Here is a 288,358-nt window from a genome sequence, read left to right as displayed (position 1 = left end):
GTCATTCATAGAAAAGATCTGAAAAACGCATGTGGCGAAGAAAAGTTGTTCCATGGATGTCTGATGAAGGGAATGATAAGTGATTAGCTGTAGAAACAAATATAATCTATTGCTCAAAAGAGGAGGAGACAAATCTCATTGTTTGATTTCACAATTGCCGAAAAGTAAGCGGAAACATTCAGACCCATTGGATATGTGGAAGTATGTGTAAAGAGTTATTCAATGTGGAACAAGCATATAAAACCAACTGTAGGCAAATGGAACAAATATGTAAAACAAATTGTAGGAAAGGCAGATGCGAGACTGAGCACAAGGGATGTTCCTTACAAAATTATATTGTCTGAGACCCTCGCCAGTTTAAGACTGATAGTGGACATAGAGAAAATCCAAAAATTCCGTTTCTGTTTTCTTCACTCCACGCTCATGAGATATTTTTGATATGCACCTTGTTCCGCTTGGATTGCTATTAACAGTTACAGAGAAGTTATTTTGGTCGGTTCTCGGTGCTCATCAATCCCAGTGGCGTGATTCATTAGGGAGTGGTTTGCTGTTAAAATTCAGCGAACGTGCTTTTCTAAGAGTACTTTTTTGACTTCCTTCGTGACGTCATCCGTCTCTGCTTTCTAGAAAAATTCTTCTCGTAAGCTCTGTTCACAATTTTTAACGGAATACTTCCTGTTCAGGGGTAACGTCAAGCGCCGGCACGACGATCAAGAACGGAAGAACAGACAAAGCTGTGAGACGACTTCAGCCAACAGTACGCCGACCGACCGCTCTCTAGGACGACACCGAGACAGGAATGGCGCCTACACAAAGAGAATATAGGTGAAGCGCCGCCTAGCAGCACCCCGAGTTGAAGTCGAGCCGACCTACGAACGCTACAGCAGTGACGTATGAACTGTACTGGTTCACTTGTATTACCAATGGTATATACTGAAGAGCCTGTCTGTTGCCCCTTGCTTGCGACGTGTCTATATCTCACAAAGTTAAGTATTCTAATCATTTCCTTTTGTAATAAACTCCGTTAATAAGATTTGCTTGAATTGTTGTCTAGCAATCCGAGATAAATTATGTGATCAAAAGTATCCGAACACCTGGCGCCCTCCATCGGTAATGCTGGAACTCAGTATGGTATTGGCCCGTACTTAGCCTTGATGACAGATTCCACTCTCGCAGGCATACGTTCAATCAGGTTCTGGAAGGTTTCTTGGGCAATGGCAGACCATTCTTCACGGAGTGCTGCACTGAGGAGAGGTATCGATGTAGGTCGGTGAGACCTGCCACGAAGTCGGCGTTCCATAACATCCCGAAGGTGTTCTACAGGATTGAGTTCAAGACTCTGTGCAGGCCAGTCCATTATAGGGATATTATTGTCGTGTAACCACTCCGCCACAGGCCGTGCATTCTGAACAGGTGCTCGATCGAGTTAGAAGATGCAATCACCATCCCAGAAATGCTCTTCAACAATGGGAAACAAGAGAGTGCTTAAAACATCACTGTAGGCCTGTGATGTGGTACTGCCAAGCAAAACAACAAGGAGCGCAAGCCCGTCTATGAAAAACACGACCACACCATAATACCACCGCCTCCGAATTTTACTGTTGGCACTACACACGCTGGCAGATGTACACCGGGAATTCTCCATACCCACATCCTCCCATCGGATCACCACATTGTACGCCGTGATTCGTTACTCGACATAACTTTTTTCCACAGTTCAGTCGTCCAATGTTTATGCTCCTTACACATAGTGAGGCGTCATTTGGCATTTCCCTGCGTGATATGTGGCATATGAGCAGCCGCTCGGCCTGAAATCCAAGTTTTCTCACCTCCCGCCTAACTGTCATAGTACTTGCAGTGGATCATGATGCCGTTTGAAATTCCTGTGTGATGGTTTGGATAGATGTCTGCCTGTTACACACTATAATCCTCTTCAACGGTCTCTGTCAGTCAACAGACGATGTCGCCCTGTACGCTTTTGTGCTGTACGTGTCCCTTCACGTTTACACTTCACTGTCATATAGGGAACAGTGGACATAGAGATGTTTAGGAGAGTGAAAATCTTGCAAATAGACTAATGACGCAACTGACACCCAATTACCTGACCATGTATGAAGTCCGTGAGCTCAGCGGAGCGCCCCATTCTGCTCTCAAAAATGGTTCAAATGGCTCTGAGCACTATGGGACTTAACTTCTGAGGTAATCAGTACCCGAGAACTTAGAACTACTTAAACCTAACTAAACTAAGGACATCACACACATCCATGCCCGAGGCAGGATTCGAACCTGCGACCGTAGCGGTCGCGCGGTTCCAGACTGTAGTGCCTAGAACCTCTCGGCCACCCCGGCCGGCCATTCTTCTCTCTCACGATGTCTAATAACCACTGAGGTCGCTAATATAGAGTACCTGGCAGCACAATGCACCCCATATGAAAAACTTATATTTTTTGGGGTGTCCGAATATTTTTGATCACATGGTGTAGCAGCTTTCCTAGACACCCTGTATTAGACAAGTGGGCAAAACATAACACTTTCTTCATTCTGACGAGAGAATCTATAAATACAAGTGTGTATTTATCGTTTAAACTAAGATCAAAAGTAATAGTTTATTGGTTCTAAATGTCCTTTCTTGATTAGCTTTTGTGTGTTGTAAAATATCTGGCTAACCATTTTTTCCTAATGTTATTAATACTCAACGACAAGCTCATTGAGAATTCTGCGTAAGAGCTTTAAAAGATCTCATACACGTCATTTGAATAATATCGTATAAGGAACTGTTTGTGGTAGTTCGTGTTCTGGTCATTATGTTTCCTTCTCTTTGCAATAATTGTATACAGAGGTTGTATAATTGTCTTTAAACGAAAAATACATAGGCGTATACTCACTAAATGCAGGTAACTTCTGGGCTGTTCCACAGTCTCATGCACTGTCCCCTTTTCCCCTCGCCATCCCCTGATCTCTGTTTGAGGAGACGAATTGTGGAAGATAGTTCCCTAGCGAACAACATGAGGTATTACGACTACCACTCCTGTGTTTACATGGATGAACCGTTTCCGAAACTTCCGTCGACATTAACAGGCACCTGTTTGTTAGTACTACCTTAGGCGATAAAATTATACGTCTTTTGGAATACTAGAGCTTAGTTGACGATGTCAAATGGATCGTTGCTCGGTCTGTCGTGACACGCAAGCGACGTTTCCTACCGCTCCTTCAAAGAAAATTATTATGCTGTAAAAGAAAAAAAATGAAGTAGTCAGGTGGCTTGCGGAGTACGGATGTAGATGTAGATGTAGATGTAATAAAAGCGATTTTTTTTAGTGCCTTCGAGATTTCAATATGCTACCTTCTTTACAAATAAATGTGAAATAATAAGTAAGTTAAAGAGATGATTGGAAGGCAATTACGGCCACCTTACCCTCAGGTTGAAGCCACTGTAGTTCGGTCAACCTTCCTGGGTAATATCGATCAGCGACCAAATGGAAATGTTTGTCTCTGTTTTTCACTGCAACTAGTTCTAATGTACCTTACCTACAGATCCATTCCCACGGCATTGCAGCTTTTATCGCTGTTATGCTGTTTTATTTTTGTGCCAAACTGTATTTTTTATAATCTAAAATAGTGACACTATTGAAGAAGGGGTGATGCAAACAACATGTATTTGCGTCAGCCACTCGTCTGCAATTGGCATACATGAGGCTATAAACTAATATTGGTTGCTGTTAATTACGGTCTTTAATTAACATAAATGTTCACACAGTTCGTTAAATGAACTAATATATTCATCTGTTCGCGAAGTTCTGAAATGTTAATTATGATCTGATTAAGACGGAATTCAGATTTATTTTTAGGTACATTTAGGAAAAAATAAAACATGAAACGTTTCAGAAAATCAAACTCGTTCGTTTTTCTAAATCTTCCTGTAATTTTGACAATGTTTTACAAACGGTCAATTTACCGTCGTACGTTTAGTTACTACTGCACGTGCCACGGAACTGTCGTTTACAAGAAGGTGAAACGAATTTCGTTCTGCTGTCCTTTAAAACACCTTCTCGTTATGTTAAATTACAGACCACATTTACCAAGCAGTATTGTACGAGTTCTAACTATAGTATAAAACTATGTGGAAAGAAGATCATGTGTGGAGCCGCTGCACTAGTCTCACTTTCTGGGAAACTGGTGACACCGCTTTTGTTTCGTTCAGGTTTAATAATGAACGTAGTACCGTTGAAGAAAAGGATAGCAAAACAGGAAAAATATTAACCAGCTGTGATGAAAATAATTTACCATTTTTAATGGTGTCCTGAGTTTGCATAATACTACCGGCTTGGTCCAAGTTCGCACAGGTAGCACTAAGCATCTACAATCGGATGACGTCTCTGGCATTGTGGTATTAAATTGTGTGCAATGTTGCTGTTGTAGTCTTCAGTTCGATGACTGATTTGATGCGGTTCTCCGTGCTATTCTGTACTGTGAGAGCCTCCTCGTCTCTGAGTAATTACTGTGACCTGCATCCTTCTGAATATGCTTACTGTATTCATCTCTTCGTCTACCTCTACAATTTCTACCCTCCGCACTTCCCCCCAATACTAAACTGGTATTCCATGACGTCTCAGAAAATATTTCATCAACCAATCACTTCTTTCGGTCTATTTGTGCCAAAAATTTTTTGTCTCCCCAATTCTACTGAATGCCTCCTCCCATCTTCAGCATTCTTCTACAGCCTCACATTTCGAATGCTTCTAGTCTCTTTTTGTCTAAACTGTTTACCGTCCTCGTTTCGCTTCCGTACATTACTGTAGTCCAGACAAATAATTTCAGGAAAGTCTTCCTAATACGTAAATCTATACCCAATGTTAACAAATTTTATTTCTTTAGAAATGCTTTTTTTGTCATGGCCAGTCTACATATTATATCCTCTCTACTATGGCCATCATCAGTTATTTTGCTACCAAAATAGTAAATCACATCAACTACTTTGAGTGTCTCGTTTCCTAATGAAATGCCCTCAGTATCATCTGATATCTGATTTAATTCGACTACATTCCATTAACCTTGCTTTGCTTTTGTCGCTGTTCATCTTATATCCTCCTTACAAGACTGTCATTTCCGTTCAATAGCTCTTATAAGCCCTTTGCTGTCTTTGACAGAATTACAATGTCATCGGGAAACCTCAATTTTTTTCCCCCTGAACTTTACTTCATATTCCAAATTTTTCATTGGTTTCCTTTACTACTTGTTTAATGCCCAACTGAATAACATCGGGGATATGCTACAATTCTGTCTCCTCCCTTCTCAACCACTGTTTCCCTTACATTCTCCTCGACACCTGCAACTCTTTCGCTCTCTATATTTTACCCCTGCTAAGTTCGTTTATCAAAGAGAGTATTCCAGTCAACATGTAAAAAATTCTCAAAGTCCACAAATGCTGTAGGCTTGGTTTTCTTAACCTATCTTGGATGGTAAGTCGTAGGCTCAGCATTGTTTCTCGTGTTCCAACATTTCTTGGAATCAAAACTGATCTTCCCCGAGATTGGATACTATGAGTTCTTCCATTCTTCTGTAGGAATTCGTGTTAGTATTTTGCAACCATAATTCATTAAATTGATAGCACGGTAATTTTCAGACCTGTCTGCTACTGCTTTCTTTGGAATTGGAATTACTACGTTCGTTTTGAAATTGAGGGTATTTGCCTGTCTCATGCATCTTGCAGACCAGATGGAAGAGATTTGTTATGGCTGGCTCTCCCGAGGTTATCAGTAGTTCTGACAGAATATCGTCTACTCCTAGGACCTTGTTTCGACTTAGATATTTCAGGGCTCTGTCAAACTATTCTCGCAGTTTCATATCTCCCATCTCATCTCCGTCTACGTCCAAGTCCCACTCCAAAGTATTATGTTCAATTTTATATCACTTGTATTGACCCTCCATGTACTCCTTCCATGTGTCAGCTTTCTTTCTTTGCTTAGAACTGGTTTTCCATAGGAGCTCTTGATAATCATACAGCTGATTCTCATTTCCCCAAAACCTTCTTTAATTTGTCAGTAGACAAATCTTCCCTTTCTCCTGCTTTATTTGCTGCATTTTTATATTGTCTCCCTGCTTCAATTAAATTCAAACCTCTTGCGTTACCGAAGGATTTCTACTAGGCATTGTATATTTAGCTATTTGATCAAATATACCTCGTTTATTTCTTGTCTTAAGGGTATCCATTCGTGTTCTACTGAGTTCCTTTCCCCTGTTAGAGTCACCTGTTGCCTAACGTTACCTCTGAAACTCTCACCAACCTCTGGTTCTTTCAACTTATCCAGATCCCATCTCCTTAATGTAGTACCTTTTACCAAATTCTTCAGTAAATTGTGGTCACTTCTGCCGCTGAAAAGTCTTACAGTTCAAAATCTGATTCCTAAATCTCTGCCGGCCGTTGTGGCCGAGTGGTTCTAGGCGCGTCAGTCTGGAACCGCGCGACCGCTACGGTCGCAGGTTCGAATCCTGTCTCGGGCATGGATGTGTGTGATGTCGTTAGGTTAGTTAGGTTTTAGTAGTTCTAACTTCTAGGGGACTGATGACCTTAAATGTTTAGTCCGATAGTGCTCAGAGCCATGTTTTGAACTTAAATCTCTGTCTTAGTCTTACATAATCAATCTGAAACCTTCCGGTGCCTCCAGGTCTCTTCCATATACATAGCCTTCTTTTACGATTTTTAAACTGTTAGCGATGAATAAATTATGCTCTGTGCAAAACTCTAGCCGGGACCTTTCCCCGAGTCCATATTCAACTACTCTTCCTTTTACTACTATGGAATTCCGGTCTGCCATCACTATTGACTTTTGGTCTCCCTCAACTATCTGAATAAATTCTTTTGTGTCGTCATACAGGTCTTCACTCTCTCCATGATCTGCGAACCTGGTTGGCATATTGTACTGCTGTTGGGGGTGTTGGTTTCGTGCTTATTTTCGATACAATAATGCGTTGACTTGCTGTTCATAGTAGCTTACCCGTGTTCCTATTTTCTTATTCATTATTAAACCTACCCCTATTTGATTTTGTATTTATAACAATTAATTCAACTAACCACATGTACTGTTCTTCCTGCCGCCAAATTTCCCTAATTCCCACTATATCTAGCTTCAAAGGACCCCTTTCACTTTTCAAATATTCCGACCTACCTGCCCGGTTAAGGAATCTAACATTCCTCTCTCCGATACGTAGTATGCCAATTTTGTTTCCCCTGCTGACGACATCCGCCTGAGTAGTTCCTGCCCGGAGATCCGAATGGGGGACTATTTTACCTCTAGAATCATTTACTCAAGCTGACGCCATCATCATGGAAACATACAGTAAAGCTACGTGCCCTCGGAAAAAAATACCGCTGTAGCTTCCCCCTTACTTTCAGCCGTTTGTATTGCCAGCAAAGCAAAGCTGTTTTGGTTGATGTTGCAAGGCGAGATCAGTAAATTATACAATGGCCCCTTCAACTACTGAAGAGTCTGCAGGAACCTCACCTTTATTCTGTCCTTTCAACAGATACCCTTCCCTTGTGGTTGCACCTTCAGCACCGCTAGTTTCATCGCTGAGGCACGCAAGGCACCCTACATTCTACAGGGTCCAAGGTTCATCGGAGGTTTACGCGATCTGATCAAAACTATCTGGAGACCTATTTGTGGACATGGAGTGTGTCCATTTTTAGCCTTTATCATGGTGTGGTGTCTGAATATATGTGGAGGGTTGGCAGCCCAAGCTTCGTGAAGAGTCAGAACCAGAAAAATTGAAAGCGGGGAGGGGGGGGGGGGGGGCTTTAGCGAAGTCGATGTTGTATCTCGTCTGCCATTAGGTTTAAGCCCATTTCTAGATTTTTGTTGTCCAAGAACCATAGGCTTATGACAGGATGCATTTGCAAGCTCAAACAATCACCGTCTAGGAATTCTTACTCTTATGTACACTGTGAACAGCCCCGCAAAATATGATCAAATCATTCCCACTTAGCGTTTACTTAACGCAACACCAGCTTCTCCGTTCTTCACGGCCAGCACTACACGTTCTCCAGGCATTCACCAGACCGAAACACTCCAATCGGATTGCCGCAGGATACAGCGCAATTCATCACTCCAAATTACTCGTTTTCCACCATCCACTATAAAGTTCCGTCGTTCTTTACACCACCTCACTCGTCGCTTAGCATTGACTACAGGTATGAGTGCCTTTTGGAAAGCTGCTCGAATATACACCGAAGAGCCAAAGAAACTGCTAAACTTTCATAACACCCTAAAGGGCCACCGCGAGCAGGCAGAAATGCTGCAACATGACGTGGCATTGACTAATGTCTTAAGTAGTGATAGAGGGAACCGATACCATGAATCCTGCATGTCTCTCCATAAATCCGTAAGAGTCCGAACGGGTGGAGATCTCTTCTGAACAGCAAGTTGCAAGGCATCTGACACATGCTCAATAATGTTCATGTTTGGCGAGTTTGGTGGCGAGCTGAAATGTTTAAACGTAAAAGAGTGCTCCTGCAGCCACTCTGTAGCAATTCTGGACGTGAGAGGTGTTGCATGGTCGTGATGAAATTGTCCAAGTCCGTCTGAATGCACAATGGTCATGAATGGATGCAGGTGATCAGACAGGATGCTTACGTATGTGTCACCTACCAGAGCCTTGTCTAGACGTGTCAGGGGTCCCATGTCACTCCAACTGCATCCACACCACACCGTTACAGAGTCTCTACTAGTTTGTACAGTCCCTGCTGATTTGCAGGGTCCAAGGATTCATGAGGTCGTCTCAATACCCGTACACGTCCACCCACTTCATACAATCTGAAACTAGACAGTTCAATGTCAGTGTTCAACGGCCAAGGCGATGCGGAAAGCTTTGTGTCGCATAGTCATCAAGGGTACACGAGTGGGCCTCCGGCTCCGAAAGTCCATATCGATGACGATTCGTTAAAATATGGTTCGCACGCTCACACTTGTTGACGGCCCAGCACTATAATCTGCAGCAGTTTGTGGACGGGTTGCAATTCCGTTATGTTTTAACGATTCTCTTCAGTCACGTTGAACGATTTTCTTCAGTCGTCGTTCGTCCCGTTCTTGGAAAAACTTTTCTGGCCGCATTTACGTTGGAGGTTTGATGTTTTACCGGATTCCGGATATTCACGATACATACGAGAAAATCTCCACATCACTGTTACCCCGTAGATGCTGCTTCCCATCACTTGTGCGCCGACTATAACACCACGTTCAAACTCACTTAAATCTTGATAACGTGCCATTGTAGCAGCAGTAAACGAGCTTAAAGCAATTGTGCAAGATGGACTGCTGGTATCTCGTTAGAACTCACGAGTGGCTTTTACAACCACCTTCCGCAATGGTCGACAATCTTAGGTCGCCAGTATATAAAGTCGGATTTGGCTTAGTTTTTAGTATTGACACAGAACCTTTTGTTTTGCCAGTAGCATAAACGTCGTAATAACTAAAGACATTGTAGGAAGAGATGTAGTAAGTTTTACTCTCAAGACATGTGGTTTGCCTGCTGTCGGTGAGCCGTGGCGGCTCGCTCCGATATAAGCGTAAACGAAAATCTTCGTTCTGATGCCGAACGAAGAAGCTAGGTTGCGCTCTACCGAAGCGAGGTAAGCTGGGTCGCGAAAAGGGAAGTGGGCAGCAGTCGGTGGAGTGAAGTTCGGACAAGACAGATCGGGAAGGTGCGTGCTTGACCGCGCGGTGCGGCGACTGCTGCCTTGTTTTGCTGTGGGACTCGCAGTAGATTGCTATGGTCCCCGTCCTTATCTTGCCGCACTGGATTTCCCGAACGTTGCCTTACCCGCAAGTATCTGAGTTTATTTTCGACTTTCCCGATGGTGTTTTTCGGTAGAGTTGAAGATTTCTACTGTTTGTAAGTAGGAGTACTATATTCGTACGTAGCTATGCTTTTACTGCGTAGTTTGTGTGTGCTCGTGCCTAAACTGCGACTCGTTGGTTGTGTGAGACAAAAAAGCCGCCGCCGGCCAGTTTGCCCGAGCGGTTCTAGGCGCTTCAGTATGGAACCGCGGGCCCGCTACGGTCGCAGGTTTGAATCCTGCCTCGGGCATGGATGTGTGTGATGTCCTTAGGTTAATTAGGTTTAAGTAGTTCTAACTTCTAGGGGACTGATGACGTCAGATGTTAAGTCCCACGGTGTTCAGAGCAATTTGAACCAGAAAGCCACCTCGGAACTGCAGTGAGTCGTTTACTCTCCGATATATTTGTAAATATATGTTTGTATGTTATTGCTTCTGAAGTCTCGGGCATGATAATACTGATTGACTTTACATAAGGAACGGCTCCTTGTCATTGTCAATGTAACGTCCATGCTCTGGCTCGCCTCTTGTTGCATTTTATTGTGTTTTAGTGTTGCCTGCGGAGCCTCGGTAAGAGTAACTCTGTTCTGCGTTGTCTGCTTCCGTACCGTTTGATGTTCTGGACGTGTTATTTTGCCTACCTGTGTGCTGGTGGGAGCGGGGCAAACTGTGAGTCGGAGGCACGTTTACTACTGCTCCGACTATTTAAATCTCATTCAATCTATGATATACGCCCCCTGAGGGGTCCGAGCTATTTGTATTTTGAAGCTTTTAAGAAGTTGCTTTTAATTTGCGTTTCGGTCCTTCCTTGGCGTCTTTCTGGGTGTGCATTTCCCGTGTCAGTCGGTTTAACTGTGGTTGTTCCTTTGCAAGTCCAGTTCACAATCACGGCACCAACAGTCGACCTGGGCAGCTTTCGAAGGATTGAAATGTCTCTGATGAATTTTTTAGTCAGCTGATATCCACTTACCAGTCCTCGTTCGAAGTCACTGAACTGGCCTACCCATTCTGCAGTTACTGCTTTCCTGCTGCCAACAGAGTACTCCTCATCTCCTTTTTTTCTGTTGAGACTGCCTCTGAAGGGTGGTCTTTTCCGCATTACATAGGGGTGTCCGGATACTTTTGGTTAGTCAGGGTGCACAAACAAACCTTCGTTGTGATCAACTCCATAGTCCATCTAGTAGTGAAAACCGTACGAAAATACTTACAGTAGTTCCTGAGATTAGTGTACACATACAGGCAGAAATATGCGAAGTAACTTTAATTTATATTTTATATAGATACGTTCTATGGGGTTTTAAGGGAAACACAACAATGACTCACAAGTAGTTAACACACTTGTCTGATCAGGTATGTCATAGATCAATAATAGGTATAGTACAGATTGTTTGTGAAAAATGTGTGCAATTATGTCCAAATTATTGTCTAGCTTGTTACGAATTCCTTACTTGGAAGAGGATGGAAGATATTTCATTTACAAACTTAAAAATTGTGTAGCATAATTAACATCAAATGATCCAGATGTAAATATAGTATTTAACCAAAAGAACCATAAAATTTCCGATGTCAATATAACTTAGTACACGTACACATCATTCGCGAGTACGTAAACGATTAGAGCAGCATTCTCTGTGAGGTGGAACGACCACCATAGGGCATTAGTTTGTGTTTATTGTTGTTATCGCATTTGTAGCGGCGGATTACAAGGGACGTTAACAGTATCGAATATCAGAATTTAACAGTCATGGGCGATTGGAACGCTGTTGTTGGGGAAGGAGTAGAAGAAGGGCTACGTGAGAATATGGGTGTGGTAGTAGGAATGACAGAAGAGGTAGACCAGTTGACTTTTGCAGTAAATTTCACGTAGTAACAGCAAATAATCTGTTCAAGAATAACAAAAGAGCAGATACACTCGGGAAAAAGGAAGAGAGATACGGGAAAATTTCAGTTAGATTACATCGTGGACAGGCAGAGACTCCGAAATCAGATATTGTATTGAGAGAGGTACCTCGGAGCAGATGTAGGCTCAGATCACAATTAACTAGTGATGAGGAGTAGGCTGAAGTTTAAAAAAGACTAGTGAGGAGGAATCAGTGCGCACTGGAGTGGTACATAGAGCCATTAAAGAATTAAGAGATAAGCTTGAAATTCTTTGAGGCTATAGACACTGCGGTCTCTGTTGAAATGGAACGGCCATCTCCAAAAAGAGCATTCACAGAAATTGGATTGAAAAACATAGGTATAAGGAAGGTAAATGCGAGGAAATCAGGGGTAACAGAAGAAGTACTTAATTTCATCAATAACGGAAGGAGTACAAAAATGTTCATGGAAATGCAGGAATACAGAAGAACAAATCACTTAGAAATGAAATAAATGTGAAGTGGAGGGAAGTTAAGGCGAAGTGGCTACTTGAAACATCTGAAAAAAATTGAAGAATACATGATTGTCGGAAGGACTGACTCAGCAAATAAAAAAAATTCAAAAATCTTCGGTGAAATTACACCAAGTACGTTAACATTAAAGAGTGCAAATGGGAGTCCGCTGTTAACTGCAGAGGAGAGAGGGAATAGGGGGAAAGTGGGGCTGCTGCTAAAATATCGATATATCGACGTACCGAAATTTTTTAAAAATGGTATAAATTTACATTGGTGACATATTTCCTCCCGACTGATAGTTTTATCGAACCGAAATGGCTATATCGACAGCCGTTATTTTTATTTTATCTTATATTCTTGTCATTTACGGTAAATATTTGAAACTGTTCTTTGGAAATTTTAGTAGAACAACTTTACTTTCATTTTATGAAAGTGTCTTACGACTTTCAGAGATTTCATCAAGTCCAGTCTTTCTCTTTAACTGTGTGAAGCAAGTATAGGCAGGTGACACAAAGAAGAAGTCCGATTCCACTGTGCGGGGGCGGTGTGAATGGAATAACAAGATTTTCGATGTGAAGAAATAGCAAGTTTTAACGCAACTAATGTGTTATTTCTTCGCATCGACATTCTTCAAAAACAGTTGCTGAAAATGATGAACAAAAACATTAATGACAAGACTGGTCTGTGTGTTTGGCGAAAAAGTGTGAAGGGAAATTCTGACGTAATCGGCACTCGGTGCTACCAACAAAAACTGCAACGTTTAACTTCATGAAGCAATTTTGACACTATAATTGCTAGATCGCTGCGTTGGCAGAAATGAAAAAAAAAAAACAGAGAAATCGTCATAAAGTGTTCCGGATGAATTCGATATACGACGAAACCAAACAACGGACCCATCGGACACCTTCTATTATGCCACTTACATCCAGTAAACATCTTTAGCTAAGCGGTTATCGCCAAGCTTGAAGTACATCGTTTTCCTTTCAATCCAGGCACTCTGCTATCTTGTTTGCGTATAGAATATCTAATAACAAACCAATGCTTAAATATACAGCTCTAAAATCCAAAGTATATTTACAACGCGCAGCCGATATTTTTATACACGCGTACGTCGGTATCTTCTGCTTTTTCGCTATACATAGCACAGACAACGAAGATGTATTAAATATCGTTATATCAGATGCCCGATATTTTTTAAAAAATATCAACAGTACTAACAGAAAGAGTATACTGAAGGCCTCTGTGAGGGGTAAGACTTGTCTGATGACGTGACAGATGAAAAACTTGGGAATCGATAGGGACGAGGTAGGTGACCCAGTAACGGAATCAGTATGTAAAAAAGCTTGGAAACCTTAAGATCAAATACCACAGGCGTGATAGATAACATTCCACCGAAATTTCTGAAACCACTGGGGAACGTGGCAACAAAACTACTATTAATTAAGTGGTTTGAAGCATCCAAACTTCTGACAAGAATAAGATACAGAAGAAATGAAAAGAAAACTGAGGGTCACCCAGGGGACGACCAACTTGGCTTTAGGGAAGGTAAAGGCATCAGAGAGGCAGTTCTGACATTGCCGTTGCTAATGGAAGCAACACCGAAAAACATCAAGACACGTTCATAGAATTTGTCATTCTGAAAAGGGTTCGACAATGTAATAAGCAGCAAGGTTTTCGAACGTCTGAGAAAAATAGGTGTAAGCCATAGGGAAAAACGGGCGATATACAATATTTGAAAGAACCAAGAGGGGACAATAAGTTTTAGGATTAAAACTAGTGCAAGACAACGACGCATCCTTTCGACTTTAAAAACGGTGTAGTCTTTCGCTCCTACTGTTTGATCTGTACATCGAAGAAACAATGGCGGAAAATAATGTTCAAGAGTGGCATTAAAATTCAGGATGAAATCAATGACAAGATTCACTGATGACATTGGTATCCTTAGTCAAAGTGAAGGTGGCGTACAGGATCTCTTGAAAGGAATGAACACTTATGAGTACCGTATATGGATTAACAGAAAATCGAAAAAAGACGTACGTAATGACAAGTAGAAGAAATGAGAACAACGAGAAACTTAACGTCAGAATTATTGATCGTGAAGTAGATGAAGTTAAGGAATTCTGCTAGCTAGGCAGCAAAATAGCCCACAATGGTCGGAGCAAGGAGAACATCACAATCAGAGTAGCATTGGCAGAAAAGGCGTTTTTTAGCCTAGGGAAGTCGATGCCAAACATAGGCCTTAACTGAGGAAGAAATTTCTGAGAATGATCATTTGGAGCACAGCATTCTATGTTAGTGAAACTCGGACTGTGGGGAAACCGAAACAGAAGAGAGTCGAAGCGTTTGAGATCCGGCGCTATAGAATAATGCTGAGAATTTTGTGGACTGATGAAGTGAGGAATGATGCTGTTCTAGAAAGAATCAGCGAGAAAGTGAATATATGGATACACTGACGAGAAGAAAGGACAGGATTATAGGACATGTTTAAGACATCTGAGAATAACCTCCATGGGGCTAGAGGGACCTCCAGAGGATAAAAACGGTATAATAAGTCTAATAAGTCGGAGACTGGTATGCAGCCAGCACGTAACAGGCACGTAGGCTGCAAGCGCAGGAGAAGAATTCATTGTGGGCCGCATCAAACCAGTCAAAACACTGATTATTCAAAACAGTATCAAAATGTTCAGCGGCGACGGTGAGGGACCCGTAGAGGCAGCAGATTCGTGTGAGACAGAGTTATCTACACCTGACGAAGTCTGAAAGTAACCCTATAGTCGGCATGTATTGGACCGGCTGCTCGAATCGTGCAGTATCCAGATTTGCGGGGCGTTTGGATGTAAGAGTGGCTCGATGTTAGGGGGCAGGCATACTCGCCATCAGGTTTCATATCAGTCACGTCTAATGACCACAGACGGAGGTACTGCGTAATCCCTTCACAAATACGCTTATCATGCGGGACCAAGGACTCCCTGCATGATTCTGTGTCATCCCGTACCACTAGTCGGAGGTTAGCCAGGCTGGACTAGAGAATTAGGGTCCAAAGCGTAGGCTGACATTAACGCAACAAAAACTGTTATGTTTGGAGTGATGCCGTTACCAAAAAGATTTGAGTGCTTAGGAACGGCACTGAATTGCATTCACTGTTGAATCGCAGTTCTGTGCTACCCAGATGATCATCGTCGACAATAGCCTGGCAGCATGGGTAGGATCCATTCTTCTAATGATGTTGAGAGGCAAAGCGGTGTTTCTCCAGTCATCTTGGTGTGATGAGCCGCCACGTATGACTAGAGTCAACCAATGACTGTTTTTGAGAAAATACTAGCGACACAACGGTATCTCGAGAACATCCTGCCCCCTCATGTGTTACCCCTTAATCGATAGTACCGTTGTTAGCTTTTTCAAGAGGACAATGCTCGTTCACTTATTGTACTTGTGTTCTGTCTGCATGACAGTGAATCTTCGGTCGCAGGTTCGAATCCTGCCTCGGGCATGGATGTGTGTGATGTCTTTAGGTTAGTTAGGTTTAAGTAGTTCTAAGCTCTAGGGGACTGAAGACCTCAGATGTTAAGTCCCATAGTGGCCAGAGCCATTTGAACCATTTATTTTGGCATGACACTGAGGTGCTCTCTTTGCCAGAAAACTGTCCAGAGCCGTCTGCCATGGAACTTTTTGGAACAAGCTCTGACGTCGTCTCCGTCCTAGTGTTATTATCCACAATATCGAAGACGAATTACAACTATTATGGAATAGCTTGCCTCAGGAGAGGATAAAATGGTGTTACTAAACCCTTCGCTACTGAATCAGTGATGCATATAAGCCAGAGAGCGTGCAGTGTCTAACTGACAAGGGAACTAATACTGTCAGTACTGTAATTTAACTCGAGTTTGTCATCACTGAATTACACTGAAGAGCCAAAGAAACTGGTATATCTGCCTAATATCGTGAAGGGCCCTCGCGAGCTCCCAGAAATGTCGCAACTTCTAATGTCTGAAATAGTGCTGGAAGGAACTGACACCATGAATCCTGCAGGGCTGTCCATAAATCCGTAAGAGTGGGAGGGGATGGTGATCTCTTCTGAACAGCATGTTGCAGGGCATCCCAGATACCCTCGATAACGTCCATGTCTGGGGAGTGTGGTGGCTAGAGGAAGCGCTAAAATTCAAAAGAGTGTTCTTGGAGCCACTCTGTAGCTATTGTAGACTTGGGGGGTGTTGCATTGTCATGCTGGAACTGCCCATGTCCGTCGGAACCCACAATCGACATGAATGCATGCAGGTGATCAATCATCATGCTTACGTGCGTTCACCTGTCAGAGTCGTATCTACACGTATCAGGGGTCCCATATCACTCCAACTGCACACACCCCACACCACTGCAGAACCTCCACCAGCTTCAAAATTCCTCTGCTGACATGCAGGGTCCATGGATTGATGAGGTTGTCTCCATCCCATACACGTCCAACCGCTCGATACAATTTTAAACGAGACTCGTCCGACCAGGCAACATGTTTCCACTCATCAACAGTCCAATGTCGATGTTGACGGGCACAAGCGAGGCCTGAAACGTTGTGTCGTGCAGTCGTCAAAAGTACACTAGTGGAACTGCGGCTCTGAAATCCCGTATCGATGATGTTTCGTTGAATGGCTCGCACGCTGACACTTGCTGATGGCTTAGCTTTGAAATCTGCACCAGATTGCAGATGAGTTGCACTCTTGTCACGTTTAACAATTCTCTTCATTCGTCGTTAGTACCGTTCTTGCAGGTTCCTTTTCCGGCCGCAGCGATGTTGAAGATCTGATGTTTTACCGGGTTCGTGATATTCACGGTACACTCGTGAAATGGTCGTACGGGAAAATTCCCACTTCATCGCCACCTCCAAGATTCTGCGTCCCATCGCTCGTGCGCCGGCTATAACACCAAGTTCAAACTCACTTAAACCTTAATAACTTGCCATTGTAGCAGCAGTAATCGAGCTAATAACTGCGCCAGACACCTGTAGTCCTATACAGGCGTTGCCGATCGCAGCGCCGTAGTCTGCCTGTTTAAATATCTGTGTATTTGAATGCCGGCCGGAGTGGCCAAGCGGTTCTAGGCGCTACAATTTGGAACCTCGCGACCGCTACGGTCGCAGGTTCGAACCCTGTCTCGAGCATGTATGTGTGTGATGTCCTTAGGTTAGTTAGGTTTAAGTAGTTCATGGTTTATAGGGGACTGATGGCCTCAGAAGTTAAGTCCCATAGTGCTCAGAGCCATTTGAACCATTCTTTTTTTATTTGAATACGCGCGGCTATACCAGTATATTTGGCGCTTCAGTGTAATATCACACACTCTCTCAAACCATAATGTTACATTTTGTTTCCTGCTCCCATTCTGGACGTTTCATATTTTTGGCGGACAGCGTGTATTTTTTTTTCTGGCTATATTGATGACGTATCAGGCATGTCCCATTAATACACTGCAGTTAGCTTAGTTCAACTTACTTATTTTCCGTTTTTTGTGTCTGCCCCAGATAAAATCAGTTCCACAGCAAAATATATCGACGATTGTAGGGCACTACAACACAAGACAGGTTTTTCTTCCGGTGACTTGCCTGTTCCTGTCGCTTTCCCTTATATGCAGGGGTACACCGACTGTAGACCTTTAACATAATCCTCGTGACATCATCTGGCTGTTCTAAACTGGATTGGTTTAAGGATCGCTGTACGAACTATTAATTTCTGTGCCGATAAAAACTTTGCAAGTACCTAATGTACTTTCTGACATAAATCTTCCATCATAAAACTTCCACTCGTTCAGGTTTTGCGCACTTTAATTTTATTCCGTGATTGTGTAATTGTGAATTAATAAAAGCTGTACACGTTGGTACATAGAAACCATTCAAGCGTGTACAAAAGCAGGCACGTTGATTTTCTTGCCATCTAATTTAGACATGGGGACGTCAAAAAGTAAATCATAGGTTATTACGGAATGCCCAGTAACTTTCATATAACGCTGCAATACACTTCAATTGACACAAATAAATGAAACTACAAATACGTGACTCATCCTAATTGCCAAGGCTCTACAAATAACTGTCGGAATTTTCTACCAACTATTCAATTCGTCGTGGCGACCTCGTCGCCGGAAAATCTGCGATTTCTGGGACTGAGTACCTCGTCAGCCTGGACAATGTCGATGATCATCCTTCCGATCAGCGTCTTGGTCAAATTGTCAGCATAATCTTACTGCTGCTGAACGTGACATTTCATTTGGTTCATTCACCGTCAGAATTTCACGGTCAATCTGTGTGAAATATAGACGTATTGTTCAGTAGAATCGTACTATCCCGCGTACTTCATCTTCAACTTTGGAGTACTTTCTGGCGTCCGCGCCATTTTACTCCATCACTCTGGTGCACCTCTTATCAGTACACCAGCAGTATTGGTTTAGCAGCAAACATAAATTATAAGCACTTCTCCTTCTCTGATTCACTTCTGCTCCTCTAATAGTTTCTGCATTACTCTAACATTACGTCCATATCTGGCCAGCGGTACTTTCGACTGAAGCAACTATGGATACACAGAGACACAAACCAACAACTCCATATCCTTGGTTACCAGTAATAGGTGCAAGATTCCAATGGTATCCCACGTAGTTTGGCTCCTTTACAGAACGTCCACTGCTATCGCAATATGATGCTTGGTCTTTGTACTTCCCACTCCACACCGGAATTACGAGGTTGAAAAAGAAAATGAAACCACTATGGAAGAAGACCACAATAAGCCTTCAACATCCCCTGAGCGTGATTTTGGCGAAGAGGACCATAAACCGCACAGGCTGAGCCAAGCGCAATAGAGTGGTTCCATTGTACACTTGATTTGTCGAAAACAAAGCAGAACATTTAGAATCAAGACAATAACAATGGAATCCTCTTGTAATGTAATTTAATATAACTTAAATACGCTTTGATATCTTTTAATAAAGTGACGTCAAAACAAAAGGTAAATAACTCTAATAATACTATATCATGAAATTTAATTTAGCCCCTACGGGGATCACCAATCAGCAAACTAGCTCAGTACTCAGGGTGGTTACGGGATTATCAATAATTAATTGTCTCTTTCTTGAATCATCACAGATATTCCTCAACATATATCAAAAATTAAAACTTACGTGCTTATAGCACCAGATGATATTTCGTAGGTCAGTTCAATGTGAAGTAGTAAAACCCGTAAGTTCAGATCTTGGTTTCGTCTCGAATCCAATATAAGATAACAAGCATAGTCTTTTGCTGATGATATCTTATAATAGAACTAGAATCCTGCGACCAGAAGTTTCTGCCTGGGATATTAGCTCGCAACCTTGAGAAAATCTGAAAGTGAAATACATTAAATTATTCGTTGCGGCCGCATAGCCCGTGGAAAGAAAGTTTAGTGACCTAACCGGCGGCACGTCTGGAAGATGAGCTGAAAGAAAATTACTAATTGTTTTTAGTATAGTCTCTAACAATGGTCACTTTTCCGTTAAGGCCACGTCAACTCAGGATAACAAAGGTTTAGGTTTACAAATCATTGTGTACCGTTACAGCAAGATGAACCTCAGACTATCGTTCTTCGAGTCCAAGAACAGAATAACACAAAAAAGAAGTACAGTCAGAGAATCTCGAATGTCCATGGAATATATTGCAACACAATGCATTTATTTAATCTTTGACATAAGCACCAGCTATTCATAAAATAATTATCATTATTTGGAGTTCATAAATTTCAGATTCATGACCACCCCTGGAGATACAGTGCACTCTCCATACTGAAGTCATGTTTTTGTAATACAGACATCGGCATAAAAATCTCACTCCTTTTCTTGAGAAGAAATACAACCTTACTTTTTGCTGCGACGTGAATTAGTTGATGAAATATTTGAATATGAATCATGATCCAACTAGAGACTGTTCCTATTCAGAAACACATACAAACTTAGTTTCAAAGCTGTATTACTTCGCAACATCAAACGTCTTCTTTCTATACCTGTTGGTCATTCAGTTCATGTGAAGGAGAGTTACACTAATATCGCAGTCTTCCACGATCCAATCACTCCATATAAAACCGGGTTTGGTCAAAAATTTTGTAAAAAGCGCTAACAGGGAAGAACAGCCCTTCAAGTTTTTCAGAGACAATTTTTCTACATTAAGTGATGCAAAAGTTCAGGATGTTATTTTTATTACAGCTGCAAATTCAACAAGTTGTTATTCGTCCTGCCTTTGAATTTAGGAGGGGAAAGAAAAGACTGGGAAGCGTTAAAGGGATCAATTCATGAATTTTTGGGCAACAAGAAAAATGAAAACAATTAGTTGGTGGCATAATCTGCCAAAATACCATCTACTCGGATGCAACATATTCTCCTCTTTTCTTTTGCTTCATTGCCTTATTCCGACTCTTCATAGGTTCCGCATATTTATCTGGAGTTAGCATTGTAGCGGTAGAGGATGACCTGATACCTTTCCTGTCGCCTCTGTCCGCCCCTCCCCCCTTACCCCCCCCCCCCCCCCCTCTCCCACCATCTCACGACTAAACGGAATTCACTCACTCCCACCGTCTGCATCTAGAATCGTGCAACTGAGGCGGGACTTGGGTACCAGCCCGGTATTCAGCTATTCGGATGAGGAAAAACGCTAAAAGCCACATTCAGGCTGACCGGCATACCATGCTACATCGTTAATCTGTCGGACGGATTCGATCCGTTGCGGTGAGCCTCCCCTTGTTGTGGAAGCGGCGTGCTGACGAGTGCGGCTATCCGGGTTGGTAACTTCTCACTCACACCTTTTTCGCTCCTAGCTGTGGAATTTTCAGTGATGAAAGTGGAGAAAAATTCATTAGGAAATTTCTGTAATGGAATAAATATATAAGGGCCGTTGGAGTGAAACAGTGCTTGCAGATTACTGCTGCTGCCCTGTGTGAGGGATTATCCGAATTCACTATCTGATAGAGCCGCTACATGGTTATCTTCAGACCCAAGAAAATTCTAGATTTGTTTCATCAAGTTAGAACCATTGAAACAATATAATTGTCACTGTAAAAATGTAAAATGGGGTTTCAGAGTTGTTAGCATATGTAATGAAATGTATCATCTTCTCTTAATTTTTTAACACACAATACTATCAACTGCTGTACAACTCATTAACTAAGGCTATACTATTCTTCGTCATATTCGTTTTTCTCATCCCAAAGTGATTTGATTCAATAAGTTTGATGACATGTGTAATGAATGGCCGCCTGCGTCGAACATAAACTTCTGGTGTCCTCATGCTTTGGAGTGATGTGCCTACTATATTATTCCTTTCAAAACAAGTGTAAACCTAAAATCTAGCATTTCTGACATGATAGGGGGTACGCTAGGTAAATCGTCTTTCATATCTACATCGTAACAATTACGAGCTTGATCGAAAGGGAATTAAAGAGAGCAGCCGCATTCCTGAAAAATCATTTGGAAGGCACAATACAATTTTAAAATAGAGGTATGTAAGCCTGAAAAATACTGCGTTTTAGCATTCAAAACTTTTGCACGTTACGCAGAAAAATCAGCTGCGCAATGTTAAATTTTACAAGATGTGAAGATACTTCCTTGTTCTCAATTTTCACAAAGAAATAGCTAACTTCCACTGGAACGCGCGCGGCAAGTATTTCCGTCAATAACTGCTCCGTATAAGAATTTATGACACGTAATCTTAGATCTCACACTATTTAGAGTTACTTAACTCCCAACAAGCATTGCTGACATTTTAGAACTCCAAATACCGATAACTAGATTACTATTATCGCATTGAGCTTCTATATGTCACTGCGTGCATTTCTGCTCCCACGCTTATTAAAACTCTCGCAACGCCCATATCTTTGATTACGATTTCCTTGATCCAGGTCACTGTCAGTCGTTAAGACCGAAAACTTCGCTTCGACATCCTACGTCTGTGAGCAGTATTCATTTAAGACACTTGGAAGTCGGAGATGTTGGCACAGCTCTTGAGAGATCGTGCAGGCCGATTCTGAAGATTTACGGATGCGACCTACTTGGCAATAGCTTACGCTTGAGACGTACCGGTATCTCGCCCCATTAATTTCACTTCATTTACGTTATCAATAAGGAATGGTATGAAAAACCCATTACCACGTGAAAAATACTCTATCTATTATCAACGGATACTGAAACGAGCAACACTTTTTAATTACCTCATACTGGATACTGATCCATGAAAAGTTATGACATCTTGGAAGACGAGCCAGCTGACTGTCTCAAAGCAAAGAGAGCTAAAATAATCGATTTTGAGTTCAATAAAAACACGGGTACGGCTGGGAAGCATACTGTCCCTTTAATGATAGGAGTATGGGAACATGTTCGGGAGCTTCGAAGCGAGCTTGGGGCATTTGCTGTCGCCTGTCAAGGAATTATAAAAGTTGATGTGTTTGGCTGCCTCTAGGGATCCGCTGACAATGGCGTCTAAGGTCAGGTCATTCATGTTGCTCAAATCAGGTTTGAAGTTTTGACCAACACTTACAGAATCGGCAAAATCAGTCCTCCAACTTTTGACAAATTCGTAGCGGCTGTGGAACCAAAATAATTAACAGGCATTCATCATGAAGTAGAAAACTAGTTACAGTCGTCAGCACGGGAAATACTACTCGCTGGGATACCTGTATTGCTATACAGAGACCATGTGCAAGAATTTCTTGTACACCTAGAAGCAGTTTACGTACGTAAGTCGCCGATTTCAAGAAGCTTCCAGGCGATTGGAAGAACGCCCATTTGCAAGAAGGGTCGTCGGACAGGTGCATGTAGCAAAAGAATATTGTAAAATACGAACTTACGGAATACGGGAAGAACCTTCTAATTTCACTGTGAACGTCTTCACAGATATAACCCACTACCTTCCCAAATGTTTCAACGCTACATTACTGTTTGCAGTAAGCTGAAATTACGTGGTCGGTGTCGACAGAAGCCATACGATACGATTATATGCAGACGACACTATGCAGACGACACTATGCAGGGTCTTACAAAAGGGTACGGCCAAACTTTCAGGAAACACTCCTCATACACAATGAAAGAAAATATGTTATGTGGACATGTGTCGCTTACTTTCCATGTTAGAGCTCATTTTATTACTTCTCTTCAAATCACATTAATCATGGAATGGAAACACACAGCAACAGAACGTACCAGAGTGCCATCAAACACTTGATTACAGGAAATGTTCAAAATGTCCTCCGTTAGCGAGGATACATGCATCCACCCTGATGCGTAGATACAGCCCCGGACAATGGCGTATTGTATCGCAGCCGTCCACAATACGAGCACGAAGAGTCTCTACCTTTGGTACCGAGGTTGCGTAGACAAGAGCTTTCAAATGCCCCGATACATGAAAGTAAAGAGGGTTGAGGTCAGCAGAGCGTGGAGGCCATGGAATTGACCCGCCTCTACTAATCCATCGATCACCCAATCTGTTGTTGAGAAACGTACGAACACTTCGACTGAAATGTGCAGGAGCTCCATCGTGCATGAACCACATGTTGTGTCGTGCTTGTAAAGGCACATGTTCCAGCAGCACAGGTAGAGTATCCCGTATGAAATCATGACAATGCGCTCCATTGAGCGTAGGTGGAAGAACATGGGCGCCAATCAAGACATCACCAACAATGCCTGCCCAAACCATCACAGAAAATCTGTGTTGATGACGTGATTGCACAATTGCGTGCGGATTCTCGTCAGCCCACACATGTTGATTGTGAGAATTTACAGTTTGATCACGTTGGAATGAAGCCTCATCCGTAAAGAGAACATTTGCACTGAAATGAGGATTGACACATTGTTCGATGAACCATTCGCAGAAGTGTACCCGTGGAGGCCAATCAGCTGCTGATAGTGCCTGCACACGCTGTACATAGTACGGAAACAACTGGTTCTGCCGTAGCACTCTCCATACAGTGACGTGGTCAACGTTACCTTGTACAGCAGCAGCTTCTCTGACGCTGACATTAGGGTTATCGTCAACTGCACGAAGAATTGCCTCGTCCATTGCAGGTGTCCTCGTCGTTCTAGGTCTTCCCCAGTCGCGAGTCATAGGCTGGAATTTTCCGTGCTTCCTAAGACGCCGATCAATTGCTTCGAATGTGTTCCTGTCGGGACACCTTCATTCTGGAAATCTGTCTCGATACAAACTTACCGCGCAACGGCTATTGCCCCGTGGTAATCCATACATCAAATGGGCATCTGCCAACCCCGCATTTGTAAACATTGCACTGACTGCAAAACCACGTTCGTGATGAACACTAAGCTGTTGATGCTACGTACTAATGTGCTTGATTCTAGTACTGTAGAGGAATGAGTCGCATGTCAACACAAGCACCGAAGTCAACATTACCTTCCTTAAATTGGGCTAACCGGCCGTGAATCGAGGAAGTACAGTACATACTGACGAAACTAAAATGAGCTCTAACATGGAAATTAAGCGATTCAGGACACATGTCCACATAATATATTTTCATTATTTGTGTGTGAGGAATGTTTCCTGAAAGTTTGGCCGTACCTTTTTGTAACACCCTGTATATACAAGTAGGATGCAATACGAGAAGATTGCAGTAAAGCGGAAAGAGAGGGGTGTAGACCCTCGACTCTTCTGGTAGGGACTAGCACTTGACCTCAATACAAACTAAAACATATAATGTGAAGAAATCAAGGCCAGAGCCTAAAACGTAAACATAAATTAATGTTATGCGCTGCGCTAAGCACGTGGAAGATCCTATTGTTTAGTTATACGACTGACGAGCAATTACTGGTAACAATAACAGTTTTAAAAAGTACAGGGACGTGCATCAACACAGTTTTAATGTGGAAGGAAGAAATGAAGTTGGTTGTAGGAACAGTAGATGCCAAACGGGTATTCGTTGGCAGAATCCTTGCCAACAGAATTCATTCATGGTGGAAGTAAACTATAAATCGTTCGTTCGGCCAACTTTTATGTGTTAGTTCTCAGTTTGGATTTGCTATTAGTAGGATGATACAGAAGATATAAATTATCCAAAGAATACCACTGTATTACATCAAAGGTTCATTTAGCAAACGTGAGAGAGTCGTGGATATTCTCAACAAAATATTGTGATAGACGTTACAAAAGACGTGTCATGGGTCATGAAACGATCTAATGCCATGATTCGAGGTTCTGCATCACAAAATACATTCACTAGAGATAGATACTTCAGAGTAGGTATAAGGAATTCGAATGTTAAATTTGTGTTAGTGATATGCAGGCGTAACCTGTGAGATCTTACAGTTTTCATTGATACACGGTCCATAACTTGTTCTCGTTACAATGCTTTCTTGTTCTGTTGGCATAGAAATGGCTAAACCATAGTTACACAACTCCTGCACGTTCTTCAGTTTCTTTTCTCATTTAATTCCTACTGATTTACTGAAACTGCGCTTGAAACACAACTCTTTTCCTCCCGAATCTTGCTCCCTCAGTACATATTTTCCTTATATTACCAGCAATAATACATCCCATATCTCTGTATCTCTCATCACCTCTCTCCCTCCCCCACTCCCTCTCTTTACTTTCTACCTCCCTATTATAGACGACATTTACAACCTCCTTCATGTTTCTGATATAGATAATTGTTCCATTTTCAGTACATATCATGTCAATATTGAAGACATTTAATTGCACAGATAACGAGAAACATAACTGAAGAGTTCAGCTATAAGCATTATTAAAGGAGAGTAATTGAAGAACAGTGTTATTACACATAAAACATGGTAATGTTTGTTCTTTATTCATACTACTTGATGGTTGCACGATAAATCAAGAAACTGCAACTCGGTTTCTAATTTTCGGATTCTCATTAATGACAGCGCGGTCATGATGTGCTTGCAAACATTGGTAATGGACGAAAACATGGCTACCAACAGTAGAAACGTGTGTAGTATTCATGCTACGAAAATGCATTTCAAGGATGATTTGTGATTTGTACAAATATGACGATGGTGTGGATAACAACGAACATAAAGTGGTTCAAACGATGTTTCTAATAAGTTAAATTCAATAACTATTTAAACAAGTGAATACTGTAGCGTATCTTACCATACTGTATGTGCATTTACATTACATTGTGATGGAAGAAATGTTAATAGCCATAATAACATTAATTACATGGTGCAGTAAATCCACAATAAAACTAGTTCTTATATTCTGCTGAATCATAAATTCGTTTTAGAGGTTGTTATAATTTATGTTGCAAGAATTGGTAATGTAAATCTTAGTATCACACAGTGGAACAATTCGGACCTTTTAAATTTGTATTTTTGAGAGGTTACAGGGTAATGTCTCGTTAATGCTCCCAGCAATTAAACAATGATAAATCAATCCTAAACCATGTTAAATGGACTCACTTTGATAGTCAGCAATGTTTAGTAGCCACTGACGTAGTTTTGAGAAAATTTTTTTAAATAGAATTTACGGTATCATAAGTATATCGTAGCTTTAAGTATGTATGAAAACAATGATTTATCTCAGTAAGAAAATCACAGTGGATGTACTTGAAATATCTTATTTATGGGATTTTTTGAATCTTTTGTGCACAATTTCTGAAAACAACCAACTTGTTTCTTTCCACAGTTTACAGCTGAGTTCTTCAATTCAATGTGAACTGACATAGAATGACCAGTTATAATTGTTTATAGTACATTGTGGGATAGAGCCCTCAAATATTGAAGAAAATTCGTTTGCAAATGTTTAACATCAATGCTCATATTTATCCAGTAAGAAAAATTCACCTTTGTGTACAAAATGTCGTTGACACTTGAATCGCAACTTGACTACCAACCGGAATCCCCTCCTTTGATGAATTCTTCTTGGGTTGTCAGCCAGGTGGTGACGTCGTCTTGTCGCAACGTTTCAATGAGTTTTGAACCCATCATCTTATGGCGAAGTCGCCAGATATCACCAGAAGATGATGGGTGCAAAACTCATTGAAACGTTGAGACAAGACGACGCCACCACCCGGCTGATAACCCGAGAAGAATTCATCAGTGGAATACGCCGAGAAAAACTGATATCGCATATAAAGCCCCTCCTTTATCACCTGTTTCAGTAAATGAAAGCTTATCGATACATAAATAATTTAATCCTTTCGTATCATCTGGTTGCAATTGTGTACATTAACCCTTTCGCGGGCTGTGGGAGATATACTTCCCACTAATGGTATTCCTTTCCTACATTCATCGAAATACGTGTTCCCACTTCTGTACACTCCTTGGCCCCTAGCGGTATTTTGTTGCTAAACATAGCTTTTAGGGCTGTGGGAAGTATATATCCCACCAAATTATGGTGTTCCCAGGGTTCTTGGAAAGTATGCTTACCACCAAAAGTCGTTTCGGAAAGGGGCTTGGGAAATATGTATACCACAATGTCTTTTGTGGTCCTTGGGAAGCATACTTACCACAAACGGCAAGGTACCACAATACTTCTGGAAATACGTCTTACCACCGCTGTATTTGCCTGACATATTGTGGTAGTACACTGTACCAGGTGTATGAAAACTGCTACAACAATCAATTTTTGTACAAAAATCTCAAAGAAGCACGCCTATACTAAGAAATACACACCACAAGAAGCATTGCAGTTGATATTTCCACTACCTAGCTATCCTGAGGATTCTGAAATAGAAAGTGATGAAGTATCAGAAGATGAATTTGTTTCAGATGTTGATCCGTATTTGGTTCCACAACCTAATATCAATAACAGTGCAAACAATTCTTGCTCCATGGACGTCGATATTTCTAGTAACAGTACTGTAAGTGCAGAAGAACCATTGCCAGAAGAGGAATGGTCCGATGACACTGCTGTTTTCTTCTTTCTTCACGTTGATATAGAAGGAGAACCAGTTGTCAACCACCCATTGGCAAAACACAGCACAGAGAGAGACTACTTCCTTTCTTTATTTACCAATGAGATGCTGGAGTATGTGGTTCAGCAGAAAATCTGTATGCAGAGCAACATAAACAAAAACAGCAATCTGGTTAGACTGTGAGTGAGTCAAAAAAAACTGGAAAAATTTATCTGTAGAGGCGTTACAGGCCTTGATTGGAATGTATATCTTGATGGGTGAGGTTGTGTTTCCAATTGTAGTGCACTACTGGAGTTCAGAACCTGCCTTAGACCAGCCTTACGTATCAAAACCTATGACATGCAAACGTTTCAAAAAGATATGTGAAACTATTCACAAAAATGACAACAGGCTGAATCCTCCAAGAGGGCATCTAAACCACGATAAACTTCACAAGGTCAGACCTTTTATAACCTTTCTGAAGAACAAAATTGGAAAGCTACACACAGCTAGTAAGACATTGGCTGTGGATGAAAGTATGATACCTTTCAAGCGACGGTCTTTGCTCAAGCATTATTTGCCTCCCAGGCAGTATATGCCTCTCAAGCTAGTAAAACGAGGATACAAGGTATGGTGTTTATCAAATTCAAAGACTGACTGTGTCATAAAATTTGATATTTACACAGGAAAATCAATGTTTGATGTACAGAAAATTCTCTGGGAGAGTGTATAGTCATTAGCCTTACCCAAGACCTGAAATATAGTAACAGTTTAGTAGCGTTTGACAACTTCTTCACCACCTTGAATCTAATGCAAATGCTTTTGAACAATGGAATGTACTCTATAGGGACTCTCAGAGCAAACTGGAAAGGACTTCCTTCAATGATGAAAGATAATTCTACCTTGAAAAGAGGAGAATATCAGTTTCAATGCAAGCAAGGCATTGCAGCTATAAAATGAATGGACAACAAACCTGTCACTATTTTGACAACTTCAGACAATCCTAGAGATACCACAATTTTCTCAAGAAAGAATAAGGATGGCACAACCAGCATGGTTAAGTGCCCTGCAGCTGTGGCAACATACAATACCATAATGGGAGATGTAGATCACTTTGATCAACTTAGAGAACGTTATTCAATACATCAACGTTCTTGTAAGTGGTGGCATTGCATTATCTTTCCTATTAAACATGGCAGTTGTAAACGGCTTTATATTGTACAAAACTAATAAAGGACAAGAGGGGTATGACGATCAATTGAACTTTCGATTACGACTCGCAGAACAATTGATAGATGGCTTTACGTCGTGCAAGGAAAAGGACATCCAGTAATCATTCTAACCAAGAAGAACACCATATCAGATCATGTTCGACTGGCAAAAGTATTCGATCATATGCCTATTTTAGAAAAAAAACTTACAGGCAGTGTCGAAAGTGTTCAACAAAAGCTCGTGACAAGAGAACAAAATATGTATGCTGCTCCTGCAATGTACCCCTGTGTATCGAGCCATGCTTCTGTCAGTTTCATGGAAAATAAAAAGAAAATGTAACAATCATTTGAACATTTTGTTGAAAAGGTATTATTACTTGTAAATCAATCATTTGAACATTTTGTTGAAAAAGAATTATTACATGAAAATCAATCATTTGAACATTTTGTTGAACAAGAATTATTTGTAAATTTGTAATGTAAATGTTTTTGAAATAAAGTAAAATAAAAAGAAATCACCATCTTCTTACAATTTTGTCACATGTAATGCCAACATTTTACAGCTTAGAAAATGGAAATGGGATATCTTCTTCCCACCAAAGTGTAAAGCTCACAAGTGCGAAATCGGCTTACCACCGAAAATGTAAGGTTTAAAAAAGTGCTGTGGTGATATATTTACCACCATAATTTTTATACCTGAATTACAAAAATAAAATTATCAAAAAATAAAATACAATAAATTGATCACAATTTTAATTCGATGCAAAACAAAATTCGCTTCGCTAAGTCACCACAAAAAATGCGCCTGTTAAAGAGTTAACTTTTACTGTGTCTTCACCGAAACAGAAGTATATTTTCCCAGTGGAAACCTGAGGTACACACTAGAGAATGTTCAAACTTTTCATCATGTGCAAGTGCTCATCACTACAAAAATATCAGCAAGTCAATGCAGCAGTGCAGAGCAGTAGGTAGCAGCTCATGGCCACCAGAATTAACGGATGTGGTTGGTTCCCTATATTCTACTGTATAACTGAATATTGCTTTTGTTATTGGCATGATGATTATTGAACGGCCATGTTGCCGTTTATCACAATAGAGAATTTTTCATAATAAATTGTTTTGGTCCATAAAATGAAGCCAAGTGTGCAAAGTATGTTTTGAAAGTGGATACATAATTTTGTATAAATCTTGTATATAAAATCATAGAAAAAAATCACCTCAGAGCATTGCCACATAAAAATATTACTTCATCTGGAAGAAATTTAGATCTGAAAAGGTTAAGGTTTTCACATATAACAAGAAAAATATTTATTCTATTGTCTTTATCAAATCTTTTGAAGTGGTGTACCTACACCATGGACAGATCAACAAAAATCACATTTGATTTCAAGGTTTATTCAGGCTGAAGCTGCCCTTGGGACAGATGAAATCGGTGAAAACTGTCAGCCCTATGAACAGTTTGAGAAAGCATTCTTGACAAAATACTTGTCAGATTGTATAACAGAATGTCAATCGTTATTGATATTTTCGAAAGATGCAGAGACATGTCAAACAACTACTAAAACAGGTGTCATACGAAAGGAAACAAAACGGGCAAACCAATGTTGTCAGACAGAACGACATCCTATCCTGCCAAAAACACCACTACAAATTATTACTACTGATATTTCTGGACCTCTGCCTTCAGTTAGAGGTGGTCTCAAATGTGTATTAGCACTGAATGATTTCTATCAATGTAGGTCGAGGCACTTAGAGAATTCCAAGTAGCTACGTACCAATAGATGGCAAGCCTGCTGCCTTGCTTTTTGACAACACATCAAACTTTGCTAGCGGAATGGGGAAGGCATTTTACAAGATCATTTAATTAAACACATTCTGATTTCAGAATTTAACCTCATAAGATTTTCAATGAATTTAATATATTTATTATTTCTATATTGTTCTTATTTATTCTTATTTTTTGTTTTATGTTATATTTATCTGCACACATTTGACTAACAGGCAAACAAGTTCAATTCAGCATCTGGAACTACTTGAACAAACAGAAAATAATCTACCACTGTGCACCACCCCAAACAATACACACAAGATGAACCTGTATGCAACGTAAAAGAACAAAATGAATTGATAGGCACTCTTCCTGGCCTCTCCCGAGATGATAAGGTAACATAAATCTTGATCACTCATACAGAACATGTTTAAGAAAAGGCTGTTGTGTCAAAAAATTAAGTCGTGTAGAAAGATATTATGTCAGAGAAAAGACACTGCTGAAAACTTTCCAAAGTCTGCACCCCTGTACCTTAAAAGTCGTAAATGGCAGCTACTTTACATAGGTCCTTACAAAATAATCAGGATTCGACGTGGATGAAGTAACTTGTTAGCATGATGTAGAACCAACAAAATATAAGGATTATACTCGTATCATGATCTTCAAACGTATCTACATTGATGAATTTAGATGTCTTGCGTTAACTTTTGTAATAAAAGTAAATAAATAATTGATTGCATATTAGTAATTGGGATAACTAGAGACTCTTGACGGAAGTAGTTAGTATTATGTTCACCCACTGACAATTAAGACAATTAGTACTTAGATTAAGTAACCTCTGCCACATCATGTGTATTTATTCGATTACAGTAGATTAGATTAGTATTTGTTCCATAGATCATGAATACAACACTTCATAATGATGTGGAACATGTCAGGTTAATAAAAGGTGTCTATACAAGATATTACATTAGACAAAATATTACATGACACTCAATTCTGTTTTTTGTTTTTGTGGAGGTTGGGAAATTACCCACTTACTATATCCAAAAATTCATCTGATGAGTAGAAGGAGGTGCCATTAAGAAATTCTTTTAATTTCCTTTTAAATGCTATATGGCTATCGGTCAGACTTTTGATGCTATTAGGTAAGTTACCAAAGACTTTTGTGGCAGCATAATTTACCCCCTTCTGAGCTAAAGTTAGGTTTAACCTTGAGTAGTGAAGATCATCCTTTCTCCTAGTGATGTAGCCATGTACACTGCTATTACTTTTGAATTCGTTCGGATTGTTGATAACAAATTTCGTAAGTGAATATATATATTGTGAGGGTAGAGTGAAGATTTCTAGCTCTTTAAATAAGTGTCTGCAGGATGACCTTGGATGAGCTCCAGCAATTATTCTGATTACACGCTTTTGTGCAATAAACACTCTTTTACTCAATGATGAGTTACCCCAGAATACGATGCCATACAAAAGCGGAGAATGAAAATAGGTGTGATAAGCTAATTTATTCAGATGTATATTGCCAAAATTTGCAGTAACCCTAATAGCATAAGTAGGTGAACTCAAAACGTTTCAGCAGATCCTCAGTGGCTTTTTTCCAGTTCAACCCCTCAACAATGCATACACATAGAAATTTTGAATATTCTACCTTAGCTACCGATTTCTGATCGAAGTCTATATTTATTAATGGGGTCATTCCATTTACTGTGTGGAAATGTAAATATTGTGTTTTGTCAAAGTTTAATGAGAGCTCATTTGCAGAGAACCACTTAATGATTTTCTGAAAAACATTGTTTACAATTTCACCAATTAATTCTTGTCTGTCAGGTATGACAGCTATACATGTATCATCGGCAAAAAGTACTAGCTTTGCATCTTCGTGAATATAGAATGGCAAGTCATTAATATATATTAAGAACAGCAGAGGATCCAAGACCGAACTTTGCAGCACCCAATTCTTCATTGTTCCCCAGTTTGTGAAATCACCAGTTTTTTGCACATTATGTGAACTGTTTATTTCAACTTTCTGCACTCTTCCAGTTAGGTATGATTTAAACCATTTGAACACTGTCCCATTCATACCACAGCACTTGAGCTTATCGAGAAGTATTCCTTGATTTAGACAATCAAAAGCCTTTGATAGATCACAAAAAATCCCAATGGGTGACTTCCGGTTACTCAGAGCATTTAATAATACATTAGTGAAAGTATAAATACAATTTTCCGTTGAAAAACCCTTCTCTAAACCAAACTGACATTTTGTTAAAGCTTCATTTTTACAAAGGTGTGAAGCTACTCTACAATACATTATTTTTTCAGTCAGAAGATAAATTGGGCAGTGGCTGTTGACATCAGACATATCCCCTTTTTTATGCAGTGATATAACAATGGCATACTTCAGTCTATCTGGGAAAATACCTGCTTCAGAGAGCTATTACGTATATGGCTAAGAATCCCACTTATTTCTTGGGAACAAGCTTTCCTTATCCTGCTGGAAATGCCATCAATACCATGTGAGCTTTTATTCTTGAGAGAGATTATTATCTTCCTAATTTCAGATGGAGAGGTGGGTGGAATTTCAATTGTATCAAATGGTGTTTGTAAGGCCTCTTCCATTAACTGCCTTGATTCTTCTAATGAACATTTAGATCCTATTTTATCTACAACATTTAAAAAATGATTATTCAAAATGTTTTCCACTTCCGGCTTGTTGTATAACTGTAATACTGAGCACTGCACTGGATGCTTCACAAAATAACTGACTGCAGTGTATATATGTATTTAGTAAGTATTAGACTTACAGTACGAAGGATAATTTAATCATTAGTGTATACCATATATATACTAGTGATTATGGAATTAAAGGCTAAATCCGGTGATTACAATTTCTGTGTTCTGAATTACTGTGTGAATAAATAATTGCGCTGCCTCTAGTAGTTTAGCAGAAATGATGTGATGCTATCTTCTATGAGAATTGCTGTGCCTGTTTCCTAAGAGGAAGGGAAGACATCTGTGTATATAAAGGCAGATCTTTTACAATGCAATTTACTTGTTATACCACTCTTTTAGTACTACGTATTTAGTTGTAAGAAGTATCTATTTGTTTTTATTGCACGTCTTTGCTACATGAAGTCAGAGATCAGCAGCTAAATCAGATGCAGTTATTTCTAATTTCTGTTAAATATACATGTAATTTGTGTATGTTGTGAAGAAGGACATTTGAGTCGGCATTAATATAATTCAAAGCCATGTGAATGATAATGTTACTAAGTATAGATGGGCTTAGAGCGACTATGATTTGGAAGTTTGCGAATTCTAAGTAATTGTTCTCCTCTTTTGAGCTTATTGTTTCCCCTGTTTTGTGTTTTGTCAGGTCACCTTGTATTGCATTTGACTAAATGTAGATATACACAGGAAAAATTGAATAGGCGATGCTGTCTTTGTCTTCATAGAAGATGAAATAGCAAAGAATTTTGTGGTTTTACTAGCTCAGACTAGAGTCGTAAAGAAAATATTTAATTCTATGGACTTCTGTTTTGCTATGAATTATGGGTACGAGTCCCATTGAACTATATACATATTTGTCTTGTGAGTATTTCACTTGTATTCCATTTGAACAAAGTAGTGAGATCCATGGGGATGACACAAAAGCATGTACTGTAAATAGTACATTCTGATAGACTGAGGTACAGTTAACTCAGTTTTAAAAATATTGAGCGAGTACAAGACAGAAAAAAGAGACACTGATGAACAAATATGGTGCCAGTGCGTTTTGATAAGGACAGCCGAAACTAGTTCACCACTGGAAGCACTGTGAAGTGCTGTGTTGTAACCAGCGAACTGCAATTCACTTTTGGTGCAAAATCCTGTGTGAAGTCTTTCTTTGAGTGGTTTGGAATAGTTTTCTGTGCACTCACGCTCACTAAGTAGATCGGACGTACGCGTAACGGGCGCTGGACCCCGGTGGGGCGAAGCCGACAATACTGTCTGGCAGTCATCGTGAAGCGCTATGAGCGTTGTTATTATTACTTTAAAATTGTACAATAAGTATAGATAAAAATTTGCCCGACAGAGACGCTTTCTCAGTGCACATCGTGAACCTTTACTATGCAAGAATCGTATTGACCTCATCCTCATCAGTTAATTCAACACGAAAATTGATTTCAATCGCAGTGTATGATCGATGAGCAGTGCTTTAAAAATGAATGAATATAACGGTTCTCCCTAGATAAAAACGGATACATTTCTTGAATTCAAGTCACTATATGATTTGTCATTTCTATTTGTGTTGGAAGATACTCTTTATATTAACAAGAATTGTTTTTCAGTACAACTTTAAGCTGATAAAGACAGACTGCCTGATGCCACCTTGAGATGCGTCAAAAAGTTGCGCTGACGTATCTCGTTGTCATTTCTATTTGTGTTGGAAGTTACTCTTTATATTAACAAGGATTGTTTTTTCAGTACAACTTTAAGCTGATAAAGCAGACTGTCTGATGCCACCTTGAGATGCATCCAAAGTTGCGCTGACGTATCTTGCCTGCTGCCAAATCATCAGCCTCTCTGTCCGAATCCTGGCCATACAGAAACAACTGATCATGGTTCCCACACCTTTTCATTGAGTCCATTGTAGATTGTCATCACCATAAAAATTGTCTAGCCACCAACACAATTCAGAATTCCCTTACTTCTAGTACATACTGCTATCAGACGAAATCGTCATCTTAGTACACGTATACTACATATTATATGTCACTCATCTGTGGCAACCAATGAAATATAAAAAAAAGAACATTGTGTAAATATTGAGTTATATAGTTGTAAGCATTGAGATAATTCCAGATTTTAACGCTAAATCATATATCTCCTATTTCATCTCAAAATTTCAATCATTGTGTTGTAGTCAACAGACTTACAAGGATCTCAGTTCTCTCATATTCATTAAACGAACTACAAGAAACTGTCATTCATCCAGGAGATGACAATTGTTTAACAAAGCCACGTAATGTTCTCTTAGCTATGACGATGTAATTACTACATTAATATGTCAAACGTTGAGTCGATAAGAGTAGCAATGTTAAATGGTGTGCCCAAATTCTGTAATAGACATTGCTTCCATAACGCAAGCAGACTGTGAAACAAACTTCTGTATTTTGCTAATATCAGCGATAAAAATATTTCGTAGTACGATTAAACCATTTCTATAATTTTCAGCTTGTTAAATACACAGGAAACTCTCAGTTTGACACTGCAACAATCGGATGCCATTACCATCTATCACTTATCCACCTCGATATTTATAAGTCGAGCCTGCAGTTTTTGTCTTTAACGAGGTCCGATCATTATTACTGTTACTATGCAAGTCATTTCTTCACATGAAAACAGCATTATCATGGTTTTGTGTCACCTAGCTCCATGATTACTAACGATGTCTTCTGGCTCTGAAGCATATTTCTTCACGGTGAGGAGAGTGTTCCATGCTGAGAAATCCGTCGGCCATCAAGGGATAGAATGTTAAAGTAAACTACAGATAATTTCTGAACCCTATAAACATGCATGCTTACATCATTCCCTTGATATCATGAGCGTGTCTCGCCTTCCTTCGTTAACATCTCACATTTACTTGAAAATTAACTTAAAGACCACACCGCAGCGACGGAGGTAGAATTTCAAGGACAGAAAAATATGGACAACTTGAGTAATGTGACAGTAGTAACGGTGTGGTGACGTGATTTGTATTAACTCATTTGAGTAATAAATTAATTCACGTTTTTATCTGAAGAATGAATTATCCATCTCAAAATGCAAGTCGTCGCCGGTGTCTGTCCAATCCCGTGTAAGAGGTAGTGACTAATTCTTTGAGATTTACAGATTTATATTCCAAGATTAATAAAATGTTAATAAAATGTAGTTTCTCAGATGAACAATGAGCAGCTACATAAATATTGTGGTAATAACATCTTACTACTGAATAATACTGGCATATAACAATAGTCCTTAACTATACTTGATTAAATATATTTTATGAATTAAAGTCCATCGACTAACTGTAATTTAATTTCTTGGTTTTCACACTTTATTGACGATATGCCTGCACTGGGATCAAAACTCTTACAAGGAAAGTGAGTGAACTTGGGCGCTCAGAATTGTTTATAAACTGGCTTAAAGTGTGAGTCACTCATGCCAGAAAACAATGGTATGGGCTCTTCTCATACAAAATTGCGCTTCTTGCCTCGAGAGACATTTCAGTGATCACCTACTCAAGATTTACGAGAGGAAATTTGGTAACGCGTAGAAACAGAATATCTATGTGATGGGATCAAAAACACATATTTCAATGTCGTGAAATTTTGTTATATTTCCCTCTGCTTAAAATAATTACGCTATCTGAACAAAAAACTTTTTCCACTGACCTGATAGTGTTCCAAGTGGTTTAGTCTTCAAAGTGCAAGAATTCTTCATCGTAATTCCAGACATGTACAGTGAATAGTTGTTTAGCACTGTCAATTCAGTAGGAAAAGTTGACTACGATTGGCATCATATAACGTCAAATATTGCCTGTATAACAGCACAAATTCTAACCAGAAAACATAGAAAAACTATATCTCTTCTGCCTCATATTGTTACACCCATCTTCCTAGGTTACCATCCTGGATACCATTCCGCAAGCAGTCTGTTTGAGTACAGCTAACAGAAAAAAACAGGCCATTACCGTTACGAGTGTCGATGCAATCTGGATCTGATTTTTTCCATTTGTTTGTCTGACCTTTCGTGTAGTGACATCAAAACCATCGGACACAGTACGTCACGAACTGCGGCAATGAAACGTGATGGCTGGGTTGACGACTGCGCTCTGGGCGGCCTGGCCTTTGCATGTCCTCGCCGGCAGTAGCTGGTGGCTACCTAACCTATCCTCACGTCCGGCGCTCTGACGCCTCACAACAGCCGGAGGTCTGCTGCCGGATGCGAGGCCGCCAATTTATTGCCTCGCCGGGATAGTGCACGCGATAGCACGCTTAAGAGGTCGACCTGCCTACTCTGAAAGTAGCACGTTGTTTGCAACCATGAGAGAAAATAGGCTCGAGTGTGGCGAGAGGGTAGGTATCATTCTTTCGATATTTGTGTGTACACAAGTCATTACAAGACCGTCAGCCATCGAATTGTAGTTACAAATCCACAATACATACAATATGTGCGCGTGAATTGTCTGTACCATGAAACGACATGAAATTTGCAGGTGTGAGTTTGCCAAGTAGAAGTTTCGGGATGCTCTATCCCACACAGTGTTTTTCCTCTGCTGGCAACATTGTCCATTTTTCCAATAGGCAGTAAGTGAGAGAATCAGTGCGGTTGTGTGTGGTTTCACAAAGAAGCAAGAAAGCAGTGTGTCTAGAACACTGTGGAATTGGGATTCTTCCTATGTGGATAGAGCTATTACGGTGAACGATAAACTTTGAATCCCGGTAACATCAATTACACACAAATATCCAACTAGAGCTACTAATTAATGGCCGGCCGGAGTAGCCGAGCGGTTCTAGGCTCTTCAGTCTGGAATCGCGCGACCGCTACGGTCGCAAGTTCGAATTCTGCCTCGGGCAATGATGTGTGTGTTGCCCTTAGGTTAGTTAGGTTCAAGTAGTTCCAAGATCTAGGAGACTGATGCCCTCAGTCCCATAGTGCTCAGAGGCATCTGAACCATTTTTTTACTAGTTAACGACTAGATCCCATGGCGTCACCTTATTTCTGGGAAGTTCATTGTTACGTTCCGAGTTGTGGTAGCTATCTGAGTGCTCGTCAAATGAGGCAACCTTGAGAACAATGTTTCCTCAGTCGGGAGTATCCACATCATATTCAGAATGATAGTGTAGGAGAAAGGGCAACGCCTAATCACTGAGAGTTTTGAAATAAACACTCCAATTTAGAATATCAGCGCACATTCCGCTGCAGAGTGAAAATCTCATTCTGGAAACATCCCGCAGGCTGTGGCTAAGCCATGTCTCCGCAATATCCTTTCTTTCAGGAGTGCTAGTTCTGCAAGGTTCGAAAGAGAGCTTCTGTAAAGTTTGGAAGGTAGGAGACGAGGTACTGGCAGAAGTAAAGCTGTGAGTACCGGGCGTGAGTCGTGCTTTGGTAGCTCATATGGTAGAGCACTTGCCCGCGAAAAGCAAAGGTCCCGAGCTCGAGATTCGATCGGGCACACAGTTTTAATGTGCCAGGAAGTTTCAGTTTATAGGTCTGTTTAAAAAATATATATAGTCTAAAATTGTATGTAAATCGATCAAGAACTTTCAGAAATTTTTTCTAAGATTTCTACATTATACACTACTGGTCATTAAAATTGGTACACCACGAAGATGACGTGCTAAAGAGGCGAAATTTAACCGACAGGAAGAAGATGCTGTGATATGCAAATGATTAGCTTTTCAGAGCATTCACACAAGGTTGGCACCAGTGGCGACACCTACAACGTGCTGACATGAGGAAAGTTTCCAACCGATTTCTCATACACAAACAGCAGTTGACCGACGTTGCCTAGTGAAACGTTGTTGTGATGCCTCGTGTAAGGAGGAGAAATGATTGTTAGCAGAATACGGCATCGGTGGGTTCAGAAGGGTAATACGGAACGCCGTTCTGGATCCCAACGGCCTCGTATCACTAGCAGTCGAGGTGACAGGCATCTTATCCGCATGGCTGTAACGGATCGTGCAGCCACGTCTCGATGCCTGAGTCAGCAGATGGGGACGTTTGCAAGACAACAACCATCTGAACGAACAGTTCGACGACGTTTGCAGCAGCATGGACTATCAGCTCGGAGACCATGGCTGCGGTTACCCTTGACGCTGCATCACAGACAGGAGCGCCTGCGATGATGTACTCAACGACGAACCTGGGTGCACGAATTTCAAAACGTATTTTTTCGGATGAATCCAGGTTCTGTTTACAGCATCATGATGGTCTCATCCGTGTTTGGTGACATCGCGGTGAAGGCACATTGGAAGCGTGACCGTATGGGGTGCCATTGGTTACGCGTCTCGGTCACCTCTTGTTCGCATTGACGGCACTTTGGACGTTACATTTCAGATGTGTTACGACCCTTGGTTCTATCTTTCATTCGATCTCTGCGAAACACTACATTTTAGCAGGATAATGCACGACCGCATGTTACACTCCTGTACGGGCCTTTCTGGATACAGAAAATGTTGAACTGCTGCCCTGGCCAGCACATTCTCCAGATCTCTCACCTACTGAGAACGTCTGGTCAATGGTGGCCGAGCAAGTAGTTCGTCACAATACGCCAGTCACTGCTCTTGACGAACTGTAGTATCGTGTTGAAGCTGCATGGGCAGCTGTACCTGTACACGCCATCCAAGCTCTAATTGACTCAATTCCCAGGCGTATCAAGGCCGTTATTACGGCCAGAGGTGATTCTTCTGGGTACTGATTTCTCAGGATCTATGCACCCAAACTGCGTGAAAATGTTATCACATGTCAGTTATAGTATAATACATTTGTCCAATGAATACCCGTTTATTATCTATGTTTATTCATGGCGTATCAATTTTAATGACCAGTAGTATATATTAGATATGTACAAAAATGTATGTCTGTCCAAATGTTTATTCGTCTATCGCGGAAAAATTTTAAGTAAATTGGTCAAGAACTTTACCAGATTTTTGGTTACTACCTTAATCAGTGTATGTATACAATAAGGTGATAAAAGTCATGGGATACCTCCTAATATCATATCGCACCTTTTTCCACCCGGTTTAGTCCAGAAATGCGACATAGTATACACTCAACAAGTTATTGGAAGGGCCTGCAGAAATAATGAGTCATGCTGTTTCCATAACCGTTCGTAATTGCGAAAGTGTTTCCCGTGGAGGATTTTGTGACCCAACTCACCTTTCGACTACGTCCAACAAATGTTCGATGGGATAATTAACGGGCGATCTGAGTGGCCAAATGATTCGCTCGAACTGTCTATGGTGTTCTTCAAAGTAATCACGAACAACTGCGTCCCGGCGACATGGCACATTGTCATCAATAAAAATTCCATCGTTGTTATGATACATGAAGTCCATAAATGGCTGAAATTGTTTCCAAGTAGCCGGATACAGCCACTGCCCGTCAATGATCGGTTCAGTTGCACTAGACGTCTCAGTCCATTATGGAGCCACCACCAACTTAAACAGTGTATTGTCGAAAACTTGGGTCCATGGCTTCGTGGGGTCTGCGCTACTCTCGAAACCTACCATCAGCTCTTACCAACTTAAATAGGGACTCATAAGACTAGGCCATGATTTTCCAATCGCCTACAGTCCAAATGATATGGTCACGAACCAAATAGAGGTTTTTCAGGCGATGTCTTGCCTTAGCAAAGGCACTCGCGTCGGTCATCTTTTTACCACAGACCATTAGCGTCAAATTACATCCTGCAGTCCTAACGGATGCGTTCGTCGTACATCTCACAATGATTCCTGCCGTTATTTCACGAAGAGTTTCTTGTCTGTTAGCACTGACAACCCTAGGCAAACGCCGCTGCTCTCGGTGGTTTAGTGAAGGCTGCCGACCACTTCGTTTCCCTTGGTGAGAGGTAACGCCTGAAATGAGGTATTTACGGAACTTTATTGACACTGAAAATTTCGAAATGGAATGTCCCACGCGTCTAGCTTCAGATACTATCATGTGTTCAAAGTCCTTTAATTGCTGTCGTGCGGCCAAAATCGCGTCGGAAATCTTTTCACATGAATCACTTGAATACAATTGGACAGCTCCTCCAACAAAAATGGCTCTGAGCACTATGGGACTCAACTGCTGTGGTCATTAGCCCCTAGAACATAGAACTACTTAAACCTAACTAACCTAAGGACATCACACACATCCATGCCCGAGGCAGGACTCGAACCTGCGACCGTAGCAGTCGCACGGTTCCGGACTGCGAGCCTAGAACCCCGAGACCACCGCGGCCGGCGCTCCTCCAACACACTGCCCTTTTATACCTGACGTACACGATACTACAGCAATCTGCATACGTGCATATCGCTATCCCATTACTTTCGTCACATCAATTTCTTGCAGTATACGAGGGACTTTTAGAAAGTAACGTTCGTCATTTTTTTCACACGGAATCTTCATTGCCAGAAACAAGTACACCATCGCATCATGAACTGTAATTTGTACTACTTTTTGACATAGTTGTCACTGACACTGAGACACTTATCGCAGCGTGCAATCAGTTTGAAGAAATGACTCTGGTGAAACTGGGTCCCCCGCGACGCAAGGAATTGTCGGACAGCCTACTCCACCTCAGCTTTGGTTTGGAAGTGACGTTCCGAGAGTGTGGCTTTCAGTGGAGGGTACTGGTTATACAAATTAAAGTCCGAAGGGGCAAGATGGGGGCTGCAGCCGGAGTGAACCCGTCTCTCCCTACCGAAGCCGCGAATCTCATACTATGTGAACTCTGTTGTGTGTCGTTTTGCGATGTTATCCAAGAGCACAACACCTTCACTTAATATCACTGGTCACTATTGTCGAATAGCGAACCTGATTTGGTGAGGGAATTCGCAGTAGCGTGCCAAATTGATGGTTCCTTTCTGGATCAAGGAGAGTGACAGCTTTCTAGTCTCAGAACCATGTAGCCGCCACCTTCCCTACGGAGGGTGACACAATTTTTCCCTCGCAAATGAACTGGCTTGGTTCCATGTCACTGAGGCAGCTTTTATTCTGGGTAAATTGGTACACGCCCCTCTCATTGTCTGTCATTATTCTAAATAGAAACGCCTTTCTGTCTTACACTTATTGTATCGAGAGATCAAGGCTGATTTCTATTCTTGTACTCTCCTGATCCAGGACCAGGTTTCTCCGCACCCATCTTGTTGACGCCTTTTGGTAACCGAACACACTCTGAAACATTTGATGGGCTTGAGCACGACCAATATGCAGACACCTTTATGCGCCTGTCCGCTAATACCACGTCCTGTACTCCAGCAATTTTGTTTTCTTTTCTTTACAGTTTCCACATTTCGTTGACAAGGGAGCAGCAACGCCTTCAATATTTCATGAAGCGTTTGTTAACAGCCTGTCACCGTTGCAATACATATGTTTGGCTTTTAGTTTCAAACCATCTGGTTCATTCTCAAACCTGTCTTACTGACACTGAATTGAAAGTAATCTGAATAACAAATATCAAAATGGAAATACATGCTTTATAACATGTTCGTAGATGACTGTCACAATCAACATGTGCCTCCAAGCAAGTCAGAATCAAACAGTTTGCTTGTTTTCATTCATGGACGTGGCAGAATGCCCTCTTCGGCCTTCAAATCCCACACTCTGCCTTCCTTCATTTAACATTCAATATTAACGCCCAACCATTTGATGAGACGTGACGTCTTCCCTATACACGGTGTGTAGGAGTTCGTGTATGACGGGCACAATAGACCCATGTGCACATTCATACCCGATAACAGCACAGAGTCGTACTCAGCAGCAGATATAAACCCTGATTACAGTTTAGTAATGATGAAAATTGGGCTGAACTTTGAGAGACAGAAAGAATCAGTGACGGAAAAAATAGGGATACGCAAATAACCAGTAACGAAGAGAGACACTTGAAGTACCCTGAGGCTACAGATACTGCAATAATGAATATCATAGGAAGTTCTGGTAAAGAGGAATCGACATATTTAAGAAGAGCAATCACAGAAGTTAGAAACAAATTCTAGGTACAAGGAACGCAGCTGCGAAGAAATTATGGGTAATGGAAAAAGTATTTCAGTTGTTTGACATAGAAGGAAGTACAAAAAGATTCAGGGAAATTCAGGAAAACAGAAATGCGGGTCAGTTAGAAAGGAAATAATTAGGAACTGCAAGAAAGCTAAGGCGAAATGACTGCTGAAAAAATATGAAGAAATGGAAAAAGAAATGTTTGTCGGAGGGAATCACCCAGCATACAGAAAAGCATGGGCGGTAACATTAAGAGTTCAGTGGGAATTCCATTGTTAAATTCGGTGGAGAGAGCAGATAATGGAAATAACACATTGATGGTCTCTGTGAGGTCGAAGATTTGTCTGATGACGTGATAGAATAAGAAACAGGAATCACCAGGGATGAGGTAGGGGATCCATTATTAAAATCGAAATTTAAAAGAGCTTTGGAAGGGGTGGATAACATTCCACGGGGATTTTTAAAATCATTTACGGAAGTGACAACGAAACGGCTGTTCATATTGATGTGCAGGATGTATGACACTGGCACTATGCCATTAGACTCTCGGTAAAGCATCAGCCATACAATTCTGGAGATTGCAAGGGCCGACAAGTGCGAGCGTTATCCGACAATCAGATTAACAGCTCATGCATCCAAGTTACTTATGCGAATAATATACACAAGAATGGAAAAGGAATATGAGAGTCTGTTAGATGAAGATCAGTTTACCTTTATGAAATGCAAAGAAAATAGAAAAAAACACTTATGACGTTCCGACTGATAATGGAAGCAAGACTTGAGAAAAATCCAAACAGTTCATAGGATTTGTCATCTGGGTAAAGCGTTTGACAATGTCAAATGGTACAAGTCGTTAGAAATTCTGAGAAAAACAGGGGAAACAGGGGTAAGCTATAGGGAAAGACGGGTAATACACAGTATGTATAATAAACAGGAATGAAGTGCTCGGATTAAGAAGACAGGGATGTAGTGTTTCGCTCCTGCTGTTTAATCTATACCCTGAAGAAATTATGACAGATATAAAAAAAGTTCAAGGATGGGATTAAAATTAAAGGTGAAAGGATATTAGTGATAAGATTCGCTAATGAAATTACTATCCATAATGAAAGTGAACAAAAGTTAAAGGGTCTGTTGAATGCGATGAACAGTCTAATGAGGACATGGATTGCGAGTAAACCAAATAAGAAATGCCGCGAAACCTAACATCAAAAATTTTGATCACAAAGCAGATAAAGTTAAGGAATCCTGTTACCTAAGCAACAAGGTAAGACATGGCAGACGGCACAAGGGAGACATAAAAATCAGACCAGCACTGGTGGAAACGATATTCCTCGCAACGACAAGTTTGGTAGTAATAAACATAGGCCTTAATTCGAGAAAGTAATTTCTGAGCTATACGTTTGGAGCACAGCATTGTATGTTAGTGACACGTAGACTCTAGGAACACCAGAACAGCAGAGAATCAGAGTATTTTAGATGTGCTGCCAAAGGAGAATATTGAAGACCGTGGAAACTAAAATGGCAAGGAATGAGGAGGTTCGCCAGAGAATCAACGAGGGCAGAAATATATGGAAAACACTTGCAAGAAGAACGAAGATGATACAACATCTCTTAAGACATCAGGAAATAATGTTGATGGCTGGTTGGTTGGTTGGTTGTAGGCGTTACAGGGACCAAACTGCGAGGTCATCAGTCCCTTCATCCTTTATGTATCGAACTAGGAATAATCCTCGGAAGAAGCATACAAACGGCAAATTCTGTGGAGCCCAGCTATAAGTAAGATACAATAAGACAGAGATAAAATCAAGGAGAAGTAAGAGGGGAGCGAACGGTGGGGGGGGGGCGTCGAAGGGGGCGGGGGGAGAGATGGGTGATTCGCTATGCCCAAAAATGCAGTTGGCGGTCCCTGGAGTGTCGTATGCGGTGGCAGACGCAACATCTGCATCCCACCAGACGTCACCTTCCATTACCCCGAGAAAACGAGCGCCGCATATGATAAAATTTTAGGCAAGATAGAACATTAAAAACGGAAAACATAAAAGAACAAGGAGAGTAAAAAGGTGGTAAGGGCATGGGCCAGACCGCCAAGAAAGGGCCTCCAGGGACTACTGGGTTAGAGCAGGTGAGGGGTGACCCTCCAACCCCTGAGTCGGTCAACGTTACCATCAGTGCCCCACCTCACAGAGACGAGAAGAAATCACAGGTGAAACATAAAACCAGGTCAGCCACTTCGGCGTTGTCCACTAGCGCAAGAAGTAGCATGTCAGGAAGGTTAAGAGAGCACAGCAAAGCAGCCACATTTTATCACTGTAGTAGAATGTGGGGCAGGTACCATATTAGCAGTAAGGTGGGTTCTCACATTGCAGAATGTCTGTGCGTGGTCAGCCAGTTGTGGCCAATGTGTACCCAACAAAGGACATTTGATTCCCTGCGAGAAGCGCCAAGGGAACGCTGCCACATTTTTGTCCTCGTATTGTTTGGAGATTCTAGGGCAAACTATTCCGAGTTCCAAATGTACAAAAATTAATGGCATATGGTTGACCAAAGTTCCAGCTTTGGGACCTGTATTCCAAAATCGGCATCATGACAGCCAACTTTGCCAAGTGGTTGGCATGTTCATTCCCTGAGATTCCAAGATGTCAATTGGTCCAAAGAAAGATTACTAGCTACCCAGCTTGATGGAGATTGGGAAGAAGATCTTGGATAGTCCTGTCTAATGAGCGATGAGGGTGCTATAGTCCATAGCCTGAAGGCTGTTCAGGGAGTCGCTGCAGGTTGTAAGTATCTTACCAGTGCAGAAATGAGCGTGGCTAAGAGTTTGTCTGATGGCCACCATTTCAACAGTGAAGACAATGCATCCGTTTAGCAAGGAGCTTAGATCACTGCACCTTGCATTTGGTATCAAAACTGGTTCATCCATCATCTCTTGAGCGATCAGTATATAGAACTTCTGAATCTGAAAATGCATCTAGGACAGCCTGGAACAGGTAGTGGAACACGATGGAGGCAACTGAATCTTTTGGTCTAAAGAGTAAATCGAGAGAGATCCATGGTTAGGGTACACATCATGGGGCATATGTGATTGCTCCCTAACAACAGGCAACAGTGTGACAAATTGGACTTCAGAGCAGAGAAACTCTAAGCAAGCTGCAATTGTGATTTCAGTTCTGGCTCTCTGGGTCTCTGGACCTTCTTACTAGGGAAAAGAACATGACAGTTTGGATGTTTAGAAGAGATTCAAATGTGTAAATCTTATTTTAGTAGCTGCTGTTGGCACTTAATCTGTATTGGAGGGTCCCAAGGCTGTTCAATGGGCTGTTTTGAAAGGTTCCTGTTGAAAGTCACACAACAAAGTCATGTAATGGGTCAAGTGACTGCACTGCTGAAGGCAATGTCAAACCATATGCCACACTCCCATAATCAAGATAGGACAGGATCAGGGATTTGTAAAGCTGAAGAAGGGCAGCGCAGCTTGCACCCCAGCTGCTGTTACTGAGGCAGCAAAGTGTAATAAGGTACAGCCAGCACTTTCCTTAAATTGGCGAAGATTTGGAAACCACGTCAGCCACCCATCGAAGACTAGTCCCAAAAAGCAATACATGATCACTACATTGAGTAATTTTCTGTCGAGGTAAAGTTCTGGTTGTGGATGAACAGTAAAACAGAAGAGCATGGCGCAAGTCTTGGTGGCGGACAGCTGAAAGCCATGGGTGAGGACACATAACTGCGCATTTTGAATGGCGCCCTGCATTTGGAGTTCAGCAACAATCATACTAGAGGATCACTAGTAAAAGCAAAAATCTTCAGCATACAAGGACCACGACACTGGAGGCACTGTAGCTGCTGCTAGACCATTGATGGCCTCAAAAAGGAGAAGGACACTTAAAACAGAATGCTACAGGATCCCATCCTCTTGATATGTGGGTTACTGTTAGAAGCATTAACACAAAAAGTTCTGGACCAAAACTGGATGTGGGCCCGAGAGAACCCATTCATGTAAGGTTTTAAAGATGTGGTGTTGCTATGTGACGTCATAATCCTTTTGTAGGTCGAAAAAGACAGCAACAAAGTGTCGTCATCGGTCGAAAGCTGTTCAGGTCTCCAAGAAAACCAAATTATCAGCAGTGTTGGCCTTGGGAAAAACGCCCTGGAACAGTGTCAGAAAGCCCCAAGACTCAAGGAACCTCCAGCTCACGATGTGTTTGAACAAATTACAGAGACATTGTTCAGAATAATTGGGTGATAGCTATCCATCTCTAGACGATGCTTATCTGGCTTCAGTACTGGCTCAAAAGTCCTTTGTCACCAGTGAGGGAGGAACTCGTCCTCAGTCCAGATATGTTTAAAGATGATAAGGAGATGACACTGACAGTTCACTGATAGGTATTTGAGCATTTGTTGTGGATGTTGTCGAGTCCGGGGCTGTTCTTAGCGTTCTTGTTCAAAAAATGTGTGTGAAATCTTATGGGACTTTGCTGCTAAGGTAATCAGTCCCTAAGCTTACACACTACTTAACCTAAATTATCCTAATGACAAACACACACACCCATGCCCGAGGGAGGTCTCGAACCTCCGCCGGGACCAGCCGCACAATCCATGACTGCAGCGCCTGAGACCGATCGGCTAATCCCGCGCGGCTAGCGTTCTTGCTTCCATCATTTTATTAAATGGCGGGCCTGGGCACAGAGCTCTTTAAAGGCAAAGAGGCGCTCGATTGGTGGATGCTGGTTATAGTGTTGGAGAACACTCCTGCGATCTTTAATGGTGGTGGCTATTTCTGAGGATGTGGTGTCTCCTTCAGATGGGGTGATCCCATAGAATAGGGGATCACTAAGTCAGCTGCCATTAGAATGGCTGCTGTTGCATTCTGCACAGTCTTGTCAGTCATGCCATTTAGCTGGGACCTCAGAAAGACAGTGGAAGTGAAAGCATCCCAATCAGCCTTATGGTGAACCAATGTAGGTGGGCACCCAGGGGTTGTTGCTGAGGGAGGGGTGGGAAGATTGGGAAGTGGTCGCTAGCACACCACCAAGAACCCTCAAGTGGGTGAATGGGAGAAGCCCAGGGCTACAAAAGATCAAGCTCCACGTGCCACATTTAAGTAAGTAGAGAAGCCAGTATTCAAGAGATGGAGACTGAGATTTGCCTGTAAGGTTTCAATGTTTTTACCATGACCAGTGATCATGGGTCCAAATTCAGCCCAACTCAACTGAAGTCACCCAAGATTGGGAAAGGTGGGGAGAGCTGAGAAACCAATGCAGACAATACTTTCTGAGGCACTCCACCATCAGGGGAGAGATAAACATAACAGATGTTAAAATGATGAAATGCTCTTATCTGAACAGTCCCAACCTACAGAGTATCAAGAGCCACAAGTTCGCTTTATACAGAGTTCAGAGCGTAGGTACAAACTCCACCTGATGCCCTATCAAAATCAGCATGATTCTTAAAATATTCCTAGTGGAAATGATGGGGAGGGATCCACGTTACTGGTAACCAAATTTCCTGAAGGGCTCGTAGCTCAGCCAGGTGGTGGAAAAAACCACTACATTTCCACTGGAGAATCATGCTGCCAGTACCCTGTGAGCACTTGAAGGGACCAGAGAAGCAGTTTATGCCCCAGGGTTAACTGTTGCTGCTGATTGAGAATGTATGTTATCATGACACATGGGTCTTTAGAAGCGTTCTGTGGTGCAATCTTGAGCCTGAGAAACCAATGAGATCGCCACCACGGCATTAGAAACAAAACGTGTGGGATCTAGTTGCATGGGGGCTACTGGAATTTATTTCCTCTTGGAAGACTTATTTTTTCTTTTCCTTAGAGGGGTTGGATGACTTGGAGGGCGTCACTGAATTAGTTTCAGGAACTGACAAAGATTGTGAATCCCTAAGGCTCCTTCAGCCACCTCTTAAGGGACCCCTTTCTGGTGTGAGAAGCCAGACGAAGGTGATACATCTACGGCTGGAAGATAAGGACCAGCATCCCTTGTGGGTGGAGAGTCATCACACCCAAAGAGGGTGTTGGGGAAGGAATGGGTTAAGGAACAGCAGCATTATAGCTGTAGCATACGAGATTGTCATGTATGTAAGATGCAGACACTCATGCATCTTCTTCATCATTTGATATGCCTGTCTGTAAAGAATCTTTCAGTTCTTCTCTCCCTGAAAACCAGTGCAGTCTGGCGAGCAGGGAGAACGGTGTTCTCCACAATTGCAACAGATATAGGATTTCACATCACATTGGCAGACTTTGACTTCGATCTTTTCAGGCAATGAATCAGCCTCAAAAGCCAAGCTGAAGGTCCCAGTAGTAACCCACCCTATTGTCCTTTGGCCTCCTAAGGCCACAATGGATGAAGTGTACATCTTGTCGCTCAAAGTTGGCTTGCAGCTCATCATCAGACTGCAAGAGGAGGATGGAAAATGATGCCGTGAACCAGGTTTAGACTCTTATGGAGAGTGATTATCACCAGAACATTATCCAGGTGGTCACAAGCAAGCAACACCTATGTCTGGGCGGGGAATGCTGTCCCCCAAACTTGGCCTCTATAGTCTCTACAAAGAACAAAAGCTATTTAGCCAAAAAGGAATCCTCAGCTGTCCTTGTGCTAGCCAGCCTGATGTTCATCCCACGGTATAGCAGGGGAAGGAAACATTAATGAAGTTGTATCTCTGTGTCGAGCGAGTTCTTTCCATCTGAGGAGGCTGCTGGGATTTTACGGCCGCCAGGAGGAAATAGCTTCATCCGTATGTGATTCATCAGCCATTGTGCCACCCACTCTGAATGGGGGCTCTCCCCATGGCATCACTCAGGCTACCTGGACAATAATCCATTGCTCAGAGTCTCTGTGCCCCAGGAACAACAGGGACATACTCTTTGGCATACCTGTGAAGGTTTTAGCTCATGCACCAAGAGTGCAATCCCCGTGTGGTCAGGGAGCTACAACCATGCAGATTATTCAAGAGGATGGCTGCTGTTCTGGGTTTTTGCCATATTACCTCACTAGGAAGTAAGGGTGTTAAGATGCAAAGGTGGAACAGACACCACATTGGGCGACCTTTCCTGCACAGTCCACACTTCTGAAAAATTTTGAAAAGTCGCGACAGGTCAGATCCAACAATGGGTACCACGTATTTATTAATGAAAAGGTGTAGAGAACGCAGTAAGTGAAATGGAAAACTAATACGGGTCCAAATGGGGTCTACACCAGAAAGACCACACCACAAAAGCAAATGGGGAACGGCTAGTGGAAGTGCAGGCTTGCAGGACAGAGAAGCATGTAATAGTGCAAAGGCTGGAGCCCTGTGGTAGCCAAGTATGTACTGATAAAGAGTTGTGAGCCGCCTTTGGGGAACATTGATGGTACTAGAGGGCTCTGTGGAGGGAAAAATTGTAGAGGGAGGCAGAGATTGGAATATATTCAGCAAATAACTGACGAAACGGTTTGCAAGTACTATTCCGTGATGAAAAAGTTGGCACAGGAGAGGAATTCGTGGCTGGCTGCATCAAACCAGCCAGGAAAAAAATACAGCACGCACTTCCATTGGTAAAGAGATCGCAAAAACTTACTTTCGGAACGTCACTTGCAGATGTAGAACAATGTACTATCAGGATATGCGTCCTGAAGAAGTATATGCTGCTAGGTTTGTAAGAAATCTTACAATTTCTGCTTAGCAGGTTATTTTTCGCCGAGGGTAGCCGTGTGGGGCACAGGCAGAGCGAAAGTGAGCACCAGGAGTGAGAGCAAGCAGCGGGAGCGCAGCGGGTGTGCATCACCCGACGACGTAACGTAAGTCCCGCGAGCAGCTGGCGGCGAAGCCCGACCCGGCCCAGTTCGATAAGGCCGAGCCCGGCGAGCCGGCTCCTAATTGGCCGATAAATCTGGCCGGCTGTGAGTGAGCGGCTGCGGCTGCGACGTGGCCCGCGCTGCGCAGCGCCGCTCTGCCCACGGCCGGCTGGACTGCGCTGATGCACGGCCGACCTTCCGCCGCCACTGTGCGACGCCCAGGCGAGTGACGCCTGACGCGTGCAGTGTTTACTCGCGGCAACACAGCCCCAGGCGCTGCGTAGACACGGCGGCTTCAGTTGCACAGGTACCTTCTCTGCGTGCTGTGCGCAAGAACAGTTCCCCTCTTCGGATATATTAGAACGTATATCTTGACTATCGGCTGAAGTGGACTGTGGGAAGGCTGCCGTATACTATTAACAAATACAAGAGGCATTGAATATGTAGTGCAACAAAGTTTTTCTTTCGATTGAAGAAATACGGAATTTGTTGTGAGTGTATTCCTGCTTCATCCCCTATAGTTTCATGACATTCTAGTGGGAACGACGCTGTACGTAGCCTTCAAAAAGTCGTCTGTGACGGAGGTGCGTTCGAAACAGTCAGCTGTCACCGGGTTTCTTTTGGCGAAAACCAGAGCATCGACGGTATTGGCAGGGGCTTGCATAATTGCCACGGAGACCTGACAGTGAACGGAAACACGGTGAATCTTTGGGTGATGTGTGTCATCATCCTAATGAGGTCTAGCAAACCCTTCCATACCGAGCGAGGTGGGGCAGTTGTTAGCACACTGGACTCGCACTCGGGAGGACGACGGTTCAATCCCGTCTCCGGCCATCCTGATTTAGGTTTTCCGTGATTTCCCTAAATCGTTTCAGGCAAATGCCGGGATGGTCCCTTTGAAAGGGCACGGCCGATTTCCTTCCCAATCCTTCCCTAACCCGAGCTTGCACTCCGTCTCTAATGACCTCGTTGTCGACGGGACGTTAAACACTAACCACAACCAAACCCCTCCATCCCACGCGTGCCGGTAGACCACACACGGCTGCAATACGGGAACCTGCAAACACTCTCATTCAGATCACAACCAGACACCTCGCTGCTCAACTAGACATCTCTGTTGGTAGCTGGGATACACAAAGGTGCGTGCCCGCCGTTTCCTAGCAGCCTAACAGAAGACCACAGAGAGCGACGAACGACCATGTGCGCGGAATGATAATCATTCGTCAAACATCGTTACGGGTGATGAAACATGGGTTCATCCCTTTGAACCGGTAACAAAACGCACCCTCAGCCGACAAGGTCATGGCGACGATCTTCTGGGATCCTGTAGGGATTCTTCTGTTTGATGTTGTCTTTCAAGGTGCAACAATTAACGCTGAAGTGCAATGTGCTATCGCCAGGAAATTCAAGAAATGACTTCAGCATGTTCGTCGCCACAAAAATGCAAACGAAGTTCTCCTTCTTCATGACAACGCAAGGCCTAACTCATGGCTGCGCACCCAAGAGGTGCTCACAAAGCTTCATTGAATTGTTCATCCTCATTCACCCTGCAGCCTGGATCTCGCACCTCCCCACTTTCATCTTTCTGGCCCAATGAAAGACGCACTTCCCAGAAAGCAGTACTTGAATGATGGTGAAGTTACCGATTGCTGGCTCAGACGTCGATCACTAGAGTGGGCGTACAGACCCTCTCAGTAAGGCTGTCGCACTGAGTGCAGACAATGTTGAGAATAGTGTTTGGCGGGAAAAATAAAATTTATTCGAATTCTAAATAAAACCAACCTGCTTTCAGGAAAAAAGTGTGTTGCGTTATCCCAAGTATCAATAAAACACCCTTTGGCTGCATGATAGTTTTACAGCTTTTTTTGTTGCGCTGGCGATTCCCGGATGTCATTTCTATCTTCAGATGCACCTGTGCACACTGCAAAAATTACAAAATGTTACGCTACATGTTGATACAACATACCATGATTTGCTGTAAAGTAAATGCCCAAAGCTGTCAAGCTTACCAGTCATAGGACTTATGGGATCCCTATTTGTGTCATTAGTTTACGAGAAATGCTGGATGTTGTATGTGCATTAGTCTAGTGTCTATTAATCTTTGAAGTTGTGACAGTTAATACTTTTTATCACAAGACTACACAGCCCAGGGGCACAGAGCAGTGTTTTATTCTGTCTTGGTGGCCTCCCAGGATAAAGTTCACTCGCTTTTATAATGATTGTTTTCATTTACATAAATAGTATGAATTTTCAGATATGATATTGCCGCTGTAAATGTTCCTTTATTTTAAACGAAGAGTTATTTTCATCATTTTACTATGATGGTTAACTCCTAAGACGGAAGTTGCTCTCGTGTTCGTGTTTTTCTCTGACTATCGATTATTACACCATGGACAAACAAGGTAATTTTCATGTGTTTAGTAACTTCTGTTCTATCGTATGGCGTTCTTGCAGGTGAATATTCATCTTATTTTACGCTTTCACTAGGTAGCCGATGGAACATGATATAGTTTCTCATTATACATCAGTGTCCTTCGAGATTAACGTTCACTCAAGTTCTGTACACACTGAAGTGACAAAAGTCATACGATAGCAGTATGAACACATACAAATGACGGGAGTACCGCGTACGCAAGGAATAAAAGGATACAGCATTCGCGGGGCTGTTATTTGTTTTAGGCGATTCATGTGAAAAAGTTTCCGGCATGATTGTTGCCGAATGTTGGAAGTTAACAGATTATGAATCGTAGTTGGAGCTACAAGCATGGGACATTCCATTTCGGAACTTGTTAGGAGATTCAGTGTTCAGAGACCAACAGTATCAGGAACTCCCTCTCATCACGGACAACGCAGTGGCCGACGGCTTTCACTTAACGACCGAGAGCAGCGGTGTTAGAGTACAGTTGCCTGTGCTAAAAGACAAATAACACTATTTGAAATATCCGCAGAAATCAACGTCTGTCGTATGACTAACGTATCCTGACGTGAGTGCGTTTGCGAACAGCATGACATCGCCTAGAGCACCTGTTCTGGGCCCACGATGATATTGGTTGCAGGCTACACAACTGGAAAACCGTAGCGTCGTCACATGAGTCGCGATTTCAGTTAGTAAGAGCTGTTGGTAGGGTTCAGGTGCTGCGCGAATTCTGCGAAGCCGTTGATCCAAGTTCTCTACAAGGCACTGAGCAAGATGGTGGTCAGTCCATAATGTTGTGTGCTGCGTTTACATGGAAATAAACCGATCACTGACTGGAAAATGGTATGTTCTGCTACTTGGAACAAAAATGGTTCAAATGCCTCTGAGCACTATGGGACTTAACTTCGGAGGTCATCAGTGCCCTAGAACGTAGAACTACTTAAATCTAACCTAAGGACATCACACACATTCATGCAAGAGGCAGGATTCGAACCTGCGACCGTAGCGGTGGCGCAGTTCCAGATTGTAGCGCCTTGAACCGCTCGGCCACTCCGGCCGGCGCTATTTGGAACCATTCATTTTATGGATGTCAGTCCGCCATGTCACCCGGCCCTAACTGTTTGTGACTGGTTTCAGGAGCATTCTGGACAATTCGAGTGAATGATTAGGCCATCCAGATTGTCCGACATGAATCCCATCGAACAGTTGGGACACGGGCCAGACCTATGGATGTAGAGAGCAGTGCAAATTAAAGAGCAACCTTTGTACAACTAACGAAAGATTAATCTTATTTTAGTTTTGTTTCACAGATTCTTTTGCAAGACTTATATCAAATGATAAGCTCACTGGTCAAAAAATTATCCACTCCAGTGCGCACACGCAGACGAATTTTTAAGCCTTTACAGACTGCGCAGTGATCGAGTCACGTGCTCGCCCACGCGCGTCCCGTCTCGGCGCGAGCATAAGGCAGTAGCAACTAGTGATACATTTTCACGTGGACTTTTTAAGGAAACGTGGGTAAATGTAAGGACGGGACAGAGTGGCAAAAAAGGGGCAATCGCGTTTCGCCGTCCCGTGACCGTGTAGTGTGTGAAGTTGCTACGTTTCACAGCGGAGTGATCAAGGTGTCTACAAGCAGAGAAGGAAACACTACGTCAGAACTGTCGTCGGAAAGAGATCGTGGGAGGGACGTGGTACGCGTTTCACGGCATGTGAATCAAAATAGCTTCCATACCCGACAGGAGCTGCTTCAGTCAGTGAACGAACCTCCATCTGCACCTTTTAGCGAGGGAGCATTGCACCGGGAACTGCGTGCAGTGAACATTTGAAGTTCGTCACCGCACTAGAGACCATTCCTCACACAGGGACGTAAATACGGCAACAGCGGAGTTTATTGAGCTCCAGAGTATGCGACTAGTTTTCAAAACACTCCCACGCCCCATTACATCTCGATTGGCCTGAAAAGTCACCTGACTTGAACCCCAGGGAAAATCTCTGTTACATGTTGAAACAGCGACTAAAATGGCAGCATCAGAATCCCCGCAATTTATGGAATTCCGCAGTAAAATCCCCAGTGAGTGTTTTAACGGAGACGTGATGTATCTGCACAACCTTGCAGACTCACTTCCTAAACGAATCCTGGTGTTTATCAGGCCCAGGGACGGAACCGCGCTGTATTAAATTATGCTTTTAACGATTTCTCTAGCTGTGACTAACTTTTTCTCCCGTGGCTTATCTTGTTTGCTACAGCGGTGCGCAGTATACTCTTCATTGTAGGGTCCTGAAGCAACTACCCTCCTTTCTTTTTTTATCCTCTTCACTGCAGAGAACAGCTGCGCACAACAATAAGTTGACCCGAAAATGTGCGTAGTCACAACTACCTTCCTGAGCAGCCCAGGAAATGATACCACTGAGACAAATCAAACAATTGCAGTACCTTTCATGGAACAATGCTTATTTTTTTAAATTAATAGTTCTAATTGCATTGGAGGCGGAACATCATTAGACACCTCTGAAAAAGGACTACTGAACAATTGCAGTCCCTACTTTAAAATGTTCAGTTCTTGGAGGAGCGAATGGAAAATATTTATTAGCTGATGAATTATACGTTGATATTTTTCAAAGGGTATGTCAACATTTACATTTAAAGAACTTAGGCCAGTGAAGATCGTTAGATTTCCATTCGCCATTTGCTTTTCAAATAAACGGAGCTTATCTGTGAAAGGCCCATTCCAGGCTGTTCCAAACAGTGCCCAGCAGGCAGGAACACTCACAGTATCAGCTCTATGCTGCAGTAGTGAGGGTAGCTGACGTCATACGAGCTAGTAATCTGCTCGCACAAGTACACAGTTGAAAGTGGAGGGGGGAAAAAGGGAAGCTAAAGGAAGGAAGTAGAAACGTAGGAACTGTGGATGTGAACTGAATCGGGACACTTTATGCGGAATAAGCGGCTACGAGTGAAAATATCTGCCACACCGGGATTGTAAGTCGTCGGATCTTCTGTTTATTAAGCAGCTACATTAACCGCTCTCCAGACACCATGTTTATCAGAATCGCACGGACTGTCTCGGCGCGCCTTCCGGCTGAACCACGTTCCCACCTAGAGCCCCCTCTTCGCAGCCGCCGTCCATGTCCTCCAAGCTCCCTATTTTAAGATTCCCGAAGAAGATCAAAGGTTATTTTGCATCCGAACTGAAGGTGATGGATTAATTGCTCATCGTGGTGAATCAGTTGAGTGAATGCGTGATGTATATTCCTTCGGGTATGTCTGAAAGAATAGATACTGCGCATTCATATACCAAGTAAACAGATTGGCCTTTGGCTGTTTTGTTCTCGCTGATGAATAGTAGTGACAGAAAGAAGGATTTCTTGTCACGGAAGTGGTCTGACTGCTTCTTTGGAAGAAATGCATCTCATCAGTGACAGTGCCTGGTGCGTGACAGACTTGTTTCTGCAGATAAATACAGTTTGCAATATCATTACAATCGCCTTCACGTAGTAGACTACGATCGAATGCAAGGCGGTGTTCGCAAGGGCAGCATACAAGAAGATGGATAAAATATTCTTATATTATTGATATTAATTGATTGCTATTCTGACAGATTAATGTGCGGAATTTAGAATTCATTTATACAGAAAAAATATTTTGATTGCGGATTTTTTAGAACGTAAAAATCTTCTTGCACTACAGTAATATACTTATCCATTTGAGCTGAATGCTGCTGGACAAAACAAAAATGAATCTGTAATTTGTAAAAGTTACGAAGAAGCTCACATCATAGTACTGACTGGCAAATCAGTCTCTTTCGGAACTCTCGTTAAATCATGCCTGGTATTAGTCGCAGATTGCACAGCTCCGAGGGAATGAGCAACTTTTGAAGGCGTTTGGCTCTCAAAGCAAACAACGCCCCGCCGTGTCCTTAATATTGGAACTGATCTGAAGGCACAAATTAGGAATAAAGCCCAGATTTTCACCGAGTTTTCCCTCGCACTCAATGAGAGCCTAGATATATCTGATTGTTGTCAACTTGCTTTATTTGTACGTGGTTTGGACCTGCAACTGCAGTTACGAAGAAGCTGTTAAATATGGTGCCACTGGATTACACGACAACAAGGTTTGATATTTTTGAAGCCGTGTGTGAGTCTGTGGACAGCATGAACCTGCTGTGGTCCGTCATTCTGTGGCCACAGACAATGCGCTACAAATGGTTGTGCAACAACCAGGTTTTGCCTCTCGATTAAAAAATAAAATTAAGATTGGTTTTGGAAAGGACATCTGCGGTATACATTGTTTCATACATCACGTGGAATCGTGTGCTGAAACAGTGGGAACTTCATGTGATGGTCATTGTGGTGATGTGTGCGAATTCTGTACAAAGGTACGGTGTCAACCATCGCCAATTCAAAGGGTTTCTTCAAAATGCTAATACTGAGTACTGAGATATAGCTTACCACAACGTCGTCTATAGATCAGTAGAAGCAACGCTCTTATGTTTTCTTGCCGTTAGTGTGTAAATTACTTTCTGTCTAGACACGGCTGGGGAAGAAATTCTTTGCCTGAGAGCCAAAATGGATATCAGACATAGCTTTTCTTTCTGATACAGCGATGCACAGAGCAGCTGCAGTATCAGCTTCAACACCAAAGGTATCACTCATCTCTCCATAACCGACACCATAGTGGAGGCATTCCATTCACGATCGCTGACGTTCCAGCCATTCAACTGTAAGGTTCAGCCTAGGTGCATACCACATCGCCAGGATGAATTAGCACTACCTGATCCACGGCATCTCTGGTAAAGAATAGTAACGTGCTCGATTTTGCAGGACCAGAGGCAGACCATCTCATAGAGCAACTGAACACGGAGGCCGAGCCACCACCCTCCCATACGATAGTGACACATCCTGTTTGCTTGAATATTTTGATTGTCGTCTGCATATAGCTGCAGTTACATGAAAGTTCTTCATATGGCACAAGCTCAATGGACAGTCACACAGAGAATGGATTACACAGTTACAAACATTATCAAGGAATCGTAGATTTGCGTCCTATAATCCAGACTGCAAAAAGTCTTAAGCAGCTTCATTAGTTGGGGACGCTCCAGATGACGAACACCAAACATATTTGTTGAAATTGAAACACTCTTCACTAGAAACGTATTTGCTCATCGCTACGGCTTTCGAATAATCACTGTGTTCAGTAGCAGCTCTGCATGACAAGTGTCAGTTTTTTACAACCAAGACAATTCATAGAGTTTCGCACCAGTCGGGATGTATTGGCAGATAGTACAAAACTACCAAACACAAAAGCACCCAGCCTGACAATTGCCATCGTGTAGCCAGTGTTTTGTATCATATATTCCTCACCAAAAGTCATTATCACAGTGCAAAGTGTATTGCATGTGGGAAATCAGAACACCCAGCAGAAGCACGTCAATTGTGGTACAAAAGTCAAACTACAACAGGATCAGTCCATTCGAAAGAGGAACAGCGACAAAAGCGAACCTTCCCCAGACATAGCATATACCAAATCAGTGTTCCCAGTCACCCCTAACAGTACCCATTGACGGTCTACATTGATTACATTGATGATGTGCCGCTCAGATTGCAAATAGGCACAGGTCTCTCAGCAACCACCAATGGCTGTCACCCCTACTAATGGGTGGCAGCCCCAACCCGTGAACCCATGGATTTTCAGGTGTAAGCATACAACAATGGCGTCAATGGTGACAGTTCACCGCAAAGGTCCAGTATGGCACTCACACCAGCAATGCCTAAATTCTCATAGTGAATACTACAGGAGAAATAAGCCTATTGGAAATTGACCTATTCAGTGCATTGGGACTGGAGATCAGTGACTCTACACCCACCGTCCTATCCCTCAGCATTCCCAAATTCATTGACAAATTGCTTGCAAAATTCAACTCAGTGTTTTTCCAACCAGAATCAGGCATAAGTTTGAGGCATATCCCGTCCCACTCTCATCTGCCACCCCAAAATTCTTTAAGGAATGAAATTTGTCTTTTGCCTTTCGAGACGAACTGCAGCTTTAATTACGGCTGCTGGGTGTAGTAATCCTTATCCCTTCCTCAGTCATTGGGCCCTCACAGTCAAACTAGCAGATCTTAATGGATCGCTATGCTCATGTGATGATTTCAGAAACATAATAAACTCCCCGTCCATGATCGACTCTTACACAATGGCATAGGTGGAGGACAACTTGACCCATTTAGCAGCCACAAGAATTTTTGCTAAAATTGTTCTCTAAGATGGGTATCTACAGCTTCCTCTGGATACCGAATCCCAGCGCATGCTAGTAATGAATAGTCCATTCGGACTCTACCAGTACGACTGCCTGTCGTTTGGAGTGGCTAATATCCCAGCCATTTTCCAAAGATATTTCGGATATTTCATTCATCAAGTGCCACATTCAGAAAACTACCTAGATGACGTTCTTGTAATGGCAGGAATGTTCTCTGGCAAAAGACTTAGAGACGTTCTTTCCAGTTCTCCAGAAAACAAATCATAAGTGAAGTAAGGATAAAAACAGCTTTTTTGTAGCACAAGTTGAATAATTTGGAAAGTGTTCTAGGAGCTACAGACATTCGTCCCACATAGAAATATGTGTAGGTGGTCCAAAACCTGCCCATACCAGAAGGTATTGGCCAACTGAAGTCTGTACTAGGGCGACTGAACTATTACAGGAAATTCATACCATATGCATCAACCATCGCTGAACCTCTTCATAAACTCACCGGAAATGTGTAAAGTAGCATTTGGGGCCAGCATGTGAACGCTGAACCTCTTCATAAACTCCCCGGAAATGTGTAAAGTAGCATCTGGGGCCAGCGTGTGAAGGACTTCCCAGGAACTAAAGCATGTCATCCTCTACTCTACCCGTCACACTGCCCATGATCCATCCCAACCACTCATCATATCGGCAGATCCCTGTGGCTCTAGAGTGGGAGCAGTTCTATCCTACCTTATCAGCAGGGTGGAGTGATCGATACTATTTGTATCCAAGACTCAGACTCCCGCTCAATGAAACTATAGCCAAACTGGTCATCATCTTCGGCCTCAAAAATTTCATGATTACGTGAGTGATGGAAAATTCAAATTTCTTGTACTACCCCATCGCCTACATCTTTAGGTAATTAACGAGTATCAGCATGTAAACACTAAATGAAAACTGTATTCTGTCATTCGTAATACAAGGATTTTTAATTAATGATAAGTTATGGCCCTACAGACTTCGAAAATATTGTGGAATAGCGACACTGTAATTACATTTTTTGACCAGGAGAGATACATATGTAATTAAAGTGAAAGTTACCGTAATTCCTATTGTTTTATAAATCCTTACACAAAGCGAGTTGCACTGAAATTTAACATGAACGTTTTTAATATGATCCTTTTCACTCACAAATTATCACAAGAACGTGAAAAAGTTACTAATAAGTAAAGTTGACAGAGATTTAAGACAAGGAACGGATAGGAAGGTTAGTACATTATTAGCACTGTGATCCATTTCCGAGATCTGAATACAGTGATTTCCAGAATTTGAGTTTATAAAATTATGCAGGCCAGTAGCGTGTGTTCCTCCTACTCTTTAACACTCTAACGTTTAGTGTGTACATTGCGACCTATACATCCCAAAGCCATTTGCAGATCTTACCATTTTTAACAGCGTCGTTGCGTTGTCCGCCAGTGCTGCTGTTAGTGGCCATTGTGTTGGATGATGCATGCTTGTGTTGCCGCGGCGTTGTAGTAGTATCTGTGGCAATGATACTACACTCACTAGCATCAGACCAAGTGTCTTTTGTTCCTCCTGTCTTTCCTCGTAACATTCAATCCTTCTTTGAGAGCCAGTCCTAGCCTCACATGAGCAGTTATCCAATGACAGGGGTCAATTCTCCTGTCCTCCAACTTCTGAAAAAAATTTCTAAAATTACTATGCAGACCAGACTGACCAACGGAATTCCCACATTTTCACTCGAGTCCTACAACTTATGAAAGGAATTGGTTTTTACTCTGTCCTGGATTTGCCTCAAAGGAGCAAAATGTTTCAAATGGCTCTTAGCACTATTGGACTTAACTTCTGAAGTCATCAGTCCCATAGAACTTAGAACTACACAGCATGTTCTTTCCTATGACCCTGCTAAGATTCCTATCTGCTTTGTATATACGAGGAGCCCGCTACGGGTATTTGTGGGATGAGAAGGTTGCACTCTTACACTTACACAATCCGCACAACTCGCCTGTCACGTTGTGCCATGAGCATAAAGCCATAAATATCTGCATGGTGTCCACAAGTATATTGCTCTGCTATTGGCAAACTGGCGCCGTCTTCTCTGCATTCTCCACCCAAGGAACATTTTTGCCTGCTTTCCAGGACCTTCACTGTACTTTACACCACTCTCATCGCAGAAAACGGCTTTAGGAACATCGGAACAACGGACTTCCAACTACTCCTGTGTAGCCATCCAGGCAGCCAGGGCATTACTGGTTGTCCACATTCTGGTGGCTCACGACGGATGTCCTCACATTCTGTCTGGTAATGCCAGCCAGCCAGTAATTCCAGCCGTCCACACACAAAACGCACACAGGAGACAACTTACTTTTAGTATTACTTGTGCCAGTAAATGCAAGGATCCCGCTCACGCCGCAACACATGAAAAGAGAAGAGCACACTTTGGACAGCTCCATAGCGCTCTTGGTAATCCGTCACTCCTGAATGATTGCCTCAAAGGAAGACGGAGAAGTAACATAGTAGTCTGTAAAAGCCCATGTTATTTTGAACAGATATTTCTCTCATAGTGATTGTCGATTTCCGACCTCTCCATAGTAAGCACCTGTAGCTCCTTACTTCTCGCAGGACTTGAAGTGGAGTCCCTCTGCACGACCAACGTACTTCTTGTACAGCTGCATATGATCAAAGACAGAAAATACGTAACTACTAAAGTTTGGTATTGCTTCCTCGAGAACTGACTTTTCCAAAATGTTTCCTCAACTTGCCGAGTCCAGTACAAAAGTCCTTATCATAGAACACAAAACCACTTAATTTCTGAGTGTTAATTTTACAGCTGATGGGTGTCGACCCCTCACAATGCTTAAACGTAATGGGCAGATCTTCCGGTCAGAACAAGGTTGTTGTTACATTAAAAACAAATACTTATTTTTACTGTAGTCGTAAGAGAAAACATACCACCGTTACGTCATTGGCTTTACAAATCAAGCGCCCAGCCACTTAAATCTTCCGTGATAATGGGCGAGTAAATCTGCAGTCAACCAGAACTACGGTTCGATAGCTTTGTTAAAGCTCATATAAGACGTAGTAAATGGTAGGATTATTGGTAGTATTCGAAGCATTGGTAGGGAAAGAAAGAAATGAATGTGTGAAAGAGAGACTTGGAATTTAAAGTTTCTCTTTGTTTTTTATTTGTTTGTTTGTATTGCATATAATTAGAAGCGCACATCGTTCAGTTCCAGTCCATTGTGTATTTACATGCTTAAACAATATGAACTGCATTTTATAAATAATAAAAATAATTTGATAGTGCACCTGCTGCACTTTTATGTAACCAAAGCAATTACTTTTGACTCCAGTGCAGTTTGCATGTGCAATCAAAAAACATCTATATAATTTTTGTTATTTTGTACTCAATGGAACGTTATTCATCATGATCAAAGCAAGACTTTTCTATTCTTATTGACAAGTACGAAATTTTTATGTAAGTTCTATATAAGCTCAACGAAGTGTTGAAGCAATGTTTGATGTTCCCGGTTTGCGTTTTACTTATTTATTTTTGAGGCAATTGTGTTTTATAGCGTCACATGATAAATCTTTACCGTTTTTTATCATTTTTAGTACAACATCACTCTGTTTTACGTTATTAATGAATAATTTTCGAGTCAAATCATAATAAAAAATTGACAGTTTCAATTCTGCTATGCAAATGGAAATGGCGTGTGGCTAGGGTATCCCGTGGTGTAGACTGTTCGCCTGGTGCAAGTCTGTCGAGTTGACGCCACTTCGGCGATTTTCGTGTCGATGGGGATAAAAGGATGATGATGAAGACAACAACACCCAGTCCCCGAGAGAAGAAAATCTCCGACCCAGTCGGGAATCGAACCCGGGCCGTTGCGTATGACATTCCACCGCGCTGACCACTAGCTACCAGGGGCGGACAATTTTGTGTATAAACACTGTTCAGTTTTAAGTAAGACACTAAGATAATATGTGGAACGAAAACGTTTTGTAGGTTTCGATGACGATTATATATCCTCACTCAGTTTCCAGATGGTTCACTACTTCTGTTTTCTAGAGGAATCTAGTGAGACACTAATGTCATACCCAGACAAAGAAATCGAAATGAGAATCGCCCTGCCGACCGAAGTGGCCGAACGGTTCTAGGCGCTTCAGTCTGGAACCGCGCGACCGCTACGGTCGCAGTTTCGAATCCTGCCTCGGGCATGGATGTGTGTGATGTCCTTGGGTTAGTTAGGTTTAAGTAGCTCCAAGTTCTAGGGGACTGATGACCTCAGATGTTAAGTTCCATAGTGCTCCGAGCCACTTGAATCATTTTTGACAATTGCCCAATAGGTAAGCAACACACCTAACTTACAGGTAATGCGGTTACAATCTTAAGCAAGGCTACTAGAAAACTACCGTAGTCTTTGTTTACTTCTGATAGTAGTTTTACAACTCTTACATTAACAACGTCCATTCGAAGGTCAGGGTCGACCTTCCTACTGCACCGGGTCTGCCCCTGGATCTGCCGTAACGCGGCCGTCCCGCAGTGCAGCGGCTGGCGCCGTGTGCACCCTGCAGCCGTGCTCGGCACTCCCGCTCTTACACGCCTCTCTCTCTCCTTTTTGTTTTGTGGTGCGAAGCGGTCTGGCTTTATTAGGGAGCGACTCGCAACCCAGCGCGCTGTTTAACCCCATTACGCGCCGCGTTAATTAGTGTCCGCTCTTGAATTCATTCACGCGTGTTAAAAATTTAAGCGGTTATTACACAGAGTGCCGTCGCGGTGTTCGCCATTTTTGCAGGCAGCCACTCTGTTCAATGGCAAGTGCTTTACGTCTCAGCTAATCCGCTAGGCAGAGTTTCAGAAGCGCACTGCGCGTGCGGTTTTCGAGGAGGCTGTCGCTTGTTGCTGCGCACTGGCTGCGCTGCGGCCTATTTCGAGCACGCGGAACTCAACTGGGAGTTTCTACGCTCCTGCATCTCGTAAGTAACTCCAGCAGAAAGTGGAATGCTGACGTGTATTGGCAGCTAAATTTAAACTGTATCGTGTAGCCCCTGCTGCTTGACTCATGCCTTTCCCTATCACGATTATTGATTCTTCCTCTTTTTCTTCTTCCTCTTCTCCTTCTATTTCTTCTTCTGTCAAGTGTTAAGCCTTGATCGACGGCTTGCAGCTAGATTCTGCGCTTACAAATTTTTTTCGGATCATCCAAAACACCTTCTACCTTGTGGAGCATATCGCTAAAAATGTAATGGCGATCTTGATCCCTTCACTCGCAACAGATGGGATATCCATTCCATAATATATATCCTAAACTGAATTGCTACTGCTGATAATAGTTATTAATTCACTATACACTGAAGTGCCAAACAAACTGGTATAGGCATGTGTATTCAAATAAAGCTATATGTAAACAGAATACGGCGCTGCTGTCGGCAACACCTATATGAGACAACAAGTGACTGGTGGCATTGATAGATTCGTTACTGCTGCTACAATGGCAGCTTATCAAGAGTAAACAAACGTGCTGTTATAGTCGACGCACGAGCCAGGGGACACAGCAACTCCGAGGTAGCGATGAAATGGGGATTTTCCCGTACGACCTTTTTCATGAGTGTAGCGTGAATATCAGGAACAATCAAAACTCTGACATCGCTGCGTCCGGAAAACGATCCTGCAAGAATGGGACCAACGACGACTGAAGAGAATCGTCCTACGTGACAGAAGAGCAACCCTTTCCCAAACTGGTGGAGGGTTCACTGCTGGAACGTCAACAAGTGACAGCGTACGAACCATTCAGCATCACTTCATCGATATGAGCTTTCGGAGCCGAAGGCCAACTCATGATGACTGCACGACACAAAGCCTTACGTCTTGCTTGGGCCAGTCGACACCGACATTGAGCTGCAAACATGTTGCCTGGTCGGACTAGTTTGTGTTTAAATTGTATCGAGCGGATGGATGGAGACAACCTCATAAATCCATGGACACTGCATGTCAGCAGGAAACTGTACAAGCTGGTGGAGGCTCTGCACTGGTCTGGGGCGTTGCAGTAGGAGTGATATGGGCCTGCTGATACGTCTAGATGCGACTGACAGGTGACACGTATGTAACCATCCTGTCTTATCTCCTGCATCCTTTGTGCATTTCGAGGGACTTGCTCAATTCATGAGGACAATGCGACATCCCAGACGTCCAGAATTTCTACAGAGTGGCTCCACCACCTCTCCTCTGAGTTTAAACACATCCGGTGGCCACCAAGCTCCGCAGAAATGAACATTATAGAGCATATCTGGGATGCCTTCCAACGTGCTGTTAGATGAGTCCTCCACCCCCTCATACTCTTACGAATTTATGGACAGCCCTTCAGGATTCATGGCGCCAATTCCCTCCAGCACTATTTCAGGCATTATTCTAGTCCATGCCACGTCGTGTTGTGGCACTTTTGCGTGCTCACAGTGGTCCTGAACGATATTAGGCAGGTTTACCAGTTTCGTTGGCTGTTCTGTGTGTTTATTTACTTATTTCCTTCTAGTATAAACTACCTGATCAAAAGTATCTTGACATCCCCATGCCAGATGTCAAGAGACGTCGATCCGCCAGTATGAAGTGGGGCGAGGGCGAAATTGTCAGTGGAGGAGTAGTAACAGCAGAACGGATCGGTCAGGAGAGCATTGTGACTTCGAAGGTTTACTAGTCAATGGAGTCAGTGGAGTAACAGATCCCTCAGGACCTTTCATCCCATATAACGCTTAGTACTAAGAAAACAGTTTTAAACGCGTTTTTTTATTGATTTAGTGCCGACCGGTTTCAACCCATCACAGAGGCCATCTTCAGGACGAACATACCTCTGATCGACTGCTGGTGGCGTCACGTCTACCAAGGTGTGGCAGGAGACTGGTAGACGTGACGCCACCGGCAGTCGGTCAGCGGTATGTTCACCCTAAAGATGGGCTGAAACAAAAAAAAAAAATTGGCCGAACATCACCGTATAAAGCTGTTCAAGTCGAGATTGTTGGTGATGTCACTGAATCGGAAACACGAGGGAATAAACGCAGACCACACAATCCTTATGTATTCATGTACCAATTAGATGGCTTTCACAAAATTTCTAGTTATTGTCATGAATGGCAGCTTGCTCAAAATGTAGAAAAATGTAAGTTAGTGCAGATGAGTAGGGAAACACTGTCCTGTAATGTTTGAATACAGCATTCCTATTGTGCTGCTAGACACAACACCGCCGAGTAAATATCTTTTTGTGACATTGCAATGCGATCTGAAATGGAACATGCACGTACGGGCGATAATAGGGAAGGCGTATAATTGACTTCGGTCTGATGAGAGAATTTTAGGAAAGTGTAGGTTATTTATAAAGGAGACTGCGTGTAGAACGCTAGTGTTACCCATTCTTCAGTAGTGCTCGAGAGTTTGAAGTCCCTACTATTTCGAATTAAACGAATACATTAAAGCAAATCGGAGGCTACCAACTTGATTTGGTACCCCAAAGTTCGATCAACAAGTAACAGTTACGGAGATGTTTCGTGAACTTAACACAAAATCGCTGATTGAAAGGTTACGTTTTTTTTTCACGAAAAACTATTGAGAAAATTTAGGCAACCGGCGTTTTAAGCTGGCTGCAGAATGATTCTACTTCTACTAGCTTAGATTTCACGTAAGGACAACGAAGAAAAGAAAAATTAGGGTTCATACGGAGGCAGATAGACACTCGTTTTTAGCAAGTTCTATTTTTGAGTGGAAACGAAAGGAAATGGCTAGCAGTGATACAAAATACCCTCCGCCATGTACTCTTCGATGACCAATAAAGTTTATATGTGGATTTATGTCTAGATACAGAAGTGTACCATCGAATATTGCGACGCATCGTTACAAAAAATCGCATAAAATCAGTGGAAGAAGTTCCAAAGTGGTACCAGAAATCGTCTGCCATAGTGTGCGTAGAGAGAGTTAAAAAGGATGTGGTCCAGTGGGCTAGCAGCTCCTTATAAGCGACACATTTCAGTAGCCAATGCTAAGCCATGTATGAGGCGGTGTGAAGGGCGATGCTACTGGACAGCTAGTGGCTGGAAATGAACGATTTCGAGTGATGATCGCGCTATGTCTGTGGAAATCCTATGGAAGGGTTTTTGTTTGTAAACACTTTGAGAACATTACCCGCTATTATGCTAGGTGTCAACAATGAAATATTGAGGAGGTGTCGTTAGGACTTCGGGTTGTTTTCGTGATTAGGATGCGGTCCCCTTATTTCGCTTAAGAAAACGCTAATTTCAGAAAGATAAAAACATTTTACACACTTGTGTACTGCGCACAGTAGAGTAATTTTTCGGTGACGATGACTGTCGGCGCATTCAGATGGACGCTGTTATACAACTGTGTAAGTAAGAAAATGATTTGTGAATAATATATTCCTAAAATTGACTATACTGCCCTGAGTCCCGACCTAATTATAATGGAACGCCTTTGTGGTGAGTTAGAACGTCGACTTCGCTCCAGTCCCCAACGTCCTACATTACTACCTTCTCTGGTTTCGGGGCTTGAGGATGGATGGGCTGCCATTCCTCCACATGTATTCACACACCTCATAGAATGTGCTCCCAGCAGAGTTGAAGCCGTCATAAAAGCGAAGGATGGACACATCCCATATTCATGTCTATTCATAGGCATCCAGAAATTTTTGATCATATAATGTACATTCTGGAATTTTTTCTCCATTTAGTTTGTCCACAAATCACCAGTAGTGATTGGTGGACGGCTGCAGCAAATATCTGCACTGCCTACAACATGCAGAAACCGTGGTTAAATTCCCTGTTCAGCACACAGACCGAGATTTGTTTAATACACTGGATTGACTTGCATTCGGGAGTATCCCACGATCCAGATTTAGATTTCTCCTGGTTTCCCTAAAACCCATAAAGCTAACACCGTGATGGTTCCTGTCACAAAGACACAATCGACTTCCTTCCTTAATCATAGCTTATGCTTGAGCTGTAATAACGCCGTCGTTAACGGGGAGCTAAATCCATTTTCATGCTCCGATATTTCCCCAAAGAATGGTAGAATTAATGTCTAGTTTCTAGTTGTTGTTGTCTTCAGTCCTGAGACTGGTTTGATGCAGCTCTCCATGCTACTCTATCCTGTGCAAGCTGCTTCATCTCCCAGTACCTACTGCAACCTACATCCTTCTGAATCTGCTTAGTGTACTCATCTCTCGGTCTCCCTCTACGATTTTTACCCTCCACGCTGCCCTCCAATGCTAAATTTGTGATCCCTTGATGCCTCAAAACATGTCCTACCAACCGATCCCTTCTTCTAGTCCAGTTGTGCCACAAACTTCTCTTCTCCCCAATCCTATTCAATACCTCCTCATTAGTTACGTGATCTATCCACCTTATCTTCAGTATTCTTCTGTAGCACCACATTTCGAAAGCTTCTATTCTCTTCTTGTCCAAACTAGTTATTGTCCATTTTTCACTTCCATACATGGCTACACTCCAAACAAATACTTTCAGAAACGACTTCCTGATACATAAAACTATATTCGATGTTCACAAGTTTCTCTTCTTCAGAAACGCTTTCCTTTTCATTGCCAGTCTACATTTTATATCCTCTCTACTTCGACCATCATCAGTTATTTTACTTCCTAAATAGCAAAACTCCTTTACTACTTTAAGTGTCTCATTTCCTAATCTAATTCCCTCAGCATCACCCGATTTAATTTGACTACATTCCATTATCCTCGTTTTGCTTTTGTTAATGTTCATCTTATATCCTCCTTTCAAGACACTGTCCATTCCGTTCAACTGCTCTTCCAAGTCCTTTGCCGTCTCTGACAGAATTACAATGTCATCGGCGAACCTCAAAGTTTTTACTTCGTCTCCATGAATTTTAATACCTACTCCAAATTTTTCTTTTGTTTCCTTTACTGCTTGCTCAATATACAGATTGAATAACATCGGGGAGAGGCTACAACCCTGTCTCACTCCTTTCCCAACCACTGCTTCCCTTTCATGCCCCTCGACTCTTATTACTGCCATCTGGTTTCTGTACAAATTATAAATAGCCTTTCGCTCCCTGTATTTTACCCCTGCCACTTTTAGAATTTGAAAAAGAGTATTCCATTCAACATTGTCAAAAGCTTTCTCTAAGTCTACAAATGCTAGAAACGTAGGTTTGCCTTTTCTTAATCTTTCTTCTAAGATAAGTCGTAAGGTCAGTATTGCCTCACGTGTTCCAACATTTCGACGGAATCCAAACTGATCCTCCCCGAGGTCTGCATCTACCAGTTTTTCCATTCGTCTGTAAAGAATTCGCGTTAGTATTTTGCAGCTGTGACTTATTAAACTGATAGTTCGGTAATTTTCACATCTGTCAGCACCTGCTTTCTTTGGGATTGGAATTATTATATTCTTCTTGAAGTCTGAGGGTATTTCGCCTGTCTCATACATCTTGCTCACCAGCTGGTAGAGTTTTGTCAGGACTGGTTGTCCCAAGGCCGTCAGTAGTTCTAATGGAATGTTGTCTACTCCGGGGGCCTTGTTTCGACTCATGTCTTTCAGTGCTCTGTCAATCTCTTCACGCAGTATCGTATCTCCCATTTCGTCTTCATCTACATCCTCTTCTATTTCCATAATATTGTCCTCAAGTACATCGCCCTTGTATAAACCTTCTATATACTCCTTCCACCTTTCTGCCTTCCCTTCTTTGCTTAGAACTGGGCTGCCATCTGAGCTCTTGATATTCATACACGTGGTTCCCTTCTCTCCAAAGGTCTCTTTAATTTTCCTGTAGGCAGTATCTATCTTACCCCTAGTGAGATAAGCTTCTACATCCTTACATTTGTCCTCTAGCCATCCCTGTTTAGCCATTTTGCACTTCCTGTCGATCTCATTTTTGAGACGTTTGTATTCCTTTTTGCCTGCTTAATTTACTGCATTTTTATATTTTCTCCTTTCATCAATTAAATTCAATATTTCTTCTGTTACCCAAGGATTTCTATCAGCCCTCGTCTTTTTACCTACTTTATCCTCTGCTGCCTTCACTACTACATCCCTCAGAGCTACCCATTCTTCTTCTACTGTATTTCTTTCCCCTATTCCTGTCAATTGTTCCCTTATGCTCTCTCTGAAACTCTGTACAACCTCTGGTTCTTTCAGTTTATCCAGGTCCCATCTCCTTAATTTCCCACATTTTTGCAGTTTCTTCAGTTTTAATCTACAGGTCGTAACCAATAGATTGTGGTCAGAGTCCACATCTGCCCCTGGAAATGTCTTACAACTTAAAACCTGGTTCCTAAATCTCTGTCTTACCATTATATAATCTATCTGATACCTTTTAGTATCTCCAGGGTTCTTCCACGTATACAACCTTCTTTCATGATTCTTAAACCAAGTGTTAGCTATGATTAAGTTGTGCTCTGTGCAAAATTCTACTAGGCGGCTTCCTCTTTCATTTCTTGGCCCCAATCCATATTCACCTACTATGTTTCCTTCTCTCCCTTTTCCTACACTCGAATTCCAGTCACCCATTACTATTAAATTTTCGTCTCCCTTCACTATCTGAATAATTTCTTTTATTTCATCGTACATTTCTTCAATTTCTTCATCATCTGCAGAGCTAGTTGGCATATAAACTTGTACTACTGTAGTAGGTGTGGGCTTCGTATCTATCTTGGCCACAATAATGCGTTCACTGTGCTGTTTGTAGTAGCTTACCCGCATTCCTATTTTCCTATTCATTATTAAACCTACTCCTGCATTACCCCTATTTGATTTTGTGTTTATAACCCTGTAGTCACCTGACCAGAAGTCTTGTTCCTCCTGCCACCGAACTTCACTAATTCCCACTATATCTAACTTTAACCTATCCATTTCCCTTTTTAAATTTTCTAACCTACCTGCCCGATCAAGGGATCAGACATTCCACTCTCCGATCCGTAGAACGCCAGTTTTCTTTCTCCTGATAACGACATCCTCCTGAGTAGTCCCCGCCCGGAGATCCGAATGGGGGACTATTTTACCTCCGGAATATTTTACCCAAGAGGATGCCATCATCATTTAATGATACAGTAAAGCTGCATGTCCTCGGGAAAAATTACGGCTGTAGTTTCCCCTTGCTTTCAGCCGTTCGCAGTACCAGCACAACAAGGCCGTTTTGGTTAATGTTGCAAGGCCAGATCAGTCAATCATCCAGACTGTTGCCCCTGCAACTACTGAAAAGGCTGCTGCTCCTCTTCAGGAACCACACGTTTGTCTGGCCTCTCAACAGATACCCCTCCGTTGTGCTTGCACCTACGGTACGGCCATCTGTATCGCTGAGGCACGCAAGCCTCCCCACCAACGGCAAGGTCCATGGTTCATGGGGGGAGTTTCTAGTAACGCGCTAGATTGCCACTTGTGAAGGTTGTTCGCCTTGGTCTGCTTGACTAACAGAGAAACAAGTTTACGGTTACCACCCCCCAACAAAACCATGACTAGAAGGAAAGGGAGATTAGGGTGCATGGTTTCATCTACGTCGAGGTCAGTGCGGGTGAAGCACAACTCATAGTGTGATTTAAATTACTCGTCGCCTGATGTTTAGAGAACCAAGCTGTGGCGTTGTCACGACAGGCATTGTCAACATACAGTCACCCCAGCGCTTCGTTTAACGCGGCGATAGCAGTGTCTGTCTTCTTCTAAATCCAAATAATTAAAAGTCTACAGCTCATGTGTGATATAGACTTCTGTAATATTTCTAAGCATGTCAGAAACTAGTCCTTAATTTTAATTAGATATGGAGCTGTATCAATTCTCTTTGAATCGTGTGCAATTTACCAGTTTAGGAAACAGCTTCCAATTTACCAACTCATTTCTCGAAAATTATAGAAGTTACTGAAATGTCTTACTTCTCGTTGATTAACAAAATATCTCGCTTGGCAATGGATCTTTCTAAACTTGTACATCACGTTGCATATATTTTTTGAAAAAACAGTCCCCAATATTGTCAATATTCACCTCACGACGAATATGAAGATTAAAGTCTAAGTCTCCTCCAAAAACAAAGTAATATTTCGGAAATTCACGTGATATAAATTGCTATAGAGCATCTATGCATTGCAAAATCTGTTCTTAATTTTATTTAGGGCTGGAGTTACATTTTTTCACCATACAGGTGAAATTTTCGTGTCCGTGTAAAGTTCCTCTTTTATAACTGGAGATAAAATGCTTTATGTAGCAGACGCGGCAGAACAGTGGAAGCCGAAAATGCTAAACTGCTACTGGTCTATTGTTGGTGGTAGCACTCCATCCCCCTGCCAAATGACACGTAAATTACTGCGAAATACAGAGTTGGACAACAGTGACGTAGGATACTGGGCACGCTTGTTTAATTGAGTCAACGGACATTTACTTGAAGTGGTACAAGAAAACCATGAAAAGCTTAAAATGTAGGCCAGCCTGAGATCAGCATCCATCTCCTACGGAATGCAAGTCCAATGCCTGAAACACTGCGGTGGCTCACCCCGTGAGCCGTTAGAAACGAAGCACTGGCTTAATGTCATAAGGACAAGGAGAAAATCGAAGGACAGAAGAGCACCGCAACCGCCTGAAATTAATTACGGGTACCTAAATCAGAGCAGCCCTGTGGGATTCTAAGTTTGATTCCTCCCTCTTGGCAACAGCTGCAAGAACACACCGTAGAGGGCATAGGGTAGCGAAAGTATAATAATTACTGCACATAGGCCCATATCGTAGCGAGTCACTATTCTTGACTGAACCTTACGTTTTTAAACAAATCTTCATCAAAGTCCAAGAACAATCCAGTATCTAAGTACATGGCACCTGTAACTCGTCATTGTCCAAAATTTTATTTCGAGGTGCCTTTTTCTCAATATGCTAGCTGCTGTTCTGCTCTGAAACACATTTATGCCGTATAAACAAATGTAGGAGTCGTGTACAGTACTATTATGCCAACAGTATTCCCAAGTTTCACGTCGGTCATTTTATCTTTATATGTTTTTGTACTGTTTCTTCTTCTCCTTCTTCGGTTTATGGAAACCATTGTCTTTGTAATGTACGAATTAATATCCAGGAACAATGGGCAAGCTGCCTGTAAAATGTTTCGAATACTAAGCGAATGAGAACTGATGTATAATAGTCTCTACAGCCTATTATGAATATCGCTTTTATATCATATTTAGCGTGATAATGGCGCAATAACAGCTAATTTCGTCACTTTTCATGTGTGTATGTGTCAGTCCATAATATTGTAGTATATTGGTTTAGTAGTAACGAAAGCTGTCATACTGCGTGTGTGTTTTAACTGCTGAAGGCACAGAATGATGAAATTCCTGATTTTCATGTCATTATAATTATAAAGACTAGATTACTTCAGAATTTAAACTGGAAGAGCATATCAAATAAATTCATCCGAAGACGGACATGACTTAAGTCCCTTGCACGAAAGTAATGAAGTATCAGAATATTGACTATTTAAGTGCTTCATTTGCGAGTAGAGTATTACAACCATACTGTTCAATTTGAGCTCCGTAGTTCAGTTTCTCATCGTTGACGTTACTTCTTCTTAAAGCATGGGGCTCCAGCCCGCGGAACTCTGTTTACTGTTTCTTGTTGCTATTGATAGTTAAAAAATTGGCTTATGAGATTCTTTAGGAGACAAGGCCAGACAGTTGGTCTTAGCTTGTACTACTTGACAAAGTCGTGGAAAAAATTGTAGCTGTTCGAAAACCTTACACATACTACTATTACTGGTAATAACGAATCTTGGCACAAGTGTTTGTATATGTCACCACCTATACGGTACATTCTTGATCGCACAACGCAGCTTCCAGGCAAATAGATCTTTATCGTTTTTAAGAGCCGATACTACTGAAGATTTTTACTTCTGCATGCAGCTGCCACTTAATCGATTTCTACGATAGTTAAAGAGTCTCAATTACCATTATCTTATATAGTATTAAGTATAACGATTACATGAGTAATTCCAGGTAAAAAAGAAACGACGTTAGCGCTACGGGCTACATCACTGCCCACAGAATTACGTGGTTAAGACGCTACCCTCGAACACAGAAAGGGCGGAGTTCAAATTCCATTCTAACAATCCTCATGTAGGTTATCCGTGGTATGCCCGCAGCATTTTACACGACACGGCTGGATGGTTTCTTCAACAAAGCAACGATTTATTCTTTCCTCGTCCCTTGTCCAATTAGATATTAGATTTACTATATGCATCGTCCTTTAAGAAGTAGCATTGCAAACTTCCAAATAAAAATAATGCCTTCTGCAGCTGCTACAGGTGAACCTCATTTTTACGGTTTTCGCTATTAATGAAAGCAAACCAAGGGTAACTTGAGCAAAACGTTAACGTCTACCAATATTGAATTAAATTGCTTGTCTACCCTTGCCTAATCCACAGCTTCGTTCTGTGGCATGAAAGCACATAATTCTGTTAAAAAATTAAATTCTGAAACAATGAAACTACCGCTTTCAGTTTCAAGTTATCTTCCTCTCCCTCTAGCAGTGTTCCTGGACTAAGTAAATACTAAGTACTTGCTGAATGTCATATTGGTCACAGCATAGAAGAAAATCGTTATCGCTCGGGCTCAGGAAACACCATCGGCTCACACGGTTTAACATAGCCTCTCAACAAACACCAAGGCCAGTATCGACACAGGAAAAGCTAACAACAGCCACAGTTCAAGGAGCCAGCTGGTGATGAAATAGATGTTGAGAAATCGCAATGATCGCAGCAGACCTACAGGCATCAGTAAGGAAATAATATTTAAAACCTCAAAATCCAAAACTTAACTGAAGTTCATGAAACGAAACTGAAGCTTGCCGGTTCCAAATGGGGCCCAGAATTCAGCACAGCAAAACTTACTTAACCTCTCTCATTTGTGTGCCACTTTCCACAGCTGGATACGCACGAAGACGGCACTCGAAGTAAGCCACGGATTCAAATCGATCCACAAATATGCCCACCAACCACACGCCGGACTCCGTGCCCAAAACGCTTGCGCTAGTGCTCGCCTTACTCGCTGGGCGGATTCGAAAGGCGACGCCAGCAGCCCCGTGACAGCTCATTCAGTTTCAGAAAGCCATTATCCAGCGTTTAGCTGTTTAATAAAAGCACGCTAAATTACTCCATTACTCCAACCAAACGGTTACAACATGCTATGACCGTAAATTACCGGTTCCACATTTTTAGCATTCTACGTCGAACTACTTGTATTCATACATTTGGGCAAAAGGTGGTTGTTTTGCAACTGGAAAATTACCTCTGAGAGGCATGATGCCGAACGACTGCCCCCCCCCTCCCCCCTCACGCCTGTAAAGAAACACTATTAACAGACAAGGTTGTAAAGTGTCTCCTAAATCCTTTGCTGTGGAAGCAGTAGACTGAGGTTCCTCCCAACAACTAGGAAACTTATGTACAGTCGACAAGAAATTTTTCGCATCTCTTGATCAGAACGGCGTACCTTCGATCGCTACAGTTCGCACTAGCCGTAATGCAACATAAGTGGCAACGGCGGCAGCAGCACACTTTAGGAACATTTTATTGTAACGATTTTAGTTAAAGAACTTTATAACTTTCTGATTTTCTGTGATTGCGTATAATTACCGCGTATTGTTTCATATGTGCCCTACAACACTTACTTTCATTTGCTTCAAACACAGAGGTGTTTCTGATTTGTATATGAGCTCATTCGTGTGGTTACGTGGTAGCCACGTGGCAACATTTGAGTAAATAGCTTTCCACAGACACAACTAATGTTTGCGTCTCCTCGATGCCGATATTTTTTTACATTGCATTGCTTTTTTTATATGATACGAGCGTAGGACGAATATAAACGAGGTATGCCGAACGTGATAACACAGTGTGATACAGACAAGTATACGATAGTCATTCAGCGCCCGGATGTCTCATCATATGCAGGAACGCGTCCAGCATGATGGCTTCAGTATGCTATCCCAATGAAATGCTTCAGTTTCAGCAGGACCACTCATCCGTTAACACGAGTCGAATTCTTTAGCTATGGTTTCTACAAGAGGCTAGAGTAGACCTGACTGACTGGCGTGTTCGACTGCAGCACTTGAACCCCACTGACAATTTGTGGGCCAAAATATAGCGTCACATGAATTTAACACTGGCCGACATCTTTCCCTGACCTAGTGCTGGATACATGAGACAGTCTCGCCGAAGATGAGACATCTTTCCAGAGGCTGCCACGTCGGATGAGGTATGTAATTGACGCCGACAGAGGGTGGACCTCATTCTGGCATTATCCCTTACGTGAAACTTTCCTCGTATCACATTAGACCACTTTATATTACAACATTTATACAAGAGCGTGATTATTAATTGAAAATCCAAGTGAAATCATTGTGTTTTATAGTTTATTTTTTAAATTTGACTACCTTATGCTTAAGGGGGATGGAAGATAAGTGGGCTTCAAAATTTCGATTTTTAGATTTTAGCATATTTGAAATGTCTGGTCTTTCCTGCGTGAAACAGTTATTGTTTTATATAAATACGACTAGTTTTTCGTGAGATATGATGATTTTCCTGACGCTCTGTGCAATCTGGGGACGGTGACAGCAAGACTTATGACTGGGTATGTGCAGAACAACCCTATGGTCCTAATGTCACAGTATCTAAATTAGAGTGCACTGGACACGTCCAGAAGAGAATGGGGTCCAGGTTGAGAAGATTAGTGAAAGATAAGTCCAAAATAGTATTGGAAGATGGTAAGAATATAGGTGGTAAAGATCGCCTGACAAATGTTGAAATAGATAGATTACAGAATTGTTATGGCTTGACCATAAAAAAAAATGTAGGGAATTTAGAAAATATGAAAAAGCTGTGTGGGCTATCTCGTCCCATAAGCTTTCCACAAATGAAAATTCAGTGCGTGGTCTTTGCTTGAATGATCCTGGCACTTAGTGCAAGTACAGGAGAAGTGCTAGATATGACCAAATCAAATGTTCAAATGTGTGTGAAATCTTATGGGACTTAACTGCTAAGGTCATCAGTCCCTAAGCTTGCACGCTACCTAACCTAAAGTATTCTCAGGACAAACACACACACCCAGGCCCGAGGGAGGACTTGAACCTCCGCCGGGACCAGCCGCACAGTCCGTGAAGATATGACCACAAACATTCTTTACCTGCATCACTAATGAATGAAATTAAACCCGTATTTAGAGACCTTTGTAAAGATACGTTGTTGAAGAAATATCTTCATAAGAAAATCCAAAATTTAAAAGACTGTGCTAATTCTGTCATTTGGAACCGGTTACCGAAAACTGTATTTGTTCGGCTTACAACCCTCAAATTTAGTGTTTGTGAAGCTATTTTATTCTTCAATGATGGTGTGATTAGAAAACTGGATGTTTTGGAATTATTGAGTAAAAAAAGTAGTGCCATACTGTAAAATCCTTGGTGCACATAGATAAAGAGAGAATCAGCAAAGCAGCTATTGCTAATTTAAAATGCACAGTAGAAGCCAGACAGAAAAGAAGAGGGACCAAGAGAAGAATAGAAGATCAGTATGACATGTGGAATAATCGGGTTTACTGTCCGATGTTTGTGTCGCTCTGGCACAATATTTCGGCCACGTAACTCGTTGCCTTCTTCAGGTGCTACCTGAGGCTGCCGTATTGGAGGATCTTGTCCAGTATTTATTCCCAGAGGGCGCTGGGCGCTCTGTTTGCCGTCCTCGCCAACCTAGTGCTGCTTGTAAGGTGTTGTCTCTTCCCCAGTGTCCCTCAGACGTAGGCGCCCGACTTGGTCACCATCTGTGGCAGTTCTTCTGAGGAGCGTCCTGTGTCTGGCGTTCCGTTCGCGGTCCGCGCCCGCCTGGTGCTGCTCCTGGAGTTTTGGCCCTTCCCTGGTGTTCCGACGGACGTCTGCGGCCGCCTTGTCCACCATCTGCAGTTGTGGCAGCTGTCTGAGGCCCATCACGCGTTGGGCGCTCTGTTCGCGGTCGTCGCCCGCCTGGTGCCGCTTGTAAGGTGTTGTCTCTTCCCTGGTGCTCTGATGGACGTCCGCGCCCGATTCGGTCATCATCTGTGGTCGTGGCAGCTCTCTGAGGCCCGTCCCGCGTTCGGCGCTCTGTTCGCGGTCCGCGCCCGCCTGGCGCTGCTCCTGAGGCGTTGGCACTTTCCTGGTGCTCCGACGGTCGTCCGCACTCGGCTCGCCCATCATCTGCAATCGTCGCAGCTGTCAGAGTCCCGTCCCGCGTCGGTAGTTGCGTTCGTGGACCTGTTTCTGCAAATATCAGCAGAATTCTTTCAAGATACGATATAAAGAGTATTTCTGTCCTCCCTCCAAAATTGGGACAATATTAGAGAGTGTGAAGGACGATCTGGGGCTACGTAAACCAGGCATTTACAACATCCTGTGCCAGTGTGGAAAGACAACTAAAACGGTGGATGTCAGGTGCAAAGAACACCAGAGGAACACCAGACTCAGACAGGCAACCAAATCTGCCATAGCGGAGCACTGCCTGGATCTCGGTCACTCAATGGATTACAACAACACCAAAACTGTGACACATACGCCAAGATTTTGGGACAGTGTCATAAAGGAGGCCATCAAGATCAAGGTCATAGACATCCTAATAAACTGAGACAGCGGTTACCAGCTCAGCTCGCCATGGAGTCCAGCTCTGGAGCTTATCAGGACCCAAAGAAAGGAACCATGAAACTCCTCAAGGAGTTGTGACACCTCACGAGAAGCGCCATGTGAGCGCGGACCACGAACGCAACTCCCAATATAGGACGGGCCTCTGACAGCCGCCACCACCGCAGATGATGCACGAGCTGGGTGCGGACGACCGTCGGAGCACCAGGGAAGTGTCAACACCTCAGGAGGAGCACCAGGCAGACACGGAGCGCCCAATGCGGGACGGTCCTCAGAGAGCTGACACAGATGGCGACCAAGTCGGGCGCGGACGTCCGAGGGAGCACCAGGGAATGTCTCTTCCCTTACAAGCAGCGCCAGGTAGGCACGGACGGTAAACAGAGCGCCGGGTGCACTCTGGGCATACATACTGGACAAGATCCTCAAATATGGCAGTCTCAGGTAGCACCTGAAGAAGGCAACGAGTTACGTGGCCAAAATATTGTGCCAGACCGACAGAAACATCCGGCAGTAGACCCGATTATTCCACATGTCAAGATCTCCTCGGGAAAGCCCGATGAGTTACTTAATATCAGTATGATTCAGATGATGCTCAGTATGGTGCAGGAAAATATTAGTGGTAAGTAATCATCATCAATAACTATATTAGAATTGCTATATGAAACTTTAAAGGGTTTTTTCTCAAAACTCAATTTTTTTAAATTTCAGGTTCCATTATCTGACAAATTAATGGGCTTAGAAACATGAAATTTGGTCAATTTGTAGTGCAGATGGTAACAAGTTATTGCAAGTAAATTGAGACCCACCAAACAAACAGAAACTGTTTTATTATATAATTAATGTACAAAAAAGTTAAATTTAGTTAGTGAAAGAATAATTTTTTTCTTCAAAACCATAAGAGGTGTTAAAAATTTAATTGTTCGTTTGAAAAGTGTACCTATTCAAAGGGTAAAATAGCATTGGCATAATAAGGATAAAAATTGCCTTCCGTCTCCCCTTAATACAAGTAATTTGAAAAAAGCTCAAACAAATAGTTTCAACAGAAATAGAAATGGTTTCCAGATATGAGACATAGAAAACACTTAATATCGACGAATATAAGAACAGGTACACCCTGAAATAACGGTATTCTGTCCCTTACTGTCTCTCCAACATTTTGTGCGTTTATTCTGCAAAAAAAAAAGTCTGTAATGAGACCATACAAAACCGCTTTTTCAAGTTGACACAGTTCGGTAGCCCATTTGTCTGTATTAGTCTAAAGAGAAACGACAGCTACTAAATAACTATTCAATGTCTTCCTCTACAGGCTGCAAATCTTCGCTTTTGTCTCCTTTGATTCCGCTTCAGCTTTCATCTCTCTGTATTGAGATGATGTTAGCCACTTAACAGATTCAGGACGTGCTGATTTTACTCGATAACGTGACCCTTGACGTGGCTTTCTGATTTTTGGACCTGGCCGGGTACAATATAGACTCACATTTATTTTATTTTTCGCGGTTCGTAGTGTATCGGAAAGTCACTATCTTTAAGTATATGCCTCTTACATGAGAAGAATCTTTTTTTCAGAGGGCCATTTATAGAATTTTTTATTGTTACTTCTCTCAAGTATGCCTCTCCAAATAACCTCGTAATCAAAAATGAGGTTGATGCTTGATCTAAGTTACCTGCAGACCAGGTTTTGCGTTTGAAACACTCCCAGAAACGTCATGCTGCATTTCATGTGCAGAGTGCGCTGATAAACGGATGACGTGGACGCAGCTTTCTCTTGCTTTGTCTGTCTCACAAACATCAAAATTAATTATACCCGTTAAGTATTAGCACAACAGGATCGTCACCAGATGGCTTCACAAAGTTCAGAAATTTATCAAAGCACTTAGTAAAAATATGAATCTACATTGAGCTACTAGATGAAGTTATTCTGATATGAGATGCCGTGTCCTTAACATGCGATACTGTGGCATATTACACTGTCTATGTAACCACAAATTAGGAATAAGGCATCTTAGGCTAGAAATCCAGCTTCACAGTTGCGCTGCGAAGGACAATTTGTTATAGGGAATAAAAGAGTACTTTGTCAAGAATATAATCATTTGAATATTTCTGCAACAGCTATTCACCTACAGATATTAAAGCCCTACAAGCTCAAACATTAAAAAAATTTGAAATTGCTCAGCTCCTTAATGGTTTCATTGTCATTGTTCTTCACCTCATGCGATGTGAGAACTACGTTATGATATTTCCGAACTGATCTGAACAGTTACTTTAGTAAGAATCTAATGATCTCACATTAATTTATTCATTTACAATAGACATATTATATTTGAAATATTTTTCAGTAATGGCAATATCTTTTGGATAAGCTAAAAGCAATGTCAAGTCAAACAAAAGTAGTCATTTTCTCACATTACATTCTAATTGCATTAAGGCAAAGAGTAGAGCATTACGTCATCTAGCATCTGTAGTTGCATACGCACAGACAACAGACATCAATCAGTTGCGTTTTCCTTCCAGACTATGGACAAGCGAACTATACTTCACTTTGTAATACCAAATTCTACGCTTGTCCTGTCAAATGGAAGGTACTACAATCTCATACTTATCTCTTTCGTGTCATTCCATACGTTCAATCGGCTTTTAATAACATATTAACTGACAGAATTTGGACCAAAATTTATGAGCTCATCTATAAACATTTATTCTCTCTTACTCTTAATCAGTTTCACCTTAATCATTTTTTACGTTCTGTCAGCTACTTCTGTGAATAGTTTAATGGACAAAGACAAAAGTTTCTCTTTGCCAACATATTTTGGACCTGATTTTTATCGAAACTGAGAGATTAGTGAATTTAAGTGTCCCAAAAGAAAAAGGCAAAATGACTGCTGTTGCACTTGATGGGTACATTTGAGTGTGTAATTTGATAAAAAGATCATCATTACCAGTCTCATTCGTGTAAAACTATTGAATAATGATTCGCTTACCTTTGTAAAATCTAAAATTTTGACACAAGTCTAATCTAAAATCACTTACATCTTGTTATAGGGAATAAAAGAGTACTTTGTCAAGAATAACTTTCTCTTATGCCAATAAAACTAATTTCCATGAAATAACGTGCATGGATTTTATTTAAAATTTTGGGGCTTTTTGACAGTATTTTTAGCTCTTACTAGAATACTTTTGGCCCGCCCAGCTAGCCGCGCGATCTAACGTGCTGCTTCCCGAGAGGGAGCGCATTCCGGTCTCCGGCACGAATCCGCCTGGCGGATTAGTGACAGCGTCCGGTGTGCCGGACAGCCAGTGAAAGGTTTTTAAGGCAGTTTTCCACCTGCCTCGGCGAATGTGGACTGGTTCCCCTTATTCCTTCTCCGTTTATACTACGTCGGTGATTGCTGCATAAATACTCTCTCCACGAATGCGTACACCACAATTACTCTACCACGCAAACATTATGGTTACACTCGTCTGATATGAGACGTTTCCGGGATGTGAGGGGATGGAGGGGGGAAGAGGCACTGGGGGCCGAACCACACAATAATCCTGGGTTCGGTGTGGGACGGCGGTGGGATGAGTGGACTGCTGTAGTATCCTGTTATGGGATTGTGAACCACTGTCGGCTAAGGCGAGAACGAAGCCTCTCTGTCGTTTCTAGGTCCCCCGTGGAATACACACATACACAATACTTTTCTTAAAGACTACAAATATTATGACCAGTGTTGCACTCGTGAACACAAGAGAAGCTACCACTGAAATGCCATTGGCACCTACAGCGACGGAAGCGTCAAAGATACTGAGCAGATGACGGAATCTGTTTCATGAGTGACGAACAGCCACTTTGAACTAATTGCAGAGGAACATGAACACCTACTTCGGACCGCGCCTGGCGGCGCCGAGCAAATCACTACATACACTCCTGGAAATTGAAATAAGAACACCGTGAATTCATTGTCCCAGGAAGGGGAAACTTTATTGAGACATTCCTGGGGTCAGATATATCACATGATCACACTGACAGAACCACAGGCACATAGACACAGGCAACAGAGCATGCACAATGTCGGCACTAGTACAGTGTATATCCACCTTTCGCAGCAATGCAGGCTGCTATTCTCCCATGGAGACGATCGTAGAGATGCTGGATGTAGTACTGTGGCGCCTCAGTTGGACCAGCGTTCGTGCTGGACGTGCAGACCGCGTGAGACGACGCTTCATCCAGTCCCAAACATGCTCAATGGGGGACAGATCCGGAGATCTTGCTGGCCAGGGTAGTTGACTTACACCTTCTAGAGCACGTTGGGTGGCACGGGATACATGCGGACGTGCATTGTCCTGTTGGAACAGCAAGTTCCCTTGCCGGTCTAGCAATGGTAGAACGATGGGTTCGATGACGGTTTGGATGTACCGTGCATTATTCAGTGTCCCCTCGACGATCACCAGAGGTGTACGGCCAGTGTAGAAGATCGCTCGCCACACCATGATACCGGGTGTTGGCCCTGTGTGCCTCGGTCGTATGCAGTCCTGATTGTGGCGCTCACTTGCACGGCGCCAAACACGCATACGACCATCATTGGCACCAAGGCAGAAGAGACTCTCATCGCTGAAGACGTCACGTCTCCATTCGTCCCTCCATTCACGCCTGTCGCGACACCACTGGAGGCGGGCTGCACGATGTTGGGGCGTGAGCGGAAGACGGCCTAACGGTGTGTGGGACCGTAGCCCAGCTTCATGGAGACGGTTGCGAATGGTCCTCGCCGATACCCCAGGAGCAACAGTGTCCCTAATTTGCTGGGAAGTGGCGGTGCGGTCCCCTACGGCACTGCGTAGGATCCTACGGTCTTGGCGTGCATCCGTGCGTCGCTGTGGTCCGGTCCCAGGTCGACGGGCACGTGCACCTTCCGCCGACCACTGGCGACAACATCGATGTACTGTGGAGACCTCACGCCCCACGTGTTGAGCAATTCGGCGGTATGTCCACCCGGCCTCCCGCATGCCCACTATACGCCCTCGCTCAAAGTCCGTCAATTGCACATACGGTTCACGTCCACGCTGTCGCGGCATGCTACCAGTGTTAAAGACTGCGATGGAGCTCCGTATGCCACGGCAAACTGGCTGACACTGACGGCGGCGGTGCACAAATGCTGCGCAGCTAGCGCCATTCGACGGCCAACACCGCGGTTCCTGGTGTGTCCGCTGTGCCGTGCGTGTGATCATTGCTTGTACAGCCCTCTCGCAGTGTCCGGAGCAAGTATGGTGGGTCTGACACACCGGTGTTAATGTGTTCTTTTTTCCATTTCCAGGAGTGTATATCGCGATCGCTGTCGATATCTTATACTTCCGTGTGTAATGTTAAATTGGTATTCATTCTCAGTGTTATGTATAATTCGTCTCGCTGGTATGATAATATGACGCAGCTATAACGCAACATGGGTAGTAGCAGGGTGAAAGTGTTGTCACAAATTGACGTGGCTGTACACTCTTGGACTAACCAGTGTGTTGCTTAATCATTTTCAGTGTAAAGAATTTCGTTTTGTTGGCTCCATCCAGATTCGCATAGGCAGAGTAAACGTAGAACGTTACAAGAGAATCTAATCCTCCGTAACAGCATTCTGGTCAATTCTATCTGCAATGTATGAATAGGTATTATTTTCATTTGAATGTCTCTTGGATAGTCCTAAGATGACGGATAATATTTACTATCTTAGCATCCGCTGTTACACGTGGGTGGACTATATAGTCTCCACGGAATTTTTTCAAATGGCTCTGAGCACTATGGGAGTTAACATCTATGGTCATCAGTCCCCTAGAACTTAGAACTACTTGAACCTAACTAACCTAAGGACATCACACAACACCAAGTCATCACGAGGCAGAGAAAATCCCTGACTCCGCCGGGAATCGAACCCGGGAACCCGGGCGTGGGAAGTGAGAACGCTACCACACGACCACGAGCTGCGGACAGGACTTTTTTCCTTAATCGAATTTTTACGTTGTTCACGAAGTGCAACATTTTCTAAACTTTTCACGCTAAATAAAATCATAAAAGCATAGTCTCATGTAATTCCGACAAAAGCAGTTCTGATACGTGAAGTCCAAGGTTTTTGTTAATGACGCCTTTTGAGTTCTTGTAGTGGTATTTCAGTAGAAACTTCATCCCTAACACATATTTATTTATATCTAACTGAGGACTGGGATACAAATTTTCATAGATTTACCTTTGAATATTTTTAATGTAATGAAATATTTTCATAAAAGTTTTCATTTTATATTTTGCCCCTTTGTAGTTGAATTTCTATAATTGGTGAAACGTATTTTTTTATATCTGACTGAGAAACCAAATACCATTTTCGTAGTTCTAGCTACAAAACTGCCCTAATAGCGATATATTTTCTAAAAGCCTTTCACCCCCTATTTCACTCCCTTAGGAGTGTAATTCCAACAATCACTTTTTAAACGATGCCTATATTATAAGGCCCACGCCCTCTCCAAATTTCAAGTTTCTGTCCTCATTGTTGTGGATTGCACGATGAGTCAGTGAATCTGCCTGGCCCTTTTCCACTCCCTCAGGGGTTGAATCCCCCAAAACAGACGTAATTGTTCATTTATAACTGATAAGCTAAGTACCAGTTGCAATTAATGCAGCTTTATAAATGCTTTTACAATGAAGTATTTTCATAAAATATTTCACTTCACTATTTCACGCCTTTAGGGGTTGAGTATCCGAAAACAGTGAAATGCGTATTTTTTTTAATTTCTAATAGAGTACACAAATACAAATTTTCATAGATTTAACTTCAAAAAAGCTTGCATAATGAAATATTTACATAAAACTTTTCATCCAATATATCACCCCGTTAGGGAAAGAATTTAGAAAAGTTCCTTCTTAAACGACGCCTACAGTACAAGATCAAGGGAGTGAGTGAGTGAGTCAGTCGGGACATTGCTTTTTCTATTTACAGATTAGCAACTCGCAAGAATAAATGCTCAGCTGAATCCCAGGTGGTGTCGAACGAATGACACTCACTTTTAATTAAACAGATGACTAATGAAATGAATCTACGTTGTAAAACTGACCATAAATACTTCAGTGTTCCTGGGAAATACTTGCTGTCACCACACGAATGTAAGGGTCAATTTCCTTACTACACGATTCAAATAATAGAATTGCTGTACGACTTCATACTACAAGGGCAACGGAAAGAGCTGTTAGTATTCTTTACTTATGACTCTATTTGTCTAACGTTATGTAACCGATTTGTGGAGTCCATCATTGTGAAAAACCATTGCTCCGAAAACCTACAGCATCTTCCTAAAAAACTGACATAACGAACTAAGTAGTAATCAAGCGTCTGGAAAAAAAACTAAAAAAGACTTTGGGCAGTGATTGAACGCTCGCAGGGAAATTGCTTATGGTAATTTTGTAATACTATTTACTAATCCGTTCCATCGATTTCTTTCATTTATGTCTGCTTGCGGATTAGTCGTTTTCAACCAATGCTTTCTCTCGAACTGCCACAACACAGAACTTGGCCGTCCCTTGTGATTCTGGAAAGCTCCTCTTTGTCGGATAATATTTACAGCACGCAGCTACAAAGTGACTGCAGAAGCAGCATGAAAAATTCAGGCGGAGGCTGTTCTTCAAGTTTAATCCGACACAAGTTTGGAAACTGCCCAAGAACTGACTGGTGTTTAGCCCATCTCGACGGTTCAGCTTTTTGCAGAGCTTGTTGGCCCCCGAGTCCGCCGACTACGTAGGTGCTGCGGCGAATCTGTGATCAGATCGCCGTGGCCAGAGCTGTCTATCTGCGTTCCGCGCCAACACCAGCCATGGCTGTCGTTCGGAGCAACGCTGTAGCTTCTTCCAAGTCCCACATAAATCTAGACAACACATGCGTAAAATAAGTCATTAATTGTTTAAAATAGTAATTAGGTGAAACCAAATTCTTCGTCAATAATTTACGGAAGTTGTTCAACGACGATGTCTTTTTGGTACAAGGGTCACCTGGCCTCCGGTAACACCTTGCAGTGTAATTGCATTTCTTTTGGGAAACAGTGAATTGGTAGCGACGGTCTTCATCCATGGCGTACTCGGGCACCAGACATGACACCAGAGGAGTAGTTTTCCAGGCAGTATGTGAAGAGCCATTTTCGGGACTCCGAATAACGCTCATATGGTCCTGGTTGCTAAGCAACTACGCAAACAAACTCCCGGGATTCTGGAAACACTTAACACTGTCAGTCACGTGTCTCTGTATACTCTCCTGTGATCGTGGCGATCGACACATCAAACAGTAACCACAAGGAACCAAAAAATTGGCTCAAATGGCTGTGGGCAGTATGGGACTTAACATCTGAAGTCATCAGTCCCCTAGAACATAGAACTACTTAAACCTAACTAATCTAAGAACATCGCGCACAGCCAGGCCCGAGGCAGGATTCGAACCTGCGACCGTAGCGGACTGAAGCGCCCAGAACCGCTCGGCCACAACGGCCGGCCGACCGTAGCATTCGCGCGATTTCGGACTGAATCGCCTGGAACCACTCGGCCACCGTGGCCGGTCTGCAAGGGAATAGTTCTCTATTTGTAGCGTACTGTAGTGCACGTCCCAGAATATAATGAACACACCACATTATGATAGAAGCGTTTATGTTGTCTAGTGGTTGGTACATTAAGCTGTGTGTTAAAATATACGGTTTCGTGATTGCACATTACGGTCTTCCTTACTGTCGTGAAGGTAATTTGACAAAATCAAAGTAACAAGATAACGAAGCAAATAAAATCGTCTTACATTACTTCTCTGCTACAAGGCACAGACAACATGTGTCTGTCACACCAAAATACTCAGAAAATATTCCTGAGCAACCACCCAGAATTTGTCGGTGGGTTTCACCTACACCTTGTAGACTGGCCGTACCGACAGATTTGTCTTTAGCAGGTACATTGCATTATTCCTGTCTGGCTCTACGAGTCGTATACGACATAATCTGTTAGTATGTATTTCATCGAGTCACTATGTTCTTTGCTTGTAATTTCTTCTGATTACAAATGGTGAATTTTCTCCTAAGATGTTTTATTCGCGTTATTATTGCAAAGATACCAGTTGCAGGATTTCAGCATGTGCATGAAACGTGCTGTAATTATGGTAAGCAGATGTGAGTTATTGAGCAGTGCCACGATGCGATAGGTAGCGCCACGCTCAAGCTTTCAGTAGTATTCATCTTTGATCAGAGGGTTTGACTGGCGCAGGCAGCGGCGTCGTTCTCTTGAAGTTCGAGTCTGGGACTGGGAGTTGATCGAAGAGTAGGGCAGCAAGTTGCGCGGAAATTTCCCTCGGCGCGTGCTCGAATGGCCCCATATTCCGGGTCCGTGGTTTGTCGCCGCAGTCCTTCTTGGTGTACGCAGCGGGTGCTGGCCGTGGCGACATGGGTGATCAGAGTGGGACCGTCTGCCAGGAGCAGGCCGCGTGCCGTTTAGCGCAGGAGCAGCGTTCCTGTGGACAGCAGGGAGGCAGTCCTACCACTTGGGAAAGGTGGCTCTCACATCGACGTCAAATTCCGTTTACTACCAGCTTGCAGAATTTTATTACGGATGAGCATTTTGTTAAATCTCATCACACAAATTAGGCGCTATTTTGGACTGATTTGTCAGTATTTTGATTTTCGATGTCTCCTTGGTTTTCCACACAACAGAAGTGATGGAACTGTACTCAAGAATAATCAGGTGAAACCCAGAACACATAGGAATAATTTGGAGCTGTCGAAGTTTTTCATAGTAAGTACAGATACTAAATACTTGGAATTCCAAACAGTACGCCAGATTTTCAGGATAACGGTAAGCGTGAGAACGAGAAAAAGGAAGAGTGAGGGAGGAAGAAGAACGAACTCGGCAGTTGTCGGTCATGGGAAATCTGAGTGGCTAGAGAGAATTCCAGACACCGTCATCTGAATACAAATAAGTGGCTGCCCACTGCGACATGCAGTTCAGTACCATGAGAATAGGTAGCTGAAGACTTGAGAAACAGTCTGTTGCAGAAGAACAAAATCAAGATCAAGATTGCAGTGGAGAGCTTTCAAATATTTCCTCTGTACCGTCCCGGTTTTGAAACACTGGTATCGTTTAAAACGCACTTTCCTGACGTAAATTGTAATAGATATCCAACTCCTGGGTAACGGGAATCACACGGCATCTGTTTTCCAATATCGTTACTTGGACGCACAACTAGACAAATGGACTCTCTCTGTCCGCCTCTGTCTCTGTCTGTCTCTCTCTGTTTCTCTTTCTTTTTGTCGGCTTACAATTGACACTTTAACGTCTTCCGATTTGTTTTAAAGACTTGTTTGGAACAGCATAGTAGACCTGCCTTTCCAGGAGTTCAGTGTCAGCTGTCTTTAGTTACTTCCAGCAATCGCTGTGTGGTGGCCACTTCGGGATCCATAAGACGACAATCACAATCATCAAAGACATAACGTGGTAGTGTATGAACGCAGAATGCAGAAACTGGTTGGTATTTGGAGGGAATACAAACGGGGAAAACCGGATATTAACACAAGAATGGATCTCTCGCTCTCCGCCGCGTGTGGTAGCCGCATGGCTTGAGGCGTCTTGTCATGGTCCACGTAGCTGTCCCCGACGGAGGTTCGAGTCCTCCCTCGGGCATAGGTGTGTGTGTTGTCCTTAGCGTAGGTTAGTTTAAGTTAGATTAAGTAGTGTGGAATCTTAGGGACCGATGACCTCAGCAGTTTGGTCGCATAGGAGCTTACCACGAATTTCCAAATTTTTCTTGCATTCCACCAGGGAGTTTCAACCTTCTTCTCCCCCTGGACTGACTGCTTAGGCCCTCTTACGCGTACTAAACGCCGAAACATATCTGTGTTGGTAATAGTGGACAAATTTTTAAGGTTTGTGTGGTTCATCCTGAACAATGGCACCGCAGTTGCTTTGAGAATTCAACATTTGTAAACGATTTTTGAGGGTTTTGGTCACCCAGAGGATAGGTTAGCAGCAAGACATATGCATTCCCCTCACGAGAGTTCCAGGACTACCGCTGTAACAATGGTGTCAGGTAAATTACAACGACGCCTTATTACCCCCAACTCTCGTATCCTCAACGCATAAATAGGAGCTTAAAGGCCATCTCATAATCTGTCATTCTGGGACCCAAAGGAGATATGATAGCCCTTTGATGTGTCCTAGACAGTTAGTCAGTACCACTTGCCACGAAGCACACAAGACAACCCTGACTAAGCTAATATTTTCTTTTGAAATTACCACCCCATTAAGTAACTTTTCTGTCAGGTCGTGTCAATCACGAGGATCTGTGGGCCAAGCGCAAAGTAGCAAGGAGAAATATTTACTCTCGCATACCAGAGAGAAATCCGAACCATAACTGGTGACGACATGCAGCGTCAGTATCGGCTTGTTACGACAAAAAAGTATGGGGTCAAAGCAAGGGTGCTCAAGGGGTAACCGACAACATGCCTGAGCGTTTCATAAGTCTATGCAAGACTGTTGATGGCCTGTCTCCGATGAGCCTCTGGACTGAGGACCTGCGAACACATAGGAAAATTCACATGTTCAAATGTGTGTGAATTCCTTAGGGACCAAACTGCTGAGGTCATTGGTCCCTAGGCTGACACATTCATTTATACTAACACACACATACACACCCATTCACGAGGGAGGACTCGAACCTCCGGTGGGAGGGGCTGCATAACCCGTGAAATGGCGCCTCAAACCGCATGGCCACTCTGCAGGAAATTCGAGCCCGCTTCAGCCAGCTTAAGTGGGGGATGGGGGAGGGGGGGGCGCTGAGGAAGTGGGTCGCGCCTAATGTGGTGTGAAGCTGTGGACGGGGGGGGGGGGGGGGATGGGGTAGGTATCCGCTAGCCCCACCTTCCCGCCTCCACCTTTTGAGGCGCGCGTATCAATTTTTCCGCTAGGTTAGCCTCACTGGCTCTAGGAATTACACGCCCTGCTTGTAGCGAGAGTGAACACGCCGAAATGTCGAGTAATTCTAAGCGGCGAAAAGCTCACAAATGAGGTCTTGTTTTGGCTTTTGAGAAAAGAGAGGAACGTATACAGATCAGTTAAGGAACACAGTGCTTGGAAGGTTCACTTGCTGGTTTCCACAGACAGGCACTGGAGCAGGTAGTCTTCTAACTGTATTGTCCGTAACATAACATTCTAGGGTGCAGCATGCTGCTGCTGGCCCGATGGGCCATGGTGAAGACAATGTAGGGCACGCCATGCTAAAGACAGTGGGTCTTGCTCTCGTCTCTGCCATCTGATAAACAGCGAGATCTCGATGGATACTTCATTGCGAGTAAAGTTTCTTCAGGTTATTGAACACTTAAATGCACTTGGATGTTACTGTATCAAGCGTCAATTATGAACTACAGGCCATTATTTTGAGATTTTGTGTAAAAGCGTGGATTTACACATTGAGCTTATCGAATACTTGGATAGTAGAGTACGTTGTAAGAGCACTGAAGTTTAATTAGGGTGTAAACAAATATAGTGGTGGTTTGCTTAAGAATTAATTTTCCTCGCTGCCAGTTTCAGTCATTTGGACGCCTGTACTGCGTAACACTGTGAATTCAGGTGTAATTGGTTTGCCTTATTGTACTGTGCAAACTATTTGTCCTTTTCTCTCTACGGTAGTAGCCTATTGTAGCTGCATTGATTGAAGCACTTTGGCGTGGGACATGGGCACACTGGCGTATTTTACAAGTTGCTCTCTGAGAATGTTTACTTCAGCCAGGTATGACATAGTAGACAGCATTTTCGTGAATGCATGCCACTGAACCATTCATTGTCTGTAAGACTGGATAAAAAGTAGCCTCAGATTTAAAATCAACGAACCATTGCATTTATTTGTTTTAGGGTGACGTAAGCTGTGAGTGCAAGCCATGCTTACAGTTCTAAGTTTCTTATGCAGTGGCGTGCTAATTAGTTTTTGGTTTCAATATTTCGAGTAACTGAATGGTACTTGATGTTCAGCTCACATAACTGAATTTTGACTTAATGCCTCCAAGAGGGATCGTACTGCAAGTCCAGATTGGATGGGTCATTTTCTTCATAAAAAAATTATTAACTGTTTTAAGGGCGGCGACCCGTTTTTCCTTCTCAAAACGTATATGAAAAGTTGGGAACTGTTCATTAATTGTTTCAGAGGCCAAGCTCGATGCCCTCTCACAGGATTTGGATGAAAATATTAAAAATCCAATGGAATTACTGTTCAAGTAGCCAAGTATGCAGAATTTTAACCTTGTTTCACTTGCAAAATAAAATGTTCAATAAAGAGCTCAGTGGCTTACTGCTCAAAGATCTCTGCATTCAGGATAACTTGTTCCGTGCTTATCTGCCATTCCAAAAAAAAAAAAGATCCCTCTCACACAGTTTGACTACCTAGGAGCGACTTATCTGCTGAGACTTGAACTTCCTTGTCCAGCATGCTAAACGTTTCTCGAAGGCCATCACAGAAAGTCGCTATTCACTTAGATCTAGCCCGAAAACGGATTTCCCATGCCATATCCCCACACACTCCAAGCCTCCCGCCGCCCCAAAGTCCAGCTGCACTGGAGCATTTCCCTCATCACAGAATACCAACTCAGACTGGAATAGCTAAACTACATCCTTCGTCAGGGCTTCGAATACCTGTCATTGAGCCCTGAAATGAGGTACATCCTACCTAAGATCCTTCCCATCCCTCCTAAAGTAGTGTTTCGTTGCCCACCCAACCTCCACAACATCCTAGACCGTCCATATGACACTCCCTGTTCCAACCCCTTACTCCAGGGATAATATCCCCGTGGAAGTCCCAGACACAAGAGCTGCTAGTCCACACATCTGGCACTTCTATTCCACCTCTATCACAGCATTATCCTACCCCATCAAGCCGGCCCACTTGTGAAAGTAGCCACATCATATAGTAACTCTCCTGCAATCATTTCACAGCTTTTTGTATTGGTGTTATAGTGTCACAGTCAAAATTAAAGGCATTTCCCCCCGTTTTTTTTTTATTAAGGCATTAATGTTGTCATGAATATGATAAGTATGCATGAGGTGAAATAATGCTAAGTGCATAAAATATTTGCCATCTATGCAGATCAGATCATTATAAACATTGGACTAACATCATTGTAACTAAAACAAATGGACAAAATTTCTCGTGTATGATTATTATATAAATTTTGAGTAATATTATTTTTCCATCATTAATTAAAGTATTACCTGCAATCACCATTTCCTGTTCCACAGTCCGATCGCCTTATCAAACTTATACGTTCACAGAATTAAAATTGATATTACGCAGTCAGAGAATTAGACCAACTGAACTGTTTCCGAGTAAACTGTAGGGCGTGCTATTTTGAAAATAGTAGTAAAGAGTGTCTTGAGAATTTCAGCAATTCTACGTTTTTATTAAAGGCAGAATTTAATAACTAAGTTACAGATAAATTTTTGCCCTACTTATTACGTTTATCACAGTCACAATACAAGATAATAGCACGAAATATTGTACTAGGAAAATTGTAAGAATATAGACATTCTAAATATTTTGTAAATTTTTGTTATATAAGAACGTAGGGTTCCACGGCCGGTGTCATAGTTATTAAAATTTTTCTGGGTATTATGTCACGTCATTGCTAACAACTAACAACAATAATAAACTAAAACCGACGTTTCGGCCGAAATGTAACGGTCTTCCTCATGGCACGACTGGTTTTGCATTGGGGATACGTGCTTCTGTTTATTATAGACTATCGATTTCTGAAGTCACTGCTGTAAAACTTTTAATTGGCCCTCTAAAATGATTGGCTAGTCATGATGTAAGGGAAGATGGAAGGAAAGAGGCTATTCGTGGATTTCCATGTCGTCAAAGATTGGTAGCTGTCCGCCAATCAGCGATCGGCTTCAGGTCGGCAAGTTCTCCTCCTGGTGTGCGCGGAAGTGGACTGACAGTTGCTCTACAGCTGTTTGTGCAGATACGTCCGTGTCCCGTGTAGCTAATGCCCCGTGACCGCTCATGGACAGTTGGACTGGGATGGCTGGCAGCCAGGACGCCGGGAGATTGTAACCATCTTCTCTGTTGATGTTGTCAGGCTGCTTAATAACTTCGATGGCCTTCTGTATTTTGCATTCTCGCATCTACAATCCTTTCAGCAGTACTCTGGCTTCTTGGAACCTAATAGGTTGTCCACAGTCACGGTGGTGTTCCGTTATCGCCGATTTATTATGTTGTTGTAATCGTGCATAGCGTTCGTGTTCTGCTACTCGTATGTTATGTGACCTGTATGTGTCATATTTTTCGTGTGTTCAGCCCTCAATGTGACCAAAACAAAACCAACTGAAAAAGAGAGGAAATAAGAGAACTATTAAAATTGCCAAAGTCAAGAAATATTCTCTATTATCTATCGCAATCTCAAATGTAAGGAAATCAGGATTGTATAGGTCAATGATAGTGGCCTTTCTTCGTTTTGTGAATTGTGTGAAACAAGATTATGAAAATATTTGTAGGAATATTCGTTAATATTAAACACCATAACATGTATTAAGGCGTCATGTCTGATCACCACTACTTTTTTTTACTAAAAGTGTTCTCTGTAGGAAATATTAATTTTTGTGTAATAGAACTCACATTGGAATCAGTAACAACTACGGACTTATCCATAAAGTCTAAATTAATGAAAACAGCGAAAGATCGGAAAAGTGAACCTGGATAGAGAAAATACCAATGACCATGATCGTGAATCAGGTGCTGAAAACCAGAAGATTCCTGATCATGAAGTAGAAAGAACAAGTTCACATGTGAATAGTGAAGACAGACCGATGGAACCAGAGTAAATGATTGCATTACCTTCTCCATTATTAGGCCAATTTTCTGTTTTCTATAAAGTTTAGCCTTGCTACTGAAGTAAAAACTTTTTACAAATGGCAAACAAGCACACAGCACACGTGAATAAAAATTTTGATCGATTAACTAATGAGTAAGCATTGCACATGTACAAAAGACTCGAATGTATTATTATTAATGAGCAAACTGTTCACATAAACGAAAATTTTGATCGCTTAGCTAATAAGCAGAGAGTCCACATAAGAGAATTTTGAACGTTTGGCGAGTAAACAATCCGCTTAGCTCACTAACCTAACCTAAAATCTTGAAATAGTCACAATGGTATTAGCTAATCTCAGAATAACAGGTAAAGGTAGCCTGATTACAATCTGAGGAAGAGGAATCAAAAGACACGCAACGTGAGTTACAAATTATGGTACAACGGAGATGTCAAACAAGTGATGTTTATGTTAGGCGCTCACAACAGAAAGATGAAAAAGTTACTGAATCTTCAAGTGACCAAAATAATAAGGAAAGGATGCGCAAATAAACAAATATTTGAGAAATGATTTGAAAGATGTAGTCCAAAACGTTGCTGCAGAGGTTCAAGCTAACTATTTGGAAGTGAATGAGGAATTGAGAACAGAATTAGGCCAATTAAATCTGTTATTAAGAAAGAAATTCTGAAATGGAAAGAAAATAAGTGTCAAGGTGCATGGAAGTAAACTGTAGCAGGAACTATCAACCTTGCGTAATAAAGTAAGCGAGATTCCGGCTGTAGGAGGCAATAGCAACAATCAGATTAATGCTTCCCACAGCCTGACACATATTATCACAATGAAAGGAATCATATTAGCTCAAATACAAATTATTTGTCTTGTGGAAAGGAAGCTACGAACACTTTATTATCAGTATTAATGCAAGGAAGACTATTAAAACACCCACAGTTTCAGGTTTTTATTCCTGATAAGAAAGGATGACCTCATCAAATCGTGTTTATAAAAGGTTTTTGTTGTATTTTGCTCTAATCTTTGACAGACACACAAAAGATATCATGCATATTGGGTGATGGTGCCCTATTAGCATTGGAAATAATTGATCATTGTGATTCTTACGAATAATTTGAGAGATCTTTCCTGTCCCAGTAGTGGCGACCATGCCATCAGGAACTATTGAGAAAAGATGTGTACAGTCCAGAGCATTACCATAGTAAACAAGGAATGCTATGTACATATTCTTAAAATAACATAAACCAAATCCAATTCAACTTCAGATGTAAGAATTCTGGAGGCAAAACTGTGAATGTACTTGGGATAAAAGTTCAAATGCGCCTCAGAAACTGACATGGAGCAGTTCATGTCAGTCGTCAATTCAATAGATTTACTCCATGAAGGTAGACATGACAGTGGAATAATTCTAATGAGCAATAACAACATTATAATACCGATAATAACAGTCAAAACTCTAACAGTAACAGCAATGGTAACAGTAGGTCACCAATTAAGCCAAATAATCTTATGTAAAATTATGCTAATGATAATAATTATGATAATAATAGAACAGCTTTCAAAAAGAAGGAAAGTATGACAATAGGTATAATCTAAGGAATAATAATTACAATAACAGTAACAACAGAGTATATTATTGGCATCGCCAGCAACAACTTTATTGCCAACAGAATCCCATGCTGCAGAATACGAACCAATAAAATCCTAAATACTAGTAATAGTAATCTTCAGAAATAGAGATCACTGAACAAACAGGTTCGATTAAATAAAGTAACTGATAGTAACATACTAACTACAACACATTCGACAAATTAATGTTATCCAAATTGTACACTCAGACTGTGGTTGTGGAAGTCGTAGGGGCAATACATTAGAGCACATTAAATTGATAACATGCAAAGATGGAATTGATAGATGTCATGAGTTACTATGAGTTACTACCAGATATGTTTTGTATGTTGTGGCTCACTTAACTCAGTACTTCATATTCTAAGAAACTCAACTGATTTTTTAAAAATTCTGTGTATTTAATTAACTCAACCAATTTTAGAGCTTTAGCTAAATATCTAATTTTTACAATAACTGTACTGATTTTGACTTATTACCTCATTACTTTCGATAAACAACTGATTTCTAACTTTATTATTCCATGTTCAATGTGACAGTAAGAAAATAAAATAAATTAGTTAATAAAAGTAAATTACATTAAAAATTATACATTGTGCAAGTAAGAAAATAAATAAAATGTATTAGTAAACAAAAGTAAATTATATTAAAAATTTTAGTGTGAATATAAGAAACTAAATAAAATGAATTAGTTAACAAAAGTAAACTATATAAAAAAATTTACATTGTGAACATAAGAATATAATTAGAATTATCCAACTTAGGTAAATTATAGGAAAAATTTTACATTGTGAATGTTAGACAATAAATAAAACTACATAGTTAACAAAAATTAATTATATTAAAAATATATATTTTGAATGTAAGAAACAGATAAAATGAATTAGTTAACCAAAGTAAATTATTTTCAAAATTTCACACTGTGCAAGTACGAAAATAAATAAAATAAATTAGTTAACAAAATTAAATTATATGAAAAATCTTACATTGAAAATGTAAGGAAATAAAAAAATGAATTAGTTAACATAATTAGATTAAATAAAAAATTTTACATTGTGAACATAAGAAAATAAATAAAATTAATTATTTCACTCAAGTAAAATATATGAAAGATTTTACATTATGAAAATAAGGAAACAAATAAAACGACTTAGTTAACAAAAGTAAATTATATTAATAATTTTACCTTATGAATCTACATCATGAAATGCATTATTTCTATTTTTCAGTTTCTTCATTCCTTTATATTTCTGTTTCAGTTTTCCTTTTCTAATTACTACAAAATCCCGATCAGTAGTAAATTTAGAAAATCTATTTGGTAAAGTAATCTTAAAATCATTATTAAGCTCTAGAGAAAGTTGCTGTACAGTTCCAGTGTTTAAATATGCACAGTCCGTAATATTGTGTAAAACATTTAACTATAGGTCACCTATTTTTAAATCTCTTTTGAGATACTTGAATTGTTGAACTTCTAGCTTAATGTACTTTCAATTTATATTGAAACTTTTTTATTGTTTTTGTAACTAAAGAATTTATTACTTTTTAAATAACTTATTATGACCATATGGTAATGTAACTATTCTATTTTCCATGACATATCTTTTATTGTCATGTGGACTTATAGGTTTTTTGTTTATTTCAATTGTATGGATTTCATGTTTCTCACTTCAAATCAAATTAATTCCTATGTATTGTTCTATATTGTTAAACAAACGATTTTTGTAATCTTCTAAACTTATTTGTTTGTAGCAACACATTTTTAAACTCCTTTTGTTTTTTTTCTATATTGTCACCAACTTTATAAGCATACATTTTAGCTCTTAAAGCACAAAATTCTTCATTTATATCTCCATTACATTCATCCTATATTTTTCCAACAACTTTCTTGTTTAATTGTGGAATACCATATATATTACCTGCTGCATAGTCACTTGTATCAAATTTATCAACCATTGATTTCATATCTTCATAGAAATCTTCAGTTTCAATATTGTAAATGTAACTATTTGTGTCTTGATAACATTATTCACATTTTCTTCATACTTAGGTTTCATAAGTCCATAATGGAAAGCACACATCATGTCATTAGATAGATCAACTATACTCATTTCAACATAAATAGGTTTGTTAAATATAATTTTTGTTTCATCATCTGGATAGCAACAAGATTTTCATTAAATGTAGTTCTACATTTAAAGTTTGATTTAGCTCAAACTTATCACACATTTTCCCATCTGAAACTTATTTTATATCCTGTCTGTTTCTTATATTTTCCATTGCTTTACCAAACACAGAATTGTTCATCACTTTGTAGAAATTATCAATTTACTTTAATTCGTCCCTGGAACAATTTTTCTTTCAAGAGCTAATGGAAAATATTTATGAAAATCATGTAATTCTTTTAGATTTTCTAGATCTACTTCGAATATGTATCCATCTTGACAACTGTTTGGTATTTCACTCATTCTTGTGCAATCAAAATTATTTGGTTCAGCCCATTGAAATTCACCATATGGTAAATATTGGCTCATGGCCTTTGCCTTTCGCGGGCAAGTGCTCTACCAACTGAGCTACCGAAGCACGACTCACGTCCGGTACTTACAGCTTTACTTCTGCCAGTATCCGTCTCCTACCTTCCAAACTTTACAGAAGCTTCTGTAAAGTTTGGAAGGTAGGAGACAGATACTGGCAGAAGTAAAGCAGTGAGTACCGGACGTGAGTCGTGCTTCGGTAGCTCAGTTGGTAGAGCACTTGCCTGCGAAAGGCAAAGGTCCCGAGTTCGAGTCTTGGTCGGGCACACAGTTTTAATCTTCCAGGAAGTTTCATATCAGCGCACACTCCGCTGCAGAGTGAAAATCTCATTCTGGAAACATCCCCCAGGCTGTGGCTAAGCCATGTCTCCGCAGTATTCTTTCTTTCAGGAGTGCTAGTTTTGTAAGGTTCGCAGAAGAGCTTCTGTAAAGTTTGGAAGGTAGGAGACGGATACCGGCAGAAGTAAAGCTGTGAGTACCGGACGTGAGTCGTGTTTCGGTAGCTCAGTTGGTAGAGCACTTGCCCGCGAAAGGCAAAGGTCCCGCGTTCGAGTCTCGGTCAGGCACACAGTTTTAATCTGCCAGGAAGTTTCATATCAGCGCACACTCCGCTGCAGAGTGAAAATCTCATTCTGGAAGCATTGGCTCATAGCGTAACCATATAAATTGTTGGTATCTAAATATGTTAAATAATTTGATATATTTTTATCAATAAAATCTATCAAATATTTATTATTCGCTTTTACATATCTTTCCCAACATTCCTTTTTCTCCATCAGCATAATATCATAACCATGTAAAAGTGGTTGTTCCGTCATTTTCAACATTGTATCCCAAGACAATCCTGGTGCTGTAAAATACCAAGATGGTTCTAAATCATATGGTTTTATACAATTTCCAAATACATCAGCTAACAATAAAACATCAGTTTTAAGATACAAAAATGATATTCACCAAGATTATATCATGAGTTTTCTTCAAGTGTAAATGGTTTCATTTTTTACAATTCAAAATAAATATTTCCAATTTCTTCTAGTCCTTATTTCATGCATTCTATGAATTTTTATGACAATTTTGTAATCTATAAACAACAGGATATTTATATTTCCAGATATGTATTTGATATACTAGCAAAATCCACTTGGTTCATGTTTTTGGTATTTCATTGTACGTAATTCTTCTGGATTTGCTTGACAATTGTCCATCATTAAATGTAAACTTTCAAACTTCACATAAATTACAAATGAAACTTTTATGTATATTGATAATTTTTAAAAATACACATGTTCTTTTATTTCATATTTAAACTTTTAATGATTTCTTAGTCAAACAATTTGAACTTTATGTAATTTTTCTTTACTATTGAAAAGTAGTACACATAAACTGCAAATAAACTTTGCTTCAGTATCTTTAGTGATTTGATTTGAAACGAGACTAGATATTTTTTTATGTAACGATAGTGTGAATTACCATATTTCTTGCAATAAATTATATTTTCATGTTTTCTTTCTTACTTATTGTAATTTTAATGGAAACATTTGATTTTCTAAATCAAATGAGTAAATAATGAGAGATACTTTTAATTCTACCTCCTATTTTTGGAATATGATCGACCACTACAGGAAAGTCAAAATTTTCACATTTCTGATCAAGACCTAGACCAACATCTTTGTATTTTATCACTCCTTCTGAATTTTTATCCACAAGAAAAAAAGCTGATTTTATAGACCGTAGGAAACAATTTTTATTATAATTTTTTACATTGATACAACTTTTTTTTGTTTTTGATTTCTTCAGGTAACTCAATGTAAGATGATTCTCTTAGTGGAGTTTATTTGTTAATTGCTAGTTATAAACAATCAGCTTTATTTAATGGCCATCCTAATCATTGTGCTTGAGAGTTAGATATTTTGTTACAATATCTCTCTTTCCTTGCTAGAATTTTTTACTAAAATCTTTTTCTGTCATAATAGTATAATTTTGTGTTTGTTGTCCTATTTCCTAAACTTCATCATTGGTTTATGTTGCATACACACAAAATAAATTGAAATTTATCTTTAAACCACGGTGTACTTTCTAATTTTTTCACAATTTTCAAAACTTTCATTTCCACTTCAAACAAGAAAAGATATTTTTAAATCTATAATTTGTAATTTGTACACAATGCTTTTTCAGTTACATAATCATTAATTGCTTTCCTATCTCTTGCTTACTCCATTTTTGTAACAATATTTGTTTGTCGTTGACTAAAGTAAGCTTAATCTGATGCTATTTCACTAACGAAACAATGTTTGTTCACTGCATCTTTTGCATCAACTGCATCATTTACATTAGCAAGTCTTCTAATTTTGAAACGAATGTTTCCTCTAGTTATCTTAAAAATAACATTAAAATCTTTTTGAAATTGCTTAGTTACATTGGTTGTCTTTGGATATATTGAGATTGTATAATCATATTTTCAATTTCACTTTCTATAATTTTTCTAGATCGAATGTATGTATACGAAGTACTTCACTTTGCTTAGTAAGATGTATCTCATTTCCAAAAATTTCAATTTCTTAAATTTAAAACATCATTAAAATTATAATTCTCAACATGTACATCTACATCCATACTCCGTAAGCCACCTGACGGTGTGTGGCGGAGGGTTCTATTCCAGTCCCATACCAAATAGGGTTGATAGAAGAGATAGAGAAGATCTAATGGAGAAAAGCATGATTCGTTACAGGATCATTTAGTAATCGCAAAAGCAATTCAGAGATGATAGATAAACTCCAGTGGAAGACTCTGCAGGAGAGATGCTCATTACCTCAGTACAGGCTTTTGTTGAAGATTCAAGAACATACCTTCACCAAGAAGTCAAGCATTATATTGCTCCCTCCTAGATATATATCACACGAAGAGACCTTGAGCAAAAAATCAGAGAGATTAGAGCCCACACACAGGCAATTTTAAAACGAATAGACGCAAATGACAACAAAATACTTCATCAAAATCTAGTATCTTTTCTGTATTGTACTATAGTTCATTTTTTCCTAAATAGTTAACTAGTTGTTCTTGTATATTACCACCAAATGAATCAAAAAGAAATTTTTATCATTTTTTATAATAACAAATCCATTGACTACCATGATGATCAGATGAATTATTCCACATTCAATTTTTGAGTGTTTATGTGCTAATTCATCAATCATAGATACAGTATGAAACTGTTTAATTCCCAGTTGTTTAGCAAGTTTTTCTATATAAAAATTAGATAAAGGACATTTTATTTTTCAGTGAAATGTTTTTTATTTAGTCCATTAGTCTCATGTTCCTCCATTGCTTGATTATGTCTTTCTGTCCTTCTAATTCTTTATCAGCTATATTCCTATTTAGTACTGCAATTTCTGTTGCTGCGGATCCTCCAGCTAGTTAACCAATTGTTGCTAGATATGGTAATGCTACTTATAATAATGGAAGAAATCCACCTTCATGATCTGTTAGTCCTTTACCGTCTTCCTTTTTTCTCAAATATTCAATTATTTCTTTCACAACAGGTATAGCTAACTTAACAAGTAAATTTCCACCCTCATTATTTTCTTTTTCTCTTTTGAACATCTGTTAAAAATGGTTCAATTGCATATAATTGATCATTACTCAACTTTAATTTAATTGATTTTGGTTTAGTTTTGCCACTAGGTAGCAAAGTATAATCAATCATTCAGGTATTCATTTATATAGTTAAAAATTTATTGAGATCTTTATAAAGATAAAAAATTTATAAAGATTTTTATATAGATTAATAATTTATAAAGATTTTTATATAGATTAAAAATTTATAAAGATTGTTTATATAGATAGAGATTTATAAGAATTTTTCTATAGTTTAAACATTTATGAAGACTTTCTATATAGATTAAAAATTTATGAAGATTTTTTATATAAATTAAAAATTTATGACGATTTCTTATATAGATTAAAAAATTTAAAAGTAATTTCACTATCCCCAGCCATTTTCATCAAAATTTGAACCAGTGCCATCTAAAGCAGGCTTTGTTGCGGCTATACCTAATATTTGTTTTCCATAGATTATTCTTCAAACAGATCTGGCTGCAACATTTGCTCCAAATGAAGAATCACTTGCATACATTATTTCTTTTGCAGCTAACTGAAGTTGTTTATCTGCTTCAAATCTTTTTTCTAAATCTTTATGTTCTATATGCAATATCATGCTGTTTACAAGCTTCATCTAATGGATTAATTCCTTGATCTCCTCTTAGAGTCCTTCTAATTTCGTTCCTGGGCCACAAAATTGATACCCTGGAAGATGCATTTCAAGTAGTAGTTTGTTAATCAAATTTTTACTAATCTTTTTTCATGTTTATCACTTTTCAAAAATGTATGAGGAAGATTATTCAAAAATGTAATTAGATGTGTAATTCCTTTTGGATTATCGATTTTGAAATCACTAAATTTATTTGTTAACATCTGTACTATACTAACTTCTTCATTGTGATATTTTTTCCAGCTAGTTCTCCACTATGAGTTGCTGCTAATCTATCAATTAATTCATGAACATCATTCATCCAAACATATTCAATTGGTTTTTCTGTATATTTTTAACTAAACCTTCATATTTTTTTCAGTGACAGTTGAACTTAGTTCTGAAGAATATGTATCATCTATAGTTTGTCTTCTTAAGTTTTGAAAATAATTATCAAAAACTGTTTTTTCAAATATTTATATTTATTGCCTGTATGTAATCTTACTTTATTTGGATAATAATCAGAATACAATGCTCCTGAATTGTATAATATATCTGCATAATTTAATAAATCTTCAACATCAGATTTTACATTCATATCATCCATAGTAATTTGTTTTTCAGTGAAAAGTCTCATTAATCCATCTGTTCCTTCATATGTTTTATCACCAAATTTTAATTTATCTCCACTGAATTCGACAGGTAAATTAACAACGTATTTAAACATACCAACAGGTTTTAAACCAAAAAATTTAGCTTCAATATAATTAATATATTTTAACGTTCTTTCACTTAGATTTATCTCTTTACTTTCATTTTGAAAACTTCTAGATTGTGTCTGAGATTCTTTTTCTTCTTAGTATTTATTCAACATATCTTGAATTTCTGATTCATTTAATGTTTACTCATACTTTCCAGGAATATCATCATACCAATCTATTAATAGTTTAATTGGTGTTGTATATCCAAAATCTTCTATATGATGACGATATGGAATCATTTGTTTTTCAACTTCTCAATTTTCTTCTGTTGCTTTTAAAACATTGTCACCTAAACCTTCAATTCCTTGATTTATTTGTTCAACAGTATCAATAGCAGGTTGATCTTCTTTGTATTTTTCATATTCTGTTCATGATTCCTTTTTCAATAGCTTGAAGTTAGTTCTTCAGTTTTCTTTCTATTTTGATTATCTCATGTCACAACTGCTTCATCATACTTTGCAAACATTTATTAAGGAAGAAAAACAGTAACTACGCTTATGTTTATGTTTAATGCATATGTTTATCTTTATTTTGTAATGTATATGTTTTAATGTTTTTGCATAATGTTTATGATTAAAGTTAATGTTTTAATGTTAATGTTAATGTTTTAATGTTTAATGCTTTTGTTTCAGCTTTTTTGTTTAATGTTAATATTCATGTTTAATGTTTTTCTTTAATGTTTTTGTCTAACGTTTTTATTTAATGTTTATGTTTAATGCTTTTGTTTAATGTTTTTGTTTAACATTTATGTTGTTAAGAAAAGCATGTTATTTCTGAACTGCCCATCAGTACAATTTCTAGACATGTCTATTGTGAAAAATCAAAACTCATCATTCCAAACGTTTCCTACACATTTCCTAAAAATTATGGAACCTTAAACCACCTCCACCAAACTCATGGTAAATATGAGTTAAATTTGTATTATCTTGTCTAAAAATATTTTAAGAAATTTAGATTGTGTATAACTAAATGTAAAGGTATTTTTGAATACATTTGAGCTAAGTAAAAACATTCTATGATACGAGATAATACTTCACACAGCCGATAGTAGAAAAATTTCAAAATGCAACTAATTAAAAACGAGACATTTTAAATGATGCCTAAGAGTGAATCATGTCAAACTCAGTGTTAATTTAAGGAACTCCATTAGTGTCATAATACTGGACCTTCAAGTGAGATTTAGTTTGTGAACTGTGTGATCTTATTGGCATTGGAATGGACGACAAAACTAGTGCTGATCAGACAAACGAAAATTTTCAATTTCCTGGAATGAAGTGGCAAATTTAGTAAGCAGGAACGGCATAGCGTGGAAGAATTCCTGAAAGGAATCAAAGTTGATGTTTTTCTGGTCTCTGAAGTGAGCACACTTGTGAACACATTGGATTCCGCCCACTGTCACGTCTGGTGGAGTCTCAATTTTAGCAGACAACAGTACACTGTGGGTGAAATTTACATTGTTGCAGTGGAATACAGGTCATCTGCAGGTACAGTGTTCCCCATAAATACAGTCTGCTCAATAACTGTCTTGCTATGGACACTCTTAGAATGTTAATAGCTATACTTAGACATGTAACAAAACATGTAAGCACTGTTACAGGCAACTGTGAGTGTGCTGTTAACAGTAACCGAACCATGTACTATACTTAGACATATAACAAAACATGTAAGCACTGTTACAGACAACTGTGAGTGTGCTGTTAACAGTAACCGAACCATGTACAACAGTATGACATATTAAATATTTCTGTTTCAAGCCTGAATGTGTACTAATCAAACATCCTTTCCACACAAGTCTCAGGTCCATTTATAAGCATATTAATGCTGAACAGTTACAATTCATGAATAAATGCCGGACGATTCCTGCCTGACTTTCGGAAGAGGGCAACTTGGCCCTTCCTGAGCCCTGTCGACTCCCGTCAGTCAGATGACTTGCCCTTGTTTGACTATGCCTATGGGGGTCCCAGTGTCAGCCGATCAGTTGCTTGGCAAGCTATCGTGGCGCTTTCAAAAGAACAAGCACTTCATCACAACAGAAAAACTGTACAAATATTATTGTATCAAATGCGATAAAACTTCTCATAATTTGTAATACTTATCAAAAAATTCCAGATCAAAAAATGAACATGGACACAAACACTTGCAATGTTTCCTATGCTTTTGAATTGAGGGAAGGCTATAAAATCTACTACTCATCCTAAACTGGTGATAATCAAATGCAACCTATATTGTAAACTCCTGGAACCTGTATGTCCACCTCTGGTGGTTGTATGGCCCTTATGCAGAGGACAACATGTGAATATGTGCTTGAAAAAAATTTTTGGGTATTAGATGTAAAACAGACTCCAGCGAGGAAGCACAAACGAACATTTGTTAAGACAGTTTTAATCATGCTATAATTAGCAGCTAATAAGAAGCTGCTGACAATCACTTGAAAAAATATGTAACTGGTAGACACAAACTTGTGTATAATATGTTGGTTGGTTTGTGGGGGTTGAAGAGACCAGACTACAAAGGACATTGGTGCCACAGAAAATGTTATTGTCACTGTAACCACCAGTCAACATTTGTGGGGAATTAGGAATGAAATGTAGAACAACACGAAATAAACTGTTTGAATGTGGTTCTCCGATAGGGATAGGCATTCATAAATAAAAATTAAGTGGGTTCATTTATAGTGTCACAGTCAAAATTAAAGGCATTTCCACTTTTTTCAAATAATTGATATTGTTATGTAAGCATCATGCATGAATGTAGTGTATGAAATATTTGTCATCTGTGCAGTCCATATAATTATAAACTTTGTACTAATATCATTGTAATTAAAACAAGGATGATAAAGATCCTCATGTATGATCTATTGTATAACAACGAAACAATGGCGAAATCAGCCATTGTTATATTGTGTCATTGTTTCATTGTCTCTCAAGTGATCTTCCTTTGATGTCGAGATCGTTATCGTATATGTCAGTGTTTCAATAATTATATCGATTACTTCCTTTAAAATTACCGTTCCATTTCATTAAGGGGAAAAGTTCATAATAAGAAAAAAGAGATGAAATATTTTACCTGCAGTCACTATCCTTTGTTCCAAAGTCTGATCGCCCTTTTGAGCTTTAATGTTCACAGAGTTAAAGTAAATAATATGCAGTCAGGGGATTAAATCAAACGAATTGTTTCCAAGTCAACTGTGGGCCGGTGGTATTTGGAAAATAATAGTAAAGAAAAGCCTTGAAACCTTTAGCAGTTCTACATTCTTATTACAGGCAGAATATATCTACATCAAAGATAAATTTTGGTCCCAGTTATTACATTCACCATTGCCACAACACAAATTAATAGCATGAAATAATGTTTTACGTGCCAATTGATATTTGAATTTATTAAATCACTGGTAAAAAAAGAAATTAAAAACGCAGTTTCCATATGTCAACAGTAGACTACGGTTTCCAACCAGCTGCCCACTAGAATGAGAAGCCCCGCCAAACTGTGTCCAAAAGGAAAAAGGACCATCCAATGGCGTAACATGTAGCTAAAAATAACATTCGTGGTTTCAATGGCTGCTTCAGAAGATGGGCCACCTGAACCCTCCCCTTCACTGTCAGCTTTTTCTTTTATCTGTGTAGATGGTAGTTATCTTTAGAACACATTCTCCTCTCCTGAAATTATCCCAGCCTTAACCTATGATAACCTATCGTCCCACAACACTTACCAGCAGTTTCGCCCTCTCTGTCCTATCACCCACACTGTTCACGACTCTCTGCCAGTGCATTCACCAATCTTTTCCACTCCTCTCCTTTTCTACACCAGCCCCCCCCCCCCCCAATTCCCTTACTGAGAGCCTCCCAGTGCTACAGTGCTACGCCTGGAAGCCTTGTTCTCCTACCATGTAGTCTCTCCACACTCCACCACACAGCATTCTTTTCTCTCCAACTACGATTCATCCACCTTCCCTGCTCCACTCTGAATTGTTGCTTTCGTTCAACTTCACAGTTGCACTCTGGCAGAAGTGACTGGAGACAGCAGTCATTTTGTAGCAACTATTGTTCCTTACGTGAATGTGTTTATATGTTCTCTTTCCTGAAGACAGGGTTCGCAAAAAGCTCGAAGTGTGGCAGTCTTTTCGTTGTGCCTGTCTGCTACTCAATGGGTCATTTTTATGCTGAGTAGTAATCCATTTTTTTCATAATTTTGAAGTTTTTGCTATCTCAAACAGCTTTAGTGGGTCACTTTGTTTAGAATTTTTCGTGTTATTCATTAAACCAACGAAACACAGTAGGTGCTAGGTTGTATTTCAGTAATAATGGCACGTGGATGTCGACACACTAGCTAGAGCACTACAATTACAATAGCGCAAATTCGTTACCACAGTTTAATCAGCATATGCGCCAGGAAGTCTGCGCATACTAATGATCCCAAATGATGTTCTTTTCGAATCAACAGGTCCCGCTAAGGGCGGTCTTGTATGATGGACGTCTTCAGGAATCCACCTCCTATGTATCTCTCTGTGCCTCAGATTTGTACAATAATCTCTACCTAGAAATCGCAGCAGATGCCTGGCTTTCTTCTTCCCACGAAGATATATTAACAGATTTGCAGATCAGTGTGCTTTGCATGCAGTGGCTAGTGAAACCTATCTTCAGCCTACCACTTCAAAATAAAAAATGGGAAAGTAACGGAATAAGTTTTCTGCAAACCTTTGTTTGGTTTCCAATGAACTTAAGGGGAAAGTGTTACTTTACAACTCTCTACCTCGAAAAGTCACAATACATAAACATCTTTGTGTATAATAAACATATGGGAGACAGCATAGATTGAAAATCCAATTTCAGTTTTTCGATATTTATAGGGAAACATTATTCACTTAAAGCATTTAATAATATACAGCAAAAGTAATTAATTAAGATATTCCAGTTTCTTCTGTGTTGGTTCGTGACTCACTAGGAAATGCATCAATTAATTTTCGACAAAGACTTTCCACCATTCAGTATGTGCCAACATCTGGGTTAAACTGGACCAATATTTTCAATTCAGTAGGTGCATAACCTACTCCAGTTATTAACTATAAGTGATTTGGTAAGAACTGACACCCAGACTCACTTAAGAGGGCCTTTCTTTTCTACTTATGTGCTCAATTGTGTAACAAATTCGATTACATGTCTGTGTGGATGGGGGTTAATCTCTCTCTCAGTTAGTCCAGCCAGAACAAATAAAAAAAGAACGAAAGCTTCGTTGGCTTCAGTCCTTGTATTAAAATAATGACCTTGCCAGGATTCGCTCGCTTTAGAAATTCTGAGGGTCTGTCAGAAGGTCCATTTCACCTCAAAATCTTTCATGGCAGGATGCATCTTGCATGAAATGGATACTCTGCCATTGATCTAGCTGCTATGCGGTTTCCAATGAGAACAAGTCAGTTCAGATTCAGGTCTTTGACAGATAAATCAAAATTTGGAAATAATGATTTAAGTTGCTAGTGCACTCAATTAAACCTGTGATTTTTCATATTGGATTTCTTCTCTTTTTACTGTATCCTGGATATTCATATGTTCTTTTTACTATAGCGCTGTCTACTGTTGTTGGAAACTTTTGGAAGGAGTTTAGTGTGTGCTGATATGTCATGTGTAGATTAGAATTGTGTAGACAAAACTACATTCTTGTTTTATACTGCAAATAGATGCAATGTAGAAGTTAGAACATGGAAAAAATATGTTAAAAATAAAAGACTTCTTAAGGAATATGGGGGTAGCGTGTAATGAAGAGGAAAGGGCAGTAGTTAAAAACCCAGTAACATTTCCTGTATAATGTGTAGATGTGAGAATGCAGTGCAGGATGTGAGAAAGAGTGTGAAGAGTCGGAAAGTTTATGTCCAGTACCAGTAGTGGAAATCATTTAAGTACAGTTACTTCTAGTGTTTAAACAAAGACAAGAAGGACTAAATTAACGACAGTGCCAAAGGAGCGAGACTTCGGCTAGCGATTATGATGATTTCAAGGCGAAGGTCGTACAGGTGTTACGTTGGCGAGAAGGCACCAGTGGTGCAAATAATTGCACACAGTTTACACAGTATTTGTTGGCCCGAAAATGAGCTATGGATAGGAATGTGCTCCCACCTCATTTGAGAGCTAGAAAGAGCAGCCAACAAGAAATTGTCAAACGCGATTACAGAATATGAATCTTATGACTGAAAGCACTTTCTTTCAATACGGAAGTTCCAAGTTTTTAATGAATATGCTTTAAGCTGGAATGTTTCGATTGAACAATTCAATCAAGGTTTTCCCATTACATTGTCAGTAGGACATCATATGGAATTCTCTTGTGGCTACCTCGGAGATGGAACAGTGACAAAAATGAGACCAGTTGTGTTACATCACATCACAGAAGGAGTGAAACGACGCATTATTAGATAGTTATTGGGTTAGCGAAATGCTCTATAGAATCAAACAGATTATTGTAATGTATCCTTCATCATGCAGCAGTGAGAAAATGTGAAAATGATAGTTAACTGAATCTGCTCAGTAGTATGAAATGTAAATTAAAGGTTTACCATCTAAAGACATACAATAGATGTATTGGATATACATCTGGACATATGAAAATATTAATTATCTCATTGTGTATTAAAGTAACTTCCTGCCAGAAAAATGAAATCACTATCGCTTACTGATTGGTTAATATGTCAGGTATTGATGAACGTACCATTGTCAATAAGCAGACAGATAGTGAAAAGTCTTGCTTTAATTTCTAATGTGGTAGCAAAATTGAATCGAATTTCGTAATTAAAGAAGCAGGTTCTATTCTGAAACAGCAAGACACTATCCACAACTGCTGTCGAGCAATGTAAATTGCCCTTCCAGACACACCATCTCTAAGACAGAAAGCACACAACATAAAAACATATGTGTAGGATCAATAGGTGATCACATTAACGGCAGACACTTTTGATACCAAGTTATTACAATACAAAGTAAAAGATTCCGCAGATATTAATACCTACATCTGCTCTGTGATGACGGACAAACGAGACTGATTAACGGTAATGAGTCTCTTCCCTCAACAAATTTCTACTGTTCTTTTTAACAACTGTCAGTTTTTTATATGGGGTGTCCCAACTATCTTGTCCACCCAAAATATCTCTGGAACAATAACAGCTATTGGAAAACGACTTTCACGGGTATCAATGTAGGGCTGTGGCCCATGAATGTACAAATTTGGAAACATTCTAAAACGAAAGCATGTGCGTTTTTTAACACAAACTTATGTTTTTTTTTAAATGGACCTCCTATATTTTTTCTTCGGCAATCCATAGCATGACAAAGCACATACACAATGGCGTTGATTGTATCGCAATATTCCCATTACACCCCGAGATATTGAGACGCAAAGTTGACACTTAAAACACCCGACATGCGCTGATAGGACACGTCCTGAGGCTCAGGCGTGAACCCCATGCTGCCCGTAATCGCGATGTGATGGACATGTGTAATCACACTTCCATACTTATCAAGAGGTCCGAAATGAATAATACGGCCTGCTGCCATCAACTCTTATAAGCACATAATGGTTTCCCTCTTGCACGTTTTACATATCTACGTACATAATATGAACCAGTACCGATCGGTGTACACCCGTCAGGTTATCTTATTTATCCTGCACACCCAAAAAAAGGTTTATCTAATGCGTTATATGACCCACTGTGCCTGTCGCGCAGGGTTGGCTCTACCTAGTCAAGTATCCAACATAGTTCCCACTACTGCCAAAGTTACCACTTCGCCTTGTTTATGATTTGCGACCCATGCAAACTCATGTACTCCACCACCCTCCGAGCATCCCATTTGTTGTTGCTTTGGCGTGCAGTACACCACTTGCCAGTGTAATCGTGCATCAGAGTAATGTAGTGACGTCATGGAGGTAGTACACATTGTGAATAAACGTTGTGTTGTAGAACTTATGCTGTACAGTATAATGTACACACATGAAGATATGGTGCACATTTTATTATGACAATATGTATAAATAAACATGAATGTCACACTATTTTATTTCTTACATTTGATTGCCCTGCTGAATCCTGGAAGTTTTCGTTACATGTGACCTCACTTTCAGGCTTTAGCAAAGAATAAGTAGTTAAATGGGGCTTGTTCAGTTGAACTGATATTACATTTACTTCTTGTTGTGCACCTGTTTTATAAATTGACAAGGTATCACTTTGGAACATATCTTTGAAAGCCTAGTTCAAGCGCTTGTGAAATTGATTTACACTTAGCTGTGCCCCTATAATATTTACTGTTAATAATTGTAATCATTGTGGTACCAAGGAATACGGAACACAAAACGTCGATATAACAGCTCACACTCCAACAATCACTTTGATCTTTTTTTACGAAATGTCTCTGCCAACGAATATATTTACATAGAATAATAATGCAATAAAATGTTCATTTATTTGTTGCTGGAGTAGTGAACGTTCTGCTCATTAAAAACTAAATAGCAATCATCTTTCACTACTTTCTTTTGTTGTAACAATAGTTACTATTTGTTCAAGAGTTCATAGTGAATTTATGTTCTTTGTTTCATGACTAAGGATTTCGCTGTATTCTTGAAATGTCTTTTGTTTTGTAACGAAATAGTTCATGTGTAATCTTACATCTGATAACGTGAATTAACACAGTTTCAGTATTCATTTTAGTTTTTAGGCAATCAATCTCTCACAAACAGTATTTCATCATTGGCAGGAAAAAAGCATAGCAATGTACAGGCGTTGTGTGTTGATGTGCCGCTATGACATAATGCCGTTCGTTAACCTGTGAGTGATCAAGTGCTGCACTGCAGTGAGACATTGTCATGGATCAGCTCAGGCGACAGTGACGGACGGTTCTGCTTAGTGTTGAGAATGTCGTTTCCCGTATAGTACGGTTTGCTGTGGATACACATTGTTTCTCACACACTTGTATACAAAACATACATATTTATATTTAAATTAAACATAAAAATATTAATGGGAATAAAATAGTTCTCACACTGTAACAGACTATATACAGGTATTTTAGTGTCAGTTCTTGTAAATGACTATCCTTGTTCACTGCTCATTTGCGTTATTGGTTACTTGGTACAGTACCACAGACTTGTTACAGCTTAACATTGCACATGTCCCCTATATTTTTGTCTCTTTACACACGGTAAAGAATCATTACATAACGTGCTTCAGAAGTTAGAACAATTGCATGTTCACTATTGCTACTAGTTTACAGTAACATGTATATCACTTTACCTATCTAACGAATTAGTTACAAAAATTTTGCTGCTAATACTAATAAGATATTGCAGTACGCTAGATCTAAGGTTCTATTACCCGCCAGTTAAGTATCTTCATTATTTCTCTTTTTACAGCTTCACATGTTGTTCAGTATGTTGAGGAACACTACAACTCACGCGGTATCACTTCCATATTATAATGGTATCCCTTTATTATTCCAGATTCTTCTGAAAACATTTCCATATATTTTCTAAATAAATTGATTATATCTGCTTTTTGTGATGCGTTGAGTTATTGTAATCGCGATACCTTATCCCCAATCCGATTCTTGTTTGTTTTCACTTCGATGCCATTACTTTTAAGTGATTCCGGTTCATCTGTGAAGTGAGAGGTGATGTCATTTGGGGGTGGGGGGAGAGGCCAAACTGCGAATTTAACGGTCTCATCAGATTAGGGAAGGATGGGGAAGGAAGTCGGCCATGCCCTTTCAAAGGGAACATCCCGGCATTTGTATTACCTGTCTTTGACCTAACCTACGCCTGCCGTTTCACAGTCTGTGATTTAGCACCAATAGCGCCCGGAATCCTGCAGTTTTGCACGGGCAATATTGGTACACACTTTTTCTTACTGATCTTAACATAAGAGTTGCTATTCATAACGTTCGTCGTAGCTCCGATATAAACTATTATGACACTGTAAAATCCCTCTACTTTTGCACTCACAGCTTTCATTTGTTCACTGCATGTGCCTGTGTCATTACACAATTCATCTCGAATATCCAGGTCATCGTTACAGTGCAGCATTTTTATACTGTCGTCTTGTGTACAGCGCTCACACCATTCCTTTTCGTACTGGAGGCCTAAGCTGTGCCGCGTATAGTTTGTCGATTGGATTTGGTTTAGTTACCTCCACTACTCATTGAATGGTTTTATTGTGATACACAAGCTGGATTATTTTGCTTTGACCAGTTCGGGTTGCTGTTTGGCCTGCTTATGTCGCTATTTCATTGATTCGCGTGTTTTTTTTTTCCTTTATTGGATTTAAATTCCCACCCCCCCCCCCCCCACCAGAGGGGGGAGGGGGCTGGCAGCAGCGCAATACGTGACTCTGCAGCCTAAAGAGAAGTTAGAAAACAGAATTAGGAGATATGAGAACAGGAAAAGCAGTCGATAAAATGGGGACTGTTAAAATCTTGAGACATTGAGAAAAAGATGCGAAGAAAATATAAAAACAAACGGTCAGTAATGTTGATGAAAACACATAGTAAATAGACAGACACAATTAAAAAACAGGGAGCCACTCTCGTTTCTGTTCGCACGAGATAAAAAACACAACTAGCGACAGTATGGTGGCTGTTCGCAACATTGACAGGGGGCGCATAACACTGAACACTCACATAAAACAGCACTATAGAGGCGACATGGCAGCAGATAGGGGTAGGTGGGGGTGAGGGAGTTCCCGGACTGATGAGCGGAGAAAAGGAGGGGCCGATGAAGGGATAGGACATAGAAAAGATGGTGGGGCTGGGCGGACGTGAGGAGTGGGAAAATAAGTGCAGGGGATGGCAAAAGGACTCAGGGGAGAGAAGGGAGACAGAGAGAGATTAGGCAGGGAAGAACAGGGTGGAAGAAGGAGGGAGAGAGGGAACCCGCTAAAAGGACATAGGAAGCGGGGGGGGGGAGGGGGGGGGGCAATCGCTTGGGACGAAGAATTACCTATTTGTCTGTTCTACCCCCAGACGGTCCCTCGCTTATTTTGCGTTTTGATTAGTGTTTCCCCGTGGATTGCATTACCTTTGTAACCTTGATTCCATCTGTTACCTTTCTCCTTCTCTTATTGTAATGAGTATTATTACTTTGTCGAGGTTTGTTGTTATTTACAGTTCCGATGTGGGATTGCTCCCTGTTGCCATGCCAGCCCCCACTATGGCCACGGTCACTGTTGCCGTTACTAGATGTCGCTAGTGCGACACCACCGCTGCCTGAACTGCCTCATGTATTAGATGTAACGAATACAGTTGTGACATGAATTGTACCACGTTATCATTCTACACATAGATGAGCGTCTCCTTAAACATGCACTGGCAAATTGAACTTCAACAACTTAATCACATCTTTCTTTGCCGCCCCAGTACCTACTTTTATTTAAGCAGTGCTCTAAATATTTTCTGAGATTGCTTTGTTTTAATTGCAGGGCTCCAAATCAGACTTGTTTCCGTGATCTTCGCTGAATTGATACTAACCAGTACCGATTTAGGAAATCCTTTTCGATCTCAGCATACCGTTTGTTGTGCATTTCTCTGCTGCGTCCTTTGCCCAAAGAGCTTCCTCACCGTCTATATATGTCACGACCAACTTTGTTTTCTGTTAGTCATCCGACGCTTGTGGCAAGACACCCCTGAATCTTCTTATAAATACGACTGCGTGGGATGAGTTATTTTCAGGGAAGGAAACCTGGACCTTAGAATGTTTTACCAGGCTTTCTTCACTACAGTTGCATACTACTTCCCAAGTTACATTTTGTGCGGAAACACGTAATTCATTATTAACGGAGCAATTCAGTATTAAGGAAATCATTTGTATGCTTTTCCTGTGCTTTCAACCATGCGAAAACTTTGATTTTTTTTCATGTTTCATAGCTAAGGTTTAGAACTGGTTTGTAAGCTGCTGTATGGAAGTTTTCATACTGGTATCCTCTGTTTTTATTGTACCTATTTCACTCGCCTTTTATATTATTTTTACTCTCATCAGATGTCGCATCGATGTATTACATGCATCAAATATGTAATTTGTCATACATGTACATACAGTAATTACAGTTCATACAACATGTAGAAATATTTGAAATCGTCCTTTTCAGTCGCCAATGTAATGTATCCTTCATGGGGTAGCGGTGAACAAATAAGAAATGACATAGTTAATTGAATCTGCTCAACAGTATGAAGTTTAAATTAAAGGTTTGCCATCAGAACGACACAACACAGAAGCGGTAGAGCAACATATTGGATTTATATCCAGACATCTGAAAAGGTTAATTATTCGTTGACTATTACAGTTCCTCACAGTCGTTTAATGAACAAAGTAAGAGCATATGGACTATCAGACCAATTGTATGATTGGATTGAGGAGTTCCTAGATAACAGAACGCAGCATGTCATTCTCAATGGAGAGAAGTGTTCCGAAGTAAGAGTGATTTCAGGTGTGCCGCAGGGGAGTGTCATAGGACCGTTGCTATTCACAGTATACATAAATGACATGGTGGGTAACACAGGAAGTTCACTGAGGCTTTTTGCAGCTGATGCTGTGGTGAATCGAGAGTTTGTAACAATGGAAAATTGTACTGAAATGCAGGAGGATCTGCAGCAAATTGACGAATGATGCAGGGAATGACAATTGAATCTCAATGTAGACAAGTGTAATGTGCTGCGAATACATAGAAAGATAGATCGCTTATCATTTAACTACAAAATTGCAGGTCAGCAACTGGAAGCATTTAATTTCATAAATTATCTGGGAGTAAGCATTATGAGTGATTTAAAATGGAATGATCATATAAAGTTGATCGTCGGTAAAGCTGATGCCAGACTGAGATTCATTGGAAGAATCCTAAGGAAATGCAATCCGAAAACAAAGGATAGTAGGTTACAGTACGTTTGTTCGCTCACTGCTTGAATATTGCTCAGCTGTGTGGGATCCGTACCAGATAGGGTTGATAGATAGAGAAGATCCAACGGAGAGCAGGATCATTCAGTAATCGTGAAAGCGTTACAGAGATGATAGATTAACTCCAGTGGAAGACTCTGCAGGAGAGACGCTCAGTAGCTCTGTACGGGCTTCTGTTGAAGTTTTGAGAACATAACTTCACTGAAGAATCAAGCAGTATATTGCTCCCTCCTACGTATATCTCGCGTCAAGACCATGAGGATAAAATCAGAGAGATTAGAGCCCACACAGAATCATACCGACAATCCTTCTTTCCACAAACAACACGACACTGTAATAAAAGGGGGAACCGATAGAGGTACTCAGGGTACCCTCCGCCACACACCGTCAGGTGGCTTGCGGAGTATAGACGTAGATGTAGATGTAGATGTAGAATTCCTGATTGGTGAGTGCGTCACTCCATGGGTGCTGAATGATGTGCCGACTGTTCGAAAAGCAGATACACTTTACTTTCTACCATTGACAGTGATAGCAAAGTTGAACAGGACATCGAATTTAAAGATGCACGTCGTATTCTCTCCACAACCATTTTGATTGCTGTAGAACAACGTACATGGCCCTTCCTGACACACCATCTCTAAAACAGAAAGCACACAACATAAAAACACATTAACAGCAGACACTTTTGATAAATATGTCAAGTTATCATTCAGAACAATATAAAGTACAAGTTTTGCCAGTTACTCATATCTACCTATGCTTTGTGACAATGCACAAACTTGTACTGTTTTTTAACAACTATCAGTTTTTTCATGCATCGATACCTTGTTATTTTACTGTTAGTGAATCGTCTATTCCCTGTGTACCTTACACTTGGATGTGCGTACATTTTATTATGATAATATGAATAAATAAAAACGAATGTCAGACTATTTTATTTCTTACATTATTTCAAGTGCTTGGAGGTAATGGAAATGAATTAACCTAGAAAGCTTGGACTGAACAATTCGTCCAAGGTTTACTCACTATATGGTCAATAAGACATCATATGAAATTGTTGTGTGGTTACCCCTGAGGTGGAATGCTGACAAGAATCGAACCAGTAGTGTTACAATGCACATTATAGAATGAAAGAAAGGACGCATTCTTAGGTAATTATTGGTCTAGTGCAGAGCAGGAAAGAATTAAGTGGGATATACTGATAAGCCAGAATCTGGAAGGATCAATTTTCCACAGTGCAGTGAAGTTTTTGATGCAATATTGGAAAAAAAGTTTCTTAACACGTTGTTCAACTGTCCTGAGATCATATGTGTATGCTATAAGAAGCTACCCACAAACTACAAAAAGTTTCTTGTTCGACACTCTAAGGATGATAAAATTTTTCAAAATGTTTGCTACAAGAGGTGAAGATTCTCCAGGATGAGGACAATATGCAGTATAGGCAAAGGGAACTATAGTGCAACACTGCCAGGCCAGAATACTATCAAAAAGAATGTAATAATGATAGACTCCAATCACAATGTGGTGGACACTTTCAGCCACATCAGCAAAATAGAGGTAGCTAGAACAGCTACCGATTAAACAGTGGAATCAAAAGTCATATTTCCACCATTTCAAATGTATCATGTCAAAGATGTACTGAAAAAAATATTTGTCCAACTTTAGCCTTAAGGAAGACCAACATTAAAGGTAGGTGTGGCTGCAGTTCACTTGATAAGGTCACAAGCTGGAATGGAATTCCTTGACAGTACCAAGGCTACCAATTACTCTAATGTTTGGTATGGTTTTTATGAGTGAAAATCATGTACCTGATCTAGGACGTGGGGAAGTAGTATCATGAAAAGATGGGCCAGTTCGGATTCATATTGGTCAACAGCCTTCCCATGGGAAGATACTACCTAGTCGTTTAAAAGTATGCTTAGAGTCCAAATGGACTTACGTAACATCAGAGAGCCTTTTCATGAGGCAACAAGATTGTACTGTAAATAATGAGACTAGTGAATAAAGAAATTAAAACCAAATTCAGGAAAAGGTAGTGGGAATTAAGAATATTACTTCAAGTGAAAAATCTTAACAGTTAATATGTTGGTTTTCTCAGAAACACTGTGAATATATTTCCTTTAATTCTCCTCTCAGGGGTGTCGATAGGAAGATGATCGAGTATCGACAGCTTTAATTACTCTTTGTTCAATTAAGTCATGTGATGAGTCTTACTTCATTTGCGATACTTTCCACGATCTGTTGGTGGACATTCTATGTGGGAGAGGTGCACAGGACAAGGGAGTTGTACACAACCACCTCTGCTGAGTTCTAGGATGTGGTGATGGTGGTGGTTAGTGTTTAACATCCCGTCGACAATGATGTCATTAGAGACGGAGCACAAGCTCGGGTTAGGGAAGGACTGGGAAGGAAATCGGCCATGCTCTTTCAAAGGAACCATCCCGGAGTTCCAGGATGGTGGAGGCCTGGAAGCACTTGTGGTGTCAGGGGCAGTCTCATTCAAAGGTGTCCTCAGCAGCTGGGCAGCACTGGCTTTCTCTTGGTCTGATAAAAGGGAACGATGAGTGCATAGACTGCTGAGTGCACCAACAAGGTATTGCATCAACAGGTTTAAAACTGGAGGCTGCCATCAGGGCGAGAGTGGAATCTGCCACTTTTTGGGTAGAAAGCCTTAAGTAGGAATAGGATTTTTCTTGGTCTTAGAGAGGGGTGGTTCAGCAGTTCATATGTCAGTTATTCGCGTGAAGGTCCTCAACCAGCCTCTATTAGTAGCCATGTGGGTTGGTGGGGCTGGTGCATCTTAATTTTTTGGAGTTGGTGTAGAGAACTGACTTTTCCTGGGGACAGTTTTTCCTGACTGCCAGAGGCAAGGCATAAAGTAGAGACCAGATATATAGTTATGAGTTTTCACTGTCTCAGCATCCCAGGCAGAGTTTTATAAATGCTGATACGGACTGCTGGCCAACACAACTCAATTTCGATTTCATGACATATCAGAACACCGTCCATAGCTGCAGTTCATTGAGGAGGTCAGCAGCCTATTTCTGATAGCTGACACCACATGAATGAAGCACAGCATATGGCAAAGCATTTGGCAGCACTGGCAAGGTCGAGACTCAGTTATTTTTGATAACCCACAACACTGTGCCTCTTCACACTGTGCCTACAGCAACTCTAATTTACATGTGGACTTCTGTAGGTATGTTCTGATACTCGATCACTGCTCCACAGGTTAGCGAATTAGTAGTCTGTAGGCATAATCATTCCACTCAAAATGGAGGAAAAGGAATTACAATCATTTGATAGACTCCCACTTGAACTTAGGCAGCCAGCTGATCATGGAAACTTGTTCTACTTGTCATATATTTCAATAACCAGGTACAGTATCCTTATAATATTTGAAGACTCGATTTATTTGTTCTTTCAATTAATAATTAACACTGTGGTAATAAATTCCACTATGATTTTAGTAACCACAGAACTGCATTAGAATATCCTTTACTTGATTAAATTTTTTGGGGAGAATATGCAATACTTAGTAAATTATGTAACGGAGTCAACCCATGGATTGCCATTAAAAAGAGGGTCAAACAAATACTTTCACATTCAGATACCTTTGCACAGAATAGGGAAAGTGACAGCTCTTGGAAATATGATTTTGTGTCTTCCCAACATTGAGATACAGTGTTTACTCAATTCAAAGGACAAGTTTCATGTCGCCACCAGGCAACCTTTCAATGGCACCATAAAGCATTTTCTGAATAAGGTGAAAGAGCATGAAGAGTACTTTGTATGCACTTATGTGATCCCTCTGGCATATAAGCAAAAATTGTTTGAGTAAATTCTGGTAAGGCATATTCAAACTGGCTATTTCATCTTACAATTGCTCTTTGCTAGTGGTGATCAAGAACGATGGCACAATAACTTATTGTAGCTTTCACATCAGATTAATGTTATCCTTGTGCCATAAACCAATAAGCTAGAGAACGTGGAAGGGCTGTTACAGAAATTTCATACCATGTATCAATTGATCTACCCTCAAGTTATTGGCAAATTGAGCTGGATCTGTAGTCCAAACCATGCAAGACCTTCCTTGCTTTTGGGCATTGTGAGCAGTTCATGTATCTCTGCTTTGTCCTACACAAACCCTACACCATGTTTATTCACAAACTGTATAGTGTCGTTTATGAATTGCTGTGGCACCAGGTGACATTGTATGTGGACAACAAACTAATAGCAGAGAATTCGTGGGAAGACTATAACAAAGTACAAGGCGTATTGTTCTTCACACTTTGGAATCATAGTGTAAACATTAACAAATCCTATTTTAGCACCACTTAGATCACGTTTTTGGGTCATATAAGTACAAGAGGAGGACATTTGTCTGAGCCATCTTAAATTAAAGCCAAAATAAAATGGCAGTGTTGGGGTTACTTAGATCTTATCAACATTTATAAGCATGCCATCAATGTCGAGACATTATTAATACCTCACTTGTGACAACTGACAGGAAAGAATACACTCTGGATATGGGCTATGTATGCTGAATGCGAATTTCAGTCGCTAAGGAATGCACTCACCGTTGCTCTTATTTTAGCTCAACATTATATATCGCGTGTGTTAAGCATGATCAGAGATAACCCCAAGAAAACGAAGAAGGTGTATCCTTAGTAAAGAAAACTATGGCTTTTAGGCGCGAAGTTACTGAATTGGAGGCCCTCGCCATTGTGTAAGATTTCCAACAGTTTTGGTACTTCTTATTTCGGTGCAAAACATAAATTTACACCAATCATAAGGCTTAACAGTTGTTTCTAACTGAGAAATTCACACCTTTATGTCTCGCCCAGTAGGTGTCATATATCCAAAAATTCGACCCCGAATTCGTGTGTGTACTGGGAAACACTAATATCATAGTGGGTACATTGAATTTTTGTTTCATTTCCTGCACTGTGTATCTTCATGGTGTTTTCTAGTAAACTTTTATCATCTGATTAGGGCAACTGTAATGGGTTGATGATTTAATTAAGAGTGAATTTTCGTCTTGTATAGGTAAGACTGGAAAGCGAGTCATAGGTCGAGAGAAATGGAGAGTGATGACGTCTAAGTTGTTTATTTGTGGTAGTTTTGGTGCCAATGGGATATTTTATTGACGTACTACACGAGACTGGTGACGGTGTGCTGTGATTTTGTTGTTTTGTGGAAGTTGTCAAAGATTTGTTCAGTCAAGTCATTGTGAATGTGGTGATGCATTCTGTCAATATTGTATATGATCCCAGATCTTCTTTGTTCGTGATTTCGTGTATGTAAAGAATTGTTGTTACATCATTATTGTTCAGGGAATGGAAAGATATGTTATGCTAACCCCATGTCAGACGCATGCTTGGACCAGAGATTACTTAGGTTATGGGAAATATAGTAATTTTTATGTTTCTATTTTGCAGTTCGGAATGAGCGGACCTGTTTTATTTTGTGAGCAATTTTCTTGCCATACAAAAATGCGAAATTATATTTGGAAACAAAGCAGTTTCGAAACCAGTCAAACAATAAGAGACCTATAACTAAACTTTATGGAATCTAAGTGATGGCCAGTGGTGAAAAAAGTAGCTTTCATTGGACAGCCACTATACTGGCAAGTAATAGTGGAACTGAAGACTCGATCTCATGAATGGAACAATACGTTGAGGAGTGCAGGGATCCAAGTACAGACTGTGGAAGGAAATGCTGTGAAACGAAAGCAAAAAATAATGGAACGACTAAAAATACGAATGAAGATTTAAGGTAAAGGGATGTGAGTATATATGTAAACTTGTTCGTGTAGGGCCTACTGGCTATGCAGCTTTGTAATGGTGTCACCAACCAGTTGATTAAGGCTTCAGTTCCTTAGGATTGTGAACTTCGATCGACATGGCATGGGTTACTTCCTAAAGGTCTAGGTTCGGGAACAGTGTCGTGTGGTTCGATCAATACATAATAAATTATTTTGAGAGGTGCTATCCCTGTTCTTTTGGTGGTGCATTTTCGCTATAGAGTTTCCAAGAAAGGTGAAGGACGCCATCCTGGGCAAAAAATAGCCATCTCGTTGTTTTCACACGGGAAAGCTTTGTGGCAGTTAGTGTTAAAGTTTTCTCCTTTCTTGTGGGAAAGTCATGGCTCTATCTGGACGCTAAGTCACGCGAACAACAAATTTCTCTCTCGCCGTGTGGGCAGACACCATATAGGTAGCTTCAAAAGTATCGGATAGGTAGGATGTTGAAGCTCCATTTATAAAATTTCACTGTACAATCTTTGGGCGAGCCTTCCCATTTGTGGAGCAAAGTTTGCGTGGCCTGTTTTGTGAGATCTATAACGAAGAGGAAGGCAAAATTTGAGTGGAGAGACTTGTTTGGGGAACACGGAGGAAGACACTCTGCTGGGATAGGTAAACGATGGGCAAAGGCATTTGAGAATCAGCTCTTCACTCCATGCCAGATGAGTTGTTGCTGCCAGCAGGTTGTAGCGGATACAGGTCTTGTCGATCTGATCCATTGATTGTGGTGAGGAAAGCTGCACCGTTGCCTGTCACTGGAGGAGAATGGTTTTGTGTTTCCGGTGACTGAATGTTTTTAGAGTGTGCATGTTCAACCAAAGTCTTATTTCCTGGTGCGAGTGGAGCAATTACTACGCAGTCAGCATCTATTACGTATTTCAGGGAGACCATCAGTTGATTTTATTTTCATTTTTGCCACATCCATTCATCGCGGACCTGGTATGAAGATTTAATACTGTTAAACTGTCCCAATGTTCAGGCTTGTATTTTCTTTCGTTTTTATATTTTAATAATCTCCTTAATGAGTGATTTCCTTGTGTTCGTATTCATAAAGAGTAAATACAATTGTAATTAATATGGACTAATATTGCCAATTCGGTGGATAGATAACCTACTCAGGTTCTTGATCACTTATGATTCTACGTAATTCCCACATTGTGTCGATATCAGAATCAGTAACTCAATGTATTTGTAAATTATTGATTAAGGTTTCCATCAGAATTCCAACAGCGCCTTTCTTTTCACGTAAAGCTATCCATTGCATGACAAATTCAATTACGTATCTGAATTAATGGGAAGCGATCCCTGTCTTGGTCGGTCCAGCTGTAACAGGTGACAAAAACGACCAAAAGATTTATTAGCTCGTAAAGCCACCTGCAACTGGACCTTAGTATGTTAGATTGGTGGTTGTGGGGAGATTTAAAGGTGTGAGGCAGCAACCTAATTCTGGCCTTACCTCACGTGTTATCCTGCTTCCCATATGCAGTATAGCATATCAGACTGTCATTTCTTCGTTTTCCTTTGCGAATTGTTCTATGTTTACTGTGCGTCACTCGCAATTATACAACAGTATCTCATGAGTCTTAAGACCTAGTAGCTAGTAAGGTGAGTGATAACACTGGAGTCTTATATGAAGCTCCCATCTGGTGACATTCAGATTTTTCTGTTCATATCTTGACTCTGCATGCGGGATCTCCTGCAACTGTGGAACAGCAACCTCCACACGCTCTGAAAAGCGATGTGTCAGTCAAGGCTCGTTTACGCCAGCATCTGGATTCCGGAGAAGACAGCTTTGTAGCTACCGGTGGGCTAGAGATTATACATTGGCCGCTTCTGGTCTGTGAGATAGACTCTAACACACTCTAGTTGTATTTGCAGATATTACCATCCTGTACCTCATACCCATACCTCACACCCAGGCTGAGACTGGGCTCTCGTTCCATAGACGAGCTGTTTTGGCAGTTCACAGTGAAATCTCCTGCCATTTTTGCTCTCGTTTCGCTGTCATGCTAAGCCAGAAACATTTCTGGACGTGTATTTCGAAAAATATCTTCCGTCCTCCTCCCGTAGGATCGTGGATAACGCCGTGGTGGCTAGGTAAGAAGATAATTAGTCTTCTACTTTCCGCCAAGTCATTCAGAGTTTAACTTTTCCTGCTTGACTTATTTGAACCCTTGTACAAGGGAATTTTCTGCCCTTGGGGATTTTCAGTCACTAACAACTCATCAATCACTTAAATGAAGCTGTTATTAGCTGTAGATATAGTGACTACACTAATTATTTTGGAGTTCTTTGATTCCAAATTCCATTTCAGTTGTGTACTCTGTCAAGGTCATAATAATTTGTTTCCTATTGTACCACGGTTGAAATTATTTTCTGTGTCTGCGTAAATTGTCTTGTGGCCACCATTTAGTAGTGTAGATATAGACTGCCGAAATTCTGTAACCATAAGTTAGAGGATGAGGTCACCTGATACTTTCAGTTATTTTATTTCACCGTTTCATCGGTGCAAAAGGTGGTATATCCTTGTACTCCAAGTGCTTCATGGGGGAGTAATTTACCATCTCTCAGTATCAGGTATAATAAATTGGAAAGATTTGGTCACTTGCATACCCACGGTGAATTCGTTGAGGTAGTGGCTGTGCTCACGAAACACCGACTCCCGGCAAAGGCCTCATTGTATGTCCAAGCTATCGACAAAGTTGAGATGATACGGAAGGTTTTACGAATGAATGTGACGCAGTCAGAACGTGACCAAATGTATTTGTAAAGAGCGCATGATTCACTGCAAAGGAAGATTAAAGGATGTGTCAAGATGAATGGTAATTAAACGCAGCATTGTCTATTATAGTGTTTATATTTAGGCAACGTACAGACGAGAATGAGAGACAAATTGGCTCCGTACCTGAAAGGTTCTGGTTTCCAGACTTATCGTTATATGAATTTTTCTTCTCGTGTAGACCAAAACTATCAACTGTAGGAAATTATATCTTCCGGGCGTAAAGCCGCAACATTATTGGAATTTACTAAATTGAATTAGTATGCGAAAGAATATCTTCCCAGTTGGCAGAATAACAAATCTGAAGTTATAATAATATATGTAACTGTAAAATAGTACCGGTACAAACAAAATAGTTTCATCTTTAATGCTAAGCTGAGATAGAGGCAAGTAAATTTTTAAATGCTCTCTTCACCTTGTCCTATGATAAATCGGAGTCTTTCGGCCGATTATTGCTTAAATAGATATGTTTTAGAGAAATTAAACAAAACTGAAATAATCAAGTGTATCGTCAGCTCTTTGTTCGGTTGTAATTTCGTTTTGTCATCACAGCTTCAAAGTCAACTTTCATAAACGTCTTCATGTTACGTATCAGTGTGTATGACAAAGACTTTATAGTCCATGTTTTCATCTGCGAGAAGCCTTATCTTTGGCTGATACCGAGAAGCATGTTTTCATGCAGTGCTTTGAGGGCAGAGATATACCAACAAATCAGGAAATCAGGATACTAGGCGCTCTTTCAAATTCTGTTAGGTAGCAAATGACTTGACAGAAAGTACTCACTTCGTTTTCTTGGACTTCGAAGGACGCTGCTAATATGGTACTACCTGCAAACGATTTGTAAAATTCAGAACTCGGCTTTGTGAATTACTTGATTACTAGCCTGCAGCATCCAGGATTACTGGTGACATCGTTGCTCGCTTGCGTTTCATTGACTATGTTTGATATTACTCGAGTGTTCAGAGGATATTCTGAGACATGCTTTTGCATGTATTTTTGTGAGGAAGGTTAGGTCTGTGTTCAGATAGCGTTTTCGTTTGAATATGCAAGGAACAGTATCCGTTTGTCAGTGAGTCATCCGCGGATATACGTCACCTCTCACGTTGATTTCTCACCCTCTCAGAAGTATTCAGGGTATTGTAAAGACCATGAGGTACTTTAAGGTTGTATCAGGATGGCTGAAGGCGCTGGTACCAATTTATTTTTCTTTAATTTATTTTAAAGGCTTCTTTATATTCTCTAACACAAAAAAATCGAATCAACACAGTTACGCAAATTGGCCTTTAACTAATATTCATACAAATAAATACGGAAAACGCAAAACTGTAAACTTTCGCAGCGGATGAATGTATGATGCTGCAGCGCATCTCGCAGCTGGCAGTAACGGGACAGGGAACATGTCGATACCAGGGCATAAAGTCTTTGCAAACTACAATTTCGTGGTGCCCCCATCGGTAATGCTGGAATTCTAAATGGTGTTCGCCCACCCTTAGCATTGATGACAGCTTCCACTCTCGCAGGCAGAGTAAAATCAGATGGTGTCATGGAGTGCTGCACTGACGAGAGGTATCGATGTCGGTCGTTCAGGCCAAGCACGAAGTCGGCGTTCCAAAACATTCCAGAGATGTTCTATATGATTCAGGTAAGTACTCTGTGCGGGCCGGTTCATGACAGGGATGTTACTGTCGTGTAACAATTCCGCCACAGGCCAAGCATTATGAGCAGGTGCTCGATCGTTTTGAAAGGTGCAATCGCCATACGCGAATTGCTCTTCAACAGTGAGCAGCAAGAAGGTACCAAAACAACAATGTAGGCCTGTGCTGTGATAGTGGCACGTGAAAAAATTGTTCAAATGGCTCCGAGCACTACGGGACGTAGCTTCTAAGGTCATCAGTCCCCTAGAACTCCGAACTACTTAAACCTAACTAACCTAAGGACATCACACACAACCACACCCGAGGCAGGATTCGAACCTGCGACCGTAGCGGTCGCGCAGTTCCAGACAGTCTCCGACCACACCATAACACCACCTCCTCCGAATTTTACTGTTGGCACTGCACACGCTTTCAGATAACGTTCACCGGGCATTCGACATACCCACACCCTGCCATCGGATCGCCACACTGTGTACCGTGATTCCTCACTCCACACAACGTTTTTTCACAGTTCAGTCGTCCAGTGTTTACTATCCTTACACCAACCGAGGCGTCGTTTGGAATTTACCTTCATGTTGCGTGTCTTATGGGCAGCCGCTCGACCATGAAATCCAAGTTTTCTGACCTCCCGCCTAACTGTCATAGTACTTGTAGTGGATTCTGATGCAGGTTGAAATTCCTGCGTGATGGTCTGGATAAATGTCTGCCCATTACACATTACGAGGCTTTTCAACTGTCAGTCAACAGACGAGGTCGGTCTGTACGCTTTTGGGCTGTTCGTGTTCCTTCTCGTTTCCACTTCACTATCACATCGGAAACAATGGAACAGTGGGTCTATGGATATTCAGGAGTGTGCAAATCTCACGTACAGAAGTATGACACAAGCGACACGCAATCACCTGACCACGTTCGATGTCCGTGAGTTCCGCGGAGCACCCCATTCTGCTCTCTCACGATGTCTAATGACTACTGAAGTCCTTGAACAGAATACCTGGCAGTAGGTGGCAGCTCAGTGAACCTAATATGAAAAACGAATGTTTTTTGGTGGTGTCCGGTTACTTTTGATCACATAGTGTAATCTCGCACACGGGCGCGTGAACGATATATGCAGATGTCAGCATTTGAGGGGACGTTTAGCAGTGTCAAAGAAGCCAGTTGGAGTAATTGGTGAATCGCTCGACATTTGAATTCGAGCAATGCCATTATCATACGAGGTTGGCAGAAATGGGTGAACTGTACCCTAAAATAGTGTCAATAAGGTAGCGGTTGAACTAGAGAGACGGCAGAACGTGAAGACCGAGCAATAGTTAGGCACTCACTGGCCCGTATACATTTCGACATTAATCCGACATGTAGCTGGTGCTTTGGTGACAACAAGGACCATCAATTGGTGGCTCGCGCAATGGGAGCTGAGCTCACTGTACCCCTTGCGCCGGAAGTCATTGACCTCTGTACACCAACAAGTCCGTTTGCAGTCGTGTCTGGCACGTTCGGCGTGGGATCTCACACATTGGAGTAGAATTGTCTTCAGTGATGAGTTACGCTTCAACTGAGCCCTAATGAACAACGAAGACTTGTCTGGAGACGTGCCCTACAGCAGTTAGATATCAACCTGAATGTCGCCGGCCATATGGCCCAACAACGATGTGTAATGCCTTCGTTCCATAGTAGGATCCGTATGCTTGTCATCTGTGGCACCTTTACAGCACAGCGCACTTCGACGATTTTCTACGCCTCGTTTTGTTCTCCTCAATGGCAAGCCATACTGGACTTACAATTCAGCAAGATAATGCCCGCCCACACAATAGAGTTTCTGCTCCTTGTTTTCGTGTTTGCCTAACCTGACCTTGACCATCAAGGTCGGTGGATATATCCCCAATTGAAGAAGTTAAATGCATTATGGGCATGGCCATAGAACCAGCTCGGTGTTTCGACGAATAACGCGACAATTGGACAGAATTTTGCACGATATCCCTCAGGAGGACACCCAACAACCCTGTCTATCGATGCCAAGTCGAATAACTGCTTCTATAAGGGCCAGAAATGAACCAACATTTTGTTTATTTGTTCAGTTTTTCAAGCTCTTTCTCTGGAACATGTTTAGAGCATTGTACTCGTGTCTCGCCATAGCAACAAACCAGTTGGATTCTGTTTTGAAGGGTGCAAGTACTTCTGATGCATTCTTAGCGCTGCACCCTTCTTGAACCAAACTTATCAACAGGTAACTGAAGGCCTCGTCTGTAAACAGAGTCTCTAATTTCAGATTCTTACTAACGACAGCTTTGTTAGGATCTGTGCATGTAAACACTGGGAAACACGTAGCTACCAGAAGTAGCAACGTGTGCAGTGTTCTTGTCAGGAATTTCATGGACGATTTGTAGAGCACGAAGATGATGTGGATAACTAGGACTGAGAAAAAGATCGTTAATAAACGATTCAGAAGCTGCTGCTGAAGAGGCAAATGTGAATAATTATTTAAGCAAGTAAACAATGTTGTGACCCATACCACAGTTTACGTGGATTAACGAGACAGTGTGTTGTTAAAACTGTGAAGAACCATCTTCAGCATTGTTTACGTGCTGTGGTAAGACAACATTAAAATTATTAAAACATTGTGCTGATCATAGATCTAAGTTTTAAGGTTATTATGCTTTATTATTACAAAAATTGTTACCACAGATCATAGTAACTTAAACTGGAACAACTCGGACTTTTCAAATTTGTATTTTTGTGAAGTCTCACAGCAGTGTTTCGACGGTTCAGCCACCAATCAAACAGCTGTAAGTCGAAGGTAGGTCATGTTCGAATTTCTAGAAAAATAGGGATAATTCCTTGGTGGTGATTTTCATGTTTTCCTTTTTTTTCTTTACTGAGAGTGTATATTCCGTCGTGCAAAGAGAGTTTGGTTACTACCTCACATTTCGTTTAGTCTATAGTCAGATCAAATTATTGTTCACTCGTGGGTCAAATTTCGTACAAGAGGTAATGTTTCCAAGGCGTTAATACAGGAGTCATAAGTTTCTATGCACTCATGTTCGGTTGTAAGAGGTAGCAGCGGTTGTCAGGCTCGAAGGTGCCTGCTGTATGGTTAGCAACACTCTACGCGCCTTGTGAGGAGCTAGTGGGGACCGCGTCAGCTGGTCGGCGGCGCCTTGTTGCTGGCGGCGCGCGCCACTCAGGCCTGAGCCGCTGCTTCCAGACGAGCGGCCGGCCTGGAGGAACGCACGACCCGGCTATCGACCCCTCTGCTGGAGAGGAGGGCACAGCAGAGCAGAGCAGGTAATTACGACTCGGCCCACGCCGCAGCCCGGATCGTGTGCGCTGGAGAGGGGAGGCTGTAAAACCGCCGACCCGGCGCCCGATCCACCGCCTACTTTTGCCGCCGACACGATAAGAACTCCAGAACCTTTCGCTCCCTCCTCCGGGCCTCAGCGTACGATGCGGTGAACGCCCAGCTAAGTGGAACCACTCCACGGTCTAGTAGAGTCTCGGATCGCAATACTTTTCCAATCAATTAGCAGTCGTCACGTATACTAACAGCAAACAAGTATATTAGATTGCAACTTGAATTGGCAGCGTTTTTATTTTGCACGTTGGTGTTCCGGTTGCTATGTGTTTATTTATCGATCGTCATTTTTTATTTGGGGTACAGTGTTGCTTCTACTTGATGAATATCGTTTAAATGCGTTAATATACAATGATCCAGAGTGAGTGCACTCGAGAACTGACAAATGTGATGAACTGTGATCATTTCGCCATTATGTAACTTTTGTATGCAATAGGGAAGCTTCAGAAATCGGGTGTATGGATACAGCATGCTCTAAAACAAAATCACAAAAATAAGCTGGTGGCCATACGTGAATCTCTGCTAGATCTTCATCAGTTGATTCGTCAACAGCACTGACCATTCCTATCCTGTATCATTACTGGTCATGAGAAATAGCGTCTTTAGACTAACATAATTGTCCGCAGCTCGTGGTGGTGCGGCAGCGTTCTCGCTACCCGCTGCCGTGTTCCCGGGTTCGATTCCCGGTGGTGTCAGGGATTTTCTCTGCCTCGTGATGACTTGGTGTTGTGTGATGTCCTTAGGTTAGTTAGGTTTAAGTAGTTCTAGTTAGGTTTAAGTAGTTCTAAGTTCTAGGGGACTGATGACCATAGATGTTAAGTCCCATAGTACTCAGAGCCATTTGAACCATTTGAACTAGCATAAGTAAAAGAAAGGAACGGATGAGGAGAAACAAAGCAGCAACTCCCTGTAAAAAGACTTGCATGCATCCACAAAATATAACGCCATACACTGGGTGGAACAACGACGGTGCGTTGCACTCCGAATTGCTTCCCCGAGGTATAACCATCGCTGCTGGCACTTTTTGTCAAAATCTGAGACATCATGCAGACGCAATCCAAGAAGAACGACCGATAAGCATACCTGAAGTGGCCCTACTCCACAATAATGGCCGCCCGCATTCTGGGAGACCGACAAAAAACACTATACAGGAATTGGGATGGGAATTTATTCCTCACCCACCTTATCCACTTGATCCTGCACTCTGATTATACCACCTTTTCCGCTCTAACAAGCGGCGTTCAAGGGACTTCCTTTCCAGATTAAAACGCGCTCCAAACATGGCTCGAAGAGTTCTTCGCCTCAAAACAATATGATTTCTATAGTCGCCGAATCGAAAAGTTACGCCAACCTTAGCAGACTGTTGTAAATACTGAAGGAGAGTATACAGGGTGAGCCAAAAAGGACTTTATAAGTTTGAAATATAGAAATTTATGAAGGTAACTTACAGAATCGATAGTTGTGTCACTTTGTAGCAAGCGACCTCAAGTTTGATTCACGTAGTGCATCAGTACCCCATTCTGCCAGTAGGAGCACCAGCGTAGTTCACAGCTGAAATGGCTACTTTCAATGGTGTGGAGCGTGATCGCTGTGTACTTTTTCTTCTGTTCAGCGTGTATTTCACACGGAATACACTAAAGAATCCTCAAGCAGGCCTATATTTTACTATTGGCGCAAGAACTTTGTTTTTCGCTGCGTCATTAAACGCACTGACATTAAACTTCGAAAAGACTCACTGTATGCAATTCAGAACCTGTAAGAGGTTTCCACCCAGCATATGCATAAAGTATGAAGAAGAGCGGATAGAAGAGGTTGACAATCTTAAATTCCTGGGATTACAACTTGATAATAAATTCAGGTGGGAGGAGCACACCACAGAACTGCAGAAACAGCTTAAGAAATCTGTATTTGCAATTCGAGTGTTAGCAGACACAGGCGACATAAGAACGAGAAAGCTTGCAAACTTTGCCTACTTTCATTCCATGATGTCATATGGTATAATATTTTGGGGTAAGTCTTCGAGTCAAACAAAAGTTTTCAGAGTCCAAAAGCGTGTAATACGTATTATTTGTGGAGTAAATTCACGGACGTCCTGTAGAAACCTCTTCAAAGAACTGGGTATACTAACTACTGCCTCTCAGTATATTTACTCCTTAATGAAATTTGTCCCAAATAATATATCTCTTTTTCCAACAAACAGCTCAGTTCATACATACAATACCAGGAACAAAAATGATCTGCACAACGACTTAAAAGCACTTGCTTTAGTTCAAAAAGGGCTCCACTACTCAGAACCACTCATCTTCAAAAATTTGCCAGCAAACATAAAAAGTTAGTTACAAACAAAGATCAGTTTAAGAGGAGCCCGAAAGACTTACTAGTGGCCAACTCCTTCTACTCCATTGACGAGTTTTTTTAATAGAAACAAATGATGTATTATATATACTCATACTATTAGTATTGTTATTTCAGCTTAAAAAAATCGACATGTTCCACGTCCACGAGGATGTCCTCGGAACGAACCTGTGGAACGAAAAACTAATCTAATCTAATATAACTGAATGTGTACGGCCTCTTCTACATGTAGAAAACTGTGTGTCGTATTACGTATGTGGATATGCTTCAAAACGTTTTGATTCCAAGGATCGATGGAGATGACTGAGACGGGATGGCTCATTACCAGTTAGGTTTAAGTACTTCTATGTCTAGGGGACTGATGACCTCAGATGTTAAGTCCTATTGTGCTTAGAGCCATTAGAGATTAGTGATGGGATGTTTGCCACCTCAAAAATGTTAGTCACATCGAACTACAACGACACTTGACACTTTTACTTGAAACTGGAATTGTGGGCAGAATACGTACCCAAAGCACCCAACAACAAAGAACGTGAGACCTCACAGAGATAAAGTGTCTGTCAAGTCATTGTAATTACACCGCAGTCTTTCGTTTATCTAATATGCCCCTTTGTCATCAGCATAACTTTCTCCTAAATATTAATGCATATGCGCAGTTCTCCCCGTAAAACATTACACAGAATTTTCTAACTTCCACTGACTCTTCTTTCCCTTTTCGTATTCCAATTGTGATGCCACTTTCTTTACCCTCTCTTCATTATTTATGTTCTATCACTTCCCTTCCCCCATCCCTTTCTCTGTTCCTCTCCTACCCCTTCTCGTACGTCTGGTGCTGCCAATGTTCCCAGTTTAAATATGCCTCAGTGTAATCTGTCGCTGTTTTTTTCCTACTACAATTAGTACTATTTCCATTATTTACGTTATAGTTACGTCTAAGTGTGACAGCCCAAATTAATTTGAGACATCTTTTAATGTACTTGTCGTAATGAATATGATGTAAAATGTCGAAAGCCGGATTTAATGTAGGAGAGGGCTTGGCGAACCTATCCTTTCCAGGATAAATCACACACTCAATAAATAAATTGCTTACGGCGAGTGAAATCATGTAATGCTCCACACTCTCAGTCGAAGCGAGAATTGAATCATTATTGTCAATGGACTTAAAACGAATGGCGTCAATAACTTTGCTGCGACTTACTGTGCAAGGGTATTTGCATACGCAACATAGATGCAATGGGTGCGTTAGCGTCGAGGCCCCGCATTCGGACGCAAACTGGCGCGCTTCCTAGTCGAGTAATGAATTGCAATTACTGCAGGAAGCCGGGGGATGTCGCCGGGCCGTCGTATGGCGCAGGGGTCGCTTAATTGGCTCAACGGCGCTGACCACGTCATGCGAACGCCTTCTATCGCCGCACCTATTAGCATCGCAATGGCCGTCCGCGGTTTTCAGGTCTGCTGGACACCGATCGCGTTCTAATTGAACTTTGTGGGAGGTATTAATTTCTACAAGTGGCTCATTCGATACGTGACAGCAACCGTTAACGTAATAAAAGACCTTTCGTATTCATCGCAAATAGCTCACGTGATGTTGCAGTTGCTATGACCAGGACGTCAATTTATTACTAAACATGTTGTGCTACTTCATATTAACTCATACACCTACAGCATTTCACAATCAAATTCGTATCCTCTTCTCATAGTTTGACAATGTGCCCGAAATTGCTTAGGTGTTTAACTCTGGAGCGAAGGGTTATGGTCGGTTATTCACCTTTTTGGGGCATAGTTAATTTCTAGAGCCAAAATCTAAAAAAAGATGACACTCAGTTAGGTATGTTGTTTGCTAAGAAAAGTGAGGATGAAAAACTTGTTATTGTTAAGACTTTTAAGAGGTTCTCGGTGTTGGTTAAGTTTAAAGCCACGGTTAGTAAATCAGTGGTAAGCCTACCTAGTAGTATTTCGTGATCTCACTCTTGAAATATAAACTTCCAGTATATGATAGCGTAAGTTCCCTCAGCGCGGTTCCCAGCAAACATGGTAGCCTACTTCTTCGTTTCCCAGCATATTGGAGATGATTTCAGTGCTGAGAATCGAATTGCCATATCCTCATCAATCAAATGTGCCTTTCAACAGGAAGTGGATAATTCTTGTGGATTCTTCAGATATTAGTACGAGGTCCGACTGACTCAGAGCTGGCGTTGATTTCAGAAATATTTTATTATCTTTGTATTGACACATGTTGCGCAATAACGTAAGCCTGGCGTAGCTTTAAATTTACACGACTTTTGAGAGCAGTCAAGTTGTCTATGTTCTGTTGATATAAATAAAATAATTGCATAAATATAAATAAAATATTGCATGGTATCTGCAACTGTATTTAATCCAAAGTATGTAAAGTTCTGCTTCTTGAATTTTACGAATATGAAACGGAAGGATTCATTCAAACGTAGCAGCAATTTTCTTGAATGTCATCCACCTGAAGGGACGTTCCAAGCCTGCAAATAGAGATGAAAATATCGAAACGTTTCATAGTTTGGTATTAGACCATGGGAGAGTAAAGATGTGTGAAAGCGTTGCGATGTATGGAAAGGGGCAGTACGACACAATTTATACGGAGAACTGAAGACTACGGCAGTAAACAATGGTTAAGAACTAATTGGCTGTTCTGATAAATTGTGGAGTAGAATTTCATCTACTTCGTGATCGGCAATTATGTTATTAAGTTCCTTGCAGATCTCATTTCTGCTACTTCTTCCTCCATATACATCTACATCATACTCCGCAAACCACCGAATGGTATGAGGCGAAGGGTACCTTCGGTACCATTATCTGATGCCCCCAATCCTGTTCCACTCGTGAATAGTGCGTGGGAAGAATAATTGTCGGCAATCCTCTGTGTTGGCTCTAATTTATTTAATTTTCTCCTCGTGGTCAATACGCGAGATGTTTGTAGGGGGGAAGTAATATGTTCTCCGACTCTTGAAAAGTTCTGTACAGAAATTTCAGTAGTAAATCTGTCCGTGAAGCACAACGTCTCTCTTGTAACGTCTGCCAGTGAAGTTCATCATCTCCGTAACGCTCTCTCGCCAGCTAAACGATGGCACAAGGAAACGCTCCGCTCTTCGTTGGATATTCTGTATCTCCTCAATCAGTCCTACCTGATAGGGATCCCACACAGATGAACAATACTCAAGAATCGGGCGAACAAGCTCCTTATAAGCCACTTCTTTCGTGGATGAGCTACATTTCCTTCATATAATTCCGATTAATCTGAATCTTGTGTCTGCTTTTCCCACTATCTGTTTTATATCGTCATTCCACTTAAGATCGCTCTGGATAGTTACGCCTAGGTATTTTACCGCAGCCGCTGTCGAATGCTGTTTGTCGTCAATAGTGTAGCCGTACAGTAGTGGATTCCTTTTCATTTACTCTCAATCCGTCATGTACACTCATTTGACTGATCACTCCACTCGGCAGATTCTGCACTTCGTCACTTCCGAGGAAAGCAATGTTATCGGCGAATCGTATCATTGATATCCTTTTACAATGAATTTTAATTCCACTCTTGAATCTTCCTTTTATTTCCATCATTGCTTCTTTGATGTATAGATTGAATAGTAAGGGCGAAAGTTTATGTCCATGTATTACAAACTTTTTAATCCGAGCACTTCGCTCTTCGTCTCCTACTCTTCGTATTCCCTCTTGTTTCTTGTACATACTGTATATTATCCGTCTTTCCGTATAGTTTATCCCTATTTTTCTAGAATTCCGAACATGACCTACCTTCGACTTACAGCTGTTTAATTGGTGGGTGAACTGTCGAAGCACTGCTGTGAGATTGCACAGAAATACAAATTTGAAAGGCCTAATAGTTCCAGTTTAAGTAATTAAGATCTTTGTTAACAATTTTTGTAGTAATAAATCATATTAACCATAAAATTAGCTCTATGATCAGCACAATGTTTTATTAATTTTAATGTTGCCTTACCACAGCACGTAAATAATGTCAAAGATGGTTCTTCACGTTTCTAACATCACACTGTCACGTTAATTCACGTAAACTATGGTAAGGGATACAACATTGTTTACTTGCTTAAATAATTGTTCACATTTGCCTAATCAGCAGCAGCTTCTGAATCGTATATTAACGATCTTTATCTCAGTCCTCGTTATCCACATCATCTTCGTGCTGTACAAATCGTTCATGAAATTTCTGACCAGAACACTGCACACGTTACTACTTCTGGCAAGTACGTGTTTGCCAGTGTTTACATGCACAGATCCTGATGAAGTTGGCCGGCCGAAGTGGCCGAGCGGTTCTAGGCGCTTTAGTCCTGAACCGCGCTGCTGCTACGGCCGCAGGTTCGAATCCTGTCTCGGGCATGGATGTGTGTCATGTTCTTAGGTTCGTTAGGTTTAAGTAGTTCTAAGTCTAGGAGACTGATGACCTCAGATGTTAAGCCCCATAGTGGTTAGAGCCATTTGAACCTGACAAACTCGTCGTTAGTAAGAATCTGAAATTGGAGAAAGAGCTGCCATTTACCGGTTTAGCGTGCAACTATCAACTAACACGAATAAAAGGACATCACGAACTGTGTTCTACATGCAACAATATGTTATACATCGACTGTCTCCTGCCACTGTTCACAGATGAGGCCTTCAGTTACCTGTGAATAACTTTGGAGCAAGAAGGGTGCAGCATTGAGAATGCATCAGAAATACTGGTGTGTTACTATGGCGAGAGACGAGTACAATGCTCTAAATTAGTAACTAAACAATGACTATAGCGTATGGAGAAAGCCCGTGGCTCTGACACTATCAACAGAGTGTTCCGTTACATCCATGGAAAACATCATAGCTGTGTTTTCTGCGGTGCAAAGGTGTTGCTTCTTATTAATTATCTAACAAGAATCCTTCTGGACCAAGTTACGAAAAATATGCTAGAGTTCTCCGACTGCAAAAAATACCATGTTTCGTTAAGAGGTGTCTGCTCACAAAAGTCCTTTGCCCGCAGGTAGACCATGATGTTTCAAATACTAGGTTGGTGGAAATTTCGTAGCATTTTTGTTTTGCCTGTTGTTATTCCCGTTGGTAAGGGTTTATACATCGATTGTCAGTATTTATTGATAGTTCACGGTTGCTATTAGTCATTTTGTCATTTAGAGATAGTGAGTGAAGCTGTGAGCGCTAGGAAATGGAATGCCAAGTGGAGAAATCGGAACCATTTACAGCATATTCTTCTGTTTGAGTCCAATAGAGGGGTGACCGCAGCGGAGGCAGCCAGAAACATTTGCGCCTTGTGTGGGGTTAATGCCACTGGACAGACCACGGAAGGGAACAGTTTTCTCGTTTCAAAGAGGATCGTTTCCACGTTAGTGTTTCCCACGCTCAGGAAGATCTTCGAGGTTCAAAGAGGATCGTTGAAACGCACTAGCCCACAATGATCCTCGTCAGTGTAATCGAGAACTAGGAAATGTGGTGAACTTTGACCATTGCAACAACGTGCGACATTTGTATGCGGTGGGGAAGGTTCAAAAATCGGGCGTTTGGGTGCAGCATGCTCTAAGCCAAAATCACAAAAATCTGCGGGTGCCCATATGTGCATCTCTGCTTGCTCGTCATCAATTGGCTAGCGAACAGCGCCGATCATTCCTATCCTGTAGCGTTATTGGTGACGATAAATAGTGTGTTTGTGCTAATATGAGGAGGAGAAACGAATGGTTGATCCCAAACAAAGCAGCAACTCCCCGCACAATTGCTTCCCCAATGTGTAACCATCACTGCTGGCGTTTATTGTCAACAAGTTAGATGTCTTCCAAAAATAAGGACCCGGAAGACTGCGTGAAGTGATGCTACTCCACGATAACGCCAGCTCTCATCTGCTAGACTGACAGAAAACAATGTACGGGAGTTGGCTTCAAATGGCTCTGAGCACTATGGGAATTAACATCTATGGTCATCAGTCCCCTAGAACTGAGAACTACTTAAACTTAACCAACCTAAGAACATCACACACATCCATGCCCGAGGCAGGATTCGAACCTGCGACCTTAGCAGTCGCGCGGTTCCAGACTGTAGCACCTAGAACCACTCGGCCACTCCGGCCGTCACGAACGTTTTTAATGTATTTTTAATGTAGTCGTTGATTTCTCGTTTCGTTTTCTCCCTCTTGTTTCTTGTTCAGTAGGGCCAATGTATCGAACTTAGGGCGTGTTGCCACACAGTTTTTGTAAATTAGTGGGCAGTGGGAACACTGAAGTGATAACGTTTTTCTAAATGGTAGTGTAGCGTGTTGCTTAGGCTCGATGTGGTTGCCAGCCCGGTATTTACTTAGTGGGATGTGGGAAACAACCTAAAAACCACATCCAGGCTGGCCACCTCATCAGCCCTTGTCGTTAATCCGCAAGGCGTATTGGAGAAGAGGCTGGTTCGCCTCCCCGTGTCCCGTAAACGTGCGCGTTGCTGCTGTCAGTCATCTGGGGTGATTCAAGTAGCTCTAAGTAGAGAACTTCATTTGAAAGTAATATGCTACAGCCTCACGACGACTTACTCATTAGCAAGCGGACGAGGGTCCTAGCATGCGTTACGTAAAACAATTGCGTGCGCGCAGCCAATTACAAAGGTACGGTTCCTGGCCGTTGCAGCCATTGCTGTGCATCTGATATTTTCTAATGATTTCAAAGTATAGCGATTCAATAAAGAGCTTTACAGAATTTGACAGGAACTGCCACTGGATGGCAAGGCTGAGTTGCAAAAGGCGTTATTTGAACTACATTAGTAGCAATGACGGTAATATAGAGACCACTCGTAATGCTCTATTCATAAAAAATACCAAAATAAAAGATGACGTAGTTAATCTGACTTACATTATATAACCACAAAACATGACACGGACGCCCGCTAAGGTCCACTGTCTAGTCTAGCAAAGGATTCGGACGTCCGATATTAGCGAAATTTAGCGAGTCGCCGAGCGGGATTAGCCGAGCGGTCTCAGGCGCTGCAGTCACGGACAGTGCGGCTGGTCCCGGCGGAGGTTCGAGTCCTATCTCGGGCATGGGTGTGTGTATTTGTCCTTGGGATAATTTAAGTAGTGTGTAAGCTTAGGGACTGATGACCTTAGCAGTTAAGTCCCATAAGATTTCACACACATCTGAACATTTTAGCGAGTGTTTCATTACATTTGACGTGAGTTGGCCGGCCAGAGTGGCCGAGCGGCTCTACGCGCTACAGTGTGGAACAGCGTGACCGCTACGGTCGCAGATTCGAATCCTGCCTCGGGCATGGATGTGTGTGATGTCATAAGGTTAGTTAGGTTTAAGTAGTTCTAGGTTCTACGGGACTGATGACCTTAGAAGTTAAGTACCATAGTACTAAGAGCCATTTTGACGTGAGTTTAATTCCATTACATCTTTTCCAGTCTGTTCTTTCTCACATTATTTTATATTCCGCTCAAGGTAATACGTCCATTTGTTACAGTAGCCTGTTTATAGCAGCAGTCTTTTAGGAGTCACTAATACCAATGCATCCTTTGCTCTCCATATGCTACTTGACACTGCTTATCGAAGTTCAGACACCACCCCATCCTCCCTCTCGTTGATTTGGTTATAATGCTGCGGTAGTTTTCTCTTATGGCCCATGCATCTTCAGTCCATATATGCAAATTCCTACTTTTATCCTACAGCACAAAGTTTTGTAATAAAATTAGTATTGCCCAATGTCCACAGTTTTCGCTACTCTGTTTTAAGTTAGCTGTGTTTGCTTTGTGTATGTAGGTGTGTGTTGTATATCCCTTCACACACTTCACTTATGTATCTGTAATGAGTATCAATACTGATTTTTCATATTTAAAGTTGGTCATAGTGGATCTAAATCTTAGATATAATGCATTTTAACGCTGTATAATATATACAGAATATGTTATTCTGTTCCCACGTGCCTGTCTCTGAAAATCTCATGGGCGGGAATGATTGTCTTATGTCACTGAGGACCGTTATTTGAACTATCAACTATGTATTACGAATATTCCGACTCATAAACATGGATCTTGTTGGTAATATGTCATGTGCTCTAACCGTCTCAGTTGGACTTATTTTAGTCTAAGCACTTTCTGTTTTATATGCAAGTGTTTATTTGCTTCACCAATCTTTGCAGGAGAAAAGATCAGATTTTGCGTTTCCCATTACAGTCTTATACCTTATGAAAATTGTATTTAGTTTTTAAGAAAGTAGTTATTTACAAAGAAAAGAAAAAAAGAAAAAAGTTGTCTTTGAAACAAACAAAAAATTCTTCGCTGATTATTCTACTTTGTTAAACCTTACTCTTGCTACTATGCTATCACTTCAAAGATTCGTAATTTCGCGCCAATTGGGTGTTTGAGGGAAATGCGGTTAGCATTCCTGCGCACGCCCATGTGTAATGTGTAACTGCCGGAAGTTTCATTGTTGTATGTAACATTTCAGCTGGATCATGTCAACAAATCCTGACACAGCATCTTGGTATGCTTGGTGGTGCCGCCAAGTTCGTATCACAGCTCATGAGTCAAGACCAGAAAGACCTTCTGAAAAGCTTTTGGACCACGCAGATGACAATGAGATGTCCCTTAAGAGAATACTTACTGGTAGTGAGACGTGGTTCCACAATTGCGATGTTTAGACCAAGGTTCAATCTTCATAATTGGTCGGGAATGGTATTCCAAGACCAAAGAAAGCTCGTCCGCTCAAATGTCAAAGCCATGATGACAGTTTTATTTGGCTTTGAAGTATTAGTTCATCATGAATTCGTGCCACACGGACAAACTGTAAACCGATGGTACCTTCGCCACCTGTTGCCACGCCTGCGAGAAAATGTGAGAAAGAAACGGTCTGAAACGTGGTGAGTCAATTAATGGCGGTTGCATCATAATAACGCACCCGCACGTCCATCCCTGTTGGTGCGTGACTATTGCACAAAAAACGAAATAAGTGTTGCCTCATCCTTCGTACTCTCCAGACCGGCCCTTACGGATGATTTTTTTTATTTCCAGAGTTGAAAACCCCGTTAAAAGGACAAAGATTTGCAACGTCAGACGAGGTAAAGAAAGTTCGCAGGCTGCGCTTCGTGTGATCCAGAAAGTAGCTTCCGGAAGTGGAAGCCGCATTGGGAGCGGTGTATCAATTGTGGAGAGAATATTTCGAAGGACACCGTGCACAACAAGTAAAAGGTAACCGTTGAAAAATTTTGTGGACAGTATTTCGGAACTGTTTGAACACACTTCGTATTTTTGTACATTCTTTCCGATTCTTGTGGCTAATTTTTATCATGTACCCTGTAGCGACAGCTACTTACTTATGCGCTATGTGGCTTCTAGTATTACACTTTGCTTAGGAATGTTTTAATGCTATTAGCCCTTGTTATTTTCTTTGTCAATGCTTTACACATTGAACCTTTCTTGCGCTTTGTATTGTCACGAATGTTTGAGTTAACTGTAAATACACACGCAGACTTCTGAGACATTTATTACTGTAAAACTGCTACCGTACTTAATATAATCCTGAAATTGCACCACCCACGCAGTAAAGACGCCTCTCCACATACTACTGTGCCTATTTAGTGCCTTGTTTTGTGGATATAAAATGCCACTCAGAATAACTGTTTTAGCTCGTAATTTGTTTTTCTTTATATGAGTTGTGCATTACAAGTGATCTGTTTTTTTTTCCATTACTGCTGCTAATGTGGCGCATATATCGTCTTTTTCAGGTGAATCTCGTCGCCTAATGGCAGTTCCTGACAGCTAAATTTTGTAAAGCTGTTTATTCAGTCCTGTATACTTTATGCACTGTTATATAATTTTGCTTTTATCAAACTTTTCCGTTCTTACTTCGGGTTTTCTTCTATTACGTATATTCTTATCATAAAATTGTTCTAATGTTTCTATAGGTACCACATAGCACCACTACTATTATGTATTGTCCGCCTGGATATCTGAGTGGTCAGCACGGTGCAATGCCATACAAAGGGGCCCAGTTTCGATTCCCGGCTGGGTCGGAGGTTTTCTCCGCTCAGGGATTGGATGTTGTGTTGTCTTCATCATCATCTCATCCCCATCCACACGCAAGTTGCCGAAGTGGCGTCAACTAAAAAGACTTACACTAGGCGACCGGTCTATCCGACATGACATTTCATTCATTATGTACAGACACGACCTAGCGGTAAGTGATATCAGTTAAGCTTTCTAACGCTGTCCTTCTATCGGTTAAGTTCCGTTAATGGTGGGTGGTCCTAAAGGCTCCGTACTCGGTAAGAAAACTTTGTCCTTAATTTTGACATGTGTACTCCTCCTGCATTTTATGTTCCACATTCACCTAATTTATTTTAAGTGTTGCGTTGTTAATCACTTTTGTGGTTATTACTTTGCATTCGTTCTTCACAGATGTTTCTGACGATGGGCAGTTCCCGAAACGGATCAAAAAATTACTCTTGAACACCATAAGTGACCGATTGTTTTAGTGACCTATTCAGTTGTGGAGAGAGATTCAAGACGACACTTATCAATCTCCATTTATTAAACGACGGAAAAACGTTTCGTGTGGTCACTTTAACTACGTTCTAAACCTGAAGAAGGTTTCATCATGTAGATTTTTGAATGAAGTAACACCTGAGGAAAAAGTAGCCACAACATTACGGCAAGAAAATTCAAAACACTTTTATGACTTCATAGGTTTATTTAACATTTATTTCGTTGTTGAACGATGTAAAACATTAACAATGAATTGAAATTTGTGACTTTCAGCTTGTGGATATCAATTACGCTTAGTGGCATGGTTGTTAGTAAAGCTAACATTTTGTGGTGATACAATTGTGTCGTTACTCGTAGTTGGGGATGCTGAATATGCTGTTTATTGGCCGCGATTTTCCAGGTCGGGAACAACGAGCAGTGTCATCATTTTTGTCTCTTTGATTAAGTCTGGTCTCAGAGTTTGACTTCTAAATTTTTCTTTCGATGCAGCTATCTTCCAAAAGTTCCAAAATTTTATCATTTCGTTTCTGCCTTTTACTTGTTGATGGAAGGAAGTAGCAACTGTAGTATCATTCTTTGTCGAAGAACGCTTCACTGCAATGATTTTATCATCTTCATCTTCCTGAGTAATGACAGCATAAAGCTGAATGTTCGATGAATTCTGTAAAGTAAAATGAAATTAACAATTTAATTCCCACTGAAGTGAACTACAGTGCTATGATCAAGAGTGAAAGGGCACAGACAATGCTGAATAATAGCTTGCTCTCTCTTATTGTCCACTTAGTCCTCCATATTATCTTCCACGTATCCTCGGCAGAGTGACAGTGTTGGTTACTAGTAAATCATTATGTCGCATCCAATTTTAAATTACATAGTGCAGTTACGTTTACCTTTCAATCCCATGTGCTTCTGGATATTATTTTCTGAATTTTTTTTTAGGTTCATGGTAACAGGATAGTCATTTAGATCGTCAGCGATTGCACTCAGAATATCGCACAGTCACATCAGCAGAATAATACGAACTACGCTGTCATTACTTCGAAAAAAATTAGTACCTCTGTTTATTCAGCACCCCTCTTCTGATGATTTGAAGACGACTTTTGAGTAATTTGAACTTAAATGGAGTTTCACAAATTGTGTTGGACCTATCGATGGAATGCACAGACGACTTTTTCCGCTCGCATAGTAGCTGTCTGTTCTACAATTACAGTCATTTCTTCTCCATTGTATCCTCGTTATCGCCGCTGTTAACTACAAGTTATGCTGACTGATGTCGGCTCCTACGGAATGTAAGGTGACACTGAATGTAGGAGAACATTTCGTAAGTGGCACTATGTTTCCATCTCCTTGCAAACTGCCCAATCCTGACATGTTCTTGTAGGGGATGAGGTATTTCGTCTTGTTGGCCACCTGCAAGTATCGACAATAAGAACGTATTTTTTAAGTACCGTTTATATCGAGTGTCTAACGCGCCGTTGTGTTATTAAGTTAGGTATTTCGAAATTTTTTTATGCCTATCGCTTTAAATTCTGATACAACAGCAGATTTAATGATTGTAGCTTATTGTCTGCACAATCTGCTTAGGGATGTTTTCCTGGAGAGCAGCAACGAACCATATTACGCCACAGATGAAACTGAGCCATCCTCATCTATAAATTCATACCACTTGCTAGAGGTGGTGGTTTGGCTAGTATTGTGGGGTCATGCCCACACGTCGCTTATAGGGTGCCTAAAGGATGCTGCGTTCCCGGAATGCTATACAACGATTCACGAAAATCACACTGAAACGTCCCCTGAGAAAAGTTAATCAGTTACTGTGCTGATAAACCTCTTACATTATTTGATTTTCAAACAGCTGAGCAGCACTGAACGTACTCAGACATTTCGCTCTTTACCTGTTCTGATCAACACTAAACTGACACACAATATTATTAGCGCAACGTAATCTGACTTTCAATAATCCCTACGAAAGAATGGCCCTGACTAACATTAACCAATACCTTTCGCAAATCACTTACCTCAGAAAAATCTTCGTTACTCGAACTACTGCAATACAGCGAGCGCCACTACTGCCAGCTAAATAAAAGATTCTAACTACTGAAGGCACTAACTACTGATAGGCATAGTAAGCAAATGAAAGATTTTGATAGAGAACAAACAATGTATTTACCTTAATAGTGTTCAAAAGTCATAATATATATATCAGTTCATGACATACAGTGTTACAAATTTACTGTCTCTGATGGACACACGTCCAGATCATCCGCTCTCAAAACTCCGCCATCTCACTCTCCCACATCCACCACTGCTGGGGCTCACCTCCAACTGCGCAACGCTTCGCGCTGTTAGCAGCCAACTGCCCAACACTACAATAGCAAACAACAATGCAAACCAGCCACAGACTGCACGCAGCACAGTCAGTGATTTTCAAATAGAGCGCTTCGTGGAGTTACCAACAGAAAAACCTTAACAGCCTACGTACAACGCTAATAGTTTTCATTAAAACAGAGAAGATAGACAATGTTTAACTCTGGGATTTATAAGGAGCAGCCGCAAGCGATGTGCGACATGCAAACAATCAAAGTCCTTCGCTGTATACAGTGCGCACGTAAGCAATTGATATGGATCATACGCCACTGCTATCGTCGTGCTCTCCTAGTACTGACCTAATAGTGTGCAGGCATACGAGTCCCGGTCTGGGGCTGTGCTAATACTGTGCGCCCGAGGCTGGCAGGAGCGGTGCTTATATTCTATTCGGCTAGAGGACGCTCCTCTCGTGGTGCGGTCCTAATCTGCGCACCCTTAGCCGACGTCGCCTCACCGTCTTACCTGCTCTTGCATTCTTCATCTTCGTTCCGGGACTTTTGGTTACACCAGAACGGATATGGAAGGTTTCCCTGTGCGAGATTCGTACATAAACGATTTAACGAGGTAGTGCAAATATTTAGCACATTGGACTCATGTTCGGTAGAAGGACGGTTAAGACCCGCGTCCGACAACAGTGATTTAGGTTTTCCATGGTTTCCGTAAATCGTTTCAGGAAAATGCCGGGGTAGTACCTTTGAAAGTGCACGGCCAATTACCTTCCCCACGCTTCCCCAATCCGAGCTTGTGCTGCGTCTCTAATGACCTTAATGACGTCGTTGTCGACGGGACGTTAAACACTAATCTCCTCACTCTCGGATTGTGCGTCTGATTGTATAAAATTCTATGTAATTGTTGTATATATTACTAATAAATCACACAAAAAGAGTGTATTCAGTTTTATTCTTGCTTGATCTCTGAAAAAAATTCTCCAATCTCGTTCTAAGCACTGACTTTCACATTTTGATCTTTGGCTAAATCAAAAACACATTGAATTTGGACACCATTGACACTAGCTTCTCGTCTTCTGCAACTGTAGGTGACATTTTTTTCTGGCAGACACTGTTGGTAACCTGTTCGGTAGCAGCGGTGTACTGCGAGCGGCGGCTGCAGCAGCGGCCGCACCGCTCTCCCAACGGTGTAGTCGCTTAGCAACTACTCCAGTCCAAGCATTCTGCGACGGCCTAACGTTAAATTGGTAACAATCACTAGCTGAAACGGAAAAAATATGAACGTATATGAAATTAAATATTAAATAGGGTTCCGTTTTCATGAAACTCGACCCATGATGACGAACACAGCCAAAAAATCCGCAATTGTGCAAGAAATGATTTTCCTTAAATAAATGATCTACAGTTTCTATCGAAAAATGTTACACGAGAAAGCTGTAGGACTTAAAAAGACCTGCAGATTGCCTTTTTTACAAGCATCGATTAGTTTCTCGCGTTTCGAAGTATATCGAAGACTCCGTTAAAACTTGCTAACAATCAGGTTCTCTACAACTCGTTAACATCCACGTTCCCGTACTTGCTATGTACTGTGATAAGGCCTATACCTCGAGGTAAGTCAAATAAGTACTTATTTGAAAAATTAATTTTTTTTTGAGATATATCCACTTTTTCAAAAAAAGGTACTCCCGTTAAATGGCTTTATATTCTCAGCTGACGGGCCTTCGGTAACGGTTTTAGGCTTATTTACTTCCCAAAGAATTGTGATACCATGATGTCACATAATTTTTACGATTTCATTAAGAGTGCGGATGAAAATGACTTAGAAAAACTGGTACTTTTGTTGAGCGTGTTTTGTTTAACTCACTATCTGAACTTTTATTTCATGAAAGTAACTTCAGAAGAGAGACCTCCTGGAGCGCCGAGAACTCTCTTTTCGTAAGCTAGTGGACGTAATTAACATTTTACAGCAGTGCGCTTGTGGGGGTTCATATCGAATACTTATATTTTGAATAAGAATTGCTAGGCTATGTTTCATTAATTTTTGATAATAGAAACTGAGTGGTGAAGTGACGCGTGCACGCGCCGAGTTCGTCAGGGGGAGCGGACGGCGGAGTGGGGGATTCGGCAAGCGCTCGCTCTGGACACTGTGCATAAACGGCCAGCGTTTTGGTATCGTGGAGTCTTATCGTTGCAACGAGCTGTAACAATAGATTATAAGATTGAGTACAGTTTAGTAGTGGAGAGAAATATGTAGTAAATATCTCTGCTGAATTTATTCGCGGAGAAAATTACGAGAGCTTAGACTACTTTTTTCTTTTCTATCCAAGAATCCTAGACTGTTATATTTCAGAAAATCAACACCCACAAAAAGTTGTAGAAAACAACGTTTAATAACGCTCTCATCACTACTTCGTAAATTATTTACGAAACAAATTCATTTCTGGACTACAGTTTTTTTGGAGGTAAACTTGCAGTACTACACTACTGGCCGTTAAAATTGCTACACCACGAAGATGACGTGCTACAGACGCGAAATTTAACCGACAGGAAGAAGACGCTGTGATATGAAAATGATAAGCTTTCAGAACATTTACACAAGGTTGGCGCCGGTGGCGACACCTACAACGTGCTGACATGAGGGAAGTTACCAACCGATTTCTCATACACAAACAGCAGCTGACCGGTGTTGCCTGGTGAAACGTTGTTGTGATGCCTCGTCCAAGGAAGAGAAATGCGTACCACCCAATGACTGTTAGCAGAATACGGAATTGATGGGTTCAGGAGGGTAATAGGGAACGCCGTGCTGGGTCCCAACGGCCTCCTGTCACTAGCAGTCGAGATGACAGGCATCTTACCCGCATGGCTGTAACGGATCGTGCAGCCACGTCTCGATCCCTGAGTCAATAGACGGGGAAGTTTGCAAGACAACAACCATCTGTACGAACAGTTCGACGACGTTTGCAGCAGCATGGACTATCAGCTCGGAGACCATGGCGGCGGTTACCCTTGACGCTGCATCACAGACAGGAGCGCCTGCGATGGTGTACACAACGAGGAACCTGGGTGCACGAATGGCAAAACATCATTTTTTAGGATGAATCCAGGTTCTGTTTACAGCATCATGATGGTCGCATCCGAGCTTGGCGACATCGCGGTGAACGCACATTGAAGCGTGTATTCGTCATCGCCCGGCGTGATGGTATGGGGTGCCATTGCTTACACGTCTCGATCACCTCTTGTTCGCATTGACGGCTCTTAGAACACTGGACGTTACATTTCAGATGTGTTACGACCCGTGGCTCTACGCTTCATCGATCCCTGTGAAACCCTACATTTCAGCAGTATAATACACGACCGCATGTTCCAGGTCCTGTACGAGCCTTTCTGGATACAGAAAATGATCCACTGCTGCCCTGGCCAGCACATTCTCCAAATCTCTCACCAATGAAAACGTCTGGTCAATGGTGGCCAAGCAACTGGCTCGTCACAATACGCCAGTCACTCCTCTTGATGAACTGTGGTATCGTGTTGAAGCTGCATGGTCAGTTGTACCTGTACACCCCATCCAAGCTCTGTTTGACACAATGCCCAGGCGTATCAAGGCCGTTATTACGGTCAGAGGTGGTTGTTCTGGGTACTGATTTCTCAGGATCTAAGCACCCAAATTGCGTGAAAATGTAATCACATGTCAGTTCTAGTATAATATATTTGTCCAATGAATACCCGTTTATTATCTGCATTTCCTCTTGGTGTAGCAATTTTTAATGCCCAGTAGTGTATGTGCTGCCGCTCACGATCTTGGCGTCAATGGATGAAGGGTTTCAATGATTGTAAGTTTCTTGGACCCTACGGAGCAAAGTATGGAGCACGCAGAGGTATCAAGGACTGTGGAACCACTGGCCTCGCCCGCATCTCGTGGTCGTGCGGTAGCGTTCTCGCTTCCCACGCCCGGGTTCCCGGGTTCGATTCCCGGCGGGGTCAGGGATTTTCTCTGCCTCGTGATGGCTGGGTGTTGTGTGATGTCCTTAGGTTAGTTAGGTTTCAGTAGTTATAAGTTCTAGGGAACTGATGACCTAAGATGTTAAGTCCCATAGTGCTCAGAGCCATTTGAACCATTTGGAACAGCGGGCCCTTCACGCAGTGTGTCCACACCAAGCGCGAGCCAATTCGCCCCTCCGCCGTCTGCTTCAGCTGAGTAGCTCGGCGCTTGCACGCTTCACTTTATTACTGAATTATTAACACTAAAAATCAATGAAACAAATCCTAGTACACCTTACTGAAAATTTAGCATACAATATTAATTTCCTTCGAGCGCATCGCTGTAAGATGTTAAATGCGCCCGTTAGATTACGAAAAGAGGGTTCTCTCGGCTCCAGAAGGTCTTTCTTTAAAAGTTATTTGCATAAATTAACAACATCATGGTCACTATTTATCAACATAGTAACACAATTCTTTGAGAAAAATGTTATCCTACAACCGTTATTGTAGGCACATCTTCTGAGATAATCTAGTCAATTATCGGGAGCACCTGTTTTCAAATAACCGATATATCTTGAAAAATAATTAATATTTTGTTAAAAATTTTCCAGACTACTACTATCATGACTTACCACGGGATACACTCACAGTTAATAGAAAGTACGAGAACGTGAATGTCAACGAGTTATAGAGAATCCGGGTTTTAACCATTTTAACTTTGTTTCCGGTATACCTTGAAACGTAACAAAGTAATCAACAGTCCTAAAAAGACAATCGATAGATGTATTTAACATTCTTTAACAGAAGTCACAGTTGCTGACTTATTTAAGAAAAACCGTTTCTTGCAATACTGAGCATTTTAAAAATATTTTCACCATCTTTGATTGAGTTCATGAAAAAGAAATGTATTTAAAATTTAATTTCCTATACGCTGAATTTTTTTCGGGTATTAATTTTTGCAATCACATCTCCATAGGAAAAACATCAATTTATTGCGTTACACTACTCCAGTGGGTGGAGATGTGCTGCTGATAACAGTAAAAAATTAAATGTAGCACAGCTGGAAACCGTGAACTGAAATGTTATGAACGCTTTTGTGAAAGATTCGTTGAAGTGACGACCATGTGAAAAACGTCGCTGTAGCACCTTAAAGAAAAATTAGAATTATTAATTAGAAGTTTCGAGACCCTACATTTGAACATATTTCATTTTACTACTGTGCCCATGCCTAAATTTGTAAAGTTACTTATATTGCAACAATGTACAACCTGGAACTGTGTCATGAAACGCGCTTCACATCTCCTAACTAGTGATTTAATCCCGTCAATCTCAAGCACCAACTTGCCAAGTACCAGTAACAATTTGTGCAGTGTCCCAAGGTATAGATTATGACTGCACGTAAGTGCCGCAAACATGTGTAACAGTTTTTGTGAGCACATTGCAGTAATAGTAACAGTAATTGCAATAATACCTAACAACTTCAGAAACAACAAGCTAGACGCGAGAGAGATTCTATAGCGTATTTTGAGTTTAGGATGAGTAAGTAGATCTACTATTGTGAAAAAGTATAACGATTAAGACGTAGTTGAGACGTATTACATCTTACGGAAAACTGAAAATAATGTAGGAAAATTGTTCAGCCATAGTTGAAATGAATTTATTGTTGGCCACATGAGTCGAATCATCTTCAATGAAGATTTTACGGGTTCAGCAGTGGAAGAGAGTAAGTTTGTTTAAGGTCACAGAAAAAATGGGCGACCAAGGCATTGAACGAGGAAGCAGCCACAGATCAAACAAGAAGTGACGGAATCTTTGTGAGTCGACGGGACGTTAAACCCAACATCCCTTCCCTCCTTCCTTCTTGACGAGTCTAAAGACAATGAAGCACTGCATGTCAACAACTAATACCACCCACGAAAATCATAAATATTGCATGTTGTGACTCATAATTCTGGCAAATACGTATGTATTCTTTTCAAAATCAAGGATTTACAAGTCTCGTTCTGAAGTCAAAGAAAGAACTCTCTTCCTAAGGCGCTCCAAATCCTATCGACTTGTTGCTTTAGGCCATAATGCTCATAGAGTTAATCAATTTGTGGATTCTCTCAATCAGTGCTCTAAGGCGACTTGAAGTACAAGTGGGTGCTGGAACAATTTACGCTGGCATTTTTTCATCTGTTCAATTAGTTACTTGAAATACTATGTAACTTTCGTATGTGAACACTTATAATTTGATCTATAAAATGTACTTACATTTCCTTTTACTACCTTCCCTCAGAATCCATGTTTCCTTGCGTACAGTACTGCAGGTTCGATACATTTCGTATCACTATTGATATCTACATACATGTGCCCAGTTAACTTCCTATACACTACCCTGCAGCATTTGTTGTGCGTTGTCTGTGAATCTGTGGTGTTGGAATAAGTTTATATTGCACACAGAAAATCTCTAAACGAACTTTTTTGTCCTGTTATGTAATGATACAAAAGAATTTAAACTATTTCAATCTACTTACCGATTGTTTCATTTTATTTGCTACATTTTTCTTTTGTTTTGCAGTAATTTCACATTTTGGTTAATATTTTTAAATTTTATTGGAGGTGATCATCTGAATCCGATTATTATCAGGGGATAACAATATTACTTACGGTTTGTCATATTCATAGATTCTGAATTGCTTTGTATCAACGAGGGTTGGAACTTAAATAGTGGCAACTACTTATTCACAACCGATACAAAAGAGTTAAATGTTTTCACCTGTTACTGTCCTTCAAAGTAGTCACGGAGTTGTGTAGAACCCGTTGCCAGCGATGTGGAAGGCGTAGTATACCGTTAGCACAGCCTGTTCTGTTGCTGGCGCGAATCGAACGGTCTACTGCCTGTCGAATTTCTAGAACAGTTCTGAAGTGAATGCCACGAAGTGGTGCCTTCATCTTCGGAATCAAATCAAAGTCACAAGGACTTAAGTCCGGGGAGTATGGTGGATGGTACAGTACTTCCTAGTACTCTACTTCGTGTTTGTCGCTGTTAGTAGTAGTTTACCCTGTAGTGAAGCAGAAGTGGGTAGTTTCTCTGAAATATTATGGGTGGAGGTTACACTCAACAACCGTGCTAGGTTGATAATTGGCTCCTTTTACCGACCTCCCGACTCAGCAGCATTAGTTGCAGAACAACTGAGAGAAAATTTGGAATACATTTCACAAAAATTTTCTCAGCATATTATAGTCTTAGGTGGAGATTTCAATTTACCAGATATAGACTGGGACACTCAGATGTTTAGGAGAGGTGGTAGGGACAGAGCATCGAGTGACATTATACTGAGTGCACTATCCGAAAATTACCTCGAGCAATGAAACAGAGAACCGACTCGTGGAGATAACATCTTGGACCTAGTGATAACAAACAGACACGAACTTTTCGACTCTGTAAGTGGAGATCATGGAATCAATGATCATAAGGCCGTTGCAGCATCCCTGAATATGAAAGTTAATAGGAATATAAAACAAAGGGAGGAAGGTTTATCTGTTTAGCAAGAGTAATAGGAGGCAGATTTCAGACTACCTAACAGACCAAAACGAAAATTTGTGTTCCGACATTTACAATGTTGAGTGTTTATGGGAAAAGTTGAAGACGATTGTAAAATGCGTTTTAGACAGGTACGTGCCGAGTAAAACTGGGAGGGACGGGAAAAACCCACCGTGGTTCAACAACAAAGTTAGAAAACTACTGCGAAAGCAAAGAGAGCTTCACTCCAAGTTTAAACGCAGCCAAAACCTCTCAGACAAACAGAACCTAAACAATGTCAAAGTTAGCGTAAGGAGGGCTATGCGTGAAGCGTTCAGAGAATTCGAAAGTAAAATTCTATGTACCGACTTGACAGAAAATCCTAGGAAGTTCTGGACTTACATTAAATCAGTAAGTGGCTCGAAACAGCATATCCAGACACTCCGGGATGATGACGGCATTGAAACAGAGGATGACACGCGTAAAGCTGAAATACTTAACACCTTTTACCAAATCTGTTTCACAGAGGACGACCGCACTGCAGTTCCTTCTCCAAATCCTCGCACAAACGAAAAAATGGCTGACATCGAAATACGTTTCCAAGGAATAGAAAAGCAACTTGAATCACTCAACAGAGGAAAGTCCATCGGACCTGATGGGATACCAATTCGATTCTACACAGAGTACGCGAAAGAACTTGCCCCCTTCTGACAGCCGTGTACCGCAAGTCTCTAGAGGAACGGGAGGTTCAAAATGATTGGAAAAGAGCACAGGTAGTCCCAGTCTTCAAGAAGGGTCGTCGAGCAGATGCGCAAAACTATAGACCTATATCTCTGACGTCGATCTGTTGTAGAATTTTAGAACATGTTTTTTGCTCGAGTATCATGTCGTTTTTGGAAGCCCAGAATCTAATCTGTAGGATACAACATGGATTCCGGAAACAGCGATCGTGTGAGACCCAACTCGCTTTATTTGTTCATGAGACCCAGAAAATATTAGATACAGGCTTCCAGGTAGATGCTATTTTCCTTTACTTACGGAAGGCGTTCGATACAGTTCCGCACTGTCGCCTGATAAACAAAGTAAGACTCTACGGAGTATCAGACTAGCTGTGTGGCTGGATCGAAGAGTTTTTAGCCAACAGAACACAGCGTGTTGTTATCGATGGAGAGACGTCTACAGACGTTAAAGTAACCTCTGGCGTGCCACAGGGGAGTGTTATGGGACCATTGTTTTTACTATAAATATAAATGACCTAGTAGATAGTGTCGGAAGTTCCATGCGGCTTTTCGCGGATGATGCTGTAGTATACAGAGAAGTTGCAGCATTAGAAAATTGTAGCGAAATGCCGGAAGATCTGTAGCGGATAGGCACTTGATGCAGGGAGTGGCAACTGACCCTTAACATACACAAATGTAATGTATTGAGAATACATAGAAAGAAGAATCCTTTATTGTATGGTTATATGATAGCGGAACAAACACTGGCAGCAGTTACTTCTGTAAAATATCTGGGAGTATGCGTGCGGAACGATTTGAAGTGGAATGATCATGTAAAATTAACTGTTGGTAAGGCAGGTACCAGGTTGAGATTCATTGGGAGAGTCCTTAGAAAATGTAGTCTATCAACAAAGGTGGTGGCTTACAAAACACTCGATCGACCTATACTTGAGTATTGCTCATCAGTGTAGGATCCGTACCAGATCGGGTTGACGGATAAGATAGAGAAGATCCAAAGAAGAGCGGCGCGTTCCGTCACAGGGTTATTTGGTAATCGTGATAGCGTTACGGAGATGTTTAGCAAACTCAAGTGGCAAACTCTGCAAGAGAGGCGCTCTGCATCGCTCTGTAGCTTGCTCGCCAGGTTTCGAGAGGGTGCGTTTCTGGATGAGGTATCGAATATATTGCTTCCCCCTACTTATACCTCCCGAGGAGATCGCAAATGTAAAGTTAGAGAGATTCGAGCGCACACGGAGGCTTTCAGACAGTCGTTCTTCCCGCGAACCATAAGCGACTGGAACAGAAAAGGGAGGTCATGACAGTGGCTTGTAAAGTGCCCTCCGCCACACACCGTTAGGTGGCTTCCGGAGTATAAATGTAGATGTAGATGTAGATGTACCATCGACCGAACAGAGCAGCCACAGCTTGCGCTGTATGCGCCCGCGCATTGTCGTGCAAAATGATGAGTGGGTTGGGCAGAAAGTGTCGCCGCTTCTCTCCCATATCTGGTAGCAGGTGATGCTCCAAACACGAACAGTAATACTGTGCAATGACGGTCTGCCGCGGAGGAACATTATGCGTTAGGATAACACTATCACAGTCGTGCACGAGAATCACCACACCTTTAGACCGCCTCATTGGCACCATCAACAGAACAAGCTCTGGCAACGGCATACTACGCCTTCCACATCGCTGGAAACGGGTTCTACGCAACGCTGGTGAATGTTTTCTAGGATAGTAACAGGTGCAAACATGTAACTCTTTTGTATCGCTTGTGAATAAGTACTTGCCACTATTTAAGTTCCAATCCTCGTATTTGTGATGGTTTTGTAGACATATAATAATGATAATTAACAGTGCTGTTTGATATATATTTTTTAACTTTTAGATAGTTCTTCTTATGTGGTTTAACCGCGCTTATAAAATTTATTGGGCTGTTATAGTACTCCAAAATTTCCTAAAATTTTTCTTCTTTCTTCTGTTGCAGCTACATTTTACTGTGAGCCTTAATTGTAGAATAAAATAAACAGAAAAATATTATGTTCTCCCTTTTTTCCACCCCTCATTTAGTAAGAAGTATTACATGACTACCGTAGTTTTACTTCCTAAATCAACATTGTTCTTCCTTGTGTATGTTTTCTGTATTTGACTGAAAGTTTGATTTAATTTTAGGTGTGTATGCACTTTGCGGAGTACGGCTTAGTGGCTAAACAGTGAAACGTCGGACTACAAGTCCATACCTTTGAAATTCAACCCCTATTCAGTCTTATGATTTTTTCCAAGAGTACGTGCTTCTTTCATCTGTCGCAACCACTTTTTTACTGTGAAATTGCTACGCTGTATCGTGGCTTGGAGTCCACTTTAAACTCCTATAACTGACTGGGTAGGGTATTTCAAAGGTTGTAGAAAGGAACGAAAATACCACCTCCCATAACCCTGTGCCTAGTAATACATTCCCTTGTTGAAGCCAGTATTGGCGTTGAGAGAAACTTTTAAGCTTCGTAAGTAGTGTACGACACCTTTGCCTGTGTAAATTTGACAATTATTTGTCTACTCTACATTCGTCAGGAATTTTTCCATCGGTCTTGGCGCTGAGAAAAACTTTTATAATTCGTAAGTTGTGTCAACGCATTTGCTCTTGTAAATTTGCCAATTTTTTGTCTACTCTACATCCATCAAGAATTTTTTCATGCACATGTTGTTGTTGTTGTCTTCAGTCCTGAGACTGGTTTGATGCAGCTCTCCATGCTACTCTATCCTGTGCTAGCTTCTTCATCTCCCAGTACCTACTGCAACCTACATCATTCTGAATCTGCTTAGTGTACTCATCTCTCGGTCTCCCTCTACGATTTTTACCCTCCACACTGCCCTCCAATGCTGAATTTGTGATCCCTTGATGCCTCAAAACATGTCCTACCAACCGATCCCTTCTTCTAGTCAAGTTGTGCCACAAACTTCTCTTCTCCCCAATCCTATTCAATACCTCCTCATTAGTTACGTGATCTATCCACCTTATCTTCAGTATTCTTCTGTAGCACCACATTTCGAAAGCTTCTATTCTCTTCTTGTCCAAACTAGTTATCGTCCATGTTTCACTTCCATACATGGCTACACTCCAAACAAATATTTTCAGAAATGACTTCCTGACACTTAAATCTATATTCGATGTTAACAAATTTATCTTCTTCAGAAACGCTTTCCTTGCCATTGCCAGTCTACATTTTATATCCTCTCTACTTCGACCATCATCAGTTATTTCACTTCCTAAATAGCAAAACTCCTTTACTACTTTAAGTGTCTCATTTCCTAATCTAATTCCCTCAGCATCACCCGATTTAATTGGACTACTTTCCATTATCCTCGTTTTGCTTTTGTTGATGTTCATCTTATATCCTCCTTTCAAGACACTGTCCATTCCGTTCAACTGCTCTTCCAAGTCCTTTGCTGTCTCTGACAGAATTACAATGTCATCGGCGAACCTCAAAGTTTTTACTTCGTCTCCATGAATTTTAATACCTACTCCAAATTTTTCTTTTGTTTCCTTTACTGCTTGCTCAATACACAGATTGAATACCATCGGGGAGAGGCTACAACCCTGTCTCACTCCTTTCCCAACCACTGCTTCCCTTTCATGCCCCTCGACTCTTATGACTGCCATCTGGTTTCTGTACAAATTGTAAATAGCCTTTCGCTCCCTGTATTTTACCCCTGCCACCTTTAGAATTTGAAAAAGAGTATTCCAGTCAACATTGTCAAAAGCTTTCTCTAAGTCTACAAATGCTAGACACGTAGGTTTGCCTTTTCTTAATCTTTCTTCTAAGATAAGTCGTAAGGTCAGTATTGCCTCACGTGTTCCAACATTTCGACGGAATCCAAACTGATCCTCCCCGAGGTCCGCATCTACCAGTTTTTCCATTCGTCTGTAAAGAATTCGCGTTAGTATTTTGCAGCTGTGACTTATTAAACTGATAGTTCGGTAGTTTTCACATCTGTCAGCACCTGCTTTCTTTGGGATTGGAATTATTAAATTCTTCTTGAAGTCTGAGGGTATTTCACCTGTCTCATACATCTTGCTCACCAGCTGGTAGAGTTTTGTCATGACTGGCTCTCCCAAGGCCGTCAGTAGTTCTAATGGAATGTTGTCTACTCCGGGGGCCTTGTTTCGACTCAGGTCTTTCAGTGCTCTGTCATACTCTTCACGCAGTATCGTATCACCCATTTCGTCTTCATCTACATCCTCTTCCATTTCCATAATATTGTCCTCAATTACATCACCCTTGTATAAACCTTCTATATACTCCTTCCACCTTTCTGCCTTCCCTTCTTTGCTTAGAACTGGGTTGCCATCTGAGCTCTTGATATTCATACACGTGGTTTCTTCTCTCCAAAGGTCTCTTTAATTTTCCTGTAGGCAGTATCTATCTTACCCCTAGTGAGATAAGCTTCTACATCCTTACATTTGTCCTCTAGCCATCCCTGTTTAGCCATTTTGCACTTCCTGTCGATCTCATTTTTGAGACGTTTGTATTCCTTTTTGCCTGCTTCATTTACTGCATTTTTATATTTTCTCCTTTCATCAATTAAATTCAATATTTCTTCTGTTACCCAAGGATTTCTAGCAGCCCTCGTCTTTTTACCTACTTTATCCTCTGCTGCCTTCACTACTTCATCCCTCAGAGCTACCCATTCTTCTTCTACTGTATTTCTTTCCCCTATTCCTGTCAATTGTTCCCTCATGCTCTCCCTGAAACTCTGTACAACCTCTGGTTCTTTCAGTTTATCCAGGTCCCATCTCCTTAATTTCCCACATTTCTGCAGTTTCTTCAGTTTTAATCTACAGGTCGTAACCAATAGATTGTGGTCAGAGTCCACATCTGCCACTGGAAATGTCTTACAACTTAAAACCTGGTTCCTAAATCTCTGTCTTACCATTATACAATCTATCTGATACCTTTTAGTATCTCCAGGGTTCTTCCACGTATACAACCTTCTTTCATGATTCTTAAACCAAGTGTTACCTATGACTAAGTTGTGCTCTGTACAAAATTCTACTAGGCGGCTTCCTCTTTCATTTCTTAGCCCCAATCCATATTCACCTACTATGTTTCCTTCTCTCCCTTTTCCTACACTCGAATTCCAGTCACCCATTACTATTAAATTTTCGTCTCCCTTAACTATCTGAATAATTTCTTTTATTTCATCGTACATTTCTTCAATTTCTTCGTCATCTGCAGAGCTAGTTGGCTTATAAACTTGTACTACTGTAGTAGGTGTGGGCTTCGTATCTATCTTGGCCACAATAATGCGTTCACTATGCTGTTTGTAGTAGCTTACCCGCATTCCTATTTTCCTATTCATTATTAAACCTACTCCTGCATTACCCCTATTTGATTTTGTGTTTATAACCCTGTAATCACCTGACCAGAAGTCTTGTTCCTCCTGCCACCGATCTTCACTAATTCCCACTATATCTAACTTCAACCTATCCATTTCCCTTTTTAAATTTTCTAACCTACCTGCCCGATTAAGGGATCTGACATTCCACGCTCCGATCCGTAGAACGCCAGTTTTCTTTCTCCTGGTAACGACATCCTCCTGAGTAGTCCCCGCCCGGAGATCCGAATGGGGGACTATTTTACCTCCGGAATATTTTACCCAAGAGGATGCCATCATCATTTAATCATACAGTAAAGCTGCATGTCCTCGGGAAAAATTAAGGCTGTAGTTTCCCCTTGCTTTCAGCCGTTCGCAGTACCAGCACAGCAACGCCGTTTTGGTTAATGTTGCAAGGCCAGATCAGTCAATCATCCAGACTGTTGCCCCTGCAACTACTGAAAAGGCTGCTGCCCCTCTTTAGGAACCACACGTTTGTCTGGCCTCTCAACAGATACCCCTCCGTTGAGGTTGCACCTACGGTACGGCCATCTGTATCGCTGAGGCACGCAAGCCTCCCCACCAACAGCAAGGTCCATGGTTCATGGGGGGGGGGGGGGTCATGCATGTGTGTCATGCACATATTATTCATTAATTACAGTAAATAATTCACCTCACTTATTTGAAACTTGCATATTTTATGTGTTCCGTGCCAATATATTGACTTCCATATGCTCTCGGTATTTAAATATTTTACACGACTTTTTATTCCTTCCAACGTATTCGTCTCCAGATGGGAGTAGTTAATAAGCCAAGGCTCACTGATAAGCTCAACCGACTGTTTCTGTATGCCTAGCTGAAATAAATCATTAAAAGACGGTCGGCAGATCAACGATAGCCAACGTTTTCTCTGCAAGTGTCACCGAACGCATTAATGGAAATCGTATTCACAAAAATTCTCTCGATCAAAGGAGATTTGTTTGACCCTACTCATAGAGTTCGACAAAAATATTATGACCGTGAATCGATTCCAGAGCTACAAGATCGCTGAGAGTAGCAACATACAATCTCTTGTTAGAGTTGCCATCCAATAGAATTTATGAATACAGGCATCCTAGTGAAAACTGCAATAACTGCAATGCCCCAGTTATGATGTGAAAAGTGCATAGAACTTTGTTGATCTTGGAAGACATCAGAGGACCAATTGCGCCAGGTTTTAGACCCCCACATGTACTGCAGCGTGGGTCGTTGCGACGACAGCGGCATCAGTCGTGGGTACATCAGAAGCAGCAGCAGGTCAGCTCCTTAATATCGCCCGTCTGGGGGTTATGTCTTTTTCGATGAAGAAAACCTTTGGAATTTCTTCAACGGTTGGCTGCAGAATATCTGCTCGTCCCATGTTGCGAATTACGTTGCACGCTTACCCTGGGATCCGTACCGAAAACGACTAACAGGGGATATTGAGTGTTTACAGAGAAGGGCAGCACGAATAGTCACACGTTGATTCCATGGCAGAGTGTCAGAGCTGTTTCATGTCATTTCACGGAGAAATGGCAGACTCTTGAAGATCGACGTAAACTATCTGGACAAAGCACACTTACTCTGTTTGAAGATCCGGCTCTAAATAATAACTCTAGGAACATTCTACAACCCTCTAGGTATCACTACCGTAAGGATCTCGACGACAAGGATGCGTTAATTACGTCACGCAAGGAGGCGTTTATAAAATTACACTTCACACGCTCCATGCGTGCATGGAACGATAAGAGGTCCTAATGTCTGGTACAGTTGGACGTGCCCTCTGCCATGCACTTCACAGTTCTTTCCAGAGTCTAGATGCAGACGCATTTTTCTTTATTACGTTTCCAAGTATAAGTCAATTTTACACGAGGCCTGTGAAAATACTCTTGGGATGCGTCCCGGTTTCGCAGATAGCGCTAAATATCTACTACCAGACGACTTGTCTGGTGTAGTGGTGATTTTGTTTGCACGGCACTGCTTGAGTTACGATTAAAAATCATATAAGAACGTTAAGTAACTTAATATCATCCTTCATATAAATTGAACGATTTAAGCAGCACACGCCTCTAGCCTAGGGTGACTAAACGTCCCGGAAAACCGGGATTGTCCCGGTTTTCATCCCTGTGTTCCGGCGTCCCAAAAATTTGTTTCGGGACCCTCAAAAGTCCTGGAATTCAGTTTTTAAATACATTTCGTGAAACTTTCTCAAATTTTGGGGATTTCACTATATTAAAGGAAATACAACACAAGAAATTAATATATTTTAGCTTATTTGTCTAAAACCTCCATTGTCCCATACTAGTAAACACAGTAACAGTATTGATACACTCAGGCAATAATTTAATTTGAGCGGTACTTTGGCCAACAAGTAGTAAGTTGTATTATTGTAACAGATCTATGAAACCGTTCGCTTGTCACGCCACTTACTCACACACTCATTGTCAGAACAGTGTAGTAGCTGATGTTTTGTCAGACAAACTGCAATAGTTTTTTCTCATATTAGTGGTATTATTGCTGCAGTACTGTGAAACGCAATTCCGAAACGTGCCTGCAAGTTCAGTGACTGTTATTCCAAGGAATGGAATTGCATTAAGAAAGGTCGTTTTGATTACGAAGCAGAGTGTTCCGGATGTAACTGTTTTATTAGTATAAAGTCATGGTGGACGTTCCGACATAGTTGATCACATCAGGTCAAAGACACACATTAACAGATACAGTGCACCGAGCTGAAGTAAAACTCTACAAAATTATTTTGTGAAACATCAGTCAAGTGAAGAGACGAAAGTTCGAACAGCCGAGCATACAGTAGCCTACCACACGGTAAAACATCACCAAACTTATAGATCTAGTGATTATACTAATAAGGTTAACAGCATTATGTTTGATGATTCTTCCATTGTAAAAAAGTTTAGTTCAGCAACAAGTAAAGTGTCAGCCTTAGTGAAAGGAGTTGTTGCTTCCAGAGTGTAAAGGAAAGCCTTGAATACACCAAAAAGTCTTCTTTCTACGGGATATCCACTGAGGCCAGTTTTTCGATATTAATCAGGGAATTCAGACCAAACTTTTGAAGGTGAATTCCCTACCTAATGAAATATCTGACAAAATTTCAAGATTTTGTATGAATACTATCGAAATATTTGATCTTGAGAAAAATAAATGTGTGGCATTTTGTGGAGACAACAGCAACACGAACTTTGGTGGTTTAAAAAGACAAGGCAAATGCAACGTATTTACCAAATTAAAGGCAACATTGCATGAAAACATTGAAGGCATATGTTTTACACAATAGCGTGCAGACATATGGTGACAGTTTAAGCTGTGATGTTGACACTATCGTCATGAAGGTATACTCACACTTTTACATATATACTGTTAGAACAGAGAGGCTTAAGGAGTTCTGTGATTATGTGGGAACTGAATATATGAATGTAATGTGTCGCTCGAAAACTTGCTGGTTATCACTGTTTTCAGCAGTTGAAAGAGTAATCCGCCTGTTTGAACCGTTAAAAGAGTTTTTATTAACTGAAGACAAAGCCCCCAAAATATTGGTTCAGTTTTTCAGTAACCGTTTACGTGAAGCCTCCTTATGATTCATTCACAGTCAGCTTAGCACTTTGCAGCATGGGATAAAGGAAATTGAGGGAAGCACGAAAAGTGTAATAGAGGTAAATGATGTTTTGAAAAATACTCTGGAAACTGTTACTAAGAGGAGAGAACAGCAGTTCATTTCTTTTAATGTTAAATCTGTCCTTAAAAGAGCAGAAGTATCAGAAGCAGCGGAAAGGAGTTTTAGAGAAGAAGTTAACAAGTTTATGACATTTGTGTAGAATAACTCAGCAAGTGGAGCGCCTCATATTTACTCTCATCCCCAGTGTTTGATTGGATATTACTGAAGAGTGTGCCAAAATGGGAAAGTGTTGAAGAAACAGTTTCTTATTTGAAGAGTAAAGAGATTGAAATCGATGATTCCATTCTCTTTGATAGTTCGGCATACTGACAACTTTTGTTGAAGAAAGTCTTCACAAGTAGAATGACGAAAAAAAACGCCATTGGGATGTCATGAGAAGTGGGTGAGATTTTTTAAAAGCTGTAACTGTCTTCAGCATTTCTCTGAGTTGGTAATAATTGCAAGGTATTTATTTGCAAACCCAGCCCATAATGCCAATGTGGGAAGGATATTTTCGTTCATGAACATCCAGTGGACTGATGAAAGAAACAGAATGGTGGTGGACTCTCTTGAAGCAATCCTGTAGATCCTGTACAACTACAAAATGGATTTTGCGAGTTTTATCGCTGTGTCTAAAAGAAGAAAGACATGATCAAGAAGACTGGAGGCAGTGAAAAATACCCTTTTCTCCAAGGACAGTCAATTCCATCTACAAGTGCTCAGTAATATTAAAGCTCTTGTTAATATTAATTGATTAAAAGTTGAATGATTGTAAAATTTTGTAAAATCGTAATACATTTCTTTATTACTGTATACGTTTATTAAATGTCATTAATTATACAGATAATCTAGATCATATCAATCTTTTGTATCCTCTTATTAGTTATAATAATCGGGTTAACAAAATGTATCAACAAAACATTAAATTTAAAGTTAAGAAACCTGGGTACATGTGGAATGAGGTGTCCGTTCGCACCCGGATGAATGTGTCCCGGTTTTCACCGAAAATAACTTGGTCACCCTACTCTAGCCTGGGTTCTGCAGCGCCTAAAGGCTTGAGCGTAGTGTTCGACAGCAACTCGGTAACAATGCGAACCTTGGATGAAAGGCGCCGCCCGACTGCTGCGGTTGATCTGCCCGCTGGGCGGCTGCACCAGTCCGCCGCGAGTGTCAAAATCCCTCCTGTAGGTCCTGACAGAAGCCTTTTGATACTAACAGAAAATGCGGCGGGGAATTGTAATTCATCACACTTCAGCCAATTCGCATGAAATATTTATAACAAGCTGCCTGTTGACTTTTGTCTTTGGTTCTTCGGCCCTCGTTTGTTGCTGACTTTTCAGATGTTTCGCCAGCACGAGTGGCTGGCACTGCCAAAGCTTCCCTACACATTGCTGTTAGTGGACTGGCGCGTAGTTCGAGGCCGCACATTGTATATACCTGGCGCGCCGTCCAAGGACCTTACCGTGGGCATTGGGCATTTCCGGTGAGTTCTCCCCTTGCTATCTTCAACGGTCGTTCGCTGCAACACGGGAATACAGATTCGGTTCATGTGAGGCTTTCTTCTTTCTTGTTGAAGCTATTCTCATGTTTGTGTATTCCTATAGCTTCTCCGAACAAGGGGGTATGATAGATCTTCTCTACATGGAGAACTTGTTCAGGGAAGCTATAGAAATATACACACACAAGAAAGAAGAAAGCTTCACGGCGAACGGATCCTGGATTCCCGTGCTGCAGCGAACGACCATTGCAGGTAGCAAGGGGAGAACCTCACCGGAAATGCCCACGGTAAGGCCATTGGACGCTGGCGCGCCAGATACATATGTTACAGTGGAATATTAGGGAAGGTAAACCTTCTCTAGTGGATGTACCCCATCACTAAAATGATCAGTGAGAGCTTACCACAAACTGAAAAAAAAGCACATCCACTAGTGAAGGTGGTCCACAGCTCGTGGTCGTGCGGTAGTTTTCTCGCTTCCCGCGCACGGGGTCCCGAGTTCGATTCCCGGCGGGGTCAGGGATTTTTCCTATCTCGTGATGACTGCGTGTTATTGTGCTGTATTCATCATCATGATTCATCCCCATTACGGTCGGAGAAAGGCAATGGCAAACCACCTCCACTAGGACCTTGCCTAGCACAGCGGTGCGGGTCTCCCGCATCGTCCCCTACGCTCCCCGGAGTATGGGACCTCATCATCATCAGTGAAGATGGACCATCACTGTACGCGGCTAGGGAAAGTGTACAGTAGCACATTATCCACTAGCGAAGGCGTACCATCGCTGCTCCGGGGTTATTAAGGGTGCGTCCAACAATGTTACCACGCTTCAGCTTGAATGTCATTGTCATCAGCTCGTTATTGTTATGTTATACAGCAGTGCAGTTATGGCCATCTAAGAATAATCTCAGAGAAAACTGTTGCCCTGAGGACAGTTGCAACGTATCAGTTGATGAAAAGGGACCAGGGATGCTTCAAATGCAACTGCCAGAAAAAATGTCAGACTCTGAGATGTTTTGGCAAAAACTAAAATGTTTTGTGCAACTCAAAGTGATTTGGTGCACGTCCTTGCTGCAATAAATGAATTTTACATAAAATGACTATGTTTTAAAACTACAGGTCGTAAATGCAAGTTTCGAAGTACGACTGTTTTGTTATTACATCCATGGTTCACATTCCTTACTTCTTGGCAATGAAGGTGTACATTCACTAGTGATAGTGCACTATCCCTAGTCAATGTGCATTGTTTGATAGAAAAGGGATCAGTGTCCCACTTCCACTGAAGTGGCGAGCTCCAGTCCACCACTACCACTGGAAGGTGAAGCTTTCGCGCTGGCGAGACATCTGGAAAACAATCCTGAAACAAACCTCGTCCGAAACCAACAAGCAGTTTGTCAACAGTGCCACAATAGTCTTAACAGTTCTATAGATATTTGTAAGATACCTAAAATAAGCACCGCAGGTGTTACGGAAATGGAAAATTCTATTGATGTGCTGGGTTCACAGAATGGATTGGTAGTCAGGGGCTCGTTATTGTTAGCCAGTCAATATACTGAAATAATAATTAGAAGGCGGCCGGAGTGGCCGTGCGGTTCTGGGCGCTACAGTCTGGAGCCGAGCGACTGCTACGGTCGCAGGTTCGAATCCTGTCTCGGGCATGGATGTGTGTGATGTCTTTAGGTTAGTTAGGTTTAATTAGTTCTAAGTTCTAGGCGACTGATGACCTCAGAAGTTAAGTCGCATAGTGCTCAGAGCCATTTTAATACTTAGAAAAGTGTTTTATGTGCAAACATCCACTTTTTCAAATGGAACAATGCCCATTGACATTAACAAACTAGAAGTAGGTTAAATTAGACCGTCAGGGAAGCTTGTTCGAGGATTCTAGTACAAGTTGTTTACGAGATGTATTTTAAAAACTGTCCACACCGACACTTGTGCAATACCTGTGGTAGCGCGCAGTAGAGAACAGCACAAACGCATGCACTAGTTACTTGGATTCTGACCAGTAACGAGACAACTGACCATCACAGGTTTCGTTCAAAACGACCACCGGCACAGGCAATAGAGCTTCCAGTCTGGTATGGAAGGACTACTACATACGTGCTAGCATTTCAGTAGAGATTTCCGAACAGGCTGCAGTAATACGCCGTTGCATATCATTGTGCGTAGTTGGTAAGTCCTTGTAGACAGCGTCTTTCTGCTTTCCCCACGGAAAAAAGTGTATAGGCGTCAAATCTGGGGAACGGGCCGGCCAAGGTATAGGTCCTCCGCGTCCAATCCAGCGATTTGGAAACTATTCGTGAATACTTGCTGTAGTACTCCTTGCACTGTGGGCCGGACAACCATCATGTGGGTTCCACAGGTTCCTCTTAGTCTGCAGAGGAACATCTCCTGGAATGTGTGGATGATGGTTTGTTGGGAGGCTGCGATACTTCTGCACGTTCAGAGTTCCGTCTATGAAAAATGGGCCTGTCAGCTGACGGTTCACTATACCAAACAACCCATTTACACTTCATGCACACTAACGCTCCGCTGACGAAGCCAATAAGGATTGTCAGCAGACCAGTAGTGCATGTTTCGGTGGTTTCGAATGGCTCTATGGGACTTAACATCTGACGGCATCAGTCGCCTAGACGTAGAACTACCTAAACTTAACTAGCCACACATCCATGCCCGAGGCAGGACTCGAACCTGCAACCTTAGCAGGAGCGCGGCTCAGGACTGAAGCGCCTAGAACTGCTGGGCCACAGCGGCCGGCTTCGGTGGTTTACGTGGCTATTATAGGTAACTCTAGCTTCATCATTAAACAAGATACATGATGCATCTCGATTATTCTGTAGTAATGCCCATCTACAGAAGTTGAAGCGATTTTCATAATCTTTTCCATGCAGCTCTCGATGGAAAGGGATGTGATGCCGATTGAGAATGACTCATGCCACTTTCTCATGCGACTGGGTGGGAGCTAACGTGCGGATCGACTGCAACAGCAGCAAGATCATTTATTTCCACATCTTCTGTCGTCACTTGTTTCCTTCTTTTACATTGTCTACGTGTTCCACCACCCCTTTCATGTACCTGGTTGAAGAGTTGGTAAACAACAGCCGAGTTACTTGACACCTATAGAGATATCTTGCCGCATGCACCGTATAAGAACAAACTGGATTCTTCCTAACTCTCCATGCACCATGAGCATCTCAGTTTTTTCTGCATTGGTAAATCCCATCATCCACGCACATCTTACAGCTTCGATTGTCTCACACTAACTGCCCAGCAAGTCGCAGTGGACTCAGGGAAAACACAAGCACATTACATTGTAAGCAACTATAAACATATTACCTAGCAACTTCACAGGCTGAGTGGCACAAACAAGTGACAATGTGGAAACTTTTCAAATATGATATCTCGTCAACTCAACGACTCGCACCAGAGTCCTGCAACAAAATATCACTGACATTCTGATTCACCCTACTTTTAGTGTTTTAATGTCAATAGGCATTGTTCCATTTAAAAATGGTGTGTATTTGCGCAAAGAATACACTTTGTCAGTGTCATTCCCATCTGTTATTGGCTAACAGTACGAGCTCCTGACTATCAGGCTATTCTGTAAATACCGCACATCAATAGCACTTTCCGCAACATCTGCGGCCCAAATTCTAGGCGTTTCACCCTTATATACATACCTTTCTCATGTATCGAAGTATCTATTTCTGGAAAAGTTATCAAAATCCCTACAGACATTCCAGATATTAGTCTTTATGTATAAGCAGAAGAAAAGCGCGGGGAACTTTAATTTATAGAGTGTATGGACGTGTAATGTATGCATATACATATGGACACTGGTAATTACAATTTCGTGTGGTTCAGTGTCCTGCAGCATGTCATTCAATTGGATGTCACCTCAGCGACTTGTGTCTTCCTACGGAGTTATGCAAGCGGGAAAATGCTGTCTGCAGTTAAACGTGGAATCCGAAACACGTGTAGTTTCTGGCGAATGTCCGCATCACTGAGAGGCAATTTCTAGGTCACAAAACAGATATAAAAATCTGTGCCCCGACGGGAATTTTTTTAACTACGTCTATTATTGAAATGAAACAAGAATTACAAGGTTTTATAAATGTTTACGCTTATGCGAGAAGTATAATTTCCTTCACATAGACTCACAATAATAATAATACTCTTTAGAAGGACGCAAAGTTACGTGAAACAAAGCCTTCTGTCTGTTGCGTTCTCAGTGTGGCTGTAGAGTAGTCTACACTTTTATTCCTTTCCTTTACGTACTTAAAATGATTTTTTCGACTGCTGTACCTTTTCGTTATTATGCCCGCGCTTTACCACCAGACTAGGAAGTCCAACTTCGAGTCTGAGTTTAACACGGAATCCGACCACCTTTCTGGCGAATGTCCACATCACTGAGCGGAGAATGCTAGATCTGGCACCTGGGAGTTTCTCGAGCGAGCCCGTTTGGTAGCGTGTGGCCAGCAGCAGTGCTACTCTGAGCTCTGCTGTGGCAGTGCGATTCAGCGGGATCGATTACAGTGGAGAAGTACCACCCAAAGCATTTGGCAGCTGAGGAAGTAGCTGACAATTCTAGCTTGCTGCCAGAACTTAATCGAAAATTTCTTTCCAATAGACGCTGGAAAACACTTGCGATCATAGAAAACCGAAAGCCTTTAACGCCGCCAGGTAGGTTCCGACGACAACCAACTTAGGAGAGTTACTGAGAGCCTGATCCAGCTCTCAAGGCTGGACAAGAGCACCTTCCCCCATATTCTGGAAACTGGCGGTGGCATCCACTTTAACCGCAGGATGAGCCCAAGGGCACGGCCAGACATGACGATGTCTTACATGTTGGTACAAATCTTTCGAGGAAGGATGAACTGCGAAAATAAAGTTGGCTGACACAATCTGGGAGTGGTATTAATTACGGCTACGATATGACAAATGTAACTAGGCATTAGATTACAGTAGCGTCTGCAAAAACAGAATCACGCAGAAAGATTTGTTGGCTTTGTTTGACGTTGTATCTACAGTACGTAATTAGTGTTAAACACATGAGTACACAGTAGCTTTGCAATTCCTTCTTTTTTGTGACTGGACAGGTCGCTGTTACGCCTAACTCAGACAAACCCAATTGCCTTCAAATGAATTGGAACAAGCGAGTTTAAATGGAGCTAAATGATCAATTCCGAGGAATTGTTGTCATGTCACGATATTACCTCTCGTAAAGGACATCCTGATACGACAGTGTCGTCTAATTGTAACATAAATAGATGAAGATATACGGAGATCTGTTTTTGTAGACCAATGATTCATTATTGCCACCTTGTACACGTGGTCGTACAATATAGTTTACTTTGCTTGCGGGTTGATGAGACTCTAGAGGATCTGTCAGTAGGGACAGGTAAACATAGTTGGAGGAGGGTTCAACTGGTACCAGGTATACTCGTGTATTATCTCATCCACTTCCATTGTCGAAAAGACGGAAACGTATCATACTGCAATTGGTTCTTGAATGTTTTTGATGGTCTGTGGAATGTCGATATTTACACTGGTGGGAAAAAACGTAACAACAAAAAAATAATTTATGAGGAGTAATGAAATTTCGGGAACGCAACTGTCTAGTTAACATATTTAAGTGCTTAACATTGCAAGATGACAACTTAAGGCAAGCGCGAGATTGCCATTGGAAATGTGGAATGCTGGTACGTTAATAAACGATGTAAATGCCAGAATGTTGAATGCGGCATACAGACGTGCATGTACTGTGTTGTTCAAGTGTCAGATGTCAGTTTTGGGGATATAGCTCCATGCGTGTTCTACTTGGTCGATCAGAACAGGGTGTGGATGATGATGCAGTTGTCGTCAGATGATGCCCCATATGTATTCGATTGGAGACAGATCTGCTGCTCAAGAAGGCCAAGGCAATATGTCAGAATTTTATCGAACATATTTTTGGGTTGCAACAGCAGTATGTAAGTGATGGTTATCCTGTTGGAAAACACCCACTGAGATGGTAGCGGAGCAGGTCGAATCACCAGACTGACGTACAAATTCGTGGGGTAACCACGAAAGTGGTCATATGATCATACTAAATGGCACCCCAGGCCGTAACACCAGGTACAGGTGTATCCAGCACGCAGACAGCTTGGTTGCAGGCCTTCACCTGATCTTCTAATCGACACACGGCCGTCGCTGGTTCGAAGGCAGAAGCAGCTTTCATCAGAAACGCAACAAACTTCCACTCTGCCCCCCCCCCCCCCCAGCCCCAAGTGAGTTTATATGGCTGTGATTTGCTGTCAGTGGAAAGCACGCTACAGAGCGTCTAGCTCGGAGTTGTCTTTGAAGTAACGGATCAGAAGCAACTCGCTGTGTCAGTGTGGTGCCAGATGCTGCCCAAGTCGCTGCTGCACATGAAGTGCGGTGCGCCTCAGCCATGCGCCGAACTCGTTGGCCTTCCCTCTCGGTAATCGCACGTAGCCATCCGGAGTCCGGTCTTCTTGTGACCATACATTCTTGTGACCACCGCTGCCAGCATTCATGTGCAGTGGCTGCATTCCTGCCAAGTCTCTCTTGAACATAGCAGGAGAAACATCTAGCTTCTCGTAGCCCTATTACACGACTTCGTTCAAACTCACTAAGGTGTTGATAATGGCGTCGTTGACGCCGTAAAAGCATTCTAGGGTAACATCAACTCACCACGTCTAATCTTAAAGGAAACTAACACTCATGCTAACGCTTACAGTGTGTATTTAAATCAAATCTAGTATTTAACCTCACAATCGGGCTGCTAACACCACTCTTATACGACTGTCACGGAATCTTTCAAATGTAGAATCACGCCTACCAACTTTCGTTTATCTCTGGTTTGTTGGGGTTGCTGTTTTTTCCATCAGTGTATTAGACGAGTCATTAATTGAGACAATTCTGCATCGGCAGCTGCATGCGTTTGGATGATGGCGTCGTAGGAGCAGTTCGACTGCGTTGTTGGGATCCGCGAACAAGTACGAAGTGAGTGAGTTTGGAGCGCCATTGGATTCACATCGCGATCTCGGTGCCTGCGTAGTGAGGACACCGGGAAGGAAACCGTTACATTGTGTGTTACTGTTCTTTTTTAATGCAACTTTGATCGCTATTTTGAGCCATACAAAGCCAACCCGTACGTGAACGATCAAATAATTGGCGACCATTACAAGACGCAGCTCGACCAGTAATTAGCCGATATTCCACTAATAAAAGACAAACCACTTCTCCACTAGCAGGTGGGAGTGGAAGGAATCAGACACGTACTTCATTACCACATGACCAGTGAATATTAGCATTCAGGGACCTCCACTGCTATCCATCGAGGTATTCTAGACACGTACAAGCGCTGTATGAAAATACGTGCCCGCAGGGCTGTGAGAGTGTATCAGCTCTGACAAATATGGCGTCCCTGGTTATGCACGATTCAATGACAGCAGCGGCGTAATTATGTCGCACAATTACGCTTCCTCTACCGTGAAAGGCACACGCTAAGCTTTGTCCACAAAGGCGGCCCCCAGCGAGGCTACTGCGAAATATCTGAACGGCGACCTCAAAATGTTTTCCACGCTTCTGCGCGTCGTGCGTGTGTGCTTCACTGCGGATAACGGAGCTTTTAATCAAGAGTGTACGCTGTTGTACACTTAATGAAGAAGAATCCACAGTGTCATCGCTTGTTTTATGTGAGACCGTCAATTTGCCTCGTCTTGTAATCAATATAGTGGGTACTACTTCGAAAAGAACAGTCTAAAACAGGGGTGGTCAAACTTTTTTACCTATCGTCCACTTCTCTATTTCTGTTAGTAACAAAATTTTCCAACCACACACCGATTCCTAAGTAATTGTGATGTATAAAGTAGGGAGTTAACTTTAAAGCCAACGGCCTTGTCACAGTGGTAACACCGGTTCCCGTCAGATCACCGAAGCCAAGCGCTGTCGGGCTGGGCTAGCACTTGGATGGGTGACTGTCTGGTCTTCCGAGCGCTGTTGGCAAGCGGGGTGCACTCAGCCCTTGTGAGGCGAACTGATGAGCTACTTGATTGAGAAGTAGAGGCTCGGGTCTCTTAAACTGAATAAACACGGCCGGGAGAGCGGTGTGCTGACCAATTGCCCCTCCATACCCTCATCTAGTTACGCCTGTGGGCTGAGGATGACACAGCGGCCTGTCGATGCCGTTGTGCCTGCATAGCCTGTTCGAGGGGAGTTTCCGTTTTTATTAGCTTTAAAGTAACTTTAATTTAGAAAATTTATAAAGCAAAGTTACTGCAAGTTGAAGAACATATAATAATTACTTACCAAAGAATGGTCAAAATTTTATGAAAAGCCAATGAAACTGTTTTAAGACCTCAGTCTCCTACCGCCCACCATGAAAGTTGCCACTAGTGGGCGATAGAGACCGAGTTACTATTACTGGTCAAAAACATTCTACTATAAGGCTATGTGATAGATATCATAATATCCAGGATACCTCACTATAAAAATAAAGAAAAAATGGCAAGGCAGATGTAACGGAAGACTGGCAATATCAGTAAATAGGCAGAAAAAGAAAAATGCTGAAACCCAAATACGCAGCCTGCTGTGAACTCCGAGAGACAACTTTAACCATAGATCATCAAAACTAGGTGACAGTAGTGATGAAGGTACTCTGAGAGGAAACGGAAGTTCCCTTCAACTCACGCAAAATTTTGTATCACAATTATTTTCGCTTGTAACTTTCGACGCGGTCGTTTCCGGGCCAGAGCTTTTACCTTTCTCCATCCCTCTGAAAGTTTGTAACATCATCACGGAGTCACCCTACATGAATTTCTTCGGGGCAGCTTCCATGAACTTGTACTGCGAGGCCTGGTATTTGAGTACTGCTGATGTCATGACAATTTTTTTTTTTTTTCATTCGAAGCCTGAGGTCAAAATACCTCGTTACGTATAGCTAGTTTTGCTTTCAGGGCGGTCATTTAATTAGTATTAATTGGTTAAACGTCCATAACTCTGGTAATTCTTCGACTAGACAAAACCCAATTTAGCTTTTTTAATCATCTGATCAAACGGATTCGTTTGATATGACTCACAATAACATCATGTTTGATTTTTATTTCGGCGTTTTCTAGCAATTTTCGTTCAATTATACTTTTATCCTCTCTAGCCTCCTTTAACCCTGTTCAATCAATATACTATAAACACTGTTTGCATGCGAACGGAATCGGAAATTTGTGAGGGATTCCGAATGTAATTTAGACACGCTGAATTATCTGTATAATTTATCTGCCATATGGCTTAAAATTATATAAAATTATATGAGTTATATCCGTAATCTGACATAGGTTTCGCTTGATACCACTGTGATGAACCTGGAACTACCAGAGGAATAGAAGCACCCTCACTTGAGAGCAGCAACATATGTAGCGGAGCTGTTGACACACTGTCGACCAGAGCAGGAACCAGACTCTTCCACAGTTCCAGGCGTACACATTTTCTAGATGACACTGAACTGGACTTTCATGGTGCTAGGGTGACAACACTGATGCAGCAAGATGTTTAGTCAGGGCCACTTCTACCATTAGCCAAGACGAGGCGGCCGCCTAGGACACCAAAATTTTTGGGGCATCAAAGGGTGGAAAAACTTAATTTCAAATCAAACAGCAAAAAACTGAGCAAATAAAGATAAGAAATGAAAAAGCGAAAAAATTAAAATACCGAATTGTTTTCAAAAGCATGAGGAACACGTACTTAATAAGCTTTCACTTTCTTTGACGAAAGAAAACACGTTGCCTCTACCTACCTAAAAACTAAAGCAGGCGCTACTGAGTACGAAACGGAAACAAACGTGACCTTGATTCATGTCTGTTGAGAGATGGAGCGGGCCACGTGCACTGGCTTGCGGTCATGTGACCTGAACCCGTGCCTCGCTGTTTCTCTGTATGTTATTGTCTCTGCAGATTATTTGCCAAGCGGCTTGTGTTGATGTTTTCAGTTCTACTATTTCCTGTGGATAATCGATCACGTATTTACAAGCTAGGTTTTGTACTCCTCTTTCAACAAATCCAAAAGGAGTAAAAGGTAAGTCCAATTCATACTAACCAAACACAAACATGAGTTGGTGTCCGTCTGTAAATCGGTCTCATATCAAGATAAAATAACTATACTGTACTTTTTTTCAAACAAATTAGCTGTCTCTTTCGTAAAATTCAGGACAATAGTAAGAGACGTGGGACACTCGTTGTCCTCGGTCAGTTTTAAACCAATTGAGAACATCATGAAAACTGAAGATTATCCCCAGAAAAAGACGACATCTGGTCTCTTTAGTTTAATTATTAAAAGGATAATAGGAGATAAGTATTGTTGTGCCGTTGGATTTTGTTGATGGTGGCTGGAGGAAGGGGTGGGGGGGGGGGGGCTTGTAGGTAGACAGATGGTAGGAACAAAGAGGAAGCGTCACTTCTCAATTTTCGACTAGGGCGTCAAAGATCCAAGCAGCGGCCCTAAGTTCAGTGCATCTCAACCGTTTTCTTTTATGACTGAAAGCCAGGTAAACAACTATTATGCAATCTTTCTTTTTCTTATTTACGAAGTTATACATTTTAAACCCCCCCTCCCCCCGCCCCATGGAGCTTGTCGTTGGTGGGGAGGCTTGCGTGCCTCAGCGATACAGATGGCCGTACCGTAGGTACAACCACAAAGGAGGGATATCTGTTGAGAGGCCAGACAAACGTGTGGTTCCTGAAGAGGGGCAGCAGCCTTTTCAGTAGTTGCAGGGGCAACAGTCTGGATGATTGACTGATCTGGCCTTGTAACAATAATCAAAACGGCCTTGCTGTGCTGGTACTGCGAACGGCTGAAAGCAAGGGGAGACTACAGCCGTAAATTTTCCCGAGGGCATGCAGCTTTACTGTATGATTAAATGATGATGGCGTCCTCTTGGGTAAAATATTCCGGAGGTAAAATAGTCCCCCATTCAGATCTCCGAGCGGGGACTACTCAAGAGGACGCCGTTATCAGGAGAAAGAAAACTGGCGTTCTACGGATCAGAGCGTGGAATGTCAGATCCCTTAATCGGGCAGGACGGTTAGAAAATTTAAAAAGGGAAATGGATAGGTTAAAGTTAGATAGAGTGCGAATTAGTGAAGTTCGGTGGCAGAAGGAACAAGACTTCTGGTCAGGTGACTACAGGGTTATAAACACAAAATCAAATAGGGGTAATGCAGGAGGAGGTTTAATGATGAATAGGAAAATAGGAAAGCGGGTAAGCTACTACAAACAGCATAGTGAACGTATTATTGTGGCCAAGATGGATACGAAGCCCAAACCTACTACAGTAGTACAAGTTTATATGAAAACTAGCTCTGTAGATGACGAAGAAACTGAAGAAATGTATGATGAAATGAAAGAAATTATTCAGATAGTGAAGGGAGACGAAAATTTGATAGTCATGGGTGACTGGAATTCGAGTGTAGGAAAAGGGAGAGAAGGAAACGTAATAGGTGAATATGGATTAGGGCTAAGAAATGAAAGAGGAAGCCGCCTGGTAGAATCTTGCACAGAGCACAACTTAATCATAGCTAACACTTGGTTTCAGAATCATGAAAGGAGGTTGTATACATGGAAGAACCCTGGAGATACTAAAAGGTATCAGATAGATTATACAGGTTGATTCAAAAAGAATACCATAACTTTAGGAATTTAAAACTCTGCAACGACAAAAGGCAGAGCTATGCACTATCTGTCGGCGAATTAAGGGAGCTATAAAGTTTCATTTAGTTCTACATTTGTTCGCTTGAGGTGCTGTTGACTAGGCGTCAGCGTCAGTTGATGCTAAGATGGCGACCGCTCAACAGAAAGCTTTTTGTGTTATTGAGTACGGCAGGAGTGAATCGACGACAGTTGTTAAGCGTGCATTTCGAACGAAGTATGGTGTTAAACATCCTGATAGGTGGTGTATTACACATTGGTATAAACAGTTTACAGAGAATGGGTGTTCGTGCAGAGGGAAAAATTCTGGACGGCGAGAACGAGTGATAAAAATGTAGCACGCATCCAGCAAGCATTTGTTCGCAGCCCAGGAAAATCGACTCGCAGAGCTAGCAGAGAGCTGCAAATTCCACAATCAACTGTATGGAGAGCCACCACATTGGCACTTATCTGTCCGTAACTACCTGAACGTCAGCTACCCGAGACGATGGATCGGCCGCCAGGCAGCCCGTGACAGAGCACTTCATCACTGGCCTCCAAGAAGCCCTGATCTTACCCCCTGCGATTTTTTCTTATGGGGGTATGTTAAGGATATGGTGTTTCGGACACCTCTCCCAGCCACCATTGATGATTTGAAACGAGAAATAACAGTAGCTATCCAAACTGTTACGCGTGATATGCTACAGAGTGTGTGGAACGAGTTGGAGTATCGGGTTGATATTGCTCGAGTGTCTGGAGGGGGCCATATTGTACATCTCTGAACTTGTTTTTGAGTGAAGAAAAAAACCTTTTTAAATACTCTTTGTAATGATGTATAACAGAAGGTTATATTATGTTTCCTTCATTAAATACACATTTTTAAAGTTGAGGTATTCTTTTTGAATCACCCTGTATAAAGGTAAAACAGAGATTTAGGAACCAGGTTTTAAATTGTAAGACATTTCCAGGGGCAGATGTGGACTCTGACCACAATCTATTGGTTATGAACTGTAGATTAAAACTGAAGTAACTGCAAGAAGGTGGGAATTTAAGGAGATGGGACTTGGATAAACTGAAAGAACCAGAGGTTGTACAGAGTTTCAGGGAGAACATAAGGGAACAATTGACAGAAATGGGGGAAAGAAACACAGTAGAAGAAGAATGGGTACCTTTGAGGGATGAAGTAGTGAAGGCAGCAGAGGATCAAGTAGGTAACAAGACGAGGGCTAGTAGAAATCCTTGGGTAACAGAAGAAACATTGAATTTAATTGATGAAAGGAGAAAATATAAACATGCAGTAAATGACATCGATGTTGTCGCCAGTGGTCGGCGGAAGGTGAACGTGCCCGTCGACCTGGGACCGGACCGCAGCGACTTACAGATGCACGCCAAGACCGTAGGATCCTACACAGTGCCGTAGGGGACCGCACCGCCACTTCCCAGCAAATTAGGGACACTGTTGCTCCTGGGGCATCGGCGAGGACCATTCGCAACCGTCTCCATGAAGCTCGGCTACGGTCCCGCACACCGTTAGGCCGTCTTCCGCTCACGCCCTAACATCGTGCAGCCCGCCTCCAGTGGTGTCGCGACAGGCGTGAATGGAGGGACGAATGGAGACGTGTCGTCTTCAGCGATGAGAGTCGCTTCTGCCTTGGTGCCAATGATGGTCGTATGCGTGTTTGGCGCCGTGCAGGTGAGCGCCACAATCAGGACTGCATACGACCGAGGCACACAGGGCCAACACCCGGCATCATGGTGTGGGGAGCGATTTCCTACACTGGCCGTACACCTCTGGTGATCGTCGAGGGGACACTGAATAGTGCACGATACATCCAAACCGTCATAGAACCCATCGTTCTACCATTCCTAGACCGGCAAAGAAACTTGCTGTTCCAACAGGACAATGCACGTCCGCATGTATCCCGTGCCACCCAACGTGCTCTAGAAGGTGTAAGTCAACTACCCTGGCCAGGAAGATCTCCGGATCTGTCCCCCATTGAGCATGTTTGGGACTGGATGAAGCGTCGTCTCACGCGGTCTGCACGTCCAGCACGAACGCTGGTCCAACTGAGGCGCCAGGTGGAAATGGCATGGCAAGCCTTTCCACAGGACTACATCCAGCATCTCTACGATCGTCTCCATGGGAGAATAGCAGCCTGCATTGCTGCGAAAGGTGGATATACACTGTACTAGTGCCGACATTGTGCATGCTCTGTTGCCTGTGTCTATGTGCCAGTGGTTCTGTCAGTGTGATCATGTGATGTATCTGACCCCAGGAATGTGTCAATAAAGTTTCCCCTTCCTGGGACAATGAATTCACGGTGTTCTTATTTCAATAACCAGGAGTGTATTTGAACATTTGAATAAGGAGATAAGGCGTGTGTAATATATGTGTGGCTACTTTATAGGTGCCTTGGAGGAAGAGAAATACCTCACCAATAATCTGTTCCCAGTTCTGTAGAGCACTATTCGAAGAAAAATAAGAGCCGGTTTTCTTCAAAAGAGAAACTAAGGAGGAAATTGAAGGAACAGTCTCTTAATTTGAACCCCAACTACCAGAAGAACTACACGAGCAAGTTGAAATTGATGAGCTGGCCGCTGCGGCCGATTGGTTCTAGGCGTTTCAGCCCAGAACCACGCTGCTGCTACGGTCGCAGGTTCGAATACTGCCTCGGGCTTGGATGTGTGTGATATCCTAAGGTTAGTTAGGTTTGAGTAGTTCTAAGTTCTAGAGGACTGATGACCTCAGAAGTTAAGTCCCATAGTGCTCAGAGCCAATTGAACAAGGTGTTTAGGAGCATGCCCATTGCTGGAGGCTGGTACTGCAGTGTTCATAACAAGGTGACATAACTTTTCCTTGATCCACTACACTAGTTTTTGAATGCAATTTCATTTTGTAAGTATTGTTTAATAATAACAATTGCGAAACAAAATATTCAAGAAAATACAGTGACTTAATTACATTCACAAATGTGCAAGAAATATTTTAAAACATCTCTGCAGACTATGTATGATCAGATCTGAGACGGAGTAGCCCATACAAAAAAGTTTTTTATCATTTTCATGAGTTGCACAGGTTTTTTTTCCATGTCGGAAACCACTTTCTCAATGCGCTTCTGACCACAGCAAATCGTTATCCACAGCCACTCGTGTAATCGAGGCACAATAAGTCCACACCCTGTGTTTTGTTAGTCTGTGTCTCTAGCCGTAAACGAAACAGTGCCGCTTTAATGCATTGTTGAATCTGTCAACATGTGTGGCATTCACGCCAACCATACTGTTAGATCGCTCACGTATTGACGCCTTACGGCAAGAAAGCATGTGAGACCGCGAGAAGAAATCGGTGAAGATCTGCCTCTTACGAGTGGCCCGCATTCGACTTGACCATTTAGAGACCGCTGCCTCCAAATTGTGACTTCCCGCTGCCTGTTTGGAGGCAGCTGATGTGGGAGGGGGTCTATGAGCTATGTTGACCCAAACAGTACAAAGACATCTTTCACGCTATCGATTCGGCCCAAAGCGTGGTTTATGAACAACCATGCAAAGCCACCTAGCACAGTGACACGCGAAGAAGGTGAGCAGTTGCACAACCGGATTGCAAACTGGATCGTCGGTACCCGGTTCTCTTCACTGTTACTGCAGAATTTGTCTGCAGCCTAATGATCGGGGTGGAAGAAAATGAAGATTTCAAGCGCGCATTTCCATTGGTTCAGTGGGCAGGTGGGTCAGTGATGATTTCGACTAATTTCAAAAAAAATGTGTGTGAAATTTTATGGTAGTTGACTGCTAAGGTCATCACTCCCTAAGCTTACACACTACTTAACCTAAATTATCCTAAGGACAAAGACACACACCCATGCCCAAGGGAGGACTCGAATCTCCGCCGGGACTAGCCGCACAGTCCATGACTGCAGCGCTCAAGACCGTTCGGCTAATCCCGCTCGGCTATCTTCTTATTCATTAGCATATTAAACGTTAACGTCAATCAAACAACGAATAGTTCGGGCATTGTTATGTAATTCACTTTTCTTTATTTAAAGTGCAATCAGTAAATGAAATATCTTCCACCTTAGCCGATGATTTACATCATCCCTAGCCTCCCTCCTCTGAAACTCCGCCTCTTATCTTCATTGCGGTCTGAAGGTATGAACTTAGCATATCTCCATAGGCTTTGCACAGTTTGTAAAAATATTACGTAAGTAGTACATTGATAGCCAAGAAAATCAGACTTGGTCCGTGAAGTGTAGTAGCGTTTTAAATAACCGAAATATTGAATCAATAATTTGGTCGTCAGCATGCCAATGATCAGTAAGCCTGTAACGTAAGTACTGAAAAATTCCAACATGAAACGAACAGTGAAGCTGATATTTCGGTATCGTATTCAGAATAATTGAGGACCTATTGTGATGCGTGTTTCAAAATAAATATCTTTTTTCCCTACCTATCTATGTCGTACGTTAAATAAGAAGCCATCTACTCTCCACAAATTTCATAAAAAATACATTCAAGTTTATATCTGATCGAACCCCCATCATCGAAATTTTTTGTTACAACTGCGTAAGAATCTTGTTTCAGCAATGCCACAACATTGATAGTAATTGCAGCGAAATCACTCGAAGTATGTTTATTTGTTTATTTAAGTGAAAAATGACAAGCAAAACCGCTACTGGAAAAGAAAGTCGTAATTGACTCAGGTCGTATACCGTGGCGCTAGCTTGCAAGAGGCGGAGGTCAGCCAGATGACGGCCGAATCCGCTAAGCAAACAAGCGACCGTGGGTTGGCACACCGCCCAACTCGAGAGTCGATAGAGGCTTTAATGTTGTTCACACAAATGCTTTGCTCGTCCTCAAATTATACCTTAAAGAATATGGCACACAGACAGTTCAATACGATGAACCGCAGAACAAAGTTTACACATTTCATAGACAGACTGCGCACACAACTTCTGTCTGTTATGTAAATGTGGCGTCAGGAAAGGCAATCGGCCACAAAGTTAAGTGACGTGTGTAATAGTAAACCTAGTATTTGTCAGCAGAGTGAAAGCGCAATGTATCTCTCTTTGTACATAACTCATATGTATACAAAAAAATGGAATGGTATTTTGATACCACAGAATTCTACTACTCACCACATCACACTAAAAAATTATTAATAACGTTCTATGTGCCATTGCAGGAAGTTGATTGGTTGGCTGGATTCTGTTATCTTAATTGCAAGAAACAAATTATATTATGTATACAGACACGGTCTCAAAAATGTCAGTTTTTGACAAGTTTGCAGCAAGAAATTTGTTGTTCCATGCGTAATGAGTATTGAGGCACTATGTTTTATTTGTGATGATACAAGTACAGAAACTAGTGGAACTGTATTCAATAAAATATACGTCTCATATCTTTCTAATTTCAGAACCTCAGAGAGAAGCACAACTTTTCAGTGGCATAAAAACTATTCGCCATCTCCTAACGCATGTTTGAAAGACTTTCTCTACGGGTTGGCGCCTGGAATAAGTCTAGCAACAGGAAACAGTATCCTGAGACCACAGGAGCACTGGAAACGTGTTTTGTGAAAAATGGCTTCGTCTTCCATTCTCACTCTTCAATTAATATGAAACTTGGGCGAATCCTAGAAAAGCCTACCCCATACTTGACGGGATTAACAATAATGAAAAAGAAGAAAGAATAATCCACGTGTAATATTGTGCTCTGATTCGAAATTTATTAAATCATCCTCTCCACAAAATAAACTACTTTCGTCCAAAAGCACTTACGGAACAGTTCTACCACGATACTCTGTTTTGTCCCCAAACGAGTCACTTCCAGTTGCACTAAACTAAACAAAAAAAAAAACGAACTCACTCGACAACTCCAGAAAAGCTGTAAATGAAATCTTTTAAAATAGCAGGCTGCAATCTGTAAAATAAATACAATCATTTTCAATACTATACACTAAAATGCAGTATACAATTTACAAGGCTTATCTCCCGTTACATCCAAAAAATTACTTTACCAACGAATAATGAACTGATTTTATTTTTGGCAGTTCTGACAGAAAAGAGAGACTTTTACCGCTCCACGCAGCTCATAGATGCATACAGTTGAACAGGGGCATTTTTAATACGCTACTGGTAAAAACATATGTTTTAACATCGCTGATAGCGCAAAATCGAACTGTCGCTCAATCTCGGTGCTGTATCTCCATTTCCTACGGGCAGATAGTGCTCGCGTCACTGTGTTGGATCACCAATCTCTAAGTAGCGTACAACAGCAGTTTTTTTAGTGGCATGAAGTCAAAAACGAATAAAAATTAACTGATACTCCCTTAATTTCTACCTTAAACTTAAATTATAATTTCTTCTATGTGCTAAGACGAAATCTGCATATCTTAGAGAAAATAACACTCACAGTACGACTGAACTCCAAAATCCTAACCAGAAGAAAACCTCACATGTAAAGCTGTAACCTTAAACACTCAAAAATCAGTTTACACATATTTCCGCTTTCATCCACAAATATCTAATCTTCCAATCGACTAGGGTTTTACTTACTTCACTTTTTTCTACGGTTGATCCCGCTAATACCAGGATGTTTTCTTGCCCACTGTAGCGGGGGCTTAACAGCTCCCTCCTAACACTGTCAGAATGATCCATGGAACGGCGGCAATATTTGGCAGTTTCAATGGCCGCGCTGCTCTCTAAGTCACTCTTGACGTGGTAGAATATGAAACATCGTTTCGAGTCGTGAAGCAACTTCGTCAGTGGTCGGCCGCTTATTGGAATAGACAGGACATAGAGAGTGAGCACAAAGTCGTTTCCTGACCACAAAAAATTATTTGTAAGTAACTATGCTAGTCACAGCTATGCGGTTTGTAGCAAATGTTGGTTAAATAATGAAATTTTTGTGAATACACTTTTACATATTTTCTGACTTTATCTTATTTTGTCTCTTGCTCTTGTTACTGGCTGCGGTGAAGAGCGTCAAAGGAAGATATGAAAAGATTAAGGAGCCTGCCAGTGTCGGTGACGTCGAATGAGTGACGACACCGTTGATACCGCGTGTAAGTGGTTTGCTCATTAACAATATGAAACTGAACTAAATTTTATATATTAATCATGTGGTGTATTTACATCTTGACAATTCAAAGTATGTCAAACTTGCCTAATTATCAATAATATTTCGTAAAAGCCTCCTGTAGCAACATTTTTCTTATGGCAACCTGTGCGAACGCAGAAATGATGATGGGTTTGTGGGCCGCTCAGCTGGGCGATTATCAGCGCCCGTTCAAATCTCCGACTTTTCCTCGCCGCTTTCTACCTCCCAGTCATCCCGAAGTACGTGAAAATCTCTAACCCCGCCGGGACTCGAACCTGGGACTCAGAGCTCGGGAAGCAAGAACGCAATCGCGATACCACGAGCTGCAGCCTAAACGCACGACTCTTAATCTCAAATAGGTGCGGGGAAAACTGAAAATAAGTCGAGTAAGTGCTGAGTGATCTGATAAGGTGAGTTAGAAAAAGGACAGAACGGCTGAACGCGACACGTAGAATTGTGAAAGATAGTAAATCGTATCTGTTACGGAATTTGGAAGCAAACAGTTCATGACTTGCGCAACAACTCGTTACAATGAAGCTGTCAGATGATAATACTGTAAACTAATTACACTTTCCTTACATGCTATACAGAAGCGGCTCGGTCTCACCATATTTTAACTGTAGGTGTCAGAAGTGCTACGACCTCAGTCTGCGGCAGTTTCTTTCCTTTCTTCCTTCCTTCCTTACTTCTAAGATGGCGTCATAAGCTGAAGATCTCTGATGCCAACCCGGCGTTCGGTTCACTGGCCGTGTCGCTCAATTTTCTTCCAAAACATTTGCTTGCTTCCCTATAGCACGCAGGTCCATTTTTACAGTACTGTAAGCAACGATCACTCGTATATTTAAGTTCAGGTAACTAAGCAATTCGAGGGCGGGTCCCCAACTTCAATCTCGTGAATTTGCTTACACTGTCGGACCCATATCTTGTGGGTACGTAACAGACACATACAGCATTTCAACGCAGTCCGTGGAAATTGACGTGTTTTGTTTCCAGAGAAACAGTCGAACTTCAGAGCAATGTAGTGAAGGTTTCACAGACGGAGCAACATTTCCAGGCTTACAATTTAAAGCTACTGCTAGCTTTGCCACCAGATGATTGTCCGATTCGTGCTGAGTTTACTAGGAACATGCTGGAAATGCAGTTTATTTCCGATCAAGAGGCTCTTCACATCTTTAGCGAAGTAAACAGACATAATGTCCAGATCTAGGGGCTGGAGAACCCATACATCGTGCTACAGTAGATAGGGGACAGCCCGAAAATAAGTATGTGATGTGGCGTAATGCAGAGCATAATTATGGGATCATTCTTTTTCACTGAGCCTACCATTACTGTAACAGTTTGCCTGAGCCTGCTGTAACCTTACGTTGCTCCTCAGTCACAGCAATTTCAGCCATAGGTAGAGTTGCATCAAACTGTTGCATCTCCACGCTGGGGCTATTGTGGGCTGGTTCTTGGATGAAACATATCCGGGCATATGGATCCGAAGAGATGGTCCAACATCAGGGCCAACGCAGTCACTAGACATAAAGCCTTTTGGATAAAGTATTGAGTTCACCAGTTCCCGTTTCAGAAATAAGACATGTTGAATAGGAGGTGACGGAAGAGATGTTGCGACAAACAAGGGGAATAACTATCAACAAGACGTTCTACGGGCCATAAATGGAAGGCAAGAGTTTCCCTAAAAATTTTATGAGTTAATCTACGATACGCAACTGACCACTTATCTGTGTATCTCATAGTTGCTTACATATAATTTTTTGTAATCAACCGTGTCAATGGTGCAAGATGTTCGCAATTATAAGGAAAGTAGGGTTAAGCTGGAGGGAAAAACGGGTAATTAGTACTATGTACAACAACCAAGAGAGAACAGGGTGAAAGACAAAAAACAAAGCGCTCAGATTAAAAAGAGTGTAAAATCGGCATGTAGTCTTCCGCTCCTACTGTTCAATCTATACACAGAAGAAGCAACGACGGAAATAAAAGGAAATTTCAAGGGTGGAATTAAAATTCAAGGAAATTTGGAAATTTGTGGTAACGTCTTATGGGACCCAACTGCTGAGGTCATTGGTCCCTAAGCTTACACACTAGTTAATCTAATTTTACTTACGCTAAGGACAACACACACACCCATGCCCAAGGGAGGATTCGAACCTCCGGCGAGGGGAGCCGCGTGGACCGTGACAAGGCGGCCCTGACCGATCGGCTGCCACGCGTGGCAAAATTCAAAGTAAAAGGATATTAATGATAAGATTCGCTGATGACGTTGCTATCCTCGGTGAAAATGAAGAAGAATAACAGCGAAGAAGAATTACAGGATCTGCTGAATATAGACGGAGAGTAAACCGAAGGACGAAAGTAATGAGAAGTAGCAGAAATACGAACAACGAGAAACTTAATATGCGGACTGGTGATTACGAAGTAGATGAAATTAACTATTCCTGCTAATTAGGCATCAAAATAACCCATGGCGGACGGAGCAAGAAGGACATACAAAGTAACAAACGATACACACTGCGACCACTGGAACAGAACGTTCCCTGTATCGGTAACATGATTTCCATGCGGCAACTACGATGATTTCACGTCAAATAAATTCGCCCTTAAACCATAAAAAAATTATCACTATTTACATTGTTTCTGCAATTCTCCTGTTTCACACCATATCAGTTGTTTCATATCCCATTATCTAGTATTAAAGTCAACAAGCTGTTGAAGGATTCTTCAGTACTGCCATTGTACCTTAAGCACTTAGCCGTTTCTTTGATGACTTAATGTCCCCTTATCTTGGTATCGTCATGATTTTCTCACGCCGTTGCGTCATAAGAAACAGGCAACAGTTTATTTTCTTGTGACGAAATACTCTTTAAATTTTTTGGCTCCGCAGTTGACTATTAATGCGAGGATATGACGAAAATACTGGACGGCGGGCGCGTTTCTCAAAGAGCTTTGAGCGGTTGGCACTAGGCGTCGGAGCTGTCACTGCGCCAGGACTCTGGCCACAAACTTGGCAGGCGAGGCAGCTCCTGCCAAGTTCAAGACACTCATTGAAGCCGTCCACAACTTCACTCCTCGTTTCGTCCCGCACTATGAGAAACGTGGAACAAAAAGAACTCACACAGCACCAGCAAGCGTTAGTGAGGCTAGAAGTCCTTCTTTAGCTCTAGAGGAAAACAGGTCTTGTAAATCTCAGAACATTCTTCCGTTTCCCTCGAGTTAATCGAGATATAGTATTTGTTAACAAACGTTTAGACAAACAGTGATCGCCCTTCATGACATTGACCAGCTCCTTTTACCTTGGGTTTAACTGAGAAGTGTATTTTCTTCTGACATTCTTTCTGCAGACCCAATCAACAGTGTTCTCTTACACTTCTTGGAAATTTAACGAACTGGTTTCCAGAATGCTTTTCAGCTTAGGAAAGTATTAATCAGAACTTCACAAAATGTGCGGAATGAGTAACACGAATTTAGGTATAAAAATGCATGGCCGCCTTATTCCATTGCTGGTCGTATATTATTCAGTTAAACGATCTATTAATTAGCCTTAGTTGAACTTCGAGAGAACTTAAAAATGTGTCACCGAATAGTCATCTGATCCACACCCTTCAGAAAACAAGTCCAATGTGTTAACAATTTCTTCTTCTGGGTTGCTTCCTAAGATATGGCCATGTCAGCATTTTTCAGTCTGTATTACGCACAACTGTCCAACAACTGAAAAGAATATACACCGACAAGTGACTTGATCTCTCTTATGAGCAGAGGGAGAACTGTAATACTTCTTCTAGTTCAGGAGCGAATGACCAACGCAAATCCAACTGTTTTTACTGCATACCGGACCACAGAGTCCTCAGTGGCAATGGAAGTGTTGGTTAGTTGACTGCAACTTCCTTCGGTACTAATCTCCTTACATCGTCGTAAGTGGCAATAAAAGTACTGACCCATTTTCCTACAACCTTCTTCGCCACTACTTTCCCTCCTGCACTGTCATTAATTTTCCGTGCACGTAGTTAAGACAAAAACGTAATGGGCAACATTAGGCGCCGAGAACAACTGGACACATGTGAAACAATGCTCTTCACTGCTTTATACCAATATCTATGGACACTTAATTCTGCTCTTCAGTATAAGGAAATTATCACAATTAATAGGTTAAGAACAGGACTAATATTAACAAACAAAACGAATAACCTCGCTGAAGAGCGATTTCCATTCCTATGAAAGAGGCATCTTGCAGAACTTTACAAAGTTCTAAAAATAGTTTGCTATTCCTGACTTCAAATGTATTTGTGAATTTATTTCACATTCTTAAAGGGATCATTAAGCCTAATTTCAGTAAATGACACTTACATGCGTTGTTCAGTTTGCTTTGAATTATGAAATGTTAAGTTTGCTTGTGTTCATAAGAGTGGAATCTTAACGTACACTTTGCAGTAATTTTAACCTGTTTAAATGGCTGGCTTCCGAAAAAGTGAAAGGAGGTCAGGAGTTTACAAGATTATATGGGAAATTACGCGCCGATGACCCTTAACATTGCAGTACTATGAAGGCAGTCTGCAATAAAGGTCATGTTTTCATGAAGAGTAGTTCGAGCTTGGGTACGCAGATAATTAGCACATCCGTGCAGCGTATAGTATATACGATTAACGTCATTTAAACTCTGGGTACAACGAAAGTTAAGGCACCCTGTTTCTTATTCATACATCACTAGTGAATGTTGGAGGTTTCTGAGAAGACCGAGTTAGGCCTCGTGTAATAAAAGTAAATATCTACCAGCACGGGTCGGAATTCAACAGCGAAAGGATCATTGACTGTGGAGCCTGCAGTATTATCTTTCTGCGATATTGCTGTTTGCGTTGGCAAAAATCCTATGACTATCATGCTAAAGTTTAATAGGAGGCTACGTAGTGTGGGAATATATTGACGGGTGGTCTAAGAGTATCGGTTTTCAACCAGTAACCAAAACACGAACTGTCACGGGTTCGAATGAAGCTCAACTTTTGAATCAGAATCACCTGAAATGGCGGCGAAGCCCTCCGGCATAATAAGTAGCTCTCGTTCTTTCAACTGCCTTGTCAAAGAAGGCGTAGTAGCAATTAAGTTCAGGCCACTCTCTTGCCATTGGAGTGGAAAACTGACCCTAAAAGGCAGAAGAATCGTCAATGATCAACGGCATCGGAATGCAGATGGCAATGTAAACCATAACATTAAAGACATATAAAATGTACCTATAGGATATGTGACCTGTAATCGAAAAAGTGTTGATAGTTTCTCCATTGTCAAAACATTTCGGATTAGTCCCACAATCGGTTCTCCGGAGGGTGGGGGTCCGCCAAGGGGGAGATGCAATATCGAACGAAAGGGTAACATTTTCCGAGTCCAGGCTGAAATGCAGAATTCTGAAAGCGTTGGAAAACTAGAAAATCTAAAAAGGGAAATGCTAAGGCTGAAATAGATGTAGTCAGTCAGTGACATGAAATGGAAAGAAGATAACGATTTCCTTTCAGAATAATATACGGCAGTATCAACAGCAGCAAAAAGTGGCATAACGGGGGTAGCATTCTTTATGAATAGGAATGTAGGACAACAAGTTATCTGCTGGGACCATTTCAGTTTGTTCTCAGAATGGACAGGAAACCGTCGCCGATAACGATAGTTTAGATATACAAGCTGAAGTCGAAAGAAGAAGATGGAGGCTTCTGAACAGATAATTTAGTACCTCAAGAGAGATGAAAAATCTAATAATCATGGACGATTGGTATGCGGTTGCAGAGGAAGAAGTAGAAGAAAGGAATACGGGAGAATGTGGACTTAGTAACAGGAATGAGACAGGAGGAATGCTAATTGAGTTATGCAACAAATTTCAGGTAGTAATAAACAATATGTAGTTCAAGAACCACAAGAGGAGGAGGTACATGTGCAGAAGGCGCCGAGACACCGGAAGTTTCCAGCTCGATTACATGATGGCCACACCTAGATTGCGAAATCAAATATTGGATTGTAAGTCGTACCCAGGAGCAGATACAGACTCAGTTCATAATTTAGTAATGGTAAGGAGCAGACTGTAGTGTAAGACAATAGTACGAGAGAACCAGTTTGAAAGGAAGTAGTACACCGCAGTACCGCTCAAGGATGAAGAGCGTTTGAAGTTCGCTAAAGATATGGACACCGCTATCAGGAATACTTGAATAGGCAATTCAGTTGAACAGAAGTGGACATATCTTATAAAGGGCAGTCCCATATTCCGGGACTGCGACGAAACGAACAATAACGTAATACATACTCAGAGGATCGACGACAGAAGAAAGTACAGAAATTTGCAGGGAAAGACAGGAAAACGACAATGTAAAAGAAATGAATAGGAAGTGCAGTGAAGCCGAGGCGATATGGGTGCATGAAAAATGTGAAGACATAGAAAAAGAAATGATCGTTGGAAGGACAGACTCAACATACAGAAAACTCAAAATTACTTTCGGTGAAATTAAAAGCAAGGGCGGTAACATTAAGAGTACAAAATGAATTCCACTATTTAACGCAGAGTGGATATGTGGAAAGAGTACACTGAAGGCCTCCATAAGGGAAGAAAATTGTCTGATATATAAGAAGAAGAAATTCGAGACGATGTGGAAAAGATAGGGAATCCAATATTTGAGACAGAATCTAAAAGAGCTTTGGAGGACTTATCTTTTAAGTTATCAGCATTCTGACTGGTTCGATGCAACTCTTCACAAATTCGTCTCCTGTGCCAAACTCTTGTTCTCAGAGAAGCACTTGCAGCTTACGTCCTCAATTATTTGCTGGATGTATTCCAATTGAAACGTCCCCTTAGAAAAATTAATGAATTACTGCTTAAACTGACACACAATATTTTTAGTGCAACGCAATCTGACTTTCAAAAATCCCTACAAAAGAATGGCCCTGACTAACAATAACCTATACCTTTCACAAATCACTTACCCCACAAAAATCTTCGTTACTCAAACTACTGCAGTACAGCGAGCGCCACTGCTGCCAGCTAAATAAAAGATTCAAACTACTGAAGGCACTAACTACTGATAGGCATACTTAGCAAATGAAAAATTTTGATAGAGAACAAACAATGTATTTACCTTAATAGTGTTCAAAAGCCATAGTATATATCAGTTCATGACATCCAGTGTTACAAATTTACTGTCTCTGATGGACACACATCCAGATCATCCGCTCTCAAAACTCCGCCATCTCTCTCCCCACATCCACCACTGCTGGTGGCTCACCTCCAACTGCGCAACGCTACGCGCTGTTAACACCCAACTGCCCAACACTACAATAGCCATCAACAATGAAAACCAGCCACAGACTGCACACAGCACAGCCAGTGATTTTCACACAGAGCGCTACGTGGTGTTACCAATAAAAAAACCTAAACAGCCTACTTACACAATTTCTGTCTACCTCTACATACTTTACTCTCTAAAGCTCCCTCTAGTACGATGGAAGTTATTCTCTGATGTCTTCACAGATGTCATACCATCCTGTCTCTTCTTCTTGTCTGGGTTTTCCATATATTCCTTTCCTTGCCGATTCTCTAGACAACCTTCAGATCCCTTATCAGTCCACCTACTTTTCAATATTCTTTTATAGCATCTTATCTCAAACACTTCGATTCTCTTCTGTTCATATTTTCCCACAGTCCATGTTTCAATGCCATGCAATGCTCCGCTCGAAATGCACGTTTTCAGAATTATCGTCGTCATCTTAAGGTCTATGTTTGATACTAATAGATTTCTCTTGACGATGAACGCCCTTTTTAACAGTGCCAGCCAGCCTTTTACATCCTCTTTCCTCCATACGTAATGGGTTATTTTGCCGCCTAGGTAGTAAAATGCCTTAACCTCATCTAATTCGTGATCTTTTCTGATTTTAAGTTTTTCGCTGTTCTCATTTGTTCTACTTCTCATTACCTTCGTCTATCTGTGATTTACTCTCAGTCCTTATTCAGTACTCATTAGACCATTTCATTCATCAGATCCTGTAATTCTTCTTCTTTTTCACTCTGGATAGCTATGTGGTCAGCGAATCTTAACACCGATGTCTTTTCATCTTGAATTTAAATTCCACTCTTGTACGTTTCTTTTATTTCCGTCAGGGGCGAAAAACTACATCCCTTTCTTACACCCCTTTTAATCCGAACACTTCGTTTTTGGTCTTCCACTCTTATTGTTCCCTCTTAGCTATTGTACATATTGTATATTACCCATCTCTCCCTATAGCTTACCCCGATTTTTCTCAGAAGTTCGATCATCTTCCACCATTTTCACTATCGAACGCTTTTTCCTGTTCGACATATCCGATGAAGGTGTATTGTTTCTTCTTCAGTCTTGCTTTCATTAGCACCGCAACGTGAGAATTGCCTCTCTGGTGCCTTTATCTTTCCTAAAGTAAAACTGATCATCTACCACGTTCTAAAATTTCTTTTGCGTTCTTCTGTATAATATTCTTGTCAGTAACGTGGTTGCATGGGCTGTTAAGCTGATTGTCAGGTAATTTTCGCAATTTTCAGCTCTTGCACTCTTCGTAATCGTGTGGAAGATGGTTTTCGTCAAGTTGAATGGCATACCGGCAGACTCATACATTCTATGCATCAATATGAGTAGTCGTTCTGCTGCCATTTCCCCAGTGATTTTATTTATTTGATCTCAAGTCTTCCAAAGCTCTTTTAAATTTTGATTCTAATAATGGATGCCCTATCTGTTCCATGTTGACTCCTGTTTCTTCTTCTGTCCCGTCATCAGACAAGTCTTTCCTTTCACAGAGGCCTTCATCTGGCTCTTTCCTCCTATCTGCTCCCTCCTCTGCATTTAACACTGGAAGCCGTAAGGAAAAAATAACTGAAGGGATAGATAACATTCCATCGGTATTTCTCAAATTATTTAGGGATCTGGCAACCAAACAACTATCCAAGTTGGTGTGTAGAGTTTGTAGAGTGGCGAATTACGGCGAGACTTTCGGAAAAACATAATCCACACAAGTCGGAAAATAATGTGAGAACTATGGAACAATTAGCTTAACAGCTCATGAGGCCAAGCTCCTGATAAGAATAATAGACAGAAGGATGAAAAAGAAAATTGAGAATCTGTTAGCCGAAAATCAGTGCACCAGAGAGGTAGTACTGTTGCTGCACTTGATAATGGAAGCAAGCCTGAAGCAAAAACAAGTTACGTTCATATTAATTTTCAACATGGAAAAACCGTGTAAAACGGTGCAGTATGTTCGAAATTTTGAGAAAAGTAGGAGTAAGTCACACAGAAAGACGAGCAATATACAATCTATACAAGAACCTAGCAGGAACAATACGACTGGAAGACCAAGAAAGAAGTGCTCGGATTATAATGGGTGTAAAACAGTCACACCGTCTTTCGCTTGTACTCTTCCAGTATTACATCACAGAATCAGTCACAGCAAGTAACGAAATGTTCAGGAGTGGGACTTAAATATAGGGCGAAAGAATATCATTGCAAGAGTCGCTGATGACATTTCAATCCTCAGTGAAAGTGTGGAAGAACCACAGGATTTGTTCATTGAATATTATGAGCTCGTTACAGGTATGAACTTACAATAAACATTGGAAAGAAGGAAAGTGATGAGAAGTAGTAGAGGTTTTTAAATTTTATAATTTTTGTAAGTGGTGAAGCCCATCCACGCTCACTCCAACATGATGGTGAACACAAAAGGTCATCTCTGCAAAATTGTTAGTTTTCATTAGAGTAAAACTGAAATGATATCAGGTGTTCCCCAGGGGAGCGTCCTGGGACCTCTACTGTTCCTGATCTATATAAATGAACTGGGTGACAATCTGAGCAGTTCTCTTAGACTGTTCGCAGATGATGCTGTAATTTACCGTCTAGTAAGGTCATCCGAAGACCAGTATTAGTTGCAAAGCGATTTAGAAAAGATTGCTGTATGGTGTGTCAGGTGGCAGTTGACGCTAAATAACGAAAAGTGTGAGATGATCCACATGAGTTCCAAAAGAAATCCGTTGGAATTCGATTACTCGATAAATAGTACAATTCTCAAGGCTGTCAATTCAACTAAGTACCTGGGTGTTAAAATTACGAACAACTTCAGTTGGAAGGACCACATAGATAATATTGTCGGGAAGGCGAGCCACAGGCTGCGTTTCATTGGCAGGACACTTAGAAGATGCAACAAGTCCACTAAAGAGACAGCTTACACTACACTCGTTCGTCCTCTGTTAGAATATTGCTGCGCGGTGTGGGATCCTTACCAGGTGGGATTGACGGAGGACATCGAAAGGGTGCAAAAAAGGGCAGCTCGTTTTGTATTATCACGTTATAGGGGAGAGAGTGTGGCAGATATGATACACGAGTTGGGATGGAAGTCATTACAGCATAGAAGTTTCTCGTCGCGGCGAGACCTTTTTACGAAATTTCAGTCACCAACTTTCTCTTCCGAATGCGAAAATATTTTGTTGAGCCCAACCTACATAGGTAGGAATGATCATCAAAATAAAATAAGAGAAATCAGAGCTCGAACAGAAAGGTTTAGGTGTTCGTTTTTCCCGCTCGCTGTTCGCGAGTGGAATAGTAGAGAGATAGTATAATTGTGGTTCGATGAAACCTCTGCCAAGCACTTAAATGTGAATTGCAGAGTAGTCATGTAGGTCTCGCAGGATGTGGGTTCTGCGATGTTTGCGTATGTCTGGTTAAGGTTAACCATTAATATGCGCTCATCTGGAGATAGATTGGGTCGAAAGTAGAACGAAGGAAGCGGTTTGGAGGGCAGAGAAGAAAAAAGTGCGAAGGCAAGAGGCAAGGAGAAAAAAACTTCTGCGGCAGTTGGGTCAATTTGTAAGAGCAGTAGCGGTTTTCTTGCTGCCTGTGACAGGTCATGCAAGGGTAGGCTTTTTTAGTAGTGAGTATTGACGTTGTGGGGTGCTGTTACTCGGCACTTACCTCTGGGTGTCGGTGTTGGTTTCTCTGTCAGCGTGAGCATACCTGTAACAGCTAGGATCATCATATTTTTGTGTGCGATAGGTCAAATATCAGATTCACAGTGTAGGTCACTGTTGGTGATTTGTTAGTGCGTCAGTGTGCGAGCTTGTCGGTTTCCCTGCTGTAGCCTGTTGGTCGGCTTTAATAGCAGCTGGCTATCCAGTCAACTTTACTGATATGCAGTGGCTTACCTACATTTGTGGCTTATAGGTGTATGTTAGATTGCCATAGGTGGTTGTTCCCTAACTAGTAGTGTCTTTGGCCACTTATTCTATGGTTGTGATAATAGTTTCCCAGAGTAAGGAAGAAAGAATTTTTTGAGTGTCTCGAGTTCCTGTATAGTCGTTAAGCGTGTTTTTTTGAGGGTTTCAAGTCGGTATTCATTTGTAGATCCAGTGCGTATGTAGCGTTGCTAAAGATGCGTAGCACTTCGTTCTGTATGATCTTCACGCGGCGCAGGCTTGTAGGACCTGCGTCTCCCCAGACTGGAGCTGCGTACGTCACCAGAGGTCTAATCAGTATCATGTATATGGATCTCGACATCCTCCTATTCACTGAACTATCCCTGTTGAGCATTCGGTAGAGTTGTTTGAGCCTCGTGGGCGCTCTGTTGGCAACGTATTCGATGTGGTCCCCCCATGTAAGTTTCCGGTCCATCTAGACACCTAGATATATTACTTTCTCTCGGAAACGTATTGAGCATGTATGTAGTGTTAACTGTCTACAGTGTTGATGTTTGCGCAGTTGTTTCGGTCGGCGTGTGAACAGAACTGCTTCGCACTTGTCGACGTTTACTTTAATACGCCACCGTTCCAACCAAGGCTCGGCAGTTCTGAGTGTCGCCTGTATTCGTGAATTTATGTTCGACGGTTTCCAGTCTTGCACAAAGATGGCTGCGTCATCCGCGTAGGTGGATAACGTCATGTTTTGTGTTGCTGGAAAGTCATTAATGTAGAGGTTGAACAAAATGGGCCCCAGGATGCTTCCATGGGGTACTCCAGCTTGGATACAGTATTGTGTCAATTGTTACTTGTTCGACTACGTGGAGCAGTTGTGTTGTTGAGTGGTGATTCCTGAGGCCGAAATGATCCGGTGTTAGGGTGTCGTTGGCGATGCAGTGCCTAGTGATGCGTTTTAGTATTACCTTCTCAACAATCTTGCTGAGCGAGCACAGCAGACTGATGGGTCGGTAATTATGTGGGAGGGAGTAGTCTTTCTCTGGCTTACTGAACATTAGGACCTTGGCCGCCTTCCAGAAGTGTGCAAGTAGAAGTAAGAAGAAGTGAGAAGCGTCAGATACTTAACATTACAGTTGGGGATCACGAAGTAGACCAAGTTCAGAAATTCTGCTACCTTGGAAGTAAATTAGCCCTTGTCGAAAAAAGCAAGGAGGATATGAAAAGCAATGTAGCACAGGTAATAATGGCGGTCTTGGCCAAGAGACCTGCTGCTGTCGAATATAGAGTTCAGGACACTATACGATAAAACTGAATTTTTTTTTTTCAAAATACCTTTACAATCCTCCAATATAATCGCCATTCTTGCTTATAACGGCTACCTATCGTTTTGGCAACTTCTTTATTTTGATTGTGCACCTTCATTATTGAGCTATCTGATTACTAGGGTCACCTCACTGGAAGCTTTATCCATGGTATCTAAATGTTTTCCACGGTGTTGTTCATTCAATATGAAATCCAATCAACGTGCGGTGGGTCATATCAGGACAGAATTGTGGATGGTGACGAATTTCCCATCCATATTTTTTGAGATTGATTTTAGGGCAATTTGTGGTCTTGCATTATGGTGCATGATGAGGACACTAGATGTAAGTACGTGAGGCCTTCTTTGATGAATTTTCAGGAGCAAAACATTTTGCAGAAAGAGCTTGTAGTACACACCTGGTGCAGACCCCCACTTGGGGCACTCTAGTTGTAGCTATGACTCCATTCACACTATACACAAAGATTATCAGTTACGTCTTTGATTGTTGGCGGAGAAACTTTTTCGTACATGGAGACTCGTAACTTTTCCATTGCGGCGAATGAGAAATCAGTTCTGGTTCAAAATCTCGCTTCCACGATTCATCAAATACAACAGTCTTTTTCAGAAACTGTTTATCTTGTGTTCGACACGTTGAAGCAGTTCTTTTGCGATTCTTTTGTGACCCGCATTTTCTGCCTTCCATTCAGATCGTGCGTAACCCATCCGGAAAAACTTTTTTCCTCTTTAACTTACCAGTTATGATTCTGTAAACTGGAGTGACAGACATTCTGACCTCATATGCAAATTCCTTACATGTTTTTCGTCGATCGTCTCTCAAAATGTCATTAACAATAACCTTAGATGTGTAATATATTGCAGTTGACGATCTTCCACTTCTTTGGTTGTCCTCAGTGCTTACCTGACTTTCACGGAAACGAACAGACCAAAGTGATACTGTGCTACTATCCACTTTATTCTTCCCAACACCTATCGAATCGTAAAGTTCCGTTGGGTTCTTTCCAGGTAGGGATTCGATTTTGACGTAATAAAGCTGGTCATTACCTGGAATCCGACCTGACTCAATTTCAACATCCATTTTAAAACTAATTACCTCCGACAAATCCACGATAACCAGCAAACACATACATCATCGTCGTGCCTAAGGTCTCGCTCACAGCTGACATGATTTTCAACTTGTTCACACCAGCGTAACGGTCATGCATACGCAGTGTGTAAGACTTTTGAAATGACCCTCGTAATTATCTCTGGTTTGCGTACCTGGCATTATGCACAGCAACATTTATGACGCGCTAGGACCGGTGTCTGTATCCTATCTTCGTTGAGGTATCTGTGAAATTATCTTTCAACAAGATGACGAAATGTTACATGTCATCCATGCTGCTTGAACTTACCACGATGGAGCATTTGTTCCTTTGCCGCTTTCGGTAGCATATACTTAAGACCTCGTACATTCAAAACATGTGGTCAGGAGTCTGGCGCACCGCCATTCGCCAGCAACTAACAATGATGAGCTCTTCCAGAGAGCTGAAACAGAATAGAAAGATTTTCTCGTGTCTGTAGTATAGGCTCAGGTCGACACGCGAGCTTAGCGGACTAGAGACATTGCTGCTGCCAGAGGTGGCTGCCCTATGTATTAAACGAATTATCTAGAAAGGTTATTATATTTTTGGTACTACATTGTGCAGCAACAACTAGTAAAATTTTGTTATTTGCTTGGGATTGCATTTTCAGTGACAATCAGTGTACACTGACCTTACGTATCACACTGTTAAAGACAGATGGCATGAACACAGACGTAACAACAGACAGGCTCAGCAAGAGAAAAGCCTGCTGTTACAGACCACTGTCTATACGCAGTACACAGTATGAAGTATGGAGTGGCCGGTGGCCTCTTGCCCCGATCCAGTTCCTGGAATTGCAACATTAATGAAGTGCTAGGAATACGTATAAAGAGCGCACTAACTATCAGTGATGTAGGATGTTATCTTAACAAAGCTCGCGAACCGGCATTGGTGGCGCCATGACATCAGTGTACTCAGGAGTATTGATCAGACAACAGTACACGAGAGGGACCTCGAAACCATGGCGGCCAGTTTGGGCAGTCACAACTTGTCCGGGCGTGTGAACCTCGTACAGCAGTTCATTTCACCATTAGGAGCTCTGGATGTCACCTTTCACTGCGACAGTCTTAAAGACTAAGAAATTACCGTCAGAACTGGTACACCACAAGAACTCCCTGCAATCACTTCAGCTCCTGAAGACTAAGAGCAGGTGCGTCTTAGAAATCGTGACCATGTACCACACCAACATATGACATTACGCTCGGAAACCGATTCGATAACTTTATGGTTTAGGCCACCAAAATTTTTGCTGTAAGTTGTTCAACATCAGTTAGATATGCAATACTATCTAACAGACTTTGTGGGGAAATGATGCGACTACAAGACTAAGTACAGTGGCATGTCTGACAGCGGAATATGGAAACTGAGTATATACACATTTCTGTGTTCATATCGTTCGAGCGATGACTCTTGCATTTCGTTCACCTGCAATCAAGAAATTGTACGTTAGGTTCACCGGTGAGAAATCGTCCGTGACGATTCACACGTGCCTTATACGCATCCGCTTAACATGAAGCATCAATAGCGCCACTTTTGTGCGTAGCTGCTTCACAGTTAAAAACATCGCGAAGCTTCCAGGAAATTTATTTCTAGGCTCCTTCCACGCCTGAAACAACCTAGCTACCATTCAGCGACCCATTGTCAGAGCAGAGTGAGTACTGTATGATTTACTAAATTCCAATCATGAAAATGCTGATTTATTAGACACCTGTCACGAAGCTCAAAGCTCTCTGAACAAGATCTTACTAACATTTTAATCAAATAAGTAATATATTATCAATTTCCAGCGCAGAAAATTTATTAATTAATTTATATATTTATTTCGTTTATCACACAGTATTCAATATTCGTTATTATCTAGTAACAGTGAAAATGTGCGTTTTTTCTTCTATACTGGGGTGTGCTGGTACTTTAGTTGTTCCATTCTTTTTTACCTAATTGACACAAGGAGCACCTCGTAAAAACCCATAGTGTTCTCCTGGCAGAATATTAAAGGGTTCCACAAGTTAAATTACGAGTTTGGCCTGGACTGTTGCAAGCGACATTCCATCTAAAAGTTGAGCGATAATTAAAATATCCACGTACACGCAGGCTACGACGCGTTTTACCATGGTGTTTCCGCTGTCTTGCGTTCACAGCGGCCTGCCATTCACCAATAGTTGTCTAATTAACAAACAGGGTTGGATGCATTCACTATAAAGATTTCCACATCTGATAATTCTTCTTGTGTTCTAGTATGAATGGTACTTGCATTACTGAAGGGTTCAAATACTACTGTTCTGCAGGTTGTAAACCTTTCCGTAGCCCTGTTGTTATGTTGCAACCTGCTTTGAAGGAAGTGTCATTAAATACGTTTTTGCCTGATTTTTATCAGTATTTAATACATTTATATCACTTTTGCGATGGTGAAGTATCTATGTCATGAGATAGTTAACTAACTTGGAACACATTAATATCACTGTACTTAAATGATGAATTACCTGCATAGTTGTCACAAAGCGCTATAATCACAACATTCGTTTTAATTGCCATTTCCCAGCTACTGTGCATATATGGCATTTTCCACAAAGTTCTGTCGTACTCCGGAGTGATGTCACACCAACGACAATCATTGCCTGCAGATGTTCTTCAGTCTCTATAGATGCCTCACAGAAATGAAATTTGATATTACACCACTAAAAGACATCGAGAGTGATCAGATCAAGTAAAGAAACTGACTTCCAAACAAGCATTCTTCTGCATAATCTCTTTTCAACATCAGTCTAACACAGGTGTTGCAATACAATGTGCAAAGTAAGCTAGGGCTCTATTTTAGAACTTCATATGCACATGGATTCAAGAGGGATGTTTACCAGTAATGTAGGAAGTACGTAATATGACTCCCAGCCTTGCAGCACGCATTAGCACAATGCCAGGTAGGAGCCCACACATTAAATGTTGCACTTTCTGCGACTACTCTTTCAGTATTACTTTACATACAGTTCCACGCACGGCTGACGTTTCAAGTTCTGCTGGAAGATCCTCGCCTACGAAACCAATCACTGTTCATTCCAGGCTGAGAATCCGTACAGTTTGCTGTCCTCTTCGGTACCTCACCACTTGTCTCGTGATGCCACAACACTCTCTGAAATAATGTGTGTGTGCTACTCAGGTGTTTCTCCTGAACCACTCGTTAGCTTGTGTGTAGCTTTTAATTGCTTGTACATACAAGATTTCAAGTCTAAATCCTAACCGTGTCTAATGCAGTTTCAGTATGTCTAATCTACTGTACTGTCCAACTTATAAATAGACCGCAGTTCAGCAGAGTTTCACTGCAGGACTGACCATATCAGCGTACATAGATCACTGGTGAAGTTACCATTCTCGGACATCAGAGTGTACATTGGTTACCATTTTCGGACATCAGAGTGTACATTGCTGGACATTACGACTGCAACACAAGGATCTGCGAATAAGAGGTTAAATGACTACGTGACGCTAGGTGAGTTGTGTGTGTAACAGGGTGGGAATTTGGGTCGGAATGGAGGAGTCTCGAACAGCCGAGGTGGAGCCGGCAAGGTAGCTCAGCGTGTTCGGTCAGAGAGCTAGCTGGCCTCTGAAAGAAGAAAAAGAAGAAAAAAAGCCTGAGTGAAAGGACCACCAACGAACTTCAATGGATGTCATGTGACTTCCGCTATGACCAAATACAAGGAACAAAATTCCAAAAAAAGGTGGTAGAGGCTTCCGCTCGTGTAACATGTGGGTTCGAGACTGGCATTAGCGAAAACTTTCATCTATTGGCATTGATACATATCAGTGCCGAAACACAGATAATGTTAATAAAACTTCTGAACAATGAAAAATTTGATGTATTGTGCATTTGCGGTATAGAAGGAAAAGTACGTGTAGGTGGTATGGGAGTATACATGGTGGGAAATTTAGTCCACAGAGCTGCCATTTCTGGCAGCAACAACGGCTCTAACTCGACTGGCCACCGAGATGAGCTTTCATGGCAGATAAGGTTACGAAATTCCATGCCGTTTCAACTCTGTGCTGCTCTCAACTGCTTAGCTGCCAAATGGTAGTTTTCTAGTCTCTCAGCAAGCCATGACGAGATGTTTTCAATGGGTGAGATATCTGTAGCAAGCGCTGGCCAGCGCAGCAGTCAAATCTCCTGTGTATGAAATTAAATTAGGAAAGCAAAGGCAACAAACGCGGTCTTGCAGTATCTCGTTGAAAGACAGCTCCACTAAGAACTCAAAAGGATACAGCCAGCGGCCTCAACACGTCATAAATGCAAGGGCTACTGCCAAATTAGCAGCTATGTTAAACAGAGTGAATGTGTGTGCCCACTGACACATCATAAAATCGTATAGTGTTCTGGGAACTTACCGTTGTGGTGAAAGCAAATATGGCAACGTTCCTTCTCCTTGGAAAATCTGTATGTAGATACGTCTATCCTGAAGCTCTGCAGAGAACCAGGATTCTTCTGAAAAGACGACGTGGTGCTACTCCCGTGGCCAGTGTAGTTGCTGAGCGCACTGTTCTTGGCGTGCCTCTCTCTGCTGCCGTGTCACTGGAAGCCACGACGATGGTCGCCTGCTGACAGTCAGAACGTCCGTGTGGATACTCGTCTCACTACAGGCAAGCCCATTTCCTGAGCCAAGGTACGTGACGTGGCTGTATGATTCCATACGGCCAAGTGAACAACCTGCCTGCCCTGTCGGGCGCTAGTCGCATATAGCTGTTGAGTCCTGCATGGCGACGGCGTGAGCGCATCGATTCATATGACAGTTGGAGGATCCCAACCAACTCGAGTAGCAATATTGCAGAGATATGAGCCACAGTCTCGATAGGCCATGGTCTAACTAAAGTCTGTCACATATTGACAGACATCTCTCCTTTTTAGATGAGACATAACACGATCTTCTCACAAGCAACCAACGATGAAACGCGATTTCTGAAAAGCTACGTAGACGGTGTTTAATTAAAGCTACTTTATCTGGTGGTACTGAAAGGCTAATCACTTGTATAATTATGCGCATGTAACGCACTAGATGCGAGTGTAACATTGGTTACGTGTCGTCTTCATGGTTTTGTAGGTGTAACGGCCAGCAATTAATATTTGTGTCTTAGTCACATTTACTTACCATAAAATACAAGGAACCAAGCATATAATCAATAAGTCTATTATATCGTACTAACATTGACTGGTAGGCTCTCATATCCCACTTGCAGAGTTATTTCATATCGCGTTGCCGCAGCTCTTGCCTCTTACGTAGCCTGCGTTTGGGTAATTTGCAGCGTTCGCGAGTCCCATATTCCAGCTGACGAAAACACTACAACGGTACGAGTTTCCCTGTCAGCAGTATAGCTGTGAGCCCACCACTTCATGTGCTTAATCTTTCCCTGCTGCACAATAACTTCTTGCAAATGTTTTCTTCAGTCAAAAAGTCATTTTTGGGCGTCTAACACAACTAGCACTTTGTCGTACTACCTCTGTTTAGAGTTTTCTCTAGCAAAAATACGATTCGGTAGTCATGGTACTGTACATAGTAGATGATTGATTACCGATAGTACTGGTCGCATTGATAGAAAACAAACATAAACGAATATGTAAGAGAGAAACTGGCAGCAACGACTTCGTTTTTTTTCACATAATTAGAACCGTACGTCATTCAGTGTTAGTCCACTGTGTATCTTATATAAGTGGTTGAAAGTGCTTTTATGTAACGAGGTGCAGTTGACATACAAGAATATTAAAAAATCTATATTATGTTTATTGTCATTTTGTGCTTAGTAGAATTCTTTCATCATAATAAGGTGATGATGACGATGATGAGTTGGGTTGAGGGGACGCTCGTCATCAAGGTCATCAGCGCCATGACGAAAAATCAACAGGAAATCTCATGGGTGTGGACGAAGGCTGTCTCCACATGCAGAACAGTTTATATAAACGTACTTAAGTCTGCCGCCCTTCCCCACCAGTTTAGGGATGAGACCTGATACTTCACAAAAGTTCGCCACTCTGTTAATACTGATATCGGTAGCTGCGAGGACGGTGGGCAGATCTCCAGTGAGACCAAGGGCTGCCTTATCATAATAAGAGGCAAGAGTTTCCTGTTACTACAGCTAAATGCGAAAGCCGTCTATGAATAAAAGCGACGATGTACTGAATTGATGTTTTATATATTTTTGTTGTTGCGTTTTATCCCTTTCATTTTCCCTTGTTTGAGGGAATTGTGTTTTCTAGTGTTATATGATAAATCTGTATTTTTTAATTTTTTTATGTTTCACATTATAGATAACAATTTGGAATGCATCCTGAATCAAACATTGGAAATTTAAATTTTGCTATAAACAATGTTTGCTTTTAAGTAACAGAGAAAAGGATAACTATGCAGAGCAAAAATATCATGTAGGTTATGTGGCCCTTCGTACAACCACACTCAGTTTCTAATCAGTTCCCACTTCCAGTTTCTAGGGCAATCTGGTAAGACACAAAACAAAGAAAACAGTATGACATAACGCCTGATAGATATGCAATACGCCTAATGTACAGGCAACACGGGCACGACATTAACTAAGCAAAAGCTTTTAGGAAAACAGCCGCAGTCGACGCTTACTTACGACAGTCTACTGCAAGCTACGGTAGTTTTACCACTATAGCTCTGTTATAACAGTATATTCAGCATGAAGGCGGTCTGTGACTGCCGCGATGGCCTATTCCCACATTTCCGGATCGAAGAATGGAATGAGCTTGCGTCACAAAAGCGAGGAGCAACTGCGCCGTGCAGATCAGGTTTTCTTGCGGCCGCGTTATGGCTCCCCTATGCCGCGCCGCCGATATTCGGAGCTCGTTACAAGGCCTGATACTGCCTTGCGGTCGATGCTATTGTCATTAACGAGCGGCGCGCATTCAGCCCTTCCTGTCGTGCGCTGCTGACGCAAGCGGCGGCTGCGCGGGAGAGGTTAGAGGTGTGTGCCGCGCCGTGCCGTGCCGCTGTCAGCTGCCCCCGCCGCCCACATAATGCTGGCCGCCGAGACGAGTGCTCGCGATGGGAACGAGGCCGGCGGGGAGTACGCTGTGCGTTGTGGGGAGCTCTGCAACACAGCAGTACACGCCGTTCTCACCAATGCAGTTTCGTCAACAATCCAACTATGAAGGACATGAGAGTCGAGTGATATACATGTATGAAATCACCGTACTTTTTCAGCGTACTGATACTTCCGTAATAAGAGTCAGTCTCCTCGTTATTGCAGCCCTAGTATCAACGGCCGGCATGTAGAAGGTTTATTAATGCTGTCACATAATAATTGATGCCGGGATAAACGTTTCTTTTTATTCCGTTCGAACCTCGTCAGTGAGTTTCTTGCTTTCTATGTGGAATATGAGGTGCGCATGTACATTTCACAAGAATTGCCACCCTAGACACTGGCAAACAAAATCGGAGGGCATTAATGGCACACTAAACACACCACAACAAGGTTCACAATCAATTCAACAAAAATTTTCATTTGATCAAAACACAGACCATCGGCAGCCATGAAGTGGAATGCAGCTAGGGGAAGGCCTTTTTGCCTGCTCCGTGTCTCACTGCATTACTAACCGCTGTCTACTGTCTCTCTGAATCACTGGTGAATTTTCGGATTCAGATGAGCAAAGACTACTGATCGATAAACATTTCGAACGACAAACTTGAGGATTTAATTTAAAGAACCGACCGTATACATCAAGGGTATGGGGAAATATAATGATAACCCACAGTAGCTATGAATGGAGATGTTCAATTGGAAAAGTTCAAAAAGTATTCCATTCATAAGTTATTAGTATTTTATCATTTATGCAACTGGTAGTCACTGTCCAATATCTTAAGCACACAAATGTCCTAAGGTCTATCTTTTCCTAGCTGTGACGAACATATTATGTGGCATGCCATTGTTTTCCTGCAACAAACACAGGACAGCTGAAAATTCTCATATTTCGTCTGCATCTGCACAGTCATCCACATTTGTAGATGCCTTCTTAGCTTTTGTTGCTTTATAGAATTTGCGATAAATAGGGGGTATCCAGTTCAGCGCAGATGTGAGATCTTGTTTCTTCTTAGAGTCAACTGGAACTGACCTGGAATACTTCTTTTGAAAACTGGTTCTTTCTAAGGACGTAGGGTGACCTCGTTTATGTAAACAGACTTTCTGCCAGTCTTCCCCATGAAATGTATTTGATACGAACAATATTCATGGGTCATCTATATCGAGGAAGAGCCATACAGCATCTCGCAATAACACCTTGTGCCCACCTACTGAGATATTCTTTTGACTAAATTTAGATCTGGGTGCGTTATTTGGTAACGAAAGCACACAAGCGGAACAGAAACGACTAGGGGATGATACTACGACGGTACGAGCCACAAAGGGGAAAGCTACTTCGACAAACGGCGGATTGCTATGGCCTGGTGCCTGGAAACGAGCATCTCGGAAGCGGGGAAGCTGGTCGGCTGCTCGCGTGGGGAAAGTGGTTCAAGGAGAGTGAAGCCACGCGTAAGCGATGAGTTATCGAACGTCCATGCCTCATAACAAAGAGGTCGGATGCCTGGCCGCTCTGTAAAGAAGGACAAAGCGACAAGTACAGAGTTGATGTAGACACAAGTGTTCCTGAGCATATCGTTCAGCGCACACTGCTGCACTTGATACTTAGCTGTAGATGACGTCTACGTGTTCCCATATTGAGTAACGACATCGTCAGTGGCACTGGACACAGATATCGAGATTGGATCGTGGATCAACGGAAACCTGTCACCTGTTTGGGTGGACCACATATCTTGTTACACTGATTGATGCTCATTTCCAGATACGCCATAATCCAGACGGACGGTTTCTCGAAGCGTGCACCGACCACGGACCCTGTCAAGTGGGACCACTATTAGCTATGCGAGACGTTCAACGAGCTTCTGGGCGACCTGGTGTAGTGAGCGAAAGCGCAATGACAGCCGTGAGCTACTATCACATTACTGCGAACCACCTGCGTCCCTCCAAGCTTAATCTTACGCTACAGCGATAGGATGTCCCAGCAGCATAACTGTCTCAGAAGGCCAGAATTATGCTAGGGTGGTTTGAGGAGCACAATCCGCTATGGTCGCAAGTTCGAATCCTCCCTCCGGCATGGATGTCTGTGATCTCTTTAGGCTGCTTAGGTTTAAGTAGTTCTAAGTTCTAGGGGACTGATGACCTCAGATGTTAATTCCCATAGTGCTTAGAGCCACTTGAACCATTTTTGAAGAGCACAGTAGTGAAATAACGTTGACGTCTTGGTCACGAAATTTGTCTGATAAGAATCGAACTCTTTTGGAACCATATCGGCGGCCCAGATGCGCCCCTGAAGTTCACCAGCCCGTAATTTACGGAGACAGACTGATCTGCGCGTAGACGTCTGCTGGTACATAACTATGGAAACATATCTAAGAGTAGTCGAATGCTTGCCACGCATAATCGCTACTGTACTGCGTTCCAATGGTGCACGAATACGCCACTGAACAGAATGTGAAACTGTCTCAGCGCGCGCGTGTGTGTTTATGTGTGTTAGTGTGTTTTAAAGCCAATCAGTCATACAACACTGAGCCGATTTCAGATCAAATGCCGATTTCAGCCAAAGTTTTCTATGAACATGATACGTGGTTCTCAGGTATATGTTTATTACCGTTTGGAAAATTGTAAGGTCTACGACTTGCGACATACTCGCAGAAAGTTTTTACAGCTTTCCAGGAAATATTTGTTTTGCTGTAAATTCACTATGAATCACAAAACTTTTAGTAACAAGGTAATTAATTTCGGTCAGACATGACCATCTCCAGACGTGACTAAATCCAGTAGTACATTAATAATACCGGGCGGTTATAATTAATCTTTCCCTATTTAACATGTTATACTAATTACCCTACGAGTACCAAACTTGGTAACATTAGTGTCCATAGTATGGGGTGCATGATTTCCATGTTCCAACGCCACCGTCCAGTTCCAATTACGGCACATTCGGGGCCGTGATCAGTCATCGCGTTTCATAATCTGACACAACTGATCAGTCGCAGTGCACTTGTTCACGTCTCAACATGACCTTAGACAAAAGGAGCAAAGCATTATTGGGGATGCTCTATTACCATAACAACAGTAATGCTGCAGATGCACTTCGAGAATATTTCCGGCTGAAAGGATTTCGAAGTGCTCCTATTTCCCCATTGCTGTGAAGAGCATGATGAAGAAATCAGCTGGAGAACTCGGCGTCTCTGCGGGAAGAGGCCGACGACCATTTGCACCACAGGTGGTTGATGAAATCGCTGTTGCTATGACAGACAACGCTGCGAGGAATTTACGATCGTCAGCCCGTGCGCGCGGTGTGTCACGGCAGTTAAAGAACATCCCGTGGTCCACTGTACGGAAGGTTCTTCGAATCATTGTCGAATGGCATCCGGACAAGATCCGTATCGTACATCAGACTGCACCACAGGATGCACAACAAAGTGTTGACTTTGCTCTCCACTTTCTCGCAAGGTTGAAGTTGACGAGGGCTGGTCCTGGATGATCCTATGGACAGACGGAGCTCATTTTTCTCTGACGGATTTGGTGAACACACAGACCTGCCGACTGTGGTGATCTTCACTTCTAGTCACTGTACATGAAGTCTCTCTATTTGGTGAGCGTATCACTGTATGGTATGGCTTCATGGATACGTTCACCATGGTCCATTCTTTTTTGAACAGGTTCGCGCTCAAGGACCAAAGACATAGCAGGGTGACTGGCCAGCGTTATTGCGATATGCTTCGCCAGCACGTCATACCCGTCCTACAGGAGAGAGACACATTGAACTGAACAGTTTTCATGCATGGTGGGGCCCCACTGCACATCGCTCATGAACTTAATCCCCTTCTCCGAAACACAATCGGAAACGATTGAAGTATCGGCCGATAGTTTCCAAACGCTTGGCCGGCACGATCACTTGATCTCTCTCTCTGTTCTTTCTGGTTCTGTGGCCACCTGACACAGTTTACCAGTGGAACATTCACACATGTGTTGATCTGAAGCGCAGTATATCAAGAGAGGTAGCCAGCATACGTACGGTCATGCTTCGGTCTGCTGTGCAGAAAACAATCCATTCGCTTTCAGACTCTTCTGACCACCGATGGGCCCCATATTGAGCCCATTTCGTAGCAGTAATGTTGGTGGTATGTAATGGTATGAGGTACCGTAGCAGCATATTAAAAGTGTTTCAATTGAATTGATTCTGCATTATTTCTCTTCCCCATGCCCTTGACATTAACGCTGCTAAGTTTGGTACTCGTACAGTAACTAGTTTACACGTTATAACGAGTTAAACAGGGAAACTTTAATTATAACCAGGCTGTACGTTTCATTTCGTACATAGATTGTACTGTACGTTAAGTTTGAATAATTTGTATGCTTGCTTAATGGCACTGTATCGTCTATAAACGCAATGATACGAATTATGTAATACACTCCGGTCTGAAGATGATCATGGCTGACCGAAATTTATTACTCGGTTAATAAAAGGTATGTTGTGGCCTATGCCTGGCTTTTGCAACAAAACAAATTTTACGGTGTTAAAATAACCCCACGATAAGGCCCAGAGAACCGCATGATGCCGACCGGCCGCCGCCTCATCCTGTGTCACGTGACGTCATTTGTATTTATGGTACTGACAGGCACGGAGTCAGCACACCGCCCTCCCGGCCATTGTCAGCGTTGCAGACCTTGCGTCTCCTAAAAGTAGCTCCTCAACTGGCATCACGAGCCCCAGTGGAATCCATCAAGAAATGCCACACCTGTCTTCCAAAATGTTTTCTAATAGCAAACTTCTTAAGTGGAATATGCGTCTCTCTATCTTTTTTTATGTTTTTATGAGATCAAATAATCCATGCACTTTCAAACAACGGTCGTCCTATTTCTCACAGATTATCCGTATTTTCCTCTGTTGTTGCAGGCTTTGGATGTGTTTCACATGGTTTGTTTTCAAGAATTTTAATTTCATGTTTCAATATCTCGTCTCTTTCTTAATTGTTTAAGATGAAAACGCATGCTGCTTACAACCTGAAGTCTATTTTGAGTCATTTTTGTTGGTGATAAAATATCCTGAATGAAGGACTTTGTGACAGTACCGTGCTCCACTTTATTCATGCGAACAAAACACATAGAACACAAACACTTCAAAAAGACGTATGAACAACAATTTCGAAATATTACTGAGAAATCAGAATGTAACAAAAACATAATTCCATATACATCAATGCCGACTGCGTGTTAGGTTTAAAGCTTTTATCTCTCTCTCCTACGCTATTTTTGTACCAGGACTGATCACTGAGACCTGAATCAACGGATAATGCTACGCTACTCCACAAACTGAGGGCAGCCTTGAAACTGAGAAGCTCATTTAAGGCCAACGACTAAAGCAGTGTAACGCGCATTTTGAAGCGTTAGCAGCTCCCACAACATCGGCCGACAGTTCGTAATATCATGACTTTTCTTGAAACCTGCATACGTTTAAGGAATGCGAAGACACATAAAGCAACAGGAGATGCTCTTGCTCCTTCGTTGCACGTCTGTGATGAATGATCGGAAGTAGTTGAAATATTGGCCTAGAAGAATAACGAAATAAAGCCAACCTTCTGAAATTTCTACCAAAAGCTTCACTTTCTGGCGCTTAAGTACACTGTTGAAGCCACATGCACGTCAGTACATTTCTTAATGAAATTTGTTGTATATAATATGTCTCATTTTTCAGCCGCCAGTTGGGAAGTATGAGGCTTTTGTATACGACGAAAATTAGTATCATAGGATACATTTCTTCAGTCTTATATGAATTTAAAGATGTTGAGATTAACTGCATGTCTTCTGCTGACCGAGCGAGGTTTCGCAGTTGTTAAACAATGGACTCCCATCCTGATTTAGGTTTTCCGTGATTTCCCTAAATCGCTCCAGGCAAATGCCGGGATGGTTCCTTTGAAAGGTCACGGCCGACTTCCTTCCCCGTCCTTCCCTAATCCGATGAGACCGATGACCTCACTGCCTGGTCTCCTTCCCCAAAACAACCCAACCCTAACCCTCTTCTGCCGATACAGAATTCCTTTAATGGCCTAGTAGGAAAGATGCTGCTTGGATACCCCTCTCCACATTTATATGTAACTTGGCTGTCCAATCATTATTACAGAGTCACAGTCAATGGTTGTATGAGCTCAACAATAAGTGCTGTGAAAAACTCTTTTCTCTCGTATTTAAGTGAACACATTTCGTTTTTGGATAAAGATGTAAAGGAAACAAAGTTATACGCAAGGTGGAACGCAATTTCGTTCTTCATATTGAATTTATTCATCAAGCTGTTCCTTGCAGAATTTTTACATCTATATATACTCGTATATATGCAAAAATTTATTAATTTCTGTCGTTGCTGCTTTCATCTTATCTTTTGTTTTATTGAAGTTGTCTTTTTAATATACAATAAGGCGATAAAAATATACAAATTTGTGCACCGAAACTGTCTCTTGTAATTCTATACACTAAAAGGAATTTGACAGATAAAAGCAATATATACGCTTGTAAAAATGATTGACAACTGTTTTCAGCTTTCACCTGTTTACTGCTCTGACATATGGGTCAGCCACAAACATTTCAGGAACCATTTTTCATGCTGGACAAGTGCTCTACACTATCTGCGGTTCCAGAGTTCAGGATACTGTTAAGTCGTGACTAGAATTTGACGAACTAGGTATTTCTTCAGTCAACGCAAAAATGAAAAAATACTGAATATTTTATGTGAATGGCTCCAAATTTGGAAATGGGGAAGAGGATTGCCAAAGGGCAGTTGTCCATTAGAAAAAGATCGAACAACGAACGAAAGAATAACGTTCTACGAGTGGGATTGCGGAATATCAGAAGTTGGAAAGTGGTAGGAAAATTTGAAAATTCTAAAAGGGAAACGCTAAGCCTTAATCTAGATAGAATGGGGGGTCCGAGAAGTGAAATGGAAAGAAGACAATAATTTCTGGATCGAATGATGTAAGATAAATCAACAGCAGCAGAAAATGGTATGACGGGAGTAGGATTCGTTATGAATGGGAAGGTAGGGCAGAGAGTGAGTTACTGTGAACAGTTCAGTGACAGGGTTGTTCTGATCAGAACCGACATCAAACCAACGCAACAACGATAGTTCAGGAATACATGCTCCTACTGCAATCAAGAAACTATATAGGAATACTGAAAGGGTCATTCAGTGTGTAACCCTATAGCCATGGGGGATTGGAATGCGGTTCTAGGAGAGGGAGTTGAAGAAAGGGTTATTGGCGAATAAGGGCTTAGTAGTAGGAATGAGAGACGAGGAAGTCTAATTGAGTTCCACTATAAATATCGATTAGCAATAGCGCTTACTTTGTTCAAGAATCATAAGAGCAGGAGGTATATCTGTAAAAGGCCGCGAGATACGGGAATGTGGATTAAACCATGGTCAGACAGAGATTCCGAATTCAGATATTGGATTGCAATACGAATCCAGGAGCAGATACAGACTCAGATCACAATTTATTAATGATGAAGAGCAGTCTGAAGTTTAAGATGTCAGGAAAAACAACGTTCATAGAAGTGGGATAAGGAAATATTGAGGAATGAAGAGATAATCTTGAAGTTTTCTGAGGCTACTGATACTGCGTTATTGAATACCTCACAATGCAGTGCAGTTGAAAAGGAATGAACATCTCTAAAAAGAGCAGAAGTTGGAAAGAAAAATATATATATGCAACGAAAGTAACTGCGTGGCAACCATGGGAAACTGAAGCAATACTTCTACTGATAGACGAAATAAAGAAGTAGAAAACATCAGGGAACATCAGTAAAGCAGGGACACAAGTCGCTTAGGAATGAATGAATACGAGGGGCGAAATGACCGCATGAAAAAATGTGAAGAGGAGAGAGCGGAAAGAATACACTGAATGCTTCTATGAGGGGTAGGGCCTGTCCGATTACGTGGTAGAAGAAGATACAGCAGTCGATAGGTAAGAGATAGGGGAACCAATACTACAGCCAGAATATGGAAGAGTTTTGGAGAATTTAAGATCAAATAATGGAGAAGGGACCGATAACACTCCATCGGGATTTCTATAATCGTCGGGGGAACTGACAACAAAGCGACTGTTCACGTTGGTATGTAGAATGCATGAGACTGGCGATATACATCAGACTTTCGGGAAAACGTCTTCCACACCATTTGCGGAGACAGCAGTACCCGAAAAGTGCGAGAATTATCGCACAGTCACTTTAACAACTCATGCATCGAACCTGCTGATAAGAATAAGACAAAGTAGAATGGAAAACTGAGGATCTGGTACATGACGATCAGTTTGGCTTTAGAAAAGGTAAAGGCACCAGATAGGCAGTTCTGACGTTGCGATTTTTAATAGAAGGAAGGATGAAGAAATGTCAAGACACGTTCATATACGTTGTCAACCTGAGAAAATCGTTCGACACTGAAAAATGGTGCAAGATGTTACATATTCTGAGATATGTAAGGGTAAGCTACAGGGAGGGACAGGTAATATATAATTTGTACAAGATTCAAGAGGGAACAATAAGAGTGGGAGACCAAGAATGAAGTGCTATGGTTAGAAAGTATGTAAGACAGGGATGTAGTCTGCCGACCCTCCTGTTCAGTCTACATATGAAAAAAGCACGACGGAAATAAAAGGAATATTTAAATGTGATATTAAAATTTAGGCTGAAGGGATATCAGTGAGAAGATTCGTTGATGACACTGCTATCCTCAGTGAAAGTCAAGAAAAACTACAGGATCTGTCGAAAGGAATGAAAAGCCTGATGTGCAAAGAATATGGCTGAGAGTAAATCGAAGAAAGATAAAAGTAACGATAAACAGCATAAATGAGAACAGCGAGAAACTTAACATCAGAACTGGGAATCACGAAGCAGACGAAGTCAAAGAATTCTCCTATCGAGGAAGCAAAATAACCCATGATGAATGGAGCAAGGAGGGCATAAAAACAGACTAGCGCTGGCAAAATGAGAATTCCTGGCGAAGTGAAATATGTTAGTATCAAACATGCTTAATTTGAGGAAGAAATGTCAGAGAATGTACGTTACGTACGTATGGTAGTGAAACATGGACTGTGGTAACACCAGAACAGAATAGAATCGAAGCATTTGAGATGTTGAAAATTAGGTGGATTCTGATAAGGCGTGGAATGAGGTGGTTCTCCGAAGAAGGGGTGGCCAATGTATGGGAAACCCTGACAAGAAAAAGACACAGGATTAAAGGATATATGTTAAGACTTCAGAGAATAACTTCCGCGATATTAGAAGCAGCTGTAAAGGGTAAAAACAGTAAGGGAAGGCAGAGATTGGAATTAATTCTTCAAATAATGGAGAACGTAGGCTGCAAGTGCTAACTCTGAGATGAAAAGGTTGTTACAGGAGAGGAATTCGTAGCGGGGCGCATCAAACCCATTACTAGACTGACGACCTATAAAAAAATTAAAAACCTATAGTTACTTCCGGTCACAGCAAGAATTAAACTATATCTCCTTTTAACATACATGTGAGTTGAATAACAGCTTAAAACCGCTAAAAAACGATGTTACAGTTACATTCATTCGACATGAAATTTTGTCTTACATTCATTTACCTTTAAATTAAATGCACACTCTAACGATATTAAACATTCGTTGATATGAAATAGACCTGAAGCCAGAAATCACACATACTCATTTACTGTGATATGATGTTAAAGAAATAAAAAAATTAAATGATAAACAAGTTAAAAGAAGATATAAAAATAACCTTACTATATTTTTATTTGTATATGTGCTGTAAAATTGTGTAGAATTTTCATACATTTTTGCCAACGGCCTTGCTGTAGTAGTAACATCGGTTCCCGTCAGATCACCGAAATTCAACGCTGTCGGGCTTGGCTAGCACTTACAATTATATGGGTCACCGTCTGGTCTGCCGAGCGCTGTCGGCCAGCGGGATGCACTCAGCCCTTGTCATGCAAACAGAGGAGCTACCTGATTGAGAAGTAGCAGCTCCGGCCACGAAAACTGACAACGGCCGGGACAGCGGTGTGTTGACCACACGCCCCTCCATAACCGCACCCAGTGACGCCTATAGGCTGAGGATGACACGGCGGTCGGTCAGTACAGTTAGTGCCTTCCGAGACATGTTCCGACGGAGAGAAGGTATACATTTTTACGTCTTCTGTCACTGAAAGAATCTGAATGTGCGTTAGATCTTAGAGATCAAAAAAATGTTAAAATGTGTGTGAAATCTTATGGGACTTAACTGCAAAGGTCATCAGTCCCTAAGCTTACACACTACTTAACCTAAATTATCCTAAGGACAAATACACACACCCATACCCGAGGGAGGACTCGAACCTCCGCTGGGACCAGCCGCACAGTCCATAACTACAGCGCCTTAGACCGCTCGGCTCTGGTTTAGCACCTTGGTTTCTTCTTGAAATTCGATTAACGTGTTCCACACTAAATCGTTCACATGCAAAAGATGTCGGGATCATGGTGCGGCGAAAGAGGTGTTGCGAGATTCTAACGTGATTAAATCGATGTAGTGCCAAACTTTCTGCCGGTGCAGGTTTCCGTTTCCTCGGTCTGTTTTTCTAGTCCTCATCGTGTCCAGGAAATCGTCAGGTGCACTTTATTTTCGAGGATTAATATATTATCTGTCCTGCGGGCCGTTAAATCTATACAATTCTGTACAAGACGTTACAAAACGTTCTATTACTTCCTCCAGGAAACAGAGAATTTTGTATTTCGAATGCCGGGTTATGAGTAAGTCGCGTATTGTTGGAATGTAAACCAAGTGTTCTTCATAAAAGAAAAAAAATAATGAAGTTAGTTGAAGCTGCCTATCAATCCGTGATGACTGTGTCTGTGGTGTGTTTGTGCTAAACAGCTGATTCGTTATATTTGGTGTATGGATGGCTTGTTAAGAGGACTTGGACGTGAAGGGCTGCATTTTTATACCTCGCTTTCAGTGCACATTACTATTGATCTACAATGTCGAGGAAGTTGTGGTTTTTCACCAACGATGAATGACATTCACTCAAGCTGTAAAAGGAAATTTATTGAAATATGTGTTATAGTTTAAGAATATTTATAATACACGTTCCCATTCTGGTACCATTTTCTGGTCCATCATCAGTCTAATAGCATTCAAACTGTGGCAGGCTGCTGTTAACATTAATAGGAACACATTATGCCTCTCGTTTTGTAGTTTGGAGTATATCTGAGGAAATATAAAAACCTTTGTTATACCATATTACTATTTTGTCTAAAAAATGCCGCTAAAATTATATACAGAATGACAAACATAGATCATTTCTGCGATGTATTAAGCATGGTACAAAAATACTGTTCCAATTTTCACTTGAGAGGAATTTAGTGAAATTGGATAAGACCATTGTGAAGTTACGTGTACCTAAAGTTCTGAAAATGTTGTTTCGTGAAAATGAGGAAAAAACGTTCACAGTGTTTTTGAATCACCGTATGCCTCATTCAGAACATTCCAGGTGCATAATCTTGCTGGACAGCTGCTTCTTTATCCTCTGTAAACTTCTTCAGGAGCCTTTTCCTTACTCGGGACTCTTTAGTGGTGGCTTCCACAGCCCTTTCAGCTTCAACTAGTCGCTAACGATCTATGGCAGTCAGAGCAGCTATCATATTGCTTCCTGGCTGGGTGCCTAGTTTGTCCATTACTTTTGTCCTGCTGATAACACCACCATGCCAGCATCCATCACACCAATTTTGAGTACTGTCCATCCAACAAACACTGAGTCTGGTACTCGTTGCCACACGCAGCTGTTGAAACTCTCATTACGGTTTTGTGTACTGTCATGTAGACATTTGCTAAGTAATTTTGTAACTGCAAGGTCCCTGTATATTAGCTTTATTGTTTCCACGACTGTGGCAGGCAAGAAATGTTTATGGTCGTATTCCTTGACTGTCGCATGAGCGTGGCCGGTTTGCAGACATTTGTTCAAATAGCGTTTAGGACGAAATCAACAACTGAAAAGTAGATAAAAAAAATTTTTTGAAACGGGACAAAATTGTCTTTCAGACGGTGACAAAAAAATATTTTCCAAAATTTCAGTCATTTCACGTCCAGGTCCCTTTAAACAAAGGTAAATGCCACATATATTCTATACTCCACCTGACGGTGTACGGTGATAGGTGCATTTGGTTCCGCTCTTCGTTCCTTTCCTGTCCCACTCACAAACGGCACTGGGAGAGAATGACTGTCGTTCTCTAATTTTCTAGTCGTGGTCGTCTCACGAGACATATGAAGGGCTTATTTCAATAGTGGTACAAGTCCATTTTAGTTCATCCTGAGAAACAGAGTCCTAAAGTTAAATGGGCGCTGAAAAATCTGCAGTTGAGATACTACAAATATTCAAGTATATATACTCGAGTATTTCTGGTATCTCAACTGCAGATTTTTCAACGCCCATTTAACTTTAGGACTCTGTATCTCAGAATGAAGAAAAAATGGCAGCTCAAATGGCTCTGACCACTATGGAACTTAACTTCTGAGGTCATCAGTCCCCTACAACTTAGAACTACTTAAACCTAACTAACTTAAGGACATCACACACATCCATGCCCGGTGCAGGATTCGAATCTGGGACCGTAGCGGCCGCACGTTTCCAGAGTGACGCGCCTAGAACCCCTCGGCCACAGCGGCCGGCTCAGAATGCACAAAAATGGACTTGTACCACTATTGAAATAAGCCTTTCATATGTGGGACAAAGTAATATATTGTCCAACTTCCAACGTGTTACGTTCCTCAAACTTCACCAGTAACCTCTTTGTGACGCACAACGCCTATTTTGTAGCATCTGAGGTAGGAATTGGTTGAGCATCACTGTAACACTTCCGCGCTTACTAAACGACATGCCGTAGCTCATCTGTCCCTTCTGTAACTCTCACTTGATAAGGGCCTCATAGTGACGAGCAATACCCATAAATTAGTCGAATGAGTTGTAAACCATTCCTTTCATGGATGAAGTACATTTCCTTATGATTCAGCAATACCGCTTTACCATTCATACTGCTGGATTGCGCTCATAGCGATAGTGTCTAACAGGCGTAAGGCTGTCACAGCAGGGCATATGAAAACACAGAGTGTCCGAGAACACAGCGTTAAACACAAAGCGGCAGCCACACCTTTAATGTCAACATGACTTTTGTGGATCCTTAACAAGCCAACGGATTGGAAATACCACGCATCCAGCCTGCAACAGATGCGTCGAAGCATTGACGTAGACACGACCACATCTATTGCGGTCTAGCGTTGAATCAACAATGCAAACAAAATTGTCCGTCACAGTCCCATTTCGTGCTCACATTACGTGGTCCACTGTCCCCTCGAGTTTGGAGCTGACGCTCTCCTGTCAGTTGACTTCATACGAGGCACATGATTGTATAGCAGAACCAAAATAACAAAATTATTTCCAGAGACTGACCATATTATGATGTTTGAATTCACTCACATACTTACATCGAAATGAACAGGTAATTCCTTTCACGTCTGCTCTTCCTTTTGTGGCATTCCGCTATGTGAATTGGAGTAACACTGGCCTTTCAAATCACACAAGAGTGGAATTGTGGAACCTACGTGTACGACATCTGTCTACAGTCTTCATCACAATTTGCTGGTGCACTATTCACACATAATTCGGTTTCGGATTAGTTGCGGCCATTCCTTCTGTGCGCTGCTAATCGCAGGTATGTATAACGTGCTCAGGACGCCGACGCAGTGGAGTTTCTTCGTGCACTGCGGACAGATCGGCCGCGGTGTCGCGGGCGCGTGCGTGCGCGACGCCACGCCACAGCCAGCCCGGGGCGCAGCGCCGAGTCGCGAGGTCAGCGCGTGACGTCATAGCGGCGACCCGGCCAGCCGGTGGCGCGCTCCCTGGAAACGGGGCCCCGTTCCGCCAGATACGTGACCCACACTCGTTATTAAAGGCGGCGGCCTTCTGGGAGCCAGAAATATGGCGCCCGCACCGAAATCCCCCTCCCTGCTAAGTAGCGACTCGCAGGCGAAACGATGGAACCCTGCTTCATTTGGTCACCTTCGTCTCTCCAAAAATGTTTTTCAACCCCTTTGGATGATTTTATTTTCTCATTTTCATGTTCACTGGATCGTGCAAGGGTAAGTAGGAAGTTTCTTGTCCATACAAATCTGGCACTGGTAAGTTGATGAAATTTTGTGTTCATTTATTTATCGTGTACCTGTCTCAACAAAATTCATTCTCGTATTTACAACTATCTCAAATTACAAACTAATATCCAGGCCACGAATGTAGCCTGTTAAACCCTTTGTTACCACCAGGAACTCTGCTGCCTAGCCAGAGAAAGCTCTCAGAAGACGTTCTTGAAGTATATGGCGAACAGTCTGCTTTTCAGCACTACAGCCACAACTCGGAGAAATGCTGTCCTCCCATTTTTGCAAGGTATCAGCAAACGTGCCAGTACCGATCATATCTTACATGACATTTCAAAATCAATGGACTTGGTTCATATGACGGCATCCCAAGTTGCTCTGCCGTAGCATTAATCTGGCATGTGTGTCTTCAGCAGTCATTAGTATTAAAGCTATTTCCACCTTACATCCTTGTTTGCAGGAGTGGGTAACGAATGCATTCCCTAGGTTGGAATATTTCAGTGAACAGAGATGATAGGATTTTGTCGTCGTTTTTTGAAATCGCGTACAAGTCACTTGTTTTCCATAAAGACAGAGTCGGTATGTGGCTAAGTATTGGCCGGTACAAAATTGGTTTAGTACTGATTGTAACATTCACGATGTTCATCGTATGTTTGAGGAGCTGTGAGAGAACTATTCATTCAAGATGGGAGCAATAACCCGTAATGGGGTAGACCAATCCCAGGGATGAAGTGTTTAGTGTCGACGCAAGGGATCCCCGTGATGTCTCACAAGGTTTCTGAGGAACGTTATTTCGAGTGATGATTTTTGCAAATATTCATAACAGATATAGCTTGTAACTGATCGTTCGACAGGCATAACTGCTAGGTATTTCAGGTGTCTGCTACGTCCGAGCAGCCTTCCTTCGAAGTCTCTCTTTGATGGTCAACTTGCTGTTTAGGTGAAGCGTTTCCCGTCTTAACTACTTTTAGTTACAACATCTATTTGCTAAGATATTCAGCTATAACTGCTAAACCATTGGGCAATACACACTCGCTAACTTCAAAATCTGTATGTATGTCTACGAGTGCCCAGTCGTCAGCATATCCAAACCTTTCTCGTGGAGTTGCGGGCACAGCAAACTGAACAGAAGACGTGTCGGGCCAGAGTGTGACAGACCATTATTGATACAGTTCTGGGAGTCTATTGGTACACTTTCATCAGTTGAGAGAGGATGGCTGGCCTCAAACGTGGCAGAATTCTCTTTCAGGTGAATTATATTGGGGACGCCTCAACACTGAAACCTGTGATAAAAGATTTAAACCATGAGCATTACGATATTAGATGATAGAGGGCTGAAGCTCTATGAAAGAGCTAACACCATGGGCCAGTCAGAATAATGACACATTAACTATATCTTTCATTTACATAGTTAGGAAGTATGGTCAGAGGGGAAGGACCTAATAAAGTAACAGGCAGAAGTAGAATTGCTTAAGCAAAAACTACCTTCGACAAGAATAATAAGATCCTAACTTCAAAAAGGCATCAGCCTTGAACTCAGGACAAGCTTCCTCAATGATTATGCATGTAATGTGGCATGATATGGCTGTGAAATGTGGAATCTGGGGACTGACAAAGAAAAGAAAAGAAATTCCTATAGATACGTGCTCAAAATAAAGTGGCATCCGAAAACAGTTGCCGACAGAAGTGTGCTACTTATTGGCAATGTACACTACTGGCCATTAAAATTGCTACACCACGAAGATGATGTGCTACAGATGCGAAATTTAACCGACAGGAAAATATGCTGTGGTATACAAATGATTAGCTTTTCAGAGCATTCATACAAGGTTGCCGCCGGTGGCGACAACTACAACGTGCTGAAATGAGGATAGTTTCCAACTGATTCTTATACACCAACAGCAGTTGACCGGCGTTGCCTGCTGAAACGTTGTTGTGATGCCTCGTGTAAGGAGGATAAATTCACACCATCACGTTTCCGACTTTGATAAAGGTCGGATTGTAGCCTATCGTGATTGCGGTTTATCGTATCACGACATTGCTGCTCACGTTGGTCGATATCCAATGACTGTTAGCAGAATATGGAATCGGTGAGTTCAGGTGGGTAATACGGAACGCCGTGCTGGATCCCAACGGCCTCGTATCACTAGCAGTCGAGACGTCAGGCATCTTATCCTCATGGCAGTAAAGGATCGTGCAGCCACGTCTCGATCCCTGAGTCAACAGATGGGGATGTTTGCAAGACAACAACCATCTGCACGAACAGTTCGACAACGTTTTCAGCAGCATGGACTGTCAGCTCGGAGACCATGGCTGCGGTTACCCTTGACGCTGCATGACAGACAGGAGCGCCTGCGATGGTGTACACAACGACGAACCTGAGTGCACGAATGGCAAAACATCATTTTTTAGGATGAATCCAGGTTCTGTTTACAGCATCATGATGGTCGATCCGTGTTTGGTGACATCGCGGTGAACGCACATTGGAAGCGTGTATTCGTCATCGCTATACTGGTGTATCACCGCCCTGATGGTATGGGGTGCCATTGGTTACACGTCTCGGGCACCTCTTGTTCGCATTGAGGGCACTTTGAACGGTGGACGTTACATTTCAGATGTGTTACGACCCGTGGCTCTACCCTTCATTCGGTCCCTGCGAAACCCTACATTTCAGCAGGATAATGCACGACCGCATGTTGCAGGTCCTGTACGGGCCTTTCTCGATACAGAAAATGTTCGACTGCTGGCCTGGCCAGCAAGTACCTCAGACCTCTCACCAATTGCGAAGCCCTACATTTCAGCAGGATAATGCACGACCGCATGTTGCAGGTCCTGTACGGGCCTTTCTCGATACAGAAAATATTCTACTGCTGCCCTGGCCAGCACATACTCCAGACCTCTCACCAATTGAAACGTATGGTCAATGGTGGCCGAGCAACTGGCTCGTTGCAAAACGCCAGTCACGACTCTTGATGAACTGTGGTATCGTGTTGAAGCTGCATGGGCAGCTGTACATGTACACACCATCCAAACTCTGTCTGACTCATTTCGCAGGCATATCAAGGCCGTTATTACGGCCAGAGGTGGTTGTTCTGGGTACTGATTTCTCAGGATCTATGCACCCAAATTGCGTGAAAATGTAATCATATGTCAGTTCTAGTATAATATATGTGTCCAATGAATACCCGTTTATCATCAGCATTTCTTCTTGGTGCAGCAATTGTAATGGCCAGTAGTGCATGTTAACAGATAGAACCAAAGGAAGACCACAGCCAAGGTACATAGAGGATGTTATAAAAGATGTAGCATGTAAGACGTACGGAGACATGGAAAAGAAATCGGAAAAAAGACTGAAGATCTGCTGCCAACTAAACTGTTACCAACCAAACCTCGGGTTGATCACTATAGATGAAGGATATGACCAAATAAGGAGAGTAAAACAAAGAACTGTAGGAAGACGTAGTTGACCGCCGTATTTACTAAATGCTGCCCAAAGGAAAATTCTACAACGAACTCCTCATTAACGTTTGCACCACTATAAAATAATTCTAACTGGTACGCCTGTTTGATACTGAGCATGAGACATTGGTTCATCGCTGCACGTCAAATTCAAAACATCAGTGAGAGCAAGGGCTGAAGGCAGGTCGACCTGCAAAATGATGTGGGATCTCTGGGATATAAAGGAGAGTCTTCTTATTGATTACCTTGCAAAGGATAAACTAGTAATTGGTGAATGTTATTCAATGCTAGTCGATGAACTGTATGAAAAGTATAAATGACGGAATGGTTGCACTGCAAAAGAAGAAAGGAAATGCTTAGATCAGAAACATTTACCCAACTACAATATGAAAACAGCAGAGAAATTTGTCGTAGGGGTTATTGGAACATCCTGTCCACTATATCTGGCAACCATTGGCTTCTACCAACTACTCCGAATGAAAGTTGATATTTTACGATCGTCAATTTTAATTTTGTGACTAAGTCTGTTGGCGGTACATCAAAGTCAGCAAGTAAAACGTAAGAAGACCCATTTATATGGTCGAAATCTGAGTCAAGAGCTCTTGACTGCTACCTTCCTCAACTGGTGGCGTTTTTTATTCCATATCTTACTTTGATGAAGATTCTGAGTCAAATGGTGAAGTTATAAAGGCAGCGGACAAGTAGATTTATGGAAACAAGTTTCAGCTGTATAATGTTCTAGCTGGTAAAAAATTCGACAGAAAAATTTATTTTTTACTTAGAAAAATTATCTTTCATTGGCGCGCCAAAAAGTTTTCTACTAGGGTAACACGTGTTACTTGGTTTAGATACATCATACACTCTTTCATCAAAAATTATATACATGATTACCATTTTACGTGACTGGCTTTTACATCCGTATTCGTCTACAATTAGAACTCATTGATCACGTATACGTTCTTGTTAAATAATTTTTACTTTTTTTAATAATCTGTTTCAGGTTTCTGTCCGTTTCGCTCCGTATTTCCGAAAGTAAGTACCGGACTACAATCCTTGTCGGTACTTCAATTTTTCAATTATTTTCCGTTTCTTTCAACAGGCATATCCATTAACGCCCAGTTGCGTGGTGCTTTGGAGTACATATTAAACTATAGACCTCCTATAAAAACCCAGGTTAATCATTTCATCTACATCCACACGATCACTCTGAAAATTCACAATGCCTGACAGGGTTCACTGGACAACCTTCAAGCTATTTCTCGACCGTCCCACTCTCGAACAAAGCGCGGAGAAGACAAACACTTAAATCTTTCCTTACGGGTGCTGATTTCAATTATCTTATCACAATGATCATTTCTCCAAAGGTAGGTGGGCCCTAACAAAATATTTTCGCTTTCGGGGCAGCATGTTAGTGATCGAATATGAAAAGACAAGGCCTATCCACTGTGCCAACTTATAACTAAATCTGAGGGGGGTGTGGTGGGAAGGTTCCCTTGTCAGAGCTATTTGAGACTTTCGTATGACTTGCCTAATAACAATTTCGTCTCGGTGATACGTGTAGTCATAGGATTTTTTTAAAAAAATCTGTTTTTTGTGGTGCACAGTTATACATTTATGGATATTTAAAGAAAATTGCCAGTCTTGGCACCACTTAGAAATCTTATCAACGTCTGACCTAAAATTTGCCCATTTTCTTTTTTTCTCAGTCAACACTTCATTGTAAATATCACCTTCGAAAAGTCTGGTTTCAATATTGTCTTAATTGTACTCACTATACAACATCTAAGCAAGATATTCAGTACACTTTCCTGGCGCACGCCTGACAGTACGCCTGAAAATGAAATGGTGCTTCCTGTCTACCAAAACATCAATCCAGCTGTGCATTCCTCTTGATATCCCATATGATCATATTTTCAACCAAATGCGTAGATGAGTTGTGAGCCAATCGCTTTTCGAAATTCGGGAAATGCTGCATCAACCTGGCTGCCTTGAAACATGGCTTTTTGTATGTGAAGTGCGAAACATGTAAGTAGGGCTTCGCATTTTCGGAATTCATGTTGTTTGGAATGGAAGAGATCCTTCTCTTCGAGATACCTCACTAAGTCTGAGCTCTAATATGTTCTAAGATGCTATAACAGATGCGTCTCAAGGGTATTGGACGGTAGTTGTGTGGAACAGTTCTGGTACGCTTCTTGTAGACTGGTGTGAAGACCTCTGCTCGTTCCAACAGGGCTAACTCGCCCGCTAATTCTGTATAGAGTGTGACAGTGATTCCATTGTGCCCTAGAGCTTTGTCCAGTTTTAGGAATTTCAGTTGTTTCTCACCAGAACTGAACTAATATCTATTACACTCATATACGAAGTGTAGAGAGATTTTAATTGGGGGAATACTCCCGGTTTTTCTTTTGCAAAGGGTCATTTGAAAAGAGAGTTTATCGTGTTTGCTTTTGAACTGCTATCCTCAATTTCAGCTCCGAAGTTATTCGTGAGTGTCTGAACACCTACTTTCATACCACCAATAGCCTTTACGTATTATACGACCAGAATTTATGTGGGTTTTATGACAGACCTTTCTGTGATATGGTGCTACGGTGCTCTTTGCAGGCTACAGATGTTTCCCTCTTGGCATTCAGACGAATTTCATGCAGCGTCTTGGGGAACAACGAATGCGTACACGCCTAGGAAACGGTAAGATTCGTGTCAGCGGCTATGATGGTCTGCCGAACGCATTCCCATACTGGGGAGTGTTCCGTCTTTTGAATCTGTGCTCACTTGCTGGTTGCAGGCCAGCAGAAGAGTCTGCGGAAAAAAACTCCCGAACGCTGGCAGTGCGTTACCACAAAAACGTTGTGTTTGGTTGAGGTAGATGCATGAAACAGCAGCTGCGCCAAGACCACTGCAGTTGTCAGGGATCTTGTTTGGCCGATTCTAGTACAATGCAGTGCCAAATTAAGGGTGAAAATAGCTTTAGTGTAATATTTAACTGAAAATAACGTAGCCCTATGAAACTTGGACCACACACAGAAAGAACTTCTATAATATGTTACACAAGATAGCTGGAAAAAGTACGCAAATAGACGACACTTTTATTCAAAGACAGTAATTATACTGAACCCACCTTCAATTTCATAGAGGTGAGATTGTATAAAGCACCGAGGAACATCGATAATATGATTATTTTAGTGGTTCAGATATTGTAGCGAGAGAGGTGTTATCCAACAGCTAAAACTGAGCCTAAAATTAATAATAAACTTTAAAATTTATCGTAGAACATGAAGTCGGTAGAGAAATATCGACTTTACAGACAATTTACAAGTTGCAAGAAAATGAAGGTGCATAGATAACTACTTATTAACTATTATATGATTATCTTGGATGTTCAATGTACGGTGCTAAAATGATTGTAGTATTCTTTAGGTCGATAATTAGGTACTAACATTTTGTAACAATATGTACGCGCTGCAAAGATCGACTATAGATTTTACATCGGACTGGAGCGCGCACTATATGTCGAGCAGACGTAGAGAAGGCGGGAGTCGCAGACTGGTAAGACGTGTTTGCGGGCATGGAACTGTTTTATGTCCGGAGGGGTGAAACTGTTAGTGCTAATAGTGTGTGAATGAAGTTATATTTGGTGTGGTTGTGGTATTTAAGGTGCAAAGTCGTCTCTTAAAGTCATGGGTCTCAGAATGCAAAGTTTTCAGGTCTTAATCTAAGATAGAAATTTGAGCCGAGACTATTTCAAGAACAATGGTTCGTGTTGGCAGCGTACTTCGCTGCATATTGTTTCATTTCAGACATAAAGCGCTTATTAAATTAGCAACCACCAAAATTCTGCGATGGCACTACAGTAGCTTCAAAAATTCAGGCCAGAACGTTTCCGTATATTTAATTGTACTTGAAACTGTGGAAGACAGTAACAGTTACTCATTATTGTGACATTTTCTAATATTAATACGAATTCAAAGGTCCGCAGTTTCATTGTTCAGTTGCCACTTACTGAATCCTGTTTCCTGGTCATATATTTCATAAAAAAGGTTTCTACGTATATTTATACAGTTTAACAAATACTGTCTGACATATACTCTACATATACATATACTACACATATTCTAAAATATACATATACTATTTGACATACACTATCTGACATACACTATCTGACAAAGTTATCTGACCTTAGGACAAAGTTAGTTTGTCTTAAGTTCTAGCTAACTGTTTTCAAGCTTAAAGAGTTATTACTGTTCGAGTTAAACGTAGTGTTCATATTGCTTACTTTCTGGTATTTGATTTCACTTCGAAGTAAAGTCACAGTCTTTTGAGTAAAAATTTCAATAATTACGTAGTTGAAAAACATTAAAGACGATAGCCATTATGCTACGTAGCACTTTCTTAGTTTGCATCCATTTTGTCACTAATTAAAATTTACAAAACGTAATTAAATTAGTTTCTGTAACAGTAAAATTATTTCTGAAACATTAACGTTCAATTGCTGGCAACCGATATCTACGTAGAAAAACGTTCTTTACAGAGAGACTGCTGACATAATACCAGTCCTCTTCGAGTCTTCAAATAATGCTGTTTTGTACAGGATAAAACCAAGCTGTAAGGAATACGCAGCAAGCAGAACGTGCAGTGAAGTGTAATTTGTATTTGTCGCAATCTCTTTAATCCCCATCACGATTTGCTAAAGAAGTCAGTGACAGTGTTTGGTTGCCTGCACTATACCGTAAAATCCAGTTACATTTCACATGCTCAGTATTATTTAAGAGCATTTAGAATATATTTAGGAAATGTGTATAACAAAGGCTCGCAGAATACTGAGTAAAGCGAAAGCGTCAGTGGTTCTGGAAAACGTGCACGTCGCGAACGGCGGTTTTTCGCGACTTCACACATGCAGACGAGCCATTGGGTGTCCCGGCACAGAGCAGCCAATCTGCACGCAACATCCAGGAAAATGGACTGCAGTTTCCGGACGTTAACAAATTCATTCTCTAGAACATTTAAACACTACGTAAGTAAAACCAAGTAATTCCGATCAACATAACTGTTAATTTCGGAATTAAAGAGTGTAATCCATATTAGGAAAAATTTGTAGCTTCTATTCCATCCGATCAGTTTCGTAAGATTTTAGTGGACAGGTCAAACGGTAAACCGGCGGATTCGGTTACAGGAGGCATGATGTTGCGAGCGCATACTGACCTCCAAATCCTTAACAAGATACACTCAAACGTTATTGTGACACCGTATCCCTTCCCCATTTGAGTCTTTCCAGGGGAGCATTCGGCCCTGACTTCATTTTTATGGATGACAGAGCGCGCCCGTACCGAATGGCACAGGTGCAGGTGCATTCGGGACGAGAGGACATTCGGAGAATGGACTGGCTGCCAGTTCCACCGACTTAAATTGCATTGAGCACGTCTGGAGCCCACTGGGGAGATGTACTGCAGCATGTTCACACTCAACAACGATCATCCAGCAGTTATAAGCCGCGCTGGTAGAGCAGTCAAGGTACCTACCCTACAATCTCCTTACCAACCTTGCAGCGAGCTTGGAAGCTCGTTGCAAAGCATTCACTGCCGTCCTTGATGACCACGTTCGCTGTAAAGAACCATGTCCCGCCTTTTGTAATGTCCAGAGCACCATCATAAATCACTGTAACCAAAGTGTAATTATCGTCTTTCAATAAAAGTGCCATTTCTGTTCTCCTCATTGCGTATTTCTTAACGTTATCTTCTACACCACTACAACATAGCTATGAATGCTCCAAGTTTCATCTAGCTCTGTTACTTAGCAGCGACACATCATATGGAAGTTATCTTCGTCCTTAAGTTTTCACACTGATGTATAATTACGCATTTACGTAGAAGTTCTAAATTACACATCAACCTCTGAATTAATGAAGTCATTTACCATACGCTAGTCGACATGAAACTTTATGCACCCAATCAGATTAACAATTCACATCTGAGGAAATTTTGGAGGTATTTAATATTACATGAAAACTAAAACTAAGAACTTCCCATTACAAACAACATTCAGACACTTTAACAGTTTTTTTGAAAATTTAATTCAGTACTTAGTCATAAAAATAGATAATTAAAGAATATTTTGTTTAAAATAGAGTAAGTTACATACGGCGTCAGTTGTCAGTTAGTAATGATAATGTTCAATGTTTAGTTTCAGTATTTACGTACATTGCGCTATCACAGTGATAGGGTGAATGTGATACGTATGTGACGTAAGAAAGATAAGGTGTGCTGTAATTAACAAGGAATGAGCGTGGGTGTCATATGGTCCAATCATGCAGTAAGTCACATACAGATGCCAGTTTAACGATCATAAGCAAAATTTTGGCAACTTATTAAAGTATATGCAGAATTGGGGATTAACCTAAGAGGGAAAATATGGGGTTGTCGGCATGAAAACGGTGAAGATGATTGGCTGAGGCGTCCTACAGAACGGGGAACGTTCATTCATTCTGGAAAATAGAGATATTTGCACTTGATCAGCTCGAGGCGTCGTAGTAAAACAGTGAGCCATCGCGATGTGAAGAAATGTATTTATGTTGTTGTTGTTGTTGCTTCAGTCCTGAGACTGGTTTGATGCAGCTCTCCATGCTACTCTATCCTGTGCAAGCTGCTTCATCTCCCAGTACCTACTGCAACATACATCCTTCTGAATCTGCTTAGTGTACTCATCTCTCGGTCTCCCTCTACGATTTTTACCCTCCACGCTGCCCTCCAATGCTAAATTTGTGATCCCTTGATGCCTCAAAACATGTCCTACCAACCGATCCCTTCTTCTAGTCAAGTTGTGCCACAAACTTCTCTTCTCCCCAATCCTATTCAATACCTCCTCATTAGTTACGTGATCTATCCACCTTATCTTCAGTATTCTTCTGTAGCACCACATTTCGAAAGCTTCTATTCTCTTCTTGTCCAAACTAGTTATCGTCCATGTTTCACTTCCATACATGGCTACACTCCAAACAAATACTTTCAGAAACGAATTCCTGATACATAAATCTATATTCGATGTTAACAAATTTCTCTTCTTCAGAAACGCTTTCCTTGCCATTGCCAGTCTACATTTTATATCCTCTCTACTTCGACCATCATCAGTTATTTTACTTCCTAAATAGCAAAACTCCTTTACTACTTTAAGTGTCTCATTTCCTAATCTAATTCCCTCAGCATCACCCGATTTAATTTGACTACATTCCATTATCCTTGTTTTGCTTTTGTTAATGTTCATCTTATATCCTCCTTTCAAGACACTGTCCATTCCGTTCAACTGCTCTTCCAAGTCCTTTGACGTCTCTGACAGAATTACAATGTCATCGGCGAACCTCAAAGTTTTTACTTCGTCTCCATGAATTTTAATACCTACTCCAAATTTTTCTTTTGTTTCCTTTACTGCTTGCTCAATATACAGATTGAATAACATCGGGGAGAGGCTACAACCCTGTCTCACTCCTTTCCCAACCACTGCTTCCCTTTCATGCCCCTCGACTCTTATTACTGCCATCTGGTTTCTGTACAAATTATAAATAGCCTTTCGCTCCCTGTATTTTACCCCTGCCACCTTTAGAATTTGAAAAAGAGTATTCCAATCAACATTGTCAAAAGCTTTCTCTAAGTCTACAAATGTTAGAAACGTAGGTTTGCCTTTTCTTAATCTTTCTTCTAAGATAAGTCGTAAGGTCAGTATTGCCTCACGTGTTCCAACATTTCGACGGAATCCAAACTGATCCTCCCCGAGGTCTGCATCTACCAGTTTTTCCATTCGTCTGTAAAGAATTCGCACTAGTATTTTGCAGCCGTGGCTTATTAAACTGATAGTTCGGTAATTTTCACATCTGTCAGCACCTGCTTTCTTTGGGATTGGAATTATTATATTCTTCTTGAAGTCTGAGGGTATTTCGCCTGTCTCATACATCTTGCTCACCAGCTGGTAGAGTTTTGTCATGACTGGCTCTCCCAAGGCCGTCAGTAGTTCTAATGGAATGTTGTCTACTCCGGGGGCCTTGTTTCGACTCAGGTCTTTCAGTGCTCTGTCAAACTCTTCACGCAGTATCGTATCTCCCATTTCGTCTTCATCTACATCCTCTTCTATTTCCATAATATTGTCCTCAAGTACATCGCCCTTGTATATGCCTTCTATATACTCCTTCCACCTTTCTGCCTTCCCTTCTTTGCTTAGAACTGGGCTGCCATCTGAGCTCTTGATATTCATACACGTGGTTCTCTTCTCTCCAAAGGTCTCTCTAATTTTCCTGTAGGCAGTATCTATCTTACCCCTAGTGAGATAAGCTTCTACATCCTTACATTTGTCCTCTAGCCATCCCTGTTTAGCCATTTTGCACTTCCTGTCGATCTCATTTTTGAGACGTTTGTATTCCTTTTTGCCTGCTTCATTTACTGCATTTTTATATTTTCTCCTTTCATCAATTAAATTCAATATTTCTTCTGTTACCCAAGGATTTCTAGCAGCCCTCGTCTTTGTACCTACTTTATCCTCTGCTGCCTTCACTACTACATCCCTCAGAGCTACCCATTCTTCTTCTACTGTATTTCTTTCCCCTATTCCTGTCAATTGTTCCCTTATGCTCTCTCTGAAACTCTGTACAACCTCTGGTTCTTTCAGTTTATCCAGGTCCCATCTCCTTAATTTCCCACATTTTTGCAGTTTCTTCAGTTTTAATCTACAGGTCATAACCAATAGATTGTGGTCAGAGTCCACATCTGCCCCTGGAAATGTCTTACAACTTAAAACCTGGTTCCTAAATCTCTGTCTTACCATTATATAATCTATCTGATACCTTTTAGTATCTCCAGGGTTCTTCCACGTATACAACCTTCTTTCATGATTCTTAAACCAAGTGTTAGCTATGATCAAGTTGTGCTCTGTGCAAAATTCTACTAGGCGGCTTCCTCTTTCATTTCATAGCCCCAATCCATATTCACCTACTATGTTTCCTTCTCTCCGTTTTCCTACACTCGAATTCCAGTCACCCATTACTATTAAATTTTCGTCTCCCTTCACTATCTGAATAATTTCTTTTATTTCATCGTACATTTCTTCAATTTCTTCATCATCTGCAGAGCTAGTTGGCATATAAACTTGTACTACTGTGGTAGGTGTGGGCTTCGTATCTATCTTGGCCACAATAATGCGTTCACTATGCTGTTTGTAGTAGCTTACCCGCATTCCTATTTTCCTATTCATTATTAAACCTACTCCTGCATTACCCCTATTTGATTTTGTGTTTATAACCCTGTAGTCACCTGACCAGAAGTCTTGTTCCTCCTGCCACCGAACCTCACTAATTCTCACTATATCTAACTTAAACCTATCCATTTCCCTTTTTAAATTTTCTAACCTACCTGCCTGATTAAGGGATCTGACATTCCACGCTCCGATCCGTAGAATGCCAGTTTTCTTTCTCCTGATAACGACATCCTCCTGAGTAGTCCCCGCCCGGAGGTCCGAATGGGGGACTATTTTACCTCCGGAATATTTTACCCAAGAGGATGCCATCATCATTTAATCATACAGTAAAGCTGCATGTCCTCGGGAAAAATTACGGCTGTAGTTTCCCCTTGCTTTCAGCCGTTCGCAGTACCAGCACAGCAAGGCCGTTTTGGTTAATGTTGCAAGGCCAGATCAGTCAATCATCCAGACTGTTGCCCCTGCAACTACTGAAAAGGCTGCTGCCCCTCTTCAGGAACCACACATTTGTCTGGCCTCTCAACAGATACCCCTCCGTTGTGGTTGCACCTACGGTACGGCCATCTGTATCGCTGAGGCACGCAAGCCTCCCCACCAACGGCAAGGTCCATGGTTCATGGGGGGGGGGATGTATTTATGTATGCAAGTAAAAACAATGAAAGTCGCTTTTATTAAGAAACAGAGTGGTTCGGATATATTGAGATTAAGACTAAACTATGCTTCCAGGAGTTTTCCGGAAATTGGGAGAATTTTGTGACTTTCTTGCAGGGTGTGCAAGGCAGTCGTAACAATGAACTTCAGATCACTATATATGACTGAACTACGTAGTATTCAAAGATCATGAAACTGATACCACCGTTGAAAACTCAACGCTCAATCCTGCACTATTTAATTTGTGGGCTTTTAATGTTCTTCTCTCCGCATCTATCATTCCTGATACCCTCAACGAAAATTGACAGTGGGCTAGGAACAATATTCAATTGACCTATATTTGGTAGACAAAGCGCTATAACCATGGTAGACGCCACTTTCAGGGCAAAGCAAGGCATAAGATTTTTGTTAGAAAATACGCTGGGCGAGCCCAGGATGGTGTTAAACTTGGTAAATTCACCCCTGCTTCATCGGCCCGTGTTCCACTGTCAAGATTCTGGGCCGGTTAATTTGCTGGTCAAGAATTTAGCCACTGTCAAGATTCTCAAGTACAGTTTAGTCAAGTTAAACCGGTTAGCTGATTTCACCGACATTTCCCAGGGAGGGGGAGGAGGGGGAAATATTGGTTTAAGGAGGACGGTTCAGCAGTGACTGTTTTAATTTTGGCGCTAAAGCCACTCCCCTGGCCCGAGTAACTACTTGTACAGCTGATATCGATCTTGGCCACATGCCAGGGCTACGATCTTTGATCGAGGAGTGTGTTGTTATTTCTAGGCGGGCAGGGCACTTGGCTGGCAATTTGCTGGTTTTGGGGGACTCTTGCTGTCCAGAACGGCCTCAAGAAGCCTCGAGCAGCTAAATCGGTCAAGCCTTGCCGGCTGAATTAAGGACTGATAGCGGCGAGCCACGGGCAGAGCAGCGGATGCCATATGCACCCTGGTTCGCAAGTTCCCAGCCAAGTGTGCAAGCTTAAATTGTATGACACCTGGAAGTTCACCTATATGGATTTGAGGCAACAAAACCCCTGCTTGGAATCCTAGAAGTTACGGCTCCTTCACACCTGAGTGGAGTTAAGCGTTGTTTTTTAATTGGCACTTGTTATAGTTAGGCCACATCTGTGTTAATGTGGAATTAGACCTGCCATATTAACGCGCTTCCGAGTGACTGTGTTGGTGGTCATCGATCAGAATAACTGATAATAATTTTTTATTTCAGGCCATATTCAGTGCAAGTGTACGAGCATTGTCTGTCGTAAATTAATTTACGAAATTGAAATTTTAACATAGTTTGTGTCGAAGCCATGGCACGTTTGTAGATGAGTATGCCCTTGTAATTGGATTTGCAGGCGCTGATATTTCACCTTGATAATTTTCAAGTAATTTTAAGGAGTGTTAACTTTGTAGCATGTATGTGTAAGTCACTTCTGGAATAAGTTAATACAGTCCACATCCTAGTCTGTAGCCTTATTTAGGTAGATTATAGTTTCCCTCCAATGCGTTGATTGGCTGGATGATTCGGGGAAGGGGATCAAACAGGAGGTCATCAGTCCCATCGGATTAGGAAATGGTGCGAAAGGAAACTGGCCATGCCCTTTCAAAGGAACCATCCCTTCATTTGCCTGAAGCGATTTATGGAAAACAAGGAAAACCTAATGCAGGATGGCAAGGCGCAGGTTTGAACTGTCATCCTCCAGAATGCGAGTCCAGTGTTTCTGAGGTGTGTTAGCAGGTAGTTCTGGCAGCGGACGACGCGTTCCACATTTCTTGGTCCGGAGGAGAGACGTGTTTTGCCCCTACTACACTTTCGGCGTCGCACGATGTCTAGGTTGCCCGACAATCAGGGGCTTCTACCAGACATCTCTTTTTGGGTGAAGTTAGGTAAATTTGATCGTCTGATAAGTCTCAAAGCTGAGTTTTGCCAATTAATTCCAGAACTCATGATCTATTCAATATTGTGAGTTCCGCAAGAACATAAGCTATGAAGCATGTTCCGCAACTCCGAAGTTCTTTGCCACTGTACTTACTCTTTAACTACTTGCTTAAACCTTGCACCCTTATCGCTAATTCTGGAGCATGTTAAGATTTGAAGCTCTTTATATCTGAGCATGAACTGTTGAGTTTTTCCGTTTTTATTCACAGTCATTAGCTAACTCCAGTCATTGTGAACCTTCCTTCTTGTTGCCTGCTGTAATTTGCCACCTTTGCTTGTGTTTATGGGGACTGCATATTAATTTAAGGATCATTGTTAATGTTTCTGTCGGTGTCTACCATGTGGTAGTCACATTTCAATTGCACGATTTGCCAGCTTATCTTGTATTTTGGGGGATTGTGTATTCGTTTAAGGATTATTGTCAATGTTTCTGATGGTGTGTACCAGCTGAGGGTCACAGATAAATTGTGTAGCTTCCTAGCTGTTCTTGTGTTTTTGGGGATTGTGTATTTTATTGCTTATGGGGCTTTATTAAGGTTTATAAATTCTAACAGACCCAGTCAGTGGTGTCCCTGGTTATTCTTCTGTAGTTTGGGTGGGCATTGTCTATTTGTTTTAAGTGTTATCCATGCTTGGGAATTGTTAGTGCCATAAGTGTCAATCGTTTTTAATTCGTTTTACTGGTAAAACTCCGTTAGTTGAACCAGGTTGCAGTCACACCTAGCTGGTGTCACTTCTTCTTTGTATTTGGGGCCTTGTGTATATTTCTTGTTTTAAGCCCCATACTTAATGGTATAAATTATAGTCTTCTATTAATGAGTTAATCTTGTTAAAGGTCTTAACAAAATTGTGAGCATTAATATCCATTTTTGACAATGTTCTTTATTTGTAATCATAACAATTGTTGTTAAACAATCAAGTATATACCATGAAATGACAAATGACGAAACATGTGGATTCACCTTCCATGTGTTTTTCCTGAAAATTATCCCAACCCTTGTTGGAAGGTATAAGGAATAGTTATTGTTTTGATTTATGTTTCATCCATTTACTACCGCCCTTCATTGCGCTTTAACTTTAGTTGCTTCTGAAAACACATAAACACTTAATCGTAGTAACCCAAATTATATACCTGCGCGTGGAAAATTTTTAGTTTTCTCTTTCCTTCAGCAATAAAACTTAATTTTTTTGTGAACTAAACGTTATTTATATTATTCTTTATTCTTATAATTAATACGTCGAAGCCATACGAACCAAAAACATATTTACACTAAGTTCAGGTACAGAAATTTATACATGAAATAATACTCTTGCCTTACATAATCTTCAATATTGTTGTCCTTTTGCAGATTTCTCCGATTGTTCACATCTTATATTATATTACTTGTTTTCATACTCCCATTTCTTCCATAAGGGGCCCTGGAGATGACCTGTGGGAGTTGCTGCTACGACCTTGCGACTCTAGCTGAAAATGGGGGTGAGTTGCAAATATGAGAGCTAAGCAAAAGAATTCTCTTAGCCTCTCTCACCTCAGTTCTCCACAATCGTACCTACACGTGGTGCCCTCTTAAGCTGAGGAACCCAGTGAAAGGTTGGGTAACCAACCCCAGAGGGAAACTGGGTCAGCGAGCCGACAGGGTGTAGGAGGACAGTGGAAGGCAACGGGAAACCACCACTGGAATTACTTCCCTAGACGTTCATGGGATTCCGGAGGTAAAGCATCCCCTCAATCGGATCTCCGGAAGGGGAACACATCGAGCACTCCAGAGATTAGGACATATGGAAAAGGAAGGAAGGAGAAGAAGAAGGAAGACTTATTGAGGATTGGGGCTTGGAATGCTTCAACCCTTTTCCAGGAATGAAATTTAGAAAATGCCACACATCAACTGACGAGAAACAAATTGGATATACTCGGAATGTGTGAGGTGAGATGGGGTGGTTGTGGCCGACTTCCGATTGTATTATTCAGGTGACGATAAAAATGGAATGTATGGGGTTGGAATTTTGATAGGTACAGGACTGAAGGACAAGGTTATCAAAGTTGAAATTGTTAGTGGAAGAATAATGATGATGAGGCTCAAACGGAAAAAGGAACACTTCGTTATCATCTAGGTCCGTATGCCAACAAGTAATCATTCACATGAAGAGGTAGATGAACGTTATGGGAAGATAGAAAACTTAGCAGAGAGAGAGAAAATAAATCCATTCATTGTTATAATGGGTGATGGGAATGCGGTAGTTGGTGAAGGGCCAAAAGGAAAAGCTATGGGAAAATTTGGACTGGTAGAAATAAATGAGAGCGGGCTAAGATTGTGGTAATATTGCAATGAAACTTTCATGATAATTGGAAATACTCGATTTGATAGCCACAAAAGACGATGGTATACATGGATATCTCGATTTGAGAACAAAAGATATCAAAATTCATTATATAATGATACAATAAAGATACCGAAATTGCCTAAAGAGTGTCAAAAGTTATCACGGGCAGATATTACTCAGATCATATACTGATAGTAGCTTAGCCTCTAGTTAAATTGAAAAGAACCCTGAAACGACAGAAGAGAGAGAACATTAAATTTGAGAAACTTAAAGACAAAGGCAAATGTGAAATATTAGAGAATGCATATTGTGAACTCATGATGGAAGGACAGGAAACGGACGTGCAGAAGGAAGATGGGATCGTTTTAAAAATGGGATCAAAAAGGCAGCTAAGGAAACGCTTGGAGTCAAGGAGAGAGAAAAAGTAAAGAAAGAGTGGGTAACACCAGATATGATAACCAAGATGGGTGACCGCAGGCAATGGAAAACTCTAAACATAGAAGAAGGAAAGCGTAACTACGGGAGGTTCAATACTGGATTAAGAAGGGGGACAGAAAAAGCAAAGGAGAAATGGCTGGCAGGAAGAGTGGCAAGATAGAGAAATTAGAGAAAGATGGAAAATATGTTTTGTTGTACGAAGAAGCAATGTATTTGACATTCAGGGAGAGAGAAATAAATGTGGACTAAAGGAAGTAGATGCAACACACTGTAAAATGATGAGTGAACCCCATAGAATAATGAGAAGATGGGAAGAATACATGGAATGGCTATACGCTGAATACAGCCGACCAAGTGAAGAAGAGCTTCGAATAGAAGAAGAAGATGAAGTTGCAGATGATGACAAAGGAAATGCAAAACTAACTAGTGATATTGAAGCATCTATGAAGGAGATGACAAATTTAAAGGCAATAGGAATTATTGAGATTCCTGCGGAACTGTTAAAGTCATTGGAGAAAGAGGGGAAATGGTAGTTGATTGAATTTCGTAATCAAACATACGAGGGTTGACTGAAAAGTAAAGCCTCCACCTTCGTAACCCTTCAACAGTTGGCAGCATTCGTATGCGGCAGGTACTGGCTTGTTCTGTAGCCTCTTCTCTACAGCTCCAGTTGGCGGAAAACCATAGCATTTAACGGTTGTTTTGTTACAGTGTAAAGTATGGAATCCTGTGCAGACGGTTAGTTTATACGATTTAAGCAACGCTCACTCATTGAATTCTTGACAGCAGAAGGTGTCACCCCAAAGGAGACTAATCAGAGAATGATAGCAGCTTATGGTGATTGTGTTGATGTGAGTACTGTGCGTCGTTGGGCGAGTATGTTTAAAGATGTTAAGGAGGGAACATCTGACCTGCGTTACAGAGAGTTGGACGTTCTGTGACAGCAGCCACAGAGTATCACAAGCAAAATGTTGACAGATTGATTGAGGACGATCGTCGTCTCACTCAGAGAGAAATTTCAAGCACATTTGGCATTTCACAAGAACTTGTGGGTCATATTATTGCTTTGCTTGGCTATCGGAAGATCTGTACACTATGGGTAACCCATATGCTGACCCCTGACTTCAGAGACTGAATCTCACCACCGTACGGCATCCTCTATACAGTCCAGATTTAGCACCGTCTGACTTCCATCTGTTCTCTATAATGTAAGCATCGTGTGGCTAGGGCCCCCCGTGGAGTAGACCGTTCGCCGGGTGCAAGTTTTTCGATTTGACGCCACTTCGGCGACTTGAGCGTCGATGGAGATGAAATGACGATGATTAGGACAAAACAGCACCCAGTCCCTGAGCGGAGAAAATCTCTGACCCAGCCGGGATTTCCGATAATGAAAGACGATCTGCAGGGTCATCATTATGCTTCTTATGAAGACGTTAATAGAACTGTGGGACTGTGGTTGCGGAGACAGAGTGTCGACTTCTTTCGTAACGGCGTTAGAAAACTTGTTCATCGTTCTCAGGTTCGAGGTTCGAGTCCTCCCTCGAGCATGGGTGTGTGTGTTTGTCCTTAGGATAATTTAGGTTAAGTAGTGTGTAAGTTTGGGGTCTGATGACCTTAGCAGTTAAGTTCCATAAGATATCACACACATCTGAACATTTTTGAACATCGTTCGCAGAATTGTATCCAATTGGCTGGTAATTGTGTATAAAAGTGAATATTGGTAATTAAGGATTATTTCTGCGTTTGATTTATTAAAATATTCACATCCAAACCAAGTTAACGAAGGTGGAGGCATTACTTTTTATTCAACCCTCATACATGACGGGAAAATGGCCAAAGGATTTTACAGAAAGTATCTTAATACCTATAGAAAAGAAAAAGAACGGCAAAAAGTGTGAGGACCATAGAACAGTGAGTCTGATATCGCATGCAGCCAAAGTCTTGCTGAGGGTGCTCCACAGAAGGCTATATAGCAAGCTGAATTGCGTAATAGGAGTTGAACAATTTGGTTTCAGGCGAGAAGTGGGAACTAGAGGCCGGCCGCTGTGGCCCATCGGTTCTAGGCGCTTCAGTCCGGAACCGTGCCATTGCTACGGCCGCAGGTTCGAATCCTGCCTCGGGCATGGATGTGTGTGATGTCCTTAGGTTAGTTAGGTATAAGTAGTTCTAAGTTCCAGGGGACTGATAACCACAGCAGTTGAGTCCCATAGTGCTCAGAGCCGTTTTTTGGGAACCAGAGATGCCATTGAAAAACTGAGGTACATAGAGAAGAAAAGGATTAGTATGTTGTGTTCACGTACTTTGAGAAGGCTTTTGACTGTGTCATATGGGACAAACTGATGGAAATACAAAGGAAACATGGAGTTGTCTGGAGGGATAGGCGGCTAATTACAAATTTACATTTGAACTAGAGAGCAAGAGTAAGAATAGGAGTTGTGATGAGTGAAGAAATTAAACTGGGAAGAGATTTAAGCCACGATTGTTGTTTATCACCAACACTGTTCAATATCTATGTGGAGGAAACTCTTAATAAAAGTTTTGATGGAAGCACAGGAGTCTGTATAGGAGGTCGAAGAGAGGACTGTGTAAGATTTGCAGATAACATGGTGGTGATGGCAGAGAGTGCAAGAGAGATGGAACGAATGCTAGATGATCTAAACATCAAATTAGAAGAATATAGAATGAAGATTAACAAGAAGAAAACGAAATGCATGATAATTAGAGGAAACGGGAGGAAATGCCATATGAACATAGGGGGAGAGGAAATAGAGTAAGTGAATAACTTCAATTACTTGGTAAATGTAATAATGGAAGATACGTACTGCTGAACAGAAATTAGGAAAAGAATTGCAATGGCAAAAGAAGGGTTCAAGAGGAAACAGAAAATACTTTGCGGACCACTAAACAAAGATATGAGGAAAAGACTTGCCGAGTGTTACATCTGGAGCGTTGTACTGTGTGGCGCGGAGATCTGGACATAGGTGAAGAAAGATGAAAGAAGACTGGAGGCACTAGAGATGTGGACATGGAGAAGAATTGAAAAAGTGAAATGGGAAGACCGAGTAAGGAATGAAGAAGTATTAAGAGGAGTAGGAGAAGAAAGAAAGATGCTGAATTCCGGGCGGGAAAGAACGCCGGTCCCGGGCACGAATCTGCCCGGCGTATTTGTGTCGAGGTCCGGTGAGCCGGTCAGTCTGTGGATGGTTTTTAAGCGGTTTTCCATCTGCCTCGGCAAATACGGACTGGTTCCCCTTCTTCCGCCTCAGCTACACTATGTCGACGATTGCTGCACAAACAAAATCTCCACGTACGCGTACACCACCATTACTCTACCACACAAACATAGGGGTTACACTCGTCTGATGTGAGATGTTCCCTGGGGGGGTTTCCACTGGGCACCGAACCGCACAATAACCCTGGGTTCGGTGTGGGGCGGCGGAGGGCTGAAGTGAACTGCGGTAGTCGTCGTGGGGCTGTGGACCACTGCGGCTGTGGCTGTGGCGCGGACGGAGCCTCTCCGTCGTTTCTAGGCCCCCGGTTAACATAACATAATATAACATAACATAACATGCTGAAAGTTATCAGAAAGAGAAGACGGAACTGGACTGGACATTGAGGAGGGACTGTTTATTGAAGGAAGGAATAGAAGGAATGGTGTAGGGAAAAGGGGGAAGAGGAAAAAGAAGATATCAAATGCTGGACAATATCAAAGACGACAAATATTCAGAAATGAAAAGACTGGCTATGGACAGACAAAAGTGGAAGAGGCTTAACCCATGACAAGACCTACCGTAAGGCAGAATACCATACTACCACTCTTCCACAAATTTTTCATACCGAAGATAAAATAGAAGTTTCCAGTTTTAAGGTATATATTAGACTCATTATTATGAACAATCATTCCAAAGCTTGCCGTTATATTATTGTTCAGACTCATGACCTTTGGCAAAATATTACGTTTACATTCTGAAGGAAAAGTTATTTTCTATACTCAACAAACCTTGATGCGGAGTGTGTTTCAGAGACTCTCCTTCAAGTATCACCGTATGAAGTAAACTCACAGTAATTTCAGCGGCTTACATAAACATTTTCTTATTCGTAGCTTCAAAATAAATCGTTATGTTTATAATTTTATAGTCCAACAATTCCTAACTTATTTTCAAATACACTTGAAAATTAACGTTAGAGAAGAAAATAGTGTAGGCGATCAGGACAAAGTGATCGCTGGAAAAGTGCATCGTTGGTGCTCTAGAATGATTTCGTGCCGTGAGGTCACATGGACTTGTAGGTTGAAATGTTTTCATGTCCACTGGTGAACGAATAGGAAGTTTCATCAAGTTCACATAATAAACTCGAGTATGTACTCTTTATTGTTTTCCTCAGTATGTGCATAAAAATGGAGTCTTATAACAGCTAAATCTACTGCAATAAAAACTGGTGTTGGAATATAAAAACTGCATTTACATTTGTGCCTGTAAAGCTTATCAGACGACGTCTACATGTCTTTCATCGGGGTGCAATGAGGCTAGAATATTATAAGAATTTGTAATTATTGCTGCAAATAACATTAAGTATTTCAATACCATGATTGAAATACCATTGAAAGTGACGTCATCAGTTGCCTAAATATATTGTAATGCACTCAGTATGTCAGGGTATGTTTACTATCAGTCATTATAGAACATCTGAGCTCAAAATTTTCTTTTATAATGGTCCACGTGTATAGCTAAGACGCCGTCGCGTTTTGCAAAACGCCCTCACTTCTTCATCTCGACATGTGGCAATTCGTCATCATTTCTAGGCAGCTTTATCATGACCCTCGCTCTGATGCAGCGCACTTAACGTGAAACAGAATGCTTTCATTTTTTACTGACTAATACGATGCAAATGTTTTAATAGAGGTTATAAACCCCATTGAATTAAAAGAGGCTGCTGGTATTCAAAATTGGACAATTGTTAGTTCTGTAATAATTATACGGAAGTGTAAGTTTCAGAAGCTAGCCTAGTTGTCGCAAATGTAACCACAGGGAAGCGTTTCATTGAAATGTATGAAATGTGGCAGGCCAGCTTCTGTGTTCGTCTTTTTTGTCGAATTGTGCATTGTAGACAGAACAAGAATGAATAAATTCATGGAATTCATTTCGTTCACTACATACTTTCTAGTATGCTCGACTTTAATTTCTGTTCACATTTCCCCCTGAGTGCATTTTAATTACACAATGTATCGATGCACATGAAAGAGTGATTGACAAGACTATCAACTGCAGAGAAACAGCAGCAACAGGTGGGCAGTAGTTGCATTGCTCTCCAGACGCCCCTCTTATGTCAGCAGCTCCGATTACAAAATTACTGTATTCCACTCGCACGTTCATTATTACAAACTGTTGAGCCGAACTCTGGCAAATACAAATGAAAATTTATGTAACAGAGCATCTCTCAAGAGGGGATCACATAGGCTAAGTCGGTTCCGATTATATTTGATGTAGATGGGATCTGCTGTACCTTGTCTGGCACCTTTAGGTTTATTTACCGTCCTCATTGTAACCCAAGCCCACTACCGATGTGATAGTACCTGGTAAATCCTCAATCCTCAATTCAAATTCCAATAGTCTAAAAAATATGAGCTACTCCATAGGTCACTTTATGCTTGTGCGCTAGCATGTCCGCATCCTGCTGAAACAGGGGTGTTTGTCTGTGTGAGAGTAGATTAAAAAAAAAGTTGCACATCGTAAAACATGGTTAGTGATTCAGTTTCTCAGTGGCGAAATGCGGACTCTAAAACATTGCATTAAAAGTGTATCTATTATGACACCGTGTTGTTTCTATCTCCGCAGTGCCAATCGGAATTACGTACGCCGCCGACCGATGCAGTGCGTAGTGCCATGGAAATAGACTTGGATATGTCAGTGCTTCCCATTAATCAAGCAAATCAGGAGTCGCGGCAGTTTTGTTGCTGTTGCCACTTCAAAGGCTTGTTTGATGTACCTCTCCATTCTAGTCCATCATATGCAAACATCATTAGCTCTGCATAATTGCTGCAGCCTACTCCATTTGAAGTTGCCTACTGTATTCGAGTCAAATATCTGCTCGCATAGCTTGCAGCAGAGGTAACTTACGCGACACGGAAGTCAGCCAAACACGAATAGAAATCACGTGGAGTATTAATGAAATTCGTGATGGCAAACCGAGCAGCCTGAATGTGGTTTCTAGACGATTTTTCATGACTTGGGAAAATTCTGGTTTGCTTTGCAGTCGTCGCTTCAGGAAATACGAAACACAAACAATTAGAGTACACATAGGACGGAGTTTATGCGATTCATCAAAAACATTTCAAATGTGTGTGAAATCTTATAGGACTTAACTGCTAAGGTCATCAGTCCCTAAGCTTACACATTACTTAACTTAAACTATTCTAAGGACAAACACACACACCCATGCCCGAAGGAGGACTCGAACCTCCGCCGGGACCAGCCGCACAGTCCATGACTGCAGCGCCTCAGAGCCAATCATCGATAGATGACACACATGACTACCACCCCATAGCGAACTTGGAACTCTGGAAACAAGAAGGGTATCCTACCACAGAGTTAAAATGAAGTAAATATGCCAAACTACGGACACGTGTTCACCGTACGATGGGATAAATGCTAGAAAAGAGAGACTGCATTCGAGCCTAAGTCACTCTTCTTCATCATAAATACTTTATGCCTAAGGATGCGTCCTAGCAAACTAGCGCTTCTTTTTCTCAATTTTTACCGTAGAGAAATTAGCTTCCCGGCTCCAACAGAACGTCTTCATTGGTTATTGTAGGGTACCTAATTTTTAGCCTCGTCCTGTAACAACAAACTTCGAGAGCGTATATTCTCTTATTACCTTCTTGCGTTTACGTTTTATTGTTCATATTTAACTTTGACATTAGGTTAGGGTCTGGGCAAATTTTACTTCCAAACATTTGGAATGGTATTACTTGTACATATAATAAAAGTTCTCTTTTACAGGAGAACTTTTGTTACTGTTGTCAGTTTTCCTTTCTTTATATATACACTTTAATTCGGCCATTGTCAGTTACTTTGCATCGCAAATTTCAAAACATCACCAGTGTTTTTATTGACTTATTTTCCAATTCACTTGGTATCGGTTGATTTAACTCGTCCATCGTCCACGTTAACGGAAACATTCTTTTTATAGTCATCTTATGAACTGCTTTGAACGTACTGTGTTTTGACTTTCCATGTCCTTTGCCGTCATTGCAGAATTGCAGTACAGTCGCAGACTTTTTTGTTCCTTTTCTAAGAACAATAATTGCCTTTCAGAATTTCTCCATTCGTTAATTCACAACTGTACGTGGCACAATTTTTTCTCATCTATGTCTTCATTCACATTCTTGAAACGACTCTTCAGTGAATAGCAGAAGGTACTTTCCTTTGTACGAGATGTTAGGACTTTCACCCTATCATATTCACGTATGCAACGCGGGAGGAACGATTGCATAAAGGTCTTTTATCTTCGCAATTCCTACTGGAGCGATATTAGGGTCTGTAGTAAATTTCTAGATTCACCAGCTACAAGTTACTTCTTGAAATTCTGTAAGTAGGCTATCACGAGGCATTTTGCGTCTATCTTCAAGCATCTGCAAGTTTAGGTTTTTCAGTATCTTCGTGGCGGTCTTCCATTGGTCTACCTAACATATGTTCGTGTTGTCCTTCTTTGTAGACTCGCTGTAGGTTCTATTTCGTATGGGTCCCCCATATTTAAGCAATATTCTAGAATGAACCGCGAGACTCTTCCAAAAAATTCAAACAATGAATTTTTATGAAATTAATCGAAGCAATTTAAGGAATGGCCTTCAATTTCAGTAGGTTTATTGTCCCATTTGTCCCCCCCCTTACGTATCATGCACATTAAAGTATAAACATGTCGGCTACATTGTGTAATATTTTGACACATCTGGAAATTACCTACGAAACATAGTTTTCCCCGTAACACGTCTGACAATCAACTCCCAACCCTGTTTTCACACACCATACATGACCCATGACACTGTTTGTATATGGATTTATTTATGAAAGTCATTAATATCTGTTCAAATGTATATTAAATACGAGTATTAAACAGATGTTGATAACTTTAACGTAATATCTCCACTACTGTGTAATGATCACATCATTGTATGTAATCAAAATATCCACGGGTGTACTGCCGGTCTATAGTGTCCAACGGGCACAATATTTCGGCGATCAAACATGTCGCCATCATCAGGTGAACTGACGGACTGAGCTCCTGTGAACGTGCCGGCACGGAGATCCGTTCGCTATGCAGCCATAGCGTACGGATCTCCGTGCCGGCACGTTCACAGGAGCTCAGTCCGTCAGTTCACCTGATGATGGCGACATGTTTGATCGCCGAAATATTGTGCCCGTTGGACACTATAGACCGGCAGTACACCCGTGGATATTTTGATTATCAAATACGACGGGAGAAACTCAAGAATCACATTGTATGTAGATACAAATCAATATTCCTGTTCACAATAACCCACTAATTTGATCAACGTGGTTTTTGTTGGTACTCTTAAATTAATTTTGCCTTTTTTCTCATCATGAGTTTTTCTGTTTTAAATATTGTTTTAGTGTTACAAAATCCGAACACATATTCTTACCAGTACTCCTATGAATCAATAGCGTTTCTAAAGTTCTTTTTGAGACACGATTTACGTAATTAATACTTGCGTTTTATCCCAGGTCAACAGTTTTAACGTAATCTAAAATGCATTGTGTTGACTTCTTCTAAGATTTACACTGAGATACAAACTATAGAAAGTTTATAACTTTTCATAAATAAGTAAATTTTGAAGCTAAGTGTCTTACTAGATTATGTATCAGTATATAATCCTTATTAATTTTTTTGCTTCTCGAATTTTTAGGGAATATGTGATGATTGTCGAAGTACATTATATTGTTAGCCACAATTTAACTGCTTTCCAAGATATTCTCTTTAGATATACAGATGGTCACAAACATGGTTGTAGTTGCTATGCACCAGATATCTTTCTTATTTCATCAATACGCCAAACTACAAAGTAAACATAACGTAGTTATATCAGTACAAACATCAAGGGTAGTAATATAGTGCTCATTTCTTCCCGCATAGGTTTTATTTGCCGGCACTGGAGCGTAAAATACTTTCAATAGTATCCGACAGACGGCCTATTCCGTCAGTCTATTGTTCTCAAGAAGCTTTGTATGAATAAAGCAAGCTCTCCTGATTCTTTGACAGCTGCTTACATTACTCCAGAAACATCATAATTTTTAAGTTTTGAGTTTCAGATATGCTCCAGAAACTCGCAAGAGACAATCTTTAATGATACTGGTGTATAATTCTGTACACCTATACTGTTTTTCTAAAAAGGAGTGATCTGCGTTATTTTACATTCAAACGAGACTGTGCACCGTACAAGTGATTCTTGACGAAAATGAGATAGAAAAGAAAGTAATTCTGTATCGCATTCAGTGAATTGTAAAATTCAGCTCTAATTCCGCCAGAGGCTGTTGCCTCGTTCGCTTTTAGTGGTTTTTATTGTTTTAAAATAACGTGGGTGCTAATATCCATATCGCTCATTTTTGAATCTGTACGTAGGTCAAATTTTGCGACGTCACTATTCTCTTAGGTTAATTCATTTTTAAATTTGAAATTTAAAACTGATGTGTTCTGCGTTCTGTCTTCAGTTTCGATGCCTGACACATCCACGAAAGACTGAATGGAAAGTTTGGATCCGTTCAGTGACTTTACGTATGACCAGATCGTTTTAGGATGTTCTGATAAATCTTTCGCGGGGATGTGACTGTGAAAATTACTGTAGGTTATAAGCATGGCCCTACTTACACAAGATCTTTTCTTCATCAGCATCCATGCCATCGCACTTGTAGCGAAAGTGTTGTACGGTAGTCTGTTTTCGCAACGGCCTACGAATGGTGCAATTCAATCAGGGCGGATCTTTGCCGTCTTTTATTACTTTTCCAGTGGTTAGTATTCGAGAGAAAAACATTTCAGAATCATGTCATGCCATCTCGATTAGGATTTTCCTTGATTGTCCTAAGTAAATTAAGAGAAACGCCGGGATGGTCCCTTTGAAAGAGCATGGCTGATTTCCTCCCCTTTCTCTAATTCGAGCTTGTGCTCCGTCTCGAATGACCTCGTAGTCGACGGGGCGTTAACTTCTAACCTTCGTTTCCTTCTTGTTATTGCTTTAATTAGAATATACTTTCACAGGCCTTGGAATACAATTTCTTTCAGCACCAGTTTTACTTTGTATTTTCCTAAATTTTTCCGGACCGCACAAGAATCTTCCCTGAGGCCGGCTTCTATCAGTTTTTTCCCATTATTCGGTAAAAAATTAGTTTCACAGTTTGGGAACCATGATTTATTGAAGTCATGGCTCTGTTTGCAATCATATCTGTTCGTATCTGCCATCTTTGGGATTGTAATTATTATATTCCTCCTAGTATTTGAGCTTATGTTGCTTGTCTCATATATCTCGAATACCAGATAGAATATTGTTGCTAAGAGTGATTATTTCAGGATTTCAATAATTCACCCAGAATGCAGTTTACTCTAAATGAGTTATTTCGACTTATGCCTTTCAATGTTCTGTTGATTTCTTTTCGTAGTATCATATCTCCCATCTCATCTTCAGCTACTTCCTCTCCTCGTTCTGTAATACTGTCGTCAAGTTTGTTTCCCTTGTTTAGCACTTCTGTGCATTCTTTCCACTTCTGGCCCTCCTCTGATTCCTTAGTCTCACAATAAACGTGTATAATAAGGTACAGTTAAAAAATCCTCTGATGCACAAGCAGCTGCGCCAGTAAATGTAATCGAAAACGAAAAACACTCAGACATATGCCCCCTGAATGTAAAAATCATGAAAATAATGTCCTTGAACCTTAAATGCTTGTGTTGTGACTATTTAATGGTTCAGAGTACATTTATTTATTTATTTATTTATAACCTCTGACGTGATGTTCATAACGGACCACGTCGATGGATGTGCTGTCGAATTGTCTTCACCCCTTGTCGACCGCTGCATACAAATATTTCGATATTGGGGTTGGAATATTTCGTACCCACGTCTTTCTCCTAACCATCTTAGGCTGCAGCCACCGATTGTCACTTAATACAAACCTGAAGTCAAAGTTTTTGCCCAATACTGAAGGGCTGTAATTTCAGTTAAGAAATGACAAACCTCAAGCTGCGATATTGCTAGCAGACAGTGTAAACAACACGGTCCACATTACATTAGATACTTGCAAAATGTGCAAAAAATGAACTAATATTTTTGTTGCTTTTATAAAATATTTTTTGATGAGCATCAAGTCATATACTTTCAGTCAATCATCCTTAGTTTTGAGACATGCCAATTTATAGTTACTTTACCTCAACTGTCAATAAACTAGTCAACTTAGTCACAATGCCCTGTATGTATCGTAATAACGTTCGTTGATCATCGGCTTCTTTTTATTTTACAAGTGTAGTTGTTTGACAGTATAATTAGTTTGAATCGTGCCGCCGTCTGGTGCTCGTTTACGGTAGTGCTGACATCAGCGGGTGCTTTGATAATTTCCATTTAAGCATTACATTGTCAGACCTAGACAATTTTATGTAAATGTAACGTCGCAAAAACTACAGAAAGCAAAAAATTAACACATACCTACCTATTAACTGTAAATAACTTCAAATCTATGTAAATTAATTTCGTGAAATGTAATTATTATTTTATAAAAAATACTTCAAAGATATAGCGGCAGTCAGCCTGTAGCTGATTGCTATCGATTCTAATAGTTTTTGTTTTGGAAAGTTAGTTAAGAGCGTTCCTGCTAAGATCACTCTCTCTCTCTCTTGGCTATTAGCCTTTGTACTATTACGACGAACTATAGCTGCACTCCTTGCTTATCAGTAACTAATCTTTCTTTTACGTCAACAATTCTGACGTAAGTGTCATGTATTAGCCTTAGCACTGCTTATAATTAAATTAATGTAAATTAAGTCCGATTAGTTGTCATTTTAACAGTTATATGGAATGTTTTATTGTTATAGCCAACGACCAGAACGAGCTTAACGGATCGTGGTGCAAAGACAGAATGGCCAAATACACTCCTGGAAATTGAAATAAGAACACCGTGAATTCATTGTCCCAGGAAGGGGAAACTTTATTGACACATTCCTGGGGTCAGATACATCACATGAACACACTGACAGAACCACAGGCACATAGACACAGGCAACAGAGCATGCACAATGGCGGCACTAGTACAGTGTATATCCACCTTTCGCAGCAATGCAGGCTGCTATTCTCCCATGGAGACGATCGTAGAGATGCTGGATGTAGTCCTGTGGAACGACTTGCCATGCCATTTCCACCTGGCGCCTCAGTTAGACCAGCGTTCGTGCTGGACGTGCAGACCGCGTGAGACGACGCTTCATCCAGTCCCAAACATGCTCAATGGGGGACAGATCCGGAGATCTTGCTGGCCAGGGTAGTTGACTTACACCTTCTAGAGCACGTTGGGTGGCATGGGATACATGCGGACGTGCATTGTCCTGTTGGAACAGCAAGTTCCCTTGCCGGTCTAGGAATGGTAGAACGATGGGTTCGATGACGGTTTGGATGTACCGTGCACTATTCAGTGTCCCCTCGTCGATCACCAGAGGTGTATGGCCAGTGTAGGAGATCGCTCCCCATACCATGATGTCAGGTGTTGGCCCTGTGTGCCTCGGTCGTATGCAGTCCTGATTGTGGCGCTCACCTGCACGGCGCCAAACACGCATACGACCATCATTGGCACCAAGGCAGAAGCGACTCTCATCGCTGAAGACGACACATCTCCATTCGTCCCTCCATTCACGCCTGTCGCGACACCACTGGAGGCGGGATGCACGATATTGGGGCGTGAGCGGAAGACGGCCTAATGGTTTTGCGGGACCGTAGCCCAGCTTCATGGAGACGGTTGCGAATGGTCCTCGCCGATACCCCAGGAGCAACAGCGTCCCTAATTTGCTGGGAAGTGGCGGTGCGGTCCCCTACGGCACTGAGTAGGATCCTACGGTCTTGGCGTGCATCCGTGCGTCGCTGCGGTCCGGTCCCAGGTCGACGGGCACGTGCACCTTCCGCCGACCACTGGCGACAACATCGATGTACTGTGGAGACCTCACGCCCCACGTGTTGAGCAATTCGGCGGTACGTCCACCCGGCCTCCCGCATGCCCACTATACGCCCTCGCTCAAAGTCCGTCAACTGCACATACGGTTCACGTCCACGCTGTCGCGGCATGCTACCAGTGTTAAAGACTGCGATGGAGCTCCGTATGCCACGACAAACTGGCTGACACTAACGGCGGCGGTGCACAAATGCTGCGCAGCTAGCGCCATTCGACGGCCAACACCGCGGTTCCTGGTGTGTCTGCTGTGCCGTGCGTGTGATCATTGCTTGTACAGCCCTCTCGCAGTGTCCGGAGCAAGTATGGTGGGTGTGACACACCGGTGTCAATGTGTTCTTTTTTCCATTTCCAGGAGTGTACAATTAGTACTCTGCCATTCATTCATTTGCAACTTGCTACAGTGTCCCTGAGATAAACTTCCGATCATCAAGAGTTTTGTAGACTTCAATGCAAGCACAGAACCTTGAATGATCTGGCCACAGTATCCAAGCTACGATTCAATTTCGCCCGTAAATAACAGATATCGACCCCGCAAAATTGATGATGGTATTAGGAGATCCTCCCCCCCCCCCCCCTCCCCCCAAGAACCATGGACCTTGCCGTTTGTGGGGGGCTTGCGTGCCTCAATGACAAAGATAGCCGTAACATAGGTGCAACCACTACGGAGTACTATCTGTTGAGAGGCCAGACAAACCTGTGGTTCCTGAAGAGGGGCAGTAGCCTTTTCAGTAATTGCAGGGGCAACAGTCTGGATGATTGACTGATCTGGCCATGTATCATTAACCAAAACGGCCTTGCTGTTGTGGTACTGCGAGTGGCTGAAAGCAAGGGGAAACTACAGCCGTAATTTTAACCCGAAGGCATGTAGCATTACTGTATGATTAAATGATAATGGCGTCCTCTTGGGTAAAATATTCCGGTGGTAAAATAGTCCCCCATTCGGATCTCCGGGAGGGGACTACTCAGGAGGACGTCGTTATCAGGAGAAAGAAAACTGGCGTTCAACAGATCTTAGCGTGGAATGACAGATCCCTTAATCGGGCAGGTAGGTTAGAAAATTTAAAAAGGGAAATGGGTAGGTTAAAGTTAGATATAGTGGGAATTAGTGCAGTTCGGTGGCAGGAGGAACAAGACTTTTGGTCAGGCGAATACAGGGTTATAAATACAAAATCAAATAGGGGTAGTGCAGGAGTGGGCCTAATAATGAATAGGAAAATAGGAATGCGGGTAAGCTACTACAAACAGCATAGTGAAAGCATTGTTGTGGCCACGATAGGCACGATGCCCACACCTATTACAGTAGTACAAGTTTATATGCCAACTAGCTCTGTAGATGATGAAGAAATTGATGAAATGTATGATGAGGTAAAAGAAATTATTCAGGTAGTGCAGGGAGATGAAAATTTAATAGTCATGGGTGACTGAAATTCAACAGTAGGAAAAGTAAGAGAAGGAAACGTAGTAGGTGAATATGGATTGGGGCTAAGAAATGAAAGAGGAAGCCGCCTGATAGAATTTTGCAAAGAGCATAACTTAATCATACCTAACACTTGGGTCAAGAATCATGAAAGAAGGTTGTATACATGAAAGAACCCTGGAGATACTAGAAGGTTTCAGATAGATTATATAATGGTAAGACAGAGATTTAGGAACCAGGTTTTAAGTAGTAAGACATTTCCAGGTGCAGATGTGGACTCTGACCACAATCTATTGGTCATGAACTGCAGATTACAACTGAAGTAACTGCAAAAAGGTGGGAAGGTAAGGAGATGGGACCTGGATAAATTGACTAAACCAGAGGTTGTACGGAGTTTCAGGGAGAGCATAAGGGAACAACTTACAGGAATGGGGGAAAGAAATACAGGAGAAGAAGAATGGGTAGCTTTGAGGAATGAAATAGTGAAGGCAGCAGAGGATCAAGTAGGTGAAAAGACGAGGGCTAGTAGAAATCCTTGGGTAACAGAAGAGATACTGAATTTAATTGATGAAAGGAGAAAATACAAAAATGCATCACGTGAAGCATGCAACAAGGAATACAAATGTCTCACAAATGAGGCCGACAAAAAGTGCAAAATGGCTAAGCAGGCATGGCTATAGGACAAATGTAAGGATGTAAAGGCTTATCTAACGAGGGGTAAGACAGATGCTGCCTACAGGAAAATGAAAGAGACCTTTGGAGAAAAGAGAACCACTTGCATGAATATCAAGATCTCAGATGGAAACCCAGTACTGAGCAAAGAAGGGAAAGCATAAAGGTGGAAGGAGTATATAGAGGGTCTATACAGGGGCGATTTTCTTGAGGACAATATTATGGAAATGGAAGAGGAGGTAGATGAAGACGAAATGGGAGATACGAAACTTCGTGAAGGGTTTGACAGAGCACTGAAAGACCTAAGTCGAAACAAGGCCCCCGGAGTAGACAACATTCCATTAGAACTACTGACAGCCTTGGGAGAGCCAGTCCTGACAAAACTCTACCATCTGGTGAGCAAGATGTATGAGACAGGCGAAATTCCTTAAGACTTCAAGAAGAATATAATAATTCCAATCCCAAAGAAAGCAGGTGTTGACAGATGTGAAAATTACCGAACTATCAGTTTGATTAGTCACAGCTGTAAAATACTAACGAAAATTCTTTACAGACGAATGGAAAAACTGGTAGAAGCCGACCTCGGAGAAGATCAGTTGGGATTCCGTAGAAATATTGGAACACGTGAGGCAATACTGACTCTATGACTTATCTTAGGAGCTAGATTAAGGAAAGAAACCTACGTTTCTAGCATTTGTAGACTTAGAGAAAGCGCTTGCCAATGTTGACTGGAATACTCTCTTTCAAATTCTGAAGGTGGCAGGGGTGAAATACCGGGAGCGAAAGGCTATTTACAATTTGTACAGAAATCAGATGGCAGTTATAAGAATCGGGGGACATGAATGGGAAGCAGTGGTTGGGAAGGGAATGAGAAAGGGGTGTAGCCTCTCCCCGATGCTATTCAATCTGTATATTGAGCAAGCAGTATAGGAAACAAAAGTAAAGTTCGGAGTGTGTATTGAAATCCATGGAGAAGAAATCAAAACTTTGAGGTTCGACGATGACATTGTAATTCTATCAGAGACAGCAAAGGACTTGGAAGAGCAGTTGAACGGAGTGGACAGTGTCTTGAGAGGAGGATATAAGATGTACATCAACAAAAGCAAAACGAGGATAATGGAATGTAGTCGAATTAAGTCGGGTGATGCTGAGGGGATCAGATTAGGAAATGAGACACTTAAAGTAGTAAAGAAGTATTGCTATTTGGGTAGCAAAATAACTGATGGTGGTAGCAGTAGCGATGTAAAATGTAACTGGCAATGGCAAGGAAAGCGTTTAGTGAAGCGTTTCTGAAGAAGAGAAATTTGTTAACATCGAGTATAGATTTAAGTGTCACGAAGTCGTTTCTGAAAGAATTTTTACGGGGTGTAGCCATGTATGGAAGTGAAACATGAACGATAACTAGTTTGGACAAGAAGAGAATAGAAGTTTCGAAATGTGGTGCTACAGAAGAATGCTGAAGATTAGATGGGTAGATCACATAACTAATGAGGAGGTATTGAAGAGAATTGGGGAGGAGTTTGTGGCACAACTTGAGTAGAAGAAGATATCAGTTGGTAGGACATGTTCTGAGGCATCAACGGATCACCAATTTAGTACTGGAGGGCAGTGTGATGGGTAAAACGCGGAGAGAGAGACCAAGAGATGACTACACTAAGCAGATTCAGGAGGATGTAGGCTGTTGTAGGTACTGGGAGATGAAGAAGCTTGCACAGGATAGAGTAGCATGGAGAGCTGCATCAAACCAGTCTCAGGACTGAAGACCACAACAGCAACGTGCATTCACTTTCTTTCAGAGTAAAACTATACATAGTCATTTCAAAAATCAAAAACTATAATGCCTCGGTAGAAAACGAAATTGTAGTTGGCTTTGGAAAGATGTCAACAAAAATGCAACAGACTCTCTCCAAAACAACTTTGAACAAATCTAGATAAAATAAAGTTCCAGCTGAATGGAAGACCGCCTCATCCACACACTCCGTAATAAAGGGCCCAAAAGAGATCTACACAGCTACAGAAGGATGTAACTCTTCGATGTAGCATATAATATTTTCTATAAAGTCGTGCTAAACAGACCAGGACCCCAATGAAACCATCTACTTGGAGAATACCAAGTGGGTTTCAGGAAAGGGTGATATTATCTACAACAAATTTCAAATCTCATAGCTTACCAAAAGTCAAGAGCAAAGTCATCTGTTACCACTCTCATTGACTTTCAAAAAGAATACGACTCAATAAATGAGGAGCCTTCCCAATGTATACTAACAGAATTAAATCTAGACAGCAAAACCTGGAACATAATCGGAGATAGCCTTACCGACACATACAACATAGTCACTTTCATGGAAGAACTCTCTGATCCTTTTGAGATAAAAATTGGTGGAAGGAAAGGAGATGGTCCCTCCACATATCTATTTAATTATGTCTTACAAAAAGAAGTCAGAGAGTGTGTAAGTAGGATGTTTAGGTTTTTTTTAATTGGTAACGCCGCCGCCACGTAGCGCTCTGTATGAAAATCACTGGCTGTGCCGTGTGCAGTCTGTGGCTGGTTGGCATTGTTGTAATACTCGCCATTGTAGTGTTGGGCAGCGGCAGCTGGATGCTAACAGCGCGTAGCGTTGCGCAGTTGGAGGTGAGCCGCCAGCAATGGTGGACGTGGGTAGAGAGATGGCGGAGTTTTGAAATTTGTAAGAATGGGTGTCATAAAGTGATATATATATATTCTGACTACTAAGGTAAATACATTGTTTGTTCTCCATTAAAATCGTTCATTTGCTAACTATACCTATCAGTAGTTAGTGCCTTCCGTAGTTTGAATCTTTTATTTAGCTGGCAGTAGTGGCGCTCGCGGTATAGCAGTAGCTTGAGTAACGAAGATTTTTGTGAGGTAAGTGATTTGTGAAACGTATAAGTTAATGTTAGTCAGGGCCATTCTTTTGTAGGGATTTTTGAAAGTCAGATTGCGTTGCGCTGAAATTATTCTGTGTCAGTTTAAGCACAGTCGTGTACAATTGTTCTAAGGGGACGTTTCAAGTGGAAGATGAAGATCCATAGTGATATCCGACTAGGAACAAGAAACAAAGGTATCAACGTCAGTTGTATAATCTTTGCAGGTGATATGGCCCTACTAGCCGGAATCTGAGAAAGAGCTCAAAGACAGACCTTCGAACTAGGAAAGAAGGAAGAAAAAATGTCTCAAAATCTCCTTCAGAAAGGCCAGGAAAATGACAAACATAAAAAACACCAAAAACTATTTAAATGAGAGGTCAAAAAATAGATATCATCAAGGAACTACTTCATTTGGAATGTCTTATAGACAAATACAAAGGAGACTAGATGAAATAAAGTTGAAATGACTTTCCAACTCATCAAGAACGCATCCAGTAAAAAGTCCCTCTCATGAAATGCAGAAGTAACACCGGAAGCCTTGCAGACGAAACATTGTTCGTCACCAACCATGACCAAGTTGAAAGGCTGCAGATCAAAGAAAGGAAGATATTTAAAAAATTCCTTGGCCCCAGATTCCACAAGTATAAATCCTTTACCAAACTACCAAGAAACTCTCAGACACAATTAGGAAAGAAGGACATGTCTTATTGGACACATCTGCAGAATTAAAACAAACAGATTAAGCAAAAAAATACTACTTTTTCAACAAAATAATGAAACCAAAATGGTTTAAGAAAGTGAGATCAATTTAAAAGAAATGATAATCACAGAAGATTTACCCAAAGATAAAACTGAAAAAGAAAGAAGAAGATGAAAGAGAGGAAAGAAAGGAGAAAAAAAAAACACGGGAAAGAGTGTCCATGTCAAAATAAAAACCAAACGAACGATTCAAATCTCTGAAGCAAATCAAGATAAGAAAGAAGATATAATACTGGGATGAAAGAAAACTCAGAACACCAAAAAAAGTGATTTAACGTATCCTGAAGTCATCTGAAATGAAAGAATAATAAAGAATATGCGCAACAGTATATCTGGAGTAAGTGGTCAGTATATGAATTATTGGTAACATGAATAAATAGATGTTTGCATACCCTGAAAACTGGTATATCACAGCCGTGCGCAGATTTCCTACCACCTGCCATGACGAACTGGCTCACCATAATTAGGCTGTCATGACTTCGACAGTGTTCTATGGCGTTCCACGAATGGACGAACACGTACAGATTAAGTCTGTAAATGTAGAACTGAAACTGTACTACACTCAAAAGCTGGTTTCGACACCGCAGTCTTTTCCTGTGAATGGTCCTACAGAATAAAACAAGATTGGGTGCCATTTAAGAGGGCGGAAGCCGTTGACCACCAACATGGCTTCCAAACCTGAATCATTAACGTACCTGTTCCGCAGTTGATAAGAGAAACGTTTGAAGTAGACTGAACTACTCAGACGCAACCGGCTTAAAATGCTAAGTACATCTCTCCTCATTTTTTAAACGTTGTGTTTAGAGTGACTGGATGATGACGATAAAGATACTAAAACAGCTGTGAACACATTTACTCATCTCGTAGCCGTCTGTCTAATGAACAGAACTCGCAACACATGAACACTGCAGGAGAATTTCCTGTGTTTTTCCGCAGAACAATACCCTAACAGACGTCGTCCTCGACCCTGCTCGAATAAATTTACTCAGTTGATATTAAAGTTCTCGGCGCGAGAGCGGCGCTATGTAATTACAATTCTGCCGCTGCTGCTAAGTCGTTGCGATTATTGGACCTTCCTCCGTGAATTTGGCGTACGCGAAGCGCCTCGCGCCACTGCTTTCTGGAAAGGAGCCAAAAGTTTGCTGGTCCTTATCTCAGCGGGGAAGCGAATATTAGAGTAACCTTCATTGCTCCTTGGCTCGTCGAAAGCTAGTTTCCGTTCCGTCTTCGCACTTAATGTGTTCCTGTGTAATAGGCCCTAAAACATAGCTCCTGAATATCGTTCAGCAAGCGACACTGTTCTAAGAGGCCTTCCATAGCAGTGGTCATTTTCGATACATTTGTTTACAACAGGAAAATATTAGGATAAAGCAGATTTAGCGGACTTTAGACCTAATGTACGAGTGATGGAACTTTAATAGTGGTAACTATTTATTTACAGCTCGTACAAAACAGACACATGTTTGAACGTTTTACTGACCTTCAAAGTAGTCACCAGCATTGTGTATAACCCGTTGCTAGTGATATGGAAGTCGTAAGATACTCTTAGCAGTGCCAATTGTGTTGACTGTTCGAGCGGCGTGGTCTACTGCCCGACGAATTTGTAGTAGTTAAGAAGCGAATGCCGTGCAGTGTTTCCTTCTACACTGCTGGAAATTGAAATAAGAACACCGTGAATTCATTGTCCCAGGAAGGGGAAACTTTATTGACACATTCCTGGGGTCAGATACATCACATGATCACACTGACAGAACCACAGGCACATAGACACAGGCAACAGAGCATGCACAATGGCGGCACTAGTACAGTGTATATCCACCTTTCGCAGCAATGCAGGCTGCTATTCTCCCATGGAGACGATCGTAGAGATGTTGGATGTAGTCCTGTGGAACGGCTTGCCATGCCATTTCCACCTGGCGCCTCAGTTGGACCAGCGTTCGTGCTGGACATGCAGACCGCGTGAGACGTCGCTTCATCCAGTCCCAAACATGCTCAATGGGGGACAGATCCGGAGATCTTGCTGGCCAGGGTAGTTGACTTACACCTTCTAGAGCACGTTGGGTGGCACGGGATACATGCGGACGTGTTTTGTCCTGTTGGAACTGCAAGTTCCATTGCCGGTCTAGGAATGGTAGAACGATGGGTTCGATGACGGTTTGGATGTACCGTGCACTATTCAGTGTCCCCTCGTCGATCACCAGAGGTGTATGGCCAGTGTAGGAGATCGCTCCGCACACCATGATGCCAGGTGTTGGCCCTGTGTGCCTCGGTCGTATGCAGTCCTGATTGTGGCGCTCACCTGCACGGCGCCAAACACGCATACGACCATCATTGGCACCAAGTCAGAAGCGACTCTCATCACTGAAGACGACACATCTCCATTCGTCCCTCCATTCACGCCTGTCGCGACACCACTGGAGGCGGGCTGCACGATGTTGGGGCGTGAGCGGAAGACGGTCTAACGGTTTTGCGGGACCGTAGCCCAGCTTCATGGAGACGGTTGCGAATGGTCCTCGCCGATACCCCAGGAGCAACAGTGTCCCTAATTTGCTGGGAAGTGGCGGTGCGGTCCCCTACGGCACTGAGTAGGATCCTACGGTCTTGGCGTGCATCCGTGCGTCGCTGCGGTCCGGTCCCAGGTCGACGGGCACGTGCACCTTCCGCCGACCACTGGCGACAACATCGATGTACTGTGGAGACCTCACGCCCCACGTGTTGAGCAATTCGGCGGTACGTCCACCCGGCCTCCCGCATGCCCACTATACGCCCTCGCTCAAAGTCCGTCAACTGCACATACGGTTCACGTCCACGCTGTCGCGGCATGCTACCAGTGTTAAAGACTGCGATGGAGCTCCGTATGCCACGACAAACTGGCTGACACTAACGGCGGCGGTGCACAAATGCTGCGCAGCTAGCGCCATTCGACGGCCAACACCGCGGTTCCTGGTGTGTCTGCTGTGCCGTGCGTGTGATCATTGCTTGTACAGCCCTCTCGCAGTGTCCGGAGCAAGTATGGTGGGTCTGACACACCGGTGTCAATGTGTTCTTTTTTCCATTTCCAGGAGTGTGTTTAGAAATAGGTTTGAACTTAAGAGGGCTTAACTCAGAGGAGGTATAGGTGGTATAGCACTTAGCAGCCCCAACAGTCAAACAAATCAGTAACAGCTTGCACTGTACGTGCTTGGGCATTGTCCTGAAAAATGATTGTCAGGTTTTGCAGAAAGTATCATCACTCCTGCCTCTATCCTATTCATTTTTGGAACACAACCTACGACCAGCAACAAACGTGCCACGCCCTCTTCATGTCAAATACGTAGGTTTGAAATAGTGGCAACACTTCAGTGGAGACACCATGCAATGGCATCTACTATTGGCGCTGATGGCACATGTTGTTGGCATACCTACTTTACCTCCGAGAAAATCGACTCGCCCGACGCACGTCACCAGCATGCGCGAAATCGAGGGAAACAGTCACTTTGAGCGAGCGGTCTAATGTAACGGTATCACTATGTTTTCGAAACAGGAGAAACAGAGTTGGATCAAGATTGAATGTGCCAGAGGTCGTACAGCACGACAGTCTCATCAAGGTCTTCAAGAGGCATGAGAGAAATCGGCATTGACGTACAGAACAGTTGCACGTAGGGTAAAAGCCTTCAACGAAGGTCGGCAAACTGTGGCAGACATGCATCGGGCAGGCCGTTATAGCGTCTCTAAAGAAGTAGTGCAAGCTGTTGCCGCATTAGTGGACAGATATCGTCGCCATACTATTCGTGAGCTCGCCCACGAAAGCAGATTAGCTCTTACGACTGTGCTTCACATCCCGAAGGAACGCTTGGGCATGCGAAAAATTGCATCAGGATGGGTTCCGCATGACTTGATGGAAATGCAGAAATGGATGCGTTACGACGCTGCTCAGACGCACTTGGCGTGCTATGACCGCGAAGGAGAGGCTTTCTTACGCCGTATCGTAACACTGGATGAGACATGGGCCACATCGTACGAGCCAAAACTGAAACGCCAATCCAAGGAATAACGTCAATATGGGTCGCCGCGAAAGTCGATAGTGTGTCAGAGCCCCAGTATGGTGAAAATTATGGTGATTACCGTGTACTACAGTGATGGTATTATCCTAACGCATTACATTCCTCCACGGCAGCACGGCAGGCCGTCAATGCACAGCATTACTGTCCGTTTTTGGAGCATCACCTGCGACCAGCTTTGCGAAAGAAGCGACGACACTTTCTGCACAACCCACTCATCATTTTGCACGACCATGCGCGGGCGCATACAGCTCAAGCTTTGACTGCTCAGTTCGGTCGATGGGACTGGTAAGTACTGTGCCATCCACCATACTCCCCGAAGATAAAAGAACCACTTCTGACATTCGCTTCAGAACTGTTCAAAAGATTCGAGATGCAGTAGACCGCTCCATTCGCACCATCAACAGAACAGGCTCTGCTAACGGTATACTACGCCTTCCATGTCGCTGGCAGCGTGTTCTACACAACGCTGATGACTACTTTGAAGGACAGTAACAGGTGCAAACATGTAACTATTTTCTATCTGTTGTGAATAAATAGTTGGCACTATTTAAGTTCCAACCATCGTATTATATTCAAGGGGACGTGGAGCGATCTATCGATCGGGCAATGGTTCAGAATTTTACGTTCAAAATTGTTTGAGTTTGGAACAGGACATAAGACATCCACTGAGAATGTTACTATCCAGAACAGCAGTACATAACACCCAATGATGTGTGATGATCTTGATGATTATGACATGCATAGTAAGTGAATCCCCTCATCTTTGCGTAGCTGCGCCGAAAGAAAGGACCCGCGGAGGAGAAATAAGAATAGCAACCCATCTTTCGATGCTACTGCAAGTATGGTATGCGGCAAAACGTTCTCAAGCTTTATGAACGTGCGTTAAAACGATGATAAAATGAACGACTACCGTCATATCAAATAAATTTATAGCTCTGCCAGTTCTCAGTAGTAAGCTACTACTTTATTGGTTTTATTGTCAACTTAACTGGGCTGTTATATCCACACTCAAACTTGTTTTGTATCTCAGAGCTTATTCTGCACAACGAAATTACTGTCGTCCGATATGTGTACTACTTTGCTTCCGTCTAGCTAATCGACCACCATAGATCGACCAACAACTTTCCTTGTTTTCTCTGCTTCACACTTTCTCCATAGATGAAACAAGTAGTACCGCAGACACACGAAACAGACAGCAGATCATTAATGTCCAATGATAATAATAATAATATTCTGCGACATGCAGTTTACGAAAGTGTAGGTTATTTACTAATGTGCTCTAATCTGTTGCAGTGGTAACACTTGATAATGGCCTAAGGGTGACATCTAGTTTGTGATATAAATCCTGATGTGGCTGAATTTAAAGCATTAATGTTGCACAGCCTGAGCAGCCAGAACATTATGACTACCTACCTAATGCCAATATAAACCAGTCCAGATGATAGCAGCGCCACCTGGCAAGGAATGGCTGTTAGTCAGACACACGCATGGTGCTTGCAGTATCAGTGAGCGTGCTGTCCTTGTGTGGAATGGAGAAAACCCGCAATCTATCTGAGTTTGACCTAGGGCAGATTTTGAAGGCCTGGTGGCTCGGCACAAGCATTTCGAAAACTGCAAGACTTGTCGGGTGTTCTAGGAATGCTGCAGTAAGTTGTCTTCAGCACATGGTGGAACCAAGGTGAAACCATGTCCAGACGTTGTGGGGTAAGGCGTCACCCCTCGTAATAGATGTCGGTCGTCGTAGGCTAGGCAGACTGTCAGAAGAGGACAAGCAGCGAACTGTGGCGAAACTAACATCAGACTTTAATCCTGGGCAGAATAAAAGTTTATCTGAACACACAGTGCCCCGATGATTCCTAACGATTTGCTTTCGCAGTCGGTGACCAATGCATGTTCCACTTCTAACATCACGACATCAGTGACGACGACTGAAATGAGCATGTGACCATCGGCACTAGACGTTGGAGCCGTGGCAGAGCTTTGCGTGGTCTGATAAATCCGATACATTCTTCATCGTGCTTGTGGGAGAGCGTGCATCCGTCGTCTTCTGGGGAAACAGTTCCTTGACACCTATACTGCAGGATGGAGACAAGCGGCTCCATTATGCTTTGGGAAACCTTCACGTGGGCATCCATAGGTCCAGTGGAGCTCATTCAAGCCACCATGATGGCCGAGGAGTGTCGTACATTGATTGAAGACCATTTGCACTCCTTGATGACGATCATGCTTCCCGACTGCAGTGGCATTTTTCAGCAAGATTATGCCCCATCTCACAAGGCCAGAAGCGTCATGGAGTGGTTCGAGGAACACAGTGGCGAGTTCCAATTTATGTGCTGTCCCCCCAACTCACCATGTCTGAACCCGACTGAACACATCTAGGATGTGATTGACTGTAGTGTCAGAGCATATCGTTCCCCTCCCCGGAAGCTACTGGAATTGGTTGGCTTGTGTGTGCAGATCTGGTGTCAACTCCCTACCCACCAAGGTCTCACTGCTTCCATGCTACGACGCGTCGCAGCTGCTATCTTTGCAAAAGGTGGACATGCCGGATATGTGTAGGTGGTCATAATGTGCTGGCAGGTCGGTGTAAGTATTTCTGTTATGTACAGATTTGTTATTATTTCATACGCTCTGTAGGCAGTAAAGTTAACGTGGCGTAATAGCTAAATCACGAAACAGTAGCTTTAGTGGACGCCTAACATAAATCGGTGCTGCATAATGCCAAAACTGTCTTCAAAACTTCTTATAGTGAACATGAATTTAGTTGAATAAACATATACGGAAGTTGTACTGCATAGGACTGCAATGGAAATTATAACTACTTTGTATTCTACATCGACATCAGACTTCAATGCTGGCCACAGTGCAAGTGTGTCCGAGCACACAGTGCTCCAACGACTTGAGTCTATATTCAAAGTTTCGCACTGCGAACTTTATATATTTTGTTATTTTATCTCCTACCACATATGAATGCTTTGTGGTACAATTACTTAAATTGTCTATCTGAATTTAATGATGACTACGACGTTCGGAGTCGTAGTAAATATGTTTCTGTTATAGTCAACTGGCTGCCGTTAAATATGCATTCCTGACATACTCGTATCTCTGGTTGTAGATAACTGGCTGTTGCAGTGGATGGCTGCGATATGGCTCGTCTCTCTGCCACTGCTGATCTATCTTATCCAGTCAGAAAATGGCTGCGAAAAATGGAAGTGTCTCCAGTTAAAACAAAAAAAAAAAAAATTAACTCACGTCAGTTAGATGTTCAAGAAATGTTTTGCTTAAGTTACAGAATAGTTTTCGATGGACTTGGATGTTTTGACCAACAGACAATTTACTTTACACAACGGGCTCCCTGATATACCGTTTTTTTTTTTCAAAATAAATATCGGGCTTTGCTTCTTTGTGGCGTTTATTACCTCAACACAGATTTATAAATAATACCTCAAACGAAATGGCAACTCAAGCACTTTTTTCTTAAAAGTGTACAATGTGAGCACCTTCGTCGAATGGCACACATAAAGTTGACAGGTGTGTTCTTCCCAAACCTTGATCATTGTGTCTGGAGCAATTATAGCAAGAACTGATTCAATCCTGAGTATTAGGTTGGTAAATAAGCTGTTAGTGGAGACACACCCATGATCCTTAATGTATCCCCGAAGGTAAAAGTCGCTTGGCGTCAGATCGGGTGAATGATGAAACCATGCAAAACAATCTCTGTCATCTGATCCCTTGCAGCCAGTCCAACAGTTGGGTACTACGTCGTTTTACCAATTTTGGACTGCGCTATAACAGCACCATCTTGCTGACAACGAACGCTCTATGATTCAGCTTCTCCCACTTGAGAAAAGAGTTGTCGTTCTATAGCATCAAGATAATAAGTGAAAGTTACAATTGCTTCACCGAAAAAGAAAGGCCCCTAAGCTTTCCACTTAGGTGAAATGTCGATTCATCACTGAAGACGAAACGTTCCATGAAACATTCATCGTCTTGTGGCAACATTCCCTTTGCAAAGCTGGACAGCGCGTAAACTGTAGTCTGTAAACTCAACAGCTGTTAACAACTGCAGACAATAGCTGTAAGCGTCTCCTCAGAAGTCCCCTCGCAGATATCAAAGGAACGGCTAATTCACCACTAAAATCGCGTACTGATTTGTTGGGGCTACACATTAAAAACTCTCTCACCCGTTCAACACGTTCTTTAGTCACTCTTGATCATCCCATATTCTCACTCTGCAAAGACTGCCTGTGTCTCCAAACTCATGATATCATCTTCAATAACACATGGAAAGTTATGTTTGAGAATAACAAATTATTTAGGAATAGAGAGACTATTCACAGAGGGGCAGAAATGCTGCATCGTCGACAGACACACAACCAAAAGGTACAGAGCTCTGCTAACTGTCGAAATGAAATTCTTTTCTCAAGCTGTAGGAGAAGCATGCACACAAAAGCATACACACACTCACTCACTCACTCACATGCAAACACCTTTCTCCCTATACTGTGCTCATTCGACTACCAGCTCTTTCCTGGCCCACAGTGAGTGGACTGGGGTGAGTTGAGGATGCAGGTTGGGGTGGGGTGCAAGATGGAGAGGGGCAGGAGGCAGGGAGGATGGGGGGAAGCGTCTAGAAGCTCTTGGGAGGATGGGGAGCCGCCTGGGGCTAGCTAGGGGTGCAGCGGTAGAGGGGGCAGGTGGCAGATGGTTGAGTGTAGGATGTGAGATGGCAGCACACAACTAGTTGACACATATTGGATGGGCTAATGGGAAATAGATGGTGTGCCCACACACAAACACACACACACACAAACTCACACAGACACACACACACACACACACACACACACACACACACACACACACACACACACTCACACACACTATTGGGTGGGGATTGTTGGGACAGTGAGTTATGTTAGAGTTAGGCCAGGCAGGTTACGGGAGCAAAGGGTATGCTGTAAGGATAGCTCCCATCTGTGCAGATCAGAAAAGTTGGTGGAGGTGGGGATGATTCACGTGGGTTGTGAAGCAACCATTGAAATCTTCCATGTTATTCTCTGCAGCAGGTTGTGTCAATGGGCAGTCCACATTGTTTTTTTGGCAAAAGTTTGACAGTGACCATTCATTCTGGTTGACAATTGGTTGGTTCTCAAACCAATGTAAAACGCTGTGCAGTGGTTGCAACAGAGCTGGTACATAACATGGCTGGTTTCACATGTAGTCTGACCTCTGATGGAGCAGGATTGACAAGGGACTCTGCTTTGTGGTTGTTTTCTGTGGTGGATGTGAGAATCACGTGTGGGGCATACGGCATGGGAGATGTGTTTATGTATTAGGTCTGGGGAGCATTGCCTGTCTGCAAAGGCCTTTGTGAGGCTTGCAAAATCCTGGGCAAATAAGTCCTTGTCCCCGCAAGTGAGTCTGCCCTGGTGGCCAGGCTGTATGGGAGGGATTTTTTTGGGTGGAAGGAGTGGCAGTTGTCAAAGTGCAGGTACTGTTGGTCATTTGTGGGTTTGATGTGGACCGAGGTATGGATGAATCTATGTGAGAGGAGGAGATCGACACCTAGGAATGTGGCACGATGGGTGGAGGAGGACCAGGTGAGGTGGATGGGAGAGAAGGTGCTGAGATTGTGGAGCATGAGAATAAGGTGTCATGACGTTGGGTCCAGATTTAAAGATATCGTCAATAAACCTGAAACAGACAAGGGGTTTGGGGTTTTTGGAAGCTAGGAATGTTTCCTGTAGGTGGCCCATGAAAAAGGTGGCAGGGCCCATGGCTGTGCCACGGATTTGTTTGTATTGTTTCCCTACAAAAGTTAAGTAGTTATGGGTTAGGCAGTAATGGGTTAGGTACATGATGAACGAAGTGGTGGATTTGGAATCTATAGGACACTGGGAGCGGTAGTATTCAATTTCAGCAAGGCGCTGGGCATGAGGGTTCTTGGTGTATAGGGAGGTTATATCTACAGTGACGAGTAGGGAATGAGAGGCAAGGGTTTTGGGACGATGGAGAGTCGGTGCTGAAAGCGGCTGGTGTCTTCATTGTGGGACGCTAGGTTATGGACAGTTGGTTGCAAATGTTGGTCAACAAGTGTCACAGATGATCTTGTCACTTGCTAGATCACAATGGAAATTAATTTTGCATTTTTCAATTTTTGTTGCACTCAGTCAAATTCAACAAAAGGGTTCATAAGGAGCCTCCATACATTCAGTAGATATGAACAATACCACCTTCTTAGTCAACCAATAATGAAGTCGCCCTCACATCATTAATAATTATGTAGGAGTTTCTAGTAGGCAACGCATTTTTGAGAAGCCAAAATGCCGAAGAATGCGTAAGCGTTTATTACTATTATTCTAAATCCGACCGTAAAAAAAAAAATTGAAGAAAATGGATATGTGATTCCTTGACATGAAGGCCATTTGAATTATGTTTAGTGTTGCAGTATCAGCAAACGGCATCGTTGAAGTTGCCATTAAAACCTGCAAAGCAGTTATGTCTCTCAAGCAATAACGTTTCTGAAACTTCCTGGCAGATTTAAACTGTGTGCCGGACCGAAACTCGAATTCGGGACCTTTTCCTTTCGCGGGCAAGTGCTCTACCATCTGAGCTACCCAAGCATGACTCATTCACCGTCCTCACAGCTTTACATCTGTTAGTATCTGGTCTCCTACCTTCCAAACTTCACAGAAACTCTCGCAGGAGAGAAGATCTCGAGTTCGAGTCTCGGTCCGGCACACAGTTTTAATCACCCAGAAAATTTCATATCAGCGCTCACCCCGCTGCAAAGTGAAAATCTCATCCCAATAACGTTTTTAGTTAAAGAAAAATATAGAAAGTTTCTTACTGTAAATGAAGACCAGCCAGAGTAATATACAAATATAAACAAATATGGATAAAAGTCTTAAATAAATACAGATATGGACTTCGATCACCGTGTAACAAAGTGTTGCTACAACTGCATATCCAAATGCCTAAATCATAATTTCGTGAGCCTTATGTGCATTTTACAAATCATCAGTAACTGTATAAATACCATGTACTGTTCAACGCGGAAGCAGCTTTCCGCAGCTGAGAACTGTTGTCCAGTGGCCGTGAAGTGGGTGAGGGGTCAGGACAGCCACCCCTGCCATCGGACCGTGAACAGGTTGTGCCCTTCACACATCAGCGGTGTCCCTAAGTCTCCGCGTCCGCGTAGCTCCGCACGCAGTGACCACTCTAAGACACTGTCCTTTATGTGCAGCCGAGAGGGATAGCGAAGTGATTAGCACAGTGAACTCCCATTCGAGAGGACGACTGCTAAAGTACTCGTCCGGCCACCCAGCTTTAGGTTTTCTTTGCTTCCCCTAAATCACTCCAGGCAAATTTCTAGACTGTTCCTTTCAAAGGACAAGACCGATTTCCTTCCCCAGTCTTTCTAATCCGGCCTTATGAGCCGTAGTCTGATGTTCCCTATTTTCTTGTACGCTCGGTATCCTTTGTTAGCTCTATCTGATAACGTAGCCAAACCACTTAACAGCATAGTTGTTGCCTATGATTTGTTTTTGCTGACGAAATGCAGCAACTCGTGTCCTGCCGTTTATTTTACTTACAATTGCGTTAATGCGGACGTTCCACTTCATAGCTCTATACACTCTAATTCTCAAATATTTCTATGATGTGTGACTTGATCGGACTCATTAAGTCAGAGGAAGCGACGGGTTTGCGTTTTGACAGTTTTTTATATCTGTACATTACTACATTAAGAGCAAATTACTCGTCTTTCTACTATGACCTTTTTCTTTTTTTGGGAGGGGGGTTGGATCTAACTGGATACTACTAAAGATTTTACCTCGCATAATTTTGGCATAAACACATGCATCATTTGTGCAAAACCTAATACTGAAATCAATAATGTTCATGAAGTTATGTTTAACTTCAGCAACGGTCCTATCACACATGGTGCAGACCAGATATTGTTTCACTGTCTGTTCTGAATAACGTGTTATGTTTTGACAGGACACTTTCATTGCAGTCACATTTTGTCCCGAGAGCGTCAAAGTGTGATAGACTCAGAAGGTTTTCATCAATCTAGAAACATAGTCATCTCCGTTTCAAAAACAACACCACATCCATCGCAGTTCTTCCTGTAGATGCGTCGTTACGTCCTTTGCTTGCCCGAGATGTTATCTCTGGCGTTGCACCATCTTCTGTCCTATTTTCAAATATATAACAGTGTGTTTTGTGCAGATCACTATCCTGGATTGTAGTTGTGCTTGTTTGCTCGTGATAATTTTGTGTAACACCGCTGTAAACGCATGTAGCTTGTAATGGCGAACAGAAAGACACACGCTACCTGATTATGCAGAGGTTATCAGCGTAACACTGAACGCGAGGTCTAGCGAAACCAGCAGTCGCTGCTCTGATGGTGGAGGTTCTAAGTTATTTCAGTTGGAATGATTTGCACCGCACTGTCTACTGCTGCCGTGCAGTAGCGCTACTCACAAGGAGAAGGCCTTATACATGGTCAACAAATTCGCCTCATACTTGTCAGGTCCCTTATATACAACCTAAATTAAATACTCTAAGATACGGTGATGGAAAGAAATAGCAACATCAAATAATAATTAATACAGATTAATGAAATTTCGGGAAGACGTTTGTCTAGGTAACATGTTTAAGTGAATAATATTGTAAGACAACAGATTAATATAAGAGTGAGATAAACCACTAAAACTGTGAAATACTGGTACAAACATAACAGGTGTAACCGTCAGACTGCAAGCATGCGAACGCATATGCATCGTGCTGTACAGGTGCCAAATGTCAGTTTGTGTGACGGAATTTCACTTATTCGGTCATTACAGGGCTGGTTAATGCTGATTGTGGCAGACTCTGGAGTTGTCGGCTGATTACGCCCCGTATGTACTCGAGTGGAGACAGATCTGGTGATCGAGCAGGCCAAGGCAACATGTCGACACACTGTATTGCGTCTTGGGTTACTCTTACAAGAGCGGTATGTGGCCAAGCGTTATCATGTTGAAAAACACACCCTGGAATGCTGTTCATGAATTGAACACTGTATACTTTAAATTATTAAGTTCAGTAGCAGTAGCAGAGGGCATGTCAATAAAATAGTGAATCACAGCGTGAAAGAACGCCACTTTTAGTTTTAACGGCTGACAAGAAGAGGTATGAACGATATTACAAGTTTTGGTGGGTTTCTGTAAATGTCAAAGTTAATTTAACCATCTACTAATCGTAGTTTCTGATCCAAAACAGTAATTTCATTATGGTGTTTCTTTAATTTCATACACAAATTTAATTTTATGGAGTAAGTAGTTCAGTGACTCTCTAAGTGACTTGACGTCCTTCACATCTCCTGATAAAATTTGGAAACTGGCCCATTCTTTTTATATATTATAATTGTGTGTCATGTTTTTTTTTCAAATATATCATAACTTATGTAACTTCTCAACATACCTTAGATATTCTTTACATATACTTTTATGTGGGTTCCTTGCTGATGGCACAATAACTTGACATGTTCACAGATATAGTTCTACGCACACACACACACACACACACACACACACACACACACACACACACACACACACACACTACGTGATCAGGCCCAGTGGACAGCACGCATCTACAAGTTTCCTCCTCCACTGTATTCTGCCCATTGCTACTATCCGCCATTCATCCACATCTATTGACATTTGTTTGAAATCTTCATGGAGTCCATCCCTTCAACGCTTCTTGGGTCTCCTTGGCGGTCTCTTTCCTGTAGGTGTGAAATCCAGGAGCTTCTGAGGCCATCTATGATCCTCCATCCAGGCCACATTGGCCGGCCCACTGCATTCGTTTGGCTTTGACAGTTCCTGCTATGTTGGGCTGCTGGTATAGTTCCTCAAGCTCTTGGTTGTATCTGATCCTCCATTCCCCTGTATCTGCATCCAGAACCGGACCAAAGATCTTCCAAAGCACTTTTCTCTCAAAAACAAGGAGCTTATGGAAGTCCTGTTTCCGGATACTCCATGTCTCACAGCCATATAGAACAACAGGCTGGATCAGGGTTTTATACAGTCGAATCTTGAACTGTCTGGAGAGAGATCTGAACCGAAGCAATTGTGCTAGGCTATGGTAAGATCGGTTTCCTGCTTGTATTCTGGCATTGATCTCTGCTTCACATGACGAGTTCTCAGTGAAAAGTTCCCCTAGGTATTTGAATTCTTGCACTCTCTTGTAGGAATGGTCCTCAACCTGCAGTGATTGTAGATGATCAACAGTCTGACAATGACCACGCGTCATAACGAGGTACTCTGTCTTAGCTTCGGGTATGTTTAGCCCAAATTTGCTGGCAGCCTCCTTTAGTGCTTTGGTCATTTGCTCCCACTCCTATTCCGACCTCGAGAGTAATCATACGTCGTCTGCATAGGCTAAGTATGCCACTCTCTTTCCTTCGATTTCAATCCCTTCGTTCTCTTGGAAGGTCCCGCGTACGATCTTCTCGAGGGCAAAGTTGAACAGGATAGGGGACAACCCATCTCCTTGCCTGAGTCCTGTCACAATTTCAAATTCCTCAGCTACGCGATTTCCCATCTTCACCTTGGCATGTGTTTCTTTCAGACAGATCTTTATCAGATTGATGAGTTCCACTGCTATGCCAAACTCCCTTAAACAGTTGAGCAGGCTCTTGCGATGTATGCAATCATAGGCCTTCTTAAAATCAACGAATAAAATATGTAAATCTTTACCATATTCACCCAGTTTCTCAGTGAGCTTCCGGAGACTGAAGATGTGAGCTACTGTTGACCGTCCTGGCCGGAAACCTCCCTGGTACTCCCCAATCACCGATTCTGCCACTGGCTAAATTCCATGTATGAGGCAATTGGGCAGGATCTTACAGGAGACGTTAAGCAGCGCGATTCCTCGATAGTTGTCGCCCTTCTTATGTATTGGACAAATCAGAGCTGTTTTCCATTCTCCTGGTAGTTCTTCTTTGGTCCATATTGCCTGCATCAGTCGGTGTATTTTTTCTGCAAGTTTCTCTCCTCCTGCCAGGATCATTTCAGCCTGTATTCCATCTTCACCTGAACTCTTATTCTGTTTAAGGTGTCTGATTCTGGTTTTTATCTCATCCAAGGTAGGTGGGGGATAGTCGCCATGGGCTGTAATTGGGTACTGGAAATCAAACTGCAGTTCGGGTTCATCACAATTTAGCAGCTGTAGACAGTACTATTTCCATCTCTCAGCTATGTCCCCATCGTTCGTCAGGATCTTATCACGGAATCTTTAACAAATTTCTGCTTGGCCTGGTGACCTTTGCACAGGTGCTTCACTCTCAGAAACATTTCCCACGTCTTTTGTCCTCTGAAGTCTGTTTCTGCTTCAGTGATGATATTCCTTATGTATTTCCTCTTTGCTCTTCTCAGAATTGCTTGTGTAGTCTTTCGGACCTCCTCAAATTGTGCTTTGGTCTGTGCCAAATTTGTCCCCTTCAGCCATTTGTTCCTGGCTTCCTTTCTCCTTTCCAGGGCATGTGCACATTCCTTTCCAAACCAGATCTTCTTGCCCACTGGGTTTCCCATGAGTGTTTCCTTTGCTGTATCCCTAACTCAGCTCTGGATGTTTCCCCACATTAGTTCGAGGACCTGATTCGCGTCTACTTCACTGAGTGCTTTAAAGCTGTTACTAAGTTCCAACTGGTATCTGGTCTTCGTTGCCTCATCTTTCAGTTTCTCCATATGGTACCTTTCCACTCTTTTTAACTTAGGCCCCGTTCTTCCTTTACACTGTATGTTTAAATGGCCTTTGACCAGGAAATGATCACTGCCACCTTCGGCACCCCTCGCTGTCTTAACGTCTAACACCCATCTCTTGGCTCTGAGATCAATGGCAACATGGTCTATTTCAATTACAGTTCTCCCGTCTGGTGATAGCCAGGTTCCTTTATGAATGTTTTTCCGCTGGAATTTTGTGCTGGAGATGAACAACCCTAATGATGTAGCGAAGCTGATGAACCTAACTCCATTGTCATTGCTTGGGTTGTGTAGACTGTGCCTACCTATTGTGTCTTGGAATATTTGTTCTTTCCCAACCTTGGCATTCATATGACCAAGGAGGATCCTCAGGTGTCCATTTGGTATAGCGTCCATCACTGCCTCTAGCTGTGCATAGAACTCGTCTTTCACTTCACATTCGCTCTCCTGTCTGGGAGCATGACAGTTCCCAAAAGTCGCCTTAATATGCTTTACTTCCAGTGTTAGAACAGATATTCTTGGGTTGACTGAAACGAATTCTGAAACATTAGTGGCCAACGTCTTACTGATGCAGAATCCAGTGCCTAACAGATGACCTCGTTCACAGGCTCCATACAGAATTGTACAGTTTTCAAGATCAATGCTCCCAGCATCGTCCCACCGGATTTCTTGCAGTGCAACTAGGTCTAGATGGTACCTCTGAATTTCCTTGGACACACTGATTGCAGCTCCTGTCTTGTACAGACTCCTTACATTCCACGTTCCAAATCGCATACCGTTTCTTTGCCACTGACGTAGCTATTTTTGTCAGTAGTGTTCCGAGGCTTACTTGTAGTCTTGAAAACATGTTTAATTTTTTACGGAGAGAGGGTGCTGGCCTCCCGTCCAACCTGCGGTGTTACCCTCACAGCTCACAGGACTGCTGGCTTTTCTTAAGGGAATCAGTCTATCAATCTGTGTTTACAATATTCACATACAATATGTACATTTTGCCATATTATGGCACTAAGCTTCTATGAAGAAGATGCTGACATCTGCCAAACCAGTACTAAGTAAGTTTCTGTAATACACTTCTTACACTTTACATAAATGTTTAACCAAGATATAAAGATTATAATATTTTTAAATTTTAGGCTTCTGAAGATGGCAAATTAATTTGTCGAAACCGGTGAAGTGAAATAAAAACATATTCACAACTGACGACTCAATTTCATTCTGAAATGCATACTAAAGTTGCTGAAAAGTAATAGCTATGAATAAAATAACGTCCTTATAGCTGAAGCATTAAGCCATGTTCGATGAACATTGTGGAAAGAAATTGGCTGTGATTGTGTTGAAGGAACTATCGAGGCATTCGTCTCAAATAATTTAGGTAAATCTAGAGAAACGGAAATTTGAATATGTAAAAGAGATTTGAACCATTGTACTACCGTGTCGCAGCGAAGTACTGGAAAACTTAAAAATGTACACATGTCTGCATACACACAAAACAATTTCCAAAAATACAGTGTAGATAAAACTACTTATATTGACTTCTTTGACAATATGTTAATAATAAAAATGTAAATGTCCTGTTACTAGGGCCGCCGTCGGGTAGACCGTTCGCCAGGTGCAAGTCTTTTGATTTGACGCCACTTCGGCTACTTGCGCGTCGAAGGGAATGAAATGATGATGATTAGGACGACACAACATCCAGTCCCTGAGAGGAGAAAATTTCCGACCCAGCCGGGACTCGAACCCGGGCCCTTAGGATTGACATATTTTCAAGCTGACCTCTCCGCTACCGGGGGCGGACGTGAAACAATAATGGACCATCAGAGAACCAATTTTTTTAATAGAAATCGCCATCTTCACTTACTTGATGACTTCACTTTTGAGCTGTCTTACGAACTGTGATCGACAAACGTGGCTGCTTTCATATTCTGAGAACAATGAAAATTTCCTTACTTTCAACAGTTTCCTAAATTGGCATGAACAAAAATCATTATTGTTTCACATTATTATATCTTGGTCACAACATCCTCACATTACAAGGCTGTGGCACACAACATTATATATGTTTCCTTGGAAGCATAAATCATAAAAATTAATGTATATCGATAAAGATATGTTAATGATGTAATGAATGTGCATTTCAGTTTCACTCCTTATGTAAAACAAGCGAAGAATCTTACTTCACTTGTTCTCGTCATATGAAGATGCTGTTTTATCCCCTGGAAATTGTAACCTAAGAATCTTTGTTTCCATGTTCTATAATTTTGATTTAAACACAGTACTGTTTTACCTTTGTATGTGGAATTTATTCAAAATACGTATTAGACTTGATGATCTCTCAAGTTCATAAGCTTAATTTTGTACGAATTTTTGGCTTCTTATTTTTCAAAGGTCCTATGGAAAGGATTAGTGGCGAATTGTTCGAGGGAACATTATGTGTTCTCTCGTCATTTGTAGTTGAGCGCTAAGCTGAGATCGATTATGCATATATTTTTTACGTAAGACTCTTTTTAAGTTGATCGGTCATTAGTTTCGAACAATAACGTCGGCAGCCGCTTCGCTGGCTGCACGTACCGCGCCTCACTAAAATTTGCAGGCGGCAACCAGGAATATTACGTGCAAGAGTAATTATCATCTTCTAACAGCTGTCATTAATTCCATTTGCCCAGAATTTTAAATCGGATTTGCCGTCTTTGCACGTTCCTCTCGCTCGTCACGGCATTGCATTATAATCATATTGTAAATTTGCCATGACTTGCTGGGAAAATTCTTATTTAAAATAACGCAGCTTTCTTCCTGTTGTAAATTCGAGAGGCTAACGCTTCAGGCAATACAACAATCGTGACACGTATCGGTTATCGGTTTTATTCTATTTCTACCAACCTTAGTAAAATGTGTCAGATCAATTTTACGATACCAGCAATGTCAATATCCCTCAGGCAAACAAACAAACAAAGAAACGTATTCCATCACTGCAGCACAGTGTGTGGCATATTTTCTCACTTCTATCTTTTTATTTTACTTTTATTCTTTGTAAATCCCTCATTCTTCGAACAATTCTGCCAGCAATTGTATCGGAGGTATTGTGAGGTATATCAGCAACAGCGCTGAGCAGAGAGAGAATCCGAATTTTTCGCTACACAGTGGCCGCAGAAAGAGTCGCTTACAGCTTTCAGAAGAGAGTCGATTGCGCGTTTCATTTCCTTTCCACGCCCAACGGTAACAGCGTAACAGTAATCTGAAAAATGGGACCGCGAAGAAAGCAGCACCAAAATACCCTTTTGCTCTCTGCGCAACCGTTCTAACAAGGAAATGTGAAACCGTTCTTTGGTCACAGAGCATCGCTCGACACGTGGGAGAGAAACGGTGCTTTCTGAAACTTGGGCTGAGATTCTTCGCTTTGATACTGATGCAAATGCCATCTCTAGCTTGCCCCCTTTTAAGTTTGCTTTGGATCTGCGTTACATGCAGCAAATGAAACGGCATTTTAGTTTTGGAGATAAATGATTGTGCTAAGAGGTATGTAAACCAGAAAATTTATATACTTTAGCCGTCGGTTTCAACATGAAATTGATCACATTCCCTCAAATAAAATTAATCTTTAAGCAGCCCTCGGTTACTGAAGAGCAACAACTATTCAAACGTTAGGCTTCTATATTTTAATAACTAGAGACAAAAAATCATTTTATTTATAGCATTTGGTTCCGATATGCAGACATTGATGTTTGTGATGTGCAAGATTTTCTGGGCGTTAGTTACGCTTCTCAGTATCAACTTCTTGTGTTGGACGTGTAACGTCAGTCACCTATATCCGATTATCCGGACTTCATTCTTCCATCTTTACGCTTCTGTGTGGCTGATGCTTACGGCATGCCCACGTGTTGCCACAGTCGTTTCGAGTACGCTGCAAAAGTCTCGATGGGAAGCCCTTACACAACCTCCACAGAGTTTTGATCTGTCCCAAGCGATTATCATTAATGCGCTGCGACTGCTTTTGAAAAAATGAACAGTTCACTCATTTTTCTCCCATCTGTCTTGTTTTCTTTTTACTGCCCCTTATGATTACCGCCAGTTCTTTTGTGATTCAGGAATCACTCGCAAAGTAATGGGTACGTGCGGGTATTTTTACTGGACTCAGGACCACATTCTATCGCTACTTAGTCGTACGGTACAAGGAAGTGATAATATGACAACGTCATGAGCATTCCACAATTTAACTTACGACGAGGAAGCACAGTGCACGCATTAGGTGAAGGAAAACTTGGTCTCAGAGAGACAAGAGGAAATTTTCTGACATGGGTAGAAACACTTCCTCATATTGAGTATTCTAGATGTGCATTTATTGTTAGCACATCACTGCTTAATTGACCTTAACTGATGAATTGTGGAGCCAGATGCAGAACAGTTCAGTCAGGGCTCTACTGCTGAAATTACTCAACTGTTGCAAGGCAGAGGTCACAAGAAAGCCAGATAATACCGTACATAATCTGTTGTGTTCAGTTGACGTTATTAAACGACAAAAGATACAGGAAAAATTCTCTGAATGGATACCAGATCTATGTTTCTTCTTCAGGGACAGCAGCATAATATATGTCTAACAACTTCATGCTTATTAGAATAGATGCACTAAAATAGCATCTCATAATAACTAATCTTTGTTAACGAAGGACTGTTTAGAATAGACGCGCTAAAATAGCTGCTCATAATAACTAATCTTTATTAACGAAGGACTGTTTAGAATAGACGCACTGAAATAGCTGCTCATAATAACTAATCTTTATTAACGACGGCCTGTTTCGGCATTTATTGCCGTTGTCAAGTACCTGCAAAAACAATTTTGGATACAACGTGTATAGATGTGTATGTCATTTACATAAAGAGACTATATTGTACTCACGACTAGACTAATGTGACGTCCATTTTACGTAGTTAGCTAGTTGTCTTATAACTGTCACTGTTTTAATAAGATTCTAAATGACGTAAATATACTGAAAATAAATTGTTAATTACGATGTGACAACAGTGTGACAGTTCCTCTCTTACGATGCTATACGTCTACAATGCCTATGCAGATGAACAGCGACATAATTTTATTAACTACAATTTGTTACGACTGTCTCTGGTTGTTGCTTATGTTACTTTCGATTTACCAATTTTCGTGTTCTAAAAGTTCACTAAAGTTTTTGAGGTAGTATTTGTGTCTAAATTTTGCATGCTTGTTTAATATTTCTTGTGTGTATTTTCTCGTGTGTATATAGATTTCCACTTCTTAAAGAATGCTCATTGAGGAACCTATTACTATTCTGTGCAGAATCTGAAATGTATTTTCAATCGTACCAATACGTTATTTGTTTCAGAACTTTTCAAGGAAATTAGTATCTACATATCATTGAACATTTTCTGGCAGTGGAGTGAATCACCTTCCATTGAAGGGGCTGCCGATTCTAAGATGGCCCTTAGTGTGCATTTAGTGAATAAATAGTGCCCTAGTAGTCAAATTAAAAGCAGTAAAGAAATTTGCTTCTTCGGAGTTGCTATTTCTTCTTCCTCTTTTCTTTAAAAAGAAATAAATGAGGAAAATATCAGACGAAAGCTCTAAAAACGAGAACGGTTCAGACGTCTTCAGACGTGACCAAGGCTGCATTTTCTACAGCTGACATACTATCTACGCCAAGTGTCCTCGAAAGGCCAGAGCTACCTCGTTAAAAGAGAAAGATAAATTGTAAAGGTAGACTCATCGAGCTATCAACCGAGAAACTTGCCCTGCAACCTTATGTAAAAGGCTGTCGGGAACACAGACAGGTTTTTAAGTTTCTTATTGGAGTACTCCGAGCCGTTCAGTCTGATGTACATTTGCTCGCAATTTCCGTTTCGCAGCATCAAATTCCGAAGGTAAAATAATCCTTGGTTTATCGAAAAACCTACCGCATTACAAATCACCTTAAATCAACTGTGGAAGAAAATATAAAAATGCAGTTGCAGACGTAAAAGCCTGAGGTGCTCATTTCAATATGACGGGAAAATCAGAGACATGGGAAAGTAAATGGAGGCTTTCCGACCCTTGTACAGCCCCCGTTACACACGAAAATAATTCAGTAAAATGGAAAATTGTAATGGTACCCTCAGAACTCAGCGTAAGACGATTTTCACACAGACATAAAAGTAATGACAGAGAGTTTAAGGAGTAGTTGTCATCAGCTCGAGTTAGCTGCAATCCCGCTTTTATAGTATGCGCATAACGCTTATTGTATTGCAGGATGCGCATCGAATTAAAGACAACGTGCTGGCAGTGTTCGATTGTTTACTCACGAACTATGTTGGCCAAGGACCGGATAGTGCGTGGTATATGAGGGTGATACAACTTAGCTCTCCGAAGACATAATATGTAATGCTGCTGTCAGCCTCACTGCACTCGGAATAGATACCAAGTACAAATCATCAGCCGTGTCCGAATCATAGATATTTTACGCTGTTGGAATTGTTACGATTATCCTATGCCGAGTATGGTTAATGAACTGCTGTCTTTCCTAGCCCTCAAAAATTACTACAGCAGTATTTTCGCCTTCCTTCGCTAAGATCTGAATCCTGTGACGCACTTCCACAAAACAGAACGAAATTTCCACTTTATTAAAACAGTAACAAGTGACATGGAATAGGTCGTAATATCGTGTTGAAGCTCCTTTTGCCCGACACAGAACAGTAACTCGACATCGCATGGACTTGACAACTCGCTGAAAGTCCTCTGCAAAAACAATGAGCCACGCTGGCTCTACAGACTTACACAACTGCGTAAGTGTTGCAGGTGCAGGGTGTTGTGCACGAGCTACCCTGACAATAACGTCCCATAAATGTTCAATGGGGTTCATGTTGGGCGATTTCCGTGGTCAAATCGTTCACTCAAATTGTCCGGAATGTTCTTCAAACTAGTCGTGAACAGTTGCTGCTCGTTGACATGACATAGTTGTTTGGCAACGTGAAGTCCATGAATGGGTGTAAATAGCCTCCAAATAACCGAAGATAAACATTTCCAGTCAATGATTGGATCAGATGTACCAGAGGACCCAGACCATTCCATGTGAACACAGCCCACACTATTGTGTAGGAACCAACAGCTTGGACAATGCCTTGTTGACAGCTTGGGTACATGGCTACTTGGAGTCTCTGTCACATTCGAACCCATCCATCAGTTCTTACCAATTAAAACTCACCAGGCCACAGGTTTCCAGCCTCCTAGGATCCAACCAATATGGTCACAAGCCCACTGGAGGTGCTGCAAGAGACTTATTTATTCAAGACAGCGGCCCTCCTGAACTTCCTCCTGTTTGGCAACGTTGTACCGATGATGACACCTGATGAAATCACCTGCAGACGTCTCTCCCTCCCCCACATCCTCTCCCCTCTCCCACTTTCACCTCCCCCTCACCTCTCCTCCCTTCTACTTGTAAAATGGCAAGAAAAGTGGTTGTCTTTCCTGGCAGCTCCACACAGAGTGGCTAATCCATGCACCCACCACCATGGAGCACTTAAAGTAGTGATGTTACAGGTGAAAAAAACAAGATGGCGGGAGTCAATAGGAACACTGCATTCTCCCAGAAACTGCTGGGGGTGCTTCACCTGGCCACACAATCACAATTTGAGGGAATATAAGGCAGAAGTGGTAGCCCCTCGCTCTCACTTGTAGTCAGTCAGTGTAAGAAGAAGAAGAACCATTAACCATCAGCAGCAGCAGCAGCTGAGGTCCATAAGATCCACCCTCCAAGATAGGTTGAAGTGTAAGTGTCGGATATTACATCTTTGTCTGTAGTTACTATTACCATTATTATTATTGTTGTTGTTTTTGTTGTGGTTGCTGTTTTTGTTGCTTCTTTGGGTCTTAGTCCTGCTCACGACTGTTCTTCCTCCATGTTCAGAGGCCTTCAGCTTGTCAAAGCCTGCAGAAATTACTGCCAACTAGCGAGGACCAGCATCAAGCTTCAATGTGTCACTACCTACAGCAGTCTCCAACGTTTTCGGACCTGCAGCAACCATATGGCATCATGTAGTGCTGGGTCAGCACTGTACTCTGAAGCCTGTTCCACCCATCGATTTGTGTGAACCCCAACTAGTGGTAGTGGTCCTTGACAGCAAGGTACATGTCAGTACTGGGCTTCAACATAAGTGCCACTTCCAGAACATTTCAGTGGTAGTGCAGAGACAGAGTACAGGTCCTGTGGATAAAAAGATGCCAATTGCTCCCAGTCTGCTACAGCTTTGCATTTCAGTGAATAGTGCAGCTGGTAGTTGCTCAAAGTGTCAAAATATTGGCATGGTAGCATCAGCAGACAGCGACTGATGTGTTATGATAGGTACATAAAATGTGCCAAAGAATATTAAAATGCGGTTTATTGAGCTGGGATGGGATGAACTATGATGCATTATACCTTTTAACAATTCGCTTGTGACTCCCGAGTAATAGCCATTCCATCCCCCCTTCCAGACATTTACTGCACTCATATGAAACTGTTCATTGCACCAATGTATGATGATGCTGCACTCTACGTGAAGTCAGGGGACCTGTCCATTTATCTACAGCATACACCCATTATGAACTTACATGAACTACATAAAGTGTCAGTGGTAAGACAAAGTTTGTTTTTGTGCATTTGTTACTGCAGGTTGCCTAGATCAGGGACAGGTATGCACTAAGGGGGAACCTATCTCCTTTGATTGACAGGTCATTAACCAATTGCTCTGCTAAGGCGATCCTTCCCTTTGATTGACAGGTCATTAGCCTATTGTTCTACTGAAAGGATACTTCCTTTTGATTGACAGGTCCTTAATCTATTGTTCCGCTAAAAGGGTACTTCATTTTGATTGACAGGTACTTAACCTATTGTTCCCATGCCCCTCCCCCGCTCCTCCCATCAGTAAACCACCAACCCGCCCCCTCCTCATAGCTGCTACAGGCACATTGAGAGGTCTGTGTTATTGGAATAGTCCCTAACGCTCATATCTGTTTGACTGATTACATAATTAAATTGATCAATTAATTAACCTCTCAATTCTGGTAAATTCCCTTCCCTTCCAACCTCCCTCCCAGAAATTGGTGGGAAAAAGACTGAGGTGATCGGTCATTTGGAGGGAATTCGATTGCAGTGTATGGAATATTGTTTAAACAATTTAGACAATGTATTGAATATTGTTTAATTATTTATGGCAGTGTACAGAAATGGTTTGTTTATTTACTTACTTAAAAATTTTCGGAAATCGATTGGAGTGTATGGAATATTGTTTAAACAATTTATGCAATGTGTGGAATATTGTTTATTTAAACAATTTATGGCATTCAAGGCAATGTATGAAATACAGTTTATTTATTTAGTTGAAGAATTCGTCCATAAATTGATTACAGTGTATAGAATATTGTTTAAACAAGTTAGACAGTGTGTGGAATATTGTTTATTTAAACCATTTATGAAAATTCAAGGCAGTGTATGGGATATAGTTCATTTATTGATTTAAAGAATTTTTCAGGAAATCTATTCCACCCCCCAGCCCTATCCCCACAAACCCATCCCCCCTTCTCCCCCTCTCCACTCACCCTCCCCTCCTCTATCTGGAAATAGCGGCTTTGTGGTGAAGAGGAAGGATCTCCTGAACGGATTCAAGGGTGTATTGTTCATTTGTGGGGGTTGGATTTAGTGTGCTCATCATTCTCTGCTGTTTGGAAAGATGTAGGTCTTGTCAGAAGTAATTAAATCGATCGCCTTTTTTTTATCCCAAACGCACAAGGAATACCATTATAAAACACACATCCTACGTAATTACAAAGCTAAAAATCTTTCAACTGTGAATCACTCACCGTCCCCATCCCCATCTCCACTGGACCACACAGAACACCACCGCATCCGCTCCCTGGAGTCGGGATGCAACAGCAGGTCCCCAAAGTGACGATGTGGCCATCAGCTGCCGAACCACGCTCAGGTGTCAGTTCGGGTCCCATGAACATGAGGCGGTGGCATCCCTTTCATACTTGACACCTGAGAAATACCTGTCAAAATACGTGTCTACCTAGACACCGTTCCTGGCGCGATGATGCATAGCCTTCGTCCCTGCGGTCCAGCGAGATGTTCGCATTATGGATTATCCTCAGCCAGATGCTTGCATAGTGGCTCACCCTCGCAGGTGCAGCCAAAAGGTAGTTAGTGTGGTACTGCTGTCACTTGTCTCTCGGAAATCGTGAAGTATCGCAGAAATAGTTAACAGTCGCTTTTGTTGTTGAGGGAGCTTTAGTGAGGTCTCAGCTAATCTGCATGGAAAATCTTGACCTAACAAGTTCTTTTTACGAAAATGGTCCAGAATGACACTAAATGTATTCTTCCTGACTGTCCTAAGAGGCTTCAAGTGTTCCCTTCGTGGAAATGATGATGTCCTGCTCACAACATTCTTCTCAGAAATGGTAAAGGTTTTCTCTACTAAAAGCTTTCTTCATGTATCTGCACGCTCGCGAAAACACCATTAATCATAAAATCATCTTTGTTGTTTGGAAAGAGAGCACTGTTAGGCACAGACGGGAAAATCAGAATAGTTACAAAAACGGAATACGAAGCACTCTCCTGCAGAAGAGAAAAATGTCTGGAATTCAGTGTCCTATAGCTGCTGTAGATGTCTAATGCCACAATGGCCGACGCAGTACAGCATCCCACTGTAGATACCTTGTCCACATCTTGTTAGAACCAGTCCATAGTGGCTCCAATGTCACAGCACAAAGTATGTCACATGAATGGATGGAGAACTTTGATTGTCTCTTACTGAATGTACCCGCCAAACTACTGCTGCTGCCAGTGTGGGAGCACTGTCCGCCATTTGTTCCTGCAGGCGATACTTTCAGCGGCATAACTATTCTGTACAGACCGCCAATTGCACTGACAGTAAAAACCCCGCAAAATTGGTATACAGATTGTCGAACACATCCCATGTACTCATTTTGAAGCTGTGCAGTGTCGATGGAGAAAACTACCACTGTAAACATGGCCCACGACTGCAGCTGCAGGAGAGCTTGTCAGCCAGAGAGACGTCTGTTGGCTATGGAGGACATCAATGGTAGGAGCTCAAATGCTATCAGTACCCCTGTGCCAACACTCATCGCATCGAGTCTTGTGCTTTCACTATTCACCTGTCCAGGGGGAACCGTGAGCCAATCATCATCAGCCAGAAGCTTTCTCAGACTCTCGGAACTGGTGCAAAAGATAGGCAAGCCCTAGCCTGGAACAAAGGCGTCCACTGAGATTATGTTTCCGGCCCCAACCTGCTTGCTGCTGTGCTTTCTACCATTTACGCGATATTTCTCGATATCCGGCACATAGCAATATCGCTTGCATAGCAGTATCGCTTGCACAGTACAATTCCGAAGATATAGACTGGAAATTATTTCTGTAGGAACCCAAAATTTTGGCAAGGTGAAGAGTGCCTTAAACAAGTAAGTAAGTAGAAATTTACCCCATCTGTGAAGACTTTTACATGTAAACTCGAACGAAATAGAGGAAACTGACATTTCCATTCTCTATTGCTGAGGTCGGTGTTATAACAGATTGCAAATCGTCACAACGATTTGGAAAGTCAACTGAGGTATTCCCCATGTCTCAGCCACGGTGGCCGAGCGGTTCTAGACGCTGCAGTCCGAAACCGCGAGACGGCTACGCTCGCAGGTTCGAATCCTGCCTCAGGTATGGATGTGTGTGATTTCTTAGGTTAGTTAGGTTTAAGTACTTCTAAGTTCTATGGAACTGATGACCTCATATGTTAAGTCCTATAGTGCTCAGAGCCATTTGAACCATTTTTTTCCCATGTCTAGAGAACCAGGACACGTGTCTTCCATCTGTCTTTCAGCTGATGGATGCACACACCACAATCGATGTTCTATCAACTAAATAAAGGCGGGAGATTTGCAGCAGCAGTCTACCGGACAGTTTACATGTGAGGGAAGAATGGTCCAGTGCAAACACACAACGACACTGAATTTTCTCAAATTTCCACTGGCATGACTACTGAGTATTAGTCTGCTATTCTGCTGTCTAGAGGACGACACGGTTAGGTCAGGTACATTCCCATATCAAAACAGGCCTTTCCCAATAGGTTTAAGCTAGTAATAAAATCACAGAATTAGTAAGTGATTCAGCTAAAAATCGCTGTATGAAGCCAGTATTTACAAATCCCACATGCGCCACTATATATTTCTCCAGTATTTATAACTCATTCTGCCTCGATGTCATATCAAAGGTTCTGCAACATATCCACTGGGTTATAGGTACTGGTTGATTGAGAAAGATCACAAGCAGTACATGGTGTGCTGATTGAGGTCGTAAGAAATGTACACAGGCTTTTCAGGTTGCTAGTGTTACGCTTTCTGGTAGAAATGCTGTCTGAGATTTGGAATCAAGCCTTTCCATTCAACCACAACCGTCCGTTGGATCCTGTGGAGAAGACCTTTAATATTACAGGTATTACTGAATCATATTCATGGCACACTCATATCTCGAAACGTGTCACCTTTTTCCAACCTAAAATTCGAACGTTGCTCTTTAGGCAGTCCCTACATCTCTTGCAACTGCTGCCATTCCCACAAGTTTGAGCATGTGATCATTCCAATTTAGTTCGGAACTGAGCAAAAGATGGAGAGAGCTATATCTACCACCTTCTGCAACCTGTGTTAAAACAGAGTGACCTGCTGAGTTAGTGCAGCAGGACCGTGTTGTAACGATTCAACGGAAATGGGAACATGTAGCTCTGAATCGAGCACACGTGTCGATCCTGTTAAATCCACTGCACAGACCAGTGTAAAGTTGATTCACCTGTACTGTAACAGAATGACCATATCCCACAAACTATACTGTAAGTCACAAGAGACGCGCCCTAAGACCTGTCTCGTTGTTTACAACTTTTTTTTTTGCTGTAACAAGCTTTGTTGTATACTGCCATGCATTTGTTTTTTTCCGCCGCAACTTTGAGGTCTGTGTCAGGTTCTAAACTGACATTAACGCTTTCTGATACGTTAACTCTCACAGAAAACTAGACGTTGCATGGTGTAAATCACTTTGTTGCTGCTGCTACTATAACACACCACACACAATGGATTATTTTAAATAAAAGACAGTTACAACATAAGGAAACTGGAAGAGTTTCGCGGCATTGTGGAGCATTTCCAAAATGCTGTCCGAAGGTGATTGACGACATTTATATCCAAATTCATCTGACATAGTGACGGGATAGCTGATGACTCTGTTCTGTTGCTATTGATTCCTCATATTGGCCATGTATGCAATCACTGTTTACGTGCTAGCCATCCCCAGAACTTGTTGCCCCTCTGCCAAAACTCATACTTTATCTCAAACAAGCGATGTCAGTTAATCATTATGTGGTGAGCAATAGCGTAGCAGTGGACACGTGGGATGGAAAAGACACCATCGACATACTGCAATAATAAGTATCATTGTTGATAGTGCAAACAATTTTAGCAATTTTACAGTAATTTCAGTGTTGCGACAGCATGCATCCCAGTTTATCATCAATAAACCGCCCCTTGTCTACTTTGCGAGTATCATTGCGAATGTAGATAAATGACTGTGCAGCACGTCCATTCGTTGTTAACTCTCAAACATATACATCAACAAAGTATACCATACAGCGATCTACATATTTCTAGCTCCTCGAGCATTGTGCGTAATTTATGGTCTATCTCTATGCACATGGGAGTCACAAGCCATTTTCGCAGTATTAGGATAAAATTAGAGACCCCTTCACACTGTCTTTGACCTACCTGCCCTGCAGCACCGATATCAATTTAATATGCAGCTGACCACAAGTAGACCACTACATCCCACGTCTCATGAATGAATGGAACTTTCTGAGTCCTCGCACATACTAGTGCACAAGATTTCTCCAGATGCGCCCATGACGATGAGGTTAGTACCGCTTATTGGTGTACAGAAATAGATTTGAAGGAGTCGTGATGTAACGTCAGACTGTTCAGAAGAGCGGGAAACAGGTGGTTTTTTGGTATAATGGCGCTCCAGACAGATGGAGTTCGAAGCATTTCACGTAAATTAATTACCCTATCAATTTTAAAGTAGTGTTTTAGTGTCTGGGATCAGTACGAGGAGGGCAGTCGTAAGAGATAACATAAACACATGCACTCCTAAGGCTACACGGTTCTGCGCTTAAGACAGGCTATAATGTTAGATCACAAATGTTCAAATGTGTGTGAAATCTTATGGGACTTAACTGCTGAGGCCATCAGTCCCTAAACGTACACACTACTTAACCTAAATTATCCTAAGGACAAACACGCACACCCATGCCCGAGGGAGGACTCCAACCTCCGCCGGGATCAGCAGCACAGTCTATGACTGTAGCGCGCGAGACCTCTTGGCTAATCCCACGTGGCAATGTTAGATCATTTTAGTTTCTGTTTTATTAGTCATGTGAAATGCAGCGCTGTTAATGTTCCAATGTAAGAAATATATTTCCAGCGCATGACATACATCCTTCTTACAGGTTTTTCTGCGATAAACTATGGTAACAAACTGTAAAATGAAAAAAAAAATACTTCCTTAAAATACAGATTCTGTGTGAACGTGCACAATGTAGCTTTCACAGATGTATAGCATCCATTGTTCACAACTGATCACAGTTCAGAAATTATACTATGTCCACATCACACAGGGTCACAGGGAGGGTCTCTTGCGACTTACAGTATAGTTTGCAGTATATGTCATCCTACTACGGTACTGGCGATGCAACATTACACTGGTCTGTGTATTTAATAGGATCACCACATGTGCTCGATTCCAACACACTGACACTATTTGTTTTCTAATTATGGGAGGAGAGAGATGAGGTAAAATTCTTATCGAGTTCGCTTTAGGATAAAGTTAGTGGAGCTGTTATAGTTCGTAATTTTTTTCTCTGTTGGATGGTACAGAATAACGATGATAGCATGTTCGGGTGATACAGGTGAATGGGCCCTGAGGGACGCAGATCTGCTTCGGTCTGCAGTACCTTTATGCAGTGGAAGAATCCTCGTCCTTCTCCCAGTTCCTGTACTGTCTTTTATACTTCCTAGTGTTGCAGGAGCAGGCTTCGTTTGGCGCTGACCTTACACGTCATACACTGTTGGTAGAGCTATAACAACATGTTTCCATTTCCATCAAATGGTCAAAACATGGCCCTGTCTCACTAACGCAGGTCACTCTGCTTCTACATGGGTTACAGAAGATGATAGATACAGATCTCTCAGACCTCTGCTCAATTCCGACTGAAATTGGAACAATCACATGCGCAAATTTGTTGGAATGGCAGCAGTTAGAAGAGGCATGGGGACTGCCTCAAAAGCCACATTGGAATATTACTGTAACAGAGAGATTCGAGAAAGGTGACTTGTTCCAATATGTGAGAGTGCCACAAATATGATCCACTAATGGCTGTATTAATTAAAGGACTTCTCCATAGGATTCAACACAGGGTTGTGGTTGAATGGGAAGACTTAATTCCGAATCGCAGAGAGCTTTTCTACAAAAAGCGTAACACTAGAGACCTGAAAAGCCTGTGTAATTATCTTACGACCTCAATCAGCACACCATCTACTGTTTGTGATCTTTCTCAATCAACCATTGCCTGTATCCCAATGGATACATCGCAGAACTTTTGACATGGCATCGAGACAGAATGCATTACAAATACTGCAGAAATATGTAGTGGTGGCATGAGGGGGTTGTACATACTGGCTTCATACCTTGATCCTTAGCCAAATGACTTTCTAAATTCGGTGTTTTTATTACAAGCTTAAACCTGTCGGCGACGTGGAATCGCACTGTTGCTCTGATAATACACACTCCGGCTATCACCATCTGTCAGCTAGTAAGGCAGTTAAGTTTCTCTTTCTAAGATACTGTGGTACCACTCGCAAGAAAAATTTACGAGACATGTCCACTCGTCACTGATTTTCGGCCAATACTGTTTCGTATCGCCAGCAATCAGTTATTGGCGAAGTATTACACTTAGTAGTAGGGGATGCATGATAGATTCACACTGAGCATTAGGCTTATAAAGTGTGTGTGTATTCCAACATGTGCAAAGAAAATGACTGTGTCCAGTCTGAAGAAGGTATGGATTTGATGTTGAATACTGTGATAGCAAAGAGAATGGAAAATTGTTGTTTACTTGGAAAAGTATATCAAGTTATGATAATGGTACAGATATGTCTATTTCTAGAGCCACAGCCGCCAGCATGGGCTGTTTCCAATACTTGACTCACTGTAGAATATTATAATATTTAATTGTATGTACAGTGATAAAATATATATGTAGCCAGTTTCCTAGGACAATTCTGTCTCGGGGTGCATGGCTCACGGTAGCGGCGGCCAGTGGCGGGAATTATACACGTTTCTGGCTAAAGGCAGGAGTTGCCTGAATGGAAAGGCATGCTGGGATATGGGAATGTACTTGACCTAACCGTGTCGTCCTCTAGACAGCAGAGTAGCGGACTAATACACAGTAGTCATGCCAGTGGAAATTTAAGAAAATTCAGTGTGTTCGTGTGTTTGCGCTGGACCATTCTTCTCTCAGATGTAAATTGTCCAGTTGATTGCTTCTGCAGATTTTCCACCTTTATTTAGTTGAGAGAACATCGATTGTGGTGTGTACAACTAGCAGGTG

The 288,358-nt window shown here is 41.6% G+C and overlaps 1 pseudogene; it reads left to right on the top strand.

Moving 5' to 3' along the window:
- The first annotated feature begins 173,182 nt into the window (after positions 1-173,182).
- Positions 173,183-173,300, top strand: LOC126337139 (5S ribosomal RNA; annotated as a pseudogene).
- Positions 173,301-288,358: the final 115,058 nt, after the last annotated feature.

This window comes from Schistocerca gregaria, chromosome 2 (assembly GCF_023897955.1).
Source record: "Schistocerca gregaria isolate iqSchGreg1 chromosome 2, iqSchGreg1.2, whole genome shotgun sequence".
Taxonomy (NCBI): Eukaryota; Metazoa; Arthropoda; class Insecta; order Orthoptera; family Acrididae; genus Schistocerca; species Schistocerca gregaria.
This window is presented reverse-complemented; position numbering and strand designations above follow the sequence as displayed.